The sequence below is a fragment of the Barbus barbus genome (genome assembly GCF_936440315.1).
Source record: "Barbus barbus genome assembly, chromosome: 46".
NCBI lineage: Eukaryota > Metazoa > Chordata > Actinopteri > Cypriniformes > Cyprinidae > Barbus > Barbus barbus.
This window is the reverse complement of record NC_136724.1, coordinates 6,792,194-7,080,551: the sequence shown is the minus strand read 5'-3', so window position 1 is coordinate 7,080,551 and position 288,358 is coordinate 6,792,194. Positions and strand designations below refer to the sequence as shown.

Sequence of the window (288,358 nt, the reverse complement as noted above, 5' to 3'; positions counted from 1 at the left end):
TTTCTCTGATGTTAAAAACACTTTCTCCTACTACAGCTTAATATGCAAAGACAACTGTAAGCCATTTGTAGACACTGTGACTATCGAAACATTGCTCACTTGTTTAAGTGTTTCAATTTAACTGATGGCATTTTTCAGCTGATGGCGTTTAATGACTGACTGGTGTGAAAGGACCTTTAGAGTATCATCAGACAGTTGGAGGACGAGGACCACTCATTAATAGGAGACCAATTAATAGGAGAAAATAAAAAAGTAAAATATGGATATATTTTTTAATAAAAAAAAATCAATACTTTTATTCAGCAAAGATGTGTTAAAATGCTCAAAAGTCACAAAGACATGTTACAAGAGATTTATATTTTAAATAAATACTGTTATTTTGAATGTTATATTCATTCAATAGTCCTAAAAAATTATGTCATGTTTTCCACAAAAATATTGAGTAGCACAACTATTAATAAGTACATTTTCTTCAGCAGAAAATCATAATTTTTATGATGATTTCTATCTTATCAAATCACAGGCTGTGATTTAAAAAATGAAGTATATGTTGTGCTGCATGCATTTCAATGTGATGAGCGGCACTGTGTTCATTTACAGACATTTTCAGAGCAGCTCAGTTCATGGTAAATACTGCTTCCTTAATGCTCTGCAGTATATTTGTTATGTTTATGTATTTATTTAAATGTATAAATAATACATTAAATTGACCACACATAGAATTGTTATCTGTGTGGAAGCACGGTGTTTGAATTCAGTTATATTCCCTTTTCAGACCACAGATGGGATTCATGTGGATTCCTAAGCATTTACAGTATATATAGAGTATATGTGCATTATCATGTGAATGTCTCTAAAAACAACAGCAGCCACAGGGGTTTTCAGTAGCAGCTATGCTAAGTGGTGCTCGGTCAATGTATTTGTCGTCTATGCCTTAAAGTCAACAGTCTCAAATACACATGCACAAATGCATGCATATACACACCACAGGGCCGAGAGCAGGTAAACTACTTCTGATCCAGACAAAGCCCTGGGTAAAATACATTCACTGTGAAAAAAATTAAAAAGATAAGCGCATATCATTTCAGCCCCTGGACTGGCGTTTATTTAGAGTGAGTTAGGTGTGCCGCTGTATGTGAAAGAGACCTCCAATTACAGCCGAGCGCAGGGCCGTACGGGCCTGTGGGCAGGTGATTATCACCGCAGATATTCCACATGATCTGAACGGGTTTACGAGGGATGACAGTGGCCGCTGGTGGCCCTTCATCTGAGCAAAAACACAATGATTGTTTACAGCTCCTGTATCACTCTGCATTTGTTATGGACTGTTTTTCTGGACTTCTGCTGGATGGACATCATGGACTCAGTGGTCTCCTGATATTCTTGGGGGCAAATATTAAATCACTCATCTGATGCCATCAGTAATTAGCTTTGTAGGACTTACTACGTTGCTCTTGTTCCCTCGTTGGTCCTTAATTGCTCAAGGCCTTTTTTCTAAACTTTACTCCCTCCTTTCAAACTCCTCCATTGTTATTTCTCATGCAAAGAGAGAACAGTCTGTATTAGTTTTCTCTTTTAGTTCAAAGATAAAAGGACAAAAGCAGCAGGATGGAGGTAGAGACGGTGGTCCTGCTGTCCATTATACCTGAGGAGTAAAGCTTTCTTCACACAGAGAATCTGTGAAAGAGACTCCACTGCATTGCTAGTTTAACATCTTGATTAGTTATAGGCAGTACCACTTTTTTTAGGTCATATTCACACAGCAGCAGAATACAGCTGTCAGTCATGTGTTTGAGTTTTTACGGTTATGTTCACACACAGTACGGTTATTTACAGGAGTGACAACCGCATTCTATAACCAAATTCACACCTGAAAATATTTAGGACTCACAACCGCATTCTCAGAAAACTTGCCCTGTGTGAACAAAACCAAATTGTTGTCTGTCACGTCAGACAGAGCCACTCTGTGCTGGACAAATTTGTGTCTATCGAGTGTTGCAGGTTTCCATGAGTTGGTTCAGAATTTTAAGAGATGCAGAAATAAGCTGTGTGTCAGCTGAAGGTTTTAGATCCAGTCACAGTTCTCCAGCAGAGCTGCTACTGTCAGATTTTTGTTCTATGTGAGACTCACATGCTCTGCTCTCCCCCCAAATAAAATAAAAGCTGCTGTTGGTTAATGAAGATTTGATGGAACTTGCGCCTTGATTGAGATCTTGCCATATGAAAAAGTGTAATTCAGACAGTATTTGAGACGCTGTAACCTGTTGTGTGAACGGGGCATTTCGAGACTCACACCTGTAAGTAAATGCGGTCAGAGCCGATCCTCCCTATACGCAGAATACGCAAGCTTCGTAGGGCCCCCGAAACACCAGGGGGCCCCCTTGCTCTCTGTTTTAATTTTAGTTTCATTTTTTAATTTGGTCAGTGGTTATGAAAACATGAATTATTTATTTTAATGTGGTGCGCTATCACCCTCTCTACGTAAAAATCAGTCAAATCATGTAACGTGAATGTTGTACATTCTCTTGTACGAAAAAAACAGTTGAAAGTTGAAAGCGTACCGAGCCGCGGATGAGATACTGTTTCTCGAGCGCTTTCCGTGAGTGCGATTCGAGACAGAGTGAAACATGGACAAAGGCATTTCATCCATTCTTTCATCCATTTGTTCCCCCAGCCAGCGATAGTTTTGTAGGGCCTCCAGAAGTCTAGGATCGGCACTGAACGTGGCTGTCAATCCCAAAAACTGACACTGTGTGAATATAGCATTAGTTTCGACACAATATCAGATGCACATCACAATATGGAAGAAAAAATATGCTACTTCCGTTACATATATTGTAACAACAATTACAGAATATAATGAGTCTCAAACAGTAAATCAATACATAAACAATTGGGTCATGGCTATACATGTAATTCACAACACTTACATAACTTTTCTTTTATGGCACATTTTATTTACAGTGAGTTTTATTAATTTGACTATGGAAAATGAGGCTGTGAGGTTATTTGAGGTCTATATATATATAAAATCTAATTTTTATGACATGGTTTTGTCAACTGGAAAAAACTTTTTTAAAGAAATGATACCAAGGTAGACAACAGTACAGCCTATTAAACAAACTGGGTTATTCTACTAAATGAGTACATTTTCCGGTTTGAAAAGATGTAAATTTATTAAAGATATTTCTTAAGATTCTGGCCAAAGAAGGAGCTGAGGCATGGATTTATTTGCAGCTTTATTAGTAGAAACAAGATGATAATCCACAAGGATGGTAAGAAGACACAAATACAAATTTGTCACAATAACCAACTGTTACGTGTACTGAACAGGACACAGAGGTAAGTATTAAACAATGAGTAGTTTATCGAACAGGGGAGCACAGGAGTGAAGACGGGGAACTTCGGGTGAGTAAACCAACACAGAGTTGTCCTAGGAGATGAATACTGGGAGTAACAGGAACATTTGCCTTTCAGGAACTTGCGGAGACGGGAACCAGGAGAACTGGAAGCACACACCTCAGCGTGGGGGTTGGAGCTGCAGATGGAATGCACAACTGGATGAAGAGAATTCAGGTAAGTACCACAGGTAAGTCACTTCGATTGTACAAAGTGATAGAACCAACGGTAGAGTCTACTTCGTGTAAACGAGATCGGACCAAGACTGCTGCTGAGGTGTGTGCTTTCGTGGCGTGGCTGATGAGTGGAACTGATGACGTGCAGGTGTGCTCAATGATTGGCTAGGTGGAACCAGGTGCGTGAGCGCATCGTGACAGACAGATCCGTGACACCAACAGAGAAACCAGACTATAAATGGTTACACTTTACTTTGATAGTTCACTTTAGACATTCCACTAACTATAAGTAACTTTGCAACTACATGTCAGCTAATTCTCATGAATTTGCAACTACATGTCTACTAACTCTCAGAGTAGACTGTTATAGGTTTAGCGTTTGTAGAATAAGTTGACATATACTTGCAAATTTTCTCATAATCAGTATGTTGTATGTTGTGGACGCATCAAAATAAAGTGTTAGACGATATTAATAAGCAGACAGTATACTAATACTCTAATGACAGTTGACATGTAGTTGCAAAGTTACTTACTGTTAGTAGAATGTCTAAAGTGGACTATCGAAATAAAGTGTTACCATATAAATAAACAGGATAATGATCAACTGAACTAGGAACAGGTGACAAACAAAATCAGTACCTACAACACACATGCACTGTACTTACGTAGCAGCTAAGGAAACAGGAATGGAACACAGCAATAACAGAAGTTCATCTATGGTCATGTTCAGAATCTATTGCCATCAGGAAGAATAATCATTGAAATAATATAATCTCGATTATAGCACTGTATTTATGGATGAGGGCTTTTTGGGCCGCATTTCTACCCTCACATCTTCTCCAGATACACAAGCACGATTCTCTCTCTTCAGATAAACGAGTGTATCTGTGACAAACAGAGAATGCTGTCCCTCTGCCCCTCAGCCCTTGGCACTGGACAGCTCACTGGTCATCTGTGCTAGTGGAATAAAGCAGAGAGATGCATTTGAGACACAACATATGTTATTCGCCTTTCCAATAGCCGCGATGCCTCGCAGGGAAAACTCTACCATCGCATTATGACACGTAAAATAAAAGAGCCAAGACTGCGCCTGGAGACGCACTCACACTGGCCAGAAATAATATCTTCCATGCAGACATCTCCTTCTGGTGACAGTTAGACTGGGCACTTCACAAACGATACGATGAGCTTACGTTTCAGACCTAATATGTGATATTGCAGTCCTTGTTTTTTTTTCTAGAAACTCTTTTCTAAAGGACTTCAATTATTCACTGCTTTAATCCACTTGTCATTTTCAATTGAGAATTTAAAGATTAGAAAACTACATATGACTGTAGCAAGAGGAGGCGGATGAGATGTTTTCTGATGGGATGGTAAAAGGCCCGGAGCTAAAGATCTGTGATCTCCACTGTAGACTGCCATTCTATCCTATTTTTAGAGTTCATATTCAAGAGAGAAAAGCACAAATAAATAGACACAGTCCCATAATTTAAATTATAGTGCTGTTATACGACAAGCGCAAACAGCGTGTCAGACTGCATATCATTTGTAAATACACGGATGTGTTTACAAAAAAACATTATAATGCTACTTTAATGATTGTTTACCTCTCTTCTCTGTGTGTAATTTCCTGCGGTTCAATCATTGGTGCGAATTCCACACAACCAAAATAAATTAAATTCTAACATACTATAAAGCGTGCAATATGGGAAGATCATTATAATACATTTTCATATTCCTGATACTATTTTCAGGGAACAATTACATCTTTTGTATAGTTGACTGTGCAAGTAGTCTGCAAAATCTCCATGTTCTCTCAAGAGAAAACTATTATAAATCTAGGTTAGTAGTATTATGTAACATAGAATTAAAAACACATTAATTGCCATCAAATGCAAATTTTTTATAATGACCAAAAAATTTTTGTTGTGCATTTTCACCCTTTTTATGAGATGGTGGAAAGACAAATAAATAATCTCATCCTATTTTCATATTTTTTTGTAAATATTTCAGTGTTGACTACATTTGTCAGGTCATTCAACCAAGACATAAGCAAATTTATGTTTAAATAGAATTCTAAAACTTATATGCACTTTAAGATACGTGAAATATGTCAGTGACTACAAACTGCGAAAGCGAAGCGAAACCTGCAACCATTAATGGTGTATTTTACTTCATTAGAACCTTCTCACCAGATTTTTTTATTTTTATTTTTTTTTTTTACATTTTTTATTACTTTAATAATAATAATAATTATTATTATTATTTTTGGACTATTTTATAATTTGCAAACCTCATTTACACTTTTTGCTGATACAAAAATCTAAATAACATTAAATAAAAATCTAAAGTTCAACACTGTCTTGTATTAATTGAAAGTGATAACTGCATATTATAGTCTTTTTATTTGGTCTGTTAGCTATGCTAACATCAGCTGCAGATTAGGACTTTTAAAGGAAATAAGTCCTTTGTGCGAATACACATTCCCCTAAGATTTCAGATGTGCTTCTGACTGACAGAGAGAGACAGACAAATTGAGAGAAAGACACAAATGAAAACCAGAGGGAGAGAGATGCAGATACAGTCAGACAGACAGAGATATGGGGTGTATGCTTCTCCTGTCAGAGGTACATCCTACACGGAGGGGCATAACAACTCTAATCGCAGTAAATGAGGTGGAGTGGGCGCATAGAGAGGAAGTGGTAGTAGGGTAGTGTCGGTGATGGATGAGACTGAAGGGGTGACACTAACAACGCCAGGATCTCCGGGTGCTTCAAGACCCCCCATGAAGACCCATCATTACTGGATAATGACCCTTCTAGAGAGACAAAGAGAGCGTAAACTACAGAGATGAGAGGATTTCTTGAGAATCCAGGATGTAACTGGTGGTCCTAACTGCACGGTGAATGTGCTTGGATGTTAAAATGTGTTAAAATGCTTGTGTATGAAATAATTTACAGCTCGGGTAATTGGCTCAAATAATGTATCTGGACCATCCATGAGCAACAAGAGCAAAATAGAGGTTAGACTCACCAGACAAGCAAATAGCATTTAAATGAATGGGAATGCAAATGGATAGCTCTCTTCAGATATTATAGACATCCCTGCATTGAATATACTTAACATATGTTATTGTATTAAACCAAATTATACTTCAGTTTTGATGTGAATACTTAGCGTATACCTACACTCAAAAGCATAGCCTTTCAAACAACAGTATATTCCATTTGACATTGTTGCAAACACAGACGCTCAACACATTCACACTTGAAACTTGCATAGCTTTGACTCATGTCTGCATTATTTCTCTCCAATACTTATGAGCAATAAAAATGTCTTTGTACTCTTTTAAACTAAAGTTGTGTTATCTCCTAACCCCCTCTCAAAAAATGCTTGTTGTTCTGTCTCTCACGTGTCTTTTTCGAATAGGAAAGAAAGCAATAGGTGAGTGTTGCCACCTTGTGCAAATAACAGCTGAACATTCAGAGTATGTGTGGTTAGAAAAATTGGGCTGTGTGGGACTAACAGAGTTGTCATTTTTACGGATCCTTTCACTGATTCTTTTCAAACTGTTGCTAGTTGGCCTGAAGAGATTAAGTAAATGTTCGCTATATAGCACCCCTTGTGGTAACGCTGAAAATGCAACATGAACTTGAGTTGTAAACTGCGTTCGGTCACATTTCGGAACAGTAACTTGCACAGCTTGCATAGCTGGAGGAATTCATGTCTGCCTACAGTACTTGCATAGAGTAAAGGTGTGTTCACGCCATATCGTAATTACCGTAATTACGAGATGCCAACTTGTAAAAAGCGTTCACGTCCTCGTAGAACTCGTAATTGCATCTTGTGAACAGGGAGCTTTCTGAGAGCTACGTCTTGCACCACGTGACTGCTGCACCTCATGCGGAACCAGAGAAAAATGGCGGCGCTTTCAAAGAAAGCTATTACTGCTCTAACAATGGGGAAAATAGATGCATATATATATATATATATATATATATATATATATATATATATATATGTGTGTAGAGGATACTATAATGTATAAAAATATATAATGTAAGTGCTCATACTGTTATTATTTTATTGTTGTTCTCAACATTCTTTCACAAGGGTTCATTTTGTTGACTGTCACTATAGAAACAGACAATCCCCAGTCTGAGGATGTGAACAGCACCGAGTTGAACATCACGGAATTACAGTAATTATGACAAGACGTGAATGCAGCATATGTTTCAGGCAGTGCTGGGAAGTAACTAGTTACATGTAACGGAATTACGTAATTTAATAACAAAATGAAAGTCATTGTAATCAGTTACTGAGAAAAATGTGCAATTAAATTACAGTTACTTTTAAAATGTTAACCCTTTGATGCACACGCTATGAAACCCCCTTCTAATGCACAACATGGGTCTAAAATGACCCGTATTCATTTCCTATGTTATTTCATGCTTCGCTGGGCATTTTTTTGTTTGTTTGTTTCATCTTTTGACATTTCAGCATTTAATATTCCCTGATCTATAAATTCCATGATCCATGAACATTCAAAATATCTTTTTACAATGACCACAAATTAATATTTTCTTTTTTTCCTAGGTTTTGTGTTACTACATCAAGTTTATATACATGGGTCAAAAATGACCCATCTTTGCAAGCATAAAAAAACTAAAGAATAAAGGCATTTTGTTAAAATAATTATTTTAGCAGTTATTTAGACCAACACATTTAACACTTTAAATAGTTTATTTGCCATTTTGTCACACATAACTTACGATGGTATGCACCATCTCAAACTGCCATCTCAGTGCTTACATGCCTCACAAATGACAACTACAGGTTTGTGCTCCTTGCAAATAGGCCTGACACTGAACACCAGCTGATGACTTGTCTGTCTTTGGCAGGTGGGCAAATCCTGGACCTCTTCCCCTTCGATTGACCGTTCTGCCTGATGTATATCTGTGGCCAGGTGGTGGCTGTGTTTTGTTTTTATCCCACATCTTCCCATCGCCTCTGTAATATGGTTTTGAAGGTGGGGCCTGCCCTCCAACCACCTCTTCATATGTGGCATGACAAGCTCTTTGACCAGCTCCTTGATGAATAGCCATTATGCATTGGTCACACCAGCCATGTAATCAGGCTGTTGCGTAGTGAAGTTGGTGTAAGCCAGGGGTGGCCAACATTTGTCCTGGAGAGCCACAGTCCTGCAGAGGTTTTCTTCAACCTTGACAAAAACTCACCTGCCTCTAGCTTTCCAGTAACCCTTAGCCCTTGATTAGCTTGTCCGGGTGTGTTTGATTAGGGTTGGAGCTGAAGTCTGCAGGGCTGTGGTTCTCCAGGACCAACATTGGCTGCCCCTAGGTAGGCATTGAGAGTGGTAACATCCAGCACATTGTACCATGGACCACCTCCATGTTCTCCGCTTACATGAGTAGGTGCAAACCATTTTTACTCAATCTATTGGACTGGGTCTGAGTTTCCTCTTCAGAGAATTCATCAGACAAGTCTTCAGTGTCATCACAAAGTCTTCTTCGTCTAGGAGAGCTGGATTTACACACACAACTCCAGATTGACCCTGTGGCACATAGTCTAATTCATCAGCATCAGATACTTCAGACTCTGAATCAGGACTAATAATTGCCTGATCTTCCTCATCATACAGCATCTCTACAAATATGTCAGTCGTTAATCTAGAATGACTGGGATCAGCCATACTAACACTCTAGACACAAATGACACACACAAAAATAAAGAATTATAAAATATGGATGAAATATGGAGATACAAGGTTTCTGCCTAACAGCAATGATATATACGTATTTTGACTATTATTTTGTTGACCTAGCTAACATTAGTTAGCTAAAATAGAATATGTCAACAACAAGCTAGTTAATATTATAGGACATTTCAAGGTCAAATAACCTTCGCCTGACATTCAGATAGTATGTCCAGTTATCTTCCACAATATATCAAATATTTTCTGTGGTAATAAATTATAAAATAAGACTAAATGCATCAATTATACAAAAGCAGCCATGTTGAGTTGTGAAGTGTGGGGCAGGTGAACAGTTTTCTGCAGTAAATATGTTCAAAAAAATTGCAAATAATAAAAGGTTTCTATATGGGTCATTTTTGATGTGTGTAAAATGATGTAGAAATACAAAAGCTGTGTGTTCCCTTCCAGGAACGTCGAGCTGCGTCGGAAGACGCTATGGGAACGCCATCAGCGTAACCGACGTTCTGAATATCGTCTACACCTAGTCCGATAGAAGGGCGAGGCGTCACGGGCGGAGTGTCGTCACGACCAGGAAGTATATAAGCACGTGAGGCAGAGCCCGCGTCAGCTTTTTGTCATTCAGCAAGCGCTCTGTGTGTTGTCAGTCCATATCTGTTTTGTGAGTCTTATTTAGTGTTGTATGTCCTGAAAAGAAATTAGACATCCCTAAAGCCAAGACCAAAACAGGGGGCGATCCTAGATCGCGTTTCAGATTGTGTGCTAGTCCACTGCCTGCGTTATGAAAAAAAAAGCATTATGAGCGGGGACACACATGATCTGTGCGTGGTCTACCTGAGTGCGGAGCGCGAGGCAGCGGCTCTCGAGGGAGCTGACTGCCCGCATTGTGAGCGGCTCTCGCTGCGCACACTCCGCACTCGGAGGGCTCTCTTCGAGAAGAGAGTCTTTGTGAGCTCCCCGCGTGGTGCTGGCCCCGCTTTTGCCTAGGCAGAGCGGCGGCTGCGCTCGTGGGACTCACAGGCTGATTTGGCGAACGAGAGTGAGACGGGAATGTCCCTATCTCCTCCCGTATCCGTCAGATCTGGCGCCCCGTCTCGCGGTTCGGAAGCGGTCTCTTCCCCCCGAGACGAGGGCTCAACGCTTCGTCTGTCTTCCTCCGAGGAGGTTGACGTGACGAGCGTTGATGAGGTTTCGCCGCCTCTGTCGCCCCAATTTATATAGAAGGAAAGCGAGCTCTCCACGCGCTGTCGGCCCCGCTTTTGTGCAAAAGAAAGATAGAGCGATGGCTGCGCTCGCGCGGCTCGCAAATGGATCAAAACAAATCCAGCGCCCGCTCTCTGTGCTCGGAAGCGGTTCTCTTCCCCAGAGAGAGGGCTCGACGCCCCGCTTGTCTTCCTACCGAGGAGGTGGATGAGAAAGACGGTGATGAGCGTTGTAAACTCTAGTGTTGCACAAGCACAAATAAAGCCGAGGCAGAGCGGCGGCTGCGCTCGTTGGGCTCGTAGAAAAAAAGGCTGATCTGGCTGGCGGGCATTTAGAAGAGAAGAGAAAAGAAACTATCTTCTCCCGTATCCACCAGATCTGGCGCCCCGTCTCGCGGTTCGGAAGCGGTACTCTTCCCCCCGAGACGAGGGCTTGACGCTGCGTCCTCCGAGGAAAAGGTGATGTGACGAGCGTTGACGAGGTTTCGCCGCCTCTCTCGCCCCAGTGTGAGGAGCCACAAGAGCCTTCAGTTTCCCCCGATCTCCACCGAGGTGTTGAGATCGCGGGTGAAATCTTTGAAGGCAGATGGTATGCGCGCTCTCGAAATTCAGGTGGCTGCGGGGCGGACGCAGCCTTCTCCGCATACCAGCTCCTCGCGCAACAGGTCCTGATGGGCGAGCCCCAGGACCGCGGAGGGCGACCCCTACTGGGGTGGAGCGGCTTACACCGCGGCACACGGTGACCGTCTCCCCCCGGTGCCCTCAGGGGATTTGTCTGTCAACCCTGCAGTTCCAGGGCACAGCAGGTCCCAGCGAGTGCGTTTTCTCAGAATTCCCCACCGGTAGTGACTGCGGGCCTGAGAAACTCGCCCCAGTTGCCAGAGACCGCGTCTCCCTCCGAAGCTCCGCAGCGAGACAGCGGTCTGGCCATTTCTCTGACACCAGAGGTCAGTTTCGAGAGCCTGATTCCCTTAGTTGGGCAGTGAGCTGCCGAATGCGTCTCTTTGGGCCCTGCCTGGCAGGGTCTGGTTCGTTCAGAGGTCCTGACAGGCGAGCCCCAGGACTGCGGAGGACGACCCCTACTGGGGTGGAGCGGCTTACACCGCGGCACACGGTGACCGTCTCCCCTCGGTGTCCTCCGGGGATCTGTCTGTCAACCCTGCAGCTCCAGGGCACAGCAGGTCCCAGCGAGTGCTTTTCTCAGAATTCCCCGCCGGTAGTGACTGCGGGCCTGAGAACCTCGCCTCAAGCGCCAGAGACCGCGTCTTCCTCCGGACTTCCGCAGCAAGACAGTGGTCTGGCCATATCTCTAACACCAGAGGTCAGTCTCGAGAGACTGATTCCCTTAGTAGATCATCTAGCGGCCAGGCAGCGGCTACCAGATGTGTCTCTTTGGGTCCTCCCAAATATGGGAGCAGACGTCCTGTCGAGACAGGGGCCAAGGCCCGGGGAATGGATGCTTCACCCCGAGGGGTGAAGCAGATTTGGAAGGCTGTGGCCAGGCACAGGTGGACCTCTTCGCCGCTTGAGAGTTAGCGCAATGTCCCCTCTGGTTCTCTCTAGCCCCTCCAGCTCCTCCGGGACTGGACGCTATGGTACAGACGTGGAGACCGAGGCTCCGTCCGTACGCCTTCCCCCCCCGATCGCTCTGCTCCCGGGAGTTCTGGAGAGAGTGCGCCGGGACGAGGTCAGTCTACTGCTGGTAGCACCGTTCTGGCCGGGCCGAGTATGGTTCTCGGACCTGATTTCTCTTCTCGACGGCACCCCGTGGCCGGTGCCGATCAGGAGAGATCTCCTCTCACAGGCCGGGGGCACCATTGTGCACCCCCGCCCCGAGCTATGGAAGCTGTGGGTATGGCCTCTGAGGGGGCACAACTCATAGTTTCCGGTCTGTCAACCGAGGTTGTCGAGACCCTCCTCCAATCCAGAGCTCCCTCCACGAGGAAACTGTACGCCCGGAAGTGGAAGCTTTCACTTCTTGGTGCGGAGACCGCCAGCTCGACCCAGTCTACTGCCCGATTCGCGCAGTCCTGGAGTTCCTGCAGGCCCGCTTCTCCGCAGGGTTAACCCACTCCACTGTTAAAGTCTACGTGGCAGTTATCTCTTTGTACCACGCCCTTAGCGGTGGCCAGTCAGTGGGCAGACACCCCGTAGTTACACGTTTTCCTCCGGTGCGCTGAGGCTGAGGCCTCCGGTACGATCATGCGTCCCGACTCGGGACCTGGCTGTGGTTCTGAGGTTCGGTGCGAGCACCTTGAGCCTATCGAGGAGATAACAGATGGACTCCTCACCATCAAGACCGTCTTCTTGTTGGCCATCACTTCTCTGAGGAGGGTGTGTGGCCTGCAGGCCCTGTCTGCGGCCCCTTCGATGGTGACTATGCGCCCGGTTCGGCTAAAGTCTTTCTCTACCCCTGTGCGGGGTACGTACCGAAGGTTCCGGCGGTCATATCACAGCCAGTCGTACGCCAGGCCTCTGTCCTCCTCCCTTCGGGGAGCCCGGCCAGGAGAGGCACAACTGTATGTGTCCAGTGTGAGCACTGGGCACGTACATCCACAGAGCTGCCCTGTGGTAGGTGGATGTTGGATGCTGTCTATCTTGCCTACGAGGCCTCTGGGCTTGCCCATCCGTTGGGAGTCAGAGAGCACTCAACCAGAGGTATGGCGGCCTTCAGGGCCTTTTTGGACAGATGTACCGATCAGGGCATCTGCGACGCTGCTGGGTAGTCCACGCCCCTGACATCGCCAGGTTACGACCTCGACATCCGAGCCACTACAGGCTCTTCTGTCCTCTTGGCCTGACATCAGGCAGGGACTTGTCAGTCTGGCGGCGTTGGTATAGCGTTCCCATTGCGTCTTCCGACGCAGCTCGACGTTCCTGGAAGGGAACGAACCAGGTTACGTATGTAACCCAGGTTCCCTGAAGGGAACGAGAGCTGCGTCTCGCAGCCATACTTCCGGCATCCCTGCCAGCGCTTGCTTCATGACATGAAGCTGACGCGGGCTCTGCCTCACGTGCTTATATACTTCCTGGTCGTGACGTCACTCCGCCCGTGACGCCTCGCCCTTCTATCGGACTAGGTGTAGACGATATTCAGAACGTCGGTTACGCTGATGGCGTTCCCATAGCGTCTTCCGACGCAGCTCTCGTTCCCTTCAGGGAACCTGGGTTACATACATAACCTGGTTCGTTTTTTTTATAAAGTGAAGAAAGTAAAAATAAACATAATGATTTGTGGAAATCAAAAACAAGATATTTAATGAATACCTGGAAAAATAAATGATTAAATACATTTATTTTTAAAGATTCATCAAAGAAACACTCAATCATGACTGAAATAACATAGGAGATGAATATGCGTCATTTTAGACCCATGTTGTGCATTAGAAGGGTAGTGACACAAAAATGATTTTTGTTCAAAAAGTAAGAAATAAAAAATAAAAATAAGAATATGTGATGATCAAAAACAAATTAATTGAGGAATTCCTGGAATTCTGAATGATGGAATTAATTTCTTGCAAAGATATAGAAAAAATAAACTCAGTCGGGTCACTTTAGACCCATGTAGTGCATCAAAGGGTTAAGAATTCCAAAGGGGGATTTTCACACACATTCCCACATACAGATTTAATTTATTTATTTCATAAATTGTAGTGACTGCTCTAAAATATGAAACACCAGTGTTTCATTGTTTAGAACATGCTTATTAAATAACTCTTTTATTTCCTATATGGGTTTATGTATGTGCTTTATGTTTTAAGATTAACTGTTTTTTTTTTCCCCCAACATTTGTTATGCACTGTTAGATTCCAGTGTTTCTTGTCATAGCTATGCAAAGATTTCAAAAACAGTAGCATAGCTATTAAACTATTTCTTGTTATGATTTCACATCTATGTTTATCCTCAGAGTAATCTAAAAGTAAGTCTGATTTTGTGGTGGCTGTGCTTCAAATGGGACATTGGATGCCCATTTTCCACAAGTTGGTATGATTCTTTAGGGTCTTCTCAGTAGTCATGTATAACAACAACCTTTTTACCTTGTCAAAAACAGCTCTGTTCACAGCGACTCGTTTCGGTGCATATTTCTTTACATGCTAATGAGCACTGTTCACCCCGGCCCTCTCTTCTGTGGAAGAGCAAAGGCGATTCACAAATAATCATAAAAAATGTAAGGTATAAGACTTACTTCTTCTGCAGGTGCAGCTGGATCATGAAAAATGGGTGCTGATCCATCCTTCCCACACGGAAATAACCTATATAAACATATATGTTTTAATATAGGTTTTGATATATGTTTTTAATATATGTGACATACATAAAATTGGCCGTTTTCCTATAATATATGTACATATATGTACATATATGCACATATATGTACACATATACGTGCATACATGTACCTGTATAGGTACATATATGCATATATATATATGTGTGCATATATGCACCTATATGTTTACCTATATATTAGTAAAATTATTCAAATCCATAGCTGCTAGACAACATAAATAAAAGCCCAAAATGTCGAAATTTACATTTTTTATTTACTTAAGAACAATCAAATAGTACAAGAACAAAAATATAGTACAAGAACAAAAATAAGACAAAAAACTGAATATATGAATATGTGGCATATATACGCATATATGCAGCATATATGTTATCATATATGTGCATATATACTACATGTAGGTTTCATATATGCGCATATATCCTCATATAGGTTCTTTCCATGTGGGTTGAGTTTTAACTTTTTAACAAAACCTGCCTTGAATTGTCCCTTGTTCAGAAAGCAGTCAGGAGTAAAAATTAATTGTGCAGACATAAACAAATTAAGGTGTATTCGGTGGTGCATTACCATCAAAGTCAAAAACTAATCAGAGTGAGGAAATATGCTAATACGGGACAGTACATCAACGGTTGTGGGAGGAGCCTGAGCAATATGACATTATATTGCTCAGAAAATCAAAATGGCTTGATAATTGAGATTGTTTAGGTTTTTGGGGGATTAAATAAAAAGGAGTGAATGGATTTTTATCAATATAGGGTGGTTGTGTCCAGACACATTTATATGCAAATTAAGATGTTTTGCATCCAATGTCTCCTATAAAATTAAAATAATTATAATCTTAATTCAAGTGATGACAGATTTCAAAGGTCTGACAGTAATCAGTGTTTAGTACTACTGCAAGGTTAACCCTGCCTGCATGTTTTAAAAGGATTAACAGTTGTAAACATTAGACATTTAGAAAACGAATCAAAAAGTAAGCAAATGTAATCAGTTACATTACTTTAATAAAGTAATTGAAAAGTTACACTACTTATTATATTTTAAGCAGGGTAACTTGTAACCTAGTACATTTCCAAAGTAACCTTCCTAGCACTGATTTCAGGCCTAAGTATCTGGGTTCACTTGCCGACTAGCAGGATACCGTCAGATCTGATTGGCTGTGACAGAAGCTGGACGAGTAATTGCTCTAACCACGTTTCCTGGTCCACTCAGTCTCGGGATGGGTGGGCCAAGGTGCTTCACTGATTCCACCTCCTTCTCGAACTGACATTTCTATTGCACCCTACCCCTCCACCCTCCCTGATTCCTCTGCGTCTTGGACCAGGAGAGGCTCTTCCACGTGCATCTGCACCCTCATTAGCGCAACAAGCATTCTGACGATGTGTGCAGGTCTGACCCCAGCCGCTGCCATGTGCAGTTGGTGGAAAAAAATGATCTGATCAGTGTGACAGACAGACAGATAGAGCAGAGAATGCATTTGCCACCCCCTCTGCCTTTGAAGGAACCAATAAAACAGGGTCAGTGTACAACTGAGTAGAAAGAGAGACAGAGAGAGAGACAGGGACGGAGGTGCTTGTATCAGGGGATGTATAGGTATATTACGGTGTCAGCTCCACTCAGAGGTAGCGCAGTACTCAGACAGTATAATGATATGTGTGTTGTCAGGAGGTTCAGGCTGGGCAGGACTCAGGGAGAGTGTAGTTACAGAGATTGAGACTCTGATCAGATAACTGTGACAGAAATAAAGACTAGCTGAGCCAATACTGGACACTTGAGCCCTGACACCCAGACAGACAAACACGTTTTCTAAGAAAACGGGATGCTTCTTTTTGTGTGATTTCAGATTTATAATTCAAACACCTATAATGATTGTCATCATGCCAGCATGTTTTAATTTAATTTTCTTTAATTACAAAATATATGTACAAGAATATATATACATACTATATATATATATATATATATATATATATTACTGACTGTTATAGGTGTTTATAAATAAATATAATTATATTTAAAAAAAATTATTTCTGAGATGCTTCTTTGCTTTTTAAAAACTACTATGAAAACGTTGTACCACAGCATGAAACTGTTGATATTAAAGAGCCACATACATTCACTTACACCAGTAAAAACAAAAGTACACTTCACTGAAATTAATGGCATGTGCTTTAGTATCACTCATATATTCAATGATTATGGTCTTCCCTGGAGAGCATTATGAGTAACAGTGTTAAGTATTTGAATAAAAATGGCGTCTCATTTCTCTTGATGACTGACAGGTCTGATAGCTGGCTACAACACTATGTCATTAACAACTGTTTCCAGGAAGTAGGAGTCCATGAGATATGCATCATTGTGGTTCCTTACTTTAAGTGGATAATACCAATAGGAAATAAGTAGCTAGGAACTACCTAAATGCATATGGCTGCTATTAAAATGTATGGTCTCTGTGTGCCCTCAGGGTAAAGAAGAGAGGCAGAATAAAGGCTTTGAACAACATCTTTGAATCTTGGGTGTTCTTCTTGCTAATTCTTTCACACAACAGTGAATATCTCAACTGTCTTGCTAACTTTATGCTATGTTGGGGGTTTGTTTGTAGTAGTCAGAGAGTCTCGCTGTGCTCTGTAAGAGGAAGCTTCATGTAATTGAGTTAACTAAGAACACTAACTCACATCTGTAACAGAGGAACAGATGTACATTTCAAGCAGAAAGATGAAAATGCAGAGCTGTGTTGCTTTTTATTCTCCTTTCCTTTAAATATTTTACATTCTAACTGAATCATTTAACTCAGCACTGGATAACCATGAACAATGAGATTTTAACCCTGTTACACAATATACTACAATATTCTACTGTGTCACAGCCAGAACAGTATAGACTGTATAAATTTCAAGATACAGTTCACGCAAAAATGAAAATGGACTTTTCTCTCATATGTGTATCACTACGGTGTGTATAACTTTCTTTCTTCGATGGAAAACAAATGGAGATATTTTGAAGACTGTCTAAGGTCTTTTCCATGCAATGAATGTGGATTATGATTTGTACCAGGCCTGGCTCCACAAGATTCCAGAAAGAAGCAATTTCTCTGTCCACGATGAAAATAAATGTTGAGCAAAATAACCAAGAGTCAGTCATAGCAGTGCATGCATGAGTTCTCCTTCTTTGTGCACGCTCTCACACAGCACAGCTGAAAAACCAAGAAATTTCATAACAATCTCGTGACGCATCTCCAGATGGCATCTATTTTATAATTTTCTTTTTGAAGCTTGGAGCATTTGGCACAAAATGAGTTAACGGGTCATTTTTTGGTATTTTTTCACACAAATATTTAGAAAAGTAGGGAAAAAGTAACAAAGTGACTACTTGTATGGTGTTTCTATGCTTTTTGGACATGGGCAGCCCCTTGTCTCTTCATATCATTTCATTGTAAAAGATCCGTTTGAAACAGGTTCTAAATTTCTCCTTTTGTAATCAAAGAAAAAAAGAATGCCGTACAAGTCTGGAATGGCACTGGGGTCAGTAAAATCAGACAATGTCACTTCATACTGAATTTTCCCTGTACTAACATTCTAAATTTGAATCTGTTTGGAGGTTGACTGATGCCTGAAGTAATTATGCATCTTTATTTTTCTCCACGGCATTTGATTTTACACGGAATTAGATCATTTTAATCAGTTCTTCCACTATCTTCAACTAACATTTGTACTGCATGAAAAACAATATTAACTAAACAATTGTACAGATAAATAACTGCACAGATGATCAGAGGTGAAGTACCTCACATCTCAGCGCTTAAGTGAGACTAGTCCTGACAACCTGCATTAGATGGCTGTTTACTATACTTTACTGTGCCAACCTCAGGTAATATAATGGTGGGTAATGACTCTCATACGTACATACATACATGGGGTAGATGTATGCGGTTTTGTGTAAGCGCGTATGACGTTGACATTGATAGAGCTAAATGAATGGGGCGCCGTTAGTTCTGGGTCATTACACCGCTAAACTGGGGTTTCGTTGGAGAGAGAGCGGAAAACAGCACGGTGGTCGACTGCCGCTTTTGTGGTTAATGGCTGCCATCGTTGTCATCACTGTCAAATGTCCTTAGTGCAGTAAGTGTTGTTAGAAATGCAGCAAAATTGGAATTTTTGTCGTCAAATTTGGATGTCCTCTTTAATAAAAATGAATCTTCTCATGGAGGATTCAGTTATTATGGACATAAATGTGGGGCAAAGATGTTCAGGCAAGTGAGGAATAACAGTCTATTCCCAAGGCCAGAACATGAAGGGGTTCAAAAAACAAAAAGTGGCCAAACGGAGCTAAAATTCCCTCCTCTTTTCCGCCTATCTCTCCCTGACTCAATTACGGCTGCCGTTTCCCTCCTGTCGGTATAACCCCTTCAGCACACCGCTCTTCAAAAGCGACTCTGACTCAATCAGCAACACTCAACATTAACACACGCTAATTATTCATGAGGCTGGAGTCACAGCGGCCAAAGAGAAAACCGCACTGCACCTCCTCATTAATGTATACATTTCTATCCAGCGTTCCTCAATCCATGCCAAGACATCTAACGCAATCACAGCCATGTTAAACCAGGTTTACATCTGGTCAGGGGAAAGCAATTCTACTCTTTTATGTAATCAATGAAATATGTCTGTCGTTTACTGTTGGAAATGTGATTACTGGCCCGTCTGGCTGTGGCTACAGTAACAAGAGCGCTGTTAACATCGTCACAGTAACGCTCCGGGAAAGGTATTGCCTGTCAGTGCCCAGTGAGGACGGAGTTTATTCCTTCTTAATAGGCTTTGGGCTGAGTTCCCACCGGAGAGTTTGGTTGACAATCTGACAAAGTTATCTGGAGATAAATGGGTTATGAAGCGGAGAGAAAGGGCCGGAGAGAGAGTGAGTGAGTGAAAATGTCTCAGATTTGATGGAGGTTTGATGGAGGATGTAGCCAGGGGTCCAGAGGTCTAGGCAAGCACGGATGCACTAGACTGTACCATAAAAGCATAGAGAGTCTCACATGATGGACCGTTTCTAAATTTGTGGCCATGCACTATTAACACTGCTTTCAAACTCAAATACCAAAATATTAGTTAAGTTACAACACCTATGAGCTACCTTGACGCCATTTTAAGGAATTACATACACTCTCCAGACAAAAGGACCGTTCCAAATGGATAAATAGCAATATCACACTGCATTCTCAGAATTTTGGACACATTCTAACTCTTTTTTACCTTTAGAAAGAGTACAGTATGTACTATGGCAATAATATACTTTAAAACAACATGCTTAAGTGTGAAATTAATTAAATGTTTTAGGACACTTCATTGCATGTTATTTGCAATTAAATGAAAGTGTATTGCAGTTTAAATTTATATTAAATAAAATTAGTTGAACATTGGAGTTCATTCTGACCCCACTTAAGTATGACTTAAGTACATACTTATATGTAATATCATAATTATTTTTATTGTCTTTGAAGTATAGATGACTAAATACTATGAATACATAATGTTTTAAAAATGTAATTTAATAGACATGAAAGTTTACTCTACTTAAGAACACTTAAGTGATCTTTTATTCTATCAATATTATAGTATCTGCAAGTATAGAAAATTAAGCTAAAAAATTAAAGCTCAGTGACTAATATGAATCTGTTTTTCTCAGTATCTTTATTAACAAGTAGTGTAATTATGTACACTCATCTCATAAATACATTCCAACAGACAAGTTTAGATAAACGTCTAATATAAATATGTTTACATTTCATTTATCACTGAACGTTATCAGTTACTAAAATTCAATCTAAATAAAATGTACTATTTTAACTCGATGTTTGTCTGTGCTCTGCATTTTTGTGTTTATTAGAGTATCTCGTTGTTAGCGTAGCAACATGCTAACATCAAACTTTGTTGAAAAGTTGCCACTATGTAGACTGTTACAAACATATTCCAGTGCAACCTTAAATTATTGATGTAGATAGTAAACAGCAAGACTGCTCGCTGGGTTTGGAGCTAATATATTTTTATTAGCAGTTGTACAGTGCACAAATTAATGTTAACGCTATCAGTAAAAGTCTGTAATTTTTATACGTGGTTCATCTGATGTGTGTGCCTGTCACCTCGTTTTATGGCAACGGCCTTCATGACTGGAGAGAGAATGAGGCCTTTAAATGTCATGATAGCAACATCTGATCAGCCTAATTAGAGAGAGAGAGACCTCATCATGGACCTAATCACTGAGGGGATGCGACAACTACACACACACTCTCAAAAAGTAAGCTGCTTTCTAGATAGTAAATCCCAACCAAAATGCTGTGCAAATGCTGAACATTGTTTGTACAGTAGGCAGCAACTGACAAAAAATAGCTCTCTTTATGTGAAGTGTGCAGGAGACACAATTGATTCCAATTGATGTTAGCAAGTTTCTATGCTAATGACACAACAATACATTAGAATTAAATAAACATCGGGAACATTGTCCAACACAGGAAGCTACTTTTATTAATGCTCTTCAGTACTGAATGAATGATATTTATAATCAACATTTTTCTCGACTTGTCTGCCAGCTTGAGTGATTTTTTTCACTGAAGCTCTTCATTTGCTATGAAATCACTCTGATCTTGTTCAGGTCAGCGCTGTAAACTGTTGACTTGATCACTTAGTGCTGGGAAGGATAAAAAGACAAAAATTTGCATTTGCAGCACAGTCGTCCAGTTCAGATGTGACAGTGTTGTAAACAGAGAACATGGGTGTGTGTGAATTGATTTCGCCCAGCGAGACAGACTCTGCTAATGGCGTCTTGGCCTGACTGAAACATATACCAAAGTGATTATTCATTACAGGGCCATTTCATGGTGTTCATCACTACAGAAGCTTCTGTCTCTCAAACCAACCGTGCTGGAATAGCCTGAGGAAACACTGTCAAATCTGTGAGAGTGTGGCGGTCCTGCTAGCTCACTGAGACTTCCCCCAGCGTGCTTCACACAGACAAAAAAAAAAATGAAGAATATGTTAAGGAGGGCCGCCTCATATGCGGTCAGACTTGAGAATAATGTTTGAAAAAATTTGTTCATTACAATGGTGTTGTATGGATGATTTTTTTGTATGAATATGAATTTTATATGCAAATCTGTGCATTAACCATGTATATAACTATAAGCAGGCTGTGTGTAGCTTTGCCGCACTGTTTTATGCATACGCTGCAAAACCTGTTTTTTAATCATTTTTAAGTCTGACTGACTTCTCAATAAATCTGCTAATGAATAGAAATAAAATTAGAAATACAACCTCAATATGTCAGTTGTTTCTCCTCAACAAATGGAGAGTTTTAGAAGAGACCTCAAAATTGTCCAGAAGAGATTGCAAAAATGTTTACATTTGCCAAGATATTCAGATTTCAATAGAGTGCTGCAGGGGTGTATTTTTGCAGGTCACAACCCCAGAAACAAGTTAGCATTTTAGAACTTAGGGTTCCATCATCCTCAAGTCCTCACGTTTGATCGGAGCTATGTTATCCATATTAACTAGTCACAACTAGATATTTTATAACTATAGGTTATAGGTTATATTTACTATTGCTCTGCAAATTTTCAAGGTCAAAATTTAGTCATTTCAATAGGAACAATCTGATTTTGCTCCTGTTAAAGTTGGTCACCCAAATTTGCTGCATTGACCAACCAGATACCTGCTTGATTTGAAACAAATTTCTGTTTGATCTGTGGACTGCTATTGACAATTGACCTTTTTTTCCTTCAGAAATTTCATTAAAATGTGACCTCTTCTTTTATGGCAACAAATGTTTCTAATTTTATTTCTCCTTAGGAGAGGTATATGAGACAAAATGGACATTTAAATTAAACATAAATGAGTGCTCCCTTAAGTCACATGAGCTATAAAAGAGCAACCTCTGAGCAATAAAAGTTTTCTCTGGGTGCACATGTGTTGAAATGTGTACACTCCCTTTGTGGACATGCCTGTCTGCACCAACACCTTTATTTCCTCTTTGTTATGTATGTGTGTGTGTGTGTGTGTGTGTGTGTGTGTGTGTGCATGTTTATGTGGTTTATGAGGACACAAATTTGTATAATGACATGAGTATGACAGAGGTATTACAATATGAAGGTGGTTTATGAGGACACTGCCTATGTCCCCGTAATTCAAAAGGCTTAAAAAACATACTAAATGGTGTTTTTTTTTTTATCTAAAAATGCACAAAGTCTCCTGTGAGGGCTAAGTTTAGGTGTAGGGTTGGTGTAGGGCAATAGCACACACAGTTTGTTCAGTATAAAAACCATTACGCCTATGGAGAGTCCCCATAAAACACAAAAACCAACATGTGTGTGTGTGTGTGTGTGTGTGTGTGTGTGTGTGTGTGTGTGTGTGTGTGTGTGTGTGTTTGTTTGTGTGTTTATGATGGTCAGAGCCTCAGCTGTCCCAAAGCTGAAATTGGCAATAAAGTTGAGCTCATATAGATCAACGGAGTGGGCTAACGGTGGACCTGTCACCTGGGCCATCTTCTGTCTCTCTCCCTCTCTCTCTCTCTCTCTCTCTCTCTCTCTCTCTGGCTTGTTCCCTCTGCAACACAAACACACAGTTAAGAAGATACACACTATGTTTATCAGAGTGATATTTATGCATTTTACATTAATAATATTAGGCATGGGTAAGAGTCAGTAGTAGGTCCAGATTTATTTATTTATTGTGGAAATTTGTAAAATATTTTAAATAGTAAAAAAAAAAAAAAACTTTATTCTATTGGTTGCTAAAAGCATAAACAAATTAAGCAAAATATTTAATTACCAAACAAGGGTTGGCGGATGTGTGGAATTTTCTAAAATAAAGGCGTTTCAATTATACACAAATCTGCAAACGTACTGAGGAGTTCTGTGGGAGCAAATTATATACAGTATGTTCATAAGACAAAAACAGTCCCTTTAATTCATAATTGCAGATATTTCTAATTATTAAAAAAAAAAAATCTGAACCAAAATACGTAATTGTAAAAAAAAAAAAAAAAAAAAGCACACACACATTCAGGATCTCAGCTCCTTTTACCAATATATTCCTGAACTAAACCGATGGTAGTCGACATCTCTAAATTTTTAAATTGTCATAAATTCACCAAATTTATTGCACTATTGCATTGCAATTTCTAGACTGCTCTGGGTGTTCATTATTATACTATATGGATTATTCTTGTCAGACGCCATCTTAAATTACATGCCAATAAATCAACATATGTTTTCCTAATAGTAACAAAATGGTTTATGTAAAAAAAAAAAAAAAGGTCATAGTCTGTTTTATACTATGCTCTTTTTGGTCAGGTAAAATCACATAACAAGCATTTTCCCTTTCCGTTCGTGATGTGTTTCTGTCATTTAGTGGGCTGTGAGCCACACGGGAGCTTGTCTTTGCCTTTCACAGAAGTTTTTGCATGTTAAAAGGACTGTGTTCCATCACAGTCGCAGGCATGCAATTGTGGCGGTGTGAAAGAGCCACAGTGCTCCCTGCTGGATGTGCCTAAAAAATCACCTAGTGCATTGGTTTAAGGATGACTGGTCAAAAATCCTGCTTTCTTCAGTGATGTAATTGTGTATGAGTGTTCTGCACAATGTATGTTCAACAGTGTCTGTGTCATACCGATATGTGTGTGCATGTTTAATTACCCAGATGGGCAATGCAAAAAAGTATGACTTTAAAGGATTCCTCCAAGAATTTGTCTCGTTCACAGACAACCTGCATGGCCAGTGGGCAACAGCAAAAAAAAATGAATTGACTTTTCAGAATATATAACAATCAACATCTTCCCTGTAGATGTTTTCCCTCATGGCTGGAGGAAACCGATTTCACAGCGTAATTAAAACTCATAAATGAGTAGCGTGGGGTGTGAGCAGCGGTCTGGGATCCACGGCCCCTAGCGTGACCCTCGGCCTTTGGCTGCTCTGCGTGTTGTGAAACAGAGGAACTGTGCTGTCACTTACATTCAGTTTTCCTGCTTTCTCTGTGTATCCAGGGTCCGCCCTCTGTCGGGTGGACATGTTAATATTGTGTCACAAAAGAGAAGGAAAGGAAGAGTGATGCCAACAAATTTCCATCATCTTTCTGTCACCAGCCATTTTACTCCCTCCTTGCGGTGCATTTGCATGTGCATCTTTGCCAATGGTTCTTTGTGTTCACCCAACAATAGCTTGTTCCTTGCACTTCAAAGCCAACAACATTTTTACTTACCTAATGTATGTTTTTACTTGCAATTTACTTGCAGTAATCCAATACATACTATTTTCTTGTAGCCTGTTCTTTCTCTATGAATGTCCTGTTTCTTAGAAACAGCATACTGCATTGACGTGATGTTGTCGCTCAGGGGTGTGTTTCCTAAAAGCATCGCTATAGCTAACTGGTGGTAAGTTCCACTGAACACTATTGGTAATGATGGAATAGTTGTTTGCAAGGACAAAAGCTAATGACTGCCATCAGCCAATCAGCATTGTCAGGATGCAACTTTCTCTAACCTTTCAGCTCAGATGATTGATTCATAAAAATCTGTAAGTGGAACTGGGCACCAATGTGCTGTGCAGATTTCAAATTGTGTGTACCTGTAGCTCAGGCTCCAGCCGAGCGACTGCCATTGAGTATGGGATGTTAGTTAGCTCTCCTCATACCAAAACCAATCTTATCAAAATTAATCAAATCAAAACCCTGGTGTTATTTCATGCTGACTTTAGGTACTGTACAGTTCAAAAGTCTTAAGGTTTTTTTTGTTTTGTTTTTTGTTTTTTTAAGAAAAGATCAAAGAGGCGTTCTAAATTATCAAGGAATTATTTAAGGAATCATGCAAATTCTTTACCAAAATGCAAAAACAATATACATATTTTATATGTTCATAATTATATTTATTACATAATTTTAAAATTATATATAATTATTAAAACAAAATTTAATTGGCACAAAACAGCCATGTTCTTTTAAGGTCTCCAGTTTACCTCCTCTCCCCTCTCGAGCTGTGCGGTGTGATGTGCCGTGTAAATCTGCGGATTACCGGAGACAGAAAGAGATACGGAGCAATCACAAACATGCGGCCGCCGCAGCTGATATGTGCCTCTTGTGGCGTCAGGCCTGCGTTTCTCCTTCCTGTCACGCAGTCGTTCCGCGTCCCGTCCTGAGACACGATCTGCCCGATGCCTCCTGACAGGCTACCGCTGCCCATCTGACTGCGCCCGATCCCGCTGTACGTTTAAATATACAGCCGCTGCACTTACAGGTTATGAGAGGTAGCAATGCAGACAGTTATGCACGGGACACGCGGCTCAACAAGACAAATCAGGATAACGGGAAGGAAAGAAAAAAAGTGGGAGCGGGGAATAGCCCCACAGGCACCATCGATGACCCCACAATATATTTCTAACTAATGTGACCCCGTGTTGTGTATCGCAATTGGCATTGGAAAACTCCCACAGGCTACGGATTGTTCCCGGGAGTGGGGATCGCTGTCCTCCGAGCCGGCTCATGCATACAGGATGCGGCAGCTCCGGGCATCGCGCAGCAGCGGCGTGCATCATGATAGTGCTACGGGCTAAAACTGTCTGACGCACCGCGACGCCCAAACAAAAGCAGAGGCAGAAAACAAGAGAATTAGTCTTACCTTGTTCCCGAGCACCTAATCGTTTCTGATAGTTTGTGTATGTGTTCATTATGCGTGTTATTTAGGCCAGCTGTTTTTATTTTCATTCATTTATTTGTCTGTTTCCATAAACAATTTTTTCATTGGAAGAAAAAAAAGGGGGAAAAATAATATCATATGTAAAGGGCTGTTTAAATATAGGCCTATCTAGTGTGAAGCTTATATATCCGCAATTTCAGGCAAAGTATAATTATGATTGGACTGTGGATATACCCTCGCATATTCCTGAAACAAGACACAACATCACAGAAGGGCTTTGTGTTTCTGTTTAGGATTTGTGGGTTGGGATTAGATTCTGTTGCATTGTTTTAAACCCTCCTATTGTGCTCAAGAACTGGGTAGGCCTACAAGATTCATGTAAAAACAGAAAACCCTGTTGCAGCTTGTTAGAGACTATAAAATAAAAAATATGTGAGAAGTGTAATAATTCCCATTTATTGTTATTTCTGTTGTGTTAGGAGTCATATTTCACTTTTTTCACATAGGTCACATATTTTTGTCTTCAAAATTAACTGCAACTCACACTTCTTTTCACTGCTGCAGTCTATTGAGATAAGAAAAGAAAAACAACCTATTAATCAAATAAAAACAATTTTCCTTGGATGATTCAGAAGATAGTTTAGTTCACAATTCTAAATGAACTTTCAGCCTTAAACTTCAGAAGGTCTTGTGTTTTGTGTATGACAAGCTACAATAAATGAACTTTCTATCTTTTCTTCTTTTTCCTGACTCTTTATGTTTTTCAAAGTATTGAGTTTTGGCAAATTGCATGGAAACCAATGGAGGTTAATGAGGGGGTCACCAAAAAAAAAAAAAAAAACATAATTTGTGCAGCCTAACTAAAAAACATCTGTTGAAAATGTGCATGCACATTCATGACCCTAAATGAAAAATGCTCGCAAAATTTCAAGATGAAATAAATAGTTTTTATACAACACCTTGACTAAATACAGTATAGTTTTACCAGTATTTTGAGCAGGTTAAAAATTGAGTCAAATTGACCCTAACACAACAGGAGGTAAAGGAGAACTGTCAGAAGCCTTTTCTGCATGCTGCCCTCCTCAAAGAAAAAAATAAGATGTCTCGGCCAAGATCTGTGACAGACAGTGATTTGACTACACGAGAAACATGCAACACTTTCAAAGCTGCACTCGCTTTCCATGATGTCACCCACACCTGGAGCTTATAGAGTTAATGAGGCCGGTTTGATTGATAGCTGACATTTCATTATGGAGGAGTCATACAGTCAAACAGACACGCCGCACGCAGGACGAGCAGGAGGATGCTGGGAAACAGACAGCCAAGTGAAGCAGAGGGAAACTTGCTGCAGGACTCGGGAAACTCTAAACCCTCGCTGTCATTTTGATTTAAATTTTCAGGATTTAGATGAAAAACAATGAGTAAATACATATATGCTACTATAAACTGCACTGCAACTCTTTCATCTTCTGTACAGTTGTGCCTGAGCTGACTGATGGCAAGATCACAGGATTTTTATTTTTTTTTTAATTCTCCATCAAGAAGATACTTATGATTGCATGAAAACAAACATGGGAAAATTGTGTATACAATACATCCATGCAGGATCTAAAAACCAGGCTGGATTCTGTGTCGGTGGGTTCTTCCTGTGAAGTCAGCATCTCTTTGATCTGTATGATTAGTCTTGTTTCAGTGAACACTCATGCAAGTTACAAATCCTAACTGTGGTTGGAGCAATAAAAGAACAAAGACTCACTCAATAATTTGCTGATTGAGTGGGTCTATTGTGAATTAAAATCTATGTATTCTTCTCAGTAGCCTAAATCTCAATAAACCTGAAAATCAAAAATACAGTGGAATGTATCCATGAGCGATCTACAAATGCAACAATGTTTGCTTCTTTAATTTTAACAATGCATAAGTAATAATATTAATATTAATGTGTGTATATATATATATATATAATTCCAAAATGCATGAATTGGCAAATTTAACAAATTGGCAAACAGTAGGCCTATTGCTGAGTAAGATTGTAGTTTATGGCCTGTGGTCTGAGCAAAGAAAAAAGAAGAAAAAAGGATATTTAATGTTATTTACTTTAGGGGAGTAATTCAGGACATTAAAAGTCCTGGAAACAGTATATATATAATAAATCATTAATAAATCATATACTATCATTTTCTTTGTGGCTGACCACACATTAAGAAGGAGAGGCATCTTTTAAACTTAGCCCTTAGTGCTGGAAATTATGATATATATATAATATAAGTCTGTGTTCATTCTAAAGACATGGGCCTAATAAAAAAAAAAAATAAAAAAAAAAAGCTCCTTGCTGAAATTCTTGTCTTAACTGTGATTTCATAATACAGTTAATGGACTGCAGTTGGCTTTTTAAAATAACACATTCACCAAGCTGAGTGGCTGCTACAAATAGACTAAACCAGACTATATGAATAGCAAACTAACGCTTAAAATATACTAGGCTATTTTAATTACTTTTATTTCATAGAAAGTCGGATTGTGGCAATATAATTGCAAGTTTTTCAGGAGAACTTACATTTGTGAATATAAAAAATTAGCAAGTGAAAGAATAAGATTTATTATAAAAAAATATATATATAATAAGGTCTCTTCTGTCCATCGTGACGTAAACGAGGCGCGACTGGAGGCTCTCCACCAATCAGCGAGCGCTTTAAGTGTCAGCTGTTTCCGGTGTGACCAAGATGGCGTTAAGGGAGCTGAGCTCGTTGGAGAGGTTTCTGGGATTAAAAAAGCCAAATAAATACAGCACGCAAGGAGGGAAGAAGGTGAATCGAACTCTGGATGTGATGTACTGGGAGTTACGAGGCTGTAATACATTTTAAAGATGCGTTTGTGTGTGGTAGTATGTCAGATATTAGAGATCGTATGAATCAATGACTGGTGTAACGTTACGTTAAATCATTGGGTTTTTATGTTTATGTATGATCATACAGGATTTTGACACGAGTGTTTCATAAGTTCATGAAGTGTGGCAGGTTTTATATTTAAACAGGCGATCATGTGTGTTAGTCTGACAGATCTGAAGGACCATGTGGAAAACAATCAGATAACATGTTAGAGAGCATTCGGAACATAACATACATTGGTGATTTACAGATGAACATAATAAACAAAACAACACGTGGCCATTATAGTTGTATTGTTGGACCTCGTGTACCTCGCCTCCCATGAAGTAAATATTACTTTAGATCAATTTAACAAAAGTTAGGAGTGCCTTCACACCCACAAGGTGTATTCAAGGCTCATATAAATGTATATTGTCATGTGTTTCCAAAGAGAAAAGTATGCTAGAAATATAACCGTATTAGTGTTTTCTGAACACTAATATTTACATGCGTTCTATTAATAATAAACATATTGTAATGCTTTATATACAGTTGAGTTTTATAAATTAAGACTGATTAATTATATAAACCAAAAATTGTTGTTTGTGTTCATTTCTTGACAGCTAACTTTACCACCTAAAGTTTTTTTTTTTTTTTTTATTAGTTTTAAATCAGTTTTTTTTCTATCTCTCTTTTTTTTTCACCTCCAGCATTGCTTTGACTTAAAGCAGTAATTTAATGAATAGATCTACCTCTGCTTATTGCTTTCAGTTAGATTTTTAACTTTTTTTAATTTTACTTATCCATTTGTAGGTCCCTGTTCTCCAAAACAACAATGGAGCAGCATTGATTGGTCTGGTCACTATAGCATCCCATCTGGTCCGGGAGGCTAAGAGACCGGAGCTGCTCGGAGACAGCGCTGAACAGAGAGCTGTGGTCCAGCAATGGCTCGAACACCGAGTAACACGACTAGATAACTGTTCTAAAGAAGAAGTCAAAGTTATTTTGAAGGTAAGATGTGATGATGATTTGGGGTTAAACAGTTCTTTATAAAAAAAAAAACATTTGTATACATTGTGCTGCACTTTATGTCCAACAATGCTTTAGACAACATAAAGATTAAATGTGAAAGAATTGTGAGATATTCATATTAAAGTCATCTTGAAATCACAATTATTTGCTTGTATGGAATATTGCTGTATTATTAATAATAATTTATCGATGCACATTTTTATTTAAACTTCATGTGCCCTCGTAATCTTTAATCAATATAACTTTCCCTCCCTCGTGCAGGGACATCTTTTCTCTGACGTATGCACTTCCTGATAGACAAAACCAAGTCCCACTTTACTTTTTTGGTTAAAAAAGCAATGTATATTTCACACGGAATGTTTTCACAAACAAATCATGATTTACTAAAAAATACATTTAGGGAAAAAAGGAGGAACAGCTGAAAGGACATGTATGCAAAAAGCACATAATCTGGATGAATATTGCATCTTAACATGGCTAAATACTGTGTGTGTGTGTGTTTAGATGTATATAGATGCATAGATAGATATGGATTGTTGACGTGAAATGGCATTTTCACTGTCCCACAAGATGAATGAATATAATTAATATTGTCCTTATTTAAAATGCAGTAAATCGTTAAACATTTATTTATCCTCCATGGACCTGTTGTTATAAAAGCTGCAGTGTTATTAGAATTTTTTGTACATTTTTGAGCCAAATCTCAGGTGTGACTGTCCCAAGCATGGTTCAGTAAATTACAACTTTTATAAATGAAAAAGAAAAGCATAGAAATGTTAATAAATACCTCCGGCATAATCGTATAAGTGTCTATTTTAGTAAATGACAATATTTTGTTTCTGAAAATGTAGGAAATCCACACAACAGGACATGGTTTCAGAGACAAAATATATCAATTTCATCTCTGAAAACCATGTCCTCTGGTGTGACACCATATCCTGATTTTAAATCGGCCAGTTCCAGAGTAAACTAATTGAAGGACCTCATTCATGGTCGTGTTACTGAAGCCCCCTGTGAAGCCCATGACATGTGCACATGGTACATTTTTGTCTCATAATTGTTCAAATATTCTTCAAATAACTTTTTTGGGAACCACTACAAAAGTGTTACGTTTTGTTGTCCTTTGGTGTGACACCCCTACATTATATTTTTTAATTAAAAACTGCATGTTAAACTACATAATCATGGAAAATTATGCAAATGTGTCTTGCTAACCGCTAATGATAGGTTAGCTTGGAATAGCAAGGTCATTAATTGACAGAAAAAGGCTGAAACGTCCTTTGGTGAGACAGATAATGTCCTCCGGTGTGACGCCTGCACTGTCACACCACAGGACAAGGTCTCTTTAAAAAGCATTTTAAATAATTAAATAAAATTATTTTAATTCATTTTTATTCTTTTTTTGATATGTTTTTACTATATGCAATAATCACATTAATTAAACTATTTTCTGATGTTTTTACAGAAATTGTACTGTTATAAAGTGTCATGAAAATAAGTATAAAATGTAATACTCTGTTTTTGACACAAAAAGAATTGAGGGAGATAAATTAGTGGAAGAGAGAGGACACGGAAATATACAGAGAAAGTTAACAGGGATCCACGCATAAGGGAGGTGATCCTTAGAGAACAATGAAGAAAGCAAATGGAATCAAAATTATGCCTTAAACAAGAGTAGCCATATAGTTTTTGAGAAAAAAATAATTCACATCTTAATGAATATAGTTTGAATATCAGTCATATTTAGTTGTGGCACACATGCAGCTGGGGGGCTAGGAGAGTTTCAGTAACATGCTGATTGACTAAGAGACTGAATTATGTTGATCAATTATATTGCTTTGCTTAAAAATATATATTGTGATATTGTTTGTATCAAAATTAAACTCTTTCTCTTTTGACATGTTCAAAATTACATAGAAATAATTTAATAACTACCATTTCTGTCCTATGGTGTGACACACATAAAAGAACCACATATTTGTTTTTATCACAAAATGTATAAAAAAAAAAAAAAGCTGAGTATTGCAATAGGGGAGATAAAAATATCACTCAACTTAAAAATGGTAGAATTTTCAGCAGTTTTGAACAAATGACAGCAAACTTGGTCTTGTCACAGTTTGTCTTGAAATTGTCCAACAAGTCATGGGGAAAAAATGATGTTAATTATAATTTCATATTCAATAAATAGCACTGTATGAAAATAATACTGCCTATTTGTCAACACTATATATATATATCTATATTAGTACATAGTTAAGACAAAATGTGTTTCATCTTAGGATAATACTGGGTAACACTTTATTTTAGGGTCTGTTAACTAATTGCTTATTAGCATGAATATTAGCCATTTATTAGTACTAATTAAGCACATATTAATGCCCTATTCTGCATGACCTTATTCTACATCCGTAATTCTACCCAATACCTAAACTTAACAACTACCTTACTAACTATTAATAAGCAGCAAATCAGGAGTTTATTGAGGGAAAAGTCGTAGTTAATAGTGAATGTGTTCCCTATTCTAAAGTGTTATCTAATACTGTAGTTATATATTATAAATAATTTATATATAATTACGATAAAATGTATGTTTCATCCACACTTCATTTAACATGCATTCACAGCCAGCTAATGAAAGCTCTGTAAACTGGGTCTGTATAAGAGGCGTTTTATTGTGCTTGAACTGGTTTTGAAGACTGTGTATAGGGCTGCACGATTAATCGGGAATAAATCACGATCTCGATTCATATATAAATGCAATCTCATTTCTAAATGACGGCGATTCACTTCCGTGTATTTCCCTGCATTCAGATCATGCTGCATTCACACGTTATTGGTCACTCACACAATAACAAAACACTATTAATTCACCAATCAATCATAAATCTCGATCACTTTTCTCCTCTCCCTCATAACTTGAACCAGTCTGGCCATTCTCCTCTGGCTTCAACAAAACTGCTGCTGGATATTTTCTCTCTTTGGACCATTCTCTGTGAACCCAAGAGATGGTTGTGTTTGAAAATGCCAGTAGATCGGCAGTTTCTGAAACACTCAGACCAGCCCGTCTGGTACCAACAACTGTGCCACGTTCAAAGTCGCTTAAAAAAAGTTTTTTGTTTTGTTTTTCCCTATTTTGATGGGAAGTTTGAACTTCAGCAGATCGGTTTGACCATGCTGTCATGTGATTGGCTGATTAGATTTTTGCAATTGCAATTGAATTCACAAGCGTGTAGAGCAATCAGTGAGGTGCACTGAACAAAAACTTGCAGTATTTTGAGTGGTATTCCATAGATGTGCCACTGACTGTCTTAAACGCCACTGATTGATCATTGTGTTCTGTGCTCTGTTGGCTATGATGCTCAACACTGTTAAACACACTGTAAATGGAAACCTTTGTCGGTCTTTACAGAACGCTCACGCACATGCACACGGTAGAGTTTGAAAGCAGAGCCTGTTTAGCTGTCATACTCGTGAGACATTAGTGAAGTTCATTAGTAATTTTTAGCTCTGTTGATTCCAGTAAGTGTCCAGAATCCTATATAGATTGCCATTATTATACATTTACCCACATCATTTATAAAGACTCACATCTAAATCAGATTGAAAACATTGACATGACATCCTCTCATTGAATCAATTGAGTTTCGGAAAAGAATGCCACTCCAAACTCAGCATCTAGGTAGTCACAGGGGTTTCTCAATAGCATTGGAGGTTTGGATCTGAATCATCCACACTACAGTCTGTCAGATGGCTTTAATTGACATGCTGAGGGTAACAGGGGTCACACGCTGTCTTGAGATCAGTTCAGAAGGTATTAAAGGTAGAAAACGTCTGTCTGTGGACAGTGAGAGGCAGTCTCATTAACACAGACACTCAGCAGGCCAGACGCCTCTCGGCAGTAGCTGTCAGTGTGTGGCATAGGGCTGTCCGAGCATGGGTCTTGAGCAGAGTGCTGCTGGTTAATAGTGGCAGTTTAAACCATAATGAAGGGTTGACGTAACACCCACGGCACGCACTGTCTGACCAACTCACTGCACTCTGTAAGGCAGGATCACAACATTTAAAGTAGGAGAAACAGGAGTCCTGCAGCTGACAGGAATAGACACCAGAGAAATGACAAGACTCAAGGGAGAGTTTACAACAACCACATACAGTGCCCTCCATAAGTATTGGAACAGTAAAGACACAATTGCTCTTAAAAGCTATTATTTAACTGCAGATCCCTTGCGCACAATCACAGCAGTGGGTCTGTGACCCATAGACATCACCAGACTCTTGGTCTCATCCTTTGAAATACTTTTCCCAGCCTTTTAATGCAGCCATTTCCAATTGTTGCTTGTTTTGGATAGTTTCTACCTTTACTCTCCTCCTAAAATGGTGAAATGAATGTTCAATCAGATTTAAATCTGGAGGTTGACTTGGGCAATCTAAGACTTTCCATTTCTTTGCCCTTATAAATTCCTTGACTGAACTGGCAGGGTGTTTTGGGTCATTGTCCTGATGCTATATGAAGCACTTCCTAATAAATCTGGTGGCATTTTCTTGAATATTGGTAGGCAAGATGGTTTTGTACCCTTCCAAATTCATTCTGCTACTGTCATCATACATTAAGTCATCAGTAAAGTTGAGAGGGCCTGTTCCAGAGGCAGCCATGCATGCCCATGCCATGACACCACCTCCACCATGCTTTACAGATGAGGCTGTATGCTTGGGATCATTTATCTTTGTCTCATGGGTCCATAAACACAGTTCCAAAACTCTTCTGGCTCACCTTTGTGCTTTTTTGCAAACTCTAATCTTGCCTTTCTATTTTTGGTGCTGGTCAGAGGTTTCCATCTTGCTGTGTAGCATCTGTAATTCTGTGTCAAAGTCTCCTGAGGACAGTAGATTGTCAGAGCATCACCCCAGCTTTCTGGAAGTTGTTGCTGATTTTACAGACACGTCTTTTAGGGTTAATTTTCACAGCTTTTATGATTTGTCTGTCATCAACTACTGTTGTTTTCTCAGCCAATCAGGTTGTTGCTGGTAGGGCTGGGCAATATTGACAAGCTACGCAATATCGCATTTATTATCGAAGGTGATATATCAGCGATAATGAAAGCGATATTGCGTAGCTTGTCAGTGAACTACGGCTCCGTGTATTAAATGCCGCTCCATTTGAAAACGGGTGAATCAAGGAACTGGCATACATACATTTTTTTGTTCATGTAAAATATACCGCATGTTCTCGACTTGTTACATTTATCTTTAAATTAAAAAAATTACCCCCTTAATATTGTGGCAGTTTTTTTCTCCGTGGTATCGAAAATGGTATCGAATATCGATATTTTTCAAGGTATCGTATCGAAGTTAGAAATTCCAGTATCGTGACAACACTATTCTGTAGTTTTGTCTCATATTCATCTTTTAATCATATCTGTAAATGTCTTGGCTCCACAGACAACAGAGCAATTTTGTCTTTACTGTTCCAATACTTTTGGAGGGCACTGTATATCTCAAATCTCATCGTGGATGGAAGTGTTTAATAACTAGAAGGTGAATCGACTGTAAGAGAGAGCTTTGTTTCGGAGTAAAATTTAAGGAAGCCAAATTTTCTAAATTTGGCTTCTAAAATATTTTATTTTAAGATACAAATCTGGAGTACCATTTAAAGGAACACTCCACTATTTTTGAAAATAGGCTCATTTTCCAACTCCCCAAGAGTTAAACAGTTGTGTTTTAGCGTAGCTTAGCATAGGTTATCGAATCGGATTAGACCGTTAGCATCTCGCTCAAAAAGGACAAAAGTTTTTCGATATTTTTCCTATTTAAAACTTGACTCTTCTGTAGTTATATTGCGTACCAAGACTGACGGAAAATTAAAAGTTGCGATTTTTCTAGGCCGGTATGTAGGGGTGGGCGATATGGGAAAAATATCATATCACAATTTTTTTTAGAAATATCACGATTCACAATTTTATCACGATTCTTTGTCATGTTAGTTTTACTATTTTGGTTTTACAAGTTGTCTGAGCATTACAGCCAAACTAGAAAGACACAGATGCACGGCAGATATTTAGGCCAAAGTGGGTGAAGATAAAACATCTTTTTCATTATTTTATCTTTCTTATTAAAAAATAAGAACAAAGATACACATTCCAAATACACATAATATACAAATAAAACATACAGTGCTTTATTTCCAGGTACAATAGGTGTATTTAGCAGAGCATTCAATGAAATTGAATGAACAAATATAAAAATAAAACACTACATAGACTGATTCCTAAAGCAACTGTATTAAAGTTTTTCAGTCAAGAGTAGTGAGTGATTTTTCTCTTTGCGTTTTGTTGTTTTGTTAACGTTAAATGAATATTTCCCCCAAAAATAAATATTCTGTCATCTGTCAATTCTGTCATAATGTTTTATTTTTATACCATCATTTACTCAAAAGTTGTTTTGAACCTGAATGAGTTTCTTTCTTCTGCTGAACATAAATGCTATTTTGAAGAAGGTGGAAAATCAAACAGTTGCTGGTCCTCAGTGATTTCCATGAGATTTTTCTTTCTTGCTATTAAAGTCAATGTAGACCAGCAACTGTTTGGTTACCCTCATTCTTCAAAATACCTTATTTTGGGTTCAGCACAAGAAATTAATAGAGGTTTGGGACAACATGTGAGAGAGTAAATAATGACAGAAATTAAATTTTAGGGTGAACTATCCCTTTAATGACAGTGGACAGCACGTTTAGTGTCCTGTCCCTTTAAGAGCTGCACGCATCTAATATACAGACACGCATCTGTTTCTCTCTTAACTATTTACTTTCATTTTAGAGATAACCAACTCAGTCTGTATGTAAACCTTGTGTGTTTTGACAGTATTGGCGCAAAATATAACTTAGTTGAGTAATCAGGCGCTCGCGCTGTTAAGACAGGCGTTTTTGCTTCAGGTGTATGCGCTCAGAAAAAGCGCACGTCAGACCAGCGCGCGAATGAAACATTTCACCAGCAAGGCTTGTGTGCAAATAATGTACTTTTGCGATCGCGAATAAGTGCAGTGTCCTGTCAGAGTAACTCTACTGCTGTATGTCGTGTTGTACAGTATATAGAGACGGAGACCAGAACTGTATTTGACAATGTGTTCTGTAGCACGATACTACGATATTTCTTCAAAATTTAAAACATTTTTATCGTCCACGATCAAAAATCGTCATATCGCACACCCCTACCGGTATGGCTAGGAACTATACTCGTTCCGGTGTAATATTCAAGGAATTTTGCTGCCTTACCATGGGTGCAGCAGGCGCAATGATATTACGCAGCGCCTGAAAATAGTCCCCAGCTATATCATAACTAATTATCTAGCTGTGGACTACTTTCAGGCGCTGCGTAAGAGTATAGTTCCTAGCCATATCGGCCTAGAAAATCGCAACTTTTCATATTCCGTCAGTCTTCGTACACAATGTAACTACAGAAGAGTCAAGTTTTAAGTAGGATGTATAATCATTTTCTTTAAATTTATTTTAAATCATTTTCTTTATCATTTTAAAATTCCTTGTTTTTATTATTTTTATTTCCATGTTTTTATTGATTTTAATGTCTATTTCACTTTCTTTTATGTAAAGCACTTTGAATTACCACTGTGTATGAAATGTGCTATATAAATAAACTTGCCTTGCCTAGGAAAAATATCGAAACTCTTTGGTCATTTTTGAGCGAGATGCTAACGGTCTAATCCGATTCAATGATCTATGCTAAGCTACGCAAAAATGCTACCGCCAGACCAGGAGATTGGCTGAATGGATTTGAAAATGTTAAAACTCAACTGTTTAACTCTTGGAGTTGGAAAATGAGCTTAATTTAAAAAATAGTGGAGTGTTCCTTTAACGTTAATGTCCTTTTTTTTTTTTTTTTTTTTTTTTTTTTTTTTTTTTTTTTTTTTTGGTCTGTTCTGTGCACCTTAGATACTGTAGTTCACACAAAAAAAATTAAAATTGTCATTTACTTATCTTCATGTTGTTCAAAACCCATAAGCTTTTGTTCATTTTTGAAACACAAATAAAAATCCTGAGACCTAAAACCTGAGAGATTTTTGTCTACCAACCAAAGATTTTAACTTCAAATAATCCTTATGAATTGAGTGGTTTAACCCAAGTCTTCTGAAGAGACATGATTTTAGATTTCAACTGTACTTGCTTTTCATTAAAAAATATCTTCATTTATGTTTTGAAGATGAAGGCAAGTTCTATGGCTTTGGAATGACTTGAAGGTTAGTAAATGACATTTTTCATTTTTGGGTGAACCAACCAAATATAGAAAACAAAAATGTTGATCATTCTTGATGGAATGTAGTAGTTGTAATACAATCATATCACTTGCTACAGTGCAGAACTGTACACAATGTTGAGCTTCATTTCAGACAGAATATATAAAGCCCCCTGGCCAACATCTCATAATTCTACATGGTCCAGCGTAACACAGATGTGTCTGTAGGCTGTCCATCCACTCCTCCTTGAACAAAGCAAGAGTGAATTTCATGTAAAACTTTCCAAAGCCTAAATACTATAGCAGGGGTGGTGTGTGTGTGTGTGTGTGTGTGTGTCTGTACAGGTCTCAGGGGACAGGAGCATCTTCAGCACTTGTGCACAATACAGCACATTGTCTTGAGGGCTAATGGAGGCAGTGAACAGTGTTCAGATGAGACACTCTTTACACACACTCAGACAAGCACACACACTTTGTACTATGCCTGCACTCATCAATCAGGTAACCTTAATACTACAATATATTACAATAACTTAATACTACGATATACAATTAATTTGGTCGTGCTTTATTTTAAGGTCTGTTTTAAAATTAATTTCAATTACTACCATTCCAAGTACTACAGCAATACAGCCATATGAATTGGCAACTAATTGGTCTGAAATACTTTTACTTACTTTTATCATTTAGCAGACGCTTTTGTCCAAAGCGACTTACAAATAAGAAAAAGTAACTAAAACTAAAAGTTACAACTCTATAAATACTATATACCTACATATTTAAGAAAATAAAGAAATTAAATAAAATTGACACATGCATATAACATTTCAATAATAAACAAATAAATGGAAAAACTAAAATAAAAAGCGATACTTCTATCCCTTGGAGTCGCACGGTAGAGTTGATGGTCTTTACACTCTTCGGTCTTCACACTAGGAGGGCTTCACACGACGACTGCCGCGACCGCTGCCGCGGTATAATAACCTTTTTTATACCAATCCATCAAATCACCATTTTAATTCAGCTGGACCCACTTTCCTGTTAATCAACTAAAAATGGCCAAGCAACACTGACAAAATACGCGATACAGTACGAGACCAAACGCGATTTCAGCAACTCTCAAAAAGCGTTTCCTAGCAACGGCAAATGCGCTAAACACTGAGACAAGTAAATACACTTACGAGCTGATTTTAAACTTCGGCTGACAGACCGAAATAAAGTGTTACTGTTAATTTTACAGTCACTGAAGTATTTGAATACCTCAAAGCTTTAGGTCTTTCATTCTCAAGAGGCCTTTAATAATACAGATAGTTTCAGCTGTAAAAGTAGATTGGATGAATTAAGGTGACCAAGAAAGCAACAAGCAGTGATTTTTACCACAGAAAGTGGGTGTTCTTAAGCACAATGTAAAATTGACCTTATTGCACTAGGCCTTATTGTTTTTATCAAATGTGGCAACAGCAATGAAAAAATGCAATACCAATATTTAATATATACACTACCATTCAAAAGTTGGAGGACTGTAAAATTTGTTTTAAAGAAATTATTACTTTTATCCAGCAGGGATGGATTAAATTGATCAAAAGTGATCATAAAGACATGTATAATTACAAAAGGCTTGATTGTTTGTGAACGTTTTCAACATTGATAATATAATTTTTCTCAAGCATTAAATCCTCATATTACAGTGATTTCTGAGGGATCATGTGACACACTGAATCCTGGAGTAATGGCTGCTGAAAATTCAGCTTGGCCATTACAGAAATAAATTATATTTTAAAATATATTAAGATTGAAAAAACTGTTGTTTTAAATTGGGTCCCACTTTATATTAGGTGGCCTTAACTACAATGTACTTACATTTAAATTAATAATTTGATACAGTGTACTTATTGTGTACATACATGTTTTTACATTGTACTTATATTTTTAAAAATACCTATATGTTGTTACATCTGTAATTTCTGAAATTACATGTATAATTACACTGTTGACCCATCCCTTACACCTTAACCCACCCTTAAACCTACCTGTCCCACCAAGCCTGTCCCTAACCTTACCCATATCCCACCTCAATAGCAGTAAAAGTGTTTTGCAATCCAATATTACCACAGTAAGTACATTGTACTTATTTTTGATGTAAGTACATAGTAGTTAAGGCCACCTAATATAAAGTGTGACCTTAAATTGTAATCATATTTCATAATATTGATGTTTTTACTGGTATATTTGATCAAGTAAATGTAGACTTGATTAGCATAAGAGACTTATTTCAAAACATTGGAATACCATTTATTATTTGTGTGTCAAATGATCAAGACATTAAGACGTAATGATGCTAGTCTCAAAAATGAAGGGTCACATCTCTGGTTCTGGGTTAATTACAGATCAGACATAAATGGAATAATAACCTGCAGTACAGGGAGTTTATGACTGATTTACTTAATCATCACGGGTTACTTTGTGTATTTTTTGCATACGGTGAGCAAAGCAAACAACAGAAAGATGCCATATAGCAGAACAATAAACACTGGCATGCGGTTTAAATATGCAATTAACAAACGTCTCATTGTGGTGATTTTGATAAACCACATACTGATGCAAATAAACCAGTGGTGATTAGATTTTAAATTGGAGCAAATTCTACTTAAAAAGTCTGCCATGTGTAGTACGTGCTCATTTTATTCTCAGTCTGGAGCCCTTTTAAACTGCCGGCAGCTGTGATCTCTTAAATTGCAGTAAATGGAACAACAGCGTTCTAACAGTAACAGTGCTTTTAAACGTTGGTATTCCAGATAAACTATTTATAAAACTATTTCCTTGTCAATGTACCATATAATGTGCTTTGTTAAAGCAAGCTTTCAGTCTGTTGCTGTTAAATGCATCTGAAGTTTTATTTATTTATTCTTATGCATGGCCTTTAGAAGTGCCATTAACCCTACACATTTATAATTTTCGGCAGCACAGCAGGCCCAGAATAACGTCCTTTTATACTTCCCTTACAGGATCTTAACCAGTACCTGGAGGACAAAGTTTACCTGGCTGGGAACGTCTTCACCCTTGCAGACATCCTCATGTATTACGGCATTCACCACATTCTTGTAAGTCCCTCAGCGGTGCACTTCAATCGTTTGAGAGAAGTGATGCAGAGCGCCCAATTAAAGCAGTAAGATGCTTAAAGCACAGGAGAAACCTGACACGGCAGAAAAGATGAGACATGTAGTGATGTCATTTCCCAGGACAGCAGCCAAGGAAGTTTAAGGAGCCTGAAGGAGCCCACTGAGAAAGGAAGAAAGGGATTAAATGAGAATTAGAGAGAGAGAATAGATCACATCTCTCCATGTCAGTGTTTGTAATTGACTGACTAAATGACTGACAGAGTTGTCATTACCCAGAAGGCATTAGTGTGTCACTCAGTTTCAATCTCCTGAAGATAAGGTCAGATAGACGTAGTTTCTAAAAAAGAAAATATTCACCCCCTGGTAATTTGTGTGCAAGTCCCTCAGTTTTATATATATATATACACACTATATTGCCAAAAGTATTGGGTCACCTCCTTCTAATGAACAGGTTTGACCACTTTAGTAATTTCCATGAGTACAATGTTTAATGTTTAAGCATATAATGATATTCTAGGGAATTGCGTGCTTCAGGACCCTTTTCTATTCTAACCTGACAATGCCTCTCCGTATAAGGCAAGGTTCAAAAAGAAATGATTGATTGAGTCAGTGTGGAACAACTTGACTGGTCTGCATAAAACCAAGTCCTAATCCCAGCTGAACTCCTCTGGTGTGACTTTAAATGCAGAATTTGAGCCAAAAACTTGTCACCAAACACCAATGACTTTTACATATGGGTACAGTCATTTTAGACACTTTCAAAACCTTTTCAACCGAGATTGAAATACAATTTGTTCAAGTTTATTTGTATAGCGCTTTTTACGATACAAATCGTTGCAAAGTAGCTCTACAGGAAATTAAATTTCCACAATATAATTATATATTGCAGGACCTTAATATATTTAACTTCTGGCTAAATTTGGTAATTCTGTATGTTGTCTGAGCTTTGGCATCCTCTGAGGTCCTCTGAGGGGTTGGCATCATCTTTTCTCAGGTGTTCGGTCATCTCAGATCATTGAAGGGTTGGATCCAGACTGAAGCTTCTGTAATTCCTAGTTACTATGGGATGTTAATCCCGTGGCAGAAACAGAGAAACAAATAGAGACATAATTAGCGTCGCTGGTGTTCCATCTAAGCAAAAATTATTTGTTCAATCCAAGCTAAAGAATAATAATAATGTACATTTGATCAGATATAACTGCAGTACAAGATTATAAGAGATGGCTAAAGAGATGTGTCGTTAATCTAGATTTAAATAGAGAAAGTGTATCTGAACACCGAACGTTATCAGGAAGGCTATTCCAGAGTTTGGGAGCCAAATGTGAAAAAGCTCTACCTCCTTTAGTGGACTTTGCCATCCTAGGTACTACCAAAAGTCCAGAGTTTTGTGACCTTAGGGAGCGGGTTGGATTGTAGCGTGGTAGAAGACAAGTTAGGTACGCATGAGCTAAACCATTTAGGGCCTTATAGGCAAGTAATAATATTTTGTAAATGATACGGAACTTAATAGGTAGCCAGTGCAGAGACTGTAAAATTGGGGTAATATGATCATATTTCTTGACCTGGTAAGAACTCTAGCCGCTGCATTTTGGACTATCTGTAGCTTGTTTATTGAAGATGCAGGACAACCACCTAGCAGTGCATTACAATAGTCCAGTCTAGAGGTCATGAATGCATGAACTAGCTTTTCTGCATCAGAAACAGGTAGCATGTTTTGAAGCTTGGCAATGTTTCTAAGATGGAAGAATGCTGTTTTTGTAACATGGGAAATATGATTTTCAAAGGACAAGTTGCTGTCTAATATAACACCCAGATTTTTGACTTTAGAGGATGTGACAGTGCATCCGTCTAGTTGCAAATTGTAATCCAAGAGATTTTGTGTACTGTTTTTGGTCCAGTAAGTAATATCTCTGTCTTATCTGAATTTAATTGGAAGAAATTATTGGTCCTCCAATCTTTTAAATTTTTTACAATCTATTAGCTTAGTTTAGAAGTTTCATCTGGTCTTGTTAAGATATATAGTTGAGTATCATCAGCATAACAATGAAAACTAATCCCGTATTTTCTAATAATATTACCAAGGGGCAACATGTATATTGAAAATAGCAGAGGACCTAGGACAGATCCTTGTGGTACTCCATACTTTACTGGTGATAATTGAGATGACTCTCCATTTAAATGAACAAAGTGGTAGCGATCGGACAGGTAGGATCTAAACCATTATAAAGCCTGCCCTTGAATACCAGTATAGTTTTGTAAATCGATCTAGGAGTATGTCATGGTCTATAGTATCGAACGCAGCACTAAGATCAAGTAATACTAGCAATGAGATGCAACCTTGGTCTGAAGCAAGAAGCAAGTCATTTGTAATTTTAACAAGTGCAGTTTCTGTACTATGGTGAGGCCTGAAACCTGACTGAAATTCTTCATAGAGATAATTTTTTTGCAAGAAGGAGCACAAGTGAGCAGACACAACCTTTTCTAAAATTTTAGACATAAACAGAAGATTTGAAATGGCTCTGTAATTTGCCAATTCATTAGAATCTAGTTGTGGTTTCTTAATAAGAGGCTTAATAACCGCCAGCTTGAATGGTTTTGAGACGTGACCTAAAGATAACGATGAGTTGTTAATATTGAGAAGCGGTTCTTCTGCTACAGGTAACAACTTTCAGTAGTTTAGTGGGTACAGGATCTAATAAACGTTGTTGGTTTAGATGTACTGATAAGTTTATTTAGCTCTTCCTCTCCTATAGTTGTAAAGCACTGCAGTTTTTCTTTGGGTGCGATGAATGAAGCTGAAATGCTAGACGCAGTAGAATATACATTTGATATTGTATTTCTGATGTCATCTATTTTATCAGTAAAGAAATTCATAAAGTCATTACTATTAAACTGTGAGGGAATATTTAGATTGGGTGGTGTCTGTTTATTTGTTAGTCTAGGCACTGTGCTAAATAAGAACCTTGGATTGTTTTGGTTATTATCTATGAGTTTGCGGATATGCTCTACCCTGGCAGCTTCTGGAGCCTGTCTATAGCTGGACATACTGTTTTTCCACGCAATTCTAAAAACTTCTAAGTTAGTTTTTCTCCATTTGCGCTCAAGATTACGAGTTTCTTTCTTGAGAGAATAGGTATAACTGTTGTACCATGGCACAGTATGTTTTTCTCTAACCTTTTTCAATTTGAGGGTGGCAACAGCTTCTAATGTATTAGAGTAGATGGTGCCCATGTTGCTAGTCATTTCGTCTAGTTCATGTGTATTTATGGGTACACGGAGCAGTTGAGATAAATCAGGCAGGTTATTTGTGAACCTGTCTTTGGTGGCTGGAACAATAGTTCTGCCCGGACGATAATGCGGAGCCATATAACTAATATCAGTAATACGCAGCATGCACAATACAATGAAATGATCAGTAACATCATCACTTTGAGGTACGATATCTATATCGGTAAGATCAATTCCATGCGATATAATTAAATCTAGCGTATGATTAAAACGATGAGTGGGCCCGGTGACGTTTTGCTTGACTCCAAAAGAGTTTATTAGGTCAGTAAACGCAAGTCCTAAAGCATCATTTGTATTATCAATGTGAATGTTAAAATCTCTGACAATTAGCACTTTATCAACATTAACCAATAGATCTGAGAGGAAATCTGCAAATTCTTTTAGGAAATCTGTATATGGCCCTGGCGGTCTATACACAGTAGCCAGAGCAAGAGATAGGAGAGATTTATTTTGCATATCTAACAGTGTAACATTTAAGCAGAAGTATTTCGAACGAGTTAAACCTCCTGTATCCTGTATACTCAGAAAGGATACAGGAGTTAAACCTTCTGTATCCTTTCTGAGTAACATTGAGAATATCACTATATATTGTTGCAACACCGCCGCCACGACCAGTCTGACGGGGCTCATGTTTATAACAGTAGCTAGGTGGAGTAGACTCATTTAGACCAAAATATTAATTTGGTTTAAGCCAGGTTTCAGTCAGGCAGAGTACATCAAATGTATTATCTGTGAGCATTTCATTTACAATAACTGCTTTGGGTGCGAGTGAGCTAATGTTTAGGAGCCCAAGCTTTAAAAATAGTTTTTGTTCATTTATTTTGCGTTTTTCTGGTTTAATCACGATCAGATTTTTTCTAGATCCTGCATTAAATTTATATTTTGACCTTTCTATTGGGGAACAGACCGTCTGTATAGATTGGACAACGCAAGTACTTCTATCTTTTAAGTGGGTAGAATAAAAGTCATTGTTGTATGCCGTCCGAATAATTAACACTGTGACGGCCACATGTGAACGTGATATTTTATTAACAGAGCTCGTGTCACCAACATGACATATCAGACACACACTGACTGCGTGCTCGTGCGTCTCTTGTATATATATATATATATATATATATATATATACCCAATGAGGGAGAGCCTGTTCTTAAAGAGCCCAACACATTTCTAATGCAACACATTAGAATACACAAATCACATTGTATTTCTGAACCGATCATTAATCACAATGATCTACAGTCATCATAGTAGTTATTTGAGAATTGGCTTACTAGTCAGATGGAGCGTAGCGTCCTGGAGATGTTATAATAATTATAATTAGTTTTATTTGTCACATACACAATTATACAGGGTATAACCAGCAGAGAAATGTGTGCTCTGCATTTAACCCATACAAGTGTACGCACAGTAGTGAACATACACCCGGAGCAGTGGGCAGCCAACGCTGCAGCGCCCGGGGAGCAGTTGGGGGTTCGGTGCCTTGTTCGGTCAATACTTTTGCCTATATAGTGTATGTACAAGCAAGTCATTGGTGTTTGGTAGGTCTTTAGGTCACATATTAGGTCACACATACACACTTAATTTCTAGCGATTATCGTCAGTTTGATTTCACAGATACTATTTAAACTAAACTGAGCTAGAAAATGACATCTCTGAATTCAATAATGAAATGCTATATATATATATTATAATTATAATTATATATTATATAATATATATATATATATATATATATATATATATATATATATATATATATATATATATATATTATTTATTTATTTATTTTTTTATGTTGTGCAACATCGAACTGCAGTGGAAACTTGACTAAACAGACCCCCCCCCCCCCCCCCCCCCCCCCACACACACACACATTTAAATTGAATACAAATGCCTGGAAATTGTACTACCGTTATTAAACCCACAATGACATTTTTTGTATTCACCATTCTCCATTTGTTTAGTAGATTTAGAGAAACTCCTTTGTTTCTGTATGTTGCACAGTGTTTGGTTTTGACAAACATGGTGTTAAGTATGATGGATAAATAGTTAAGCAAAAGTAGCACTTTCTGGCCAAGTCGTAGAGCCAGTTGTATAAGAGTTTCCAAGATAAAGGGCCTTTCACTGTGAGCACAATTAAGCAATATGAATGTACAACCAAGGATGTTCTTGAATCAAAACAATAGAACCCTGTGGAGCTATTCACACCTTGCACGATTAACTAATCAAGTTTTTTTTCAACCAGTGTCATGTTTTTGTTGGGGTTTTTTCTCATCGCCCTATGATGAAACGAGCTGTCCAAATTAAATTTTACCTTTACACTGTATTTACATGTTATCAGAAACTTTCTACTTCCCACTTGTGAATTTGTAATTATGAGTTTGTCGTGTTCAAGTGCTTTGTTGTTGGAAAAAACTGAAATCATGGTGGATGGCCCATTCATGAGTTCATTCTTGCTGGTTTCTTGGGGAAATCTCATTAAAGCCAAAATATATAGGAGATATTTAGTCAATATGCAACAGGTTTTGAATAAGAATGTGGCGTCCCATTCATTGGTAACCATATAAATATTTATTGACATATAAATATTCAGCTGGCTGACGAATCCTAAATTTCATTCAAATAAATGCTGTTTTTTTGGCTGTGTTCAATAATACGATGTGCATAAAATGGTTATTTATATAGGCAAATATTCATGACTTTAACTTCTCAATGTAGATGTTGTGGGAAAAGTGAAAAAAAGCAAATATGTTTCTCTCCTCCGCCATGTTTAATGCAAATTTTGACATATCAATGGCTCTCACTGTTAATCATTGCTATTTTAAGAGGGAATCCCGCATAAATATGCATATGTCGTTCTTGAAACTTTGCAGTGTGTATGTCTGATTTTTTTTTTTTTTATATATAAACTGAATGGATTAGTGAGCTTGCAGAACTCAGAAGCATGTTTTGAGTGGTGAGTGAATTCTGTTTAACTTAAACACCTCTGATTGGCCATCATCTTCAAGAAACCAATAGATGTGTGTATGATTGGCCAATTTGCTCAATTCTGCACAAACATTGTAAATGGAAACGTACTCGGTTACTAACAAGTATCGGGTACTAGCGATTTATCGTCAATTTGATTTCACAGATACTATTTAAACTAAACTGAGCTAGACAATGACATCACTGAATTCAATAATGAAATGCCTTTAACTGAAAATTTAGTGTTTAATCTTATTATACATTACTGACACTCTATTCTCCAATTTCATACTGTTAAGTGCTTTGACAATCTGTATTGTTAAAAGCGCTATATAAATAAAGGTGACTTTACGTGACTTGACTAACGTAACCTCAGTTCCCTGAGATACGGGAACGAGTACTGCATCGCTAGACGCTTTGGGGAACAAATACAATCCCGCCATGCCATGAAGAGGAATGACTGATACAAACTGGCCTTGAGCAATAAGGCCCAGAGGGATCAATTATGAGCAGGAGGCAAGAGGACTGAACTCCTAGAGGTCAGCCCGGTCTAGATAATCGTTCCAACGGTCATAAGAACAGCTTCAGCACTAGCAATAAGACTAAGAGCGTTCTTGGAGGATCAGGCAATGCCTGAAAATAGACCGCTTAATAGGCGTGTGCCACTTAAGCAGATAGAACCTGGGCCTGTAAGGCCGGAACATCCAAGTTATAGAACCTGGCAAATGTGGATGGCGAGGCCCAGCCGGCCGCTGCACAAATGTCTGCCATGTACACACCACTAGACCACAAACCCAGGAAGAGGCCACGTCTCTAATGGAATGGGCTCTCACACCAATGGGGCTCTGGAGGCCCAGGGAGGAGTAAGCTAGTGCAATAGCGTCAACCAACCATCGAGATATCCTCTGCTTTGTGACCGGAGACCCTTTGGTGCAACCGAGAGTTGTTCCAATTGCCTAAAGGGCGTGGAACGCTCTATGTAAGTTCTCAATGCCCTGACCAGGAAGAGAAGGTTAAACTCCTGGTCCTCCTCAGAAGGGGGAAGCGCAGAGAATGTAATAACCTGGGCCCTAAAAGGAGTGTAGAACGCCTTAGGGACGTAACTATGTCTTTGCTTTAGGATGACCTTAGAGTCATTAAGCCCAAACTCCATGGGCCACGGAGCCGCTATTTGCAGTTGAAATAGCTCTGAGATCCAATGACGGTTCTTCCAGAGTGGGGCCACCAGAAGCACTCTGGGCTTATGCTTCCTGATTCGTCTGATTACCTGAGTGATCAGAGCGATCGGGGGAAAATCATATAGGAGGCAGTTGGGCTATTCGTGGGCCAACGCATCCTCGTCCTTCGAAAAGTAAGTTTGTCAGTGACAGTTGTCTTTGGAGGCGAAGAGGTCGACCTCTGCCCTGCCAAAGGTCTGCCAGATTCTCTGAACCGTCTGTGGGTGGAGCATCCACTCCTCTGAGGGGACGTGTTCCGAGAGAGCATATCTGCTCCTTGGTTCAGTACACCGGGCACATGAGCTGCTCCCAATGAATGCAGGTTGAGATGTGCCCATTCCAAGAGGTGCTTTACAATCTCAAAAAGGCGTTTCGAGGTGGGCTCGCCCTGGCAATTTATGTATGACACCACTGTGAATTAGAGGTTTCAGCCAGTATTGAATGGGTCTCATTCTGAGAAGGCCCAACCGAAGTACTGGTGATGCGGAGGCCATGAGGCCCAACATCCTTTGAAATGCTTTGAGTGGGTAGGAGGCTCCGATACTGAAGGAAGCTGCAAGCTGCCGTATAGCCAGTGCACGATCTGGCGCGAGTCAAAAACTCCCCAGGAACAAAGTTTGTTGGCTGGGGAACAGAGTTCTTGGCAAAATTGAGTCCCAGGCGCTCCAAGTGACTGAGGAGGAGGGGACCTGTGGGCTATTAGCTCGGCCTTCGACTGTGCTAGAACAAACCAATCATCTAGGTAATTCAGGACACGGACTACCATCTATCTCAGAGGGGAGAGGACCGCATCCACCAATGGTCGTGCAGTCACACTGCATGATTTGAAAAAGTCTTCAGTCCTCGGAGAAAAAGGAGTTTTTCCCCAAAGCGTCTAGCGACGCTGTACGAGAGAAGTATCAATAGGGAACCTTTGGTGCTCCACAGAACGCAAACACAAATAGCAACTGGAGTGTTTGCCAAATCTGTTTCATCCATGAAGCTATTATTAAACCTTCAGTTGGGTGTGCTCTTGCTTTGAGAGTGCTTAGTGGGTAGAACTTGGCCTGAGTTACCAGTTTGTCTGTGCCATGTGCCAACATTTAAGTCATTCTTCTCACTGGTCAAAAAAAAGTATAGGACTTTCAGCTGAGTGGCGAGTTGCGCTACTTCGTTTACAGGTATGAAATGCATTTTTGGTCATTGCCACCTTTTGTGCTGGCCTGAATTAGCTGAAGGTGATACATCTTTTGCGTTTGGTGTGAAAGCATCATTCGTTAGTGATTTGCTTCGCTTTTCACAATACCTTATTGTATACATAGTATAGTGTAAAAGGCCCTTAAAAGTCTAGTGTTAAGACACTTTTTTTAATACTATATAAAATGCTGTATATATTATATTTTTCTCGTTTGGCTCTGTTCGAAGGCGGACGCATTTTTCTTCCCTCCCTCCCTCCTGAACTTCCCTGCTTGCTCTCTTGTATTGTCCTGTCCTTCTTAAGAGACTCTCGCTGCACTATTTACAAAACCGAAATTATGGATCTGATCAACTGGTCTCTAAATGCAATTGACACCATCTTCTCGACTAGGAAAGCGGGATCTGGAGAACCGGAATGTCCCGCTGGGACGTTTGCTGCTGGCTACACGATGGACGCATGGGAGAGATGGCGGGTCGTGTGTCTGGCGGCTCTCTCCGTGGAGGACATTGAAGACATCTTCTTATTCGGAACAATGATAACTGGGTTTCTGCTATTTGGATTAGGCGTTGCCCTAAATTATCAGAAAATTAAGGAGACGGGACTGGCTATCCAAAACCTCTCACGGCTGCCCGTCATGATGGATTTGATCACGGAAGCTCTCGGCTTTGGAAAGAAAAATTGATGGACATGGAGATCAGAATGGACAATGAGAATAGCTGTGAAACTGGAAGACAGCTGTTCGCACTAAGACAAAACAATCTTATCTCTTTCCGGCTTCCCACAACAGAACGGCTTGGCAAGGCCGCTCTGGTATCAACTCTCCGGTGAATACTGCAGGGAGACGCTCTTTCTTCCATTCCCTCCTCCCAAAAACACCTTGTTATTGTCGGGCGCTTGTGCTCTGTCCAAGGTCGTTTCCATGGCAATTGCTATGTCGCATCACAACCTGCGAACTGAGTCGACTGGTTTGGAGTGCTGGCGAAACGGATTTCAAGGCATACGAACTCACACGAACTTACACATACACACACTCATACACCTCCCTACCCCCATCCCACGCCTTCGTCGCTTCATCCTGTCAGGTGTTAACGGGTCCGTGGGTTTGCGCTGTAATGGCTGCTGGCCGGATGGCTGTTTCGTCTGAACTAGGATTACTATGCAAGTTATGTTCCTGTGTTGACTGTGCTTTATGCTGAGGTTTTTTGTCTGTTCTCACACTGCACTCTCTTCCAAGGATGTAGTGTGAGGACACTTTTTTTCTCCTCTCTTTCCTCATGTTATGCTTCTTCTCTATTGCATTTCGTTGCCTTGTACCTACATGTGCAATGACAATAAATTGAATCCAATCCAATCCAATATTGTAATAGACCAATATTATCTTAATTTAGATAAATGCTGTAAGAATAAATTATTTAATTAATAAAGCCTAAGGCAGCAAGTACTTTTTGTAGATATTTTACTGGATGCCTCTGTAGTGTTATGCACATTTTCCCTTTAATGTTCACTGTCATCTTTGTCCTTACTTTTTCTTAGGTGGAATTGGCTGTACAGGAGAAAGAGCGATATCTGAATATCACAAGGTGGTTTGATCATATCCAGCACTATCCAGGCGTACGACACCATTTACCTCCTGTGGTGGTTTTGAGGAACAGATTTTACCCAAGTGGTCACCACTGAAAATAACTTATGGCCACAATATGTGGTGTTTTACACCACAAACCTAATGTTAACCCAAACAGAAGATGTAAAGCAGGTCTTGTCTGTTTTTTTTATTTTTATGTTTTAAGTAATTTACTTAAGCATTGTTTATGTCCATTTAGTAGTGTTATTTTTGTTTGTTTAGAATGAGTGCAGTTTGTGGAAGGTTTATTCAAATTATGTGGATTAGAGTACCTCAGAATCAACAATGAGACAGGAATACGAAATAACAGGAATACGAAACAAGTAAATCTATTAATATCTCTTTCACAAAATGTAGTCATTAATTAAGATATGGATATCCCTCATTTCAAGCCACACATATCGCTCCTCATTTTGCATTTTCTTCTGCCGTTCTCCTCTTTCTCGTAGTCTCTGTGCTGGTGTGGGCAGTACTCTGAGCTTTGACAGGATGTCATGTTTTTCCTCTGGGGCAGTGTGCAGACTGCCAGCTGTAGGTGTGTGTGTTCAGCACTGGTGTGTTCTGATTTTCATGTGCTTTTCAGTCCTTCCACAACCAGTGTGTCATTTCCCCCAAAATCCCCTTCTTTGATAGCTGTGAATTTCTTTAGACACTTCAAGTATTCAACCACTTAATCCACTTGTTATATAAACCACTGGCTGCGTCAAAGGTTTTCAGAATTCCAAATATTTTTGAATCAGGCATTGTTGAAGATCTGTGCTTGTGTTTTCACGGCACAAAATTAAAGCATTTTTTTCAAGACAAAAAAGCTTTTCCAGTTCTAAGAGACTTGTTCCTGAGAACATGGCAGACTTATTGATCATAAAAGTCTGACTTAAAACATCTTTCAGGAAACCGAGTGCTTCATGCAACATGTGGCCAATCTGGTGTGGAGCTGCTCTGTCCGTAGCCTTTATGGTCTAAAATCCTCTTCTTATGAAAGGGAGATGTGTTTTTGCACGTTTATCTGCAGTGCATACGCTGACAAAAAGCTGATCCCTCTGTTCTTTTTATCATACTTCCTTTCCTGTAAGCCTTCTTTATGAAATGTCTGCTGTTCTCAAGCTCAAGTTTGTGTTCTTTAATGTCAACAATGTTGTCCTGTGCCAATAAATGAAAAAGGGAAAACAGAACTATCAGTGTCCTTTTTTATGAGTCCTCCTTCTGGATATGTGATGCATCCCATTTTTTGCAGAATTCGAGGAATTTCCATCTGACATTCAGTGTGTTCATAGAGGAACCACAGCGGAACAAAGCAATGTGTGTTTGGGGGATAGCAAACTGAAGAAGCGACAGAAATCTTGCAGTCATCAGAACAGGCCTTGTGACCAGATAATGTCGATGTCCACAGTGGAGTCTCTGTCTGCCTGTTTATTTCTGTCTCTAGATTTAATTGGGCGGCTAATCTAAAAGAGGCTTACTCATCAAATTGAAATTTATCGCCTCTTTCAAATCCACAAAAGATGACCAAACCTCATGTAGCAGATGTTCCTGAATGGAGGTCTTTAAGGAGATTTTAACTAAAGTTTTCCACATTTTTTAAACATCAGTTCAGGTGTCATGGGGTCACTATTGCTTTAGCTTGAAATTGAGGAGAATGAAAGACCCACAGCAGGCGGTATAGGACACTCCAATTATTTTGGGCCTTTGTCGTCTATTTGGAGTTGGAGGTGATACACTCTTCAGGGGTGGACTTCTTTTATTTCAGTTGTGCTGTTGCTCATTCATTGAATTCTGGCAATTCATTTGCCTTGCATTTCTCAAGAAGCCAAAGGTCAAGAGGTTCGGGGCACTGGATCTCACATGGCAGCATGCCACAAGGTCAACAAACCACCTATTGCTTTCCCAAAAAGGCTGCAGGGACTTCAAGAAAAGGCAGCAGAATCTTGGAGAAAAGACTTTAAGGCTGACAACTGTGCAGCACTGGAAAGTTAAGTGCTCCAAAGAAGAACATGAATTCCTGGCTCTACTAGAACAAAACAGGCTTGCATCATTGACACAGCTACAGAACACAATGGATAGATGGATACACATTGACTTTGCCAGGCTGCGCTCGCATTTTGTTTGCATCATGTCCCCTGAAGTGCCTGAAGTTTTCACCAACTGTTCATTATGTCTCGTTAACAAGATAAAGAGCTGCATGCCAAGCTAGATGTGAAGCTGGGAAAACAGAAGACCCTGATTGATTCAATGAAACTATCAGCACTGCGTGGGGCGCATTAGCGCAGGGTAAGTGGTTGTGACAGCTCCCGTGTTATCTGCACCCAACAGGAAGTGACAGTTCTACCATGCACCCATAAAGCAGGCATCTGATTGTCTACTGCAATTACATGACTGAAGCAAAACAGGAAGAGGGAAAAAGTTACGCGGTGGTAACGCATCCACATGCAATTAATAGCTTTACTTCAGAACGGCGAGAAGCAAATTTAGGTGGAAATGCTCCACTTGAGGCAGTGTAATTGTCAAAAACATTTGTGAGTCTGCGAATTAATGTCTTAGAGGCAAAAGCGTTTTACAGATGCAGCTACGCAAATGATCATGGAACGAGGTATTCTGAGCTAAACACTAACTTCAAAGGCCTGTCACTCTTACTTAGTGATTGAAATATGCAATGGTTCAGAAAAGAGAGTCGAGCGTTGCCTTTGTATTACCCTCTTATGTATAAGATGGGTCTTGCAATAAGACGGAAGGATCGCAGGTGTGGGTCTGTGCCCAGAGTCTTCAAGAAGCTCCTTGCTCACTTCATCAATCACAGAAAGCATCTGATTTTAAAGGTGCTAAAGTACATGTGTGTGACCCCAGGCACCGTGATGGCACCTTAACACTGACACGGATGACAGAATTTTCCAGAAATAGACTCTCTGCTGCACGGAACCCTGTCCCAGCTGCACAAAATGCACTCCTGAGAGGGAGATGTGGGCCTTGTGCACCATGTGTGCATTGAGACTTTCATTTAAGGGGTTATGGATTTGGCTTGAGGGGTTTGGGGGGGGGTGGGAGTTAAAGACATGAAAATGTCCTCCTGGATCTCGAGAGATTATGGGCCAAGCATAGAAGGTGCATAGGCACCTATTATAACTGTTCTTTAGTAAGGGAGTCTATGCTACCCCCTAGAGCTGTTTCGTAACATGTTTTGTGAGATCTGGCACTTGTATTGAAGAATGACTACCATGCTAAATTTGGGATGTGTCTTTTTATATCCTTCTAGCACCTCTAAGGTTCTCATCTAGTAGACTGTAGCATACTCATGAGCACAGGGGAGAAGTGGCCCAACCCTAATAATTTTGTCCCATGCACGCCCAATGAAGTTTACTGATGGCCCAGGTAGAACATGAACAAATTTGAAGGTAAGAATGCCAAATGAGGCTATGTTTTTATAAACATGGTTATTATCATTTTGACCAAGCCCTGAGATTTTCTGTGCAGTTTAGGAACAGCGCCACATACTGGTTGAGAAAAAAAATCATATTAATTACTGTGTGGAATACAATGATCCCCAGGTCTGCTTCTGTGCATCAAATCTGCTTATAACATTTGAGTACATTTGTACTTTTGCTATTTTTGGAGTTACACATAGTGTTTCCGTGCTTTGGCCCCATAATTGCTGTTTGTTTTATAGTCTGTATTGTTTTTGTTAATTCAATGTTTCCTCTATCATAGGACTATATCTGTGTTGGAGGAAAGTTGTAAAATTTGATACACTGATTAGGAGGGGACTGAATATTCTCTTGAGCGGTATGGGGATCAGCTTGTCAAAATCTCTATTGCAACCATTAGCTCAGAATTAAGGTCCTTGCACACTGTGTGTGAAATTTTCAAATGTGTTTTTCAGTTTTTTTTTCTTCCCATATTCATCATCCTTTCCTATCAAAATGCTTTCTGTGCATGCAAAAACACAGAAAATCAAACCTGGTCCAATTTTTTTTGTGACAGACTAAAGTTTTGGACGAGAATTTTGGACTCAGTGTGCAAAGACCTTTAGTCTTTTCTTTTAAACTGTGGTTGCAATTGAACTAAATTAAAATGAGAGAACAAATTAAAATGTGCCCACAAACTAATAGGCTGTGGGAATGTATTCTTAATTAGTGGCCATGGTAGCCTATCTGTTTTATGTTCTGCATGTTTTGTGCAGGGCCCTGTATTTTTGGAATCATTTAGATGTGAAAAATATGATCACAAGTTGATCTAATACATTTTAATGTGTATGGTTCGCACAAGTGGCAACTTGTTGCCCCTATTTGCATAATTTCTACTGTTCCAACTAATCAAATCAAACAGTATGACCTGATATCAGGGCTCAATTTACAGTCCAAAAAAAAAAAAACGTTGAAATTGCACCTCTTCTGTTATCTTCACAAACAAGAGGGTATCTTATCTCTTCTATACACCACCTCCTCTGGTTGCCCCCATTGCCCCACAGGTCTTGCCAGGGAACTTTAGTAAGACCTCCTGTGTTAATGTCTTCTGATAGGATATCTCGAGGGTGCTGTGAGAAGTGATACTAAAAGTAATTCCAACTGAAATGGCACGACAAAGAGAATACTTTTTATGAGCTCCTCAGAGCTCCAGAGGCGTCAGGATGATAGACTGGATTCCAGCCTGCAGTTGTTTATCTGGGTTCATGTGTCAGGGGCAGTGCAGTGCCCTCAGCTACCCTCCTAATGGCCACTGGTCAGAAAACACTCAAATAACATCTCATTAGCATATCTTCTGTTTAAATCTGCATATTTGTCACACCGGTTGTGAATTTTTAATTCGTGCTTCATTATAATGCAGGTTTTAATTCATCCTGACTAATTTATTTAAACCTGGAGTGAAATTAAGAGTTTTTCTCAAAGCCACAATTTTACTTTTTCTCATCATAGACACAGAAATCATGTAGATTTGACAAAACAAATAAACACCAGTTGATGTTATTAAAAGTGATGAAACCTAACCATTTACTACTTAATGTAATTCATTTAAATCCAGAGCATACTTAATAAAGCTACATGTATTTCACTTGCCAAAATATTTGACATAATCTGGCTAATTATATCTATTTTGTATATCAAGATATAAATATTTCACAAATATTAAAATGTGATTGTTAAATCATTATTAAATATGAAATGCTTTATTAATATATATATATATATATATCCAACTCATTTTGAATGAAAAATGAATTAAACTCTATATTAGTAACAGTTTGGTATTTTTTTATATGTTGCATGTTTATTATGTGTTCATTTAATTTCAGTATTATTGTGTTTGTCTACATTTTATTGGCTTCCTTAATCTCTAGATATAAATATCGGCCATTAGTATTCAAGAACACAAATTGTTGCTGATACTTCAGATCAGTGATAAAGAGTCATACTGTGTGTCTGTTGAACAGATAATTAGCTGCCCAGAACGTCTTTCCATCTCTGTGTAAGATGTTTTCAGTGGGAATACAGCGGCCACATCAGCGGCTGGCAGTCAGACGGCCCGTCTCTAATGGATTAACCTTGACAGGACATGCTTATGAACCAGAAATGTACCTTTTAGTCCTGCATGACTGTGTCCCTGCTGCACGGCCTTCACTGCTCACTGGCTGCGTGTATGTCTGCGGGCATGAGGCTGTGGCTCTCAACATACATCCGCCAAATACAAGCTCTGACCAATCAAACCCCTACCCTACGATATTCAATAACAAGACTACCTGAAGACCAGACAGAACAGACATTAACACTATAATTATTTGTAGCTCTCTATGATTTTTATACTTCTTTTTTTTTTTATTCAACTGGGGCCATTTTTTAAGTCTCATTCTGCATGCATACTATTTAATTACTATATTTATTACAATAACTGGCTAATTAGTACGTTCTAAGCCAATCCTAAACTTAATCTATGTAGTTACTTTTTCAGCACTTTTTGGAGTAAGTGCACAAACTGTAAAATAAAGTGCATCTGGAGTTCTGAAATTTCATAGAGACTTGGAATATGGCTTTATTACTTATCAGTGCAACTCTCTGCAGCCACATGGTTTTCTGATACTAACCACCATCACAGGGAGCTCCACTGTGGGTCAAGTGTGACTCACGCTTGCCATGACTATAGGACACACATGCATATTTGTGCATTTCGTCATGACAGAATTTAACAAGAATATATGATCGCTTATGGGTTCAGAAAACTTCCAATGCATTTAATTTTTTCATTCCTTAAGGAGAACACCTTTGCAACAAAGTCAAAACACCCTAGATTATGGTAACGTGTTCTGCATGGGCAAGCACACTCATTTCAGAAAATTATGTAAACATTTATTTATATAACAATATACTGATTCAACCTTTTCTGACACCTTCCTTCTCCCTTTTCTCATCACGTCAGCTTAGAGATGTGTTAATTTTTTTTTCTATAAAAATGAACAAAATATTTGTAAAGTGGGAATTTATTAGGTCTTTCATTTTAAAGGTTGATCAGTAGGATTGGCACATAAACCATGATGCATGGTTCAAGTAAGATCCCAATACAACGGCATCCATTTATGATTTTAATAAATATTGTAGCACATTATATTATAATATACTACACACAGAGGTGAACATAGTTCACATAACTGTTTGCACTTACACATAAATAGTTAGCACTTATTGCAAATAGCTTCTGCCAAAAAGTAAATCAGACAAATTAGTACCAGTCTCGTTATTAAAATCTAAATGCTGCTGAAGGTTTTCTCAAAACTTATTTCTGAGACATTTTTAGTGTTTTGGTGATTTTTACTGCATGTATTAAGCCAGTAACCACTAATGTTTCTCAACCAAATTTTACAATATTTGTCTTATTTTTTTTAAATAGGAGCTTTAAGGAGCTTAATTTTTCTTAAATAGATTTATTTATTTTTGAAAAGTATGCTTTGCAGACTGACTTTGTTACATTCTGTTATCATATAACTTCTTGAAAGCTGCAAGGTTTTATCAGGAAAATGACTATTCAAATTAAATATAAGAAAATAGCACTTGATTGCTGTTACTGTATATGCTGTCATAAAATGCAGTGACATTCAAACATTTTAACTGTGACCTAGGTGTCCAAATTCTTCTTACTGTATGTTGCTCATGTCAATGGGGGGGGGGGGGATTCAAGATTCAAGAGTTTTATTTGTCACATACACAATTATACAGAGTATAACCAGCAGTGAAATGTAGGATATGTGAGAGCAATAACAAAAAAAAATACTTAATTGCCATACTATGACATTAGTTACATCTGATTTTAGAAACGCCAACAGTGCCTTGAGAAATGTGCAGCGCTGTAGGGTTCAGGAGAGGAAGTGTTCACTTTCCACTCAGAGGAAGACCTGTGGGCCATCTGGATCCATGACTGAGGATGCTTCGTCCTGTTCAGCCCTTCAGTTATTCAGCTCAAGGGAATCATATCCTACGATGAGCCATCATCCGCTTGTTAGAGACTCACTTGTAGAGCTTCATTTTTCAGGCTATATTTAAGCGCACATGACAAACTGCTGATTCTTGGCCCTTTGAAAAACACACGCTCGAGGCTGGCATGAAATCGACATTTGCACCCGTCTGCAGGGCGTGAGGACACGGGACAAAGCTGGCGTTATTGCGCTGTGGCATAATCTCTTGTTCTCCTCATCACTCTCCTTAACTCCCCTCATCATTGCCACAGTTGTTATTGGGCCTCAACGCTTCCATTCCTGAGCTTAAAGTGTTTGAACTGGAAGAGCTGTGGCCCCTGAGGGCCCGAACTGCTCCATAATCAAAGATATTTGGGATGAGTTTGCTGCGGGTGGAAAGGTTATAGCTGTATTTTATGGCGCTAACTCGACACGCCAGCACAATGAAGCTACTGTCACCCATATCAGCTCTGAGACACAGCCAAGATGTATATAACTGCAATATTCCTGTTTACTGATTGATTTTGCTTTGTGATTTTTATTTCTTCACCTCTCATCTTGTGACTGACCTACCAGGACTCTTTTGCCACAGCCACACACTCACAAATAAACATGTGGCATTCTCTTGGTGCTTGATAACAACACTGTAAAAAATGATCGTGATTTTAACGGTAAAAAACTGTGAAAATGCTACGGTAAAAACCTGTTACATGGTTAACGGAAAGTTCCTGTAAAATTTACAGGGAAAAACCGTAAACTGAAGTTCCCAGAATTCCCTGCGTTCCATTTCAATGCGTTTGAATTTGACGTTTTTTCTTTGAAATAACTATGTTTCTTCTTAGTTTTTTCTTATCAGTTATGTTTATTAGGGTTGAATGTTACATCTAATGTTGTTAAATTAATGTTTATAGCATATTTCAGTTTAAGGAGTCTCACCATGATGGTGTTTAGTGCTTGTGTGAATGACACTGTGCACCTTCTGTAAATTCTATTGTTTAAAGGTTGCTTGTGATGGGCTTTGGCTCATCATGTGACTTTCTCATCATCACCTGCATTTGATGGTTATCAGTGTATTTCAAAGGAACAAAACAGATATCAGTACTTTAATAGGTTGGTATATTAAGATTATATCAGTAAAATAAATTACGGTGTTTAACTGTAAATTTAAGTTAAAACCGTAAAACCTAAAACGTTGCTACCGTATTTTTTTACGGTAGAATTCTGGCAACCACAGCTGCCAGTTTTTTACCGTAAATTTGACAGATTTTTTTTTACAGTGAAGGCCTTGACTTAATGTGGTAAGTTATTGTCTTTAATATAATTTCATGGAGTGTTTCTCTGTAAATAAACAGATGATTTGGGTCTGAAATGTATGAAAGGACAAAGAGAGGTGTCATAACTCACCCAAACTAGAGCTGTTTCTCTCATTTTTTGTGAATGAAGGCAAAGAGTTTGGGTGCCCAGTCTTGACTTTTACTTAATATCCAAAAAAACTTAAGAAATTCATACACAATATATTTACAGTGCCTTCCACACTTATTTGCAAGGCATGTAAATATGAGCAAAATGGACTGTGAAAAAATTGTCAATAAAACAATTGTTAATTGGCCATAAAATAAAAAGTGTTTGCTCATTTATGTTTTTTACGTTACTGACATTGTACTGTAGCTAGGTGCCACTGACACAAACTGAGCAATGGCACTGGTGTGTGTATAATAATGGAAAACTACAATTTAGAATTTTAGGTCTACATGACATAGCTGGTGTGTGACTTCTTTCAGTCACTCATCCAAAATATTCCTAAAAATGCAACTTTAAATTGAAGCTAAATCATTTTTAAATTTATTATATTTATGGTGTAATTTAAAATATATATTTATGCTGGCACCCATAGAAATTCTCCTAAAAAGTGAAAACAAATTCAGTATATTCCCACTATTTCACATGAGTGACACAAGGGGAAACCCATGATCTTCAGTTTCACTCGGCACAAATATGGGCCGAATTTCTATAGCCCTTTATCACTATGGGAAAACCCGAGAACACAACAAAGATGTGTGACAAAATGTTGTTGAGCTGCACAAAACAGGAATTAGCTATACTAAAATCACTAAACAACTGTAAAATGTCCATTTGTACTATCAGGGCAATACTTATATCATCTTGAGATGATGTTCAGAACTAGAGAATTTGTCATCATTGTCCTCACACACACACACATTGAGTTGGATCATTTAATCGGCTGCTTAAGGATCACATCTAAATAACTGCAGACGCTAGTTGGGTCTACATAACCATAATTTGTTTGGAAAAGCCTTTGACATCAAAGAACAAAAACTCAAGTGTACATTTTCCCAAGTTACTGGATCTTTCTATGCTGGGTTCCATGGTTAAACAAGACCAACATAGAGAAACAAGCATTGTTTTTGGTATAAAATCATATAAATACTGATCATATGTAATGTGGTGCGATAATATACAAATTGGTCTCAACCTCAATTTGTATATTATCGCACCAAAAACATTTTAATAGAGAAGCGTTATTATTTGTTTGTTTGTTTGTTGGCTTTTTATATTATAATTAAATTGGGGCTGAACAATTTTTTTACTGCTTTAGTGTTAGAAGCAATAATTACAACTGGTAGTTTGTAAGACTCCTAATGACACAACACAAATCTATCTGACCAGGATCTTTATTTTCTGCTGGGTGTATGTGTGTTTGTGTTTGCATAAATTTTGCAATTCATTCCCTTCCAGATTTCCCTCAAGAGGTTCAAATTTTATTGGCATCATAAAGGGATTTTGCCAGACCATTAATAACATGTCCTGAAGATTTAAAAATGTTGCGGTTTGTTACGTGGGAAAAGAAAGAAACTTTGCTTTGTGTGGAATGAGGGCATGAGGTCAAGAGCTGTAGTTGTGTTCTCACTTTCAAAATTTGTGTTTCTATTTGTGTAGTTTTCTGTAATGCAATGTTTAATTATGCTATCTCACTCTCTCAGGTGATATAATTTGTTATATTGCTATATTCAAGTGCTGAGAAATTCCTATCAGCTCCCAAACATTTTAGAATTAAGAATCAGTCACATTAAGACAATTTTTGCAGGTCAGTTTTCTGTTGGCATTAGTGTATCAATTTATTAAACACAGCTCACACACACTTTCAAACCAAGCAGCATTCTGGTAAATCCATGAGACCAATCCGTGTGAAAATCATTCCCCTTATTCCTAGTGAAATTACTGGATTTTGTCCACAAAAGTACTGTATGTCTGTACGCACACTCTCTCATGCTGGTATGAACGTTTGCCTTTCTTTCTACTGAACATGTGTATGTGGTATTTTTTTACCGTTTCATTATGTTATATATTTTAAATTTATAAGCAGAGGAGGCAACCGCGAATTAAAGCACTTTATAGTGGCCCCTGTTGAGTATGTGGGGACACATCGCTTCCATCTTTCCAGATCTGTGAGTTAATTTGACAGCTCACGGGGTGTTGTGGAGTCTCCTCTGTGAGACAGGTACCCTAGGGCGAGCCAGCTGGATTGTGGATGCTTACAGATTTGGCTGCAGCTTCCTGCTGGGTGTCATCTGTCTGCGCGCTCTGCCGCTGCATGGCTAGATTTTTTTTCCCATCCTCCTGACATCATGTGGCTGAGCAGTTTGTGCCTGGCAGGGTTTGTCTTTCCAGGTCTGCCATCAAACTCAGCCAGCGAGGTCCTAATCCGGCACGGCACCGCTCCCAACGCCTGCACCCCTGGGCACCCCCGGCATCCCGCGTAGGAAACCGTAGGCCGCTAAAACTTCCACAAGCGTCAGAGGAGATCGCTGCACTCCTACACGCGGTTGCGGAGGGGAGGAGAGAGGTGGCAGGGGGAGCCGCTGCCAGCGGACTTGTTTTGCTCACACACGGAGAATGTCCCCACTTCCACCGTCAGCCTGTCACTTCGATTGCGCGCTTCCACAGGTTCAGGCATCTCTCTGCCTGTTGCCGGCAGTTTGACTCGGACACCGACGCAAATCCGCAGGGGGAAGTGACAGCGACGAGTCCGTGCACACTCACGCGCCCATCCGTATTCTCTGGCCCTCAGATCTGCCGTGAACATTAACTGTGAAAGACACAACGATTCCACCCAAAGAGCTTTACAGTTTAGCATTGCCAGACAGGCCTGACAGGGTTGCTGGGGTTTCCAGAAAAGCACATGATGATAAGTGCATATGTTGATTCTCAGACTACAGGAGGGGTCCGGTGGACTCCGTTCAGCCCCCGAGAGAACGCACAGACAAACGCTGACACCGGCCGTGACGGGCTGTTTTCCTCTCTGTGCTGCTGGACTCTCAGGGGGTAAAACGGTACCAGGATTGGTGACCTGCTCTTATGCCCAGGGTTGGATCTGACTGACGGAGAGAGAGGCAAAGCAAGAGAGTCGGGCAGGTTGGTCAGCCCCAGGATGAGAGCTCTCGCCAGGGCTTCGGGTCACAAGAGATCCTCCACCTGTTCCGTGCCACCACCAGCCTGCCGAGTCCCTGCAGCCACCTCCGCGGCGAGAAAAGGAAGATAAAAGACAGTGAGAGCGAGTAAACAGGAGAGGGAGAGAGAGAAAGCCATTCACTATAAAATAATGATACCCATTGGGTAATGTGAGCTCCGTGGCCTGAGATGGCAAGGAGGGGGAAACATGTGTGAGTGAGTGAGTGAGTGTGTGTGTTTGAGTTAACCCTTGTGGGTATGTTTTGTAAAGCTTATCTCAGACCTCCTTCTAAACACTGTGTTCGCTAACCGCTTCAGGAGTCAAGAGCTCATCTACAGTCAACGCACCAAACAAGACCTGCACATTATTCAATTCAATTTTTGTGAAAGCCAATCATATACTTGAAAATATTTGTCATGTTTACACGTTCTATAATATTAAATATTGATTTGATTAAACCTAAGGGTCAGTTGCCTGGATAGACTAAAAACTTAAAGCAAGACAGGCACCACTGTTTTTTCATGCACTGGTCACTTTTAAGATTTTGGGCTATTTTTCTTCCATAACAGGTTTTCTTTCAGACTAATGAAAAGAAAACAACCAAAATACACATTTAAGTGTTAATTTTATTACACTTTATCTGCCTGTGTCTATAGATTGCAATAAATCTATTTAAAGGCCATTTTCTCAAAATGAGCAATTATTTATTTCAGTAGCACTTACATATACCAAACGTTCCAATATTAATATTATCTATATTCTAAAGGGTTTGAATTTAGATGTAAACATATGGAAAATCTGAAAATATATTTGTAAGTCGGAATACACACATACAAATCTGAATATATAAATGTTGATAATTAGTGCTGTCAAAAGATTAATCGCATCCAAAATAAAGTTTTTGTTTACATAATATATGTGTGTACGCTGTATATTTATTATGTATAAATACACACACATCCATGTATATATTTAAGAAAAGTGTTCATAAATATATACGTGAATACATGCAAATATTTTGAAAATATATACTGTATGTGTGTGTATTTATATAGGCTATACATAATAAATATACACAGTACACGCACATCGATTATGTAAACAAAAATGTTTACTTTGGATGCGATTAATCGCAATTAATCGTTTGACAGCACTACTGATAATATATCATTCACCTGATATATATTTAACTTTTTTCTTATACTGAAAACTAAAATCAATGTTAACATAGCCATCTTTTTTTTCCTCTAAGTGGATTCTACATATTTCATGATTTAATGCAAATTGCATACATCATTTTGTCATAACACTACACACTCATTTCTCTAATCCAAGGATCAAGCTTTCAAAACATTAGCACAGACATCGACAGTAAAGCTGTGCTCTCAAATGTTCATGGCATGTTGTCAGATGGCATCATATTGAGTTCCGCTGGGTTTGCAATACACACAGCACAGAAAATGCAATTTACTACATTATTCACACAACTATCGTGATTTTGCTGTGTGTAAAAAGGTCCTCAGTTAAAAACCAGATCTGGGGACCCTGGAGAAGGACTGGAGAAAGATCAAGAGATGAGATGAGACACACTCGAATTGACTGTATTATTTATCACGGTCTCTCACTGGGGAACTGGACACTGGACAGTGAGTAACTACTTAATGTGAACAAATCTACAGTGGGTTAAATGTCAAAGCTAATGGTGAATAAAAGTCAGAATGTCTCATGTGAGAGTGTTACAATCAAAGCTGATGGACAACAAGGTTAAGGCTGTTACTTGGAGAACTATTTGGAGTTAATCAAGAAAGCAAGTGATTTGCTTTGCATTTAAAGTATACATTTTACTTGTCTTTGCATTCCCCATGACCTTTAAATTGCTAGAGTTTGAGCAACAGGAATGATTTGAACTACAGTATGTTTGAAACATACTGTACACACACAACAAGAGATTCTGTAAGACCCCAAACAGTAAGAAATGAATGTCAGTCTCTACAATTGTAAATGTAGAGATCACGTATTCATGAAGCTCAGCATTAATTCCAATAGAGAGGATGATTCTCAGAGACATATTCTCATTACAGCAATAACAGTCCCATCCTCTTCTCACACTCAGCGTACTGAACCAACAGTATACTATTTATAGGCTCATTAAAAAGAGAATATTATATCCCTATGATTTTCTGTTTCTTACTTCTACTCTTTTTTGTTACTAAAGATGTAAAAGTTATTTTTTAATAAAACGCAATATTATAAAAATGACACAAAATAAGTGCATGCATTAACTAAAAAGAAATTGGATTATTAGTATGTCAATGTGTGTTTTAAATAAAAGGCAGAAGGAGTGCTATGAGAGGCTGAATCAGTAATATCATGATGCATTTATTAAATTCAGCTGCATAAGACTTTTCTGTGTTAAAAATTTCAGACGTGCATAAGTGTGCATAAATAGGTAACACTTTACAGTAAGTCTTATTAGTTTTGCATTAGTTAATGCATTAACTATAAACTAACAATGAATTTACAGAATTTATTAACCATTAGCTGAAATAATTAAATGTTGTGTAAGTATTATTCACTGTAAGCTCATTTTGTGGTTAACTAATGTAAAAAAAAGGCTTAGAAACAAATTTCACTCAGAAATCGCTCGTACATTTTGCAAATAATTACAAAGAAATGGCAAGTATCAGTCTGAATTAAACATGAAATTTTGATGAATATGACTGAAATAGTATTTTCTTGTAAAACATGCTCCAATTTATTTTTATTTTCAACTCAGAAGGTGTTTTTTTTTGTGATAATATGATACAGAGTGTTCATTAGTTATTAAAGTTATTTATCGCTCATGGTTTAGCTACCAGGTCACACAACTAAAGTACTCAAAATCATGTCTCCATCTGAGCTTTAGAAGATTTCTCATAGCTAAAGTAATACTTTGTCTCCATCTAGTGCCAGTTTACCTTTGTGATTTATTTTATTTTTTAAAATAAAGGAGAGCTTTAACATAAAATAATATAGAAATATAAATAAACAAATATGTGTCAGATTTTTTTATATAGTAGGTAGATAAAACACTTCCTGTAATGTGAGGATTTTGATACAGGAGCTTGTATAAAAAGTTTTCTTGAAACCTAATTAAAGATCCATAGAATGCAACTCACAATGGACATTTGATGTTCTTATGCACAGATTGAATGATTAACAATAAGTATGTTCAGCACTCATATGCAGGGACAGAAAGAACAGCTGCTTAATTTCACAAAACTAGAGTGTACTTACAGAGTATTGGGCTTGAAGACTGGAATTAATGGCTGGGCTGCCGCTGCAAAATCACTTGTATTTAAGGCAATAGTACAAAGAAACATAATGCAAGAAACACAACCTGGAAAAAGTAATATGTTCTGATGAATTATCACACACCCTGCTTTGTAAAACAGAAAGCAGTCCAGACTGATTGATCACAGGCCAGCGCTGCAGGGAGAAATCAGATACTTCATGTGGGAATTCGATGAAGGTCTGGTTTTATTATATAACCTTTTATTCTGACACTTGCTATTAAAATTAATAAATAAAATGCTGTAATAAAGTGTATGGCTGTGTCAAAATTCCCATAATTTCAGAGTATGTATTGAATTCAATGAACTTCTCAACTCTTGTGCCTTCTGCCAAACCTTAATGTCTGTTGGCAACTATTAACGCATTAGCAAATCTCTACATTCAGTCTATCATGTCAAGTTCTACCTCTTCAATCTAAAAGGTATTTGGTTCTATAACACAAAAAGAGTAAATGAAATAATACAAATAGCAGAATGATAAATATTGTTGTAAATGTTGTATAGATTTCTATGCATTTCTATTTACAACCTGAATTCTGGACATTTTGGGAAGTTTTTTTCAATTTTAATAAAATGAAAACTAAAAGATTTTCATATCACATGAGCCAAGATTTTATTCACAATAAAACATAGAAAACATAACAAATGTTTAAACTGAGAAATTTTACACTTTTATCCACTAAATGAGCTCATTTCAAATTTGATCTTTGCTACAGGTCTCTAAATAATTGGCACGGGGGCAACAAAGGGCTGAAAAAGCAAGAAATTTTGAAAAGATTCAGCTGGGAGAACATCTAGCAACAAATTAAGTTAATTGACATTAGGTCTGTAACATGATTAGCTATAAAAGGGATGTCTTAGAGAGGCAGAGTCTCTCCGAAGTAAAGATGGGCAGAGGCTCTCCAATCTGTGAAAGAGTGCGTAAAAAGATTGTGGAATACTTTAAAAACAACATTCCTCAACGTCAAATTGCAAAGGCTTTGCAAATCTCATCATCTACAGTGCATAACATCATCAACAGATTCAGAGAAACTGGAGAAACCTCTGTGCATAAGGGACAAGGCTGAATACCATTCTTGGATGCCCGTGGTCTTTGGGCCCTCAGACGACACTGCATCACTCATCGGCATGATTCTGTCATTGACAATAATTGGGCCCAGGAATACTTCCAGAAACCACAATACTTCAGTAAACACAATCCACCGTGCCATCTGCAGATGCCAACTAAAGCTCTATCATGCAAAAAGGAAGCCATATGTGAACATGGTCCAGAAGCGCCATCGTGTCCTATGGGCCAAGGCTCATTTATAATGGACTGTTTCAAAGTGGAAAAGTGTTCTATGGTCAGACGAGTCCAAATTTGAGATTCTTGTTGGAAATCATGAACGCCGTGTCCTCCGGAGGGAGGAGGGAGACCTTCCAGCCTGTTATCAGCATTCAGTTCAAAAGCCAGCATCTCTGATGGTATGGGGGTGCATAAATGCATACGGTATGGGCAGCTTGCATGTTTTGGAAGGCTATGAATGCTGAAAGGTACATAAAGGTTTTAGAGCAACATATGCTCCCCTCCAGACGACGTCTATTTCAGCAGGACAATGCAAAACTACATATTGCAGCTATTACATCAGCATGGCTTCGTAGTAGAAGAGTCTGGGTGCTGAACTGGTCTGCCTGCAGTCCAGATCTTTCACCTATAGAGAACATTTGGCACACCATTAAACAAAAAATATGTCAAAGACGACCACAAACACTTTAGCAGCTGGAAACCTATATCAGGCAAGAATGGGACCAAATTCCATCACCAAAACACCAGAAACTCATAACCTCGATGTCCAGATGTCTTCAAACTGTTTTGAAAAGAAGAGGAGATGCTACACCACGGTAAACATGCCCCCGTCCCAACTATTTTGAGACCTGTAGCAGGCATCAAATTTGAAATGAGCGCATTTTGTGCATGAAATTGTAAAATTTCTCAGTTTAAACATTTATGTTATCTATGTTCTACTGTGAATAAAATATTAGCCCATGTGATTTTAAATTATTTTAGTTTTCATTTTATTCAAATTTAAAAAACGCCCCAACATTTCCGGAATTCAGGTTGTAATATCATTTTTGAATAATTAGCATAATAATAAAAGCTAGCATTAAAAACTAGTATAAGTTATTAATAATAGACTGCTATCACCGCAGATGAGTCTCAGTGTCCAGGGGGCCTGATCCAGTGTTGGGGAAATTTACTTTTAAAAGTAATGCATTACAATATTGCGTTACTCCCTAAAAAAGTAACTATTTACGTTACTTAGTAACTTTTTATGGAAAGTAATGTGTTATGTTACTTTTGCGTTACTTTCGCGTTACTTTTTAAATATGAACAGGGCTTGATTGTTTGTTTTTAATATAAAAAGTTCTATTTATAGCAAATGTAAAAGCCCTTTCACACCAAAAAGTGTAATGAATAAACCTCAGGCTGAAGGACTAACGTCTGTACAGTAGAATGCAACACTCTTTAACACTAAAACACAATGAAGCACAATTGTTATCTAAAGTCATTTTTGCTTATTAGGTTGAACTAGATCATCAAAGGTCAGCAGCAAAGACATTGGTTAATAAAATGGGATTAGATACATTTGTGTTATTTAACATATTTAATTATTGCAGGTTTGCGTCATATTCTGAGTTTGCATTTCACTGTTTTAATTAATTTTGATGAATACTGAATCTGTTTTTTTGTCAGTGAGATGAATTAATGCATGTTCACATTTAGTCTAGAACTACAGCAACATCATGTTCACATACAACGCCTCTGTACAGGAGACAGGAGAACTGTCAGTCAATAAATGGGAAAACAAAGTAACTGGCGTTACTTTTTTTTAAAAAGTAACTCAAATATTTTCTTGTAAATTAAATAAGTAATGCGTTACTTTACTAGTAACTTGAAAAAATTAATCTGATTACGTAACTTGCGTTACTTATTGCGTTACTTGTAATGCATTACCCCCAACACTGGCCTGATCTTGATAATATTGGAATGGTAGCAAAATCAGTCTAGTTCAGTTATACAGCTGTACTATTAACATTTGCATTAATTCACTATTTATATATATATATATATATTTTCTTTTATTGTATATTAAAGAAGTAGAGCACCAAAAATTGGTGTTCGTGCTGTTGTTCTGTATTCTACAGAAGAAAGAAAAGTCATGAGCTTGCTGAGCTATTTATTAAATAAAGAAAATATACACCAAAATGCATACCTATATGTGCAAATTAAACTCACTGGTTTTCTCGAAATTTAAATTTCATGTGACCTCAAAAAGACTGCTCGCTGAACGTGAAGGGACTTTTGTTTTATATAACTTTTATTTTGAAGTTGTCTTTGGAACTTTTATTTTGAAGTTATCCTAGGGACTTTTATTTTGGCGTTGTTTTGTGTTATTGTTTGCACGTGACTCTCTGAAGAATGTGACACTTCTAGCTAAAATTCTGCAAAGAAATATTTCCCTTTACTCATTTACATTTCACAATCATTAGACTTTGAGGGAAGGAATAATAAATATCATCGTGTAAGGCTGTCAGATTAACCAGCATCTCGTGATGATGGAGAAGATTGTTAAAGGTGGGTTGTAATGTCAATTTAGTTACGTTTTACACATTTTATACGTATTTCATTGCAGTTAATACAGCTAAAATTATTCGAGCATTAAATGTGTAATACTATTTTAGACTTGACACTATCCTGTGAGGTCTCTGAACAACTGAATTGATCTGAATAACGACAATATTGTTATATAATGCTGCTGACTGCATAACAACAATTAATCCAATAATTTTAGCTATTGACATTTTTTAAATATTAAAGACACATTTTTCATAGTAAAGACTATATGTTAGACAAACTATCACCTAACATAAACCTAGCTTATAATGCAAGTAGTTTAAAATACATTATATAACTTTTTTTATTTAACTTTTTTTTTTTTTTTTTTTTAATTCTATATCTTTTTGTTTGTTTAATTGTGATATTCATTTAATGCCTCAATATTTGTTTCTTCGCAGATGTTGGTGATATTCAGTCCAGGCTGATTGATCACAGGCCGGTCTTGCAGGGAGAAATGAGATACTTCATCAGGGAGTTTGAGGTTATTACATACCTTTATTTTGATAATTGCTTTTTAAATTAACTTAATTAAGAAAACATATATGGTTGCATTTAAATTCTCACACTTAAACTATGTATGCAATTTCAATTAAGAACTTGTCAACTGTTAATGCTGTATGTTCTGGACATACTACTGTACATCCGACATGGTGGCATTGTCCTTATACTTTGTGCTTCCTCAGGAGAAGCGTGCTTTCAGAGAATGCCGTCTGCTTGAAAATCTGAATAAGATGACGTCGGACACAAATGAACATGATCTGCCGCGGTGCACTGAGAGTATGCATGAGAAACTATGTGACGCTCTCACACGACGTAAGTCTCATCATTTACAGTAAAGAGTGTGATGAAGTGTCAGACACAACATGAGGAATAAAGAGACATGCAGACAGGAAAGAAATGTATGTTGAATAAATCTTCTGTAATGTTGTGTAATACGAACAAAAAAAACCAATCTGCACTATTTGGTACATTTACATTTAGTCATTTAGCAGATGCTTTTATCCAAAGCGACTTACAAATGAGGACATTAGAAGCAATCAAAAGGTGTATAGTCAAAAATAAATATATTTTAATGCATTAAAGGAATAGTTTTCTTTTTCACCTAAAATTTAAATTTGCTGAAAATTTACTCTCCCTTAGGCCATCCAAGATTTAGATTAGTTTCTCAAACTAGATTTAGCATTACATCATTTGCTCACCAGTGGATCCTCTGCAGTGAATGGGTGCCGTCAGAATGAGAGTCCAAACAGCTGATAAAAACTAGTGCTGTCAAACGATTACTCGCATCCAAAATAAAAGCTTTTGTTTGTCAAACCCATCTGTCATTGTGGAAGCCAGGCTGCACCATAACAACATTGTTCACCTGCTCCAGCCAAGAACATCAATGCAGACTCATTCAAAGAGCCCAAAATATGGAGTACTGGTCCAGTCTAAAACTCCAGGGAAAAGTTGGCAAAACTCCCCTGTGCGGACCACTCTGTATCACACACACCATCTACAGCAATGCCACCATCAGTGAGGAGATTCTTTGTGTAAAAGCACGTCTGCAGGTTCCTCCAACAAAATACAACTTATCACTGTGGTTTCCCTCCACCCATTCCCCCCTCTGCCTGCTGCATGACCCCCCTCAACACCTGGAGTCAGTAGCCCACATCATGAACAGTTGTTCATCATTTAAAGGATTATATACTGTCAGACATCACAGACTTGTGGACCTCATTGCTGCTCAGATTCCCTGCGTGGCTGATGAGCAGATCTTTAAACATACTACTGTACAGTCTGAATGGTTTAACTCATCTGTAAACACTTTTCTAGGAATTGCTAATACACCAGATATTGTTAACATCTCTCAGAATGGCAAAACAGTTACACTATTTGAGGTGTCATGTGCATTTGACTTGTTTATGGAGGATTCTTATTGCTCTACGATTTTAAAATATCAGTCATTAACATCTATCATCAAGAACCTTGGATACAAATGCCAGCTTATTGTGCTAGTGTTTGGTAGTCTGGGTCATGTACACAGGCTGGCGATCCGTGGACTTAGCATTGGGGGGCTATCTAAAACAAGGCCCAAACAGTTGGCAAAGTACTGTTCAATCTCAGCAATTATAGGAAGCATGTTTATTTGGAAAAGGCGATGTTTCCTGTACCCTTAGAACTGTTAATCCATAACAATGTGCTGATTTGTTTTAATCTGTTGGATCATTCCAAAAATTTGATTCCTAATGATATTTGACTTGTAATGTGGAATCAAATAAAGTATATAAATGTATGTGTGTGTGTGTGTGTGTGTGTGTGTGTGTGTGTGTGTGTGTGTGTGTGTGTGCGTGTGTGTTTTATTTAGTTAATGTTGTAAAAGCAAGATTAGTGTATTGATGGAAATATTGTATTGACATTTGCTTTTCTATTTGTAGTTGAAGCAGCAAATCATATGGCACAGAGGATCCAGCAGAGGGAGCTAGAGGCTGAACAGGTACATGAGGAGAATAGAACTGAATCATTGTATAGAGTTGTATAGAGCAGGAACTAAACTTTGCAGAAAGTTAAATCTTCTGAAACAGGATTGGGCACCCCTGATGTACTGTAGCATACCAACATACTACTTTTACTAATTCTACAGCATGTAGATTTTCTATATGATTGGAATGCTTGCATAACAGATCATACAACAGTACACAATACTGTTCACTGTGCTTGCTTGATCTTCCATTTGTATGCTTTACTCTTTATTTAGTCAGACTGCCAAATATTAAGACACTGTAACTTATTTTTAATTTATTCTGTTTCATATATTTTTGTCACATCACTTCATTATAAGATTGTACTAGCTAGCTACTGTACTTTATAAAGACTTTATAAAGGTTCTCCGCTAGCAGTCGATCGCTATGAGCCCATGAACCAGTCTCTATATAGTTTCTCATATCAGTTTTATAAATTTGTTGACATTTTTAATGACACATTTGTATGATAAAAAGGAGGAGCTGTAGTTAATACTCTCTTACTGGCCTGATTAACCAAGCTCTCCATAAAACAAACAAAACAATCATACAATGTAACAAAATAATATTATACGGACACCTCATATTTTTTAGATTTCACTTACAATAAAACATTTGCAATTGGTTTGTAAAAGCATGTTTAGGCTATGCGTTTATGCTACATTTACACCGTTCTGACCAGCAGGTATTACTAGTGAATGGCAATCCGAGTGCTTTGAAATGATTAAACATTTCGCAAAGCAACTGGTTAAATTTATTTAAAGTTTAAAACAAAAGCTTTGTTTTTCCCATCACTAACTGTAGTCGACTACTAGTTATAGTACATTAGCATTCCAACTGCTAATTATTAATTACTCTTTGAGTAAAGCAGCATAAACAACTCACCATAAAATAATGTCTATTTGAGTCATAAATAGTCTCTATCATAATAGCAATGAATTCTATTTACACTAAGTGAAAATAACAGTATTTTTTTGCAATATGCTAATTACACTAAGTGCAAATAGCTATAGATTCTATTTGCACTATGTTAAAATAGCAGGATTTTCTGCCATTTATACTACTAGTTGCAAATAGTGGCAATTATCTACACTTCTGTATTGTATTACATTATAAAACGGTATGCAATTATAACTTATTGAGTTAATAATTCTATTTCAAATTATTAAATGGATGCCACCTTATTGGTACAATAAAGCCCTCCATATGAGAAAAAAAGTTGAGCAAAAGGCGGGTTCGAACCCGGGTCGATCAAAAAGACCACGGAATGCGCTTTACCATCTCCACCACTGGAGCTGATGATTAATAGCCGTTTTTTATAATGTTGACTATCCCAATCACACGTTGGTAGGCGGAGTTAGTGTAAATAGCCTCTGCCAACAAGTCGGGCTATTTGCACTAAGTGTAAATAGACACTCCGTAAAAGAATACTTAATTTCAACAGTTTACTTCTTGATCTACTAGATTGCGTATTTTAAAGAATCACATCAAATCAAAAGCAAACAAATCCAGTTTAGAAGACTAAACTTTTTTTTTTTTTGTATAGATCACAAATGAAACAAATATACTTACTGAATTAAACAGTGTGATGGGGTCATAATAGCAATGTAGCATTCTACAGTTTAAAACATTTATCTTTGTCTAAAAGCACTAACTATTGTAGTATGCAATAGGTAGTAGTCCATATAGCCACTAAATACAGTTAGTTAGCATTTTAATGGTTAAATTTCAAACATATTATTATAAGAGCTAATCATGAGTAATTTTCATATTGTGTGTTGATGTGTGTGTTCAGAACACACATCTGCAGGTGTGTGCGGAGAGGCGGAAGCAGGACTGGGAGGTATTCCTGAAGGAGCAGTCTCGGCTGAAGGAGGAGGTGGATGAGGAGCATGCTAAAGCTGTGGGCCGACTCAGCGCTCAATACAATGACATGAAAAAAGACCTGGCCAAATACAGCACCTTCTGAACCTTGATGAATGTGTTTTACTTATTACATATCAGTGAAGTCCAGTTATTTTCTTTTTTCTCCATTTTGTTGATGCTGTCGAGGATGGCATTAAAGAAATATTGTATACAAAATGAAAATTCTGTCATCACTGTCATCTCACACACACACACTTGATTTTATGCACACTACAAGTGCACGTTCAACACAATTGAGCATGGACAATATGTCAAAATTTGAATAATCACACAGTTGAATATTCACACAGTTGTTTTTATTTATTTATGTTTACTTTTTTACAGTGACGTAATAACTATGCTAAGCTTGAATGTTCAGGATGGATTTCTTTTGAGATTAAGTATTCATCTGTGGCCTTGTTTATTTTACAGAGGAGCTGAAGGTTTATCAGATATTATATTTACTTATATTTAATGAATTAGTAAGTACAAAGAGTTCAAGCCTGTAACATCTAATTAATAGTTTTTCAATGTGTCTTACATTCATGAGATCTTTCAGTCTGTGTAAAAACATCCATCATGTGCCTCTCACATCCTTTAAGTTCACATCTAATCATAGTCATTTCCACATCAGGTAAAAATTGTAAATGCCCTCTCATATGACAGGTTTTTTTCCTACATGTGTTTGTACTGTCTCTTGCATTAAGCACGTCTGAATGTATTTAAGACAGTCTCTGCACCTGCTTTAGATGGAAAGAGATTGTGGCCAGAAATCTGTCCTCTCTCCTCACATCTACCTGTGTTTCCATACAATAGTAAAATGTCATTCAGGGAATCTGAGCTGCCTTTGACACAGGTGGAGCCTGTGAATTCTTCACACGCTATGTCCTGAGCTTTTACACACTGCTAATGTTGCCACAAAATCTGTTTAGCGTTAGTCAAGGTATTTCTCTGTGTTGATGCATCAGTGGAAGATATTATTTCAGAGAGTCCTTTGAGATGCTTTGTGTGGCTTTTCCAGCTTCTTTCATGTTTACCAAAATAAAATTTAGTTTTTATTTTTTTCTAATTTAATTCATGTCATATCATATGTCATGTTTTTTTTCTTAAGGAATACTGTGTTATTAGTTACATTATTGCATTTAGTGTTACTGAAGCAGAACCAGGCTTGGAATACGTCAGTCTTTGGCTTTGTCATGTTTCATATCCGAGGTTTCTCTCAGACCAGGGCTATAGTGTTCCCATTGGCATTTACACGTTGAGTGTGAGAGATTTTCAGAGGCAGATATTTTGAGGTTGTCTCCTCCGTGGCAAATCCGAGTCAGTCATTGGCAGCTAATGAGGAGTGACACTGCGGAAACATGGACCTACCTCGCCAACAAGGCACCTTTCATCTGTGCCTGTTTGCTTTTGCAGCTCTGCTTGAGAAAAGAAAATAGACAGAAAATCCTGAAAAGGTCAAATGAAAAAACAAACAAAAAAAACAGTGGATGAATAAATCCCAAGAGTGTGATTATGCTATTTAATATTTCTGTCAGCCAATTTAAACATCTATATGGAAATTATGTTATTTTGAAACAACTTTATTCTACACTATGGCTGTATAGCTATATGTGATGAAATGCATGAATTATTTATGCTTCATAAGCTTTACGTTTTATTTTTCACTCCACAAGTGAAAAAAGGGAAAGAAAAAAAAAATCATTTACTGTATATAGACCATGTGTTTTATTGACATTCCTAATAAAATGACCAACCATTGTTGAGTTTTTTTTTTTTTTTTTTTTTTACTCAAAGTTGGCATTGAATTTCATTTTGAGCAAACTATACCTTTAATTTCAGGCACTGATTGCAAAACATTGTAACCTTTTCTAGTTATTAAAGAAAACAACAAACAGTTACACTTGTGATGTTGTTACTATACTGTCTCTTAAGTTTAGAGTTTGGTTTAGGGTTAGTTGCTTATAATTGTGCATAAGTATGTGTAACTACGTCACCTTAAAACAAAGTGTTGCAAGTTTCTCATTATGCTGTTTGAGTTCTACACAGGCTATTGAAGAGCCAAAATAACAGGGGTTAACATATATTGTGCATCAATGTTAGGATTGATGTTCTTCGGAACAAAGGCTCTATCGCCTCTATACGTTGACCCGAGAGGAAACCTCTCTCCTTTTTCAGTAGCTCACACAGGAAGCAGCATTTGAAGCAATCATTTCCTCTCAGCCCCGCTCAAGACAAGGCCCTCTGTCTGAGAAGATGAGCGTGAAGTAGTTCGGAGCGTAACCGCTGGAGTTTATCAGACCATGTCCCACCACACCAGCGGCACAGGAACACAAGCTTGTTTTTCGTCTACTCTCTATCAGTTTCTCAGAGTCCTTCCTGTTTTTGAGGGAGTGTGGTGATCCCGGCCGATGAGCTGAGCACCCTGCCAACATAAATTGTGTGGGGAAAGGCACTGAGAACTTAGCAGCCAGAGGAGACTGTGGAGAGGGTCTTCCTAAATATACAGATTTCCTAAAAGAATTAGCAGATTTCCTTTGAGATCTATTGGTTAATGTTGATAAAGTGCTAATTGTCAGAGATTTTAACATTCACATTGATAATACAAATGATGCGTTAATACAAACTTCCGCATATGGATTCCAACTCGGCCTCAGCGTCTTCGTTACATGGGCCATGGTACAACAGTTATACCCATTCTCTCAAGAAAGAAACGCGTAATCTTGAGCGCAAATGGAGAAAAACTTGGAAGTTTTTAGAATTGCGTGGGAAAACAGTATGTCCAGCTATAGACAGGCTCTAAAAGCTGCCAGGGTAGAGCATATCTAGAGCAAACTCATAGATAATAACCAAAACAATCCAAGGTTCTTATTTAGCACAGTGACTAGATTAACAAATAAACAGACGCCACCTGATCTAAATATTCCCTCATAGTTTATGTGAGGGAATAGTAATGAGTTTATGAATTTCTTTACTGATAAAATAGATAACATCAGAAATACAATATCAAATGTATATTCTACTGCGTCTAGTATTTCAGCTTCATTCATCGCACCCAAAGAAAAACTGCAGTGTTTTACAACTATAGGACAGGAAGAGCTAAATAAACGTATCAGTCCATCTAAACCAACAACATGTTTATTAGATCCTGTACCCACTAAACTACTGAAAGAGTTGTTACCTGTAGCAGAAGAACCGCTTCTCAATATTATTAACTCATCGTTATCTTTATGTCACGTCTCATAACCATTCAAGCTGGCGGTTATTAAGCCTCTTATTAAGAAACCACAACTAGATTCTAATGAACTGGCAAATTACAGACCCATTTCAAATCTTCTGTTTATGTCTACAATTTTACAAAAAGTTGTGTCTTCTCAATTGTGCTCCTTGCAAAAAAATTATCTCTATGAAGAATTTCAGTCAGGTTTCAGGCCTCACCATAGTACAGAAACTGCACTTGTTAAAATTACAAATGACTTGCTTCTTGCTTCAGACCAAGGCTGCATCTCATTGCTAGTATTACTTGATCTTAGTGCTGCGTTCGACACTATAGACCATGACATACTCATAGATCGATTACAAAACTATACTGGTATTCAAGGGCAGGCTTTAAGATGGTTTAGATCCTACCTGTCCGATCGCTACCACTTTGTTCATTTAAATGGGGAGTCATCTCAATTATCACCAGTAAAGTATGGAGTACCACAAGGATCTGTCCTAGGTCCTCTGCTATTTTCAATATACATGTTGCCCCTTGGTAATATTATTAGAAAATACGGGATTAGTTTTCATTGTTATGCTGATGATACTCAACTATTTATCTCAACAAGACCAGATGAAACTTCTAAACTATCTAAGCTAATAGATTGTGTAAAAAATATAAAAGATTGGATGACCAATATTTTCCTCCTTTTAAATTCAGATAAAACAGAGATATTACTTATTGGACCAAAGAACATTACACAAAATCTCTTGGATTACAATTTGGAACTCGACGGATGTACTGTTACATCCTCTAAAGTCAAAAATCTGGGTGTTATATTAGACAGCAACTTGTCCTTTGAAAATTATATTTCCCATGTTACAAAAACAGCATTCTTCCATCTTAGAAATATTGCCATGCTTCGAAACATGCGACCTGTTTCTGATGCAGAAAAGCTAGTTCATGCATTCATGACCTCTAGACTGGACTATTGTAATGCACTGCTAGGCCTATAAGGCCCTAAATGGTTTAGCTCATGCGTACCTAACTTGTCTTCTACCACGCTACAATCCAACCCGCTCCCTAAGGTCGCAGAACTCTGGACTTTTGGTAGTACCTAGGATGGCAAAGTCCACTAAAGGAGGTAGAGCTTTTTCACATTTGGCTCCCAAACTCTGGAATAGCCTTCCTGATAACGTTCGGTGTTCAGATACACTTTCTCTGTTTAAATCTAGATTAAAGACACATCTCTTTAGCCATCGCTTATAATCTTGTACTGCAGTTATATCTGATCAAATGTACATTATTATTATTCTTTAGCTTGGATTGAACAAATCATTTTTGCTTAGATGGAACAGCAGCTATGCTAATTATGTCTCTATTTGTTTCTTTGTTTCTGCCACAGGATTAACATCCCATGGTAACTAGGAATTACAGAAGCTTCAGTCTGGATCCAACCCTTAAATGATCTGAGATGACCGAACACCTGAGAAAAGATGATGCCAACCCCTCAGGACCTCAGAGGATGCCAAAGCTCAGACAACATACAGAATTACCAAATTTTGCCACAAGTTAAATATATTAAGGTTCTGCAATATATAAATATATCGTGGAAACTTAATTTCCTGTAGAGCTGCTTTGCAACGATTTGTATCGTAAAAAGCGCTATACAAATAAACTTGAACTTGAACAGTCGAGGAAATGTCTGATCACAGGAAGATAGACATTCATCCAAACAAAGGGACATCCATGCACAGATACTTAGTGGATGGGTACATGTTGACCGGTCATTCACTTACGCAACCTGTGACCCCTTAACCGCACTGACCTACTGTCATACCCAGTATGGCCCCAGAGGAATGCAATAAATATCCTAGATTAGTGTTGGCAAGAAATTAACATTAGAAGGTTCAGTGCAGCCAGTTCAAAAAGATGATTCATCAGTTCCTTTTAGTCCATGTGCAGATGTCTGCAATTTATGTCTTCTTCTTCTTCTTCTTTTTCAGCAGCATACAATTTCACATTTATTTGATTAAAAGTAAAAACTGTATTTTTTTTATTTAAAATAACTCTTTTATTTGAATATATTTTAAAATGTAATTTATTCCTGTGATTTCAAAGCTGAATTTTTAGCATCATTACTCCAGTCACATGATCCTTCAGAAACCATGCTAATATTCTGATTTGCCAAAAACAACAACAAAAAAAACAACATTTTTATTATTATTATTGATTTTTTCAGAAATTGTTTGCAGAGAATTGTTTATTTGCAATAGAAATCTTTTGTGAGATTTTAAATGTCTTTATCAACACTTTTGATCAATTTAAAGCATTCTTGCTAAATAAAAGTATTAATTTATATAATTTATTTCCCCAAAAATGTATACTGACTCCAAGCTTTTGGATGTTATAGTGTATAATGTTATAAAAGCTTTTTATTTCAGATAAATGCTGATCTTTGGATCTTTCTATTCATCAAAGAATCCTGAAAAAAAAAAAAAAAAAGTGATCAACTGTTAGTTTTACATGCTGACTTTCTTAGAACTCCTTTAAAGGTCCATCCAGCAGGGGCTTTTATGGATCATCATGCCAGGCTAAAATCTCACAGTCTGGCCCAATTAACCTACTTGTGTTCAATTGGCTCTGAACCCTTAAAGGGGCTCTTGGCACTGCTTAGTTTGCACTGTTAACTGCTAAATTAAAAAGTGCACTCATCCTCTGTGAGAAAGCCACCGGGACAGGGGAAATGAAACTGAAAAGGAGGAAAAGCATTTTTAAGTGTTATTGTTCCTTCAGTAGGGAGGGTATTAATTTTAAGAGGCTATTCATTATTAGGTATTTGAGCTTGCCATTCACTCTCCCATTGTGTCTCTCTATAGCAATAGCTATTATGAGCCTCTCCAAATGAAAACAGCAGTGAGAGGAGGGCTACGACCAGTTTAATAACTCAGCATTACTGCACCACAGGGTTCTTGAGTGCTCAGTAAAACAGGTGCTGAAATAAATTCTTGGCAGTGGCAAATGATCACCTTGAGAGCAAGTGAAAGAGATGAGAGACCTTGCAGGGGATGCCCAGGCTGTCAGGGAAATTAAGGCCAACACAAAATCAAAAATTTACTTTTTTTTTCTGGCTAAGATTTTTTTATTCAGATTATAAAAGTACATGGGTTGTCAACTGCGTTTCTTGCTGACTTTAAGAATATGCACCCCAATTCGCAAGTATACACTGCACTAAATTATACTTTACTTGTGATGTGAATGTACTTTTGAAATGTGACTCAAAACCCTTGTCATGTAATTTTCTTCAGTTAAAAAAAAGAAAGATAATGTGACAGACTCGTCTCTTTTTAATCTGGTATATTGTATATCAGGTTTTTAAATATATTTGTAATTACATTCGTAATCATGAAGTTGCAATTAAAATAAAACGCTGCATTAACTTTAAAGGCAGTTGCAAATAAGTTGAGTCAAGTCATTTTTATTTATATAGAGCTGTATTATATAACTGTATTCATAAGGCTAAGGCGCAGCAATCCTCTAAGACTGTTATTTTGTAATAACATGTTGGGCCAAACCAAAATTCTGAAAGTAATTTTGATATATGGGCTCATTTGAGGGGCCTCTCTTGTGAGCGGAATTCAGCCCAGAATCTACCACATTAGCCACTTTAAAGGAAAAAGATTGAGGGTAAAGCCTGTTGCTTTCTGTTATCTTTCAATGTTTGTTCTCTCTGTACAAATATGTGACTGAATGGGTATTTTCACTGTCCAAAATAGAGACCACGCTCACTCTGCCAAGTCAAGAAGCGATAAGAACACAAATAACAACCTCTTTCCTCAGTCAATCACCCTGCTGAACAATGGGCAGCCAGGCTGGAGGGAATGCCTTGTCATTGTCGGCCCACCACTGCATGTTGTCGTCTCAAGGTTGAGGAATGTCTGGATCAGGAGCCAGTGAAATACCTTCAGAATTTCCCCATTTCAGCAGCTCCTGTTTGGATGTTATTTGTGCCAGGGTTCCTCCACCAAATCCTCTTAACATTCCAACATTGGCATGACAAAGTATCATTAAGTGCTGCATATTGTACCATCGATAACAGAATAATTTCACTTGTCATGTCTTGTATCTCAAATTAAGATGAATACAATGTTTTCTAATTGGCCTTCCAGTTAGCCTTTCTAATTGATTCAAAATGCATGTATTCTTTAAACAGCGAAAGAATATCACATCACTCTTGGTCTCACTCAACTAGCTTCTTGTGGACTCTAGACCAGTGATGAGTAACTCCAAGCCTGAAGAGCCACTTTTTTTTGTAGAGTTTAGCTCCATCCTAATCAAACATACCAGAAAAATCCAACCAAACTCTGTTTAATTTTTGTTACAGTAGCACTACTTCTTGTTTCCACCTTTGGAATATTCTCTTCTGCTTGTATTATTATCATAAGTTGCTTCGGTTAAAATAAATAATCACTAAATAAATGTAAATTGTAAAACAATAATGATGGTCGTGTATTTTTAATTTCAGACTAAGAATACTGATTTACCAGTCATTTGAGAACAGTTCTTGGGAACTCCTCTGGGCATGAATCTCTCCTTGGCATCACATCTGTAGATGATTGTATTAACTCAACACATCATGAGCTCATCATGTCCTTAGCGTATTAACACATTACCTTTGACTCCATGGTCCCTAGGGATTGTGTATCTTTATTTAAAGTATTTTACTTTCAAATTTATGTCATGAAACATAACTAAGTTTGTAAAACTTAGTTACAAATACAAATCACTGCCACTACAAATCACTGCTAAATAATATATCTGAATTTTTGACTGGTTATTTAATATTCACTTTTGGTTTGATTGTTTAGGAAAATGATAATGCTCACATATGTTTGTGAAATCATGAGACCATTGGGTGTCTATTTGCTATTTAATGATTCCCTTCAGTAAAACAATTGAAAGCCATTTTTGATGAGCTAGCATCTGGTGAGAAGACATTCAACTCAACAGAACAAAGAACTAATATCTTCATGCATAAACTCCATTGCAGGATTGACAGCAGTGTTTGTTTGGCTAGAAAAAGAATCAGATAACCTGCAACAAATGTGAAGTAAAATCAGTGGACTGGCACCAAAATTTTATATACAATGCGATTTATATTATATTTATGGGAAGTCGTGGCCTAATGGTTAGAGAGTCGGACTCGTAATCCAAAGGTTGCGGGTTCGAGTCTCGGGCCGGCAGGAATTGTAGGTGGGGGGAGTGAATGTCCAGCACTCTCTCCACCCTCAATACCACGACTGAGGTGCCCTTGAGCAAGGCACCGAACCCCCAACTGCTCCCCGGGCGCCGCAGCATAAATGGCTGCCCACTGCTCCGGGTGTGTGTTCACGGTGTGTGTGTTCACTACTGTGTGTGTGCACTTTGGATGGGTTAAATGCAGAGCACGAATTCCGAGTATGGGTCACCATACTTGGCCACGTGTCACTTCACTTCACTTCACTTATACACAACTACAGCTCTGTACCCAGGCCCCTGACTTCCATTCTTAAAAGCAAGCCAAAGACCTTGCAATGGACTAACTTCTGCTCCTATCTTCCATCATCCAGACCCAAGTGAACATTTATTTTAGACATGGATGCTTCTGATGTTAGAATTGGAGCCATACTCTCACAAAGACATGGCAATCCAGCCAAGCTTCATCCCTGCACCTTCTATTCCAGCAAGCTGTCCCCTGCTGAATTGAATGTCGGAGACAAGCAAATGTTGTCCATTAAATCCACCTTGGAAGAGTGGAGACATTGGTTAGAAGGGGCCAAGTACCCATTTATAATACCTACTGATCACAAGAACCTATAATACATCTGGACAGCCACAAGTCTGAATCCTCGCCAATGGTCACTGCTCTTCACAAGATTAAACTTTTCTGTGACATATCAATATAGAAGCAAGAACAGCCAGGCTGACACCTTATCTTGTATCTATGAAAAGGCTCAAGTAAAACTTTCAAATTCTCACATTCTAAACCCCTATATAATTATTGCACCCATTAGGTGGGATAACATGACAGACATCAAGAACTTCCAACAACCTGATTGGGTTTCTACTGACTGTCAGGTAAAAAAAAAAATTCTACCTGAAAACCAGCACACCCAAGTTATTCAGTGGATCCACACATTACCTGGTTCAGGTCACCCCGGCATTAACCGCACCAATACCATGGTTAGACAAAGATTCTAGTGGCCAACCCTGACCACCAATGTCACCAATTATGTCGAAGGATGCCAAGAAGGATGCACAAACCCGTACTCCTCAACATCTCCCTGTGGGACTCCTTGAATCCCTTTCCATCCCCGGAAGACCCTGATCCCACATTGCCATAGATTCCATTACTGATGTACCTCGAATGGCTACAACACCATCATTGTCATAATGGACAGGTTCTCTAAGGTTTGCAGATTGGTTTCTCTTAAAGTGCTGCCCAGTGCTATAGACACTGCTGAGACTATCTTCAACCATGTATTTAGAATATTTGGTCTACCTGATGACATTGTCTCAGACAGGGGACCTCAATTCACCTCCCGAGTATGGAAAGCTTTCTGCCAACATCAACATAAGTTTAACTTTAGGATATCCCCCTGAACCAAACGGACAAGTGGAAAGACTTAATCAGGAAATTGGCAGATTCATTTGCTCTTATTGCCATAGCTCACAGAACCACTGGAACAAGTTCTTACCATGGGTGGGTAAGCACAGAACTTACTCATTAATTCCTCCACCGACTTAACCCCCTTTGAATGTGTTCTAGGATACTGACCTCCACATTTTCCCTGGACTGGGGAACCATCCGATGTTCCTGCAGTACTCCTGGTCAAGACACAGTGAAGAGGTTTGGAATGAGGCCCACGTAAGACACAAGGAAATCCTTACCTTCAGACAGATATGAGGACAACTACATCATTTAATGGATTGGGAGGGATATGGGCCAGAGAAAAATTCCTGCATTACCACTGATGATATCCTTGAGCCTTCCCTCAATCACCCACACAGCCCAGCAAACAGACCAGGGGGACAGCCACACAGAACTCCAGGATTCTGTAATATCCTGACCTGAGAGGGAACCCTCTCCTGAATACTGAACCCTATCCTCTGTTCCTGTCACATGTTGACTCCTTCTTACATAAGCAGTGTACCTCCATTTGCATCTTGCGAAGTATTGTTTGCCTAGGCTGCAATTCTGAGCATTTTAACTTCTACTTGTCTTGCCTCATTTTGGATTATCTTGCTTGTTTTCATTGTTTACGGTCTTGGATTTGTGCCTTGGATTTGATTGACTAATTGGACTGTTTTCGTGGTGTTTGACCCTGGACTGTGTAACCTGAATAATGACTCGCGGATTTGCCCTCATGCTACTTCCTATATCTCTGCACATGGATCCTTCTGTTCTCTCTGAATCTTGTAAGTTAAACATTGCTTACCATTGTCCTGGTGCAGAATTGATTTCCATGCAAATAAATATAAGCAAAGACTAACAAATAACTTAACAAATTTTGGTCAGTTTTATAAATGTTGTCTTGAGAAAGGAATTTTGTACTGTGGCATTTTCCATGTAGACTCATTAGAAGCCTATAAAGCCACATTGGGTAAAATATACATAAAAAGTGGGCTAATATTAATGCTGCTTTGTTGATGTGCATGTTTTAACATGTTTCAGGTCTTCTTTACTATCTGTCATTAAGCTGCTGTTTTTTCAGCACTAATGTTCCATTTCTTGTAATACAAATTATTTGAAATATTTTATTGTAAGATTACTGTATAAATTGATTATTATGCTTATTACTGATATTACTTACTGTTTCACCATTGCCATAGTCTTGCTTTTTATCTTGTAATGCTAAGATTGATAAATGTTCTGTGTGTGTTTGTTAAAGCATGTCCTGTAGCGCAGGCCTCGTCTGACTCAGTCCCCGGACCCAGAGGGCCCAAGAGTTCTGGCAGATGTTTGTGTGTGCAAGGTTTTCCAGTGGTCTCCTCTAGCTTTATTACACACACACATCTATCCTTGCCTGAACTCTCCTTTCAAATGAAACTCTGCTCTAATGTCTTTACCTGGAGCCGACTTTACTTTCAACCTCATGACAACATCAGAGATTCAGATTCATCTTCTCTAGAAATTATGGTATCCTTTATAAAGCCTTTGATGCAGACACAATAAACAAGGGTAAAACAGCTGTACTGGATCTTGTTCAAGACTTGTTCATTGAAACTGAAATCAGTTAATTCATGTTTATGTCTCATTTAACTGGCTGCTAGTTGCTGCCCACAAATAGAGTAAATGTTTGAGGAAAAAGATCCTCTTTTTAGGACAGCTGAATTTCATCAGATGCTATTTAGCTGATGGAGGTGATGTAATGTCTGCCGAGTTGAGTAAAACACCTGTCATCAGAACACATGCAGTCATTGGTGACGCACCATCAGACGCACCATACCAACTTTGTTTGTTTGACATATCTGTGAACTGTGGAATGAGACTTTATTTTGAATACAAGTACCTCATACAAGCCTTCATTTTCAAGTCAGTGATAGACTAGGTGATCAGAAACTGCTCCCATACAGTCATGGTGAGGTAATAAGTAGAAAGCAGGATAGATAAAACAATTCCTAAACACAAGAAGAACTAAAAAGAAGAGTAAAATTTGTGAACGTTTGCCAGACTTTGCATTGATTCTGGCTGTGTGGCGCACAGCTGTTCATATATTCTGAAGATTCTTCATGTTACAAACAGTATAGCATTCCAGAAAACATTTTATTATTATTATTATTAAATCTTCAGTTATAATATAACCCATTTAACGCAAAAAGGGCACTTTTTTCCTTATAATTTGATCTGTTAAACTGATAAAAGAGAGAGCGAGAGATAGATGATTTCTGTTTTCGATCATTTCCAAAATTTTGCAAAATAGTAGGCTACACCTTGTGTATGTAAAAATCAATAAATCAATCCAGTTAATTTATTATTTAGTTTGACCTTCTAACAATTCTGAAGTTTAAGGACCTGCTATGACTGATACTTTGGGGGAAAAACTTATTTTACAACACCTTTTAAAAGTTTCAATCACTTTTTATACTACTTTTGTGGAACATAAAGCATCAGTAAATCTCTTTGCTACTTTTGACACTTTTCATGAAATGCTTCATCATTTATCTCTGGCTGTATTTTACATGTATGGATAATGATCCTCCTGTTGTACCCTGCTGCTTTCTGGGAGTATAACTTGTTCGACTACAGTGAATTGGGGTTGATGTTTCTCTGTATCCTCTGGAAGAGCACACCCTGGGCCTCTCTGGCCTGCACATCAAAGTTTGAGAGTGAGCTGGCCAGGGGTTGAGATTCTCTGCACCTGCTGCTCACTCCTGGCCAAATCAAATACATTATTCCGCCTGCAGAGCAACTTAATGGCTTCTGTGGGGAGCTGGAAAACAAACAGCTACGGTAAGATCGCCCTCTGTCCTGTGACAGGAAGTGCTCCACGCATACACACTCTGGTATGTCATGCAAAACTAAGGTTGATTGATGACCCAAATACAAACTTTTAAATTTGGAATGTTTAATGCACTCTGCGTAGGTATATGCACAACTTTCCAGACGGTGACACTGTCATTTGTAAAATAAGCCACTACAATTGCATATACCAATACACATCTGGTGTTACATGCTGTTGCACCGTTAGGTAGCCTGTGCTCTCCACTGAGCAGGGAGAGTCATTTGGGTTGGACAGGTATCAATAATAAGCAGTGAACAAATCATCACTAAGAAAAACAGAATACATCTGTTTGGAGACTTGGCGTCCTCTCTTTGGCACAGTCACACTTGACTTCAGCAAGGCAGGGCTGTTTTCCATGAGAGTAGCAAGTGACAACATCTGCAATTTCTTTTAAAAGGGAAAATAAAAACAAACCATGATGCAAGTAGGCTCACTTAAGTGCCCCTGTAGTATGTATAAACAGAACCAACGGGACAACCTCAGAGTTTCCCCAGCCATCAAGTTAATGTCAATTAGCACGGTTACCTTTCTGAACAGTGTCATCTCTTCTCTGGTTTAAAGATGACACATCTGAATGTTCAGCCAAGACCTTAAAGTTTGCCTTTTTTGGCCTTCATTTGGTGGTACTGTGAGAGATGTGTGCCACCCACCATCAGCGAAAGAAAGACAATGAGGGAATTGAATTAATCCTAAAAAAAAAAAAAAATTAGACGTCAGTGTACTATAAAGAAAAAAGACCAGAGCCTGTATTTATTAAAACTATGTTCAGCCAAGACACATCAGGAAATGTCATACAATAGCTAGTTACATCAGCATCCTGCATGCTCTCTGTGTGATACACCACAGAGATTGTTCTGTACATCATCTATATATCATATACGTTGTCTGTTCATCACAGCTGTTTATCTGCTTAAGGAACAGCCTTAAGGACACTTACCCCAAACCTCAAAGTTTTTAGTTCCTTGCCACAGTCACCTCTGGTTTACTCACTGAAACGACCCAGGAGACTCCTCAATTCCCCACAATTCCAAAGACATGCAGGACAGGGGAATTGAACACTGTAAAATTCCCGTAGGTGTAAGTGAGAGAATTAATGTATGTGTTTCTGTTAGTTCTGTGATGGGCTGACGATACATCCAAGGTGTTTTCCTCTCTAAAGCCTGAGACTCATTGATAAACTCTAGCATCCCCACGACCCTACATAGGACAAGTGGTTTGGAGAGTAGATGGATGGATGAAAATGTGACCAATCACAGTAATAGTACATTTGCCTTGAACTGACTTGTAAAATTCACTAAGGACACAACAGACCATATTTACATTAATATCCCATGAGAACTGTTTACTCTTGATTAGAACAAAACCAACTAATAGTTAAATCCCTTAAGTACGTTTGTCGTTTGACCACTGCAAATATTTATCACATAGCTCATTAGTGCTCATTAAAACTGATTTATCTAAATGGATCATTCATGTCAGGGTTTCTCAGCCTTGTTCCTGGAGCCTCCACAACACTGCACATTTTAAATGTCTTTTGACTGACACACGTTTTTCAGGTATTGGAGATGTCACTGATGAGCTAACATCCTGAATCAGGTGTGATTTATTAAGAATACATGCAAAATGTGCAGTGTTGGGGGCTCAGAGAGAAAGGTTGACAACCATCGGCCCTAGTAATAACAGTATGACATTCTGTAAAGCTGCTTTGAAATATGCTTTGTTTTGTGAAAGCGATGTACTTAATCCCTGTTCACATTGTCCACAATCTTATCTCTGGGCATTTATTTATTGTATTATTAGCTGCAGTAAGTGAACAAAACTACTACTGAGCAAAATGGGTGAGCTAGATTTTGTAAATATGATCACAAATAGGATGTACTGAAAAAAATAAAAAATCAGTCCTGGGCCAATGGTCATGAACACTGGCTGAGGTGAGAGAAACCTGAAGGTCTTTAGATTCATTGTGAATTCCTACACAATTATGTACCTTTCACTTGGATAAGTTTTTTAGGTCTTCACAAATCTTTATGGCATCATGCACCTGACAATCAGCACTGTGCTGTCAAGTTCATTTTAAGAAAACTTCACAAGACTCATATTTCCACAATCCGTACCCAAATCTGATCACATATAAAGTAAAAAATGTGCCAAACTTTATTAGGACCCTCTCTCTGGTCAGTCATTTAACTTCACAGTAATAAGCAAGTGCTAATTTCCTGCTTAAGTCTCTTGACAGCCTTGATCTCAGAGGTATCTCCCTGATTACAGGGTTACTCCACCCAAAAATGAAATTTTGTCATTAATCACTTACCCCCATGTCGTTCCAAACCCTTAAAAGTTGAATTCGTCTTCGGCTTTATTCAAGAATCCGTCTCCTCTGCGTCAGCGTATAGCACCATTTTGGAGAATATCCACTGGACGCAAATAGCATATGCTTGTTCTATGTCAGGTACACCACATGAATACGTTTTCTACGCTTTGATTTGAACGAAAACAGCATATCCTTGTGGTGCAGCTGACACAGAACAGCATACACTATTTGCGTCCAGCGGATATTCTCCAAAATGGCGCTACTCTGACGCAGAGGGGACGAATTCTTGAATAAAGTCGTTACTTCTATTTTCTTTGTGTACAAAAAGTATTATTGTCACTTCATAACAGTCAGATTGACAAAATTTCCATTTTGGGGTGGAGTAACCCTTTAAGTTCACATCTTTCACAACTGAATCATACACAGCTGCTGCAAAGTCCTGCTGGCGAAGTGGCAGAAAATTGTCAAGTTTAGTAAAGTCAGCATGAATCTGTAAAATGTTAAGCTTCTAAAAGTCACACTCTAGGTACAGGTTGTGTGATATTGATCTCTGCAGTAGTAATGCTAGTGTAGTTAGCCAATGTTCCTGTCAGAAGAAAAGCTTACTGAGGTGTCCAGGGCCAGTTTCCTAAAGAGCCCCAAAGCAGCAGAGTTCCGCTCACCGGAATGTGTTGTCATTGGAGCTGTGTGAAGAGCTTTTCTGTGCTCCAAAACCTAGTGAGCTTCCCTGCTGTCCACTGGCCGCATCAGCAACTACTTCATAAAGGGCCACTGATGTATTCTTCTGCTATTTTTTAATTGTTGTTATACATGAGCAGGGGTGTCTGAACCTGCTCCTGGAGAGCCATCTTCCAGCAGAGTTTAGCTCTAGCCCTAATTAAACACACCTGAACCAGCTGCATCAACATCTTCATGATCACTTCCAGGCAGGTGTGTGGGAGCAGGAAAATGACCCTCCAGGAAACATGCAATGCTGGAACCAAAAGAAAGGTATCTTAGAAGACAGCAGTGCAATCTTTGTTGTCCGTTCACTTAGTTTTTGGAGCAGAGCTTTTGTCTGGTGCAATGTTACCAAGAAAGACTGCTCACCAACAATCAGCAGCATGTGGAAAGCACAAGACAAGCTACCAAACTCCACATATGCCCTCCCTGAACTGTGTGTGTGGTTGTCTAGACACAGGTGTTGAACTTTCAAGAATTCCTGCAGCATGTTTCCCAGACGGGAGAGGAAAACTGATAATTCCAGCAGATTTCCTGCAGAATTATGGCTAAAGATTACATTCTCAGCAGAAGAGATCCCATAAAACCCCAATACAATACTGATAGCCATGGTAACCTCTCAGTGCCGTGACCATCCATTCCAGATGAAAGCCTGTCTGAGATTGTTTCCATAATGACTGCTTGGCATGAGCTGCTGTACTGCATTTTCCCAGGGTGGCTTTTATAGCTGTTTGTCAGCATCCGTTCCTAGCAAACGGTTGCTTCCTTTAACCCTGAACTTAAAACTAGGTACCATGACTTCCTTTTTGTACAAAAATATTTATACCATGTTTATTTATTACAGGTTTAGATATTGTTTTTCCATGAGAGAAACAATGATGAACTACCATCTTTTTCAGATGTTGATAAATGTTTTAAAGGATATCCTGTTGCCTCTGGCTTGCTCAGTTGGGGTCACTTAATTTCTAGCGATTATCGTCAATTTGATTTCACAGATACTATTTAAACTAAACTGAGCTAGACAATGACATCACTGAATTCAATAATGAAATGCCTTTCTGAAAACTGAATGTTTAATCTTATTATTATACATTACTGGCACTCTATCCTCCAATTTGATACTGTTAAGTGCTTTGACACAATCTGTATTGTTAAAAGCACTTTATAAATAAAGGTGACTTGACTTGACTACAAGGCAGTTCAGCTTAATTTAGATGATGAACCATGTGTCCGCATAAGCACATTTTCTACATAAAATAATGCTTGGCACTCTTGATCTACTCTCAGAAGTATTTCCTGACAATTCATATTACTGAATAATAAAAACATTGAAATAATGTACTGTATCTATGGTTACAGTAACTGACTGATGAAATTCTGCTGACATTTGTGGTATTATTTCATTCTTTTAGCATGACGGCCTGCTACATGTGTTTGCTCTCACACTTTTTCTCTGTTGTAACTAACGTCTCCATCTATCATTGCTGTTAATTTTAGCTAATTAAGTAAATAAACAGCTTGTCCTTCATTCTAATTAATAGTGTTTGGTAAGTACTTCTATTACAATTGTTGTCCTCATGCCAAAATGTATTATTTTTTGCTTTATTACCCCCAAGTTTGGATGTTGTATAACTTTAAAGGGCTTTTATGAACTGAATTTATTCAGTTATATACTGTATAAAGGCTTGAGGCTTCCCATTGGAAATCTATAATTGAAGCAAACACTCAAACTACAGCCTATACGTCCACTAAGACAATATAATGGAACTATACTTACTTCAAAAGGTGTATGTGTCTCTGTACTTGATTTAGGATACCATTCTCTAGTACACAATGATCTGTTAATAAGTGAATAATGTCACCTCCAAAAAGAATCAAGCTAAATTAGTTGCTTTTCTGGAGGCAAGACATCCAGAACACCTTACAATTTTACCTGCCAGTTCATGAACAACTACAGCACAACAACCAAATGTTTATAGGCTGTTACATTTGTTAGATCGTTATGGAGATTTTCCCTCAAGACTAACTTGTTCTGTTCCTGCTGTACACATGAGAGTGTAAAGGTAACATATTCTCTGCAGTACCTCTAATTTGCAGAACATCTAAGCTGCTGTTAGGCTCTGCCATTCGCTGAATCCTATTAAGATACTAAAAGTAGATCCATGAACAGGGATAATCTTCATGGATGTACTGTAAACCCATACAGTGTTTTTTGTTGTTTTTTAACAATCAACAGAGAAAATGCAAAACAAAAACAACCAAAAAAACAAATGCAGAATACAGGGGAAAAGTCACATGAGAAGAGGCAGTGTATGCCTAACACTATAGCTATGCTCACAGATTTTTGCTTCACATGAACAGTAATTAACGGAGTGTGGAATACTTGTGGATTATTATACTATTTTTTATCAGTTGTTTGGATTCTCTTTCTGGTGGCACCCTTTATTTGAAGAGGATCCATTGGTGAGAAAGTGATGAAATTATTATTTCTCTATATCTTGGGTGGCCTGATGGGTGAGTACATATTCAGCATATTTAATTTTTGGGGTGAACTATTGTTTTAAGCTGCCGGGAACAGACAGGTTAGTTTCTGTAGCTTGAAATACAAAACTTTCTCTGAGTGAGACAGTTTTACTGACTCTCTCTCTCTTAAGGGAATTTAAATGTTCACTTCTGTGCCTGTGACCATGATTACAGATAAAAAGAAAAAAAAAAAGTAAAGGCTAAAAAGAGCTAAATTGTGTTTTATATGCATTATATGCATTTAAAATTGTGTTGTGTGAATGTGATTGTTGAGAAAACAAGTTTCCAAAAAAAAAAAAAAAAGGCTCTTATCAGCCTCCGTACGCAGGTGTCCCGGATGTGCAGCGTAGAGAAGTGCGCCTGCGCAGTCCACAGAGCTACATATCATACGGCTCGTTTTCACAGCTCTGCTGGTCGATGTTAGGATGTTGTACAGATCAGCTCTCTCTGTTAGCGGCTCACTCTCACACTCATTTAAACTCATAGCTCCGCTGCATTCACAGGCCTGCTCAGTTATGAACATGACTTCGTTTTTAGCGAGTTTTATGTATTTGTCGCTGTTATGTAGTAGCATATGCTGTGATAATGACACAGAAGAGGATGAGCACGACAAACACACATACACGGTGGAGATGTTCAATGACGCCGTCTCTGTTGCTCCACACTTCGTCATGTTCTACGCGCCCTGGTAAAACTGAACACTTATACATGCATATTTTCTTTATATTGAGATATATATATATATATATATAATGGTAAATGCAATGAGATCAGTGCCGTTGTATTGGTTCTGAGTTGAATTGCTGCGATGTTTGACTCCGTTAGCTCCTAGCCACTTTAATCTACAGAGACGCTCATTATAAACTCAATTTTGGATGAAGTTTCTAATGCACGTTCATATAAAGACAACTTTTTGACATTAGAGTGAGGATAGTACATTTTGATAAAAAGTTAAAATTCCTGCAGTCATTAAGTTTTAGTGTACGTGGCAGAGCATCAGTCACCACTTCCTCTTAAAAACAAAACAATGGTAGTACCATGGTCTTTTAAATGTGTGCAGTGCTAATACTTATTATTATTATTATTTAAGATTTATTAATGGTACCATGGTAATACCAGGACATTTAAAAAACAAAGCAAAAAAACACTGTTAATACTATTTAACCCAGTTCTATCTATGCAGTGGCATTATCTTTTTTTCCCTTCTTTGATGCTATTTAATCAAAACAGCCACAGTACTTGTGCTGTCAAAGCAAGAAGATACAAGTGATTCGCTAAACAATATTGCTGAATTAATACACCATCATAATCTTTATTCTGTTGGTTTTTTTTCTGAATACTGTATTTTATTGTATTCAAAAATTTTAGTTTTATGTTGAGAGCGATTCATTTAGGAAGATTTTTACCAATAAACTTAAAGCTAGCGCAGGTTTAAGAAGTCACTTTAGTTAGTAGTGGCTCATTGATCTGTTATCTTCTGAAAGTTTTGTAAGATGTGAGGGAATAATAGTATGATAAGTGTTGAATATGTTTGTGGTGTGCAGGTGTGGTCACTGTCAGAGGCTGCAGGGGACGTGGAACGAGCTGGCAGAGAAATATAACAGTATGGAAGCTCCTCCAGTGTATGTTGTGAAAGTCGACTGCACAAAAGACACAAAGTTTTGCTCCAGTGAGCATGGGATCCGTGGATACCCTACGTAAGCTTTATTTCTCAGAACTAAAAAGGTGTTTCACTTATGCAGAATGATTTCATATGCATGATTTATAATCACCTGACAGTCATGTACCTAAGGTAAAATTACATGTGGTTTGATTAATCATTGACTGACTAACTTGGTGTTTGTTTTACAGTCTGAAGTTGTTTAAACCTGACCAGGAGGCTGTAAAGTATCAGGGCCCAAGAGACCTGCAGGCACTGGAGAGCTGGATGCTGAAAACCCTTCAGGAGGAACCTGAAGTAAGATCATACACAGCTAAAATATTTGTATGAATAGAAACATATTCTTATATTTGATTTTAAAAGCACTTTGTGCAGTACATGGTCAAGGTGTAATTCTAAAATGTCACAATATTACAGTTCTTATTTTGTCTTTCCCCCATCTCACCCCAGGAACCCCAGACTGAACCCGAGCCTCCCAAAATCCCTGAACCCAAACAGGGCCTGTATGAACTCACAGCCACAAACTTCAAATCACACATCTCTAAAGGTAGTAGCCCACAACATCTTTTAACAATATTATACAGTCGTGGTCAGAATTATTGGTACCCTCGGTAAATATGATCAAAGAAGGCTGTGAAAATGAATCTGCATTGCTAATCCTTTTGATCTTTTATTTAAAAAAAATCACAAAAATCTAACCTTTCATTGGATAATAAGAATTTAAAATGGGGGGGAAATATCATTATGAAATGTTTTTCTCTAATACACATTGGCCACAATTAACAGCACCCTTTTATTCAATACTTTTTTGAACCCTCCATTTGCCAGTTTAACAGCTCTAAATTTTCTCCTATAATGCCTGATGAGGTTAGAGAACACCTGACAAGAGATCAGAGACCATTCCTTCATCCAGAATCACTCCAGACCGTTTAGATTCCCAGCTCCATGTTGGTGCTTCTTCTCTTCAGTCCACCTCACTCATTTTCTACAGGGTTCAGGTCAGAGGACTGGAATGGCCAGCAGAAGCTTGGTTTTGTGACCCATTTTTGTGTTGTTTTTGAGGTTTGTGTTTGGATTATTGTACGGTTGGAAGATCCAAGCATGGCCCATTGTAAGATTTCTAACAGAGTCAGTCACTTGTTGATTTTTTATCTGTTGGTATTTGATAGAATCCTTGAGGCCATGTGTCTAAACAAGATGTCCAGGACCTCCAGCAGAAATATAGGCCCACACAATCAAAAATACAGCAGTATATTTCATTGTAGACATGGGGTACTTTTTATCCCTGTGTTCACCAAACCCATCTTGAGTGTTTGCTGCTAAAAAGCTAATTTTTTTAGTTTCATCTGACCATAGAAGCCAGTCCCATTTGAAGTTCCAGTCGTGTCTGATAACTGAATATGCTGGAGTTTGTTTTTGGATGAGCAAGGATCATTTTTCTTGAAACCCTCCCAAACAACATGTGGTGATATAGGTGCTGTTTGATTTTTTTTTTTTTTTTTTTGGGGGGGGGGGGGGGGGTTCTGACCCCAAGACTCAACTATTTTCTGCAATTCTCCAGCTCTAGCTCTTTTCTTAAAGCCACTTCCCCACTTTGTGAAGCTCAATTATCGTTTGTTGCACATCAGAAATATATTCTTTGATTTTTATAATTGTGATGGATGATTAAGGGAATTTGGGCTTTGTTTTGCCTCCTATTTATATTTATGTGAAACAGGAAGCCACGGCTGGGTAATTTCATGTTCATAATCACCCTGGAGTGCTCAAAATTGTGAATATGAATGGGAATATACTTCAGAGATATTTTACTCATAAGAATTTCTAGGGGTACCAATAATTGTGTCCAGCGTGTATTTGAGAAAAAACATTTATTTCATATTGAGATTTTTGCCCATTTTCAATTGTTTTAGTTCAATGAAAGGTTAGACTTCTGTTTTTTTTTTTTTTTTTTTTTTTTTTTTTTTTTTTTTTAAATAAAAGATCAAAAGTATTAATAATGCAGGTTTGTTTTCAGAGCTGCCTTTGATCATATTTACCAAGGGTGCCAATAATTATGACCACAACTGTATTCAAATTTAAATTGCACAATATAATGTGTTGCACTATTGTAATGGTGTCTTGATACCACTTTCTTTCAACTTGGGTAAAACATTATTTAGAATTTGCTTTTTTCCCTTTATATTTTATTGGGTTATAAAGCTCTCTATGTCTAAGTGAAGCATTCATTAAAATTCACTACTTCACTGCTGACCTGCACGCATGAATGCAGTCTGGGAAAAAATGCCTGAAAACATCAATGACAATTATTACAATCTTTCAGTCCATACCGAATGTAGTGGTAGTAGTAAGACTGGGCGATGAAACACTATATTATTGAGTCGTGCTAAAATTTATGTAGATAATTAGCCTTTCCATTACAAGGTAATATTTGAGTCCTTAAAGCGATTTACAGGGGCATTTAAAAAAAAATAAAAAATTCTAACTTTATTGAGTGTATGTCACCTTTTGTCAAATTCAAAAGTGTTTTTCTTTTTTTTTTTTTTTTTTTCAAAATGTATAATAAAAAAAAATAGAATAAGTTACTGGTCAAATAAAATGAGTATTAATAAAATTAATTTGCACCACAGAGGAACACAGAAGTGGCATGTATAATTACAGACATTTAATGAGGCTCAGAGGTGGCATGAGTGCAATTAAATTCATACATTTATGTTGAGATTAATGTTTTAAATAACATTTTGAATGTAGAAATATTAAATGATTTAAATAAATGAAATTAATCAATAGCACATTTTCAAACCTAAATTATCATTAAAAGCCGTCATTCATCTTCATCTCTATCTCACAGAGTTCCATTATAATCAATGAATCTCTTATTTACATTGTGTCTGCACTTTAAAATGAGAGGATTTGTGAGCTTTCATAACTCAACACTGAACAAAACACTTTAAACGTAAAAACCATTGAAGCTCCCTGAATGCAAACACAAGTATATGCTATATTTCTTTCCCCATAAGTGGTAAATTAATATTGTGAAAAATATATATTGTATGATATGTTAAAAAAAAAAAAAAATAATAATATATATATATATATATATATATATATATATATATATATATATATGTAGTAGCAGTAGTATTTAAATTGTTTGTCACATAATTTCATTGAGCACCCATCAGGTTTTTAATTGGGGTCAAGTTATTCCCATAATGTTCTCTCTATGACAATACATTTGGCAGCAGAGTTGAATTATTGTCTTGGCTTTGGTACAGATCCAGCCTGTTCTCATAAACCCTTTTAATGTTACATGTTGCATCCGTTAGCCAAATAAATGATTCCTGTTTGGAGGAGAGGCAGGAAATGATGCTCTGGCTTTGACAGAATGGTTTATGCTAGGGGTCGACCGATATGTGTTTTTCAGGGCCGATACCGATTATTACAGACCAAGTAGACCGATAACCGATATATTGAACCGATATATATGTCTGGTGTGAAAATGAAAATGAATGTCAAAATTAAGAATAACAAGGGCTCTGACAAAAATGGCCTTCCCTAGTGTTGGTTGCACTTCTTACTCTTGTCTTCCCCCATGCATCCATCTACAATAAGGGTAATATATAAAGAGAGAGTTAAAAGTGGGGCCACTGTATGCTTCATGATTAAGCCCATGAATACTAAATACTACAGCTAAACAGCTAGGGGGAAATGTAAGTATTTGGCTTCAATAACTTACATGTTAGAAATGTATGTGTAATAGCATAACCTCTCATAATTCTTCATTAATTATTTTCGGTTGACTAAATCATAACCTACAAGAGGGGACTATTCAATTCATCATCTAATGCACATCGGTTGATTAATTTAAAAAGCGCAATGTATATAATACGTGTAAATAATTTGTCTTCATAGCTCCATTGTAGAAGTTGCGAAGAAGACCGCAACTATTTTAATGAAACTATAACACTAATAGCCTGTTATAGGCTCACTTGGTTCAATAGCCTATTGAAATGTCAATTGTCAATAGCCAATTTCCGTCATCATAATCTTGGACTATGTGACAGTATCTTAATCTTGGCCTATGTGACAGTATCTTAATCTTGGCCTATGTGACAGTATCTTAGTCTTGGCCTATGTGACAGTAATTTTCATTAGTTTTAATTTACAGAACAGTGCAAATGAAGGAATAAAACATTAATTTAATTTATCTTTTAATCAAATGAGAGTTGAACTCTATTTTTTGGCAAACAAATGTGTTTACTATTAAAATTAAAACATGTAAGAAATAGCGTATTGTGTGATTGTTCTTTTAAACAAAGGTTGTAATAATTGTAGTAGCATTAGTAAATAAACCGAACTTTTATTTTGACGGGTTGCCATGAGGACCTCTTAAGTTTCTGTAGCCTATTTATGATATGACGGTCGTTTTACTCAAACAAAACAGTCAAATGCTCATGAAGTAACTCTCAGAGCAGTTCTGGGGATGATGTTCATGTATTTATGTCCTCATTTAGTGACATGGCAGATGCGGAAAACACCGCGAGCGTCGCGCACTTCAGTGTGTGTGTGTGTGTGTGTGTGTGTCAAAACCGCGCGTCTGTGCCATTCACATATACAGAGACACGCCGAACATGCAGAATTCATATTTAAATAGTCTTTTAGCAGCTTAATGTTTACAGATAGTCCATATCATGAGTCGATTTAAGTGTACTGACCTACTTTTGATTAATTCATCCAAACTTTGACTAATTCCGTGACTCCGCGTTATACAGTAAATTCCATATGACTGGATTCCGCGATTCCCCCTGTGTTTCCCCCGTTTCGGAAATCATAAATAGATAATATTGAGGTTTTTACAACTTCAGTGTAGTGGATTGTAATTTATTGCAACTTGAGCAACGTCTGCTGCTGCCTTTGAGAGAGAATTGATGCGTGATGAAGCAGCACCAGTTAGCAAGCGCTTTCGGTGTGAGAGTGCCTTTAGTCTTCCACGTTGATTGGTCGGACTCCTGACTCTCAACCAATCAGATGAGCGGTGGGCGGAGACTGCTCTAGGCCACAGAGTGGTGAGTTCCGACAGGCTGCATCAGAGCCAAATAGCGCGTTTCATAATTAATTTTATCGGCACATCGGTTTTGAAAATGACCGATGCCGATTATCATAAAAATGCTTAATATCGGTGCCAATAATCGGCCAGGTCGATAATCGGTCGACCCCTAGCTTATGCTTCCCACCTTCAGATGTTGGAAGCACATGTTAACGATGTTGCTCAGCAAAAGTTTTTGTTATACATTTTCATTTATTGTACACATCATGCTAAATTAATACATTTCCACATTTCATAGCTGTACTGTGTACACATAATTCATGACATTTCTTGTCAACATCATATGGTTGTGGTGGGTGGCATGAGTGTTGCGTAGACTGGATATGAGATGACACTGTAAATTAATTTCTCTTTGTGCATGAATGTGCAGCCTGCAACACCACATTTTCTGCAGTCTGTGATCATTTTGATCAGTTATGATTAAAAACATTCTGTATTATTGTTATCGTACTTCAGACATGGATTCTTGTTGTATTTTGAGGCTGTAACCTTGCAATTCACCTCTATAGGTTCTCACTTTGTGAAGTTCTATGCACCGTGGTGTGGGCACTGCAAAGCCATGGCTCCAACATGGGAACAGCTCGCAACCAGCTTTGAGCATTCAGACAGTGTCAGGATCGGCAAGGTGAGAGAGGCCGTTGTGGTTTCTCTTGTTTTTTATCTATATTGCAAATTGACTTCTGTTTTTTGATATTTACGTATTTTGCTTGCTAAAGGTGGATTGCACACAGCACTATGAGGTGTGTTCAGATAATCAGGTTCGTGGTTATCCCACGCTGCTCTTCTTCACTGATGGAGAGAAGGTAAGAAATTCTAGAGTGGCATAATTTTTTAATTATGTATTGATATGTATACATGTTCAAAAGTTTGGGGTTGGTAGGATTTTTTATTTTTTTTTGAAAGTCTCATATTCAAGGCTGCATTTATTTGATTAATATATATTAAAATACCGTGAAATACTACAATTCAAATGAATAATTTCAATTTTCTAATGTGTTAAAATATAATTTATTTTTGTGATGGCAAAGCTGAATTTTCAGTACTTCAGTGTCTTCAATGTCACGCAAAATTTCGTATATAGAGTTTAGTATTTTGGCAAAAAAAGTTTTACTTTTTTTTATCATGTTAATGTAAAAAGTATTGTGTAATATAACTTGTTTGTTTGCTGGTTTTTATTGTATTTGTAATACTTGTATTTTTTTATATAGTTTTACCATGAAAATAGCCTAAGATGCTGACATGGCATTAAAAAAAATATACAACTCCTCAATATCACGTGATCCTTCAGAAGTCATTCTAATATGCTTATTTGGTGCTCAAGAAACATTTATTTATTATCATTATCAATACTGGAAGTTGCTTAATCCGCTGCAAAATATTTGTTGTGGGAACTGTGATGAATGCAATGTTCAAAAGAACATGTAGTCATTATTTGCTGTCCCTTTTGACCAGTTTAATGCATCCTTGAATAACTTTTCTTTTGCTTTTCAGATATTCTGTAACTTTTTCTATGCTTCCTACATTGTTACAACCATGAAGAAATTCCTGCACTATTTGTCACTTGTAAAATTGCAATGTTCCCATATAAGCGATTCAAATTGTAACTAGATGTTATGAATTAATAATGTTAATAAAAGTCTGATAGTTGTCATAGTGTTTACACTAAACGGTAACAGTAACTGTGCACATGCTGTGTGTTTTCAGGTTGATCAGTACAGAGGAAAGCGTGATCTGGATTCATTTAAAGAGTTTGTTGATAATCACGTAAAAGCTGCTGAATCTAAAGATGAACCTGTGAAAGAGGAGGAGCACGCTCACGAAATCCCACCTAGCGCTGAACCTGAAAAACAAGAGGTGGGTGTCTGTTTTAGTTTTCATACAATACAGATTTTGTTTGCAATTTCCTGCTTGGCACCATAGAGATTGGATTCGTTTGTGTATGCGGGCAGATGTTTGAACAGCGAGCTGCAGACTTTGGCCCGTAGACACGAATCTGCATCTTGAAACCAAGGTAGTAATTATGGGCAGAGCAGCTATTTCCTCCTGCTGATGCAAATGTGCATGTGTGCGTGCGCGTGGGTTGGTGGGCCGGAGTGGAAGGGGTGGGCGGGGAACTTAAAGAGCTGTTATTTTGTTTTGTTAATTGGCTTTCCTGTCTAAGCTTGTCTTTTATAAAGGGATTTTGGCTGGCTGGAATTGTTGGATGGCTAAAGAGTGTCCCTCAAGAGCTCTGTTTCAGAGTTCTCGTTTTTTTTTTTTAGTTGGAGGATTATTTTAAAAGATTGTAAACCGTTGCTGGTGCCTTTGAGATGAGACCTTGCTCTTCAACAAATGTTCAGAACTGGTGTTGTAATTAAGGAAACCATTCAGTGAGAGGTATTTAAACTTCAGCAGGATATGATCACCTGTGGAAATTATCTAGGGGTTCTACTATGAGTATGTTCTGCCTTGTGACACATTAGTGCTGTTAGTGTAATTAACACATTAGTTAACAAGAAATATGATGTAAAAGTTGAATGTGTACAAAATGTGCAGCCACTAATTTTTTTCTTTTTGTTTCTCTCAGTCTAATGTTCTGGTATTGACTGAGAGTAACTTTGATGAGACTGTTGCCAAAGGACTCGCCTTCATCAAGTTCTATGCTCCATGGTAAGTGTTAGTGCGGTTTAATTTGACATTTTTGCTGGTACTTTATCAATAGTCTAGTGGCAGGTGGGGCTGCCTGATATGACAAATAATTAATATATATAATAAAAAAACCTAAGCATCGATGTTATTTTGGGATTATTTACAGTGCCTATAGAGAGTCTTCATAACCCTTCATTTTTTCACATTTTGTTGTTGCGTTCTTATGTTAAACTGCTTTAAATTACTTTTTCCCCACATAAATCTACACCCCACTCACTGTAATGACAAAGCAAAAACTGTATTTATCTTATAACTTTGCAAACTTATTAAAAAGGAAACACTGACAAAATGACATTGCACAAGTTTTCATACCCTTTGCTTTGACACTTGAAATTTAGATCAGGAGCATTCCAGTTTCACTGGATCATCTTTGAGATGTTTCTATACTCCGACTGGAGTTAACCTGTGGCAAATTCAGTTGATTGGACATGATTTGTAAAGGCACACACACCTGTCTATGCAAAGTTTAACAGCTGAAATGGATGTCAGAGCAAAAACTAAGCCCTGAGGTCAAAGGAATGGCCTGCAGAGCTGAGAGACAGGATAGTGTTGAGACAGATCCGGGGAAGACTACAAAAAAAATAAAATCTGCTGTGTTGAAGGTTCACAGGAGCATTTGGCCTCCATAATCCTTCATGGATTAAGTTTGAAACAATCAGGACTCTTCCTAGATCTAGCCTCCTGGCCAAACTGAACAATTTAATGAGAAGGGTCTTGGTTAGAGAGGTGATCAAGACACTGATGGTCACTCTGGTTGAGCTCCATGATCTTATATGGAGATGGGAGAAACTTACAGAAGGACAAACATCCCTGCGACACTCCACCAATCTGGGCTTGATGGCAAAGTGACCAAACTCAAGTTTCTCCTCAGTAAAGATACATGAAACCCTGAAAGATACATGATTGGAATTTACAAAAATACACCCAAATAACTCTATGAAAAAAAGATTCTGTGGTCTGATGAACCTCAATTCCTTATTCATGTCTGAGGGAAGCCAAGCACCGCTTATCATGATATAGATAACATGGTTTTCATGCTACTGATATGAACAGTGTGAAGTTGTTCGTTTAGTCACTGACTTGATTCACTAATGCATAAATGGCAGTAAACCACTTTGCGACAAAGAACGTCTGTACATGAGCCCTGACACATCACACGGATCAAGATGGTCATGAAATGCAGTTTCAGATTTTTATATCATGTTTCTCAAAGTTGGTTTATACAATTTGCTAAGTTTTTTTTTTCCCACCAAAACCCTAACAGACTAACCTAACAACAGAACACATCTTATTGCATACGACGATGACATTTGGATTCCAAATCCAGGTTTTTCAGAAGGGTATAAAATGATCATTTATATTTTAAACTGAGGAGTTAGTTTTGATTTATTTTATTGTAAAGTAACCTCTTATGTAATTATTACAAACATTTTGATTCTTCATTTAATGACCCTTTTAAGCTATATTGCCAAGCCCTGCGCAGTGACAGACATGTGTTTGTGTGTATATCCCCTCCCCTATCTGTTCCTCTCATCTTAATGTTTCCTTAGTGGCTGAGCAAAAGACCCGCCACTCCCTGATTGGCTGAGCTTGACCTCTGGGGTTCAGCGACTCACGCGATGTGTGTTTGTGCATTTAAGGTGTGGTCACTGCAAAAACCTGGCCCCTACCTGGGAGGATTTATCTGAAAAGGAGTTTCCTGGTCTGACCGATGTGAAGATTGCAAAAGTGGACTGCACCGTGGAGAGAACGCTCTGCAACAGATACTCTGTGAGTGCAGCTCATTTAGTCTGGATCTTAGTCACATTTTATTCCCTGATGGGTGGCAGGGCGAGTAACAAGTCTTGTGGATTGTGGATGTTTGAGGGATGGGGTCAACATAACTTCATATTAGTGGCAGAGAGGCATTTTTTGAAATTAGGACTTTTTTTTTTTTTTTTTTAAGCTTGTTCCAAAAACTTGTGTGCTGCTTTATTTCCAACCACAATTTCTGTCTACTAGGAATGGAAACTGTAACAAATGTTTCTATACAGGTTTCAGTCTCATTCCATCTGATGATTCTAGTTACAAATCCTTCCATTAATGATTTTTTTTCATACTTTTGATAAAGCAAAGTCATTTTTTTTCTTTTTTATTAAGCGCATACACAATAAAAAGTGCCAGTTTTTATTTTTATTAGTTTTTAGCTGCTTTTTGCCTTGGAAGCTGAAGTTGCGTTAAATTCTAAACACACTGAACCGCAGAACTAGACAGATTTGGAGCGCTCTACGTGACTCAATGTGACCAGCTACTTCCATTGACATTTTGAAGCGTGTATCCTATGCACCCTTTTCTGTCCCTGAGATGTGAATGACAGTGAACAACAAAACTGAAGCAGGTCACATGACAAAGCTAACATGGTGGATATAGTACATCCAGATTCTGATTTTCAAATCAAATGTAGTAGCTACTAAGTATGCAGTTTTAGCTTGGCTTCGTGTTTAATTAGTACACACAATATTAATGCAAATAAATATTTGATCATTGTTCTCTATAGGTGCGTGGATACCCAACTCTCCTGATGTTCCGGGCGGGGCAACAGGGGGAGGAGCATAATGGAGGGCGGGACTTAGAGAGCTTACACAATTTTGTTATGAAGCAAGCTAGAGATGAGCTGTAACTCCTCCCTCATTTTCCATTTCACAACATATCCTCTACAAAGCAACACTATCTACATTTACCATACTGTCAAATGGACTGCTTTTTCTTTATTTCTGTCCCTCACCTGCTAAAGTGAGCACAGTCTTCTCCACATGATAAAATATGAATGTACATGATTTCATCTCGGATCAGTTGATGAGATAATTAGCGATTACAACCACAGACTTTTGATTTTGCCCTTTCTCTGGTAAAACAACAGCAGTATGTCACTGTTAAGATCATTACATCAATTAAGGTGCATATTTTTTGGAAATTCAGCTTAGTTTGCTATCAGCTAAGAAAATATGACCTCAGGGAGACCATTTAAAGAAAACAATGACATGTACCTGCTGTGATTTGTGTTCTTTCCTCCATTCAGTGTAAAATACTATATGATACACACTTGCAAACAGCACTTTGACCATGTACATGGTTTTTCTGTTGGCGTTTCAAATGTTTCTGTTGGGGTCTTAGGTTTTGAATTGGTTGTATTGTTCAGAATATTAAAAAAATCTTAAATAAACCAGACTAAGGTAGTTTGTTAGCCAGACTGGGAGACCTGTTTAAACCAGCCAAGACCAAGATGGTGATTAGCTGGTTGGCTGTAATTATCAAACCAGGCCAGTCGTAACCAGCTTGATGGCCAGCAAACCACATTAGGCTGGTTTCTTTGGTTAATTTGTCTTTAAAGCTTCTTAATATTCTTATAGGCATATGAATGGGGTAAATACATTTAGACATGTCCCCAATTGTGCCATTATGTAATACATTTTTGTCATTTCTCAACACTAAAGTGAAAGAATGCAAAATAGATCATTTTTGCTGTATAATGACGGTTTATGGAAATATGGTTTACTAACAGTAGAGGTTGTGAAAGCATTTATGGTACATTATTTTTTTTCTTCGATTATTCTGCAGCTGTGGCTTTTATTAATTTTCCCATGTCATTTTTCCTTTGATTAGATTTCTTTATTAGACTCTGTTTGAGACTCTTTTTTTTCCCCCCCCTTTGTAATTCAGTCTTGATGGCTTTCACATGCAGTCAAGAACTTTTATTATTATTATTATTATTATTGAACTGCTTAAAACACTTTGTGATGGTGAAACTGAGACGCTACCGTAGCCTGGTATCATTGCTTGAAGAATGCTGATAGACTCGTATGTGTTCTCTGATGCTCTCCAGTGGTTTCATTGATTTAAACAAATGTAATTGACATTTTTCCTTTCAAATATTCCCACACCGAGATGTTTATTTTTCTCTTTTACTGGATCTGAAAGAGAAGGAAGGGAAAAGCAATCAGAGAAACCGCATATATTCAGTGAAGTCTTTATGGGAGGCACATGGTCAAGGCCGAACTCACTGAAAAATGCAGTATTTTTGTCCTGTGTGAGAGGGGTACACACACTGCCTGGGGGTTTTTGTACAAAAAAAAGGCATGTTGTGACAAATTTCATAATAAAATGTCTTTTTCCAAAAATAGCAGTTTTTAATTTTTCCTTTACTCTTGCTATATGATCTCTGTGCTATATGATTCATAAAAAGAACAATAAATAAACTGTAAAATGTACAAGTATTTACACACAAGCATCCAAATATGGTTGAGACATGTAAACAGCAGTTTATGGGAGGTATGTGATATAACTAGGAGTAGGAGTTGTAAAAAATTTACTATTTCAAAAATTGTTCTACTTTTACTACCCTAAAATTCAATTTTTGCAGCAGAATTTGAGTACAGATAAGCCTACTGGCAACCAACAGTACAACCCAATACCACAGTGATGTGGCCACTGTTGATGTGAACCAAGCAGTCAAGGTTTGGCTGGCTGGCATGGTCCCGTTGGCTTACTGGGGTCCTGATCCATTGAGATGAATGGAAATGCAAACAGCATTAAAATTTGCTTAAACGTAACTGAATTATTTGGTTTCAGTATTGGTATAAAAATTGAAGCGATTATCGATTCCCAAATTACAAAGGGCAAATATAAAATATATTGCTACAATGATGATAATAGACCTATATTGCCTGTCCAGCGAGAGTTTTGTACCATGCAGCGACTCACAGTGAAAAAAAGATGGACAGCTGCATATTAAAAGTTTGACAATAAATAGACATGAGATGGAAAATCTACAGCCCATGTGAGTACGATGGCACAGAATACAGCTTTGTTGCTGAAAAACCTTAAATTATTTGTAGGTCCTCGTGTATTATGGGAAGTTTTGGATGTAAGCCATCCGAGGTGCAGGTGTTGCAGGGAAATTATAGATCTGTGGTGTCGGACGGCATCAAATAACAGTTCCATCCTTGGAACGGCAGCATAATGGTTCCGTTCAAGTGTGTAACCACTCGCTCTGACTCACCGATGCAAACCACAGGTAGTGCAGAGCAAATATTGAGAAACTTAAAATAATTAGATTTTTGGAGACCTAAAATAGAGTCCTGTGGGTTCAAGTGACTTCATCAAAAATACACAAAGCAGCAGAAAGTTTCCTGTTCTGATGTCTGTGCTTTGGGACATAGTAATTTATACGTTTCCGATCATATCATGAGGAATCAAAGTTTCTTTTGAAATAAAAAAGCTACAGTAACTTTCAGAACTCAAACTGTCTATTTATATTGGGGAGGGAGTTCCTGAAAGTTGCAAAAAACGATTTGTTCTGAACTTCTGGAACTTTCAAACATCAGAAAGATACAAAGTCTAGTCCTAAAGGCACAGCAGCAAAAAAAGTATCCCGTTTAATTCGAAGGATCAGAATGAGGGTGGGGAAAAAAAGTCATGAACTGTTTTGACTGTTTTGTAACACAAGTAGATCTTAGAAAATCAATTATAGTGTTATGATGCAACCCCTTTAAATATTTGATAAGTGAAACAATTTTAAATACAGACTGCATTTTAGCTCATAATTTACATTTAGTTCATGTGTCTTTGTTTTAGACTGAAGGCATCAAGTTCATTTTCTGTTTATAGATTCACATGAACATCCTCTTGGCACTTTGTAGGATCCGAAATGTCACGAGAAATGGCCATATGTGTAAAAATGAGAAGCAGCAAACCTGGATCCACCGTAGAGACATTCTCTCACATTTGTCACATAATGCTTGCTTTTCGCATCAGTCTTATTTCGTTTTGTCAGTCCTCACAAACATTTGTCTCTGCGGTGCAGCGGTCGGGCAGGACGGCACGTGTCCCTTGTGTCAGTGGCAGCCGCACGCACGCACCACCATGTTCTTGTATTTTTTCAGAATGACGTTGGAGTTGTCATCATAGTAGAGCACAGAGATTGCATGCAGTTTGGTGGGAGCGCAGCATGGCTTTGGAACATTCTCTGGATTCATCAGATGGACCTGAAAAGTGGAGCAAGATATTTTTTTTACACTCACTACTGTGAAATAAACGTTAAAAATACTTTTTCAGTTTATTTTATAAAGTAGGACTTACCAGTGTCTGTACTATAGCATGATTAGTAGCATTCATATGGGCGTTTAGGGGAAAAGAGCATTCTCCATCACAGTAGTTTGCTGCATAGCCTTCAGGTGCAATAATCCAGTCCTGACAAACATATATTTAAATCAATCGGGATGCTCACACTACAAATATTTTAAAATAGATTAAACACTCATTCGGGAAAATTATTAATAATTTGTTTTATATCCATATGTCCACTGAAGGCTGATCCAGTATGTTTGGAAGCCAGTTTCCGCCACTGAATAAAAAATAAAAGTAATTGTGACTTTATCTCACAATTCTGACTTTTTTCTCATAATTGCGTGATACAAACTCGCAATTCTGACTTTTTTTTTTCTCAGAATTGTGATATAAACTCACAGTTCTGAGAAATAGTCAGAATTGCATGATATAAACTAAAAAGAAAAGGTCAGAACTTTATAACTCGCAATTGTATGTCTCGCAATTGTATGTCACGCAATTCAGAGAAAAAAGTCAGAATTGCGAGTTTATATCTCGCAATTCTGACTTTATAAATCGCAATTGCAAGTTTATATCTCACAATTTTGTGAAAAAAAGTCAGAATTGTGAGATATAAATAACCTCTTTTTTCTTTTTTATTTTATTCAGTGGCGAAATGAGCTTCCATAAGTATGAGATTTGGAATAGCCATTATGCAAATGTTCTTCATCTTTACCTGCCAGCCCAGTTCTCTGAAGCTGACGTACAGTTCATGCTTTCTGCAGGCGGTCTTCTGATCACTGCTGTTGAAATCTGCTATTCACAGAGAAGAGAGACGAAGAAGTATTAACCTCTGCTAGGTCACAGTATAACATACATTTAGTTCTTATACTTCCATGGTCAATTTGTCTTAAAGGGATCCCTTGTGAAAAAGAAGTGTGCTTAATTGTATTGAAATGTGCACTTGCACTTCAAATGTTAAAAGTATATTTTAAAAATGCACTTGCAGATAATATAATAATAAAATAAGTACACATTTAAAATGTGTACTTTGTAATAATGTTACTGTATTAAAGTTAAATGTTGGACTTTAAAGTACATTTTAAATAATGTTATAATAGTCTTTTGTTGCACTTTAAAGAAGTACACTTGCTTTGATGTGTTGACTAACATACTAAAGCACACGTACAGTACTTGATTATAATTTTAACTGTAACTGTGTTATTTGTTATTATAGTTAAAGTTAAATATTTTAAATGTTTATATATATATATATATATATATATATATATATATATATATATAAATACATGACATGTAAGTATATTTTAATTTACCATAAATGCTTAGTCAGTACATCCAACAATACACTTTGTTCAAAGACAATAGGCAAAATTACAGTAGGCAATGAAATTACAGTTGTACCTACTTAAGTGGGTCAAAAAAGCACTCTTACATTCGGCTAATTACATTTAAACTATAATACATTTTCATTTAAGAAATTAACTTGCAGTTAACTGTCTAAAAACAGTACACTGCAGTATATTCGTTTAAAGAATATTATTTCCATAATAAGTACTCTTTATAAAAGAACCCAAATTGCAGAATGACAGCCTCACTTTTCACCGTCATTGTATACAATGGAAATGAATAGTGACTGAGTTTATATTTTTAGCCTTACTTTGTGCTACATGTAAGAAAGAAAGTCATACAGATACAGAAGGCATTTCTTGCCAATCATTTGAAAAGTATTTTGTGCACTTTTAACCAATAGGGTGCCTTAAAATCCCAAAGTTTGTCTTAATGCAAGTTTGAAGTGAGCCTGCTAACTTTGTCAATGTCACAACACATTTGCTGTGCAACATAATGTGCCCAATACATGTCACTGTCAACAACATTTACAGTTTGTTTCAATTATCTGTGCCGCCCCACCCTTGTGTCCTGTTAGCTGCATGTCAACAGCAGGTAGGTTTGGGTTTTCTGAAGGGGAAGGTCATCTCTGGCACTGACTCTTGCTCTGAATTCAGACTCTGACACATTCTTTCCACTGGTGTGCTCATATGCACTTTTTTGGGTAATTTTTGCTAAGTGTGGTGGAGTGGGTGGAGAGAGAGAAAGCTATGATATCAGTTCAGGCCAGCTGCAATCCCTTCCTGTTTTTTTGAGTTCCCGTCCCAAAGAGCAGCACTTTGCCCATCCATAGATCTTACTGACCAAAACAGTAGCAAGACATGCCATTCAAGACGAGTAGTTAGAGGAGGTGCCACCTCTATAGCATTCAATCAAATGTACCCCCCAATCCCATATACACCACACTTTCTGAGAACGTGCTTGCTCTTACACTGTTTGTTTTCTTTTTAAACAAGCTGCTGAAGCCTCCCTAATGAAACCATACTGCAATTCATTACTGTAATGACATTATGATGTAAGTAAATTTAATTTACTGCTCTCGTAAAACAAAATAAAATATGTTGATTCAACATGACAATGAAAATCTGTCATTTAATACAGCTAAGAAAAGCAACTGATGAACACACCTGTTAGAATAAATGTTTAACGCTTTAATTGTGTATTTAGTAATGTAAAGATGTGACACAACAAATCTTCTTTTTTTTTCTCTTACAGCACACAAAATGTAAGTTGGTACAATGAGATCACATTTACAGGAAACACATTGTAGGACAGTAGATGTAAACCGCTCTAGGGGGGATGTCTAAATTACACTAGCTTATGACAGGGGTACCCCAGGGTTCGATACTTGGCCCCCTTCTCATTATATACAATAAATGCAACTTAGCCAGCCTGGCAATTCCACCAAATATCACAGTCCATCTGGGCTCAATAACACTAACATCATGCAAGTAAGTAAGGTGCCTGGTGGTAGAGTTTAATGAAGAGCTTAACATTACCCACTACGTCGCTATGACTGCCTAGCTAGGCAGATCTGCATTCTTCAATGTCACCAAGATCAGAACTTTCCCTTGTTCAAAACCATTGCCATTTCAAGACTGGACTACTGCAGTGCTTTATTAGGCAACCTTCCAGCTAGCACAACAAATTCAAATTATCCAGAATCCAGACCAATGGTACCATCACAACTGGGGACCTTTCCAAAACATTCACACCCACTTGTTGAAGTGATCTTCGACACTCCACCCAAGCAGCTGAATCCCTTACAATAAGACACAGCATTTCCCTGAGCACTTAATATGCAACCATCTACATTGCAGAACCCTCTGACACTCACAACACTCACTGAATCCTCAAAGAATACTTATCTTTACTTATAAGTTGCTTTGAATAAAATGATCTGGTAAACAAGTAGAGTAAATTAATAAGACCCAAACCCAGCTACTTATAATTAAACTAGGCATTCTACAGATGCAAATGAATTATAAAATTTACACAAAGACTTTTTTTGTGTCAAATGATACTTGATAATGCAGAAAGACGATTATTTAATTTAAGCAGTGGTTCTAGATATTTAGTTGGAACTAAGTTTGCATTGCATATTTCCTGTGTTTTAAGTGCCCCTATTATGGGTTATGAAAGGTTCATATTTTGGTTTTGGGAGTCCCCAACAACAGGCTGACATGCATGCAAGGTCAAACAACAATTTGTTTATAATATGCATTTGTTTTTACCTTATTTGCTCAACAACTCCCAAACGATTCACTCAAAGATGAATTTTTCCAAACCCCTACTTTGCGTGATGCTAATCTGCGGTGATTGGTCCGATTGGTCGATTTCAGCGTTTGTGAGCGCAGTGCTGCTTTGTGTACAGCGTTACTGGGGAAACAGCTATTTTTACCGCTCCAAAAGTGGCACTTAGTGGCAAAGAATGAATTTGTATTTTCATTCAGACCAATGCGAAAATCAAGTTTCCCCGGGCAATATGTTAACGTTTCATGTTGATGTCAATGTGAAACGGCTTGGGATTCGTTTTAAAAACGACTCATTTCAATGATTCAGAGTCGAGTCTTTATTTTGAGAGACAATAACTTTATACATGGTGCACTTTCAGATTTAAAACTTTTCAGGATGTTTTCATTCACTTACAGCTGTGTTACACACTGCATGAAAGGTCATTTTCAAAAATCCATAATAGGGGCACTTTAAATATAATTAGATTATCTTTGAAACAGAGGAGCTTTTTCAATATAATTGCAAAAATCTGTCAAATTAAACATTTACAAAAGGGACAAATGTCATAAAATGGGGAAAACCTATATTCAGCTAAAAACGTTCCTTAAACATTGTCTATGAGTAATGTAGAGTAGAAATTAAGGCTGTAACCGAAACCACATGGTGAGTGTGTAGGCAAATCTCTGAGGTCATTCGAAGTACTCAAAAATCATCCAGTGCTAAGGTGTTTCCCACTTTCTCCTTTATGAAGAAGGTTTGTTCAGTCCACTGTTGATGCAACTGGTTGGCAAAAGCTTCCTGGTCCTCATTTTATTTGACCAGTACATTTTCATGTTTGCACCACAGCCAAGCAAAGTTTGTCCAAACAATGGAAGACAAGGGCCTGAGCAAGACACTTAACCCCTAGTTGCTCCAGAGGCGTGCGACCTCTGACATATATAGCAATTGTAAGTCGCTTTGGATAAAAGCGTCAGCTAAATGAATAAATGTAAAATGTAAATGTAAGGGCAACCCTTTTGAAAGCAGTCATAATTTCTAATGATGCTAATGGTAAATACTATTGTACAAGTAACTATTGTAGTTTACAGTAATTTTCATGGATGAAAGAGTTAAATATATTCCGTATTGACTGCAGATTATTTTAAATAATTTCTCTTCAATCTATAGGTACTGGGTTTGAAGCTTGGAATATAGTGTGAAATCGCTGGCCTTTTTAGACCCCAAAGTAAGACCCCTTCTTGTATTTCTCTCACTCTGTCTGGCAGGACTAGGGTAAATATTTACTGAGATAAATCCGCCAGCAGGAGTGGCCCCCGAGCTCTCCCGAGAGGCCTTTTAGTCAGTCCCCCAGGGGTCTCCTTCCTCTCTGATCCCGAGCAGTGAACCTGTCTTACACAGACCCCCAACTGCGACATTTATAGTCAAGAATGTTCTACACCTAACCACAGACCTGAGAATGAGGCCAAACTACAACCCGAGAATGGCAGATTTTGACACACTAGTTTCACACACACACACACATACACACACACACACACACACATACATATGGGAAGTTGACATCCTGTGGTGTGACATGCTATACTCCATCTATTTTGCTATTTCATACTAAGAATATTGCACTTTTTAAAGTTGTTTGTCCAACTTCTTAAACGGGTTGCTCTCTTGAAACCTTAAGAACATGTCTGGGTTATATTTCTCTCCAAAAATCTAAAGGCAAAAACAAGATATATTTTGCTATAAAAATTTTAGGATCAATATTTACTACCAATAATATTATATCATAGTTTCTATTTTGTCTGGACTGCATTCATCACTTAACATTATGAGAACTATAAACAAACACTGGATGTATAATGCTAATGGGTGTTAGTGTTTTATTTATTGTTTGTTTGTCAATTTTAATGATCTTAAAACAGGCCTCATCTTTATGCAGAATATAATTTATTGACTTGACTTTGTGAGATTCACCCAAATATGATGCATCTGTGTATTCAACATACATTAGAAAAAAGATTCACAGATAAACACACTGCATTCACATACACCGGTTTTGTTTACCGCCGCCTTTTCTTTATCTACTGCCGCTATTTACAGTCAAGGGCTCTTTAGGAGTAAAGCAGATATTTAAGCAGATAGTGTGGAGTTTCATTGAGTGTAAAGGCCAGATTTGTGGTACCCCATAAAGCGCTTTTCTTCCTGCCTGTAAAATTTAATGCCACACTGTTACTGCTGTGAGTGGGTCTTGTGGGCCTCTGGCCTTCGAATGAAGACCGCTGCCTGCTTATCATATGTAGGAATGGCTATTATAAGTCATTTAAAGTGATAGTTCACCCCAAGATTAAAATTCTGTCATTTACTCACCCTTAAGTTGTTCCAAAACTATTTAATTTGACAGTTACAGCCAAAAACTGTCAAAATCACGTGCCAAGATACACATGTGGTTTCTTGACCAAAAGACAAAAACATGGTAACTGCAACAAAACCTCAAAGACCCTCTGTCACAAAAAGCTTCTCCTTGGAGCAATTACACAATGACATTCCTGGTGGTGACTGCATGCTGGAGTAATGGACACGGTGTTCCGCATGGAATAACATCCATCCTGGAAAGAGCTGAGGCAGGGAAGCTGTCTCACCCCACTGCCATGATGACATGAAAGAGAATGTGAGTGCTGTCTGCGTCCATGTGAAGTTTATCTCTCTTCCTGTCTTTCATCACTGTGGTTATTAAACCTCCATCCCCAGAGCTAGCCGATGTCTAATTACACCAACGGTAAACAAAAGGAGGGTTGAGGGAGGGGGAGATGAAAAACCGCAGCTGGACAGTGCCGTGTTATTATAATTCTTTAAGCGATACTGTTAACGTGGTCAGGCATTTTAGCCCAGCACCTAATAACAGCTCGGAGGTAATTACAGGTCTAGCGCTGGGGCGGCACAAACTGAGCTGAGCTAGACGCTTGTTAACTTCCCTCAGGCCAAAGGCCGGCGAGTTCCCCCGCATCTCTAGCTGAGCATTAGCGCTTAATGTGTTGTTTTGTTTTCACAGATCGCCAAAGCCTAAGAAACAGTGTCAAACCTCTAATCACACGTAATGTGCTTTGCCTGAATTGGAAGCTCATAGAGACGGAAAGAATTTTCAAAGGATGAATCTCCCGAAATCTTTCAAGAGCATGTCAGGGTCATATTTCAGCCCAGATTCAAAAGAAAGAAAAAAAATTAAGAACCTAAATGAAGATTAAGAACCTCCTGCCACACAACATACTTGATAAAACTATAGATAAGGGTATGTTTTTAATTACTACATTTCCACCAATCATCATATCAGCGTTATTTTAGTATTTTTCTAATGCTATTTTAGAATTTATTAAGAATTAGCTTTTATTTTAGTAATTTTTTCAGCTTTTTTCATTTTAAATATGTAGCTTTCATTGATTTTATTTCAGTTTTAGTTTAATTAATTAATTTATTTAGCTAGTTAGTTTTAATTTAGTTTAAGTTTTCCATCTAATATATATATTTTCCAGCATTATATCGCATAACAAAATTTATTAATTCAATATTTCAGATGCAATGCCAACAGGGCTGTTAACAGTTATCACATAATCACATGACTTCATCAATGCACAACATGCATTATGATAACTCATGATAACATAACTCATTCTGGGTTCACTTTTTCACAAATATGATACATATTTTAAATATACAATAATTGTTGTCATAATTACAGTTATTATCATAAACTGTCATGAAAATGGTCAAAATGCAAACTAATGTTAAATATCATTATTTAAAATGATTATATAATTAAATACTAAACATTATTATATGAAATATTATTTGTTATTAACTTTTATATTGACTCTAAAATGTACACATTTTCATGAAATTCATTCCAAAAGTTATTTAATCAGTTAGAGAGCTTTTAAACTTGTGCACTTGTGTCTCTCGATACGGGTCAAGATACAGCGCTCACAGGCGGTCTTTTTTAAAGCTTTGATAAGAGTGTTTTCATATTGGAACCATATGCACTATCAACACTGCCACAAGGGGAAGGCTGTCACAACGGCCTCGCAACTTCCTGCTCCAAATCTAAATATTTACACTCCAGACATCCCAAGTCGTGCCAAGGAGAGGGGTTGATGTTTTGGGTTACATAAAGTCCAATCCTTCAGAACAAATTAAGCAGATTTTCCTCATTAGACGGGACACGTAGTGTGCGAGGTTTAGGAGCTTTGAGTTTAGGCACTACTGTATAAGTGGGTGAATCTGACTTACATATGGCACTGATGTAAATTATTCTCAGCAGGATATATTACACACATAGTGTGTGTTTATGTCAATTAGTTGTATTGCAGTTAGGAACATGCACTGGCTTTCACAAACACAACGGTTTGAATTGTAGCAGAGAGAAAACTCTGTTCCAGACAAAAGAAAAAAAATATATATATAGTATGCATTATAAAGCAGATTCAGATTCATCCAATATTGTGATTGTGAATGAAACTTATGAACTCATAAACTTGTGTTGTTAAATATACAGTTTTCACCCCAGGTCTTTCATGTTTCAAGGCCTTCCATTCATAATTAGCTCTGGATTATGTGGGTATTAGCACTAAGCTTTCAGACCACCCCAAACCAGAGCAATAATGAGAAGCAGGAACTGGATTAGGACTGCTGTTCCTAGTTTTTTTTACAATTTAAAAGATTATTTATTCAATTGCCTGAATAAGGGATACTTGGGGCTGATTCAAAGGCTCTAGATTTTTATTCATTTTTTCATTTTAATTCAATGCACAACATCAGGGCAGGGGCCAAAACCATTATTTATACTAGCTGCATGTCAGTATTTTTCTGACACTTAAGTGGAATTTGAAATGAAAATGTATTTTAGCATACATTTTTATTTAATGAAGTTAGCTGAATTTTACAGTCCTTTCTTTTTCACAAGAGGCCAGAACATTATTCTGCTGAACATTACTGTATGTATTGTACTGTATTGTGGTTACTGTAAACCTTAGCACTCAAGGGGCCAACTGAGTTTCCTTCAAATGTCTGTGCCATTTAATCAGTGTGTTAATAACCATCTATAAACTTGACAGTAGCTTAACTGAAAGAGAAAACTAGTAAAACTGTAAAGCATAGTGTTTGCATTCATGTATGATGTATTTTTGTAGACCAAAACCCAGAAATGAGATTTCCGGTTCCGTCATCCTGATCTCAATCATTTTTTGAATGGGTTTTTGGTTAAATGCCAAATACAGTTTTCATGTTTATGACATGCAATACATCATTAATACTCCCTATAGGGATTGTTATTATTATTATTTACTTGGCTTGAAAAAGGCTGTTGCTAACAAGTGGCTAAAACGGACTACAGAGGATGTTGTGGTCATTAAATGGCATCATACCAAACAGCTACTCAACTACTCACCAGTCCACTTTTACAGCCTAATTGTGCTGATAATCTAGCTCTTGCCAACTATTCTAACTCAAACTTTCAATGAAAAATCTAGTTTAAATAGAGACTTAAAGAGGTTTCAGAAGGTGGTGACATTGATGTAATGCAACGGTGGTGTAGTTCAGTAATAGCCTTCATTTAGCCGGTGATTAAATTCATGTTTCAAAATTCTTAAAAGTTTGTAAAGATTCTTATGATATATCTAATGTGTAGGAATCATACACTTTTGTTGGTCACAGATCTTATTTTCTAATAATCCAAAAGCCAATGGAAAAATTATTTGGGAACCAGGGTTTGATGTTAACTTGCGTGTCGACCTACAAAAATACGTCATCACTGCAGCAATCTATTGGTGAGGGCTAGTAAAAGACTTCAAGTCACGGGATGTCAGGCCTACATATGTGCTGCCTCTTAAATGAATTCTCGAAAGGATCTTAAAGAGATATATTGAGTCCAGATTCTCATTATGCAAGAGTGCAATATATGAAGATCTGGACTCAATAAAACTCATCAGACACAAAAACATCCCCAAACTATCCCAGGTCAACATCTTCTGAAGAATTAAAAGAGACTGTATGGCTGATTTCTACCATAAGTGCATATTAAACTTCTCTTCTTTAGAAAAAAAGGGGCTTAGTGCACAATATGGGAAATGTCAGTGGCTAACCTGTATGAGCTGATCCCTTCGATGCCTCCTGTGGACTGTTGGAGCGATTGCGGTTCGGTTGACGTCGTTTACCCACTGACCGGGCAGTTCGGATACGGACTTCGCTCACTTTGAAAAACGCCACCATGAAAGGCTGCCTCTCTAAAGCGCCATCACGACCTACTAACCCCACTTCCTTGGGATTGATGCTCCACCCTTTAAAAAGAAAAATAAATGGGATATTCCTTGTCCATCAAACTGAACAAAACTTCAACAAATGAGCAACAAATTAATCTTTTATTTTTAACAGATTATTCCAAGTTGAATTTTAAGGAAATAGTACCAATTGGAGATTTTAAATGGAACTAGCTACAGCGTTTATCTTCTGAAGTTAAACTCTTTTGTGATACTTTTAATATTCAGCAATTAGTAAATACTCCAACCAAGTTAAACTTAAAAAAGCCAGACAAATCATCACTTCTTTATTTAATTTTTACTAATGCACCTTATAGATATTCAGCAGCATCCATTTATGCACTTGACATTAGTAATCACTGTGCAGTTGCAATAGATAAAAATGCAAAATTACCAAAGATCAAACCACGGATAATTATTAGGCATTGTATGTCTCAGTTTAGTAAACAAGGTTTTGTTCATGATCTTGTATAGCTTGACTGGGAGAAGATTTCATTGATTCCAGATATTGAGTGTGCCTGGAATTATTATTATGAAGTGCTCACCTCTATCATTAACAATCCTTTTAAAAAATATTGTGTAATGGGTCGAGATAACCCTTGGTTCTCTTCTACATTATTAAATTTGATTCATGAATGTAATGTCTCTTGAGCTAGAGCAAGGAATTCCAATTCTTCCGTCTGATTGGCTTTGTTTTAGACAGTTATGTAATAGATACACAGTGATGATAAGGACAGCTAAAGCTGATTACATTTTTGTAATCTAAATAAACCTATGAAATTTTGGAAAAATATTGACTTCAGGTGTAAAAAAGGCTGCAGGACTTCCTTTATACATAACGGATACCAAACAAATCTTTGATAAAGGAGAGATGCTGAAATGTCTTAATAAATATTTTGTTGCTGTTGGATCGTCGTTTCAGGTACCTAAAATTATAGATATGAATAATGACATGGAAAAAAGAGAAAGGCATTTAATAGCTCTTAATTTTAATTTTAAACCGTTTTCTACCTGTCAGATTACAAAAAAAAAAAAAAACTCTTAAATTATTGGATGTAAATAAGTCAGATGGTCCTGACCAATTAAAACCAATTGTCTAAAAATAGCTGCAGATTATATTACTGCCCCTTTGACATGTATTTATAATAATTTTAAATTAATTTCCAAAAATATGGAATATTGTTATCCCATTGTTAAAAGGAGAGATCCTTCTGATATAAATATCTATAGCCTGATTTCTAAACTTTGTATTTTCTTCAAATTCAGAAGGTTTTTGACTTCATATCTTATGGAACATGATATTTTATCACACAATTAGTCAGGTTTTAGGAAACAACACAGTACAACCACAGATTCAACTAGTTTTAAATGATTTCATTGAGGTGCTTGATAAAGGTCATTGCTGTGCATCACTTTTTGTTGACCTATCCAAGTCTTTCGACACAGTTGACTTCATTATACTAAAAATTAAACTGAAACTAATTGTATTGTCAAATGACACAATCTCTAGGTTTAACAGCTATTTAATAGAAAGCCATTCATCTGCATCATTGCAGATTATGAGGGGTGTTCCTCAAGGGTCTGTTTTGGGGCCTCGATTGTTTATTATTTACATAATCTTGATTTACTATAAATAATTTTCATTTTTATGCTGATGACACTGTGATTTATTGTAGCACACCTAAATTACACCAAGCTGTCTCCTCACTGCAGAGTGCTTTTGATGATTAACTATTACTCAAAACTTTACAGGGTACTATAATTGAGGTAGTGACAGAATATAAATATGCTTGATTACTCCTTATTTTTAAATCCCATTTTAATCAATTAAGGACAAGACAAAAGCTAAAGCTGAGGTTCTAATAATAAACCCTGCTTTTCATTTGGGGCAAAAAGAAGATTAGTTTCTGCCACATTTATGCCAGTTCTTGATTATGGAGATATTCTGTATAAAACAGCGTCTATAAAACTTTTATGTTCTTTGGATACTTTGTATTATGGTGTGCTTAGGTTTATATTAAATTGTAATGTCAGTACCCATCATTGTGATTTGTATAACAGAGTTGGTTGGTTGTCATTATCAACACGCAGGTGTAAGCATTGGTACCTGTTTATCTATAAATCCATTTTGGGTCTACTACATTCATATCTCTGAGTTACCAAAGAAATTGTAAATGAATAGGTTGAACTAGCCAAGAGAGTGTATACTGTATAATACTTTGAGAAAACAACCATTCTCTTTCATCTCACTGGCAATTGCTTGGTTGATGCAGGACTCCTTGGAAATATATACACATATGAGTTAAACTCATCGTAAAATAATCTTACCACTGCTGGTCTCCACACGGATCTGTAGACCCAGGTTATGATGTGGACTCATCACCCAGAGATTACTAGTTGCTGTGATGTCAAACTCCAACCAACCTTCTTCAGCAGCCCACAACCTACGAGATTCCAGCAGAAACAGGTCGGCATCCCTGCAAATGAGCAAGTCCGTAGATCATTAACTGTTATAAATACTATTTACAAGAATCAATTACCCCATTTAACCATTACTGTATATATTACTCATTATTATAAATAATACAGTACATTTATTTATTATTATTTATTTTTTTAACACCATGTCAGCAGCAAGGCTATATTTATGGTGAGACCAAAGTGAATAACAGGAAATACAGCATAAATACAGTATATGGAATAAATGCTAACAATATGCATGGAAATGGTAAAAAAAAAAAAAAAAAGAATAATATGCATAAATGGTCGCTTGTATAGAAAATGCAAGTTTATACATGTAAAATCAATGAAATTACAACTGCAATTTGCAAACACATTGGCTTGAAAGCCAGCTTGAATCTTCTAATTAACAGTTTCAATTAATACATTTAAGAATTGAATGAACAAAAATAGTTTCCCATCTTGAGATGTTCAGAGCTATTTTATTTATTTAGTCGTTCCCCATTGCAGCATGTTTCAGCTCATCCTGTTGTCTTCTTCAAATATTCCTAAACATTTTCCAAGATCATTTTAAGACATGTATTCAATTATTTAAAAAGTTTGTCAAATTTAGAGGCGCTTCAAGTCACAGATCTGAGGCAAAAGTTTGATTGCAGTAGCCTTACAGGGAGGCCTGTCCCATTATAGTAATTACACACTATGCATGGTAATAAGCATTGGCCAGGTCACTTCAAAGCTGTCGGTCACACAGGTGTTCTGGGAATGTCCCTGCAGCCCCTCGTTATTGCTCATTAATTAGAGCTGCTCTCTAAGGAACTCCATATGAGGTTCTTCCCTCCGGTGGTTCACACGTCACATTCGACGTGAACTCATCGTACTTATGCTGACTCATACTGTTTAGTACAACCAGTCACACTGCTTCACCTGGGACGGGGTCCGAATGAGACCACAGGGGAGCTGCCAACTCTAAAAGCGCAACTGTAAAGCCTCTTATAGACACATTAAATTAACCGGAATAATAAAGTCAGAAGTGTCAGGGGTTTTTTTTGGTTACATAAATCGCTTCTATTGCCTCTGTCATTGGCTGCTGTTAAAATGGACCTATAGTTTAATAGCTTCACGCTGCCATTGCATGCATACAGGACCGTCTTCACATATGGCTTGGGAGGGTTTTTCACAGAGGCCAGATGTACATGAAAACAACCAGGGATTAGAATATATACAAACAGAAAAGTAATAACTCTACAGTCATGGCAAGCTGGATTTTTCATGGGGTATTGATGGATTGTCATGAAAACAAAACGTGATCTATGCTGTGATTTCAAAATAAATACAACTGACAGTGTTTAAAAATGCATCTCAGATTTCTCCAAAACCTGTTTTTTCCCAATATAATGAAGCATTCAAATCTGCTTTGAATAAAAGTGCCACATATACATGTAAATACAAACTTTCTTATAATATTCCAAGTTTTTTGCAATACATTGTCCGTGGTTTGTATTAGCAGTTTTCCAATGTTAGGTGATTTCCATTAACAGTGTGCTTTTCACAAAAAAGTTCTCAAGGTATTGTAAACTTACTTTTATTTTTTTTGCATACTGTTTCCTACACTTTGTTAAAACAACTGTAGAATATGGCAGTATACTAGCAATCAATTTCAGACATACCCAAACAATGGAAGATAGGGAATGTTTGGAAATAGTCATTATTTCTAGTGGTGTAGAAATTAAACACGAATGTCATATTATAAAGGTCCAGAGAAAAAATTAAAGTCCAACCACTTGGAAAATGTTCTTACATATTATTATTTCTTTACATTTAAGGCCATGTGAAGCTTGGTGACTTGAGGTTCACTATGCTGCTGAGTTAGGTCAAATCGTCTTGCCACATGGGCTAAATTCAGCCAGATATACGTACAGCCCCTCTGCACCACCTCCATAACCAAGTTATTTTTTGCTTCATGGATTAAAGGCTTACACACTTCAGAAGTTTCTCTCAGCCATCTTGTGTATCCGCTTAGCTTAGCTATACCGCATTCCCTCAACCAATGTGTTTTTTAAAGATCACAAACCATAAACACAGTAATTATGCTGTTACAACTTGACAAGTCTGCAAATTAATCTGTTTGTAAGCAAATACATTTTGCAAGCCACACAGCATTTGGGATTTACATGCAGAAAGTGGCATGCAGGGAAATGCCACAAAGCACGCTATAATTTGCACCTTTTTGTGATACAATGACTGGCGATGCATAATCTCAAGATATGACTAAAAATAAAAGACTCCCACTGCAGGTTTGTGGAAAAACAGTATGTCCATTGTTCAACTCAGGATGTACACCAAATGAACACTTCGTGATAAACATTAGAAACTATTTGGGAGAGAAACATGTAGCTCATTGGGCCAGAGATTTTGGCTCTAGCCTTAGTTTTGTTACCAAATGTATTATTTGGTGCCTTTTTCTGTTAAATAATAATAATGAAAAAAAAAATAGTCATATCTTATTGGTGAGTTTTGGACACTTTACCAGTCACACCATCTGCCTTTCTCAAGGAGATATCCCTCCCACCACCCACAAAGTCAATGTTTGACATGTGTTGGTGGGTTCTTTTTTAGACGCCAAACTAGAGCTATTTCAGTTGTTCATCATGGTCATGGCTTTAGTCTATATAAAGTACATGTTAGACAACCTCTGCTGTGTTTAGTGATGGACGCCTGGGCTTGATTTAAAACAGTCAATTACTCAGCTTAAAAATCATGCACCAACTAAAAAATATTTTCACAATTGCAGTATAATTGTACTTAAATTTGATCATATTTACTGGGGGTGTAACGGTACACAAAATTGACGGTTCGGTACAAACCTCAGTTTTGAAGTCACAGTTCAATATGTTTTCGGTACATATTACACCTCTATACTGTTAACTCCTGTGCATTATTTAAAGATGAAATCATTGCACTAGTGGCACTAAACATAATTACAGAAAGAATCACTGTTTCCAAACAATAACATTTGAATAGTAAATCTGAGTTAGTTCATTTCAGTGAAGTGGGAAGACCAAACTTAATAAACTTGACTGGTTTAATTTAGTAACTTAATTCTAGTTGTGCTTAATGCATGTTTTTGAAAGAGATCACTGCATGATTACTTGGGTAATTATTATTATTTATTTATTTATTTATTTTTTACAGATATTTGACTATACTAATCAACTATACTAGCACATAAATGTCCGTATTTAGTAGTAGTATAATATTTTTAAATTTTACTGCTCATTTACCTTTCTGGATGTTCCCCAACCACCTGGAACACGCTAAGTAGGAATGTCTCATTGCGGAAGGCCCTGGTCACACACTCCTTGTAGATCCTGAATTCTGCAGCTGTGATGGCCTCTCCCTCTGGAATCTGGGACATGTTGAATTTGAACTCTTTATGGTGTCTTCTCTGTGGAGACAGCTCTCTGTCATTTTCCACTGTCCAAAGACAAACACAAAAGGACAATTATATGTTTTAGTGTGCTTGACGAACCACTATTGATGTATAATTTGCATTTTTGGATACTCTAGGTCACATTGACTATACAGTGGTTTGTGAGACTTTTGGAAATATTTGGATTCATGCACCGATTACTCATAAAATGTTGTTTGATCTTCATCTAAGTCACACATTAAAGGGGACCTATTATGCAAAAATCACTTTTATAAGCTGTTTGAACACAGTTGTGTGGCCGCAGTGTGTGAAAACAACCAGCCTATAATGGTAAAAATCCACCAACTCATTTTTTTATAAAACCAATAAATCATAAACAGTCTCTCAGAACGAGCTGTTTCAGATTCTCCCTCTGTGCACGTCACCGAGGGGAAAAAGTCCCGGCCATTTGTGACGCTATCTGCCCTATTAGCATAAACACAGCCCTGAGTGAGGAGCTGCGGTCCGCCATTACTGGAGTTATTTATAAATGTCAGCGCCAAAGAGGCTTTACAAGAGTTGTATTTTGGGATGCACTAATGAACATAGGAGTCGCCATAATCTCCCCCCATCTGAGCCAAGAACACTGTGGATAAATTTCATTTTCGAAGGAAATACCCCGGAAAAAATCGGTAACGTCCCCAATATGTTTAGGAATTAATACCAACGCTTCCTGCACGAACGTCAGCTCCAGACAAAGTAAGTATCATGCGTTTGTTTTCCAAGTTGCCTTTCTGAAAGAGCTTCTTGGCACTGAAGCTATCATTGTCTCTTGCGTATTTTCACTGATGCTGCATTCAAGTGCTGCCAGAATGATCGTTAATAGGAATGTGGTAACATTAGTTAAAAGTTGCGTATGAAAGCAATGTGAGTCGATCGCTTGAAGTTGTCGAGCTCATAATCAGAAGTAGGACTTATAAAGTTTGTGATAGCATGACCAACTAAGCTGTTTTTTTTTATCCCGCCGTGCTCCCTGTCTGTGTAATTCATAAACGCAAATTTATTATGCACAGTATAATCAGATGACTGACTTTGAAACCGAGTATGTTTTCTGTAAAGATAACAGGCTTGTATTAATAGTGGAATGTTTATTTGTAAAGGCTAGCAGTGCTAATGCGGAGCTGGAGCTCTTGAAGCTCCGCCCTCTTCTCCCGGAGCTCACTAGCATTTAAAGCAACATACTCAAAACAGCGCATTTTGGCTTATACCCTAAAAGTGTCAATTTTAACAAGCTGTAAAAATGTATCTGTGGGGTATATTGAGCTAAAACTTCAGATATACTCTCTGGGGACACCAGAGACTTATTTTACATCTAGTAAAAAGGGGCATAATAGGCCCCTTTAAAAATGAATACAATCTGACTTAACTAACTACACACAAACTGTTGTGCTTTTTAAAATATTGAAAATTTAAGTGATCATAGACAAGGCAGGCTGAACCTCTGTGTTACAATTTCTACAAAAGCTAATGGGAGTCAATTAAGGAGATGAGATAGGAAGTGTGAGTTGAATAGATCCCTGCCCTTTAAATAAAGGCATACACTGACAAATATGATCTTCTCAAGAAAAGCTAGTGTGAACCATGCTTCAAATCCCAAAAGCTAGTACTGAACCTTAAAAACACATCAGAGTGACGCACAAAGCTGGAAAAGGCTAAAAAAGCATTGCACAAGACATTGCTAAAGATGCCTTGTCTGGAAATGTATAAAAAAGATAAATAAATAAATGATATGGGCAATCCTGAAAGAGGTGAGGACAAAAACAAGGATAGCAGCAAAAGACCTCCAGAAAATTCTACACAATATTAATACTACACAATAATATCAGAAAAAACACTGAATAAGAATAGTGTTCATGAACACTACATAAAGCCAGATGCATAAACACTGCTGTCTAAAAAAATACTGAGACATGTCTCATGTTTGCCTAAGATTACCTGGATGTTCCACAACGGTTCTTGGAAAAAGTTCTGTGGACAGTTGAGGCACAAAAATGCACAATGCTTTGTTTAGAGGAAAAGGGCAGTGCACACACCAACACAAAAACCTCTTCCCAACTTGAAGCACGGTGGAGGGAGCATCATGGTTTAGCACTGCTTTGCTGCCTCAGGGTCTGAGCACTTCATAGTCATTGAAACAACAATGAATTCTTAAGTGTATAAATACATTTTACAGGAGAATGTCAGGACAGCAAATCATTATAGAGGCTAGGTGATGCAATAAAACAATGAGGCAAACACACAAATAAAAGAAAATATGTGAATCCAGACCTCAGGCCAATTGAGAAGCTGTGCCTTAACCTAAAGAGGGCTCTATTATCAAGACAACCAAACAATACTAATAAACAGACAGATTTGTGGGAAGGAATGGTCCAAAATTGGTCAATAGACCAGCTACTTAATGCAATAAAGCAGCTACTGAAAACATTTGGTGGAATATTTGCTGCTAAACGAGAATCTACAAATTAGGGTTAAGTGGCTCACTTAATTTCTCCACCCTGCACTGTGAATGATTGCTTAATGTATTCATTAAGATTCCATGAAAAGTGTGTTATTACTTACATCAGATTGTGTATAGGAGTAAATTAACCAGGCCACATTTTATGACTAATCAATGCAGAAATTCAGATATTTTCAAAGAGTTCACTAACTTATTCTTATCACTATATTTCTCATAGTTCTCATAGTTTCTCTGCTTTCAGAAACTTTAATTCTTTGCATCTATTGCAGTGCATCCATGGCAGACAAACTCAAGTCTTGTTCTGTGTGTGTAAACATTTGGTGCTAAATCCAGAAGGACAAATATTTCAATAATACTGACTTGTACTCCTGAGTCATTGCCTAATTATAGTGACAAGAAGCTACTGCTAAGCCAGTACTCATGTTGATGGTGCAAACTTACTGCTATTTAGATGCAAAAGTACAATGTGAAAAGAGACTTGGAGACTTGGATTTTTGTTTTTGTTTTTTTACAATACTTTGAAATAATAATAATATTTAGTCAGATAGGTCTATAGGTATGACACAATATTAGTGAAAGACCTACATGGTAACATGGTCTCTTTTGACACATACCTAAACATTACAAAGATATGGTAAGCTATGTACACTCAATAAACCTATAATTGACTGACCTAATTCACCCATATGGTCTATACATATGCCTTTACATTACAGCACCACTTCACAGAGCATCCAGATGTGCAGAACATGTGCTGTAGTAATGATTCACTATTTCTGGTAGAATTCTAATTCTTTATTTATTCAAGTTGTTCCCACAGCAAAGGACATCATGGCAATTAATTTCTCCACAGTTTCAAGTGCTAGCAGCCACTCTTACAGAAAAAGGAAACTATGACCAGAGTGTGTTTTCTCATCAGACGACAGCTTTGTCATTCTGCCGTGCTGCTCTTCCCCCACGTCACAGACAACCCTTCCGCCCTTTCCTACGAACGACCCATGGGCTGTATTTCTTGCCATAAGTACTAGTCCAGCCGGATGCCCCACTTGTGGGCCCAGGGTGAAGTGTCCTGCTCTGATTGTATTTCCATGCTTCCCTAGGTGAGGAACACACACTTCCATCTAAGCCCTGCCTACTTGTGAAGAGGAAAAGAAAGTTATGGAGTTAACTAAATCGTGGAACAGAGGAATGAATTAGTGATCAACAAGGGTATTGGGGTAATGTGAAGACTACCCCCTTTTTTTGTTTGGTGAATTACAGTAGCTGTTTAAAGTTCTCCAACATCACAAGGGAGCAACTTTTCTGATCTGTGGTCTTCCAATAGGGAGTTACACTCCTCTGCTGTCCTGACACATGCGTTACGAATTAAAACTGAGCCTCTTGAGAAAACCTCAAAGGGCCTAAGACGGATCCCTGAGGGACACCCTGTCCTTGTGCTACATACTCTGCTCTAATTGACAGACTAACCTTGGAGAACCCACCTGCAAAGTACGAAATAGTGTACTGGCAGCATCGAGTGGGACTTCTAACCAGTAGTGAGGGCTTACTACCAAAAATGAAGAGAAAGAAGAGTAGAGAGAGAGTTTGCTTTAGTGCAGTTCCAGCTTTAGGGTTCACATGGTGATGGTTTAACTGGTGATGTTTTTTTCTCACTCACAATATGCCTGAGTAATTCATACTGAAAGCAATTTCCAGAGGCCCCGTTTGTGATGTTTTTCACATCAGCACATCAGGTTTGAACGTGGCTGTTTCACGTGCTGCTGAGACTTCTTCATTAACAACTTCCACAGGTGGATCCAAAAAGTCTATCTCTCAGTAGCAAAAAACATCCGAGATGACAGATATATTAAAGGTCATCCGCACACACAGTATCGAGGGCCACTGGTCTAGAAATGGCCTTCTTACATTTGTTAAAAAAACAATATGATGAGTGAAATCAGACTACCCATGAGGCTGTGGCAGAACATATACTCTGTCAATGCCATTCTTTTCATAAGATTTCATTGCCTGTATTACCATTATGAAAGCGGAAATTTGCAAAGGCCCCAACTGCTCAGGAGTTGTAATTGTGTCCTCTGCAAATGCTGTTGCCTTTTTGAGAGGATAATGGAAAAAATGAGGCTCACAAGACGATTATACTTATATCAAGGACTTGGCATCAACAGTAAGAAACACAACCAAAACCACAGAGCCCATATGGTCTGATATGACTGATGTGGTTTTTCAGAGGACAGACCCAGAAAGGAACCACAACAATAACTGTGTGGCCACATACTAAATAAAAATGTGAAAGTGCAAAGGGTTGTTTGAGCAAGAGACATTTAAGAGAGACAAAGTGGAAAGTCTTGAGTGGCTTTCATTGTGTTGGCGTTCTTCATCATCTTCACAGATACTTTTCACCCACACATTAAAAGGAAAAAGAGGACAGGGATGTGATGACAGATCCAGGGATAGGGACATACATTTAGAAATGATTTATTCAAAATGCTAAGCAAAATTATATGAATTCTGTATGAATCCTTTAAAGTGGAAAAATATATATTCACTAAAAATATGACATTTTAGGCAAGTTCCACTTTTGATTCATTTGTCCATTACACGTTATTTTTGTCCACACTGCCGCAGTATTCTGTCATAGATCCTACTTTTGCCCAGTGTCTTTCTGATGATAGAGTGATGTACACCATAGCCAAGGTGTAAGAGAACTTTGAATGTTGCTCTGCAGTTCTTTGTTAATTCCTAGATAATATTGTATCTTATATTACACCTCGTGAAGTGATTTTGGTAGGATGGCCATGAACCATCATCCTGTGATGATTAGAAACTATTCCAAACTTCATTCATTTGAATAGTATGGATGTGATCACAGTTCATTGAAGCCCTTGAGTCTTTGAAATGGTTTTGTTACTGCAGCATCTCAGAGAAATTACATAGTGGAGAAAACTGCTGACTGAAGAAACCACATACAGGAGTAAAGCGTACACTAATTACATATTGCATGTTAACGTGACAAAAAATGAATGGCTTTCTGTTGTTTGTGTAAATGAACTATAACAATATGACATTAATTGCAATCTTGAATCGATTAATAATAATAATAATAATAATAATAAGTTATTACTCCACCACCTGTGTGTGATGTCTTTAACAATCCTATATATTATTAAACCAATCTATTTCAAATCACTGAGGTGCTAGTTAATTTCTCCAATGATCCCTCCTACGGTGGTTAAGTAGCATGTTTAAAGGGAAACACACCCTAGAATGAGACAAAGTTAACATAAACACCCCAATATACAGTACATAACTGAATTTATTCGATTTTGTTAAAATATGAATTTTGTTAAAAATGTAGGAATTTCAGTTTATCATTTGCAAAAGTACTAACAGTATAAAATGGATAAAGCTCTGTGCTGTTCTAATTATGTTAAAGGGAAGTGGTGTGTGGCCAAGTATGGTGACCCATACTCGGAATTTGTGCTCTGCATTTAACCCATCCAAGTGTACACACAGTAATGAACATACACTTGGACAGCCAATGGTGCCCGGGGAGCAGTTGGAGGCTCGGTGCCTTGCTCAAGGGTCTCACCTCAGTCGTGGTATCGACGGTGGAGAGAGTGCTGGTTGTCACACCCCCACCTACAATCCCTGCTGGACCTGAGACTCGAACCCACAACCTTCAGGTTACAAGTCTGACTCTCTATCTATTAGGCCACGACTGCCCAATTAGGGCTGATTCTCCATTGTTCATCTGTTTTTGTAACATCTGTTTTTTTTCCTTCTGTGCTATTGTCATTAGCCCACACAGGACAAAATTGAGTGGGCTGTGACCTACAGAGAAGATATAGAAAACCTTCAAAACATGCAGAAATGTACACACACACATTGTGTTTATATATATATATAATTATAATTTTGTCTTTACTGTTCCAATACTTTGGAGGCCACTATATCAGTGCCCTCCAAAAGTATTGGAACAGTAAATTGCTCTGTTGGCTGTGGAGTCAATTCATTTACAAATATGACTAAAAGATTAATATGAGACAAAACTACAGAATGTCACACTTTATTATTGGGTGATTCAACACATAGATGTTTGACCAGCTAAGAAGTTCAGCACTTTTATAGTTGCATCCCCCTATCTGATGTGAGCATAAGTATTGGAACAGTTGCCTCACAGGTCTTTGTAAGTGATCAGCTGTGTCCTGTTGCATTAATTCTTCAGATATTAAAAGCAGGAAGTGTGTCGAATCAGTTATATCCATTACTTCTGCATTCTGAAACTTGCATTAGATGATGACACACACAAACCAGGATGAAGATGAGGGAGCTGACTTTGAGAGAAAAGCAAGTGATTTGGATGCTAAAAGCTATATCAAAAACAAAGGGCATGGAGAAATCAAGAGTTTGGAAACCACCAGCAACCAACAACTACCTGATCGGCTGAGAAAACAACAGTAGTTGATGACAGACAAATCATAAAAGCTGTGAAAATGAACGCTAAAAGACATGTCTGTAAAATCACCAACAACTTCCAGAAAGCTGGGGTGATGCTCTGACAATCTACTGTCCTCAGGAGACTTTGACACAGAATTACAGATGCTACACAGCAAGATGCAAACCTCTGACCAGCACCAAAAATAGAAAGGTAAGATTAGAGTTTGCAAAAAAGCACAAAGGTGAGCCAGAAGAGTTTGGAACTGTGTTTATGGACCAAAGATTAACCTTTATCAAAGTGATGGGAAAGCAAAAATCTGGAGAAAAAAAAAGGGAACTGCAAATGATCCCAAGCATACAGCCTCATCTGTAAAGCATGGTGGAGGTGGTGTCATGGCATGAGCATGCATGGCTGCCTCTGGAACAGGCCCTCTCAACTTTACTGATGACTTAATGTATGATGACAGTAGCAGAATGAATTTGGAAGGGTACAAAACCATCTTGCCTACCAATATTCAAGAAAATGCCACCAGATTCATTGGGAAGTGCTTCATATAGCATCAGGACAATGACCCAAAACACCCTGCCAGTTCAGTCAAGGACTTTATAAGGGCAAAGAAATGGAAAGTCTTAGATTGCCCAAGTCAATCTCCAGATTTAAATCCGATTGAACATGAATTTCACCAGCTGAAGGGGAGAGTAAAGGCAGAAACTCCCCAAAACAAGCAACAATTGGAAATGGCTGCATTAAAGGCTGGGAAAAGTATTTCAAAGGATGAGACCAAGAGTCTGGTGATGTCTATAGGTCACAGACTCACTGCTGTGATTGTGCGCAAGGGATCTGCAAATAATTAATCGCTTTTAATCTTTTACATCTGCCTTACGTTCAACTTATGCTCACATCAATGAGTGGGATGAACCCTAAAAGTGCTGTTCTTTTTATTTGGTAAAACATGTATGTGTTGAAACGGCTAATAATAAAATGTCATATTCAAAATCTCATATTCATCTTTTAATCATATTTGCAAATGTCTTGACTCCACAGCCAACAGAGCAATTTTGTCTTTACTGTTCCAATACTTTTGGAGGGCTCTCTCTCTCTCTCTCTCTCTCTCTCTCTCTCTCTCTCTCTCTCTTTATATATATATATATATATATATATATATATATACTGTATATATGTATATATATATATATATATATATATATATATATATATATATATATATAGTATATATAGCCAGATGAAGTGGCATACAGCTGCATGGGCTGGACAGTCAGGCTTCAGTGTGGTCCGTGGTCAAATGCGAGTCGCACTTTAAATGTTTTCCATCACATCCCCTGAAGTAGTCCGGTGGTCATTTGCATTTGATTCGCTCACCACATCTTGACTTTTTCCTCCCTGCCCACAACCTCTAAGAAAAACAAAAGCTCATTTCCATTTTCCTCACCACATCCACTTCCCCCAAAACCAAAGGGGGCGCTACAATATTGTTCATGTTAATCCTACACATAATTTTAAACAATATTCCAGAGGTTTTGTTCTATGAACAGAAGATGCTAAAGACAACTTTCTGTAGGAGTCTTGACTGTAGTACTGCTTCCTCCAAAGTTAAAGGAAACGTACTTACTTTATCCTCTTTGTCCCATGAGAGACATAAGGCTGCAAAGTTAAAGGAAATGTTCACCCAAAAATGAAAATTTGGTGTTTATTTACTCATCCTATGGCTAAAATATAATGACAATGTTACAACCATCATGGGATGGTGACTGTATATTGAACATCTCCCAACTGTAAAACTGTAATATCAGCCTAAATGACTTAAAATCTATTTGTTAGTATAAACTTTACTGATAGAAATACAGGTGTTAAGCAACATGATCATTTTAATATTGATTTAATTGTTTGTTTGTTTTATTTATTTATAGGGCACAATTAAAACAACAAAGCGTTGACCAATGTGCTGTATAATAGCAACTAATAAAAATGAGACCAACATCACAGGAAGAAAAAGAGTAGTAAATAAGCAAGCAAAACAAACATCTTAGAAAAGAAGGAGAGACACTTTAGGTTTCTTTACCTACAAGAAACCAATGTAGGTAAAAATAAGATATAAAGGCAAGCTATTCCAAAGCTTTGGGGCCACCACTGAAAATGCCCGGTCATCACTCAGTTTTAATCTTGTCCTAGGGACGTCTAAAATCATCTGGTTTGATCTTGACCTTAGATTCCTTTGAAGTTTGTGTACATGTAAAACATCAATTAAATAAGAGGGTGCCAGATTGCATAAGACTTTATATACTAAGATAAGTAGTTTAAAATCGACCCTGTAGTGAACTGGAAGCCAATGTAAAGTAGCTAAAATAGGTGTTATATGCTGGTGTTTACGAACACCCATCAATAATCTAGCAGCAGCATTCTGCACTCGTTGTAAGCGACTTAACAGAGATTGGCTCGCACCTGCATATAGAGAATTACAGTAGTCCAGACTTACAAAAATAAAGGTATGAATAAGCTTTACAAAATTGCTGGTTGACAGAAACGGTTTTACTTTAGCTAGTAATCTCAAATGAAAGAAACAAGACTTAACCACAGAGTTGATCTGTTTATCAAATTTCAGAGAGACATCAAACTGAACCCCAAGATTTTTAACAACCGATTTACAGAAAGGAGCCAAGTTCCCCAAATCAGAGAGGACTTGAGACTCAGGGTTTCCAAACAAAATTACATCTGTCTTACTTTCATTTAAGTTTAAAAAAATTGCTGACATCCATAGTTTAACTTCATGCAGACAAATTAGTAGAGATGTAATTGTCCTCTTGTCCTGTTTCCGTAAAGGTAGATACACCTGAGTATCGTCAGAAAAACAATGAAAAGAAACTCCATGCCATTGAAACATAGAACCCAAGGGCAGCATATACAGAACAAGATTTGACCAAGAATTGAACCTTGGGGAACACCACAATTCAATGGAGCAGATTTAGAATAAGATTGACTGATATTAACTGAAAAGGTCCTATTAGAAATAGATTAGAAATTGGATACCCACAGTCTTTTCTAAATGAGTAATAAGGATATTGTGCTCAATAGTATCGAATGCTGCACTTAGATCGAGTCAACTGGAGTTCAAATGTCATTTAATACTTTGAACTCTGTGCTGTGGTTTGCTTTAAATCCAGATTGAAACTTTTCAAATATACAGTTTTGAACTAGAAAAGCCTTGTAATTGATTTAAAACAGCCTTTTCTAGGACCTTAGATAAAAAAGTTAATTTAGAAATGGGACGGTAGTTTGATAAAACACTCGGATCTAAATTTGATTGCATGTTTAAAACTTGCAGGAACTACTCCTAATGTAAGACTTTTATTTACAGTACTAATGTCAATAGGCTTGGGCCGATAATTTCAACTGACCAATTATCTTTGAAAAAGACTAGATAGTAGATAGAGAGTTAAAAAACAGGCAAATCTACATTCTAATATCGATAACTTTCTGAACAAAGAAGTTAGACAAATCATCACACGCCATAGCAGGAAGAGCTATGTGGGAGAAGGATTATGCTGATATCAACCAATGTAATGGTTTGCACAGGGAATTCTGACAATGACCCGTTCTCCCTGTGATTCAAACATTTTATAAAAGCAATTTTGACAACAATTTTACAAAAATTTTTATTTAACGTTCTCTACAGTGTACACAGAGTATACAATATTGTATATGTAGGCTTGCAATGTATATTATATACATTATATACATATTTCAAGTATCTGCTTTATAAATGTAGCACTTTGGTGCAAAACAAGTCACTACCAACAAGTTTCTGTTAAGTATTAAGGCATAATTTATATCTAAAGCTTTTTAATTATTCTTCCCAATCCAAAATCGTCACCACAAACTTGTGAGAAAAAATGTTGACCATACACAAAGCCTGCAATTATTTCCTGCATCTCTGCAGCACATGAAACATTGAGAACTAGATGATTTGAAAGCTGTCTCCTTCAGTTTAACCAATAAAAATGTGCTGTGAAGCCAGGCATGTGAAGAATCCATCTGTGTTTATGTAATTATCTTCAGAATCCCCGTTCACATTCTCTTCCCCCACAATCTAATTGTTCCAGCTTCTGTAATGAAAAGCTACCGCGACTCGCTTGCCATCTGTACGATTGCACTTGTTTTTGATGCTCTTAAAAACGTAAATGATATTTTATAACAATCAACCAAACCCAACAAAACTCCTTTAACCAAACATCTTATAACCCTGGGGTTATGAAAGCCTGCTCTAGAACGGAGTTCACACTGCATTGTGGTTTCACAGGAATATAGTATCAAAAAGTGCAAGGTGTTTAGCAACAACCAATCACAAACTGACTCACTGCTTGTCTCTGATAAATTAAGTATTTATGGGATATTCTGAGAGAAACTGAAATTAAAAGTCAAAAATTGTAAAGGTAAAACTGTGATGGTGAATGCTCTTTTGTGTTTTCCCTTCATTTGTCTGTCTTTGTCTTTTGTTTTTGCTCTATGTTTTGGGACGACTCAAGTCAACCAATACAGGTTTATGTGGTGGCATTTCCATAGACGGACAAGCAGACAGACTTATAGCCTTTTGAAGAAAATGTACAGCATTTTACCATTTAGAGATCATGTGTGAACAGAAGTTGTTAGAAATGCCAGTAAATCAGTTCTGGCAGTTTGTTGGCATGGGAAGCTGTCACATTTCCAACATGGGCTCACTGGAAAAAACGTGCCCCATTTTTTGCTAAACTCCAAAATACACAATTAAACATACATGCAGTTTCCAACTGAAATGAACAATGAGGCAGTAAAATGTTATCAACTTTAACTCTTTTTCACACAAATTATGATTACTGGAGCAGATTATTCATTTTTGATTACCAATTACCAATTTATTTTTACACAGTTCCTTGCGCAATACTATACAATGAGCTCAAAACACTTTTACGCTAGAGCATGATTTTTAAATGAATACCTATTCACTTTTGCATCACATAACAAACTCCATATGTATGTCTGTATCGTGTATCTTGTCAGTGTGTGCACTTGCTTGGCCATTTGTAGTTGATAAACAGGAAAGTGGGTTCAAGCGCCAGCAGAAGGCAGTGTAATGAAGTGGTCTTTAAGAGAAGCAGTCTATCAGCGGAAGTTTAAAATCAGCTCGTAAGTGTATTTACTTGTCTCAGTGTTTAGCGCATTTGCCGTTGCTAGGAAACGCTTATTTTGTTTACTAGGATGAGAGTTGCTGAAATCGCGTTTGGTCTCGTACTGTATCGTGTATCTTGTCAGTGTGTGCACTTGCTTGGCCATTTGTAGTTGATAAACAGGAAAGTGGGTCCAGCTGAATTGAAATGATCATTTGTTGGTTTGGTATAATAAAGGTTATTATACCGCGGCAGCGGTCGTGGCAGTCGTCGTGTGAAGCCCTCTTAGTGTGAAGACCAAAGAGTGTAAAGACCATCGACTCTACCGTGCGACTCCACCGGGCAGGGAAACCGGCAAGGGATAGTAGTAGCTTTTTATTTAATTTTTTCATTGATATGTTTATTATTGAAATGTTGTTGTTATATGCATGTGTTAATTTTATTTAATTTCTTTATTTTCTTAAATATGTGGGTAGATAGTATTTATAGAGTTGTAACTTTTTAGTTTTAGTTACTTTTTCTTATTTGTAAGTCGCTTTGGACAAAAGCGTCTGCTAAATGACAAAAGTAAGTAAAGTAAGTATGGTTATGAAGTAAACTTGCTCTTTAGCTCACCTGGTACAGCACTGCATTTGTATAAGTCCTGAGCAACAATGCTTAAAAGTGTTTAAAGACCTACAGAAGCAAGCTAAATGGTATAGTTGCTTCAGTAAAGGTTTTTGTTTATTTTTTATTTTTTTTGGGGGGGGGGGGCTGTAACGGTGGTCTTATGTGGTGGTGGTGGGGGGGGGGGGGGGGGGGGGGGTTGTAAAACCGATTATCTCTACCTATTATTTTCAAAGATATAATTTTGAACTAGAAAAGCCTATAATTGGTTTAAAACAGCCTTTTCTAGCACATGGGGTTTTGTATTCAGGAAGCTGGGAGATGGCAGGGGTTTGACACAGCATTCCCTGGGTATTTCCTACCACCATGATCTAAGTCTCTGACCCACGCAAAGCATCAAAGACACAACTACAGGAGTCAGAGCTCTGAGCAGAGGTCAGAAAGAGGTGCAATAGTTTATGGCAGACAATAGATGACACGGTCATAAAGATCCATCGTTTGGTGTGAACAGTAGGAAAGAGATCATGCTCTTTTAACTGTAGTTATACAATGTTACAAACTTACTAGATTTTATGTTAAAGGCAATCATGTTATTACATTCAGAAACCTCATGATGGATTACATTAAGTTGCAGTAAGTGGTACATAAACATACAAAAGGCAAAAGGATCTTAAAGCATTGTAACAATATATTGTATCTCATGTTCAATATACAAAATATATTTCAAATTGGAGCCCATTAACTGATAATGGTTAAGATCATTAAACGTCTCTTTGGAATACTGGATTCTGATTGGTCAGTGGTATAACTGACTGTTGTCCCAAGCAAGTAATAGTCCTGCATAGCTGTCCTAGTTTCATATCTCTCAAATCACTTCACACTCTCTTTATTCTCACATAATAAAATAATTTACACTCAAATCAATATTTCATGTGCATTTATTATTTTTATTATTTGGAAAGTTGCCTTGTAATATTTTCTCTGCTTCACATCAGGGACTGTCTGGTTTATTTTGCATTAAATCACCCTGTCAGTTTTATTTTGTGGTACTGACCTTTATGAAAATGTATTTTTATAGTATGTTGGACCAAATCTTCATTGGACTGATCTGACATTTTAGACGGCACGAAATGAAATCTGTCTGCATTGCTCTGTATTTGCAGGATACTTAAAGAATAGCAGTAATTTGTGATAATTGCGACTGTTAAAAGATCTCTGATGTCTTTCAATCTCTTCATCTCTGTAACCAGTGCCAACTATCTGAAGCATATCATCTCCATGGTGAATGGCCACAGTCAGATAGCCATACCTGCATGTCAGTAGCAGAATTATACTGAACAGAGAGGAATTGTGTGTGTGTGTGTGTGTGTTTTCATCAGTTCAGGCACAAAGTCAGGTTAACTTGCTTTGTGTAGGAGAATGTGGACTTTAGGTTCTGCATATGTGGTAAAGGGAAACAGACATTACAAGAGTCAGCTGTGCTGCCTTTAATCCATTTTCACTTGAGTGCCGACACAAGCCAACGACCTGTCAACAAATATTATAATGTCTTTTTTGTATAAGGAGGAAATTCCATAAAATGGAGGAAATGGTCTGGAAAATAAACATTCCCATTCTTTCCTTCTTTTCGGCATATAGAAACATTAATAAAGGCATAATCCATGAGAACAGCTGACAAAACATTTTGGGATAGACTAATGGTACTTTGTGCTTTGGGAACCTCACAAAAGAGATATGCTAACAGTATTTCTAGAGTGAAATACTGTACAACAAAGTAATACAACAAAGATGCTTGCACTTATTTATATTTCTATCCAAAATATAAACAACCTCTGTCTAATTTTGAGTTTCAGAAAACTAAGCCACTCTTTATTAAGATAATTACATAACAATGGAAAATTGGACGCCAATAGTTGTATTGGCATCCACTTTTGTTTTCTCGTCTTGAGCAGAATAGGCTAAAGTAGACAAATGCAGTGTTATTATTTGCTAAAATATAGTTGTTACAATACCAACATTTTAGAAACCAGCTACATTTCTCAATTCTTGATGCCAAATTTGATTCCACAGTGAAAAGTAATAATAGACTTTCTAGTGTAAGTAAAGAAAATTCAAACAATTATTTGTTTTTAACTGCTTACAGTATGTGAATACTCACTACTCGATCACATTTTTGATGCTTTAGGTGTGCATTGAGTTTTATTGTATGGGGCGATACCAACCTCTGTAGCTCTAATATTGGAGAATAGGCAACAACGGCAACTTGCTAGCTCTGCTATCCTTTCCTTATGCATGTTCCGCTCTGTCTCAGAGCTTGCTCACAGAAATGTTACATTCCAGAGAGTGTGCAAATATTATATTGAGGGTGATACTCACCCTCAACTGCTGAACACAAAAGAACATATTTTGAAGAATGTGGGTAACCAAACAGTTGCTGGTCCCCATTGACTTCCATAGTATTTATTGTCCATACTGCAACAATCCATTCTGACAAGTCCAGTCTTCTCTGACTGGTATATCTATGGTAACTATAGTGTTGGAATTGGAAGTCCATGCAAAGTTTTTGGCCCTTGCATCAGAAAAAAAGCATCTACTTGACATAACAAAATCACTTAGCCAACTGACCCTTCACTGGGAGTTTGACTGACAGGCAATCTGACCGATTATAAAGCCGAATCTGACAATTTGTCAGACAAACAAACCAGACAGGAGAGTAGATTAATGTTGGTGGACTTGAACTTTAAAAAATTGTGTATTGACGTCTTTCTGCAGTTGAAACTAGATACCTTTTGATGTTCATTCATGTTTATTTTGTGCTCTAACTAGTAAAGAGGAAGAAATGATTAGTTCACGTGCTGCTTGAAGTGAAGCACTACAGCGATCTGCCACAAAACAGTATTTATTGTTTGAATTTCTTTAAAAAAAAATGGCATAATTTGAAAGCTGAGACTTTGTTTCAGCCCAAAAGTAACCCACTCTGTTTTGTCTGGCTACCTACACAAACTGCATGTTATGACATTCACTTTAATTTACAAACTGGTACAAACCAGTTTGAACAGTATAGGAAAAAATTCAACAAATAGAAATTTTCCACCAGTGGTATACCGCCCACCCCAAATTGAAAGATTAGGGTTAGGGGTTTGAAACTTTACGGGACCAATTCTGGCCATTGTGGCACAACAGGTGGAGTTTTGGGGGCCATGACTTAGGGGGTCGGAACAGCGAACTACTATACCTCTGGTGTTTGTTTTGAGGCTTTGTGTGCGGTGTCTCCTACAACTGTAGCTACCTGTGTGTCTATGTCTGTGTGAGCATGCCAGGCAGAGAGACCTGTTAGAGCCATCTGTGTGTGCTGCGGCAGGTGTGTGTGAGCTCAGAGCTGGCTAGAGACAGATTTAGAGGAGGAAGTCTGTGTCAGACAGCAGAGATGGATCTCCCCTAAGGGATCTGATAAATAAGGAAAAAATATCTTTGAAAAAGGAAACGCAGCTGTTTCCAAAGGAGAAGTCAAAATATTGGTGGCTTGCATTCCACAGCAGCAAGTACAACAGCCAAAGTCTTTCTCTCTTTGACTGTGTGTATTCTCTGACATCCACTTCCATAGGCTTCTTCCTCCTGGAAACTCCAGGTAGGACATGTTGTAAGGATAAATGCTAACCAATCCCAAACTTGATTAATACCAGTCCAACATCTTGTACTCTATTGCTTAATTTCCCCACCTGTGAATGCCAGCCTCAATCGATGTGTGTGTATATATTTGTATGTTTTCCAAGGTTAGCATATTCAGCTTATGTTTTTTTGCACTTATTATTAAAAGTTATAACAATGTAACCTCTTTGGATGACTGATTCAGCACACCACGAGACACTTCATTGTGCTACTGACCATTAAATGAACACATTCATTGCTGCCTGAAGAAAACAGTGGAGCCATAAATCTAGAGCGCTCACACATTTCCTATTCACTCATGGAGGGCACTGGGTGACATTCCGTCATGGGTGGAGAGAGTGTGCGTACAATATGAGTAAGGTTCGGTTTCTTCCAGAATTGGGTTGATCAGCTTAAAAACACAGGAACTAAATCATTTTCATGACATTAAGTTCTTTTAATAGTTCTTGAACATCTGCATTCTTCCACTCATGCGGATGGAACACCTTGTAATATATGTAACAGACCAGTGGTGTGCAGTGGTGTACTGGAATGAGGAGGCAAAGTCCTCACTGTTTCTTTGTTGTTACTGTTGCCATTAATTTGATTTTGTCGGGAGAAAAGATGACAAGAACATCATTGTCAAATGAAAAGTGTGCCATCCCTGTGATTCTGATTTACATTATACCCACGTATTACCAAAGTTCTTTCTATGAAAACATAACATAACATAACATTTTCTTACAATCTTACTAGAGTTGTATTGACAACATACATTATGGAATATAATTACATCTGGGTAAGAGATGCATTACAGTTACAACTGGCATCAAGCTACAAATGACACTTTATGACATTAATACTATACTTATACTCAAAACTCATTGTAAACAACCATTGACTGTTTGTAATACCTTCCAATTGCAATCTAATGTGGATTCTGGTCATATAATGAGGCGCAAATATGTTATTTTATGCATTTTAGAATAAGCTAATAACTACACATGCTTTGCATTTTACATAAACATCCTTTATTATTGTAAAATTATCCCCAAATAACATTAAAATCACATACAAATCACATGCAGTCATAATCTTGTCAGCTTCAAATCAAACTCAAATCAAGAAAAGTAAGTGTGAGTGCAAGAAGCCAAGCATGAATTCCAGTGCAAAACTTTGTTTTTAACAGCGAAGGAGTGTGAGGCTGGAGCAGAAAGTAGCATTTACTAGTAGCATTTATTATTTGACAACTGATTTATGATAGAATGTTAAATGACATATATAATGTTATAAAAAATGAATTTAGTCATTTAATCATTTAAGCATTTAAAAGGATTTAAGAGAATAAGAAAAAGAAAGAAACATTTCTAAATCTAAAATTTATAATAAACATCCATTTGAACTATTTGCAAATAATATTTTAAAATATGCATACATTCAATCTTACTTGTATACCTAATATGCCAAAAAAAATGGCTCTGTTAATGATTCTTGTCTACAAATTACATCAATATTATAAAGTGAAGTGATGTGACATGTGGCCAAGTATGGTGACCCATACACGAAATTTGTGCTCTGCATTTAACCCATCCAAAGTGCACACACACAGCAGTGAACACACACACACCGTGAACACACACCCGGAGCAGTGGGCAGCCATTTATGCTGCGGTGCCCGGGGACCAGTTGGGGGTTGGGTGCCTTGCTTAAGGGCACCTCAGTCGTGGTATTGAGGGTGTAAGAGAGCGCAATTCCTACAATTCCTACCAGACCTGAGACTCGAACTTGCAACCTTTGGGTTACGAGTCTGACTCTCCAACCATTAGGCCACGACTGCCCACAACTTATTTATGTCATGGACATGTTTATGATAAATTTGAAACATTTTCCTTACTTTTTATTGTTCTTAAACATTTTAAATGCCTTATTTTTTTAACATTGTATGGTAACAAATGCTGCATACCTGTAGATCTGAACCCAGTGGTGATGAATCAGCTTTGACCTCACCTAGGGGTCAAAAGTTAACCCAAGAGGATTAGCAGGGAGGTCACACTATGCTGTCCACACATCTCCAACTTTGTGCATGAGCGTTTCACTTTCCAGCACAGACTTGGTTCAAGCCTTGGCTTTAAGAGTGTTTGACGTCAGGCCATCAGCACGCTAAAGAGAAAAATACCTCACTTGGCTTAAAGAAATAAGCAGGGGGTGGTGGTGTGGTCCCTTTTTTCTTCTGTGGGTAATTACTCAGATGTTGACGTGAGACTTCTAAGTGGCTACATGGATGTGATCCATCCAACAAGTGATTTATCATGTAATCAGATGTTGGGTTTGTGGTATCTTCTCACATCAGTTTAACACACGCCTTCTTATATGACAAATTCACAGCCCAGAGGCCACTGCACGGCAAGTTTTATTGTCCTGAGATCCTTATTTATTCCTTATTCAATATGATCCCTGATAACACGAGATGCTTCAGTCAAAGAGAGCAGCTACCTGCAGAGAACGTCACATTCCAGAGAACTGATCGCAGGAACCGGCTGACGGCTATGGCGTGAGACGCAGAGATAGCATCGGGGCTTCACAGCTAAGACTGAAGCTGAGAGGACGTTCCCTGAAAAAGCTTATCTCCTGACCTCACAATCATCAACTTCAGCGTGTCTGTTTAACTGAGATTAAAACTCACATTCCTTGTCAGATAATCACTGTCCAAAAATGTTTAGTTCAGAGAACGAGGGGATCTGGCCTAAAGCTAAAAGAGAAGAACAACAAAAGCTATTTTGTTCATTAAAATAAAAAAATTATTTTGTTCACATAAAACTGCTTAAAGTCAACCTGAAATCAAAAGGGATCCTATTTTTTAAGGACAAAAAAAATGTTTGTCTTCATAATCTTGCATTAAAACATAACTTATTTTCCCTCTTTACTTTTTCATTTTTGGCTGATGTCATATCCCTCAAAGTGACCACTTTTCAATTCACAATTGACAAAATCAAGTACTGTCCTTCATTATTTTGTTATTTATGAATATTGAAATATTAATTTTTCTCCAAAATACATCACATTACAGAGGTAAATTTGCACAAAAAAACGAACCACCTTCTCTTTGTTTACAGATGTGACATAACCATGTATAGACAAATTACACAAAATTGATAATTATCGATAAAATCTTTTTTATGCATGATTTATGATGATTTTTTTAATGCATTTACTTTTTTTTTTGGCTTAATTTGTGATTTTCAACAAAAAAATGCAGCTTTAAAGTCAACAATGTATGAATCCTGTGAATCAGGATATCCCTATAATAGAATTCTGCCAAATTTTCCCCAAAATGAGTGCAAAAATGTCTCCAGATTTCATCTGTGCCTGGGCATTAGTCTCATTTGCTGCGTGTTTTCAACAGTTCTAATCAGTCTGCTGAGTCACCCTTGAGAAAATCCCTTTCCTTCTTTAAGAAGCTAAAGCATAACTCAAATTCCTTCCTTAATTTCCATGTTAACGCCCACATGCAGACTAGAAATGATACAACCCTCCTGTGTCTGTGATCCACAGGCGGTCTTTCAGAAGAGGTCATTCATGTTGTGCATAATCAGCCAACATCAAATAATTAATTGATTGATTGCGGTCAACTAATTATGTGATAAAATATGGGTTTAGGAACGCATTGTGGTGCAAAACAAACAGCTCAGCCCAGATTTGGAGCTCAGCACACTGAAAGACATTATTAAGAGCGGAAGAACGAAATGAAAGTGCATTGTGAAATACAGCATTCATATAGTTATAAGAAGCTAGGATTGTCTAGACCTTAAGCTCCTGAGAAACCCCCTAAAACTCTGTGTGTGGGTCACTTTTACTATTTTACAGGCCTAAAGCGAAGCCTACCTGTGCTCTCTTGGGTGGCTGTTGACTTTGCTAAGTGGGGAAATGACAGCTGGGTTCTAGTTAAGACGTGGGCTGTGGAAAAGAATGAGTTTGAAATGCGTATATGTTTGTATGAGACAATTACAGGAGGAAATGTGAGTGAGCACAAAAGATCCAGGTGGAAAAATGCAATAATGGACCAAAGGAGAGAAAACAGGAGTGCTTTTTTCCCCATGGATTTTCCCTGGATTACTGGAAGATCCCCCTTATCCAGAAAAAAAGACAAATACACAACATTACCAGTGCAAACAAGAGATGGGAGTTTCCTCAAAATTCTCTGTGCCAAGAAAAGCTTAGGGCATCCTCTACCCTTCTATAAACTGAGCAAGACTGGTCAGGAAGAATTGGGAGAATTAGGAACATCAAGAACGCTGAATGTTCCTGAATCTGTCACAAAGATCACTCAAACTCAATCCGTCAAAGTTCGGCTCAAGCGAACATCTGCATGTAGCATGCTTCCATTTGTATGACGTGACGTTGTCAATTAGGATATAATTTAGTTTTTCTGTAGACATGGGGACCATAAAAAAAATTTACAATAAGAAATAGAAGTACAGTTATTTTGATGTGATTATAATTGATCTAATGTTATTTGGCATTGCATTTAAGGTTAACAATTTTTAAATGTACTAAACTGAAACTTCATCATTATGAATGTGTAATCCCAAATAAGCACATTTAGCAATGCAATTTTGTAATATTTTATAATAGTATAGTAATATAATAGCATTTCCATACAAAGTAATAACTGATTAACCTTATTTCCAAAGCTTCTAAAATTGCAAAAAGCATCATATAAAAGTCTGCATGGCTTATGTGCAAGTATTATACTTTATATATGTACAGTCATGGCCAAAAATATCAGCACCCTTGGTAAATATGATCAAAGAAGGCTGTGAAAATTAATCTGCATTGTTAAGCCTTTAATTAATAATGAATTAATAATAATTTGTTACATTTATATAGCGCTTTTATGGGTACTCAAAGCGCTTTACATATGAGGGGGAATTCCTCAACCACCACCAATGTGCAGCATCCACCTGGATGATGCGATGGCAGCCATAGTGCGCCAGAACACCCACCACACACCAGCTTATTGGTGGAGAGGAGATGATTGAGTGTATCAGGATGATTAGGAGGCCATGATGGTCAAAGGCCAATTGGCAAATTGGCCCCTACTCAGGATACACTCCTACTCTTTTTCGAAGGACATCCTGGGATTTTTAATGACCACAGAGAGTCAGGACCTCGGTTTAACGTCTCATCCGAAGGACGGTGCTTTTTACAGTATAGTGTCACCGTAACTATACTGGGGTGTTAGGACCCACATAGACCACAGGGTGAGCACCCCCTGCTGACCTCACTAACACCTCTTCCAGCAGCAACCTAGTTTTCCCAGGAGGTCTCCCATCCAGGTACTGACCAGGCTCAACCCTGCTTAGCTTCAGTGGGCAACCGGTCTTGGGCTACAGGGTGATATGGCTGCTGGCCATTTGATCTTTTATTTAAAAAAAAATCACAAAAATCTAACCTTTCTTTGGATAATAAGAATTTAAAATGGGGGGAACTATCATTATGAAATAAATGTTTTTTCTCAAATACATGTTGGACACAATTATTGGCACCCCTAGAAATTCTTAGAAATAGGAGGGAAAACAAAGCCCAAATTCCCTTAATCATCCATCACAATGATAAAAACCAAAGAATATATTTCTGATGTGCAGCAAAAGATAATTTAGCTTCACAAATTAGTGAAGCGGCTTTAAGAAAAGAGCTAGAGCAGTGAAAATTCCCATTTCCACCATCAGGGCAAAAATTAAGAATTTCCAATCAACATAAAATTTTGTGAAACTGCCTGGAAGAGGATGTGTGTCTATATCGTCCTAATGCACGGTGAGAAGGAAAGTTTAAGTGGCTAAAGACTCTCCAAGGACCACGGCTGGAGAATTGCAGAAAATAGTCGAGTCTCGGGGTCAGAAAACATTAAAAAAAAAATGTCAAACACCACCTACATCACTACATGTTGTTTGGGAGGGTTTCTAGAAAAATTCTCCTAGCTCATCCAAAAACAAACTTCAGTATTCAGTTATCAGACACGACTGGAACTTCAAATGGGACTGCTTCTATGGTCAGATGAAACAAAACAAAAAAAAGAGCAGTTTTAGCAGCAAACACTCAAGATGGGTTTGGTGAAGACAGGGATAAAAAGTACCCCATGTGAAATATACTGCTGTATTTGTGATGTTGTTTGCCTATATTTCTGCTGGAGGTCCTGGACATCTTGTTTAGACACATGGCATCATGAATTCTATCAAATACCAACAGATAAAAAAATCAATAAGTGGGCCATGTTTGGATCTTCCAACCGTACAATAATCCAAACACAAACCTCAAAAACAACACAAAAATGGGTCACTGAGCACAAAACCAAGCTTCTGCTATGGCCATATCTGTTCCCTGACCTGAACCCTATAGAAAATGAGTGAGGTGGACTGAAGAGAAGAAGCACCAACATGAAGCTGGGAATCTAAAGGGTCTGGAGTAGGGGTCGACCGATATGTGTTTTTCAGGGCCGATGCCGATACCGATTATTACAGACACAGTAGACCGATAACCAATATATTGAACTGATATATATATATATATATATATATGTCTGGTGTAAAAATTAAAATGAATTTCAAAATTAAGAACAACAAGGGCTCTTGCAAAAATGGCCTTCCCTAGTGTTGGTTGCACTTCTTACTCTTGTCTTCCCCCATGCATCCATCTACAATAAGGGTAATATATAAAGAGAGAGTTAAAAGTGGGGCCACTGTATGCTTCATGATTAAGCCTATGAACACTAAATACTACAGCTAAACAGCTTGGGGAAATGTAAGTATTTGGCTTCAGTAATTTACAACGTTAGAAATGTATGTGTAATAGTATAACCTCTCATAATTCTTCATTAATTATTTTCGGTTGACTAAATCATAACCTACAAGAGGGGACTATTCAATTCATCACAGGGCTTGACGCTTACCTTTTCCCCAAGGAGCACATGTGCTCCTAAGTCAAAAAATTTAGGAGCGCATTAAAAAAATTTAGGGCCGCAATGCAAATTTTTCAAATTAGGTGTTTTAGCTTAATAAGGGGATACAAAGAGACATTTACAAGCACAATTATTTAATTTATCAGAATACAGAAAGTACACAAGGTTTTTAAATAATTTTACTTCAGACACTATTTAATAGGCTAATTATGTAATTAGTTATAATCCTATTAAACTGTGTCGGTATAAAATTTTCACAATAATCATTGAAGCTTTTGTCACGGTATATGTTTTTGTTTTTAAATCACAATATATAATTTCTAAGTGAAAAAAGTGTTGTCCTCCTAAAAGGTTAAATAACTTTATTAAAGATAATTTACTAAAAGACTTTTATAAAAAATACATAAAAATATAAAGTAAACAAGTGTTTCAAGATTAGAGTGCAAAAGATTGTTCAAATGAACGAAAGAACAATAGGTAAGTAAGGTCCCATTTGTTTGCATTAGTTAAAGCAGGTTAACATTAACTAAAAATGTGCAATAGCTAATTGTTGCAGTAGTTAATATTCTTTGTTAATGTTGATTAATAAAAAATACAACTATGTTAGTTAATGTTAGCTCCATTGAATTATATTAAGACAACTTTTGATTTTATAACGTATTATTAAAAGTTGAAATTAAGATAGCATTATTAATAAATGCAGTCATTGTTTTTTTCATGTTAACTAATGGAACTTGTGTTACTGAACAATAATAACGAATCAGTCGTTGATATATAGATAGGCCCACTGTTCTCTATTATAGATCAGTGGATGGGCCATGTTTTAGCTTAGAAAAAATGTTTGAAAATAAATAGCTCATTAAGTCTTTAAGTAAGAATTATTTTATGCTATTGTGAAGACTAAAGCGAATATAAATATCTAAATGACTGTGAGTGTGAAACATTATTTACACAGGTTTAGGAAAGTAGCGCAGCTGATTTGTTTACTGGGTTACCGGGGTAACGGCAGCGGCAGCGCCCTCTAGTGGCGAATGTGCGTCATTCAGCGCGTCTTGTGTTCACTTTAACTCGCTCCGCTTTTCTTCTCGTCTGTGCTCATTTAAATTAAACCATTGCCTTTTTAAAGTGTGTAAAGTAATCATATGAGGCTGCATCGCAATTTTTCCATAAATAAACAGAATAAATTAATACGTTTGTTATAGGCTACTGTATAAGTTAGGCTGTTTTGTATTTTGTTTTGTATTCGCACTTGTGCTCCTAAATACATTTTCCAGTTCGCACACATCTATTTTTAGTCGCAAATGCGAGTGAAATGCTCGCACTGTCGAGCCCTGCATCATCTAATGCACATCAATTGATTAATTTAAAAAGCGCAATGTATATAATAAGTGTAAATAATTTAATTGTCTTCATAGCTCCATTGTAGAAGTTGTGAAGAAGACCGCAACTATTTTAATGAAACTATAACACTAATAGCCTGTTATAGGCACACTTGGTTCAATAGCCTATTGAAATGTCCCAATTTCCGTCATCCTAATCTTGGCCTATGTGACAGTATCTTAATAAATAAACCGAACTTTTATTTTGACGGGTTGCCATGAGGACCTCTTAAGTTTCTGTAGCCTATTTATATGACGATCGTTTTACTCAAACGAAACAGTCAAATGCTCATGAAGTAACTCTCAGACCAGTTCTGGGGATGATGTTCATATATTTACGTCCTCATTTAGTGAAATGGCAGATGCGGAAAACACCGCGAGCGTCGCGCACTTCTCTGTGTGTGTGTGTGTGTGTGTGTCAAAACCGCGCGTCTGTGCCATTCACAGACACGCCGAACATGCAGAATTCATATTTAAATAGTCTTTTTGCAGCTTAATGTCTACAGATAGTCCATATTGTGAGTCGATTTAAGTGTACTGACCTACTTTTGATTAATTCATCCAAACTTTGACTAATTTCGTGACTCCGCGTTATACAGTAAATGCTATTTATATGACTGGATTCCGCGATTCCCCCTGTGTTTCCCCAGTCTCGGAAACCATAAATAGATAATATTGAGGTTTTTACAACTTCAGTGTAGTGGATTGTAATTTATTGCAACTTGAGCAAAATCTGCTGCTGCCTTTGAGAGAGAATTGATGCGTGATGAAGCAGCACCAGTTAGCAAGCGCTTTCGGTGTGATACCCCACCCTTTTCCACCTAAGCAGTTCCAGGTGCTAGTTCAGAGTAGGGATGTAACGGTATGAAAATTTCTAATCACGATTATAGTGACCAAAATTATCACGGTTATCAGTATTATCACGGTATTGTTAAAATGTGCTGGAGATGTTCAAAAAGTACCGAAACATAAATCACTTCACCAAGTTTCATACTTAAAAATCAACAAACAGCAAATAAAATGACTTTTTGTTTGCATAATCACTAAAACAATAACATTACCAATGAGGTCTGGATTTTAAATGACAATTTGACTGACAACAGTTTAATAGCATGTTCAAATAAATAATGTAAATGTTCAAATAAAGCTTTGAAAAAGTTTAACAAAGGTAGACCACACATTTCAGCCTTTAAAGAAAAGGGTTAAATTAAAATGATAATTAATAAATGATTATATGTATTTTATCTGCTCCATAAATAATCCTATATAGCATATCTGAATTGTTTAAATGTACATAAGTTTGTTTTTCATCAACCGGTTAAAATTTACAGCAGGTCATGCAAATTTGGTCAATTTTTTGGCCAGACAGAAACTGCACACAGACTGAACGTAAATAAGTGTCTGTAAATCCACTCTCTGACAGCAGGTGGCGCTTTATACGGAAAAGCTGAATTACAGCTGATTCCTGTGAACTCCGCGAACACTTACTTTAGGTATTACATGGAGCAAAGATGAGAACAAAATGCCATCAAATCGTTTCTGAAGACAGTCCGAACCTTCAGAGGTACATTCATATAATTAATTCATTGATATATTAATTTGTATAATTCCCTTAGCACTCTTTTAAAACCTCCCAGCTTTTCCGCCCTGTTTTCACTCAGAACGAAACTACTGTGCTGCTGTGCGCACGTGAGACTGTTACTGAAAACTCTGCTTTATGCCGGACAGTATTTATTTATCGCGAGTTGTTTAAATCACGGTAATCGAATACGGTTTTAATGATAATTAAAATATGAAACGGTAATACTAACCGCGGGGAATTTTATCATGATTTATCGTCAAACCGGTAATCGTTACATCCCTAGTTCAGAGCCAGTGCTATAGCTGGTTCTTAGTTAGTTCGACTGGCGAGCCCTTTAAGAACCGGTTGCTTTTCCACATGCTAGAGAGCCAATACAGAGCCAGCTCTTACGTCACTGAATACGTTTCATGTTTCGGTTCACTAGCGCGGCACAACAGGCTTGTTCGATGTACATCAGCGCCACGCAGATCGATCGAGCGGCACACAACACACTAAAGCACCGCGAGAGCGATCCAAAAGCATAAAGAGCCGTCTGCTTTCCAGTCGCTCCCGCAGCACCCCGATATGCCTCGCACCGACCGGTCCGCGCAGCGCTGATCTATCCCGGACAAGCCTAAACAAACTATCAGCAATGGCGGACGTTGCGGTGCTATTTGATGTTCATGGCTTTGCGAACCTACATCGGCATCCAAACACGCGAATCAAACGTGTTAGCATTTAGCTGCTATTTCAAATATGGCGGTCCAAGTTTCTGTTCGTCTTGTTGGTCACGGTAACCCCGCCCCCAGCTCCTGACGCAAGCGGTTCTTCCTTCTAGCCCAGCAATGTTTTGGTGCTACTTACGAACCGCTTTTCCTGGTTCGGAGCTGGTGCTTTGGATGTCGAAAAACAGAACCGGTTCGAAACTAGGCTCTGGCTCCGAACCAGCACTGGAACTGCTTAGGTGGAAAAGGGGTATGATAGTGCCTTTAGTCTTCCACGCTGATTGGTCGGACTCCTGACTCTTAACAAATCAGATGCGTGGTGGGCGGAAACTGCTCTAGGCCACAGAGTGGTGAGTTCCGACAGGCTGCATCAGAGCCAAATAGCGCGTTTCAAAATTAAATAATTTTATCGGCATATCGGTTTTGAAAATGACCGATACGATTATCATAAAAATGCGTAATATCGGTGCCGATAATCGGTCGACCCCTAGTCTGGAGTGATTCTGGATGAAGGAATGGTCTCTGATCTCTTGTCATGTGTTCTCTAACCTCCTCAGGCATTATAGGAGAAAATGTAGAGCTCTTAAACTTTCAAAAAGTAATGAATAAAAGGGTGCCGTTATTTGTGGCCAATGTGTATTAGAGAAAAACATTTATTTTCATAATTATATATTTTTTTAATTAAAGATCAAAAGGATTAACAATGCAGATTAATTTTCACTGCTTTCTTTTATCATATTTACCAAGGGTGCCGATATTTTTGGCCATTACTGTATATTTATTACTCTTATACAGTATTTCAGCTGTTCTAGAGTCATATGGCAGGTTTGTATCGGAAACAGGCAAATTTAACTCCGATAATCTTCCCAGTTCTCAAATCTCATATTTGAAAATATTCCAATAAATCAAGTTTTAGTGTTTTAACTGAAATTTGAGAGCTACAATAGATGGGAAGCTTTTAACTGAATGACAATGTCATGTTTGGTCTGTTTCTCACACAAACCTATTGTACGGCTTTAGAAAACCTGTAGTATAGTACACGAGTCATATACTTATTATGCTTTCTATCTAATTTTTTAATTCTTTCACAGTATGAAAAAAAGAAATACAAACATTCTGCCTAACATTGAGCTCCACACTGACATTAAGAAGGTGAAAATGACATTAAAATGGCAATGTTTTTGTTAAATATTTAGGTAATAATAATGGTGTACAACATTTCAGTGTTGTTTCTCTTAGGGCGGAAATCCTCACTAATTATGAAGCCACACCGTAAAAAGGAAATTGGTACTACTATTCCTATAGTCATAAGGTGATTCACATAGGACACACTGACTATCCCAATGTTTGTGAGAAGAAGCCTGGCTATTTCTGGATGTGATTCAACACTGGTCAGTTTCTGTATGCCAATATGCTTCCTTTTTCTCCTACATTTGGAGCTTAGTCATAGGTGTTCTAGACAGATGACTGCAGTAAATGACCATGAAGAATCAACACTTGAATCATAGACAAATCACATAAAACACATGCAAAATTATATGTCCTGTCCTCAGATGTCAAAAATAACTTTGACTGAAATGAGTCACTGAAACACTAATGCTAATGTAAAAGCTACTTCAAGCCTGTCTCAGGTAACAAACTGCTGGTCAGTTTATATGAAATTCTGCTTACTTCCAAGCAAAGCCCGATGACATGTGTCCGTCAACTGACTGCAGAAAACCGGAACCAGATCAAGAAAGCCCACATTTATTGTCTTATAAAACAGACTGATAGAGATGTCGCAACTCAAACAAAAGCATCTCTGGCAACTGACCCAACAATTGGCCCATAGCTGCAGTGAGCAGAGCCAGAAGAGTTTGTATTGTTATAATTAACTTAATTGGGCAACTCCTGGCCCCTGTAGAGGGAAGTTCACATAAACAAGTGAATCTTGGACACCAATACTCCCTCCATTAATGAGGTCTGTGTTTACTGAAGCGAACCACACAGAATCCCTGAGCATAAACAGGCCCATGGTTTGACACTGTGCACAGGGTCACTGTAAGCTTGATAGATGCCAGTTAAAAAAAAAAAGTGTTGAAGGTGATATCCAACAAAATATTGCAAAAAAAAAAATAATAATCTAATGAGCAGCACCATCTTTCATCTGGTACTGATGAATATATGAACTAAGTACATTAATTACCATGATAAATGCGCAAAATACCATTTTTTTTCTTAGTGAGCTCAAAGAGACCTGACAGTCCTTGACAATACAATGTGTTTTTCTTAAATGCCACAGTCCTACAAGCTACAGTAAACATTGACACAGAAAAAATCTAAACAAAATCAAACATTATCACACCAAGCAGTATAATAAACATTTTGGAACGATAGCCTGCATATTTAAGCTATTGAAATGAACATGGCGGAATGTATTTTTTTATAGGAATAAGATTAATTCTAAGAAATATTAATGTATTTGCAAGCAAAAGTTTTACAAACGCAAAGGCCACAAAAACTTCATATTTAAAAATGTTGCATTAGATAACACAATATAAAAGCACCACAAATTATAAAAAATGAGCACATTAAAAATATTTGTTCAGCTCTAAAATGATAGTCAAAGCAAATATCCTGCATGCTCAAAAAAAAAAACTTAAAAAAGAGTATTTGTTCACTAAAGTCACACGTGTCTGAATGTCATCACACTAGACAACAAAGAACAGTTTTCTGAGCCAATATGAATGGCTTTTAGAAAACTATTTTTTTTAGTGGATGTATGAAGTCAGTTCTCCTCAAGTTCACACAAGTGTTAGATGTCTTAACAGAGAAAACACAGGTGTAGATCATCACATTAACTATGAACAGAAGTGCCTCAATACTATATTTTCATTTATTAAACAATAGCCTTTACAATATCTAAAATCATTTACAGTACGTTTTTGTGAAATATTTGCTTGAAAACTGTACTTGTGCTATCTTTTTTGATTGAATAATTCATGACATCGAGTTGCTCAACAGAACTCATAAATCAATGATTAAAACATTATTTAAATTCTTCATCGATTAGCTATTATAGTTTTATATTAAAGACCCGTATGAATACTGAGATGGCATCGTGTTTATGAAAATGGATTCAAGAGTGAAAAAAGAAATTGACTTACCTAAATTGACCAAACTCATGACCATGTCTGCATCATGCAGGAACTCTGTGTCATGAAGTGAAGCTAAAGCGGGTCGTGTGGTGGTGAACAGTGATCTGTATTGATCCACGTCGCTCTTCTCTTCAGTGGACATACTGTTGTACAGATCCAGCATGAAGAGGGGTGCTGAATTATATTTGCCGCTGCTCAGATGTGGTCTGGGTCTGTGGTTCAGTCCCAGTATGGACAGGATCTCTTTCTGCATCTCTCTCTTCTCCTGAGTCTGTAACCTCCGATGCATGAAGTTGGGCTGAATCTCAGATCCGTCCAGTACAGAACTGCTACCTGCCAAATAAAAGCTCCACAAGAAGCCCAGCAGAGCAAACCAGACGCTTGTCATCTTTACATCCAGTCTGTGATGATGATGATGAGGGTGTATTCACTTCTAAATATAAGATCACTTGGAAGCCAATGTTTTCCCCTTTTCTCTTCTGCTTCATAGGATCTTACAGCTAGGTTTTTCAGTGTTTCTTAGGTTCAGCAAAGATCCCTTTTCTTATGAAGGACCATTTTGCTTGCATGGTTCATGATTACATAATGGGGTCTTCAGATCTGTGCTGGTTTCTAGGTTCTTTACAGCACAAGTGCATAGATGGTTTTCTGAAGGAATATAAAGTTATTGAATATGTTATTCTATGGCATCAGGCTGTAAAAGCCCCTGAGCTGTAGCTGTAAACTATATAAAACAGTATTATCCTGTGAAAAACAAATGCAGCTGTCGTTCAGGTTGTCCATCAATTCTTCGGCGTGATGCTTCGCTCCAGAGAGAAGACGGCTGGAAACTTCTGTGTGTCCCATCAAATGTGAAGTCACTGTTACCTACGTGTGGTGAATAATTCACAACGATGAATAAAGAAGTTGTCCGTCACTTTTACAAGAAATGATTTCCTTACGAGCTATATATCTTCTCCATTCAGTTGTTTGACCTCAGACTGATCCCTACAGAGTGTGTTTGTAGAGTGGACCGCGCGTCTGTCTCGGAGCTGAAGCAGGTAGACGCGTCTCGAGCCCGCCCCAGTGCGCGCGTCCAGAGGTGGAGCTTTTAGACCGTTTTAACATCCTCAAACTCGTCTTTACGTAGGCTAGACGTCTACGTGTCTTCTTTGTCAATGTAGATGACAATTTCAGGTGTCTACAGTTTGCCTACGAGCGACGCGACGCGGGCGCATTCAACTTTTAATAGCGCAGCGCGTCGATTAATGCCATGTAGGCAGCTTCATTCGTCGTTTCACATTCTTTTATGAAAACAAAAGCGTTCTAGTTTTGTCGCGCAGTCGAAAAAGAGTTAAAATTGTTAGTTTAACGCCTTTTTTTAAAATTGGCTAGATAAGACGCAAACCAAGTACGCCTCACGCAGCAGCACGCGTACTATGTGTAGGCTACTTAACTGTCTGTAGTGTGCATGCACTGAGTAGAACATTCTTAGTTCATTATAGGCTAACAAAAGCGTTCTAGTTAAGTGTAGACGCTTAAACAATGGGGCCAGTAAACTCATTTGACCGATATTCGCTCGTGAAAGTATACCATAAAGGCTTGTAGGTAATTATCCGAGTTATTAAAGTTCCTTCTTTCTATAAATGTCACCACAAAATAATAAATTAACTTGCGCTATGTAATCGAGGCATTTTATGGCCAAAGCATGACCCCTAACGACAGAAAATAACCGCAAGAAGCTGAGAAAAACGAGCAGGACCAAACAATACAAGCTACCATTAATTCATTTGTTTATGGCACCGTGGTAATTGTGTTCTTGTACATGTACCGTGATAATACCTTGTTTTTGGGCATAATATAATATTCCTTGAAGTGCCTTGAGAACTGTAATCAGTAAAAAACATGATTAAAAAAATGTACCATGATAACGCAACGTGTATACATTTTTGTAAGGGTAAATATGGGGTATTTTAGGCTATTTTTTCGGGTTGGCATGTTTGACAGGTCACTAGAACCTGAAAAATCCTGATCACCTATCTTAGGTATTTTTAAAGGAGTTCTCTGATGTTTGACATCAGACAGATAGACAGATGCTTGTGGTCAGAGTCAGGTGCAATGCTTTAAAGATGAGACACTCACTGAACTTACTATAATAAGAGAGATAACGTAGATGTTTATGATGTTATGGAGACTGATTTCAGAAAACACACACAAATTCACACACTATGTTGTGTCTGGTGAGATTCAGATTGATAAGATGGCTGTGAGTTGTTATCTCTCTAAGTGGCTAATCTTATCTAGCGGGGCAGAAAAGCATGCATCAAAGCAACACAAATCAATGCCAGCCGCCCTCTTCCCTTCCCTTTATCAGTCCAATCACTGATAGCCCATCACTCAGAGAGAGAGAGAGAGAGAGAGACTGGTTTCCATGTTACATGGGAACATTCCTTGATATAATGATTTTTATGCTGTTAAAAAAATAAAAAAGGCAACCTGCATTATCTATTCCCATTGCTTTACCCTTACCCCTCACACAAATCTTTCTGCATTTTTGGAGTTTCGCAAAAAAAAAAAAAACACTGGGTTCAATCATTCTGAATGATTTATAAGCTGTTACCCTCATGGGGACCAAAAAAAAAATGTCCCTGGTATTCCCCACTTTATGGGAACCAACTGTCCCCACAAGAACAGTGATACCAGTCATTTTTGACCTTGTGGAGACAGTTGGTCCTCATAATATGGGAAATGCCAGGTTCTCTCTCTCTCACACACACACACACGCACACACTTGTGCAAATTTTTAATTGAAAAAATAATAGCATTTTTCGCAAGTTGGATAGACTTAATTTTCTATCTGGGTAAGTATTGATATGCAGTATTTTAGGCAAAAGTAGTTAATGTGATTTGTACACTATATTCTAAATCTTCTAATATAATAAGATATGATATGAATACTATATAAAAAAATGAAAATGTTGAAATAAATAAATGAATAAAAAATGTGGATTCAATATAATTAGGTTTATGGTAAGGTGCGTACAGGTAAGGTGAATAGAGCCAATCAGAAAACCCTAAAATACTCACTGTTTTAATAAGACATAAACGATATGCTTGTGTTGAGTGTGACAGCGTGAAAACAATTATATAAACTTTGTTGCCACATAATAAATGTAAAACCTAGAATGAGTGTAAAACTGACAAGAACAGTTTTTTTTTTTTTTTTTTGATAATCAACAACGCCACAAATGTTGTTTTAACTTTTAACGTTTCAAATTCACCTGTATTATTCCTTTACATTTTGGATCACTATGAACTGCCCTTTTGTTGAAAAGCAATTTAGATATTTTTTAGGACTCTTCACAGAGAGAATGAAAAAAAAAATACCACAGAGGTTTGGAGGAGCATGAGGGTAAAAAATAACAGAATTTTCATTTTTGAGTCAACTATTCCTTGAAGACAGAAAGAATCTTAAGCAGTGAAAGGAAACAGACAGCGACAAGATAAGTGGGTTAAGCAAGATAAAAGCTAAGCATTCCTCTGTAAATGTATTTCAATTGATAACTGAAAGTGTTAAACACACATGCACACAGCCATAAGACCAAATGTGTGTACAGCATGCCATTTCACCAATTATGACATTCCACTGGACCATCTACAAAAGCAAGATACTAATGTAGTTTGTTTTCATGCATGGTAACTTTAAAATACATGGCTTTAACAGGTTGACTTGAAATTATAAAAAAATGGCACAATCATTTCAGGGGGTCCAATCACAGAAAGGATGAAAGTAAAGAGCATTATTAAGGAATGCAAAAGTGCAGCATTCATGTTTGAACTCATCCATTGTTCAAGGGTCAGTTGCTAGTTGGCTGTCAGTAGCATGATGAATGACCTGAGCGTGAGTCTGTGTGGGGTCAGTTAACATAATAACTTTCCTGTCATCATACTGTCTACATAAAGCCTCACTTTAAAGACACACATGCACTCACACATATATATTCACACATATCCTTTCTTTTTTATATGTACCTTAGAAGGATATGAATACAATGCACATTTTTAAATGTTTACTTGACCCCTCTATTCTTGCAAATATAAAGGTTTTAACAAAGAACAAAGTTTTGAGAGTTGGTAATCACTGTAAGCACTGTAAGGATAAATCCAAAGTTCAGTCGTGAAACTCTAGATGGCGCATACCATAGTTTCTAACTAAGTCTGATATAATCATTTCATTACTCACATGGCGCAGCCAATAGGTTTCTTTTCACATTAGCAGCCAATGAGCTGCTGTTTAACATTTAAATACCTGGCTAGTGCTTGCTGTAACAGTTGCAGCACACTTCAGAAACCCTCCCCAACTTCCCCAGCTCCACCTGTATAGTAGGGATGTGCATCTCCAACTGAGCTCGATGTGGTACACATCTCAATGCATAGCCAACGGTATGATACATTAACCATACATATGAAGCAGCTACCAGTGTGATGCGATACGATTCACCCCTATTATGATGCAGTGTGATCCGATTTTGATTCGATTCAACACAATGCGATTCAATGGGGGAAAAAAATAGATAACGCTATGCAATTCAATATGGTACAGATAGTTTGCTTTGGTTCAGACAGACAGCCATGTTAATCTATATTCTATGCGACTTTCAGGACATGCCTCGTTCTCAGTGGTGACTAAACGTGCTTGAGAAACAGTTTAGAGAGGATAAATCAATCTACATATAAAATATTGGTCACAAATTATTGGTCACTTTCTAAATAATAAATGTATAGTGCATCTACTAATAATTATATATAAATACATATTTTAACCGATGCAAATAGGTTAGAAACAATGCATCTCGAAACAAATGCCAACTTGTATCCAATGCACACTTTTTTTAACTCAGTGCATCGCATCGTGAACTTTTGCACCAATGCGAATTGGTGAATCTTACCATCCCTACTGTATAGATCTATTACAGGGTGATTTCATTTATGTTACAGTATATTAGGCAGCAAGTGAACAGTCAGTCCTTGAATTTAATGAGTTGGAAGCAGGAAAAATGGGCAAGCAAAATGTTCTGAGTGACTTTGGCCAAATAATGATAGCTAGACAACTGGCATTATCAAACTGGCAAGTGTTTTGGGGTGTTCCTGGTATGCTGTGGTTAGTACTACCTATCAAAGTGGTGCAAGGAATGACAACTGGTGAACCAGTGGTTCATGAGTGCCCAAGGCTCACTGATGCACATGCATCACACTTTACTGCGTATGGGGCTGCATAGCCACAGACTGGTAAGAGTGTCCATGATGATCCCTGTCCACTTCTGAAAGTACCTATAATGGGCAAGTAAGCGACAGAACTGGACCATGGAGCAATGGAAGAAAGTTTCCTGGTCTGATGAATCACGTTTCAGACAGATGGATGGCCAGGTGCATGTGTGTTACTGGAAATGGCAAGAAGATGCAGTGTGGGAAAAAGGAACTCTGGCGAAAGCAGTGTAATGCTCTGAGCAATGTTCTGCTGGGAAAACTTGGACCCTGGTATTTATGTGGATGTTACTTTGACACGTACCACCTGACTAAAAATTGTTGCAGACCACATACACCCCTTCATGGCAATGGTGTTCCTTGATAGCAGTGGCCTCTTTCAGCAGGATAATGCACCTGCAACACCTGCAACTGTTCAAGGTGTTGACATGGCTTCCAAATTCCCCAGATCTCAATCCAATTGAGCATCTATGGGATATACTGGATGAACAAATCTGATCCATGGAGGCTCACCTTGCCAGGTGCAAGACTTAAAGGGAAGTCGTGGCCTAATGGTTATAGAGTCGGACTCGTAATCCAAAGGTCGCGGGTTCGAGTCTCGGGCCGGCAGGGATTGTAGGTGGGGGGAGTGAATGTCCAGCGCTCTCTCCACCCTCAATACCACGACTGAGGTGCCCTTGAGCAAGGCACCGAACCCCCAACTGCTCTCCGGGCGCCGCAACATAAATGGTTGCCCACTGCTCCGGGTGTGTGTGTGTGTGCACGTTGGATGGGTTAAATGCAGAGCACGAATTCCGAGTATGGGTCACCATACTTGGCAGTATGTCACTTCACTTCACTAAAGGATATGCTGCTAACATCTTGCTGCCAGATACTACAGGACACGTTCAGAGGTCTTGTTGAGTCCATGCCTTGATGTATCAGAGCTGTTTTGTCAGCACGAGAGGAACCTAGACTATATTGGGCAAGTGGTTTTAATGTTGTGGCTGATCAGTGAAAGTGTACATATCAGCAACGGCATCAGCAAAATAACCACTCATGTACTCTATTTACAAGGACAAACCATGCAAGATAAATCCCCTGAATAATGTTATTCAGTATGATTTTTAATATATTTTGATAATGGGAACTTGATCTGAAGTTCATATGCAAGTTTTAAAATGATCAGGTTTTAAAATTTCAGCTGTCACAGCATACTGGTTTAATAACAATTACAGAATACTGACAACAAATTCTTATTATTGTGTGTATTCCTATATGCAAGAGTTATCTTAACCCAGATCAGGATCAAAAACAGTCCATAGACTCTAACCTGTGATACACTTTAAAATTAACCGTAAAATCTGAATTATTTAGTTACATGCACTGTCTTACATCCGTTCATCTGGCTGTTTACAGTTTACTCTTAGAGAACGTCCCGCCTCTCCCAGCACCTAAGCTGAATTTTGTTGCTCCAGTGACTGCTTCAGCTACAACGACTGGCAGGCCGTGGTCAAACTCATACTGCATGGCCTGGGTGAAGGAGGAGGAGTCAAAGACTGCGTGGTAGGCGGAGTTACGGTCAGCACGGAGACAGAGCTGTGGAAATGCGCTGACCTGTTCGGCGAGTTCAAGAGCCACTTGAAGTGCTAGAACAAACGAACACAGACTGACAGTTAGATGTGAAGATGCCAAAATGGGGCCATAACAGACCTCTGACAGAAGAAGGCAAAATTTCAGCAAAAAACTTTGGGCAGATGTGACACTCCTAAACCATTTAGTTAACCATAATGTGTGACCTCAAGTGACCTCCATATCATCACTCATTTCCTTCTGATATGAACTTTTGTCCTTCTGTGTAGCACATGAAAGCTCTGGCCTCTGTCCAGATCTCCTATGGAAAGTCCACTCGAGTGACTTCACTTTGGAACTGAAGTGCTTACTTTAACAGTATCTCATCGAACCTCGTTGTGACTGTGTGAACTGCTGCCACATTACATTAGTTTAATCTGCTAACATCCTCAAGGGAACTCCACTGTGGATGAATGAAAGATGCAAACGCTCATATAATGGTCAGATAACAGCACATATACAGTACAGTATCGAAAGATGCACTGACATGCTGTAGAAAAGGTAGACAAATTTGAGGGAATCACATTGTTCCAAAACTGTATGACTTCCTTTTGTATATTATTTTGCAAAGATATACTCCAGAATGTTCACGCTGCTCTTTTTCATATAGTGAAAGCATATGTGACCCTGGAGCACAAAACCAGTCTTAAGTTGCTGGGGTATATTTGAAGCAATAGCCAAAAACACATTGTATGGGTTAAAAATGATTGATTTTTCTTTTATGCCAAAAATCATTAGGACGTTAAGTAAAGATCATGTTCCATGAAGATATCAAAACTTAGTAATATGCATTGCTAAGAACTTCATTTGGACAACTTTAAAGGCGATTTTCTCAATATTTAGATGTTTTTGCACCCTCAGATTCCAGATTTTCAAATAGTTGTATCCTGGCCAAATATTGTCCTATCATAACAAACCATGCATAAATGGAAAGCTTATTTATTCAGCTTTCAGATGATGTATAAATCTCAATTTTGAAAACAATTCACCCTTACGACTGGTTTTGTGGTACAGGGTCATATATATTATGACAGAATACCACAAGATCACTCTAAAAACATTAATCCATACAACAATAATCTATATTCCAAGGCTTTTGTAAAAATGATAAAATTATGTATTAAATTATTAAATTCACTTAACTTCTCAAATTTTATTTGTGCTTTCGCATATTCAACATTTCCACATTACGATTAGTCATGTGACAAGCCAGAACACCATCAAGCATATTTTTCTAAATAACTATTAATGATATTACTTCAACATAGGTACAATGTAGTTGGTTTATGATGTTCAATTGCCCTATGATGCTAAAGCAAGTTTGATGGTGTAGTGTATGTGTACCTTGGCCATCAGGCACCACTCTGTTTGCCAGTCCAAATGTTAAAGCCTCTTGTGCCTTTACCGGTCGGCCTGTGAGGATGAGATCTAGAGCTCGTGAGAGACCAATCAGCTGGGGCAATCTCACCGTACCACCATCAATTAATGGCACACCTGTGTGAGACAAGCAGAAAGAGGTTTATAGACATAGAGGAACTGAGCATTAACTGGTAGGAGGTGAATTATGTACACAGATATATGCTACCGTCCTAAAGTTTGAGGTCAGATTTTCTTATTTGAAAGATAATAATACTTTGTTAGTCAAGGATGCATTAAATTGATAAAAATAACAGGAAAGACATTCATGATGCCATGAAAGTTAGAATACCCCTGCCATTTCAATGTACAATTTGTCACTGACTTGTAAATTTGTCACAGTGCTTGATTTTTGAGTTACTGTACTTTATTTTTATGGATTACAGGACAAATGTGAAATCTAGGTATTAGTTAAAATGTATCAATATGTGCAAACACTTATCAGTCAGAATATAATGTAGGAGTGCAACCCCAATAAAAATGTTATTATTAATATTATTTACATAGACCAATGTATTACACACACAAACAATACGTCTAATCACCAGAAATCCCTCTGCACTTAGAGCTCTCTCTATCTCTGCCAATTCAAACTAGCATCATTACAACCACGTTCTATAAATTATATTTTCTCCTGTAGCGAGTTATGGAAATAATGCAGCTCTATACATAGTGGCTTGAGAGGGTGAGAGATAATGAGTGGATACATCTGCTACCAATTATCTGTCCTCTCAGTTCAACAAGCTACACATCTGGCAGCCTGAGCTGAGGTGGGAGGGAGTTCTTTCAGTAAGCACATCCTTCCATATTTCCTCTGCTCTTTTAGCCCATTACTCAAGTCTGTCATTCAGAAAGTCAGTCCTCCATCTCTATTACACATCTGCAAGCATGCAGCTGACACACCAGATGTGATGAGGTGCATCTGTTTCAGAAGATGGACCTATAAAGTCTTAAAAGCAGAGGCAGTGTAGAAACCATAAATGCAAGGAATGAATGTACATTCATGCTAATATTAATTTAATAATCAGAGCCTCAACATCTAACTGACCATCTGAAAGAATCACGTCAAGTGGACCGCTACAGTATGGCAGACGGCTTACGTATAGCGGCCCATAGAAACAGAAGTCGCTAATGAGGCATCTACGTATCTATATATATTATATTATATATATATGGAGGAGTATATATGCTGCTTTTCCTTGTTAAAAAAAACAAAAAAACAATAGAAGCCCAATAGAAACCATCACATAAATTCCAATGGTTTCCATTAAAATACCATTCGCTTTTTCCAGTAACACCATTACAAAATTACTTTTTGTAGTGTGTTTTGGGCATTTTTCCAATAGGATTTAACATCCCACCAATAGAATCCATCACATACCAGTAGACACCATTATAGTTTCCATTAAAACCAATACAATTCCATTATAACCATTAAATGCATTACAATTTCGATTGTGTTTTGGGCAGGGTTCTATTGTTTTTTACAGCAGGTGTACCTCTAAGTGTACTGCCCCAGAGATACATTTTTGCTAAATTTGGTAGTTATGTTTACATGCACTCCTTTTTGTCAATCCAAATGAACCCAATCCAATTGTAGATTCTCCAAGTTCTGCACCCTAAAGCTAAACATTTAAGCTATCATGGCACTGATATTTTTTAATCCGATTGAAAAAGTAGTCTGATTCAAGGGTTTACATTGCTAAAATTTTCCTATTAAACAGATTATATAAGTCTATAACCATTTTCAGTCAGATCAAAATTTAATTCAGACTGAGCTCAATCGATTGCGGGATGGTGACTCAGAGTGATCATTGCTATCACAATCCAAAGACATGAAGGAGAGGTGAATGTAGGTATGAGTGAGAGTGTGAATGTCTGTGTATGTATCCGTCCAGGGTGGTTCCTGGGAAAGGCATCCCCATCACCCATCATAGAACAGCTTTATTCTATGTACACAGATGGATGGATTGAGTTTAGTCAGACTTATGTAGGTGATTCCCAATTGGAATCTGTCTGACTGACTGAGCCATCAATATGACTATAAAGAGATTATTAGGTTGCACGTAAACAGTTAGATAAAGTAGACCATACATCTCTTCAAATCAATCCACTACCTTTATTCCCAGACCTTGACTATTGCACAAAATCCTCTTGCTTTCACATACAGTACAATGGCTTTACAGAAATCACCGAATGACTCCATGTCACTAGACCTGCATTAGCAGCTGGGTGATTTCAGTTCACCTCAGGTGTTTGACTGAATGAATGGATCGGTCTGTGTAAGCCTGAGCCTGTGGTTGAACTTTTATGTCTTCCTGTACGTGTTCATGCTGGTGATACTGGTATCCACTGAACATCAAAGTACCAACAAAGTCAACGACACAAGCTTGCACACATAATGGTGTTGGGGTAATGTAGTGTTACACCACACTACCACACTAGAGCTCAGGAAAAAACCTTTAGACGCACATTTACATAAACGCAAAACAGCTAAATGAGAAGCTGTAAGATATAGTCTACATGTCTGTGAAATCATAACCAACATAACCGTGATACAAAACCTGTCGCATATGAATTATAATTCTAAATCCCTAAGAGTTACACCTGAGATTTTGTTCATTTCAGTTTAAGCTGTTAGTTTAAAATAAATTAATACATTAAGAGAGGCCTTCCATTCTCAAAACAACTCAAATCTGTCAATGTATTTGATGAAATCTGCATCCCTGAGTTCAAGCATTATATGCCAAGGAAGGATCTGAAGGTTGAAAGAGAATGTCTGTAAAATCTGAGAAAGGTCGAGTCATTTCAGTTGTTGGCAGCCACTCCGGTGGCTGAGGTGGACGAATGGAAACTGCATTCAGAACAACTGGCTTTGACCACCTGTGCTGTTGGATTAGATACAACATGTGCAGTTAGGGCCTCTTAAAAATGATAAACTCAGATTTCACAGATCTTCTGATCTCTGATAAATGTGCTGCATTTCATTTGAGCTGGGAACAAACTGTCCAAGTGAAACAAAATTTTTGATGAGAAAACAATGACTGGGTCATGAAAAGTGGGCGTTCCATAGCAGAATGGAATCAGACCTGAATGTGAAGTTCCTGTCCAGACACTGTCGGAACCCACTTTTTGACTTGGATGTTTTGATGTATCCCTATGGTAAAACTTTGTCAAATTGCGCACCTGAAAAGCCCAAATAGCTATAGATGACGTCAGCCAAAAAGGAGAGTAGTTTTAATAAATGCGGCAAATTTAAAGTTTATAAAGACTTTTTTCTTCGGTATAACACACTGATGAACTGTGCACAATAAGACCAGGAAGGTGTATTAAGAAAGTAAATAGGGCCAATGTGCTAAAGACTACGTAACTTTTAACTCAGTCAAACAATATTTCCCTTGGGTTTTACTGTGTAACTGCACTAGCTGAATCACTTCAACGGCTTGTTCACATTCTTTTCAGGGCTGTTTCTTTCAGTTTGGTGGCTCAATGTAGTATCTGAAGACAAAACAGGAAGTATTTGGCCACATCAGAGAGATTTTGGTAGCATATTTTCCTTTTCCAGGGTTACCTCCCCCATCTCTTTCTCATTTCTGTCTCTTCTTCTCTCACCACGAGGGATTCCCCTAGGCTGTTCCCATGTAGGTCTCCCATATACAGCCCTAAAATTCACTTGCCAAAACAAGATTAGGTAAAATAAAACCTACAAGCAGGATGTTAAAATAAACCCTTTCCACTGATGGTGGCCAAGACATCTATTATGTGAGATGAATGGTGTTTAAGGGCCTGCTGTGCACTGTGGGTAAGTACAGGAGAGAGTGAGGAAAATTCAGAGGAAATAAGTGGGTAGTGTCAGAGCGCTTAGCCTTCTTCTGGAAGAAAAAGTCTCCAAATGATAGTTCTCATTTAAACTCAATCATAGCAGAATGACCACAGGAACCAATGTGCGGCAAAAACAACACATAAAATTTGTTGACAAAACATTCTGGTAGGAATGGTTACATGTTAGATGTTCCAATCAGAAGTGTAATGTGACTATAAATATCATATCATGCAAGCTATTGGATTTGATTTCAGAAATAAATACAAGTTTCTGGAAAAACACGTACAGCATCTGCCTGTGCAAATTGCTGCCACAATGTCAGGATGTTAGAGGTTACTAAGCTGTACTGAGTATGTTTGAGCAAGCTGTTATGCGGTTTATAGAGTATTGTGGGTGGTTGCCAGGGATTTGCTACATATCTATGCTACATAACCAAGATGTCCTGAGTGGTGTATAGCATGTTGCTGTGCGGTTGTTAGGGTGTTTTTAAATTGTTTCTAAGCAGTTGCTAAGCGGTTATAAATGTTTATAATGATGATAAGGTGTGTTACTTGCTGACAAGCCAGACTTTGAGCTGTTCATGTTGATTATTTTAAGAGGAATTTTTTACAGGAATTATCAAATAGAAATATGAAAGGTATAACTGACGAGCTCAATCCCCTGCTCTTTTTCACAAATTAATTATAAATGTCATAAATCAGTTGAAAACTATATAGCCACTGTCTGTTTTCAGGGTTTTTTGTTGTTGTTTTTATTTGTGAAAAGGCAAAAATGGAACATGTAGCATTAATTGACCCTTCGCAGGGAGCGTGATTGACAGGCGATCTGACCAATCATTACGCCGAATCCACCATATTTAAGCAGCTCAAGTTCAGTTTTTGTCCTTAAAATGCTCTTTTGTTTAGGAACTATTTTCTTATACATCTCACCCCAAGCCTGTTAAAGTTACAGGGACTTGCTATGTGGTTACTAAGCTTTGAGGTTTTCTTAGAATGTTACTATGCAGTTTCTAGGTTGTTGTAGGTGCCATCTCCCAATATAAGAGTCCACCTCCCAATACTATACATTTTGCTCTCTATATGGCTCAGGTTTCTCCTTGTAAGTAAATATATGGGATTTTCACCCATTTTTTTCGTCCAGGAGAATTATATGTCTAAAAAGAAAAGTAATTGCATACCTCACCTCACCAAAACACATGATTTGAGGTATCATTCATTCCTCATAAGTAGCGCAGGTAAAGTATACATGCCACATTTTTAAGGGTTATAAGTAGTTTGATCAAATTCTTAAATAAGGCAATTGTTTTAGCAAGCATCAAATTTTTTGCATTGCACAAAAAATTAAACTAATCATTACTTTAGAGCACCGGTAAAGACTTGAAGACAGCAGGCGACACGTCTTCCTGGGTGGCTCAAGTACAGTAGAGGCAGACAGTCTGAGGAACGGGTTCACAGGAACATGCGGGCAATGCCCGGATGCTTGGTTTAATGAAAGAGAGGGTCATGATGATGGCTCTATGTTTTAAATGAGCAGCTGGAAAAATCAGTTCCTGGCAGTAAATTATAGCACTGCTGGCATATTTATACACACTGTGGTCATATTTGTAGCATAAAGAAACTAGTACATGCAGAATGAAACTGCATCAAATTTCTCTTCTCTTTCTATGTACTGCAACGCCTGTCCACAATAGTTTAGCATTGCAGGATTTAATTTAAAAATCAAGTTTGGATTGAAATTGACACGTTTTATTTTATTACACATAATACAACCATTTATAGAATCCTGGAAGTGCCACTGTACAATAAGGTAATATCATGGTACATACATATGGTAATCCAGGGGCGTGCAGTCCATATAAACTGTGAATGTTCTGCATACCCAAGCCATTTGAGAGAATGAGCTCAGGGACTGGCTCATAAATATTACCAATGTTATAAATTCCGGTAACATTTTAATTGAAGGTTTCCTCGTTACACGTTACATGTACTTACTATTATAATAACACTTAATTATGCATAATTGCATGCAGGTAACCCTAATCCTAACCCATGCAGTTATTAATTTTACTCAGTACTTAAATATATAATTACACTGTAACAAGGACACTTTAAAATAAAGTGTAACCTAAATTCCATTATCATTTGAGGTGTAACATAAAGCTTACATAATAAAATGTTATATATGTAACTGTCTGTATATTATTTATTTGCCAAATAATAAATTTCTGCAAATATTTGCCAGGTACAGAGGGATTAGGGTGTGTGTATCCACAAACGCTTTGGCACCAACGCTCAACTGTTATGAATTATCATTACTGCTCCAAGTTCTCATTGGTCTATTGGCATGTGGGTCATTTCATGTGCAGGAAAAGCTGTCTGTGAATCGCTCACCCAGCTGGAAAACTTGATCTTGATTACCAAAAATCAAGTTGTATTTGATGCAAAACTAGCGTAACTAAGCGTAACTTTTTTTTAAGTTGTAACTGTATGTTTCTATGTTTTCTCAAGCAAAGCAAATTTTAAAAATTTTTGGCATAGTAAAAGTATGCTGAAGGTACACGTTATTTGGCAACATACTTGAACAAACTAATCTAAGTGAAAATTTCTAAGGATTTTTATTTGTTTCATTTGTTTCTCTCATGCTTGACAAATCTTATGTGTGACGTGTATACAAGTATGTGTGTAAGCATCTCTTGGAAAGGCACTGCCACTTGGATATTTTGGGCAATAGCTCTTATACTTTTAAAGTGGTCATGACTTTGTTTTGTTTTTTTTATAGGTCCATTTATAATGCTATCAAGATTTTTACATAGAAAAACATCATAATTTAGAAGTAATAAGCCATTTTCTGTCCTGTTTTAAACCCTAATTTGATTTTTTTTTTTGTCAAAAATTGTATTTATTTAAATTGTAGTATTTATAGTAATTTTACCATTTTAAGTGTTACCATAGAAATTGGTGTTGTTTCAAAACAACCTAAACAACAAGTAGATCTAGTCTAATATCAGGATCTTCTTGTACGATTTTATTTTGGGATTTTCTTCAAGATCAGAAGAAACATCTCCCAACCACAAACCCCTTCCTCCAACCCAGGTCCAGAGTTGTAGGTATGAACAAACAAAGCAATGCTGTCCAATGCCACTCCTACCTCAACCAATTAACATCAGAGTTCAAAACAACACCTACCAAATCTGCGACAGAAAACGCCCATGATGGAGCTCTCCTCGACCACCCTCAGGTCAGCCAGCAGGGCCAGCTCCAGACCTCCAGCCACAGCGTACCCACTGACTGCTGCAATCAAGGGTTTTGAGAGCCTCATGCGAGACGGACCCTACAACCAACAACACACATCAGTATATTGCCCTTCAACCCTGTGAACCAAGCTGTAGGACTGCAAACATGAGTGTCAGATGTCAATTATGAAGAGCATGTGAGCTTCACAGTTTGCTCTACTATTGGTAGTTGCAGATGGTCTCTGACGCTTATGTGGTGCGTTACTCATTTAACATGTGAAGATGATCAATAGTAACAAAGCTCATTTACAAATTAAAGTCTTTAAAGGAACAGTAGCAAAAAACAATAATTTAAGTCAGAAGGCCTGTTCACAGCAAGACAAATGATTGGTGTAAACACAAGAGACGGAGACAAGGGAGCTGTTTCTGGATTCCTCTCTGTTATTCACTCTCTCCTAGCAAAACAGTCATAAGCACCACCAAATCGTAGTTTTATGTAACAGCAGTGGCTCTGGGCATGTGACCAAATGTGCACATTTTTGGTTAGCCAGCCTTTTTCTTAAAGCAAATGAGGGGGACTGCAATGTTTGTTTCATTATAAACATTTTGGTAGACGTTTTAATTTTAATAAATGGCTGTTATTAATACATTAAGGGTCATAGAAATGGTGGAAAATGGTAATGAAAACTTTTTGGTGCAAAGAAACATTTATTAGTTACAATATTATAGCAGATTTAAAGGTAATGTATTAAATGACTCCTCTAGTATTACTATGCATCTAAGAAGGACCACTCCGTACCATGGGACCAGGACCACGGCAGACATCTTGCTCCAGTTTGAGAGAACCAGAGCTCTGGGCCAACTCCTTCAGATCAAAACCAGCACAGAAATTCCCTCCTGAAACAAACAACTTGATTGAACTGACAAGGCAACTCTTGTGAAAAAAAGTCCACTTTAGCATACTTTCAAAAAGAGTAGTTATTACAGATATAACATTCTTTAAAAGAATATACTTAAGTGCAAACTTAAAGTATTGATTTCAGACAATTAATTACATGTTAGTTCCAATTTAAAAAATAATCATTCCAAACTGCTGAACTTTAGAGGGTTTTGTTTGTTTTTGGCCCACTTAAGTATGACTTAAAATCATAGTTCACCCAAAAATGGAAATTATGCCATCATTTACTGACCCTCAAGTTGTCCCAAACCTTTATGAGTTTCTTTCTTCAGTTGAACATTAAAGATATTTGAAGAATGTGGGTAACCAAACAGTTGCTGCTCCCCATTAACCAGTATGAAAAAAAGCTAAATGGAAGTCAATGGGGAGCAGCATACATTCTTCAAAATATCTGAACTTTCAGAAATCAGCGTATAAGAATCATTTCTGAAGATTTCATTTCTAATGAAAATTATATATTAAAATGTTATGTGTTTTAATTTATAATGATGAAGTTGCAATTTAATAAATTAAAAGTATAGTTAGGTACCACTTTATTTTAAGGTTTCATTGTTAAATATGTTACATATTATGGTAATACATTATGCATAATCACAAGTAATTAATACTAAACCAGCCCTTAAACGTATCGTAAGTAAATGTTTTTAATTATTATTTGTGCAATTATACTGCAACAAAGACATAAAGTGGTATACACTAAATACACTAATGTGCTTGGGTATATTAGTCAAAATCAAAATAACTGTATTTCTTGTATACACTTTTAATTAGATGGAGAACTTTTAATTTGCCATTAATAAAAAGTGTGCTTTTGTGTACTTAAGTGTGTAAAAAAACTAAGTCATTAAAGTGTTCTTTTTTTAAATACACTTAAGTGTTCTTTTATTTTATTATGTCAAAATTGATATTATTCTATACAGGTTTTTTATATACTTTGAAGTACACTACCAATGCTCATTTACCAAAATTAAGCACACTTCTTTTTCACGAGGGAATGCTTGCTAATTTCAAGAGTTATTTTAAACATTCAAATGATAATTTATTTCAGTTTTAACATTACCAGTTAAAACAGTCCTTCAGTGTACTTTAACAAATCACAGCTTGAACTAAACAATAAAACAGCAATTATTCATACTTTAGCATGGACACAATTTTCGAAATGGCTTCCTAATGGACTAGTAAAATCTAGACCAGTAAGTAACATTGCATGTGCTCAATTGAATTTTAATGTCCCTTTAAATGTCTAAGATATGGTAGATGTTAACACAGACCTGAACCTGTGTTCTGGTGAAATAAGGGAGTTCTTGTGTGGCCATCATTACCTCTGGCACTCATTCACCTCTTCAAAGCTCAAGCAATTACTGTCATCACACATTCTTTATGTTGCTGTCTATGTAATGTTATCTACTGTGTTCAGTTCACCTGCAGACAGTCCTCTGGCTGGGCTCCAGGTTTAGAGTGTGAGAGAGAGCGAGAGAGAGAGCAAAACCTCTCATTTGACTCGTGATAAAGGTGATTTAGGGAATTTGAGCAGAGATGGTTGATCCAGGTTGAACAAATTATTTCTATTGAGGCCGGTGTGCAATTTGATGGCCTAGGATAATTGTTTTCAGTGTGGTAATATTGTCAGCACAGGCTTTGACATAACACAGGACTCTTGCAGCCATGTGCTGCCCACTTAGTCAAAGATTTTAACAGGGGGTGGGAGGATGGGGAATCAGGGAAAAGTGCATGTATAAACTATTTATTTGCTCTACCGCTCAATCAGATAACATATTTATTATTTTCACTAACCATCAAAGTACACCAAAGTTCACATCAATAGTAGTGTGTAAGTGAACTTACCGACTCCATAAAGCACTGCCACATTAAGGTTGTTGTCCTGGTCAAAGGCTGATAGCTCTTCTGTCAGTCTCTGAGCAGTCTCTTGATTCACTGCATTACGCGCTTCAGGACGGTTAATCCCAATAACCATCACCGTACCCCTCCTCTCAGAAATCACTGTTCCACCTGCACCTTCCACAATCACAGAAGGAAACGCATGCACATTCAACATAATCTATTGGCAGGTACAATACAATAGATAGACTTTAAAACAATAAAATATGTCAAATGTGACCCTGGACCACAAAACCAGTCTTAAGTTGCTGGGGTATATTTGTAGCAATGGCCAAAAATACATTGCATGGGTCAAAATATGCATTTTTCTTTTATGCAAAAAATCATTAGGATATGAAGTAAAGATCATGTTCCATGAAGATATTTAGTAAATTTCTTACCGTAAATATATCAAAACTTCATTTTTGATTAGTAATATGCATTGCTAAGAACTTAATTTGGACAAATTTAAAGGCGATTTTCTCAATATTTAGATTTTCTTGCACCCTCAGATTCCAGATTTTTTAATAGTTGTATCTCGGCCAAATATTGTCCGATCCTAACATACATCAATGGAAAGCTTATTTATTCAGCTGTCATGTGATGTATAAATCTCAATTTGACAAATTGACACTTAAGACTGGTTTTGTGGTCCAGGGTCACAAATAAGTACAGTATATGCAGCATAGATTCAAGATTCAAGATTTTTTTTATTTGTCACATACACAATTATACAGAGTATAACCAGCAGTGAAAAGTCAGGTCTGCTCCAAGGACAGTGCAATTATATAGCATACAAAACACTGAATGTACATAAATATTAAGAAAAAGAAAAGTAGAAAAAAATAAAAGAATAAAATAAAATAAAAGTTAAAAAATATAAATATAAATGTGCAGGTCAGTATGTTGTTGACTTAAATAGCAGTATAAGAGGAATGTGCAAAAAAGTTGTACAGGGTATTTACATAGCAGCAATACGAGGTAGAAAAAATTATGAATAACTTATTAATGTAGTGATATTTACATGAGTCGTGAGATGTTATGACACAGAGTTAGAGTTTAGGAGCCTGATGGCCTGGGGGAAGAAGCTCCTCCTAAGTCTCTCAGTCTTTGCCATCAGGCTACGGAAGCACTTACCAGATGGAAGCAAAGTGAATAGTCGGTTACCAGGGTGATTTGAGTCCTTGATCATTTTGACAGCTCTATTTTTGCAGCGTTTGAGGTAGATCTCCTGCAGAGAGGGGAGAGCAGACCCTGAGATGCGCTCAGCTAAGCGCACAACTCTCTGTAGTGCTTTGCAGTCCTGATTTGAGCTGTTTCCATACCATACTGAGATGCACTAAGTCAGAACACTTTCTATGGTCCCTGAATAGAAAGTTTTCAGGATTGCTGGTGAGACCCTGAAATTCCTCAGCTGTTGCAGATGGTACAGTCTTTGCCTGGCTTTCTTAACCTGTGTTTGGATGTGTGTAGTCCAAGTCAGGTTCTCGGAGATGTTTACACCGAGGTACTTGAAGTTACTCACCCTCTCCACAGGGGACCCACTGATCATAAGAGGAGTGTAGGGCCGCTGCTGTCTCTTCCTAAAGTCCACGATCAGCTCTTTAGTTTTGCTCACATTCAGAGAGAGACAGTTGTCCTGGCACCATGATGTGAGTCTCTCTACCTCATCCAAGTATGCGGTCTCATCGTTGTTGGAAATGAGGCCCAGAACCACAGTATCATCAGCGAATTTGATAATAGATGTGGAGCTGTGAGAGGACACGCAGTCATGCTTGTAGAGAGAGTAGAGCAGGGGACTCAGGACACAGCCCTGTGGGGCTCCTACATTCAGGGTGATGGAGTTTGAGGTGAACTGGCCAACTTTCACCACTTGAGGTCTGCCGGTGAGGAAGTCTTGAATCCAGTCACGGAGTGAGGAGTTTAGGCCGAGGTCAGTGAGTTTAGATGCCAGCTTGATGGGGACTATAGTGTTGAAAGCTGAGCTATAGTCAATGAATTGCCTTACATAATTCCCATTGTTGCTGTCCAAGTGTGTGAGGGAAGAGTGGAGGACGTGAGAGATGGCATCGTCCGTAGATCTGTTTGGGTGATAGGCAAACTGAAGAGGGTCCAAAGTAACGGGTATGGAGGAGCAAATGTGGCTCTTTACAAGTCTCTCAAAAACCTTCATGACTATAGATGTGAGGGTAACTGGGCGATAGTCATTCAGGCAAGAGGGTTTATTGTTCTTTGGCACAGGGATTATGATGGATTTTTTGAATGAGGTGGGAACCACGGAGGTAGCAAGGGACTCATTAAAGATAGAAGTGAACAAACCAGCAAGCTGATCGGTGCAGGACCTCAGAACACAGCCAGTTATCCCATCAGGTCCGGCTGCTTTCCTGACGTTCACTTTCTTTAGTGCCCTCCGAACCTCATCCTCCGACATGGTGATTACAGGATCATCGCTGCTCTGCCTGCTGCTTCCTGACTCGCTGGACGGCAGAGTCGCGCCGCTGCCGTTGCAATCGAAGCGGCCGTAGAAGATGTTTAACTCGTCGGCCAGCAACGGATCTGCTCTCACCTCTGCAGAGGATTTGTTTCCGAAGGCACAGATGGTCCTTAGTCCCTGCCACATCCGTCGAGAGTCCTTGAGCTGAAAATTAATGTTGTTCTAACCTGTATGCATGTGTCATACAGTGACATAAATTTAAGACACATCATTCCAATCAGATAAAATAATAAATAGAATTTAAGTTATTTCAAATATCTCTAATTTTATCATTTTTAAAACTAACAATATTTTCTTTTGTGAAAAGTGCTTGTGCCAATTTTATTTAAAATAATCCATATTTGCTTTGATATTTATATAATGCAGTGACATTCACACCATTTTTTTTATTATTTTTGTATGCACACTTGCTTTGAGTTTTAAGAAATGTACTCGCTAAATATTTTATAGCCTACTTCTGTTACTAATATACTTATAACCAGTGTTGGGAGTAACGCGTTACAAAAGTAATGCATTACATTAACGTATTACTTTTTGCTGTAACGCAGTAGTGTAAGGTATTACTAATCAATTTTCAGTAATATTTTACTCGGTACATGTTCAGTAACGCTTGCGTTACAACACACTTTTAGCCCCCGGGCTCCGACTTTTTTATGTCCCTAGGCCCGGGCTTCGGGCAATATTCACGTCATAGTTCAGACGGGGGCCGGGCCTCGGTCTTCTCCTTATCTTTATATTTTAGACATCCATCAATTATTGATGAAAAAAATTGCCCCGCTGGTGGAAATAACATGAGTCCGTGCTGGAGGTGTAGAGCGAGCTCAAACAGCTTGTGCGGTATGGACCCATAGGCATTTGCCAGGTCCAACCACAAGACTATAATATATATATATATATATATATATATATATATATTTATTTATTTCGGTTTTGAAAAAAAATTGTAATTGATTGCGCTGGCGAATCCATGTCCTGCGCTTTAACTTCCACTCTCCGCACAAACTACTGGATGCAGCGTGAGCGCACATTTATCTAGGTTTAACCTTTAAACATTGTTATATGCTTGAACTGTTTTAGTATATCTATAGATTTTATTTTAGGCAAGTTATGATGATTTGAGAAGGCTAAATTGATCAAACAGGCTATAATCAGCCTGCCGGTCTGCCGCTGGCTGCTTGGTCGTTACTTTAAGAAAGAAAAACTTATTTAATGAACAAAAAATGCTCCAAATGTTTTTTTTCTAAATGAACTTAATAAAAAGCCGAAACGAAATATAAACACTTTGCCATTAGGGCAGGGCTCTAGTACATTTAGTCATTTTAGAATGTTCAGTTCTACTTCTGTAGATATTTTGGTGAAAGTAACTCAAAAGTAATACAGGAGTCATGTAACGCATTACAATTCTGATACAGTAATATTGTAAGGTAAGGAATTACTTTTAAATAACAGTAACAAGTAATCTGTAATGTATTACAGTTTGGAAGTAACTTGCACAACACTGCTTATAACAGAGCAAGTAATGATTCTGGTCTGCAAATCTAAATAACCTTTAGTTTGGAACCACATACACACACTGTAATCGCTGACATTATGTGTAAAACTGGATTTCTGTCGAAAATAAACTACGATAAAAGGCTATTCACCCATTGCAATGTTTCTGAAGTCCAACTCACACGGACACTTCACAGAGTCACAGCTGATTGGCCAGTTAGTGAATATCAGAGCCCCTCCTACAGAGGGAGACTACAAACTTACTGCTCCTGGAACCCGGACAAGTCAAGTCAATTTATTAATTTACAAAATATAGATTGTTTCAAAGCATCTTTAAGAATAGAAAAGAAAAGAATAATCTTCTTTTCTTTCAAGTTTATACTGACCTCTGCTGACGACCTCGGTTAACACTTTATCAGGGTCAGCGCTTTTTCTTTCTTCTTTTGAAATGGTGTAAAATCTTTGTGCTTTCATTGAGTTTAAAGTCATGTGGTGAACTGACCTCCTAAAGCCATTATTAACTGATAGTCTCCCTAAAGTTAAAGCCATGATTTAGAGGAAATCATTCATGTGCCTTTAGTCTGCTGTTTTGTTTTGACTATAGTGGCAGATTGTGTCAAACTTCACTGTTTCATGTGACAAATAATGGCATAACAAATAAATAATATAAAAAAATAAATAAATAAATAAATTACAAACTTGTTTATAGAAACACGCACGCCCTCTATTTCAGTGTCAACCCTTACCAAGAAATAACACCAAAAGTTTCCAAACAGACCTCGCATTGGATCCAAATAGAGTTCCACTTCTTTCCTAAATAACCAAAAATATATAGGCTACAAATTAGCGAAACATTCTGTTTACAAATATATCTGCCAAATATTTTAACCAAATCTGAAATGTACCATTAGAAAAAAAAGGTTTTATTACACAAAATATATTTTCTATGAGTTTAAAAGTGAAATATGAAACCAAAAAAATATACTGTCTACTGTGTATGCAAATATAAAAATTAAACTAATAGTTTGTCAAAGTAAATCCTGTGTAATCCAGTGGGACTTTTATTATGAAATGAAAAACTACGCTTGACCTGGATGTTTAACCTCTATGAACTCAGGCACGTTTCGAAGTATTTGCTTGTGTTTTGCAGTTAAAATGTAGGTGTTTAAGTACATCGACATAATGCAAAAGAGCTGGGTTATTTCACGCAGTTATACTGGATTTGTCATGGACTAATTTATCTGACGATTCTGCTGGTTTTCATCCCGAGCATCAGACGCTCAAGCGAATACATCTGTTTATAAACAAACAAACCGAGAGGAAGCCTTTTACAGCTTATTCTTGTCCTTCAGCTGCTCATAATGTCTTTAGCTGGAGCGCTGTGGTTTGCTGTCCAGGATGATTTATTGACAAACGGACTGTGTAGCGACTCTTCGGCGCCCAGCATCAGCAACACAACACAAGACAAACAATCCAGTGAACCCATCTCTGCCTCCGAGACACACGGTGTCCTGCACGAATCAGACGATCGCTTTATTTCTCAGACTTTACATCTCAATCGACAGTGTTTGCGGTTCATCATCGATTTCATCCAGGCCCGCTTAAAGAAAGCCGTGTTTGGCCGCAGCCTGACCTCCGCAGAAGCAGATATTCTGGCCTCACTTGCCTGCTACGCACAAGGGTCTCTGTCCAGTAAACTCACAGACCGGCTGGGAATAGACCAGACAGCAGCGGGCGAGGCGGTGAAGACCATTACTAAACTCTTAGCAGACATGTGTCCTGATTTCATCACATTCCCGAACAGTTACAACGACCGCATGGGTACCGCACAAGCCTTTAAGAACCTGAGCGGCATCCCGCATGTGGTGGGAGTGCTGGGGTACCTGCACGTGAAGGTGAGCCCTCCGCTTGGGGAGGAGCACATGTATATGAACACTCTGGGCTATCATTCAGTCATGATGCAGGTCATATTCGATGTGGACGGGAATCTGTTGAGTCTGGAGCAGTGCTGTCCCGGAGGAACTCCTGAACACACTGTTTGGGAGAACTCCGACATTGGCAGACAGTTCAGCATATTTCAACACGGGCACACGTGGGTTGTCGGTGAGTTCATTAGTACATTTAAATGTCTTGTTTGTTTACTTGAGAGGGGGAGGGGGGATAATTCAGCATAACAAGTTCATATACCCATAAAAAAAAAACAGACATATATCATATAATACAATAATACAAAAGTGCCCCTTTTAGACTTGCATTTACTAACTGTAAAAAAATTTAAAATAAATCTAAAATAAAAAAAACCTTGCTGCTGTACTGCATTTAGCTAACTGAGACGTGTTATAGCATTTGCATATCATTGCTCTTTTATTGAATTTGATTGCTTCCATTGTCCTCATTTGTAAGTCGCTTTGGATAAAAGCATCTGCTAAATGACTAAATGTAATTTAAATAAATAAAACATTAAAATCTTATCAGGCACATTTAGAGCCAGAATCATTAGATGTCATTCAAAGACTCTTTAAGGATCACAGCAAAGCCCCAATGGAAATATATATATGTATGTATAAAATATTATTTGCCACTGTCCTTCAAACTACTAGGTTTTACCCACTTGTCAGCTAAAAGATGTAAATCATTTAAAATATAATATCTGAATGACAGAAAATTATTTCACCCATATGCCATACACTGTAAAAAATTTCAAGCGGTTTCAACTAATTATTATTTAGTAGCTAGTTCCACAGAAATTTTACATTCAGTCAATTTCTGACTTCAAAGTGTTATCTGAATTGTTATTTTTTTTAGTTGGCTCAAGCTTTAGTGAACTAGTTTTATATTCCATTCAACTAAAATGTTTTAATTGGTCAAACATTTAGAAGAGTACAGAAAGTTATGTCAATTAAAATTGAACCGTTTACTCCATGTTTTATATGTTACCTCAACTAAGATTTATTATTTGGGCATCATAAGAAATTGATGAGAACTACATAAACATATATTTGTAGTTTAACAATTATTAAAAATGTTTAACTGGTGTTTATCGATCACTAAAAAAAACACACTTTACAACACATAATAGACTTTATTTAATAACAATCTCCATTTATAAAAAAAAAAATTATACAAACTAAACATGCAGGAATGAAGAAAATAGTCACCTTTATCTTGGATGGCCTGAGGGTCAGTAAATGAAAAGCAAATTTACATTTTTGGGTGAACTATCCCTTTAAAGCTCCAGTTGACAAACATTACATCTGTAATACAACGGCAAAATTCAGTTTAAACTTTGTTTAATGAACTAAGAAAAAAGTAAACAAGATGTTAGCAAACAAACATTTTTACATTACATCTTTAAAATTAAGCAAAAGTTTAAAAAAAAATTATAGTTAATTATATTATATAGTTATAAAAAAGTATATAGTTATAGTACATACATGTAAGTGTTACAGCATATCAAATCAAATCACTTTTATTTACATAGCAATTTATACAATACGGATTGTGTCAAAGCAGCTTTACAGACTCAAACATGAAAATAGTTGGTAAATAATGCAAGAGGATATTAACAAGTCACTTTTCCAGTTAAAGTGAGTTCATTGGTGATTCGGTGTTGACATCATCCAGTTCAGCTCTCTTCCAATAATGTCTGTGCAATCAGCCAAGCATCCCCAAATAAGCAAACCAAAGGTGCCAGCGGCAAAGACCCAAAACTCCATCGGTGACAGAAACTGAAGGAAACCTTGGGAGCAACCAGGCACAGTCAGGGGACTGTTCTCCTCTGGCCAGACGAAACCAGCATGCTGTGGTTTAATTCTAGGCTGCAACACAGGTCAGATTGAGCAGAGGACTTGTCTGGTTCTCGTGGTCTTGTCCTGATGGCCAGTGAGGTCTTTAGAGGGGATCAGTCTCTGGAGCTTATCTAGCTGACATGGTCTCCGCTGACATTCAGGGCTGTCGAGGTTGTCTCTACTAGGTGCTGATCCAACATCATCATACAACGCTTATTCAACGTTTTTATATATGTTGTATGTTTGTGTATAAATATATACGTTTTAAATAAAATGTTGCACCTTTTAAATAAACGTTTTGATAACGTTAAGTACAAATATTTATTCAGTGTAACGTTACTTGACATACACTGTTTTGTATCCGCTTTTCTTCGGATATACAACTCATAAAACTTTCTAAATGTCCACTCAAAAATCTAATATGTTGCATGATTTTCTCAAATTTTACCCTAAAATATAACATTTATTTAGTGCAGCTTACCTGATGTGTGAACTTGACAAGATGGTGGCGCTGTTTCTCCCGCGAAGTCGCTCCGGCGCGTGCACATGTGGAATGATCCCAGTGTTGGCTGGATTTGTTTTGATTAGTTTAGTCAACATTTAGCATTATGATTTGAAACTAACCATTCATTTAATGTTTTTAATATAAATTTGTGCAGACTTAATATAATATGTCTACTCAACTAAGCCCAAGTAATAAAATTAGTTCAGCTTAAATATTTTTGCCCTTCCAACATTTTGTTAATTGGATTTTTTACAGTGTATGTTGACATTTTAATTGAAACATTAACCCTCTGGTTGTGTTCGGATTCCGGTCACACTCGTGGTGTTCTGAATTGTTTAATTCTTTGGCTATTTGATCTATATAAGTGTTAAACAGAGTGGCTCAATGAGTAGCCTTGTCTAATTGTTGAGATCCCTGTTTTTACAGCACATGTATTGTTTTTATACACGGTGCTGATTAACTCAAAAGTTTTCCCTCCAATCCTATTTTCCAGTAGTTTTAGAAAGAGTCCACGCCAGATTGAATCAAAAGCTTTTTCAAAGTCAATAAAGCAAGCAAAGATTTTAGTTTTGTTTTGGTGTACGTGCTTATCAATGATAGTGCCTACTTTATTTTGTGTATATGTTAATTATAAATTTGTCCAATAGTAATTTGATCATTTGACTTTCTATTTCACTTTGATAGTGTTTTTTTGTCCATTTGTCTCTATTCTCTCTCTTTCTCATATTTATTTAGTAAACATTTATTAAAATGGATAATTTCTTTCAAATAAATACTGTTGGTTTGTATTTTATTTTATATTAAAAAGAATCATAATAACAAAAGCATTAGGACAACTGTTTATAAATTCTAATAATAAGAAATGTTTCTTGATCAGCGTATTAGATTTTATTAACTTTTTTTAAAGAGAGTGACACTGAAGACTGGAGTAATGGCTTCTGAAAATTCAGCTTTGTCATCAGAGGAATAAATTACATTTTAAATTCAAATAGAAAAGTTTTATTTTATTTTATATTTTTTTTTTATAAATATATACAATTCTATGGAAGCCCGTTTCCGCCACTGAATAAAATATTTAAAAAGTAATTATCTCACAATTGACTTTTTTTCTCAGAATTGCATGATATAAAATCGAAATTGCGAGTTAAGTCGATTCTGAGATATAAACTGAGAAATAGTCAGAATTTTCATATTTTCCTCCATATTTTCCTTATGTATAAAAAGTTTCTTTCTTCTGCAGTTATTAAATATATATAAATGCATATGAATACAGTTGTTCTTAGAAAACAGGTATTTTAAGTTGTAATATTTCGCAATGTTATTATTGATCAAATAAATGCAGCCTTGGTGAGAATAAAAGATGCATTGTAATGTGCTTTATTATCAGTTACTTAATTAATCCTTTTAAATAAAATATATTGGCCATAACGTTCATCTATTTGATATTTATTAATTCTATATCTTCCTGTAATACTTTTTGTGGGTCAGTTATGGAATTCAACTATCAAACACTTCTGAATAATAATAAACCTAACTTACCTGCAATACTCCGCTGTAAAACTAATCAAATAATGATTTAAAATGAACTACTCTCTAGAAATGTACTGTTATAATTGCCCCTTCCCCCTCTTATCTCTTTGTCTTGGTTTCCCACAGGTAGCAGAAGTCTGCATGGTTGTGGACACGTGTTGACACCTGTCGAGGCTTTTCGCATCAAAAGCAACGCAGCCCTGCGTTTTAACAAAGCACACGCTCAGCTACACGGCCGTACACAGCAGGTCTTTGGCAGTTTGAAAAGCCGTTTCCAGTGCCTGCGTGACATCGGCTCCGTTCAGTCACCTGAATCAGTGGAATGTACCATCAAAGCCTGCTGTGTCCTGCACAACATCTGCAAGAAGTTCTCCGTGCCGCTACCCTTGGATTTTAGTGTAGAGCCACTCCATCCACCATCAGAGGTGGTGAACATCATGGCAGAGCAGCCGTTTGACTACATGGAAGACACTAAAGATGAAATGATAGAAATGTTTTTTAATATCGCAGAGGATGAAGGCAAATAAGATAGGACCAGATGTAAAAGAACAGTTGTGATAGCAAAAACCCAGAAACATTACAGTTTAAATCATGTACTAAATATTGTTAATGAAATGAACACAGACAAATGCATGTCAATGCCAGTTGATTCTTCACATAGTTTTATTCAATTAGTCAATAATTGATCAAAATAAGTTAATGCTACTACACTAATATCTGTCAACATGTGATGTGAATAAAAACTAAATGTTTATGGAAGACTTTAAATAATAAAAGTATGTTGCAAGAAATGTTATTGCAGTGGTACCATGTCTCAGTGATGCTATCTGCTGTTAATACCACGGTACATTCACATACAGCACAATAGGGAATTTTTATATATATACACCAAAAAAGTTGCCATAGTTGTGTCTGAAATTCAATTCATGTCCACAAAAGATGTAATAATACCCGGTAATTTAAAAAAATAAATACATTTTTTCATGGCTGGAAACATATCGTGTTGTGCCTGGTTAGGACGTGATGTAAATGTATTCAAAAGTTACAGTTCAGTTAAATTTTAAACTGTGATTGGTAGTTTAAGAAATACACAATATTTGAAGAATGTTTACACAGCTCTTTCCATATGACAGTAGTTTGCAGAAACCATATCTTTGAAGCAAAACCTTTCCGTTTATCGGCAGCTCTGAAAAAATCATTCTCTATTTTACATACAGATATGACATTATTGAAATCAGGGTACCCAGTCCTGCTGTAACTAATTACACAAGTATCAGCTTAAGATAAACCATTCCTTTAAAGCATGTTATACGACGGGTAGCTGAGAATGCATGATACTGGCAAAGTAAAAAATGATGGAAGAATACTTTGGTATTAATTTCAAATAAATGGAATTCAACTGACATTAAATAGACCATCTCTTATTTTAATTTTAACAAAAAAATCTCATTTAAAAGCAATGTGCAAAATAAGCAGCACTAAGTACAGCTCAAAGGAAAGTTTCCTTTCAGAGACCACAGGTTATCAAGCAAAAAACAAGCCTATACACATCTAAAATAAAGAGTGGCAGTTACGATTAAATGGTCAACTTTATAGCTTAGTCTCAAAATACAATGGCCAGTATCTTTCAGCTTTGTTAGCAGAAGAGTGGTTTTATTTAAAATAATAATAATCCCCAGGCTTTCAGTTTTTATTTATTGAAGGGTATGTATTTGAAATGGGCCATTGGACCATATGTTATGACTTATAATTCTGTTCATGTTTGCCTTTGTTTGTCATATTCGTTTAATGCTATTGCGTTGACATAGATGATGTCTGTGTTTTCATAGAGAGCCTCTGACTTAGGCCCAGCTTTGGGTTGTAGACTATTCATGATGCACTGGTGCAGGAACACATACTGAGACTGTAAGAGACAGAGAGATAAGCATAAAGCAAATGAAAGTAAAGAGTGTCTGCCAGGAATATGCATTTCCTTATTTATTACAAGTTATAAAATTATTACCTGTAATTACCTAACAATATCTGATATGTAATAATCATAAAAATAAATACAGATGCCATCCTGTTAGACCAAAGAGTGTCCTTTGAACTCAAACTAGGCATTCCTTAAGAACTTGTTGATAATAGCAACTGCTGTTGTAAATATTTACTACAAGTTATTGCACTACTGTGTGACATCACTGTGTATATGGAACAATGAATTAGGGGGGTAAACAGTCAAATGATATTTCTTATATTTCTTTGTTTCATTGCTACTAGTTATATAAATTGGAGTGTTTTCATTTCATGTTGCTTATTGTGTTAATTTGGTGTTTACTGGAATTTTACTCATCGGCATGACTGCAGGAAAGGCCGCTTTTGATAAACTTCCAAAAAGCGCACTGGTTATTAGTACAAAGTAGTTTGATATTTTAGCATTATTCCATAATATATGTGGTTACATACTGTAAAATATACAGTCTCCCAAATGCCACCCAAATGAGATGAACTTTTTACAGTAAAATTCTGGTGACCACAGCAGCCTTTTTATAGTGATTGGATCCTCCAGGAAAAAGTTAGCCATAAACCAAATAGGCTATATTCATCATTAAATAATTATTTATAATCACCACAATAATAACACCTAGAATCCAATTCTATGCTAAATTGCGCTAAAAAGAAATGCCTTTTACAGTTATGTATCGAAAGAATGTTACCTCAGTTTGCACCATTAGTGGCCGGCAAAGTCTCATTTGCTGGACAAACGCTACAATTCCCACTGCCTTCTCTTTGTGGACCTGCTGTAGCAGGACGTCCAGCGCTATCAGGGTACCTGTCCGGCCCACTCCGGCACTAGTGTACAGAAATGGTGACAGATATACAGAAGGATTAAAACTTTAGTTTATTTTTTTTGTCAATGTATTTATTAATGCTCACTCTTTATACTGCTCTCAGCAGTCTACTGACTCATTATTCACATCAAGTTAATATTTGAATTGGGTTTCAAAGTGAGCAATGGTCACCTGCAGTGTACAATCGTCGGCCCTGCAGAGAAAGATCTCTCTATGTGCTGACGGACGAGTCCTCTGAATTGGATCAGCTCCTCTGTGCCAGCAGGAACACCGTGATCCGGCCATGCTGTGAAGTGGAAGTGCCTCACTGTTCGTGTATCGGAGGTGTCTTTCTGTTATAGACAAAAAATAGACAGAAATAGATAGTGTCTTATACTAATCTGACCAGTGATGTGCTAATATATTCATATTCAAGTTAAATGGCTCATATCAGAAGAAAGCAGAATACATACTAATATTTCTGAAAACCAGATAAACTAATGAAAAGAGTATAATGTGGTAAAGTCTGTTAAAACTTGTGCTATTTCTCACTGTGTGTAGCACCTACATCTCTGCAGATCCTGCTGAAGGATCCCAAGAAACTAGTGCATTATCTCATTTTTCTCTCATGAGCGTTTTATATTGAAAAATATCTCTAAATATATAATTTTTATGTCTATAATCTGTCAAAATGTAATATTTGCTATGTAAAGAGGCAATTAAAAACTATCCACTTTTTAACTCTCATCATCACTTGTTTAGAAATCATGCATCACCTTTTCTGGTTCCAAACGCTTTATCATATCATAAAACAAAAAACAGTGCAAAAATACTCTCACAGTGTGCTTTAGTACTACCGAAAAATCACGATCTTGATAAATATGACCCTAAATCACTGCCAGGCCGTGATTCATCTTTTCTGAATTGTTAAAATATTGGTGTATGGAACACCATGAAATTTTAATATTTTAGCTTAAAAGTGTGCTATAAATAAATAGTTCTCACAAACAGCTGTCAGGACCAGAGAGAATGAAAAATATGAAAAATAAAGTCACAAAAAACATGCAACTGTTTTTGCATCACCCAAAAAAAACCCAAAAACAAAACACTAATATTTATAATAATTTCAGACAACATTAAGCAGTCTGGCATGTTGCTTGAATATTATGCTTCATTTTATTGTCATAAAACAGAAAGACAGAAATATTTCAACTCACATTTTTGACATTAAATTCTCGCAGAGTCCAACTTGGAAATTTATCCTCCGATTTTACTGTGACAAGCAAGTTATCATAGAGACACGGCGTGTAGTCCAGTGGCCAGTATTGCTCACACTTGACCTGAAGAAGTTAAATCAGAGAAAAAAAAAAAATTCAAATAACTGCACCAAGTGCACAGGACAAATCTGATGTAGTAAGCTACAAATTATGCAACCAAACCACTCTACGTGAAATACTGTGTTATTACCCAAAATTGGATTGAAATGCCAAACGAATATTTAAGCTTTTATAACTGAATTAAACATCATGCAACAATAATGTAGCATAATACTGTTTCATACATCAATACATAATGTATAGTTCCATATAGAGTTTAAAAATTTAAGTCAGTAAACACTTGAAACTACGGTAAGCAGTCAGTCTTCTATTCTGAACTTTGCCTTACCTGTCCACTTTCAGTGCAGTTGGTTACCATGACAATGGCCTGTGACCTTTTCTCCCAAACCATTCTCCAGAAGTCATTGACAGTGGATGGCAGTGGACCTTGAGCAGCGATATACTGTCTGCTTGCATTGCCGTAGCCCTGATATGCACATAAACAAATGTCAATCCAGCAGGCAAATTTTCTCTGGAGAGACAAGCGAGGTAGTGCTTTGTGTAATACATTACAGCTGATTTTAACTACTATTTAATGTACTTACAAGCATGTAGTTAGCATTGATATAATCAGAATCACCCTCATCATTTGTGGTGAGATGCACTCTAGAGGAGTCATCTTAAAGACAGAGAGAGGAGGATAAAATGACATTTTCCAAGACAGACACCGTGCAGTAATTGTGTGTGTGGTCCTGGTATTCCTTACATTATGGGGAACAAATGTCCGCACAAGGATAGTAATACCAGGCATTTTTTGACCTTGTGGGGACATTTTTAGTCCCAATGAGGAAACAAGCTTATAAATAATACAAAATGAAACGTTTTGAAAATCTAAAAATACAGAACATTTTTTGGGGTAGAGTTAGGGTAAGGGGATAGTTGGGGTTGTATAAAAACCATTACATCTATGGAAGGTCCAACATAAACCTGTGTGTGTGTGTGTGTGTGTGTGTGTACACTTACAGGCTAAAACGTTGGAAAATCGGTTTTTGTCCTTGTTTTCAGGCAGAAGAGCTGCTACACTAGACTGTTCTATACCAACTGAACTCAAGTCCTGTTAAAACATATTCAGTAAAAACATACTCAACAAACACTCAAAAAAACATATTGAGAATGAACTTGATTCTAACATATAAGCAGGTTGGCATTTTCAATATTTAAATTCTTAGCCCAAACTAAGCCTGGTTCTGTTTTAATGCCACTTAAAATTCAGACAGAGATCAAAATAATAAAAATGTAATTTAATATTTGATAAACCCTACCTCATATTCCTCACTGAAACCTCTATTCTCATCATAACTCATGTTTTGATAATGTTCAGGAAATTTATCCAAGGGAATCGGCCTGAAAAACATTTAACAGTTGTTTACTATATACAGTGGCCCTTAAAAAAATGTCTGAATAATATAGCATGAGATAACAAAATATTAATAAAGCAAGTGCATTTGTGCATAAAAACTACATGACACTTTCACATTTTAATATCCAATCAGTTTCACCTAAAGTTCACCTAAAACTGAAAATCCTGTCATTGTTTACTTATTTACTTCCAAAAATCATACCTATTACGCTTTGCAGAACCATAGCGGCGCCATGCAAATACAGCTACACAAATAATGATGACCAAGAGGAAAAACACAAGAACTCCTGCTATAACACCTGCAGAAAACAAAAAGAAACAAACGCTGCACATTTCAATGCAATGTTCAACTAATATAAATAAGTACAAGGATAAGCTGTATGCAATGTAAGCTGTATGGGGGTTAAAAGGCAGAAATGTTCAAATAGAGGCACATCATTGGAATGACAAAATGCAGAGGGCCAAGGAACAATTTCCCGTATTTTCTGCTACGTATATCCATCCTTGCTCTCCTTGGTATATCCATGAGAGCTCACGAGAGAAGCAGAATTCATACGGGTTTGGAACAACATGAAGTTGAGTAAAAATGACAGAACTTTAATTTTTAAGATTTAACGTAGTCTTAGGACACTATATTTAATTACACATATGTAGGCATTATTTTACCTGCTGGATCTGTTTGGCAGTCGACTGATACTGTTTGACTCCTTTTTGCTCCAGAAAATGATGATGCTGTCACTTTGTACCACTGGGCAGCTTGCAGGCCATTTATCTCCTGTCTTAATGGTTTTTCTGAACTATGTGATTTGTTGAAACTTCGTCTATCAACATCCACCTGCACCACATCCACAACTCCATATGGATGATCCCAAATTACAGCCAGACCATACCCTCCAGAATGATATTCGCAGCGGAGATTAGATACACTATATGGAACTAGTTCAAAATAGAAAAAGGACAAAAACTGTAATTGAATATGATCAGCAGCACAATCCAAACAGTGCATGTAAACTCACCTAATGTCAGGTGGTGTGAGCATTGTAGCAGCTGCTTTGAATCCAAATCAATAAACAGTGAAACATTGTAGCTTCCTCCAGGATACAGGTCTTGCAGATTCACCCTGTTGCCAATTACAGTGCCATTTTTAACACCTCCAGCGCTGTTTTGAGCTGTCACATGTGTGCAACCATTCACTTCAGCCTCTATTGAGGAGTTGGTAACTTTCCAGTCAAAGAGCACACAGTCAAGGGCTGCAGAAAACATAAGAGCATATGTCAGTTTTAAACTGAGTTGGAGTCTTACTCTTGGGGTCTTAATCATGACATAAGTGATACAGGACTTTATGTAACTTTACACAGTGTCCTTGTTACATGTTACATTTATTTACCATAGTAATAACAGTAAATCATGCATAATTAGATACAAGTAACCCTAATCCTTACTCTAACCTTAAAGTAAATACATATTGTTAATTAATATCACTTAATGCACTTAATTTTAGTCAATATTAGTTAATGCAATAAGCAATATACTTGTTACCACATAAGTACTTTTCCATGACTAGCAAGCTGTCAAAACTCAAATAAAACTCATATATTTGCGTTATCAGTAGCTGAATCAAAGTAATGTTATCAAAACTTACTAGTGACGTTCTTAAAGCTGTATCCTGTACTTTTGACATTGTTCACCACAGTGAAGAGAATAAAACGGTGTTCAGTCCCTGGTATGAGAGATGAGTATTTATGTGTAATCACATTACCCTCGACAGATCCACTGAAATGTTTCTCACTCCCCTCTCCCTGAGTTTTCAAGGTGTAGTTGTAGATGTTATTATTGTTTAACTTATTCCATGTGATAATCAACTCTCTCTGGAACCGAGTGACTGTAACTCCAGTTATGTCGGATAGAGCTGTGAAGAGAACTGAACTGTTAGTAATTAATAGAAATACTGCAGCACATTCTGCTCAAATTCATCACTGCGATGTGGTAAAATAATACGGTCCACACTTTGTGGTGCTGTGTGTGCTAAGTTGAAATCTGTTTTTATGGCTTTGAACCTAGAAAATAATGTTTAAGCACTCAGATTCTTACGTTTTTGCCTATGTGATCAATTAGTATAATCCAAAGAATAAGACAATATGAATTGAAAAATAAGAGCCACTTACTCGTGGTGTTGTAAAAGTGGAATCCAGTACTTCTCAGATCAGCAAACTCTGTGTACAGAGTGAAGCTGTAATTTGTTGCAGGAATTAAATCTGATATATGACATGTTACCTCATTTCCTTCTGCAATGCAATTATTGCAATTCACTTGTGGTTCATCTCTGCTTTCAAGAGTATAGTTGTACGTGTTGTTATCTATATTTGATACAGCATCCCATTGAAAGATAACGTCTGTGTCATTGCTCTTCACATTCACATTTAGAACATTAGATGGCACTGAAACAAATACAGATATAGTGAGATATGTGTTATACAATGAGCTTGTCATTTACATACTGTAGTTATTAGATAATCAGAGGGAGGTGCAATAATGGACCTGTTAACTCAACAGCACCAACTGACAGTTTGTAACAGATTTGATGGAAACAGCAGATGTGACACGCTCAATATAAATCAACAGCATGTGTCACTGTAGGCTGACTGAAATGATGTACTCACTGGTTACATTGGTGAAGCTGTGTCCACTGCTCTTTACATCTTCAAACACAGTGTAGAGTGTAAAGGAGTATTCTGTCCCAGCATTCAGATACGTGACATTATATTCCACTGTATTAGTTTGTGATATAGGTATTGGAGAGATTACTTCATTTCTGTATTTCAGCTCATAACTGTAATCATCGCTGCTGTTGACTTTATTCCATTGTAATATTATCTCAGTCTCTTTCCGTGTGATGACCGAAACACTGTCAACATTAGATGGAACTAAAGAAAAAGGGAGACAGAAATTTTATTTCCACAGCTTCTGATCTACCTGTGCATCAATTAATCGGAAACTTAGTTCCTTCATCGACTGACCAGTTAATGTACAGTTGTCCCAGAAAGTAGCTGAAATCTACAAATATCTGAATGTCTTTGCATTAGAAACATTTTAAAGAAAGACTGTACATACTGAATAGCACAGTCAACAATAGAACTTTGGCTTTGTGAATTGTTAATGGATCATGTTGATGGATAATGTGAAGAACTAGATATTTAAATTAACTTTTCTGTTTGCTACTTGTTTCCAAATACTGGAGCGCTGTACACTGTAAAGTATAAGTAAAATGAGTCAAATTTATATAAATCGCCATATAATTTACTGTGAAATTCTATATTATAGAAGGCAATACAAGTTAAAAAAAATATATAAGTAAAAAATAGTCACCTTATAATTAATTTTGGAAAATCTAATTGTAATGAATTTTTATTCATCATGTGGCTTTCCATCATAGCTACTACCTGCATTATTATAGCGTTATTGTGGTCGTCACTATATTCTAAACGTAAACATATTTTAATACCTGGTATTTTAACATTAACAACAACCCAAAAATGTTCTCATACATTTGTATGTGCATGAGTGCTTAAATACTTGTACTGTTTTTAATTTACATTTGAGACGCAAGTTTAGTTAGTTCTGCTTGCAGTTTGCAATTAGGCAACTTCAGCGACATTGTGTAGAACATAGTCCATTTTGAGAAAGATTGTTAATTAATTTCACTGAGCTAACACTTAACTCACATTCAATTTTAATATAAATGTTAGGAATGAAATTTACACATTTATGGTCTATTTATAGTAACTCTAACGTGAGATGAATTTGAAATTCATATTGCCACAATTATTAAGTTGCTCTACAGGTTTCTTTAAAGGAAAAAAAATCAAACCTCAATGAATCGCTTACCAGTTACATTAGAGAAGTTCAATCCTGGGCTCATACCCTCCAAAACAGTGTAGAGTGTGAAAGAGTATGAAGTCCCAGAAGACAGAGCATTGACTGTATGATTTACTAAAGGATCATTTTCTAATGCATGAATCATCTTGCTGTTGCTGCCATTTGTTGCCAATATATAAGTGTAAGTGTCGTTGTTTTGAACTTTCTCCCATTGAAATGTTAATTCAGTCTCTTTTCGATCAATTACTGAAACATAATTAGCATCAGGGATTTGTCCCTAAGGGAAGAAATGACATTCATTTAAATAATCAAATGTTCTATAAAGCAGCTGGACTCCAAAACAATCATATCCTTACAGCCTAAAAAGAAGAAGAAAAATAAACAGGTATCTGAATATAAATATAGACACATGTGAATTCACAAATAATTCATCACAAAATCACTCTTCAGCTAGGTTTGTTAACAATATCGCCATTCAGGTTAATCAGAAACCTTGCAGTACTGTTTGATGACCAGCAGTGAGTAGTGAACAGAGAGCAGTTGGAGGTTCGGTGCCTTGCTCAATGGCACCTCAGTTGTGGGTATTAAAGGTGGAAGAGAACACTGTACATTCACATACATTTCCTGCCGGTACTGAGACTCGAACCCACAATCTTTGGGTTACAAGTCTAACTCTCTAACCATTAGACTGCAACTGGCCCTTATAAAGGCACTGCAAAGATCACTCAGTCATGCAGATTTGCTCTATAACATCAGAATCGTATCCTAGCATGCTGCACAAGTCTTTAGGCTGTCCTTCGTCATGTGCACGCAAACTTTTGAGAGTCTCCAATAAACCCATATTACACCTCGTTTTGAGCCTCTTCACCTGCTGCCAAGTTAGAGTAAAGGCTGTGTATTACAAAGATGGTTCACTTATTATATAAATGAACAATACATAATATCACTATGGGTTGCTGCATATTTGGAAATGTTACATCCTAGTAAGGCTGCATATCTTGGCTTCCATGGCTTCATCTCAATTTGAATGATCCTCAAAAACCAGTCTTCGATTAGCGTCTATAATTCAACATTATTTAAAGGATTCGTCAAATGTGTCCTACCTTCTACCTACCTATCTTTTGCATTAACTACAATAAATGAAAAAGAATTTGCAGAAAATGAATCGGCACTAAGTTAGTCCAATTTCATTATGTAGCACAAGACAAAAAAATATATTTCGGAGATTAACGCATTAGGTTTTCTTTTGTTTTGTTGTAAATTAATCACATAACGCTAAACTGTTTTCCTGCAAACCACAACTTCTTGGGGCCTGTTGCTTTATAAATGTCTGTTTTACTTCGATTACATAGTATAATAGCATGATTAACATGATAACTTAAGTCTTTACATCACACATTTGTAGTTTTTGAGATGTTATTTCCCCACTCACGTAGATAGGAGTTGGTCTTATATATCTGAAAAATGGCTGTTTAGTAAACTGCTTTTCCATAAAAGGGCCTTTAAAGAATTCATAAATCCAGAAATCTGTGGTCAGTGATTGAACAGTGAAAAGTACTATGGTGCATTTCTATACAATGATGACTTTGTAACTTTGTTTTGTTGCTACATGTCAACCAGTCATTAAAATATTAGTAGACTGTCTGCTTAATATCTGTTAAAACCTTTTTTTAATGGTCTTCCAACAGATATTCTACTAACTATAATTAACTTTGCAAGTACACGTCAGTTTATTCTATTAACCCTAACCCTAAACAGTCTACAGTCTAATGAGAGTTAGTTGACATGTCGTTGCAAATTAATGAGAATTATTTGACATGTAGGTACTCATAGCTGAATGTCTAAAGTGGACTATTGAAATAAAGTGTAACCAAATTCCCTTCCCAAATCCTGAAGACACAACTTTTCAGTGAGAACTTGAATTAAAACTGTTAATGCATATGCTCTTAACATTAACTCTTTACCGTAGTTCATTTAGGTAATTCACTATATTTATTCCAAACACAGTGTTCAGATTGAAACTGACCTAGATGGATGAAATATAATTGAAATCATTAACATGTAATGTTAAACACAAAAGCCACTTTGTGAATGATGTACAATTTTGAATTGTATGATGCTGAATTACACAAATGCACAAAGTGGCATGACAAATAAACTACAATAAAATATATTTGCATAATATATTACCAGTGACTTATCAATGATGCTAAGCATCCCTCTTTCAATTTGACATATAAAAAGCAAATGTCAAACACCTATCTGGACATCCTCTGAAACTATCTATGATTAGTCTAGAGAATCTATGATTCTCTTGGGCAAATTACCGTAAATTAAAGAAAACTGCACATGGATTGATAGGAAAGCTGTTGGCACAACAAACAAGGAAATAGTGTATAATGAAAATCTGCAGCTTGTATAAAACACAAAATGCAAAAGTACCGGTCCAAAGTTTAGTTGCCTCTTCTCATTCAATATATTACAATAAAAAAGTGGAGATGTAGATGTTTCAGAACTACCAACAATTGAAAATATACTATGCAACATGAGATTGTTTTTTTTTTTTTAGTTCTTTGTGTTTAAAGTATGTCATATTTGTTACGTGTCTGTTTCTGTCCAGTTTGGTTTTGCCGTTTTTTGGTAGTTCCTGTTCTGGTTTAGTCATTAGTTAATTATCTACCATCCCCATCACCTGTGTTTGATTAATTATCTCGTTTGTGCCTTTGTTCTAGTCCGCTTATAAGTCTTGAGTTTCCCTTCAGTGTTTGTCCGTTCTTAAGTTAGTTTATTGTCAAGAGTGTGTTGATGCCATTAAATAAAAAAAATACTCCTTTGTTTATTCCTTCTTCGTGCACCTGTTTCCTACAACCACCCGACCATAACAATATTTAAATAAATAATTAGAATGTCATATCCATTACAGTAAGATCTTATTATAACTCACAATAACTCATCTACTTATCTACAGGACTTTTGACCGGTATTGTATTTCAGAAGTGAATCATTAGATCCATAAATATAAAATATGAATTCCCAGAACTGGCATCTCCACACCATTTAAAAGAAGATCAGATTAGTGGCTATTTTTAAATTTATATATAGATATATATATTTAACATACGTGTATATATATATATATATAGCGTCAGCGTTAGTTCTGGCAGGTCACGTTAGTCAAGCTTGCATCAGCTGACTCTCAGCTGGTCCACGTCTACATATAGGGATGCGACACCTATCACGGCATTCATATATAAGGTCCTTCAGTATTATCACCAGCTTCGCGTTGCTCAATAGCTAATTAACCACATCCCCGACTCCTCTCCTTGTCAGTCAGGATTCAGCCTTCTGTGGTGGGTGGTGATGGTGCAGTGGATAAGACACATGCCTTTGGTGTGAGAGACCCGGGTTTGAATCCACTGTGAGACACCAATGTGTCCCTGAGCAAGACACTTAACCCCCTAGTTGCTCCAGAGGCATGCGACCTCTGACATATATAGCAATTGTAAGTCGCTTTGGATAAAAGCGTCAGCTAAATTAATAAATGTAAATGTATTCTTGAATCAGACTAATTTCTAAAATGTTACATTAAAATATTGAACTAAAATTATATCTGGTTAGGGTTAGTAGATTAACTTGCAAAGTTACTTTTAGTTAGTAAAATGTCTGTTGGAAGACCATTAAAACAAAGTGTTAGCAGACAGTCTAATACTCTAATTTATTACTCACTGCTTCGTTGTAATTAATTGTTAGATATATATTTACATAGTTTCCCTTTGAATTAAGCACAAGTTTTTATCAAAGGAGCTATTCTTTGACTTCGCTGTGCTTTATGCCACTGGTATCGGTCGCAGGTTTTTTTGTCCTAAAAACGAAACCTCTTTGTATGTACAGTTATGGCTTTACAATCTGAACCCCAATCTCAGTTAACCACAAATAACAGTTGTATATAGAGTAAGAGTGACTTACCCATGCAGAAAGCACACACAGCAATACTAAAGTCAAAACTCGTTCCATGATCAACCCGGTATGTGGTCAGTGTAAACAGCACTTTTATCACACTGGAATTTTCTATTTAACCTCTGCATTCAAAAACTATATTTAATCGAAGTAACTAATCCAGCCTGTTGGCATTAATGCGCTCATACATGACACTTTTAGTATTATGTATTTAGTCTCTTTAAACTCTTGGTTTCTGACGCTTCTCTCTGTTTCTGTTCCCTCTGTGGTGACTGATTCTGACCTGTTTTATTACCACTTCTCATTTTTCTCATGACGGTAAAACAATGCACATCAACCTTTGTCAACCTTTAAACCAAAGTTCTTCCTTATTTTGAAATTCTTCCCTTTTATTCTTTCCGAACTGGTTATAACTCACTTCTTCTCTCTTTTTAATTGCCCCTCATTCCCCTATGCTTTATTTAGGTTGGTATTTCTCTTTCACCCAATTAACTTTAACATTTTTAAAATTTGAATTATTTTTGTTTTCGGATATGCTTTCAAGTAACTCCAAAGGAATAAAATATATGAATAGAACTGAAATGTGGTCATTAGTTTTGTTTTTAGTTTTCTGTTGAATGGTGTTCTGCCTGTGGCTTGGCAAGTTAACAAAAGAATAGATTCCTTTCAAAAGATCAAATGGTGACAAATACCCCATTATTCTTGTATTTATTGCAGTAACAATAGACTAAAGTTATGGCTTAAGTTCCATAGTAGGGTGTGTCTTGAATATAATATCTGATACTGTGCATATCGTAATATAGTCTTTATACAGAGAGTGCATACAGAGAGTATTTCTATCTCACCTACTGTATATACAGCTGAGTGATGTTTTTTTACCAGACTGATGATGGATGTATTAACAAACAATGTCCCTTTATTATAAACATGTTGTAGGTCTAGTGATATGTGGAGGAAATGAACTGTGTAGGGTTTAGTTTACTTTTAATTTTCAGCCAACACAGGAGGAGCTCAGTCAGCACTAATGGAATTGTTTTCCCACCATCTCTTTGTTGTGTTTTAGAATTGCTTTTAGATCCTTTAATTCTTTTCTTTTTGTTTTGTGTTCATTTATTTATTTATTTATGTATTTATTTATTGCCATTTGCCAAACAGTATATGTGGAAGTGTGATAACACCTGAAAATCTTTACGTTGTAAACAAACAAACAAACAAAATGTCTTGACAGGCAGTGTATAAGAAAAATAAAAAAGGTCACTTGTTTGTGTCAGGGTTCTGTCACTTCGGTCTAGTTTATTCATGGTTTTGTGACGGAGCCCTGACACTCCCTTCTTGTCTTGTTTTTTGGTGAGCGCGTGGCTTCGAGTGTGCTCGAGCTGCGCGCTCTCTTGTCTGCGTGCTCTGTTTCATGTTGGGGCGTGGTGTTCGGATCCCGGCACTCCTGTCTTGTTCAGACTCTGTTCTGGTTTCGTGTCGGGGTTCGGACACTCACGCTCCAGGTTTGTTCTTGCTGGGGAGCGTGCGATTTCGAGTTTGCTCGGGTCGTGCGCTCCTCTGTCCTCTGTCTCTGTGTGTGTGCGTTTTGTTCGGCACGCGGTTCGGTTTCGGCTGCGTGCTTTTTCTTGTTTTGTTTTGATCTGTGCTTTCATGTTTGTCATGTTTTGTGAACATGCAGCTTATGAGTCTCCTCGTTAGCTGCGTGTTCGTGTCCTGTCTTGCACATGGCTAGTGATTTGTTTTGCTGGCCATGTGCTTGTGTTTTTGTTTTGTGTGAGCACATGGCTTGTCTTGTTTGGTTCTATGTGCCATGTGCTCATGTCAATTGTCTTGACCCCACCCACCTTGTTTCCTAATTATTGGTTAAATTTCCCCACCTGTGTTTACCTCATTACCCTCCTCATTTGCTCCCTTTATAATCTCCTTGTGTTTGCAGTCCTGCGCCAGTTCGTCGTCGTAATTTCCCGTGTGCTGATCCTGCCTTGCCTTGTCGTGCCCTGTCCTGCCTTGCCAAGCCTGCCAGCTGTCCTGTTTTTCCCCTACGGGGTAGTTTTGGTTTGGTTTGTTTATTTTTATTATTAATAAAGCCCATTCTCTGCAGTACTGAGTCCTCGCCTCATCCCTTCTCCCCACAACCGTGACAGTACGAACTGGCCACAGAGGACTCAGCAGAACAATGGGCATCTTCCTGTTCCCATCTCCCTGCCCCTCCGCTCATCAGATGGCTGCTCAACGCAGCAGGCTCCTTTCTCTTCGGCAAGGGGGAGCCAGTGTGAAGGATTTTGCATACCAGTTCCTGTTTGTAGCGGAGGGACTCAACATCAGTGATGCAGAGCTCAAGGACATTTTTAACACCAACCTTAATGAGCCCGTCCATGCCTGGGAGATGGGAATGCTGGGGATACTGTCCTTCTGGCAGTTTGTGGGGTATGTCTACCACCGTGGAGAGGAAGGTGGCCTTCCTCCTCTTGGCCCTCCTCCCATTCCCCTCACAAACTACCTAGTCCCCAGTCCTCCAACGACCCACCAACGGAGGAGGAAGAACAGGTCCGCCTCTATTACGAAAGAGGTTGAACCTGCCGCAGCACCCCCAGAGGTGGCTGAAAGGACTGTAGTGCCTCCAGTGGTGGCCGAAGAGGCCACAGCTTCCCCAGTGGTGGCCGATGCTACAGCACCCCAAGAGGTGGCCGAGGAAGCTGCTGCGCCCCCAGCGGCGGCTGACGAAGCTACAGTGCCCCCAGTGTCAACTGATGATGCAGCAGTGCCCCACTCTCAGAGACGGAGGAGGAGGAGGAGGAACAGGAGGAAGGATTCTTCCACCCTTCAGGGCCTGGAGGCCGTTCCAGAGCCCTCTGCTGGCCAGGAGGCCGTCTCTGAGCCACCCGAGCTGCTTGCCCTGCCGGAGCCACCCGAGCTGCTTGCCCTGCCGGCTCCACCCAAGCTGCTTGCCCTGCCGGCTCCACCCAAGCTGCTTGCCCTGCCGGCCCCGCCCAAGCTGCTTGCCCTGCCGGCCCCGCCCGAGCTGCTTGCCCTGCCGGCCCCACCCGAGCGGCTTGCCCTGATGCCGGCCCCGCCCGAGCTCCTTGCCCTGCCGGCGCCGCCCAAGCTCCTTGCCCTGCAGTCTCTGCCCAGACTCAAGCCCCTTGCCCTGCCGGCGCCGCCCAAGCTCCTTACCCTGCCGGTGCCGCCCAAGCTCCTTGCCCTGCAGTCTCTGCCCAGACTCAAGCTCCTTGCCCTGCCGGCTCCGCCCAAGCTCCTTGCCCTGCCGGCGCCGCCCAAGCTCCTTGCCCTGCAGTCTCTGCCCAGACTCAAGCCCCTTGCCCTGCCGGTGCCGCCCAAGCTCTTTACCCTGCAATCTCTGCCCAGACTCAAGCTCCTTGCCCTGCCGGCTCCGCTCAACCTCCTTGGCCTGCCAGCGCCGCCCAAGCTCCTTTCTCTGATGGCCTTGTCGGCTGCCAAGTTGCTGGTCCTGCTCTGGCCTCCTGCCGAGGTTCCAGAGGCGCAAGAGCCCGCCTGGTCCGTGCCTCCAGCTCCACCCTGGTCCCCAGCCAGGACTCCTGGACTGCTGGAGCCCGTCTGGTCCGTCCCTCCAGCTCCTCCCTGGCCCTCAGCCAGGACTGCTGGACTGCTGGAGCCCGCCTGGTCCGTCCCTCCAGCTCCACCCTGGCCCTCAGCCAGGACTCCTGGACTGCTGGAGCCCGCCTGGTCCGTCCCTCCTGCTCCACCCTGGCCCGCAGCCAGGACTCCTGAAAGGCTGGAGCCCCACTGGTCCGTCCCTCCAGCTCCACCCTGGCCCTCAGCCAGGACTCCAGAACTGTTGGAGCCTCCCTGGCTCAACCCTCCCGTCCCACCCTGGACCATCCTAAAGACTTCCTGGGCTTAGTTTCTGGCACTGGCTTGGCTTCCCCCCCTCCCACCCTTCCTTGTCTCTGTGTGTTGACCCCTGTCTGTCTTGTGTTCTCAGGTTTGTACTAGTCTTGTCTTTTGTCATGTTTCTGTCTTGTTTTTGATGTCCTCCTTAGGGACGCCAGGTGGCGTCCCTTTGGGGAGGGGTAGTGTCAGGGTTCTGTCACTTCGGTCTAGTTTATTCATGGTTTTGTGACGGAGCCCTGACACTCCCTTCTTGTCTTGTTTTTTGGTGAGCGCGTGGCTTCGAGTGTGCTCGAGCTGCGCGCTCTCTTGTCTGCGTGCTCTGTTTCATGTTGGGGCGTGGTGTTCGGATCCCGGCACTCCTGTCTTGTTCAGACTCTGTTCTGGTTTCGTGTCGGGGTTCGGACACTCACGCTCCAGGTTTGTTCTTGCTGGGGAGCGTGCGATTTCGAGTTTGCTCGGGTCGTGCGCTCCTCTGTCTCTGTGTGTGTGCGTTTTGTTCGGCACGCGGTTCGGTTTCGGCCGCGTGCTTTTTCTTGTTTTGTTTTGATCTGTGCTTTCATGTTTGTCATGTTTTGTGAACATGCAGCTTATGAGTCTCCTCGTTAGCTGCGTGTTCGTGTCCTGTCTTGCACATGGCTAGTGATTTTGTTTTGCTGGCCATGTGCTTGTGTTTTTGTTTTGTGTGAGCACATGGCTTGTCTTGTTTGGTTCTATGTGCCATGTGCTCATGTCAATTGTCTTGACCCCACCCACCTTGTTTCCTAATTATTGGTTAATTTTCCCCACCTGTGTTTACCTCATTACCCTCCTCATTTGCTCCCTTTATAATCTCCTTGTGTTTGCAGTCCTGCGCCAGTTCGTCGTCGTAATTTCCCGTGTGCTGATCCTGCCTTGCCTTGTCGTGCCCTGTCCTGTCCTGTCCTGCCTTGCCAAGCCTGCCAGCTGTCCTGTTTTTCCCCTACGGGGTAGTTTTGGTTTGGTTTGTTTATTTTTATTATTAATAAAGCCCATTCTCTGCAGTACTGAGTCCTCGCCTCATCCCTTCTCCCCACAACCCTGACAGTTTGTTTACTCAATATTTGTAGATAGGATGTACATGTATGTTTACTATTTATTAAAGTGGTTTAATTACACACTGAAAAAAAAAAAAAAAAAGCCTTGAGCCAACTTAAAAGTTTAAGGCAACCAGCTTCAGCAAATTTTTTAATTTCTCAACTTATTTTTTAGGAAATTTCTCAACTTTTTGTTGTATAAACTTAAAACAGCATGTTGCTTTTTGTATAATTGCAAGTGTGACGTATATGGACCGAGAGTTATCCTTGCTCTGCTCTGTCAGAGCCTTGAGAATCTACTTTGAGCGTTCCGTCCTCTTTAGGAAGTCGGAACAACTCTTTCTTAGCTTCGGTAACCGCGCCAGAGGTTATTAAGCAGAGGCTCTCCAGATGGATTGTGGATGCCGTTATGCTAGCGTACTCATCCTTGGGCCTACAATGCCCCATCTGAGTACAAGCCCATTCCACAAGAGGCATTGCCTCTTCATGGGCATGGTGGATCTATTACAGAGATCGTCTTGAAACTGGCTGAGTGACACACTGGGGTAGTGGACTGTCAATCTGAATTGAAATTGTTCCGTGGAAACAGGGAGTTTCCTTTTTAGAGCTACCTAAAATCAAAGATAAAACTGGTCATACATGAGATTTTGGAGGGCTTTTATTATGTAATGCAACATCAGATCGTCTTGAAACTGGTTGAGTGACACCCTGGGGCAGTGGACTGTCAATCTGAATTGAAATTGTTCTGTGGAAACAGGGAGATTCCTTTTTAGACCTATCCAAAATCACAGGCAGAAAAGGTAGAATATGAGATTTTGGAGGGCTGTTATTTTGTAATAGAAAATCAGACAGTCCTGACATTGGGCAAATTACATTCTGGAGTGGTGTAGCCTACTATTAATCAAAAGTGAAACTTTTTTGTGGAAACGGAGTTTTCTTTTTATAACTATGTGAATTTAGTTAAAGAAAACTAGCTTAGTAAATTAATGCCAGAGATCGCTTTTCCTTTGATCTGAGTTTTTACACGCTATTACTGCAACGCCTAGCACTATGTAAGTATTTTTTTTTTTTTTGTTGACATTGAAATACCTGAAATAGTGTTTCATCTTGGCCTAATCCCAAATTATATATGAATCCAGTCCTATATGCAGGACTATACCTAAATTAAACAGTTAAAAAATATCCATGTATTCTTTTTTATTCAGCCGTTAATAAAGAAATGGGTTCTGCATATATTTCATGAATATGGCTCTGTAGTGGACACCTCAAATGTGAGGCAGTGAACAGTTGCTGATGTCTGTTGCTGGCTGACAAAAAAAAAAAAGACCTCTCTGGACCTAACCCATCCTTTGAAGGTGTGTAAATAAGTGAACTATTGCAGATACACATCAGAAACCCTTCTAAAGCATTCAATTATTTATAGTTTATTAACAGGTTTTTTCCCCCTTTTGTTATCTTCTGAGAAATCCAGCCTTGTCCTACCTGTTACATGATGATCCTGCTGTGCTGGACTGTATATGATAAATGAGGTAAGTCTGAGTTAGTGCATGTGTGTATACATATACTGTATACACACACACATATTACACTGCGTGTGTTATTGTAATAGATATTGTGCATTTAATTAGTCCACAACCATTAATCAGTGCACTAATATGCCAAATTGCTTGTGGTGTTCCTCATTTTTAAATGAATACATGCTAAGTGAATAAATGTAAATATTTTATTTAATTTGATGTAAATCCCTATTTTTTTCAATGAACAGCCTACACAGAATCTCACAACAACTGTGGTAATAACATGAGACCCATTTGGTGAGAGCAGCACTGCAGGAGATACTTGCTGACGAACCTGCCGACATGAGTTCACCTTACTATGAGTGTCTATATGTTCTATTCAACATTATACAGAAAAGCAATTAAAAGTACACTAGAGTGCACTATTTTTCTACTGTGTCTGTTGGGCATTCAAGAGGAGATCATGGACCCTTTTCACAAGACTGTGATGATGCATTTCAGCGGGCATCTGCATCGTACATCCTTGATTTATTTATTTTTATATATATATATATATATATATATATATATATTTAGATTTTTAAACAATTATGTACATTTATAACACTATACTTTGTATTATATCACATTTGTATCAAATTACAAAAACTAGTTAACGCTAATGCAAGGGTGTTTCTAATGCAGTCTATGGGAGGGATGGTAAATTTGACATTGTTCTCTCTTCTGACTACTGTTATCAGTCTCTGTCAATTTTTTCCCTTTGATTGAAAGTCGTGAAAATGCTATCGCAGAGTTTTTTTGTTATTTGAGCAAAACATGTATTTGTAGTACTCTCCCATTCCCTGCTCTTGAAGTTTAGCCAACTTCCGCTGCTTAGAAACCTGGAAATGTGAAGGTTTATTAAGCTACATACAGCTATCTTGAGGCTTATCAATTTCTTAAAATGATAATCATTCCTGTGTGAATGTTCCCAATCAGTGACCTCCATTTAGAACAGGAAAGAAAATGTTGCACTGTACATACAATTTTAATTAAATTTGTAATTTAACTTATTAATTTAAATTGTACTATTTTTGAGGTACATGAAATGTGTTTTAAAGTTCTAAGATATTTGAGTCGCATTTATTTCTTTACAGTTTTGTCAAGGTGTAAATATTTTATGTTTTGTTTATAACACTATTGTTTTTCCATGAATGGGATTGTAATGTGCAGTATTGACTATTTAAGGTGATTATTTGAAACTATGGATATTGTTGTTGTTTATCAAGAAACAACGTTTGATATGCATTTGTTTGAGTTTTTCAGTTGATTAAAATGATAAAAAATGTCAATAGCCAGAACAAACTAGTGGGAGGGGTGTGGGGGGGGGGTGCAAAATTAAAGAACTGAAATAAGGAAATGGTGCCTCAAAGCACCCAAGGTGGTTCCTGACCATTCTTAATAAAAGGGTTCCTCCAGGAACCGTTAAAGTTCACCCCTTTTAAAACGGTGCCTAGAGGCTCTACAGAGGGTTCCGCCGGCATGGACCAAAAGATGCCTCCAGGAACCTTTAGTTTTTACAGTGTATGTTTGTCAAAAGCAGTTAATCAGGTTTTTCCTCTCAAAACAAAACTGTTGTGCCCCTCTTCCTCTGAATTGCTGTCATTATGATCAACACAACACTTGTTTTGTCAACTGGCACTTTCCACAAAAGTACAAATCGGTGTCCTGCTTCATTTTAAAGCAATAAAGTTGTACACTAATTATTATTGCTGAACAACTGTTTTACTAGTTTTGATGGGAAAAACAAACATTTCGTACACTTTTAGGCTACATGTCATAAGTGTCTCAGTTTTCTGGAAAACCGTTATTGCTCATTTTGATTCTGTATTACAAGCAAAGCTATTGTATATATAAACACATTAAATTAACAGTAGGTTACTTAAAATTCATTGCCATTATTAGCCAAGCACACCTTTTACGCCGATCCATGACTGGATGTGTTTGACTCCTCGACTGTAGATGTCGCTGTGTGTAAAAGCAATAAGACGATTTACTGCCGATCACGAGAAAATAAACGGGATTTATAAATCAACCCATTAAAGTTTTATGCCGTCTCGCGCTGTAATCTGGCGCGTGCCGCTGCCTATGATTTATATGTCTTGTCAAAGACAATCTGCAAATATATAATGCGACTGCAGAAAGCCATATAAACAATGTCATCCATGTATCTTTGTTTGTATGTGACGTCGCGTTTGATAACATTTTTGATTTTTTAGACAAGTTTTATTTAAAAAGTGGTTGTCTTGGGCTTCAGCATCTGGAGGAACGGCGTCAAACAAATCAGTACAAATATAAACCTGCAGCATTATTTTGGATGGTTGTGTTGTCCCTCATTATATTGTTGTCCCTCAACTAATCTTGTTAAGATTTCTATTTTATTTTGCATTATAGTTCATCTGTTTTGTGTGTTTTCAGAAATGTCTCTAGTAATAATAATAATGGAATATTTGAGTGTTTAGAATTGAATATTCTATATGGACTGATGCACTGATGCTGAAATAAAATTGTTCATATATAAATAATTGACCCCTGCATATCCATTCAGTGAAGTGACGTACTGCCGAGTATGGTGACCCATACTCGGAATTCATGCTCTGCATTTAGCCCATCCAATGTGCACACACACACCGTGAACACACACCCGGAGCAGTGGGCAGCCATTTATGGGGAGCAGTTGGGGGTCCGGTGCCTTGCTCAAGGGCATCTCAGTCATGGTATTGAGGGTGGAGAGAGCACTGGAGATTCACTCCCCCCACCTACAATCCATGCCGGCCCGAGACTCGAACCCGCAATCTTTGGATTACGAGTCCGACTCTCTAACCATTAGGCCACGACTTTCCCCACAGACAGTAACACTAATACAGTCTCTCTGTGTCTCATTATAGGGAATGTATTTTGACAGAGACGATGTGGCTCTGCCCAACTTCTCCAAGTTTTTCCTAGAGCATTCGCGGAGGGAGAGGGATCAGGCGGAGCACCTGCTGGAGTATCAAAACACAAGAGGAGGAAGGATCCTTCTCCAGACCATTATGGTGAGTGGATTTTAGAAGAATAGCTCACCTAAAAATGGGAATTGTCATCATTTACATTCCCTATTGGGGCAGTCGTGGCCTAATGGATAGAGAGTTGGACTTGTAACCTGAAGGTTGTGGGTTCGAGTCTCAGGTCCAGCAGGGATTGTAGGTGGGGGAGTGAATAACCAACACTCTCTCCACCCTCAATACCACGACTGAGGTGAGGCCCTTGAGCAAGGCACTGAACCCCAACTGCTCCCCGGGCGCCGCAGCATTGGCTGCCCACTGCTCCAGTTGTATGTTCACTACTGTGTGTACGCTTGGATGGGTTAAATGCAGAGCACAAATTCCGAGTATGGGTCTCCATACCTGGCCACATACCACTTCCCTTTCCCTTTAATCACCCTGATGCCGTTCTTTACCCGTGTGACTTTTGCGCAGCACAAAAGGAAATGTTTATTAGGGAATTCAGGTTTGTGCCGAAGACAAAGTGCCATAACATATCAGAAAAACAATTTGTATGACAATAAATTGAGATATTTCTTATACAAAAGTAGGAGTGACTTGATACCACTTTTTCAGAACCGATCCCGATCCAATACCAAAAATTCTTAAAACTATCTGCCGATATCGATCCGATACCTGGGCAGGTTTTTTTTTTTTTTTTTATCAGTGTAGAATTTTTATACCTCAATGTGTGTTGACCTGATCATGACTTTTTTGTGTTACACACAATCTACTAGACATAGACAACTTTATTGTAAAGAAAAACAGCAAATGAATGCATATAATTATAATCTATGACAAAAATATAAACTAGGTTAGTGGATAATTCAGTAGCAAAAGTTACTCTAGAAAAATCATGAGTGCACAATTTTATCAAATGTAAAATTAGTGGGAAGAAAACATTATTTAGTGGGGAACAAACAAAAGTGAATAAGTGTAGGACAGGGGTCCCGTCCGCAGAACGATGCGCTTGAATGCTCCGCATAGAAAGGTTCAAAGCACAAAGTGAAGAGAGATTAATGCGTAGTGTATTAAATCTGTGCGATAGTTTATTGAGCCTTTTCTTTTAACAGTTTTAAATTTCAGTTACGAACATAGTGCTCTCTAGTCCAGTGTGGTGACCTAACAAACACCAACATGATTTTGAAAACAGCACGAAGATAAGTACTTTTATGCTAAACCATTTATCTTTATTTACAGATCAAGTATAATATTAGGAAAATGTAATAATCTTGCAGAGGGTTTTATCTTGTCTTGACTCTAGTAACACGTGACACGCAGTTTGAATACTGAATGGAGGATGACAGACAGCCGCAGCGGAGAGAAGAGTTTACATCAACTTGACTTAAATATTCATCTGTACCTCACATTAAACTATGTAACTGCTTCAGAACACTTGAGATTTAGTGCACAAAAATTTTGTGGTATTTTTTAATAATATGTTTGTGGCTTTTGTGAGGCTTAACAATAACACAATAGTATATGCACAATATCGGATTTCGATCGGTCTCGGCTGACTGATCCGACAGAAAATGCCAGTATCGGAGCGGTACCGATACTGAATATCGGAGCGGCGCACCCCTATACAAAAGTAAAAGTAACATTTACAATGTTAACTTTGTATTTTTGAAAAGTACACTACAGTTAAAATGATAAAGTAGTTTATATGTACTTTAGTTTATTAACACATCAAAATTGTTACACTTTAAAGGTTTAAAATGCACCTTAAAGAAATACTATTCATTTGACAATATTAAAAGTGTGAAGAAACATAAGTGTACTGTAACTGTAAGTTTGAATTTGTGATCTTATTTATTTTTGTCCGAAAGTACTATAAAAAGTACTTTAAAGTTTTAAGTGCATTACTGTATGTGAAAATAGTTTTTTTAATTAGATTGCATTAAACCTGCTCTTTAAAGTGCTGACAGTGAGGAAAAACTGCTTTTCTTGCTTATTTGACACTGCACACGTCCTTACACATGGACACGGCTGAACACACCAGTTGTTTTAACTGACGCTAAAGGCAGTTATGAATTAGGCAGCTATAATTTGTCAGCCACAGAGATAAGGACTTTGAAACTTTGCTGACTCATTATGTGTGTTGTTTGGATATGAACAACATATCCAGTGGTGTTCTTGTGCTTGAATGTTTTCTGTGTGATTTATGTTCTCAAAACCACGGAGCAACAAGTTATTTCTATGATTAATAGTTACAAAGACCTAATTGAAAAAGTGAAATTGTAAAATACTAGTTTTATATAAAATTCATTTGTATAGTACCGTTTAACCAGGTACAATAACCAAGAGAGATCTAAAATACATTTGTTTTGTTATAGTACAGTAGATATAGAATGAGACACAAAGCAAAGTGGAAAACACAACTTATTTAAGAACTTTACCTTGTAAAGCCTGAAATTTTGTTTATGGTTTAGACAAAAAAAAAAAAAAAGTGTTTTTTTTTGTCAAGTATCAATTTTGATACACCAGACTTTTATGGTCAATATAGTATGGAGCTGTATGAAATATAAATAAATAAATAAAAACAACTCATTTTCATTCAGAGGCCAAAACTCAGCAAATATATTTGGTGCAGTTGCTGATTTGTATACGGTATATGGCCAAAATACATAAATATCAGTTGTCACTCTGTATCTCCAAATAATATGTCTCAAGATTATATTTGTAAATGCTTTGTTTTATGATCAAAGATCTGAGATCTGTAGTTTTTATTGCGGGGGCCAAAAAAACCAAACAAAAAAAAACATTGATGATTGAATTATACAAATAAACGTTCCTCAAAAGCTTGATTTATTAGGATTTTTTTTTGTACATGATTTTTCTAAAAAAAAAAAAAAAAAAAAAAAAAGATAAATCAAGTTAACCTGTCTTCTTCAGTCCAGTAAATGCTCATCTTGAGTTATTCAAGTTAATAAAGTTATTCTTACATTCAGTAAAGATTTGACAGCAAAAAGACATGTATCAACCTCAAAGGCGATGGTTTTACAATTATTCTAAAAGGCCTTTTACATGCTAAAAAATATAAAATATCAGAAAGCCTGTAGAGGATTATGCAACAGGTTTTTCAAAGTTTTGATCATTTGATAATTTAGAGGCCTAAAAGTTTATAATAATAAAATGTGACTCTACATGCATTTTTGTGAAATGCCAAAACTACGATTTGTTGCAGATTCCAGATGAAATGTCCACCAAAAAAAGTACAACAATCTTATTATGCCCATGCTCTTGTTTTCATAAGAACAGAAGCACTTTATTTACCAACTCTTAAACAGATGGGGCAATCAAAACCTCAAGAGGATGCAGAAGAGGCTGGTGGAAGATAATGAATGCAACATGGCCTTGACCGGTGTCACTGGTATGAGGTTCTTCTTTAAAGGAGGAAGTTTCTTGATGTCACCAAGGGGATATGGGAAATGACATTATATTGGTTGGTTGTTGAGCACATGCTGGGCCTGATCCAATCATGATGTTCAGAGCATGTCTAAATGTTTGAAACATGCATGCGCTAGTGAATAACAAAAACAATAAGAGTTGTTAATTATTCAAGATGATTCACAAGTGAAACAGCTGGAACACAACCCAAAGGATTTCAATTAAACTATATCAATACAACAAGCATATATCCAATTCTCACTTTTTTTTTTTTATGAAAATCTTGTTCCAACATCTGCTCCAAACTTCAAAATTAATCACCATTCCACTGCTTACAGTACAGCAGAATGGGAAAAATAATAATACTAATAATAATTCAATATTTGTGCCAGTCACTTGTTCTCTAGTGACTTTTATCCTGCACTAACAAAACATTACGTTTTGATTTGTGGCTGTACAATCATTTCCTTCTGCATTTTTTGTTGTTGTACTGACTGTGGTTAAGAGACTTAAAATATATTTGTTTTTTATTGTTTCATATTAAAACATTTTGCAACTGAAACCACTTCCATGTTTTGTATAAATCTAACACGACAATGTCAAAGGTTTTGATGAGTTAAGAATGAGGTTATAATGTCGCAAGAGTGAAATTTGATGTTGTAGAGTTGGAAAAAAAAGTAATGTTCCTTAAAAGACTGGCCTGGTTTGAGCATAACTTCGGCTGTAGATTTTTAGTAAAAATCACTGTCTTCATCAACTTCAAAATCAAGCACATGCAACTCATTGTTTTTTTGTATCCCTCTATCTTCTTCCTCCTCCTCCTCATTCTCTGTGCTGTTTCTGGGTTCTACTCTCTCCCGTTTCACAATCTGATGATATTCCTGATACATTCCAGTCAGAGCCTGTGCAGCCTCTACAGATACTTTGAGTTTTCCCACCACATCCTGCTCTTCATCCGCACTGACAACTGAAAGACAGAAAAAAAACACAAAGTCATGCATTTATTTCAAGTATATTTTAATCTCTTTTCATAATGACTGAATCTTACCATCGATTTGTTCTTCAATAAAATCATTTCCAGTCAGCAGAAGTTCTCGTAAATCCAAGAAGGCATAGCCGACATCTTCACATTCTTCTTGCTCGTTCATGGGCTCACTGACTACTGTGAACTTTAACCTACAGTAGATGATTGGAGGAGAAAAAAAACAGAGAGGTTAGAAGATCTTTATAATTTTTTCCTTTTATTGCCATGTGAAATGGTCATTATTGTTATTATCTCTAATTTTCTCTCTGTTTACCTGCCCTGGTTGGGATCTGTACCTTCCAGCATGGTGTAGAGGTAATGTCTCAGAGGAGCTGCTTCCATGCTATCCACATGGATAACTAATGATGATCATAATGTGTAAGAGAACATGAATAGTTAATTATGTGTTATTTTTTTTGTTATTTCATTAAAACCAAGTTAATATGTTAAATGCCACAAAGCCTTTGTGTGCTTAATTATAAAATATGTGCACTTGTAGTGCACTTTAAATCTTACAAGTAATCCTACAACTTTACTTGCAGGTATTATAATATTAACCAAATAAAAGGCCACTTAAGTGTACTTAAAGTGAGTACACTTTCTTAACACACTTAAGTACATTTTTAAAAGGTGCCCTTTGTATGTTGAATTATACGTTTTACTTTAAAGTACATTTTACAGTGGAATTTTATGATCTTTTGTCAATAAGTGTACTTTGAATATTTGAGTAACATACAACTAACATACCAAAGCTAAATGTAAAGTACTTTATTATGTACTTTACTACATACTTTACTAAGTACTTTATTAAATGTAAATTACTTTATTATGTACTTCACTACATACTTTACTAAGTACTTTATTAAATGTAAAGTACTTTATTATGTACTTTACTACATACTTTACTAAGTACTTTATTAAATGTAAAGTACTTTATTATGTACTTTACTACATACTTTACTAAGTACTTTATTAAATGTTAATTACTTTATTATGTACTTCACTACATACTTTACTAAGTACTTTATTAAATGTAAATTACTTTATTATGTACTTTACTACATACTTTACTAAGTACTTTATTAAATATAAATTACTTTATTATGTACTTTACTACCTACTTTACTAAGTACTTTATTAAATGTAAATTACTTTATTATGTACTTTACTACATACTTTACTAAGTACTTTATTAAATATAAATTACTTTATTATGTACTTTACTACCTACTTTACTAAGTACTTTATTAAATATAAATTACTTTATTATGTACTTTACTACCTACTTTACTAAGTACTTTATTAAATATAAATTACTTTATTATGTACTTCACTACATACTTTACTAAGTACTTTATTAAATGTTAATTACTTTATTAGCTGATTTGTGTTATCCAATATTGCATTTAAAGTATATAAATTAAATTGAAACTAAATTGGAAATCATATTTGATTTTTAATCTACAGCTAATGTAATGTGCCAATGTGGGTGGGTCTACAGAGAGTGAGGTTAATGGACATTTAAGACACATAAGGATAATTTAAATTGTGTGACCTTACCTCGTGTAAAGTTGTAGTGTATTTCGTCCCCGTTTGTTGGTTTACTCAGGGACATGGGTGTTTCTGTTGTCTCCATGGGAATACCTAGAAGGCGGTACTCTACATATACCTGATGCACTGATTGGTCAAGAGCAACACTGGAAGAAGGGTTAAAAGAAAGTGACAGGATTTCCACCCTGAGTCTGTCTCCCTGTGAGAAACAAAGACAAATGTTTGATTTCATAATGTAGGACTGACTCTTTGCATCTAAGACCAGAAACATACTCTATTCAAGTACATGAACGCTAGCTGGTTTTCACGGAATGTTCCAAAATGTTTTAAAAAGCAATTAATAGTGCAATGCAAGTATGTGTTGCCACAATGGGCATTATAGCCAATATTCATTATTATAAAATGTAAGTCATTTTGTTTACTGTTAACATCTGGCATAATGACACAGACAAAGTTTAACTCTATCTACTCTTCTGAGGAGTGATATTTGTAAAAAAAATAATAATAATTAGCAGGACCACATGCCTGCACATTTATTTGAAGAGCGTCTTTCACCATACACAACGTTTCGAAACATGTCAATGTTATGTCTATAATGCCTTAGTTCTTTACCAAAGTCCAATATGATGACAATAAATGTGGTTTAAATCTAACTATATTGTATTTATAGCATTGTCTAGCACATATATGTCACGGTGACTCGGGCACTAGCCTGAGCATTCAAGGCAGTTAAGTCATTAAATATTGGTTAATTTTTGTTGTAAGTGAGAGCAAGCGATTCTCAAAAAGTAATAATGAAAATATGGTTGGATGTCACCAAGGAAAAAGGTCTGAAAAGCCTGATCATCACATACCTAATCAATGGATCAGTTTTGTTCTAAGTTAGAGTGTGCAATTCTCAAAAAGCATCAGGATAGGATCTGATGTGAGTTTTTTCCAGAGTTAATTACCAGTCATTTAAGTGAAAGTGTTGAGAAATACACGGTATGGCTTTCTTTTCAGTTAGTATTTTTTTTTTTTTATTTCAGGCAGAATTACTGTAACATGAAGCCATTCCATACTGTAGATGAAAATGACTTGAGGTAATGATTTTTGATGAAAATGGTAAATTTTAGTCATATCACCTGCCTCTAAGTAGTTTAAACAGGCAGCTGCTGGAAAAACAACCCATAATGCTTTAATCCCCTATATTGAGAAAGCCAGAGGCAAGCTTTTCTTTAATTGTTGACATTCAATTTTATGTAAGTTGTCTGTTAGTCAACTGTATGATCATCACCTTTTTATGTGGTTTTGGTGGGTGAGGAATTATGATGACATCACTTCCATTTGAATCTCTTGATTCATCAGACTGAAGGGCATCTATGTCGCTTTGAGCTATTTTGGATATAAGAGGTAAAAAGAAGCTTTAACTCACCGTTTTGTAATTTGTGTAATGAATAAGTGACTTCTGAGGAAAAAACTCACTTCTGTCTTCAGTTTCATCTTCCTGATCTTCATATTCCTGTTCCTCCATTTTAATTTGCTTCAAAAGAAAACACACTGAAAACCCTTTTAAACTGACTGATTCAAATACTCAGTCGACAATAAGTATTCTTTTTGCATTTCCTTCCTAGTTCCTTACCTGTGTCGAGTCACTTTGATAGCTCTTTTGACTACGAGGGGTGCTTGGCACCGAGGCCGATGGTCTGAAGTCCATAACTCGATTGGATCCATGCGACTTAATAGACTTGGCAGGACTCAGGCAAGGGGACATTGTGGGTTTCAGAGTGTCCTGAACGTGCAACACTGCAGTGCGGTGTTGCTTCTGTCTACCTGACCTTGAATGTTGAGCCAAATTAGATGGAGGTTTCTGATGATAAGACATGGGTTCAGTGACCTGAATGCATGGCGATGGAAGGGGTGTGATTGAACCTCTTTGAGGGCTTCTAATGGTTGTGGATGGGTGAGTGTCAGCGGTCTTGGCTCCATGGTCTGGTGGAGGCCCAAGCTGAGACTGAAAATAAATTGAAAGATTGCATTTATGTTTTTTTTCTGGAATATTAGACTTTTAGGAGTATGCTCCATCTCTCACTTTTTTCTTAATTCTGTAAAACTGAGCACTTATTTGTGAAAATATCTGCTATCTGAAAATGACTACCCAATTCTTCCACAATTAAATGCAGTGAATAAAATGGTAGATGCAATTATGCACATTTAAAATATATGATCAAAATAGCTGAAACGGTTGAGCCATTAAGCTATTGAAACAATTGATGAAATATAATAAAATGTCAGTTAACATAATTGATAATGACTCTTTTAACAATTAGATTTACATTTAATATTATATTTGTATTTAATATTTATTGATATAATTCATTTAAAAATATAACATGAAATGTGAAAGTGTAAATGAAATAGCGTGGGAAGTTATTGTCATTCACAGACACTCACCCTGGGCTTTGCAACGGGTCTCTGTGAAACCTCAGCACTGGGCGCCATTCTCTCTTTCTCTACTCCTTCTCTTTGACTTGAGGGTGCCTCAGGTGACTGGAAAGGGTACTTCCACCTGAGAGTGGCCCTCACCATTCCTCTTGGACTGCCAGCAGGGTCTCTAAGCACATAATCACCTGACAGCAGGGAACAAATTAAACATTACTCACCACAGTTAACCTTTGTCTTTGTGAATATTAATTATGGCTCTAAATTTTAGCTCATGGATTTTGATTCCTAGAGAGAGAAAAAAAATAACAAAAGTTAGAAACGATTTTTTTAAGAAGTCTCAAATGCTCATTTATACTAAGCTTAATTTAATCAACAATACAGTAAAAACAGAAATGTTGTGAAATATTAATATAGTTTAAAAAGAATGTGATTTATTCCTGTCTTGGCAAAGCTGGTAATTTCTGCAGCCATTCCTCCAGTCTTCAATGTCATGCAATCCTTTAGAAATCAAATGATGCTTATTTATTATTATTAATGATGAGCCTATATCTTAATTATCATTGTTGTAAATATTTCACAGTGTTACTGTTTTTACTGTATTTTTATCAAATAAATGCAGTCTTGGTGAGCATAAGAGACTTCTTTCAAAAACATTAAAACCATCTTAATTATTCCTAACTTTTGACTGATAGTGAATGCACAGAATTAAATTTTTATTTAATTAAGGTTCTGTTTAATTGCATCCTGATTGTAATGATTACCTCTGATTGGTCTGCCTGCCGCAAGGGCTCGTAGTGGGATTGGTGTTTTTGCCAAATATGTGGGAGGAGTCTGAGGTTCGCTGTCATCAAACACAGACACCCACAGGCTGCCCACATTCAGGTATTCTAATAAATCTGTGGTTACAGCTAATGGATAGCTCGCTGAGTCTTTAAAAACAGGATCCACACAGCATTGAATTATGGGTGTAGAATGAGCTGGTAGGTCATAAAGGCGATATGTTAAGTATGCATCAGGGAGAAGTCCTGGCCAGCGGGTACTGAGGCCCACACAGCGCTCCAGTACCACCTCAAGCTCATTGGGTATCCCTACGCCATAATCATATATTTCCTGGAACACACACACAAAACACATGCTTATTAGTTTGAAGAAATAAATTCAGTAATACTTTAGTTTAGGGGCCAGTTCTCACCAGTTACTTATTAGCATGCCTATTATATTGGCTGTTTATTAGAACTAATGAAAGCTGATATTAATGCCTTATACTGCATATTCTACATCCCTAAATCCTACCCCATAACTAAACTTAACAACTACCTTATTAAGAATTAGGAGTTATTAAAGCAAAACAGTTAATAGTTCATTTTCTCAAACCATGACTTTCCTTCTTCTTGGAATAAAACTGGCAATGTGTATAACCTCTAAGCTGCTAGTTTTCATAAAGCAAAAGCATAAAAAGTCCAACACTTCCAAAAATGACTAGTCACTGTATACTTTTACTGTATGGTAAAGAGCAGCTTTTGCACTTAATTGTACTGAATCTACACAATATTTAAAGTATATTTTAAAAAGCTGTATTTTTGGATATCATATTAATGAAATAGAAGTCTACTTAAGCATACTTAAAAAGAATACACTTTCATGACTTTCTTAACACTCATAAGCATACTTTCAAAAAGTGCACTTTGTAATAATGTTAAATTAAAAGTTTTACTTTAATGTGTTCACTTAACATACAAAAGTGCATGTACATTTAAAATAACAATTACAAAGCTTAAATAGAAATTACATTGAAGTATATTTTAGTTTTGCATAAATGCTTAATCGTATTTTAAAGACAATAGAGGAAATGTAATTATATTTTAAAGACAATAGAGGAAATGTAATTATATTTTAAAGACAATAGAGGAAATGTAATTATATTTTAAAGACAATAGAGGAAAGTATGAAATTACAATGAAGACGTTCTACTTAAATGGGTCAAAAAAGACTCAGCTAACTGCATTTGATATCAATTTAAAGTATAAAACATTCCCATGTTGTTAAGTGCCTGAAAACTTCCTTAATAAGTACTTTAAAGTACTATTGAAGTATGTAGTGTACTATAAAAAAAAGTAGTATACTATAAGTGTAATTTTTCACAATGGCAGGTTTGAAACCAAATAAGTGTGAGTAAACAACAGAATTTTCATCTTAGGGTGAGCTATGCTCTCAGGGCTTTCCTAACAAGCCCTGTCCCGTCATGTGTGTACCATGTGGTATGTGGTGGCATTTACCTCTGCTTCCCCATGAGCCCATTCTGAACCTCTGGTGTGTCTTACAGCTGTTCTACTTGTGGCTCTTTCCATTTGAGGTTCTGTGAGTTCCACCTGAGGGTGTAAACACACCCAAAATTCAAGGATTCCTATAATCTCCCCTTCAGCTCCTGCAGAATAAAGGACAAAATTATCTTAAAAATTCAGTGGGAAATATTATTGTAATAAAGAGCTAAAAAAGTGAAAGAATGCCAAATTGAACACACCTATATACGCATATAAAGCTATTTTACTGCAAAGCTCATGTGACCTTATTTTACATTACCTGTGATGTTGGTTCTGTTTTTCATTCGTTCATCCCTGCGCTGTAGAGCTCCCATCAGAGAAATCCTCGCTCTCCCACGGGTCATAAATTGTACCCCTCCAAGCACCTGATGCAGTTCAACAGTGATGGACCCACCCTGAACCCTGAGCTTCTCCAGGTCGAACTCAGAGAGGGCGTAATGCGACGTGAAGCCAAAATTTGGCTGTCCACCTGATATTAATGAAGTTGAGAGGGTTTCAAAGTTGAGGAACCCATAGGTGCAAAATGTTGCAACCCCTTGGTGATCTGCTGTGACTTGTCCCATGAGTCTCAATCCTAGAGGTGTAAAGGTGGCTCCTGTTAGATGTATCTCCAGAAGAGATTGTCCTGTACGCAGCTGTGTGATTATGGCGCCCTCTGCAGCAGGCTTGACTGTCTCTTGTTCCAGCCCTGTCCAGGTGTACTGCAGGGGTATGGTTTGCTTATAGCTTCTAGGGCTGTAAGCTATCTCTTTCAGTTGAGCTAAAATAATGGATGAAAATATGATGTTATCATGAAAATAGAGCAATAAGGGAGAACGGGGCTGGTTGCCAATCTCTCTTGTGTTCAATATTTCTCAGCATAGGTTTATTTTTTAAAAGGCAGTGTCTATACAGCCATACATACATTATTTTAAATTAAAATTAATGTGTATTAATGTGTAAAGAAAATGGTAATAAAATATGACGAGTTAATCTGTGTCAGAACAAATTCATCATGATAATGTCAGACACTTTGATAGAAAGGTATGTAATGAATTAGGTTGAAAAGCTGTCAGCTGTTACATTTAAGTACATTTAGATAATACCAATTTAGGTCAACCAATTACCAAGCAAAGCTTGATTTTGTTCAGTCTGTGGTGTAAAAAGGTTGCATTAGCAATTAAAGAAAAAACACTTAAGCAATACATAGTCAGGTCAAAGTGTCTGAATAATTTTGGTCCAAAATTTCTATCAATTTTACTGGTAGCCCACTATATGAAGAATTTGGGGGTAATACGTCACAGTTTACTTTATTTTGCTATCCTCACTTACATAATGAACTATAGTGTACTGCACCCACTAGTAAAAAGATATCAAATATGATATCTGGTGTCTGAATAATTTTTGGTTTGACTGTATATATATTGTTACTTTATAACAAGCATTGGTACCAATTGGACTTTTAACTAGAGACTTGTGACAGCTAGCCCCAATCTCTTGTATATTGTACATGCAGCAACGCCAGTTCTTCTAACCTTGTAAATTGCTGATTTGAAGGCTTCTGCTTTTCAACAGTTCGTCTTTTTCACCTGCCCTCCTTCTATTCTCCTCCCTCTCTCTTTCAAATTTGTCCATTACTGTCTTCATCTCGTTCTATAAAAGAAAATACTGTAGGTGTGGTTGATGTTTTGGTTTATGTTGAGTGAGAACAGCAATATTCAGAGAAATATATGCAACAGTTGTAATATGCAAAAGTCCATTCTTACTGCAAACGTGTGTGTACCTGAAGGTCAGCATTTAGTCGATGTCGCAGTAATAATAAATCCCTTGTTTTCTGGAGTTCCAAAACAGTTTCTCCATATGAGGCCTGCACAGCAGTCAAATCCCTTGATGTCTCCTCTATCTTTCCGTCTGTTTTCAAGAAGCTCATCACCCCTTGAGTCTCCTGCTGCATTCTAAAGGCCTAAGGGAAGAGCACACAATTAAAGAAAGAAACAGAAAGAGGGAATGAAAAAAGCAAAACAAAATGTTATGTAGCTGCTTAAATGTTTTGAAATATATAAAGATGCAACTTTTAAAACTAAACATATTACCTTAATCTGCAGCAGAGTCTCACTCAGATCTTCCACACTCATATCAAACTCCTGATAGAAAACGAAAAACAGACTATATGGAGTATATTGAGAATATATGGACATTATATGGAGATATACTGATATACAAATTCTAATGAATTGACTGTCTGGCCCGAGATCCTGTTTGTGAAGTAAATTTTAGCCCAACACAGCAAATTTTACTTTTGTAACAGAGTCCAGTTTTTCTTGCAAAGATGTGACTTCCTGCCTGTGCTGCAGGACTTCTCGCTCCAAGCAGTCATATTTTTCTCTGAGGAACATATCTGAAACACATTCAATTCATTAAAAAGATGTGCATTAGCACATTAAAGAACTAGAACATGTATTCATTTAATATGTATAAACATGATATATTTAGCATATTGACAATCCAATTTGACATGTTGACTACACAACGTCCAGGAGTCTATACACAATATCACGTACTGTTAAGTGCTTTGACACAATCTGTATTGTTAAAAGCGCTATATAAATAAAGCTGACTTGACTTGACGTATTAAAGCTGATACAATGAACACTTCCGGAATAAACTGAGATGTGGTACAGAAGTGATGCTGCTAGTCAAAAGTCTGGCAATGCAAGAGTCTTACCTCTATCTCGCTCCTTCTCCTTCTGAAACTGGTCATTCTCTTTTCTCATTTGTTCCTTCTCCTGCTCCAGCATTTTCTTTTCTTTCCTTTCTTCCTCCAGTCTTTGTTCAAGCCTCTGTACACCTTCTCCCCAACTCTCTTCTTTAAATTGTTCTTTTTTCTCATGTTGCCTGTCTTCATGGTTCTGAACAGACATAGTGCTATGGAGGAAACCAGTGAATTTAAACATACAAAAAATGTAGGCCTTTTTTTCTGGTTATTTATAGGATGGTTTTTGGACAAAAACACACAAACCTACAACCAGGTCCATAGTTCGAATACAAGGAGCCTGTGACAAAATAGTATGGATAGGTCCAACTGAGCTTACAGAAGATAAATATATAAAAGCCCAGATCAAAACAATAATCTCGAAAAAATGTAAGCGTGGATCAGACTTGTTCTAATGACGGTCATTCATTTGACACTTCCATGATTACATGATATTTTCTCCATTAAACAAAAGAGACTGATAAAAGCTTGTGTGTTTGGGCAGTTTTCAATAACACTAGATCCAATTTACATGTATGCTTTATTATCAGAAAATTTGAGCAGATTATTTGGTTTATTTCCTCTGTAAATCTGTCTGTTGGTTAGATTTCCCAATGTCCCATAATTTCACTATTATCTTTTATTCTACAGTTATAGTTAGTTTTTGAGCATAGCAACCTGATACAAAAGTTTGTGCTTTCTGATTTTTGCACAATCATAAACTACGATAAACTACATTTTAAGCAATTTATTCCAAAATCATCTGGTACATCAACTAGTGATTCGACTGGTGCCATAATTTTGTTTGGACATAGAAAAGTCCATTAAAATGTCCCTGGTTGTCCCCCCATCAATGCCCCTTGCCTATCACCTATGAAACACTCACCTCTCCAGAAGTGAATCATAGCTATTCTTCAGGAGGTTCCTCTCCCCTTCCAGATCTGAAACCCTCCCCTGAAGCTGAAAAACAGATGTTAGTAAAAGTCACAAACATGAAAACTTAAAACAAAAGAGCAAAAGTGCAACTTGAACAGTACCTCCCCCAGAGCTTGCAGTGAAAGTGTGGCAGAATTGAGCTGGCCCTCAAGTGTCAGCACTCTCTGCTTCTCCTGTTTCAACAGCTCACTCAGCTCCTCCACCTTCCCCAGCAGTGCTCCTTGGCTCTCTTTTAAAGACCTTTGGCCCTACAGTATATTTGCCCATATAAGACAAAGAAAGACATTCAACAGAACCCTATTTATTCAATTTTATTCTCAGACCTTGTACATGTTTGTATGATACTTTTTGTGATGAAGAAAGAGTCAAAAATGCAAAATTTAGGAAATGTTTACTTTAAGTTTAAGCTTACCTCCTCCAGCTGGTTCTCATAAGCCTTAAGAAAGAGCACAAAGAGAGGGAGGAATGAGGATGGTTTGTTTTAATGCAGGAATATAATTTGGAAGACATTACACCAATGATTTTAAGTGGAAGACCCATGATCACTATGACGATATGACAGCAGCTACAGTGCCCACCATTTTGAGGACCAAAAATGCGATGTGCACATGTGTATTATTATGAAAAATGTCAGTGCACATGTGTGCACCACACTGTAAAAAAAAAAAAAAAAAAAAAAAAAAAAAAAAAAAAAGTTGAGACAATTTAAAATTTTAAGGCAACCAGCTTTTTGCTGATTTTTGAGTTCTCTCAACTTAGTTTTGTAGGAGATTCTCAACCTTTTGTTGTATAAACAAAACAACAAGCTGAGAAAACTCAAAAATCTGCTGAAGTTTGTTGCCTTAAAATTTTAATAAACCAGGTGCAGGATTACAATGGTACACACGTTACAAATGGTGACTTTGTACAGTGCAATGTTCTCATTACCATTCTGGAGCATTATTTGTTCAATGAAGCCCAAAGCAGAGACAAGCATTTGGACCAATCCGACACACAATTTTTCATTAGATTTAACAAATCAATGATTCATTAGATTAACAAATAATCACAGACCCCTCACCCAATAAACATATTGGGTGCCAGGATATCTGTGAAGGACCTAAGACCCCTGGTTACCATGGCAAACAGGACACCTCAGCCAGATCAGATAAACTTTACGACCTAAAAGTATGTAGAGAGAATCTTCCCCCTATTCAATTCTCTCTAAAACAAACACATATTGCTATAGGAAACGACTTCTTTCATTAATTCATAGACAGATTTTTCTTTGACCTTCCTATCCCATATATTCAGGTCATTGTGTATATTATTACTGTTCTTTTATATTGTCTTTTGTGTTGTATACTGTTTTATGCATGCTTATGATAGAACTACTCGTTCACATAACCTGACTAAGTCCCAGAGCTGGCGCAACCGCACCTGGCAGGCCTTGACTCAGCGCCAGTCTGCGGTTCTTTTAGATCCTAAGAAGATGAGCTAGAACTATTCTGGACCCCTAAGTTTGGTGCCAGGCCTTTCGGCCTTGACTTTCCATTCAACCAAAGGTCCTCGGATCTCAGCAGATGTCTCTCTTAGTTCTCTCATCACCTTCATCTGGGAGAAAACTCTCCCAATCACCACCGAGCCAGAATAACATCAGAATAACTCCAACACCACCAAACCTTCAAACCATCAAAACTTCCATCCGAGACTGCATCCGGACAATCGTTCAGGGACCAAGGCAATGCCAGTATCGTATATTTAACTAAACGAAACAGAGGTTAAGTATAAGCTATAAACAGCGCTGATGGTTTTACTCAGGTGGTTAACTGACTCTTTTCATAGCTTCATTCTCTGGTTTTGCTGATGGTTTCATCCATCAACTTGCCCTTTCCCCATGTATGAATGATTGCATATTTGTTTGTTTGTTAGACTAGTTTGATGGCAATTTAATTCTGCTACAGTTACTACTGGCGGCTGATATAAATAATTGTAATTAATCATAATTAATTGCAATTATTTATATACATTTACCTTTTGAGCTAATTTGCTACAAGCAATAGTAAAGCAGATGCACTATCATTTAAACAGATATTATTTTTCACTTAGTTTTGGTCTTATGGCTCACCTCCTGAAGAGCAGCAAACTTTTCCTGAAGGACCAGAAGGGAGGTGCTCTTTTCAGAAAGCTGCTTCTGCAATCTTATCACATCTACATTATCTTTTATAATGAGTCTGTAAAGAAGAATAAAAATTGTTACATGCATGCTCTGTTGTTGACTAATTCTGAATAGTAACTGAGCATGAACACTAAATGTGATTGAACAGGCTATTGTTAATTTATTACTGATTAATAAACTATTTATTATTACAAACTTTATCCTACCTGTGTCCATCAGCTTGTTGTTTGCGCAGGTCTTTCACAATACCTTCAATTTCTTTCTCTTTGTCTCCGAGCGTTTCTCTAAGAGACTGGGCTGACAGCTCCAGCTCTGCCACCCTCCCTTGCTGATTTTCTATGATGGTAGATCTGCTGAGAGTGAAAAAACAAGAAGGAAAATTAGAAACATGAGTGTAAAAGCCAGATATGGACAATGCACAAGCAAGGTAATACACTGCAACAAATTTGTAATTTGATTATTAATAGCATGGCAGCAGTGTCCTATCATATGCATACAGATCATCAGGAATATATACTTAAGTCTATTTTAGGCTAAATAAACTAGCAGAGTCTTTTTGAGTGAAAGCAGATCTACATAGCAGAAGTCTATGAATTCTGCCATAAGATTAAGAATGCAAATGTCTTTAATGTTTTTTTTTTTCTTTCCTACTTTCTTTTTTTTCTTTGTGTGCTTTAGCTGAGTTGTATATGAAGCAAGGCACTATACTGTGTTTTGCAGAATTGCATAGTATGTAAACACAAAAACATCCAACAAACCTGAGTAATGCAAGTCTGCATATACATAGGAGAAAGAGGCAGAAAGATTGAGGACAATATTTTTTTGTGTATTGACCATCACTATTACCCAGGATTGACTGTTTAGTCTTTTTTTATGTTTGCAGTTTGCAGTTTGTAACTCACATAGAATCCCATAAAAATGTAGATGACATAAATAGTATCATCCCATTCATATCATATCATAAACTTTCATGACCTATTTATATATTATATATGTTGTATGTTGTAAAAACACACAAGCACATACCCACAGGTCAACTTACAATCTGTCTATCTCTCCTCTGGTGTCATCCAGTGAACTGATGCCATAGCGGGCAGGAGCGGTTTGGGCAGCTCTTCTGACCCCTCCGCCCCCATCCACACCTCGCCCTGAGACAGAGAAAGAGAGAGACTGAATCAAATCTGGAATACAACACCAAATAAATACCCCTTGCATAAAGTACTGTGGTGATTTATTAAGTACTGATTTAGTACCTCACCTGTTCGTGGTCTGTTATGTGTCCTGATACCCAGGTCTAAGATGTGTTGCTTGGCTAAACTGAGTTTGCTCTGCAGCGCTCCCTTCTGACTCTCTAGAGTCGCTACACGAGCCTCTAGCTCTTGAATAGTGTCCTCCAGCTCTCCATCCCTCCCTGCAGATGGAGGGCCTTGCTTTAATCGCAGCAGTTTTGTTGATAACCTGAACAGCCAAGACAAAAAAAAACAATTTTACATTAAAGCAATGACCCTTTCAAGTCTGTGTTTCCTTTTGGCATAAAAGGCAATAATAAAAGTTCCATAAAGCAAAGTTTTCCTCTTATGGTATTCTGTTAGTTAGTGTGTCTTTGTGTACCTGCGCAGTTTTTGCTCTTGTGTGCGGCTGTGTTGTTTGAGAAGTGTGTTCTCCTCCTGTAGACGGAGACATTGGTCCTCCAGCTGCTCGCGGGGTATTCTGAACAATCGATCTGTATAAAGACAAAGAAACTTACAAAACAACCCAGAGGACTATATTTCCAGTGTTTGCTCAAAGGTTGCTCTTCCGTAGCCCAGGACACTTCAGAAAGAAGTTCACAGTTGTGGTATGTTTAACTGAGTGTCTACTTTGTCTCAGATGTTTGTTCTAAAAAGGAAAATAGGCACAAATGAGACAGAGCTATAAAATGTGGATAGCATGGTTGGCCAACATTCATAATTTTGTCCAACAAGTAACAACTAATAATTATGATTTCAAAACATAAGCCAGAAAACAAATATTAAATATGAATAAATGTTGACATCAATATTTTATCAAATAAATGTTGATTTGATAAATATAATGAAATGTATTTCAATATTCTATTTGTTAATACATTTTCATAGGCAGCATTTCAAACATTAATGATTAATATAATTTGGAAATGTTATTTAATTCTAATTGGCCACAAATGTAGAGGACAGCAGCCCAGATCATTTTAATGTTTTGGCTTATTTTAGAACTCTTTTGAGCACAGACATTGTTGAAACAGATACATGTGATTTCTTATCAATAATAATAAATAGTATAATTAAATAGTACTAAATTAAAGCAATGTGTATTTTTAATAATAAAAAAAAGTTAATCAAAGCTTGTTTTCAGGACTATCTTACCCTTTATTTTGAGCACCTGTGGTGGTCTTCTCCAGTTTCTGGTGTCTTGATCTGTGTCTAAAATAAAGCAGTTCCACTCATTTAAAGAAACCATGACTAAAAATACAACGTAAACACACAGCTCTATACACACCTGTGAGAAGAGTTATCAGCCCTGCTCTCAAGCCCACGTCCCTCACCGGGAAGTCCCCTGCTGTCTCATCCACTGCCAATGACATCATGAGAACTACCAGACCCAACCAATCACTGCCTTTTTGAGGAAAGGGATTCAGGCAATGGGGCACCTTTCATTATATTTTTGAGACTTCTCTTATCCTGTGTCACACAACAATTTGGAAATATGTTAAATGAAAAACACTAGTTAAATGAAATTCTATCTACCTAAACATTACCTTTACATTAATATTACATTTAATATTCAGTTATTACAGTACAGGGATTTTCAGTTTAACAGACAACCCACTGACTTCCAATATAAAAACATTTTGTGAAAGATGAATTCATATTTAAAGTAATGTTATTCAGCACGATTTGCTGAATAACATTAAAGTGATATGGTCAACAAAGGGTTAAATTTTGAGTAGCGATCTTGTATTTGAACTACAAAACCTTTTTTTCTTTCTTTCTTTAAAATTAATAATTTTATTCAGGAAGGATACATTTAATTGATCAAAAGTGACAATACATATTTATAATCTAACAAAAGATTTCTATCTCAAATGCTGTTCTTTCTAACTCTCTGTTCATCAAAGAATCCACAAAAATAGTAAGCAGCACAACTGTTTTCAGCTCTGCTAATAAAAAGAAATGTTTCTTGAGCACCATATCATCATGTTAGAATATTGTGAATAATTCAAAATATTAATATTTGACATGCTTATGGCGATAAATTAAAGCATTCAAACTACAATAAATCATAGTCATCCATAACTTTTCGGTTTAAAACTATTTTAAACAACTTTCCATCTTTCAACATTTTTATTAATGCATCTTTCATTACCTCTATTAATTTTAGAGACAGCATCGAATTCTTCTCCAAGTACTTAATTTGTCGAACCGCACTTCTATTAACTAGTGAAAGCAAGCATGTGCATAGACACAAGCTTCAGATTGACAGATTTTATTTTAATCTGGACAAATAAAAACAGGGATTCTGATGCAGATGGAAAGGAAGACATGGATGGCGCTGACATAAATAATAAATTAGCTGCGTAAAGTTTTCTCAGTGACATACCTGTATGTGTGTCTGTGAGTCTCCTGCACTCTGCAGAGAGCTTTAGTGAGTGTTAATCCTCCTCTCGGCACCAGTCTCTGTCATTCATCTTCCCCCAAATGATCTGTCCTCTCCTGTTGTCCACCTGTACTTCTGTCTTCCTCTCAGTCAACTCATCATCAGCAGCATGAAACTTCTCTCTCGTTTTAGTTCTGATTGTTAGTTTCTCTCTTTCTTGGAAAGACGCTGTTTCATCAATCCTGCTTTAATCTGCTTAATCTCTCTCTGCAGCTCCTCCTCTCAGTTACTTGTGTTCTTGCCAGTCTCACTGCATTTATCAATTACAAATAGCCTACACTGTGTATGAATGCAAATATTTCATATGTTTCCCAGGAGCAAACAACTTCAAACACTGATCATTAACTGTTTAATGATCATTAACTTTGTCTACTGACAAATGTTACAAGACGGTTATCATTATTAAGATGAGCAGCATATGGTTTGAGAATTGTCCTCTAATGTGATTGGCTGTAGTTATAGTAACGGTCTAATAATCTGATTGGCTGTTGTGTTTGTAGTAAAGACAAGAACAGGAGGTCAATGGAGAAAATCAGATTACAACGTGAGGATGAAAGGAAGATTTAGTGTGTGTGTGTGTGTCTGTGTGTCTGTGTGTCTGTGTGTGTGTGTGTGTGATATTCCCTGCGTTATGGGGACCAAACAAGGATAGCGATACCAGTAAATTTTGACCTTGCGGGCACTTGACCTTTTTTTTTTTTTTTGGTGATAATCTAAAAATGTAGAAAGTTTTGTGTGAGGGGTAGGGTTAGGGTAAGGGGATAGAAAATACAGTTTGTACAGTATAAAAACCATTGCACCTATGGAGAGTCCCTGTAAACCGTGTGTGTAAAAAAAATACAAACTTTAAAAGATGCAAACTCCAAAAGTGCAAATTTATGTAATTCAGTTCTAATTACAAGTGACTGGAAAACTTTATTTATCTAGGAATCACAAATGTCACATTAAATCAAATCTGGAATAAACAATAGTTTGTGTTGTCATTGCATCATTTAAATAATTGGATATACAGTTTATTCAGCAAAAATCAATCTACATCAATTGTTTTAAATCTGACAATATTTGCTCTGTTACATTTCTATTTTTGTTGGTCGTCATTCTTCATATTGTTACAATATCGTACATCTGATCCCCATTGTCAGTACTGACAGGTTGTATAACCAGCGGGGCATTGTTATTTCCTGTGTCATTCATGTCTGGGTTGAAGTAAGCCAGTAGGCTCTCGGTAAAGCACTGTCCAGTGAATGAGTAGATATGTGTGCATGCACTCGTATCATAAAAGGATACCTGACCTTTTTCATAATCCACATATATACCAATTCTCTGTGGAAGAGTTTTTAGTGACAGAAGCACTGATTCACGGTCACAGGCCCTGTACTCGCTGCCCCCTCTCAGACAAACTGCCCAGTATCCATCCTGTGGGCTCAGCGTCACCAAACCCTTCCTGTTGACAGATTTCCGGGCCACTCCCAAGTCCCATGCTGTTTTACACGAGACTCCAACTTCCCAGTAGGTCCTTCCCCTTGAGATGCGCTCTCTCGACAGGACACATGGTGCTGTGTCAAAACGTTCAGCATTGTTTGGAACGTTGCGTTCTTCGTTGCCGTCGGTCACGCACTTCCTGTCTGCAGACACCACCAGCCAGGGGTTTGCTGTGTCAGGGTCAAGGGTCATATCCACTGCAAGAATCACATGAGGCAAAGCCATAGTAAGTTTTCTGAAAAATTGCGGTGTATGTAATTTATAGTGTATCCACATATTTTACAGTAATGAAGAAATGTACCAGAACTGTAAGTGTATAAGATATATTTATACGATTTTTAAAGATTAAAGTAAAGCTTTAAGATGGTTCAAAGTTTCAAATAAAGACTTAAATTTGTTAAAGATTTAAGGGGAAAAAAATAAATGACATTAAATGCATTAAACAAACAAACAAAAAAAAGCTTAAAAGATTATGTTTCAAAATGGTTCAAAAACTGAAGTAAAGATTGAAGATGGTTTAAGAATTCAAATAACTATTCAAGATTGTTTAAAGATTCAAGGGGGAAAAAGATGAAATAATCTTAAAAGACTCAAGATTTTAGTAAGGATGGTTCCAAGATTTAAAAAAAAAAAGAGAGAGATTTTAATAGATTGTTTAGTCAAAGTCCATAGAAAAGTCATAGATCCATATCTTAATTATATTTTAATACCTGCATACTCGGATATTGCCTCAAGTTCTGTGGAAAAAGCAAAAAAATGCCATCACAGTAATAGCTATGTAACTTTCCTTTGCAATTAGAATATTAACATTTAGTTATTGTTTTAGCTGTCAAATGACAAAAAATAGTAACCTCTCTTTGTGACGGTGCATAGTTGTGTTTTCAGTAGTTCTTCTGCAGCATTCAGGGTTTCTCTGAGCACCTCCGGACCCTGACGGTTGTGCACACTGACCTGAGTCCAACTTTTACACTGAGGCATCTCACTTGGGCTACGGAAAGCCTGGGATGGTCAAATGCAAATACTATAAATAAAGTCATCATCCTGTGTCACAACTTTCAAAAAAGTTTTATTTTTTTCACTGAACACACTGAAGAATGTCTTAAATTCATACTGAATTGATTATTTTAAATGATCAACATGCACATCCAGCTGCTAAAGCACAGAAGAGTAACCTGTATAAGGTGGAAGTGGTCTTCAGAACATGACAGCTTTTCCAGTTCAGAGTTTCTAGCGTTCAGTTTAGTGATTTCCATCTCCAGCTCTTTAATGAGGCTCCCTACACGTTTCTCTTCAGTTTTCTGCGTGTGTTTCATCTTCCTGAGCAGCTCAGACTGGGTCCTCTCAATAAACTGCTGCAGTGTAGTGAAGACCTCAACACTGTATGCCATCTCTCTTTCTGTGTTCTCCTAAAAGAGAAACAGCAAATATCACGAAAAGCCTTGAGTGAAATGCATTCCTACTTTGGTAAGCTAATAAGATGAGATTCTTAAACACTTCAGGTGGCAGTTTTGTTATCTGTTTTAACATAATATTTAATTTGTTATATGTTAAATATTTAAATATGACTGATGTCACCTTTGTATGTTGTCTGCAAATAACAATGTTTAGAACATAATTACAATTACATTTTAGAAACTGGTAACTGGATAATTTGTAATTCACTTTTGATCAAAACTAAATAAAATAAAAAAAATGTAAATGTAAAAATTTAGCAGGCTCTTACTTTATTTAGTTTTATAGCGTGTCTGAGTTCCTCAACTTTACTCCATCTCTCCATAATCATCCGCTTCAGGTCAGACTGTGTCTTTAATAACTGAGTCTATGAGAATGACAGAGAAAATATGGATGTGCTCACAATTCTGTCTCATGAAAATATATAATCTTTCATGAGAGCAACTGTAAAACAAAACACATTGATAAAAAAGTAATGTTGTTTATGAAGCATATTTGTTTTCAGATTCAGATCAAATGCAAATCAACTGAAATGTAAAATTCTTGCATTTGAAATTTGACAATTTTGGATGTTATAGATTTTCATATAAAAAACACAAATAAATTAAATAAAACTTATATCTATCTATCTGAAAGAGAGATCCAGCAAGTTGTAAATGGAAATGACCCCAAAAGTAATTAGCACTGATGGCACATTCCCACTAAGCTTAAATATATATCTATAATATATTATATTATACCATTGCTTTTGCTTTGACTAAAATGACAATCATTCACTGGACAAGTAGCAAACCTTTCTCTCTGCCCATTCTCTCTCCACTGGTATTGTGTGGTGTGTGCTGTGTTCTGTATTCATGCACAGCACACAAACAGCAGACTGGTCATATCTGCAGTAAAGCTCCAAGGGTCTTTCGTGTATCCTGCATATTCGCTTGTCCATCCGCTGTGGCTGCACCAGCGTGTGCTTGGTGAACCTGGAGGTGTGAGAAGTCACATGAACCTCACAGTATGACGCCACACACACCAGGCATGATTTTACAGCACGGCACGCTTTATCTAATGGGCACATGTCACATAAAACGTTGTCTGATGCAACTGGACGATACTCTGACGACCTCTGACCCTTCTGCTTACGGATTTGCTCGACCATCTCACGGGCAAAAGAATTTTCGCGGAGCTCTGGTGTTTCCTGGAAAACTGTGGAGCATTTAGGGCAATGGGAGGAGCCAGATGCTGCCCACTGTGCAAGGATACATGACTGACAAAACGTATGGCCACATGGGAGGGACACAGGATGGGTGAAAACATCTAGACATACTGAGCACTGGAACAACTCCTTAGACAGAAGCGGGGTGGAGGATGACATCACTAGGGTGGATAAACAGGGACGAAAAACACAGTGACATCATAAATAATTGGATGTATTTAGAAACCTGGACAAATAACAAGAGGAATCTAAACACAAATGGGGTGGAAGTTTTTACATGTGGCTGCTGCCATTAACTATAAACACTGACTAAATGACTAAATAATTAAAGTTAGCAATCACTAAAGTTACAGTTAATAGTGACAATATTTATTTCCACATTAGAAATTCTTTAAATTAAATACACACACCAACGTTCTTAATCTTAACCATTCCAGAAGAAAATGTGGACTCTGAACCGCTGTACATCTCAAAAGACTACATGATTGTCCACATTTCCACATGAACAATGCCTTTATGGTGTTCAGAAAGTTGAACACCCATCTAGTAGTCATGATGAGGTAATAAGAATGAACAGCATATAATTTATAGTGGGGACAGATGGGATATATCCCATGGGACAAGTTTTTATTATATCTGTGTGTTATAATGTGTGGTAATCCAGTGCTGGAATTTGGTATTATATATGTCACAACTGTGGCAGTATGCTATTCAGCTAAATAACAAAACGCACACACACACAAAGGTTTCCGATACGTATCCACTTGATGTATGCATTTTGGTTTATTAAACCAAATAGTTATATAAGGGCAGATTGTTACCTGGAAACCCATGTAAAATATTAATTTGTATAATTCTATTTAGTGTTAATATTAATGAAATAAAAGACCCTTTAAGTGAAACACTTTCATGTTTCTCAAAAAACTTAAGAACACTTTTAAGTGCACTTTATAATAATGTCAAATTAAAAAGTTTTACTTTACAGTACATGTCGTTTCATTATTTTCAATGATCTTGTTTTAAAGATCATTTTGTGTTGTTGACTAACATATTAAAGCACATATAAAGTATCTGATTAGAATTTTAACTGCAGTGTCTTATTCTTACATTTAAAGTTACTAAAAAATACTAAATTGCAATTCCTCTTTAAATTACAAATACTGTATATTTCAATATATAACGTGTTTCCGTAAGTATATTTTAGTTGATCGTATGTAAAAGCTTTTCTATATTTCCAAGACAATAGAATAAAAATTTTAATTGTTTTTTAATAACATGCAATTAAGTGACCGAAATCATTACATTTAGTTTGTGAATACGTATGTTCTTTTAATGTATATTATGTATGTAATAAGGACTCTTTTGCAATGGATAATATTTGCACAAAGCATTGTATGAATACACTAAACCAACCACATCAAAAAAGCCTTTAAGACTGGCTCATTATGTGGGTGTGTGTTCATCTTTTGTTCATTTATGCATTTGTTAGAAATCAAGAAAAAAAATATCTGTGAACGTCTTGTGAATTCTGCTTTCATTAGTGTTTCATTTTCACAGTTTCATCTTGTTGCCTTATCGCTAAACATTCACCAAGCGGTCAAAGTCCAGTACAGGCAGGTGAGAACTATACTTCATTAGTGTAGCGCCCAAGAAATACACTTTTACGCTTGTTCATTTCATTGATTATCTATAGGTAAATCAGGAGTAAATTAAGAGTTCTCAAGTAGCCATGACCTGTAATACACATTTGTAACACAACTCTTACCTGCAAGAAAAGGTCTTTCAGTCAGGAAGCAGAAAAGCAATGTTTTCACCAGCAGCTGAATGACAATTGTAAGTGATTGTGAGGTTTAACCCCACCTCTTTTGGCAGGGATGGGATCCTGCTCCATGGAACTGTTGAGTTAACCCTTTCAGTAACAATAAATGTAAAGGCTGTTGTAAAGGTAGTAAAGGTGTGCACAAGCCCTACACCATGCTAACATGCTAACTTCTAGCATATTCCTTTATAAACCTCTTATACCTATAAACCTTTTCTGAGAAATCTTGTTCATTTTGAATTTGTGTTTATTTTGTAAACGGAAAGAATGAAAATTCACCTTTCAACAGCAAAGAGCAGAAAATAAACTAGGAAACATTCTGTAGAATCTGTACCATTCAATGTATTGTCAAGAATTGAATCATGACATGTATTGTAATGTACACTGTATCATACTACCCAAATTCCGGGAAATGTTGCAACGTTTTTTGTTTTTATTTGAATAAAATGAAAACTAAAAGAATTTCAAATCACATGAGCCAATATTTTATTCACAATAGAACATAGATAACATAACAAAAGTTTAAACTGAGAAATTTGACAATTTTATGCACAAAATGAGCTCATTTCAAGTTTGATGCCTGCTATAGGTCTCAAAATAGTTGGGACGGGGGCATGTTTACCATGGTGTAGCATCTCCTCTTCTTTTCAAAAGACATCTGGACATCGAGGTTATGAGTTTCTGGAGTTTTGGTGATGGAATTTGGTCCCATTCTTGCCTGATATAGGTTTCCAGCTGCTGAAGAGTTTGTGGTTGTCTTTGACATATTTTATGGTGTGTCAAATGTTCTCTATAGGTGAAAGATCTGGACTGTAGGCAGGCCAATTCAGCACCCGGACTCTTCTACTACGAAGCCGTGCTGATGTAATAGCTGCAGTATGTGGTTTTGCATTGTCCTGCTGAAATAGACGTAATCTGGAGGGGAGCATATGTTGTTTCAAAATCTTTATATACCTTTCAGCATTCATAGTGCCTTCCAAAACATGCAAGCTGCCCATACCGTATGCAATTATGCACCCCCATACCATCAGAGATGCTGGCTTTTGAACTGAACGCTGATAACAGGCTGGAAGGTCTCCCTCCTCTTTAGCCCGGAGGACATGGTGTCCGTGATTTCCAACAAGAATGTCAAATTTGGACTCGTCTGACAATAGAACACTTTTCCACTTTGAAACAGTCCATTTTAAATGAGCATTGGCCCACAGGACACGACGGCGCTTCTGGACCATATTCACATATGGCTTCGTTTTTGCATGATAGAGCTTTAGCTGGCATCTGCAGATGGCACGGTGGATTGTGTTTACCGACAGTGGTTTCTGGAAGTATTCCTGGGCCCATTTAGTAATGTGAAGTGAAGTGACATTCAGCCAAGTATGGTGACCCATACTCGGAATTCGTGCTCTGCATTTAACCCATCCAACGTGCACACACACAGCAGTGAACACACACACACACACACCGTGAACATACACCCGGAGCAGTGGGCAGCCATTTTATGCTGCAGCGCCGGGGAGCAGTTGGGGGTTCGATGCCTTGCTCTATTGAGGATGGAGAGAGCTGGACATTCACTCCCCCCACCTACAATCCCTGCCGGCCGGGGACTCGAACCCGCAACCTTTGGATTACAAGTCCGACTCTCTAACCATTAGGCCACGACTTGACTTCCCATGTCAATGACAGAATCATGCCGATGAGTGATGCAGTGTTGTCTGAGGGCCCCGAAGCTTTTTCAGCCCTTTGTTGCCCCCGTGCCAACTTTTATGAGCCCTGTAGCTGGCATCAAATTTGAAATGAGCTATTTAGTGGATAAAAGTGTAAAATTTCTCAGTTTAAACATTTGTTATGTTCTCTATGTTCTATTGTGAATAAAATATTGGCTCATGTGATTTGAAAGTTTTTAGTTTTCATTTTATTCAAATAAAAAAAAAAAAACGTCCCAACATTTCCGGAATTCAGGTTGTATTGTTAAGAAGTAAATAAGAATTATACATCTTTTGCATTATTAAAAATGTATATGTTTTATACAATTGCTCTGTAAATTGCTCTGTGAACATCACAAGTGTAAAGTGTGCAAGAGGAGAATGTGAGAGTTAAGTGCACTTCTTTTTCACAAGTATCTGCTAAATTAATATTTATGTAAATTACAATTAATGTAAATTTGGTTTCTAGCCTGTAATTGCCAATACTAACCAACCAAACGCCTTGGGTATCAGTCAATTGCACATCATAGAAAAGATTAGATGAGCTGGTTTGATCCAATCCACCCAACCCCAAAATAGGCCTATTATGCTCAGTATACATACTATAAACTGCAGAAGCAACAAGTATAGTAGTATCTAGTGAACATACCAAAAGCCTCTGCACTATACAAGGCTACCATACACGGCTGTAGATTTGTACCAAAACGGATAGATTTTAACTGACTTAACATGCTTAGTAAAAGTACTTCCTGATTTATTGATTGAAAAAAATGCAAGTGTAATCTGTGATCAAACAGATTATCAGGGCAGAAAGGCTATTTTCATCCACGTGTCCCAGATGGGAACAATGATGTCGAGCATGATGTTTTATGTGGATTAGAGTCACGTAAATAAGAGCTCTCAAAGGAAATGAACACAAGATTAACACATATTCATCACTGGAGAGGAAAAAAAGTAGTTTTTAGTACAGTAACATACCTGTAATAAAGGCAAGGCGTGGTTTATGTGAATTTATGGAGAAACCTTCTATAACTGCATAACAGATGTGATGGAGAGGGAGAGAGAGATTAGTGGTGCTTTAATGATTTGAAAGCACTTGAGCTTAAAGCTGATGGGGAGGGGGTTAACCCACCACCAGTATATACTTATCACAGTATACACACATCAGCATGTCTGGCTGAGGGCTGCTGGGAAAACAAACCGGGCATCGTCTTAATATTAATTTAGGAAGGTATATCCCACCCATAATATCTGGAGGTATGTTGCAATCTTTTTAATGTTTTTCTATACAGAGACATGCTTTCATTTTAAATCACATTTAGCAGACCTAACAGGACACACATCAGCGATATGCACATTATCAGGGCAAACTGTTTCAGTTTTGTGAAATATGTCGTTTCAATGCGTTTGTAACCTGTTGCTGAAAACGAGCTCGAATGACGCGCGCATCCTTGCGAATGCAGTCTGTTTAGAGCGCGCGCGACGCGTTCACATCTACCACAGCATTCACAAATGTAATAAACTTTTATTTGGTAGCGATATGTATTTCATGTAGAGTTATAGAATCTCACGAAATGGATTGCATTTGATATGTCAATATTACAGTGGAGCTAAAAGAAAAAGGTAGGCTATATTTTTTTGAACATCAGCTGAGAAACATAACGAGTGAAAATATGCCAAAATAATCTTGGATAAAAAGACCAAGCTATAGTGATATTTTATTTGAAGGGGTGCAGTGATTTGTCACCCAAGTACTTTTATTATAGACGTAGGCTATATGTTATATAAATTACAAGCTGGTAAAATACAATGTTAGTTTATAAATGAATCTTCATTGGAGCAGTTGTCACAATTTGCAGATACTTCATTAAAAATTCCTTCACGATTTTGGAAAATGTTTGCACTTCCTACTTTGCCCTGCTACCCCAAACAATATATATATATATATTTTTTGTTTTGTTAGAATTTTAACCAAAGTTGGTCCTTTTATAGAGGGGCTTTAGCCCAGAACATGTGGTTTTATTACCCCATAAAATAATCTTAAGCAAAGCTTAAAATCACAATCATTCTGGGTTTTTCATTAGTTCCATGAATCTACATAAATCTGAAAACAAAATTAGACATTGCATAAAAATTCATGCACTCATGCAACTCATGCACAGGTATTAAGGATTGTATGAGGTGTTGCTTCTTTTCATAGTGTTTTGAGAAGACCTGAAGGAAGCGTTATTGAATGAGCGAGTCAATCAATGCAAGGAAGAAAGCTATAATTTCTCAAAGAGTTGCCTTGTTTATCTGAGTTATCTGAGCTTTGGTTTTGTTTTTTCCCCCCATAATCTCGTTAAGCATGAGAGAGAGAAAGAGAGAGAGACATAGACCAGTAGAGATGGGGGTGGATGGGTGGTATGGCAGAGGAGGGTAAATACATTATGGATTAGAATCAGCCATGTTTGTCTTCTGGCTATATGGAACATACATGCATTTACACATTTGAACTATAAATATACACAAATTATGATTTCAGGATGTATTAGATGTGAACCGAATTCTCATCCTTTTAATGTGTGAATTAGCCTTTATAGAGACTTACATGTATACATTACAGAATTAGACATAACTTTATAAGATCGATGATTTGAGCTGCTTTTAGCATTGACTCCTAGTGCTGTCATGTTTCCAAGGAAACAGTTTCTCTTTGCCAATTAAAAAAAGTACCACAATCATATTATGTGCCAAGAATAAATATTGTTTTTCAGATAAATATAGAGAAAAGATGTTGTTTTTAGTTGTTACTTCTACAGTTATTCACCTTTCTTGAGAAGGAAAAAAAGACTCTTCAAACCAAGCATCAAGAATGACTTTGAAGAGTTTCTTTTCTTTACCTTCATGATATAGACATTTCTTACTCAGACATTTCTCATTTCTTGACAGGTTTTCTGAGATTTTCTGAACAGTATACTCCATACCTCGTCTTTTTGTGTTATTTTGTTATTTTCAGGCTGTGCATTGGATTCTTGACACACTGCTGGTATGAGGTTTGTGAACATGGGTGTTCGTGTTCGGCGGACTGCTGAACCAGCAGAACCAGAACCAGAACCTGAACCACAATCAAAACCAGAACATAAGCACCATCCTGCTCACCCAACTCATCACGACTATGAAAACATGAAGAACAAGTTCATGAATGAGCTGCAACACCTTCCATGTAAGTATCTACATTTGGCCATACATTAACATAAAAGAGTAAAGGTCATTGCACACCGAGTCAAAAATTTTCGGCCGAAATGTTGGCACGTTAAAAAATAAATACGACCTCACGTTGTTGTCAATCACATTTACACACTGCCTCCGAAACCTTTGTCCGTCATAAAAAAATTCAGATCAGGTTTGATTTTCTGCATTTTTCGCATCCGTAGGAAGCATTTTGATAGGAAAGGATGATGAATACAAAAAACCCCGAAAAAAAGCATATGAAGAGTTTGGACCGAAAAAAAAATCTAAAAATTGTTAATTAGTGTGGGGGGGGGAAGCACAAAAATAGCTAAATGAACAGAGTAGATGTAGATAAAACAATTTATTACATTTATAAATAATTCTGTTAAGTTCAACTAATTACTGTACACTTTATTTCATTAAAATACAGAATACACTGATTTTGTTGTGATTGTGTAAACTTACAGGACACATTATCATCATTTGCATTTGATGAGAAGTCAGATTACATAATTGGAGCACTTTGATTCATAGTTTTTGTTCAGCTTTACAGACGTTGGTGATTTCAAATTAAAAGTGCATTGGATTGATGTGACACAACACTAAGCGACTATTGTCCTGTGTGATTTATGTCCTGTACCTGTTTCCATGGAGACTAACCAGCCTTTTGTTCTCTATAGTGCCAATGTGGGCTGTAGGAGCCATCGTGCTGGTGGTTCTCACCCTTGTGGCTTGTTTTACATATTGCATGTTCAAGAAATGCTTTAGCAAGAAGAAGAAATCCAAGAAAGCTCGAGAGAGGAAGAGAGCAGGACGGAGAAAAAAGGAAGGGACTGAAGGAGAGGGTGACGGAGAACAGAAGGTGCAAAAAGAAATACACAAATACAACTTCAATTTTTTTATTTATTTTTTTCGCATCATGGTTTGCTATAAAAAAGGAAACACTTTACAATAAGGTTCCATTAACTTTAGTTAGTGCATTAACTAAAAAAAGTCAAACATTTGGGTTGCACTTTATTTTAAGGTGTCCTTGTTACAGTGTAATTATACAGTTAAAGGCAGGGTAAGCGATTTTTCAAAAAGTTTTAGAAAACTGAGTCGGGGGCCGAGTACCAAAACAAACTTGTAGCCAATCAGCAGTAAGGGGCGTGTCTACTCATGATATGGAGGAGAGAGCATTCAGTGAACAGCCGAGCCGAGCAACAGAAAGATAGAGATGTTGGATAAAAAACAAAAGAGGAAAACGTCTGCGGAACGATAAGGCAAGAAGTAGGATATTGGAGAGAACTCAAGGAGTGGAAGGCCTGCGAACGGACGCCGAGGTTCTTTGTTACTTCTTGATAGGTGACACCATGTCTACACCGGACTCGCCGCGATGCAACAGCTAAAGCTTACCTACGCTGGACACGTTTCAGGCATGAATGTAGTTGTTTAAAACTAAAATCTGCGGTTTATTTATAAAAACAGCGCCTATTTGAAAATGTGCTTCGCAGATTTTGGAGACGTGAGCTCCACGCAATCACCAGACGCTCAGTGCTCATGTATCTCCTCTCAGAGAGGAGCATAACCTCGGCTAGTCCTTCTGACATTTGCCGCTGGCTCTGATGTCTCTGTGGTGGTTAAACATAAGATATAATTCGTTTTGGGTAAATCTAACAGGTAATCTTTGGTCTTTATTCTGTTGTTCTATTAATATGTTAAAATGAAAATGAAAACAGGCAATGTTTGATATAATATTTTGTTTCATTGTAATGTATGTACGTTCCCTGAACTACATTTCTGCGGCTATTAATAGGCTATGTATAAATGAAAACAAAATGAGGCAGTGTGTGTTTGATATATTTAGTCTGTAAATACAGTCAAGTCAAGTCACCTTTATTTATATAGCTTTTAAAAATACAGATTGTGTCAAAGCACTTAACAGTATCAAATTGGAGGATAGAGTGTCAGTAATGTATAAAAATAAGATTAAACACTCAATTTTCAGTTAAAGGCATTTCATTATTGAATTCAGTGATGTCATTGTCTAGCTCAGTTTAGTTTAAATAGTATCTGTGAAATCAAATTGACGATAATCGCTAGAAATTAAGTGTCCCCAACTGAACAAGCCAGAGGCAACAGCGGCAAGGAACCACACCTCCCTCTGTGACAGAATGGAGAAAAAAAACCTTGGGAGAAACCAGGCTCAGTCGGGGGACCAGTTCTCCTCTGGCCAAGATATTATTGTTTATTTATTGTTTAATTATTGATTGAATTAAAATTTTAAATGTATAAATTTATTATTTCTTTTTTTATATTGTTGCAATTTCTAACAATAATAGTATTATGTAGTTAGGTATTTTATTATATTTTTAGTTATTTTGTTTTATTTTAATTTTTATTGTATTTTAGTCGAGGTCTTCACTGGGGATATGTAGGGTGTATGGGGACTCATGCAGGTGTCCCGGCCTCCGGCGACAATCAGGGCCGCAGACATCATCTCCCGGCGCCGATCCTCCATCTGATCCGGACACGGACTGAGAAACAGAATAAGAAAGAAACAGACAAATATTAGCGTAGATGCCATTCTTCTTACGATGTAACGAGTACATCATGTGTTATGAGAAGTGTTCCCGGTTCCGGTTGATCTAATTAATGCAGCCTAACAATCCTTTAACGGATTTGAATAATAGAAGTGTATTAGTGTGTTATGTGTAAGCCAGGTTAAAGAAATGTGTCTTTAATCTAGATTTAAACTGACAGAGTGTGTCTTTCTCCCAAACAGTGTTAGGTAGATTGTTCCAGAGTTTGGGTGCTAAATAGGAAAAGGATCTGCCGCCCGCAGTTGATTTTGATTATCAAACGGCCAGAGTTTTCAGAATGCAGCGAACGTGGAGGACTATAATGTGATAAGAGCTCGCTCAAGTACTGAGGAGCTAAGCCATTCAGGGCTTTATAAGTAATTAACAAGATTTTAGAATCTATACGATGTTTAATAGGGAGCCAGTGCAGTGTTGATAGAACCGGGCTAATATGGTCGTACTTCCTGGTTCTAGTAAGGACTCTAGCTGCTGCATCCAACTGTAGTTTGTTGATCAAGCCTTGAGGTCATAAATGCATGAATTAGTATTTCTGCATTTGACGTTGAGAGCATAGGTCGCAATTTAGATATGTTTTGAGATGGAAAAACACAGTTTTACAGATACTAGAAACATGGCGTTGAAATGAAAGATCGCTATCAAACAGCACACCTAGGTTCCTAACTGATGAAGAAAATTGACAGAGCAGCCGTCAAGTGTTAGATAGTGTTCTAGGTTATTACATGTGGGGTTTTTTTGAGGAAGATTGCAGCAGCCAAGGCGAGCTGACTGACGTTATCAAGTACACTGCTCTTTTTGCAGAATTACCTGACTTGCGTCGTTCCGTCCACGGGAGTTCACACTCCCGAGTCTAACTCGTGAAGTCCAAACTACCGAGGATGCAAGTCCGAAATTTGCATACTTGGTATTGAGAAACACGTGCAGACCTAACGTTAAGTCACCAGACTATTTGCCTAATCTTCTCTGTACTTTAGACAGCGATGGAAGCACAGACAGCAACAGGTCTAGGGGAAAAAAAGTTCCTGGGACATATTGTTCCAAGTAATTTCGGTGGAAAAGTGGCTTATGTTTCACAGAACTAATCGTTGCCTGGGTTGCTTAGGCTATGTGAGGCGAATCTATCAAAATAGGGGCAAGACCCTTTTGTGGTATAGGGGCGTGTTTGTTTTGGTGATTTCAAATATCAACATTGGCTTCCAGACATCACTTACCCTGCCTTTAAGTACAGAGTAACATTAATTATTAATAATTAATCAGGAATATTGAGTTAGAGTTACTTGAATGTAATAATGGATAATTAAATGTTATTATAATAGTAAGTATATGTAGCATGCATAACAAGGACACCTTAAAATAAAATGTAACCGACATCTGTAACTGTAATTATTATTTATTAATGTTATTAACTAAGATTAATATTTTTTATTTTATTTTTTTATTGTGGGTTCATGTTAACTAATGTAGTAACTAATGTTGAGCACTGAGGAAAGCATGGGCTGAAACGTCTGCACTGAATTTTTGCAGTGTGTGACCAAATTCAGCTACCTATTGGACTAAAAACTTTGTTCTTTTCGTTCTACGCACCTGAGAACTTTTTGTTTGTTCTGAGCACACACAATTCCTGCTTGATGTAACTGATGTTGAACAATGGAACCTTATTGTAAAGTGTTACAATACATAAAATAAAAACCTTTGTAGCTAAAATAAGGTTGAAACACAGCACAACGTCCTGTGTTTCAACCCTAAATTAATTTACATATTCCATGGACATACTGTATAAAATATGACTAATTATCTTTGCAGGAAGAGGGAGAAAAAAAGGAGGGAGAAATGCAAAAAGAGGAGCAAGAAAACCTTGGAAAACTGGAATTCTCTTTGGATTATAACTTCACTGATGCTCAGGTGCTTAATGTATTGAAATACTTGTTTAAAAAGTACAAGAGGTGTAATGATGTCATTGTAACAAGAAAATGGAGGGAACATGTCTAATTTTCTGTCAACAGCTGATAGTTGGAGTACTTCAGGCTCAAGATCTTCCTGCTATGGATATTGGCGGTACATCTGACCCATATGTGAAAGTTTACCTGCTTCCAGACAAGAAGAAGAAGTTTGAAACCAAAGTCCAGCGCAAAAACCTGTGCCCTGTGTTTAATGAGACCTTCATCTTCAAGGTTTTTCTTGTTCGATGTTTTTGTTTGTTTATGTACAAAGCCATGTTCTGACTTACATGATGAGTCATGTATGTGTTGCCATTAACATGTGGTCGTCCAGTATAATTTCTAACATTTTTATTGCCTGTAGTTTTGTCTTTTGAGTGTTCTGGCATCTGTTTAGTTCCACCTGTAGTTTGTTTGTCCATTTCTCTCTCTCTCTCAGGTTTTGTGTCAGGGTTTAGTCTCCTTGTGTGGCATCCTAAGTTCCCAGAAATCCCTGCTTCCCTACAATGGTTTTGTCATTCATTTTTTGATTGACACCTATCAAGGTATCACTGAGGTTATATACATTTTTGAAGGAATAGTTCACTTAAAAATGAACTAATATTTTCATTCTTATTATAATAATTCTAAATTATTTATCATCAGGCTGTTTCAAACCATGCAACTGTTCTTTACAAGAAAGAAAGAAACTGTAATTAAAAAAGGAAAAAATTCTCAGTAACACTTCATTTTAAGGTGTCCATAATACAGAGTAATTAATTAGTTAAGTACTTAGTAGTAGCCGTTGTATTTACATGAAACGAAGTTATGGAACATCCAGTACTTACAGTTTGTAATTATGTAGATGTAATAGGCAGATACTGTTACACATATGTAACAGACCGAGTCTGTTACACAGCTACTTATGTAACCAAAAGATTGTTACATATGTGTTGCAGACTTTATACAACGTAATTATAAATGTAAGAATACAGACCTAAGCTATTAAAATAAAGTGTATCAAGATTGTACTTGTGTACTTCATGTGTATCTATACTGTACACCTTATGCAACTGCACCTTAGTTAGATTTAACCCACCAATACACAGCTTAAATACATGTAATATCTTTCTAATAACATTAAAATTACGGAATATTACACAGGCATAAGCTACTTAAAATAAAGTGTATTAAGATTGTACTTAAGTGTACTAGTAGCTGTGTAACAGACTCGGTCTGTTACATATGTGTAACAGTAGCTGCCTATTACATCTACATAATTACAAACTGTAATTACAGGCTGTTCCGTAACTTAGTTACATGGTAAGTACATTTTGTTTCATGTAAGTACAACGGGTACTACTAAGTACTTAATTAGGTAATTGCTCTGTATTATGACACCTTAAAATAAAGTGTTACCAAATTATCATATACTGTAATGATCATGTCTGTCACACGCTCAGCATAGACTGCCTTTTTATGGAAAAGAGCATCATAAACATTATGCAATTTTGAAACAACATAAAGGTGACTAAATAATGGCAAAATACCAGTACATTGTTGAATGAGTTATTCCTTTAATGACCTGTAACTGGAAGCATTTGTTCTCTTTTGGCCTTGTCTGCATTTTAGAAAAGACATCTCAATGTTTTAACACTGGAAAGCTGCTTTACACAAAATGCCAATACACTAATTTTTGCTTATTTGTTTCTCTCACATTTTCTTTGTTCCTGCCTCTTATCATGCATTATAGATTCCCTATGCTGAATTGGGTGGTAAAACTCTGGTGCTTCAGGTGTTTGATTTTGATCGGTTTGGTAAACATGATGTGATTGGCCAGATAACGATTCCTATGAACTGTGTGGATCTCGGACAACCGCTGCATGAATGGAGGGATCTCGAAAGCGGAGATAAAGAGGAGGTACATTTTATTTTCTGTTAATATTTGTATTAGCATGACTGGCTTAATTTCTCTGGTATGCCATCATTAATTCCTGACATTTTAAAATTTAATATTTTATATTTGGTCCTGTGATCAGTCTTTCTTTCTCTTCAACAGGAGAAACTTGGAGACATTTGTATTTCTCTGCGTTATGTGCCCACTGCTGGTAAACTCACCGTCAACATAATGGAGGCCAAAAATCTAAAAAAAATGGATGTTGGTGGTTTATCAGGTACAACTCAAAAGTGAATGTAAATATTTCAATTACATTTAATAATTTTGATGCCTTTTTTCTAAAATGTGGAAAATACTAATAATTGAGAATGTGCAGGTGTGTTCCAACTGACTGAATAATAAATTAAATGCATTTACAGTTTGGGTCACACTTTATATTTGGTGGCCTTAACTACGGTGTACTTACATCAAAAATAAGTACAATGTACATATTGTGTTCATATTGTATTGTAAAACACTATTGCTGCTATTGAGGTGGGATATGGGTAATGTAAGGGACAGGTTTGGTGGTATGGGTAGGTTTAAGGGTGGGTTAAGGTATAAGGGATGGGTCAACAGTGTAAATATAAATGTAATTACAGAAATTAATTGCAGATGTAATTACATATAGGAATTTTAAAAAAATATATAAGTACAATGTAAAACCATGTACACAATAAGTGCATTGTACCATATGATTAATTTAAATGTAAGTGCACAATAGTTAAGGCCATCTAATATAAAGTGGGACCACAGTTTGCTATATGCTCTCTTCTAATTTTCTTTCCACTTGCGATTTTTCATTTCAACCACTTCCTGTGTCAGATCCGTTTGTGAAGATTGTGTTACAGCATAACGGAAAGCGTCTGAAGAAGAAGAAAACTACAGTTAAAAAGAACACACTGAACCCATACTTTAACGAGAGCTTCAGCTTTGAGGTCCCATTTGAACAAATTCAGGTGATGTGCGATCATTCTTACTTCTGATAGCCTGTATTGTGTCTATTATTGCACATGTACATGTCTAAAGTCCAAACCCACTCTATCCTAATGCAGAAAGTCCAGCTCCTCATTACTGTGTATGACTACGACAAGCTGGGAAGCAACGACCCTATTGGCAAAACCTTTATTGGTTATGGCGCCACAGGTGTCGGCTTACGCCATTGGTCGGATATGCTGGCCAATCCCAGACGTCCAGTGGCCCAGTGGCACACGCTTCAACCGGAGGAAGAGGTGGAAGCAGCTTTGAAAGCGCCACATCGCTAAACATCGTCATGGTAACAAGTGGGTAATATACCCAGAGTATGCATCACATCCAGGGCAACAGTGAATCATCCACCTACTGAGCAACTTAGTGAATGGCATTGATAGGCACTGCATGCACCAGCTTTACTAGCATGACTGGTGATCTTTACAGTTTATGTTTCGTGGAAGCTTAGCATTGCTGAGTTATAGTTTCACTCATATTGTTTTCTCTCCCGAGGTTATTTTGTGATATGTGAAGATCGTCTTGATTTGTTATGAGTCGTATTACTAAATGCATGTTTTTATGTTTGGAATAGATGTGTTTTCTTTATGGTAGCTGTCACTCTGCATGGTTTTGTAAGTTATTTTTGTGTTAAAGATGTGATGATGAATTGTTGCTAATTTTGGTGAGAGTTAAACCAGTACAGTATGTCAGCGTTTTTTGGCAAATATAAAATGAGATAATTCAAATCTTCTCTTCTGCATTTAATTAATAGCTATGCAAAATGACAACAGTTAAAATGGTTAGATTGCTATTGTCAAAAAAGTATACATTTATTTTGTTCCACTTTTGTACTCCTAGTGCTAAAATCACATTGTGTTTGAAAACGCAAATCAAATTAAACAGATGTATAATTTGTTTCTTGTGTGTGCTCTATTTAACCACATTTTAATGCCAAGGACCCTCGTGAGGCACCGCCTTTCTAAAAAACAAAGCCATAAGCAGCTATATGTTTTTTCATGTAAACAATATGATATTATGAATATAAGTTGTTGCATAATTTGCTTGCTTTTCTATTGCATATTATAAGCGTGTCTGTAAATATGCAGTAAATACAGCAATACAGTGTAAAAATAATACATACATTTTGAACAGATAAACAGCACTCATGTAGTGTGAAGCATCATTGCTTTTATTAACACATTAGTGGTTAAGACTGTGACATTACAAGAGAATAATCATATGCATCATCAGCTACACAAGCAAAAATAAAACAAACAAAAAAGAAACTATGATTAAAGCAGAGTAAAAGTTTTGCAAGATTACGCAATTGCTGAAATGATACTATCTGAGCATTGAGGAGAATGAAATTAACATATCTGAGAAATGTTTGTGCTATAAGTGATAGCAGTGTTTCATTATCATATGTGTTTCATTTAAGATTTGAGGTGCTGATGACATTCGCTGTAGCTTTTTGCTGCTCATACCTGTTTCGCTTTAACTTTGTAACTTTTGTGCTCTTAGGTCAATAAATGAGGCTAACTCATTGGCCCATTACAACATAACCACACATGTCCACCAGGGGACGTGCAAATGTTACACAAACAGTCATTTTAAGCTGGTAAAGAGCACTGATGCCTATGTTGAGCAAGCCTGCAGTGCCATTCTGAAGATCATTTTATAGACATGCTTATTTTTATCGTCTGTTTTGATAGTTTCCAGTAAAAATCATGCAAAAGGACAAAAACGTAGTCACATAATCATTTCCGATGTTTAAATGTGGTTTCTTATTTCTAATACTATTTACTATTTATGTAATTTATCACATTGAGACCAAAAATAATCGGTGTAACAGTTTGACTTTGACAGAAATGTAACATTATTCATGAAACTAAGATATATAAAAGATATATAAAACTGAGCACTCAGAAGCAATACTTCAGGTTTTCTTATCTTGGTTTGAACAGTCTGTAGCTCTACATGTGAGACTAGATTAAGAAGGAAAATAACTGGTCTCACTTTATACACTGTTAACTGTAACCCAACCCTTACTCAACCTATCCACAGCCCAAACTCATGAGCAGTAAATGTGGTTACACAGTAGATCAAGACAATGTCTTGTAGGTACTGAATGTATTGAAGGCCACCTAATATAAAGTGTGGCCAAATAATCTTCTAGAACAAAAGAACTGCCTGTCCAACAAGTCTGTTGTTCATTTGATCAAGCCATCTGTCTGTTATCCGTTTCATAGAGTTGCAACTTTATGTTCATCCTGTCCATCTAGCACAATAATGTTCCCAGATACCATGTTGCATCTTATTGATTGGCACGCTTAGTCTTACCGAACAAGATTCACTCAAGGAACTAAGTTACTTGAACGAGTACAGTAAATCTCTCACTCGCACATACGTTAGGTGAATAGAGTCACCCTATATTTGAAACATTCTGCTGATAGAAAAGATGCAAATACACACATGCAAAAAGACACATTCACATTCTCCTGCAGAATCCAATATCTGGACTGGCAGTACAGCACACATGCTCAGGGCGCCTACACACTAGAGGTTATGCTATGTCAGAGAATTCTGCGAACACTTTAATGTAGAGAAAAATATACAGGATTTGGTGAAACTGATGTTCTGATAAGTAACCAAAACCTCTTTAGGCATCAGTTCATTGATTAGTATCTCAGAGAGTTGAGCTTTCAGAAATCAAATTTGCTGTATTGGCATTTGCTATCAAACTGAGCCTTCCATACTGTCCTACCAATCAAATGTTCTGTTACAAGCTTCTCTAATGTGTAAGCACCCAAACACACACACGAACACTAATCGCTATCTCTGTCATGGTCTTCCACTAACACCAGCTCTTCTCCCCTCTCCAGTAGCACTCTCATCTCAGGGCTATCTTCTGTCTCGTCGTCTTCCTCCACCATCTCGCCACCTTCCATCTCTAGCTCCTCATCATCTATTCCCTCCATCACTGCATTCTCCACCTCCTCTGCATCCCCACCGACTTCCACCATCTCGGTTCCCTGGATTTCCACTTCTCCTTCACGGATCTTTTTCACATGGAAGGTGAACGGCGGAACCTTGTAGACAGACGTTTTGGAGCGAGCATAGATGGCGTGGTCAGGAGTGAAAGACTTTACCATCTTCTTCTGCGAGGACTTGAGCTTCTCTTTGCGCTCAGGGTTCACAGACATCCGATTGCCGAGTTTGCCCATCTTTTTCTCTATGTTGTGACGTGTTTTCTCCAGGTTCTCCCTGGTCTTCTGTTTGGTCTTCTCAAGATTTTCCTTGGTCTTCAGCCTGGTTTTTTCCAAGTTCTCTTTGGTCTTCATGCGAGTTTTCTCCAAGTTCTCTTTGGTCTTCTGTTTGGTCTTCTCATAATTTTCCTTGGTCTTTTGCTTGGTTTTCTCCATTTTGTTCTTGGAGAAAGCAGTTTTGATGTTCTGGACGCGTTGCAGGCTGCTTCGTTTGATGCGCTCTGCTCGAGACTCCTCAATGGTCTCCTCGAGCTCCACCTCCTCTTCATCAGAGGACAGGTCCAGATTGACTTTCTCTTTGTCTTCTCCTCCTTCCTCTGCTGCTGCTTTGTGTTCACCTTCAGCATCTCCTTCCACAGCCTCTGGAAACTTCATGGACTTGGCCACACTGACTTTTGAAGGTATTTTCACTTCATCCTGCAGAGAGACACCAAAATAATCATGTAATTCACAGCGATGAAGGCAAGCTGATACACATTCCTCAAAACATTTGTAAATTGGCTTGCTTTCTTTATCTAGATAAAAAAAGGAGAAAATCTGTGGTGGGTCCCTTTTACTCAGGCTATAACTTAACAAAAAGCCCAACTACCGTCTACTGTACCAGCATGCTACTATTATGCAAGAACCACACATACTTTCTGCTGAAAATGTCATCTATTTTGTCCATGGTTGTATCTCTCTTTAATGAAATGAGAAATTAATAAGCCTCCTCTGCCAAAAGCGTGTAACAGATCTCCTCTAGCAGAACTAAGCACTGCCAAAACAATCAATGTCCTGTCTTTATTTATCCCATTTAATGGCCCTATTGTTCAGTCTCCGTGCTAACATTAATGGTGACCTTACACACATTCACAAAAACACACCCATCCACATGCTGAAATCACAAAAAGACCATTATTAGAGCATTTGATTCCACTGGGGTTGCTGATATGATTTTATTATGCACTTATAGGGTTTGTATCATTTAAAAGGTCATTCTAAGAGTTACCTTCTGTATCATTAATACCAACTTCAGCAGGGAATTCCTGAGGCAAATCTTTACTATTTGTAATGTCAAACAAGCATGTGCATATGAAAGCGTTATCTTAAATGAATTCTAACAAAGGTTAACAAGTGGAGAACATGCACGACTCACAGCCAGAGCTGTTCCTCTTATGTTCCTCATCAGAGTTTTTGTTTTCTTTCTTTTGTTGTTCTTCCATTCTTTCTTCGCCCTTCCCTTCCCTTCCGACCTGTCTCCCACCCACCCTCCTGCCCGACCCTAATTCCCAGCATTCCATCCTGCGAAGCCCCTCGTTCCCAAGCACACTCTTTTTCTACAGCACAATGCTCTGACTTGTTTGTAAAGGAGACATATTTTCCATCAGTGTGATACATTGAGTCATCCCGTTTTGCTCTGTTAATGTATCTGCCAACATTCCCAGGCCAAACCAACAAATATATGAATGTCTTTTCCCCTGCATCAAGCTGGGACAAATGATCCACACAGGGAAAACAACAAACAAGCAAACAAAGTGTGGGTAAGCTTGTGCTGCTGCTGGAGGTGTTTATATTTGCATGAATCTTATACCTCCAAACTCACATAAAAACAGACATATCATACTGAGACACAGTGTCTTCATTCATTCTATACTACACATGGGGACAGACGTATTTTGAATTAATATATTATGTCATAATATTTGGGTTGTTTCATGAGGATGATGAATGCCTGACTTATCAGTTTAGTTTACTTTGTGTCAAATAGAGAGAGAAGTAGAGTAAACCAAATTTTAAGACCAACAAGAGGTTTGTCAATGTCAAAGTTGGAATATTTGCACCCAAATGTACTTTTGTGGCTGCTCCCTCTACAGGTTAGTGAAATTTCACAGTCAAAAAAAGCCCAGTATGAACATGAACGAAATCTGCCTCTGAAATCTTTCACAAAACTCGTGATTGCACAGATTTCTACAGAAATGGCAGGACTTCACCCACAAAATTTTGCCGGGCACAAGAACTAAGTTTGTCAAGCTTTGTCAGCTTTTCACATGTATCAAATAAAACAGGGAGAGAGGTCATGTTTTAGGTTTGATTCGAATCCAGGTCCCAGCAAAAACAATAGCTTCTTATGATACGAAGAACAATGCACTACCCTAATAAATTTTTGTGTAATGAACTTGAAGCTAATGTTAACATGCTAACATAAACAGTACAGAGAAAACTGTGGCATCAAGTCACACAAAAGAAAGGACTAGTACAAAATAAAGTACTTCGCTGTAGTAACGTGTCATTTCAAAAGGTTCAAATATGACGTCAGACACGATGAAGTTCAGAATATTAGAAGGGCATCTAATCTAAGGCACTAAAGACCCAAAGGTCAGAAGGTCTCTCATTTTGAGTAAACAACATTCTCTAAAAGCAGCTGTAATGGAGGAACAGCAATATGGAAAACATGTTAGAGGAAGTCAGGCAGTTACCTAGGTGAGCCCACATCCCAAAGTGCCTCTCTCAAGTTAATGTTGCATTGTTCTGCCGAGTAGAGAGGAAGGGAAACACGCACTCCACCATTAGAAACTATTGGAAACTGTGAGTAAACGTGTGTATGAGGGGAACGATAAGAGCTGGGGAGTTACATTTCACATTCCCCCCAAAAAATCTCTTTGAACTTGTTCCCTTTTGAAAGGTTAGATCCTCTCAAACCATGAGACAGAAATCCCTTTATATATTTATTATGCACTGAACAGTCCATATTTAGTATATCTGTGTAAAATGCATGACGCATTTGCTGCTTGCACTATGGATAGGAGGAAGGCTGCCTTCTTCTTCTACTATATAGGGGAGAAATAAAAATCAATTAACTTTATAACTAACAATAAATGGTTTACTAACATTTGCGCTCATCAGATTACTGTTTTTTGCATCATTATTTAACACCCCAAAAAAAGCATGTGGATTGCGCTGATCATTATGGAAATATGTTCTTTAATGTGCGTATTGTTAATAAATTTTCCCCTCCCATTGGTGCTTTTATGGAATGTACATGTCCTTAACACATATCATTTAAGCAAGAGAAGAGAAGAGAAGAGAAGAGAAGAGAAGAGAAGAGAAGAGAAGAGAAGAGAAGAGAAGAGAAGAGAAGAGAAGAGAAGAGAAGAGAAGAGAGTTACCAAGTAATCCCACCATCTAATTCCAGCTGCTTCACTCATTGCACACACGCACACAACACAATTGTCTTGGAAATAAGCAACGTACAGTATATCAGTGCAGCAACCCCTTCTTTCTTCTCAAACACAAGGTGTTCTGCACGTACACACACATACCCACATAAGTATGTATGAGTCGCTTACAGAGAGCTGAGACCATATCACAGACAGCTTGACTTTTCCATGAGCCAACCACACAAGCATGGAGGGCCGAGGGCTACAGAAATTGACATAATATATGAGCACATGAACAGAAGAGTTGTTTGTGTGTCTTGTGAGACAGTTAATGGGTGTGTGTGTGTGTTTGTCACAGCGTGTATAAACACAATCTGATACAACAAGAGCTCTTTTGACTGTGTTTGTCACATGGTGTGAGGTTTGGTTAACTGTCTGTCTGTCTGTCTCTCTTGTGTGTTTGCAGGTAGGTTTGTCATATGCTGATATCAGATGGCTTCAACCCCAGCTGGTCAGCAGAAACGTCCTTTCTTTTATGCTTTCATTCATCCGTCCTTCTCTTTTGCAGACAGTATCTGTCATTTTTTAGATGAAAACTGTCTTCATTATGTCTTCAAATGTTTCATTATGGTTCCCCAAAAATGAAAATTTGGTCATTACTTATTTAACTTCATGTCCTTCCAAACCATCATATGCTGCAAAACAGATTTTTTTAAGAACTTGGTTCTCAAGTTCACTGAGTTTAGCCTTAAAATTAGATTAGTGAATCCATTATTCTTTTAAGGTGGTTTGGAATGAATAATTTATTCATAAATTAAGACTTGATTCTCGAGTTCAGCTGACTGACTCATTGATTGTATAAATTTCAGTCTATTTCTCACACAGTTGCCATCATATGGATTCAGAAGATTTAGAATATAGCACAGAAGCCGTATGGACTGCATACACTCTTAAAACAACGATGCCATAGAAGAACTATTTTGGATTTCCAAAAGAGCCTTTCAGTGACTAGAAAAAAATAAATAATAAAAAGGACATTTTAATTATGTAAAGAAGGGCCTTTAGTGCAATGGACAGGTTCCATAGACTTTAAAGATTCTTCATTGAACCATAGATGCCAATAAAGAACCTTTACTTTTAAGAGTGTATGTGCTTATTTTTTTTTAATGATGAATAGTCATTGCATGGCAAAGAACATATTGGTTGTGTTTATTGACTGAATTCTCATTTTTTGGGTGAACTGATCCTCATTAGAACAAAAAAGTATGCTGAAAATGTTTTCTACATGTCAGCAGACTGATAAATGAAAACACTGTGTGTGGATGGCGAAATATTTCCACTGCCTCACAGAAGCGTCTCTCTTCAGTCACATGTGAAGAGCTCTTTCACATCTGCCTGCCTCCAGCCTGCCGTGTCTCCATGGCGATGAGGGATTCCCTACCAAAACACCCTCCGCCCCACCTTTCCATTCAAAGCCAGCCACCACACCTACAAACTCAGAGCAGAGGGAAAATGAGTGGGAGTGGGGTTTTCCCAAGAATATAGCACTGGATGTGTGGAAGGGAATCCTCCGGACATGTTGCATAACTTCATCAAGGCAGGAAATGGAAACGTGGAACACAAGCATAGTACGTGTGGAATGTGTATGTGGAGCACAAAGGGCTTTGGTAAGATTCTGTTTCACACAAACCAAGAAACTTAAGCACACACTAAAAGAGGCATATCTTTAGCAGAAAGACAAAATAAACATTAACAGTTTCCTTTGTGTCGTATTCATATCAGAGCTCACAAATATCATACAGGTTATTTAATTCTGCTCCTGGTGGTCCATCTCCTTGCAGCGTTTATCTCCATTCTTCTCCAACAAATATGGCAGGAAGTTTCTAGTAATCCTAAAGACCTGATTAATAGGTTCAGAGGTTTAATTAGGGTTGGAGCTAGGATTTTAACCATCCTTCTGTCCTAACGGTCCCTTTTCACATACTGTGATTACATCTTTCCACAGTTATTAACATTGTAAATCCAGCAAAATTGTTATACTTTTTTGGTAACACTTCAGTATAGGGACCAGTTCTCACTATTAACTAGTTGCTTATTAGAATGCCTATTATTAACATATTGGCTGTTTATAAAGCACATATTCTGCATGACCAAATTCTACATCCCTAATTCTATACCTAAATTGAACAACTACCTTACTAACTATAAATAAGTAGCAAATTAGGAGTTTGTTGACGCAAAATACATAGTTAATGGTTTGTTAATAGAGAGAATTAGACCTAAAGTGTGACCACTTTTTTTAATAATAAAAAAAATAATGCCATCAGAGTCTGAACTATCCATTCCTTTATAATGATAATCCTTTCTTATTATATTAATGGAGGAATAGAAAGAGAAAGAAAATATTTGTGTGCACGGACTCTAGGGAAAGAAGTCTTTTCTTTTCAGCTGTTCTTTTGCGGAGTTATTTTTTTATACTTTAATGTTTCAAAGGGAGGGAGGGAGAGAGAGAGAGAGAGAGAGAGAGAGAGAGAGATTTGACTATATAAAGTGATGGTATGCTAGCTTTCCCTGCAGGGAATATTGTTTGAAGAATCAGAGGCTGTTGTTGAGATAGAGAGAGCTGGAGTTTCAACACCAAATTAAATTCTTTGATGTCATAAACACTGAGTGTTTCCATGGCAACATGCACAACAGTATCCTCATGGTGACCGTCGAGACAACTGTGGCAATTGTGTGCTTAGCAACTGTTGCTTGAAGATTCCCATCCATGTGGAGTTCAGTGTAAACTTTAGAATCACTCATGCTATAAAATGGCAGATCTTGGCCGGATTCCATTAGAACACGCTGCTCTGAGAAAGTGAACGTTGGCATAGAGCATCTGGAACTCACAAAGCAATTCTTTATTTCTATATTCATCAACAACAGACTGTTCAAAAATGTTTCCTAAAGGTTTCTGGCATAACACGTGGAGCAACTCGCGTGTTCGTTGCCATGTTAAGTTTTATAAGCAAACTTATTCCAGTCTGTGGCAAACTGAAACCCTTTTCTAAGTCTGACGTGTTCCCATATGCAGTACAGTAAAGAATATTTAGCTTGTTATTCAGAACATGTAGTTACTATCGGCCTGTTCTGCCCACTGATTTAGAGCTCTGCCCGGCACCACAATCATGGTTGCCATGGTGCTGCTGAGTTACTCTTTCCAATAACAATGGAGGAGAGAGGTTTGTGTTTACACAGAGATTTATGACTGCGTGGAACATCAGCACATCCTCTCTGTACAGCTGTAGTAATGTACTAAACGCTCCCTGCAGCAAAAGAAATACTGATTCATACTTTTTCTTATTTTTATTTTTTTTACTTTTGCACCAAATGCTGACACAATCCCAGAATCCCTGAATACAATAAATACAAATGCTTTGAAATTTCAAACACTGGAGGTTTATCTTTGTAAAATACTATTGGCAAACAATAATACATATCCAATCATCAATATTTCTTTTGTCAAAAATAGGAAATGCCAAATGGTTTACAGCTGATTTACAATGCAAAGTGTGATGCATATAACTTTATCAACCATTGCAACAATCTGTCTAGTTTGGGAGTGACACCTGTATTCTGCAAACACACAGAATTCATTTTAGGGGATTCTCTCATGCATTTTTTATTTATTTTTTTTAACTCACAAAATGTGGCATTGTATATCTTCTTAAGTCCACTAATGGCCAAGAATGAATCTTTGCTGTCTTTCTCCTATTGTTTTTGTTACTGTAAATACAAACGGGATAGTTTCTTGTATAATAAAGAAGAATGCTTCCTCTGTGTAGGCCCACTGTAACCATAATTCATCTTAGAAAAGAACCACTGGTGGGAGTAACTACTAAAGTTAATGGTTCCAAAAAGGTCATAAATGAACCATTTGGGTTCCCTGAACCTTTCAAGGAACAGTTAAAAGAACAATTTGTTCTTAGTATGAAGAGATAACCTGAAGAACCTTTTTTACTTTGAAGAAACTTTTGTACGATGGAAACAAAATCTTCATGGAACCATGCGTAAACGTACCTAGACCTAAATGTAGCAACGTTAATAAAGTTACTAAATTTATTTTTCAGTACAGTAACAGCATTTTCAATAGGTATTGGTAATATCATATTTAAACTATAATACATTTTCATTTGCAATTCATATGCAATCAGGTGTCAGAAATCATTACAGTTTGCACAAAGTATTTTTTTCAGTAATAAGTACTCTTTTTAAAATATGCTTTTAAAGTATGTGTACTTCTCAAAGGTTATATATGTATGTGTGTGTACACACATGTAAAAATTGTATCTTGTAAAACTAAGGGTAGCTAAAGTGTAGCCGAACTGCTTCAAAACTAGCTTGTAGCTCATACAGTTTCAGAAACACTTACCCAACACTGAACAATTGTGAAGAGGAAATATGGAGGGTAGACGATCAAGTGCAAACAAGATAAAGCCTCTGCCAAACTGAGAAACATGGGCCATAAGCCAGAGTCATGCTGCTATGCCTCATGCCCGCCTGAAGATTAACTGCACAGAAACAAGTCAAAAAGACACACAGCACTGGGCCGTGCCAGTAGTGGATATATTCTGCTGTTGCCTTCGGCTGAACATGAGGCTTTCTGAGCATCTGATCCAGATCAATTATAACCTAGCCTCGTCCATGAGCCCTCTCCCCCTCATAATCAAACAACTATGCAGCAGATCCTATTTATAGCAACCACTAGTGCCTTCCCTTCCCTTCTCACATATGCGTGTGTGTGTGTGTGTGTGCTTTAGGAGCCCAGATGGCTTTCTATTCTCATAACTTCACCCTGCACACATCTGTCTGATTCACACAATTTTCCTCTAATTCTCTTCTTTTCCTGGTCTCATGTGCTGCTTCTCTCTCTTTGGTCAGCGGAGGAAGCCCCTGCCTCGTTCATATTGCTTCCAAAGTGACATAAGACAAATGGGCTTTTCTACATGACGTAGACAACAGAAGTATTTCTGTGACTTTGCCATATATGGTCTACCAGTGTTAGGGCCAGATAAAATACATTAGTTATCAACTTACTCCACTATGTGATTGGTGTTAATTATATAAATTACATGATACAGTTAAGCATCCCAGTCTCTGAAAGGTGGACACGATTCAAGTTTTCCTTCTAATTTATAGCCTTTTTCATTGTATTTCTCACTGATCTCTGCTTGCTTGAAATATCCAGTCTCTATGATACCAAAATGTTTTAAACCATTGCTATGCATCCAGGTTGAGAATTTCTGAACTTAATCAAAATAAAAAAGATCTGAGCTCAGGTTAAAGTTTTTAGAGCTCATGAATAGCTTTTGACTATCGGCAAGACAAATGGTCCATATTTAAGCCTATTCTTAACAAGAACCACTCACTTATACAGGAAGAGACTGAAACTAACCAACCAGTTCAGTGGATGTACATGACTGAAATTGGATCCAACCCTTAAAGCAAAGCGGAAAGGTGTGCTAAAAGATCTCTTTTATGCACTGCCTGCCTTAAACAGTACTCTTGAATATGTTTTAATGATGCAAAGATTTAATGGCGCAATAAGCCATTTCTATAAGCATTTAAAGCATCAGGCAGAAAGGCAGAATGACCTGAAGCTTGAATATAATAAAATAGAGAATCAGAAAATCAGATTATCTGTTTTGTTTTGTTTGTTGTTGATCAATTTATGGAGTTTAAGGTTAATCTACAATAATATTATTCTTGCTTGTATTCTTTTTCTTTTTTTTTTAAATGATTAATATGTTTTATTATATATTGTAAATTAGGATATTTGTTTCATTTTCATGTTTAATATGAAATTAATTAGCTTGCATACCTTTGCCTTCTTTAAAGGCAAAACAAACTGCTCACAAAACAGCTATCAGTAACAGTCGCCTCAAATGCATTCAAGAGTTTGAGGAGAAGCTCAGGCCAATGAGCCATCAGGATTTTGGAGGCAAGGAGTATCAGGGTGTGAAAGGTACTGGCAGGTTTATAAATGCATGATATACTGGGAGGGTGGAACGGAGTGGTTGCAAAATGGAATGAGAAGCAAAAGAGCTGGATGGAGACAGGGGAGTAAGGATGCCTGAAGTATGAATCAGCACGGTAAATATGAGCTCCACTTTGTTAACACACCACACCCTACCACACAACCCTCCTCTCTCACTCCCTTTCCTGCTTTCACTGAATAGAAGAGGAATAATAACTGGAATGCACCTCTATATCCATGCCTAGAGGGCCCAAGAAGCAACAATAAATGCTATTAACATTTCTACAATGGGATAAACTAAAAATTTCAATATCATGTTTCATTCAGAAATCTGTCCTGTTAAGTAAAATGGGTTTGGAAGCCCTGTTACGTAAGGTGTAAATACTTAAAAGTTGCCAAATCTTAAATATCATGACAAATTAATGCATGATATTTTTTATCGTTAACACATCGCACACAGCTGCAATGTTTTAACGGGTGCCAACTGATCTGAAATACATTTTGTCCCACTCAAATGAATATCCAACAGATAATGAAAAGAGAGAATGAAGGTGATAAAAATATGTCAAAAGCATGTTAGCATGAGATAGAGAGAAGCAGAGAGAGAGAGTTGTAGCAGCAGCAGATGGCAGGATGAATGTTGATGATGATATAGAGGGGTCAGAAAGGCAAAGAGTCAGCAGTACTAACTGGTAACACCCCCGGGCAGCTAGTTTCTAAAAGGCCTCCAATTATGATTCCTATCAGCTAGAAAGGGAAAACACTAAAATCTTGATTGTGTTTAAAAAATTCAAACCAGCAATAAAGCGTGACAATAGTATCACAAACTGAGCTTTAGTGCAAATTTGCAATATTGACCATCTCCACCATTACGGTCTCTGATGAAGTCTAACTACATTGCATTATGACTTCCAGTAGCTCACCTAGTAACTTCCACACTGCTTGACAAGCCCCTCAACAATAGTCCCTGCTGTATGAAAACTGTTATTCTTTTCATTCGGAACAGAAGAGCTCAGTGGGGTGAGGAGAGAGGCGTCTTCTTTGGGCAGGGACACAAACTCATGACCCTAGAGTGTCTGTCAGACACGCGTTTTACAAATTATGAAACATGGAACATTGGCCTACTGTGCTGAAGGAGACAAATGATTTGAATGCTCTTTGTCCTATTAAACATTTCAAAACACCCACGAAGCATGCAAATCAGAAGTGTATGTAATTATCTAATTGGTTGGATTTGAATGCCATTGGTGAAAAGACTTGGCTCTGATGAGTTCAGTACTCATGTATTAGGCCTGAAACAAATGCTATGCAAGTGTGTGAATGTAAAAACTTCTACAGTAACTACTAAAGCTTGATTTCACATGACCAGAGCTCAATTCACACAAGCATTCACAGCATTACTACAAAGGGTGCTATAGATGTTTTCCAATTTTCCAAAGCAACTTCAAAGAATTGGTGGTGATTACTGTGTTGACGCCTCACGTCGCCTGCATCCTGGCAAACAAAAAAAAGTTGTGCTTAAACACACCACAAAGACTACAGCCAATGGCCAACTAGCATTTACATTCTGCACCTGCACGAAACGAGATAACTCTCCATACCAGCAGGTGGCAGTAGTCTTTTCATCTCGTGCATTGATTTGCAAAGCACAACACCAAATCAGAACAATCTAGGCGTTTCTCAATGTCAAGGAAGGATCCTCGGAAGCCAGAATTTCGAGGATGCTACGTCATCGACATCCGTCGAAGGACTGTTCCAATGTCGAGGATCCTCGGAATTTCAACCAAGGACTGAGTCCTTCGTTCGAAAAATATCCCATACACAGGAAAGGATGCATAAGTGTAGCCTTCGCGCTCTTCGCGCGCTAAAATCACCCACAATCCTATGCGCGCAGCTTTGCTATCTTTCTCAAAAATTAAAAATGTTGCACGTTAGCGGAGTCGGAGCGCCAACGGGGCAATATGCGTTCAAATGTAAGTATATTTACAAATTACAAATTACTTAAAAAACATTTTTGTATTAAAAAGTATTACTACCGTATTGATATTATAAATTCTAGAAATTACGTTATTGATAGCTAACTGAACCGGACTAACTTAGTTAAATTGTCCAGAGTAAAAGCGGACCGTTTCACTGACGTAATGACGCAATAACGTGCACTTGCTAGCCTGTTCCATTTACGTGTTCTCCGAATGCTTAAGAGGAGCCTCGCCTAGCCTCTGAAGGAAGTGACTTGGAAGGACCAGTCCTGCCAAGGACGTATCCTTGACATTGAGAAACACCTTCTGTATCACCAATGGGCTTCGCTGCCAATTCAACATGCTCAATCAGCCAAAAAGCCACCAATAGGGGTCATACTGGTGCCAATTGTGCGGAACACACTGCAAAAAATAGGCCAACAGACAATCACAACAGCCCGACATTGCCTGATATCAACTACTCTTTAAATAAACTATACTCTTATAACGGAAGAACTAGTCACTTGAAGTTTTACCAGTTTGTGTTATACATTTTTTGAAAGATATATATATATAGCTTTATGTCTGTGCAATAATCTATACTCATTAATTTTGGATGGACAGAATGCGAATCACAAAAGCTACATGTATTCGCTGATATATTTTTCTGTTTTTTAATCAACACTACTCGACAAGTAAAAAACAAAACCACCAGTGATTAGTTGTTTGCATGTCAGTCAGACAGTTTCTAACTGGGCAGTTCTTGGCCAAAAAAAATAAATAAATAAAATATGTAATAGGCTACAACTGGTGACGTAGAAAGTCTGGCAACTCAAGACAAGTTATTGTCAAGAATGCACGTTGTATAATGGGATGCTTGCAATGCATTGACCAAGTATTCACATCTGTATTTGCATACTCAACTATGTTTCTGACCTTATCATTTAGAACCACCTAATTTAAAGAAAAAGCTGAGATAATAAGTAGATTTGAATGAAAAGAGTGGAATTTGAGCTTCCCAAACTTGCAAAATAATAACAGGGTGGAATTGTGATGGAGCCTCCCTCGCTGATGAGCGAAGGAAGGATGTTCGGAAGAGTAATTAATGAATTGTGTGTGCGTGGGGTGGGCAGCTCCAGCCTCTTCTGACTCACTGTGTGGAAACTCTGAATGTTCTTGCGCCACTGTGCAAAGCTGCAAGCTATTACACATTGCATTATACAGCCAAAAAAAAAAAAAAAAAACTCTAACTACAGACAGCCTGTCTGAGTAACTCTCTCTGACTATTTTTGCATGAAGCTACCCTTTTTCTTGCGTGTCCCACTACCCTCTACTCTGTCCTTACCCTCTGTTCATGTTCTTACATTCCCTCCATTCCCAAACCACTCCCACCCTTTTAAAATAGTCTCTGTATTTTGCTTGTGGTATTTTCCATCTATGAGAAAAAGAAAGAAACCTTCTCTACATTAATCCAGCATGACTGCCATGTAGGACAGAGAATGCATGTAAAAGCATGTCAGTGTTCGTTTATTCTGTGACCATCAAACAGAATCCTGCTTTTTAAGGCAGCAGGTAGCCCAGCTGAGGCGACTTCAGTATTTTGATTTATGCATTGCATTGTGTTGAAGGAAATGTCTGTAAACTTATGTGTGATATTTTGAACTCAAATTTCTTTTTGTTAAATTTTGCACTTGAAAATTGTGCTTTGATGCTTTGTTATGTAATTCAGTGACATTCAATTTTAAGTAAGGAATCACCTTTAAGAGCCACTATACATGCTTATATTTATTAATTGTAAAATGTAAAATAATGCAAAAAAGATCTGCACACTGTTATTCTGCCTTTAGAAAAGTTAAAAATGTCAATGTTTCGGTCAAAGACCTTCATCAGGCGTACATTATCTTTTTCTAAATAAAGGCAGAATAACAGTCTGCAGATCTTTTTTGTATGATTTGATGTATTTTTTTATCTTGCATCTGGCCAAGACGCTTTGGATGAGCATACTTTGACTTTTTTTTAATGGCGATCATTTTTACCAAGGCCACACCCTACCAACTATGACTGTGACGTGATGCACCCTGCAGATTGTATATTGCACTCATTGTGCAAATCACCTTCACAAAACACATTCTTTTACAAAATACCTTTGTAATTTATGAAAGGAAAGAGAAAACAAACAAGATCTCTTTGCAATACCGCAAACGTTTCTTCTGGAGCCAATTACAATAAATGGAGAGCATATGGAAATTGTTGCTTTGTTTTCATCTAATCTTGGGTTTGAGAAGATATCTCAAACTTTGCTCCGATTTACCAAGAAACTGAAATCTGCAGTCAGAAGTGAAGTCATTGTGTTCTTATCAAGTTCCTCCAAGATCTGAGCTATTCTCTCTATATAGTACATTCATTTTATGGATCTATACTTTTACTGCATGTCAAAAGTTGTCTCAGTTGTATCCATCTTTCAAGAATTTCAAGAGAAACAGCTGAGACAAAGTTAATATTTCAATTAAATGTAACCTAGCTATGAGACCTGATCAACCTCTAAGCAATCCTAACACTCCTCACCTGGTAGATCATGACTTTGAAGTTTCTTCTCTTCAGAAGTTCGTTCTCGTTGCTCTCCAGGCGTTTGATCTGCCCGGCCTGTTTTTCCAGGTTCCCTCGCACCGTCTTCACATTCACACTGACTTTCTGCACCTTCTCCAGCATCTTATTGACCGTGTTGGCTGTGGTGGTGTGGCTCTTGGACAGTTTGGTGAGTTCCCCCTGGATGCCTGTCACTGATCTCTCCATCTCCCGCTGACGGGCTTCCAGCCCGGACTGAGTCTGCTGGATCTGGTCCACGGCCCCGATGATTTTGTCCAGCAGCGCCAGGACCATGACTCCATTCATCTCACCTTTGTCTCCCTCACCTGCCTCTTCTTTCTCATTTGCAGCTTTTGCTTTGTTCTCGACGATGGCTTCATCTTCATCATCAGAGACTGGGAGGTTGATTTCATCTTCTGAGATCTCAGTAAGAGATTTGTGCGGGTCAGACACCTCCAGGTGCAGATGGCTGCCTTCAAACACTTCCATGTTTAAAAGCTTGAAAAATGTGATAAAATAGTGAAAGGATACAAGCAGTGAAAAGTTCTGTGTCCTTACTCGCCTTTCTTTCTGCTCTCAGGATTCCCCTTTAGAGTTCACCTAACTGTTCCCTCCTCTGTCACACTCACCACATCTGCTCTCCTCTCTCTCTCTCTTTCTCTCTCTCTGAGTGTGTTTGGGATCTGGCCAGAGCAGCGGAGGCTGGCAAGCAGGCTGTGGACGGTCTGTACTGCATGAGCGCTGGGTCGTGAATGCCCCACTTTCCTGTGAAACCCTCCAGACAAATCAGCTGCGTGCCAGCTGCCTTCCTCTTACCCACTGACACTCCCCCTGCACACTGTGTATGTGTGTGTTGGAGACCAGTGCTCCACCCAGTGGCCTGCATTGAGACCCCATTGTAAAAAAAACACAAATGAGATCTCTGTGGAGATTAACTTTTTCCACTGTCAAAGCAGTTTACATTTAAAGATGAAGACTCTGGTCATATCAGTGGTCTAGAAAATATTCTGCATAAGGTTCTACATTCCACCTCATTGTGGCTGCTATGAGCAACTAACCAGACAAATACTGCACTCCTGAAATCACATGGGATGGATTGCATAAAATGCAGTTTGACCCACCTAAGCAGGACTTAAGTCCTCCTTATATGTAACTTCATAATTACTTCTATTGTCTTTGAAATATGCTTAAAGTGCTCTGCTAAATGTACTGACAAGCATGTATGTTAGTGCTGTCAAATCGCATTTGCATCCAAAATAATATTAAAAGTAAAAAAAATAATAATAATAATTGTTTGCATAATGTGTGTGTGTGTGTTTTGTGTATTTCTATTATGGCAATATAGATACACTTTATAAATACATCTTTAAATAATTGTATATATTACAGTAAATATATATATATATATATATATATATATATATATATATATATATATATTAGTGCTGTCAAACAATTAATTGCGATTAATCGCATCCAAAATAAAAGTTATTGTTTACATAATATATGTATGAGTACTGTGTATATTTATTATGTATATATAAATACACACACAACCAGTATATATTTTGAAAATATTTACATTTATAATCTTATATTTTCTATAAATATATAAACATAACATATTTTTCTTAAATATATACATGCATGTGTTTGTATTTATATACATAATAAATATACACAGTACACACACATATTATCTAAACAAAAACTTTTATTTTGGATGCGATTAATCGTTTGATAGCACTAAATATATATATGTGTGTGTGTGTAAATACATGTAAATATTTTCAATATATATATTGTATGTGTCACGGTGCACACACGAGGACGATACAAGAACACAGAGACGAGGAGTAAACTCACATGAACAGTCTTTAATGTAGACATCAGGGCAAGGCAGGGCAAGGCTGACAGACAGGCGAAGTCAAACTGAATAGACAGGACTATAAATACACAGGTTAATTACACAAACACAACTGAAACAGAATTAACTAATGATCACATTAGACAAGGACAGGAAACAAACCAAATATGGAAACATGAGGCTGGAACACATGACACACACGGCAGAGGACTGACAGTATGTGTGTGTATTTATATATACAAACCTTTATTTTTGATGCGATTAATCGCGATTAATCATTTGACAGCTCTAATTTAAACATCATTTTGTTTGTCATATATTTGTGTATTTGCCATTAAGATGTTGCAGTTTTGTAGAGTCAGTATTATATTTAGGATAAATACAAAGTACTTTACGTGTATATGTTTTAGTTTTCCATAAATGCTTGTCAGTATATTTTGCAGTAAACTTTAACCATATTTCATAAGGAAACAGAAGTAATTATTAAATGACATATAAAGATGTATTAAAGTCAAAGTGAGTCAAAAAAGGAGTTCAACTAAATGTATTTAATACAAATTTAAACTAGTATACATTTTCATTTAATTGTAATTAAAATATACAAGTAAGTGTCCAAAAACATTACATTCACATCACACAGTATATTATTTCTGTAATAAGTACTATACTGAAAATATGCTAAAGTATAGTTCTTATTATGGGGTGAAACTCAATCATTTCTTCAAATAAAGGTCAAATCACATTAATTGTATAGGTCTAAATTCCTACTGTATATCAACAGTTGCCTCATTTGTCTATTTTTATATCTCCAGATGAATTGTAAGAGAAAGGTGATACTTCTATGACACAATTCCATTAAATCTTTTGAACAAACTCTGAGTAGTATTTTTTTTCCTCTGGGACAGTGCTGTATATGTGTGAAGATAACATGAGGTTCTGGAGAGTGTAACAGTATTAGACAGGCACAGACACAGCGAGAGCTGGAATGTGATCCAGACCTACAGGGCTTTTAAGTTCCCTAAAGGCTCATTTTCCCATACAGCACACCATTAAAGCCACCCAAAGGGAAGAGTTCACAAAAATAACTTGAGGTCTTATGCGCGTGCACCCTGCATGTTTCCACATGTGCAAGTCTGTGTGTTATTCCATATAATCTTTCTCTCTGATGAAATGGTGTTATTTACTGTTTTAGTAATTGTATTCACTAGAGATTGACTGATGATACCATTATTATGTTATTCTAATGGAATGGAAAAGCGGCTTTGCTGGAATGACTCCAGAAATGATCCTAGCAAAACATACATTTAAAAAGTCAGAGAGAATATTCATCGTCTTCAGAGCATTGATTTTCCAGGTGCTAATTAGTTCTGTAAATTCTAGAAATAAACTAAAATAAAGCTATAATATAAGTTATAGATAAATAAACTTCTTTGGAAATATTAGTTAACATTAGGTGTAAGTTCTGGAGTTCATGATACCCATAATAGGGTTACTAACAACACAAAGCAAAGACTGGCAGCTTGTTTCAGATGGGGTGGGTGGTGTATGTTTCTCACCTCTGTTTCTTCAGTAGTTCCCGACTCTAAATATATACAGGTTCATTACAGAGTCTGTGCTACATTCTTCTAAGGTCTGCACTCTCACCTCTCACTGTTACACTGGCACACAAACTTATCATTCAGTCTATATCAGATAACTCTGAGCATTCTGAGCAAAGCTCTATATTCTATTTTTCTACAAACACTCTGGATAAATAACAAAATATTCTGTGACTGTACAGAAGCTTCCTCATATATCTATCGATCGATCGATCTATCTATCTATCTATCTATCTATCTATCTATCTATCTATCTATCTATCTATCTATCTATCTATCTATCTATCTATCTATCTATCTATCTATCTATCTATCTACTATCTATCTATCTATCTATCTATCTATCTATCTATCTATCTATCTATCTATCTATCTATCTATCTATCTATCTATCTACTATCTATCTATCTATCTATCGATCTATCTATCTATCTATCTATCTATCTATCTATCTATCTATCTATCTATCTATCTATCTACTATCTATCTATCTATCTATCGATCTATCTATCTATCTATCTATCTATCTATCTATCTATCTATCTATCTATCTATCTATCTATCTGTCTGTCTGTCTGTCTGTCTGTCTGTCTGTCTGTCTGTCTGTCTGTGTCTGTCTGTCTGTCTGTCTGTCTGTCTGTCTGTCTGTCTGTCTATCTATCTATCTATCTACTATCTATCTATCTATCTATCTATCTATCTATCTATCTATCTATCTATCTACTATCTATCTATCTATCTATCTATCTATCTATCTATCTATCTATCTATCTGCTATCTATCTATCTATCTATCTATCTATCTATCTATCTATCTATCTATCTATCTATCTATCTATCTACTATCTGTCTGTCTGTCTGTCTGTCTGTCTGTCTGTCTATCTATCTATCTATCTATCTACTATCTATCTATCTATCTATCTATCTACTATCTATCTATCTATCTATCTATCTATCTATCTATCTATCTACTATCTATCTATCTATCTATCTGCTATCTATCTATATATCTATCTATCTATCTATCTATCTATCTATCTATCTATCTATCTATCTATCTATCTGCTATCTATCTATCTATCTATATATCTATCTATCTATCTATCTATCTATCTATCTATCTATCTATCTATCTATCTATCTATCTATCTATCTGTCTGTCTGTCTGTCTGTCTGTCTGTCTGTCTGTCTATCTATCTATCTATCTATCTATCTATCTACTATCTATCTATCTATCTATCTATCTATCTATCTATCTATCTATCTATCTATCTGCTATCTATCTATCTATCTATCTGCTATCTATCTATCTATCTATCTATCTATCTATCTATCTATCTATCTATCTATCTATCTATCTATCTATCTATCTACTATCTATCTATCTATCTATCTATCTACTATCTATCTATCTATCTATCTATCTATCTATCTATCTATCTATCTATCTATCTATCTATCTATCTGCTATCTATCTATCTATCTATCTGCTATCTATCTATCTATCTATCTATCTATCTATCTATCTATCTATCTATCTATCTATCTATCTATCTATCTACTATCTATCTATCTATCTATCTATCTGCTATCTATCTATCTATCTATCTATCTATCTATCTATCTATCTATCTATCTATCTATCTGCTATCTATCTATCTATCTATCTATCTATCTATCTATCTATCTATCTATCTATCTATCTATCTATCTGCTATCTATCTATCTATCTATCTATCTATCTATCTATCTATCTATCTATCTATCTATCTATCTACTATCTATCTAAGCATAATAGTATCATACGATCATGTTTTATGCGTATTATAAACGTTTATACATTTTTTAATAGAATGTAAAATGTCACCCATCCAAAAGTAAAAAGAAGTATAATCTTTCTTTTTTTCTCTCTCTTTAAGATGTGAAATCATGTTCCTAAATATTCCTAAATACTTTAGTAATGGTAATTCACATTTTCCCCTTCAGTGCAATTTACTACAGAATTAACTCTTGTTTCCAAAAGAAGTAGGATTGGTTTTAATGGACACGTTAACAAGAACAATCAACAACAACAACAACAAAATAAACAAACAAACAAACAAACAAACAAACAACAAAGACAATAATAATAATAATAATAATAATAATAATAGTCTATAAAAAGTCTAAACTATACATTAACCTTATTTATAGCCAAAAAATATCAAAAACATACAATACATAACGCATGTAAAAATGTCCTGTAGCATCACGTGACCAGCAGCAGGCGCGGGCGTGACGTCACGCAGCAGGTCTGCTCATCCTGGCAGAGGTGAAGCATCTCTTACTGAAGATTTCAAGGACGGTAAGAACATTTATCTTTTACATATCCGCTTTTTTCCTTTATCCACACGTTTAACTCTTACACTATATATGTATATCTGACGTTATAAATGAGTGGATGAATCATTTTATTGAATGAGGTGGTGATGCTTGAATATGGATGTAACGTTTGGCTATTCGGTCAGCCATTAGATATTATACATAAATGTATGTTTGCTCTTATTGTGACTTCAATATTATGTTATCTAAACTGATCTAACGTTAATTATATTTATTATTAGGATGATGCCAGAATGATTCGCTGTAGTCTTAATTAAACAAAAATGCACGTCTTCGGGTTATCATTAGATGTTTCACGAGCGCCGGAATTTGTTAGTATATTAAATAATGTGATAATACTCTGATAAAAAAAAATTTGTTGAGACGGGGTAGATAGAGAGGAGCGCGTAATGGCGCCCTTCAGAGCTGAAGGACAGAGATGTGAGAGATGTTGAGCCATCAGCCAATCAGCTCTCAGTGATGCGAGGGTTGTTGAGCTTCTTGGCCAATCAGCTCTTAGAGATGCAGGGATGTTGAGTTCATCAGCCAGTCAGAAGGGATGCTGAGCTTTCAGCCAATCGGCTCTTTGGGATGCGAGTGATGCTGAGCCCAGCTCAGAGACTCTCACATGAAGCCGGTTTCTATTAAATAAATTAGACAAATAATATATATATAACAATTTATATAACAACTGCTGATGTTTATAATAATACATTTGAAGTATTACCCATAAATGTGTTAAATATGTTATAAAGGTTATAATGGGATTGATGTAAATAATGTATCTATCTATCTGTCTGGCCTCCAGACTGACCAGTAGCATCCAGTGGGATTGATTTCTGAGCCTGTGGCCTGCAGCATCATGGGGGAGTTGTTCCGCAGTGAGGAGATGACTCTGGCCCAGCTCTTCCTCCAGTCTGAAGCGGCCTACTGCTGTGTCAGTGAACTGGGAGAGCTGGGAATGGTGCAGTTCAGAGATGTGAGTGGATACAGCTTGCTTTCTCTCTCTCTTCCTGCTCTCTTCTCTATCATATGCTGATAATGAGTTCAAACCTCTTTCTCTCAGCTCAACCCTGATGTGAACGTGTTCCAGAGGAAGTTTGTGAATGAAGTGAGACGTTGTGAGGAGATGGACAGGAAGCTCAGTGAGTGGATCGATACATACACAAACACATACACCAAGACCAGTGACAGTCCTGACTCCTCAGAATGACTGACAGCTGCAGCTGGTTCTCTGATTGGATAAAAATGGTGGAAAAAAATCATGTGATATCTGTTAACTAGAAAGAACACATTATTATGTGTACTATTCAAAAACATCACTTATGGAACATTTAGGATAAATACCAAAATAATTCATTTAAAACAAGTGAGAAAAAAATGTATATGTAATGTCATAAATAACTAAGGCTGCACATTTTTAATTTATGATTTTACATATAGATTACATCGGGGCTAAAGGCACACATCAAGGAAAACTGTTCATTTAATTATGTTGAACAAACCTGAAAATTAAGAGAAGTTTGTCTCAAAATATATTTGAAAATTTTAACAATCATTTGCCACATAAATCAACAATATTTGGAAAAACACTAAAGGCCAGATTTTAATGCTGAAAATTTCAAGAATAAATTACATTTTAAAATATATTTAAATAGAAAAGAGTTATTTAAAAAAAATACAATATTAATAAAAATACAATAATTTTTGTGTTTAAAATAAAATGTTGGCATCCAAGATGGCGCCCATATTTTTTAGGGCAGAATTCGCCATTGAATAAGAAACAAAAACTCACCCTTCTCTGTGAGAAATAATCATAAAATTATTGAATATCATTAGTGCTGGTGTCATTTTCTGCAGGGTTCGTAGAGAAGGAAATTAAGAAAGCTAACATTCCAGCAATGGACACTGGTGAGAATCCCGAAGTCCCATTTCCACGAGACATGATTGACCTTGAGGTAATTTTACCCTCTCATGCTGCTTTATACTATGACCTTAATGGAATCATTCTGTCTGAATAAAAATGCTGTCATTCACTCACCCTCATATGATTCCAAACCCATATGCTGTTATTTTTTGTAACACAAACTGTGCAATTTTAAAGAATGCAGCTCTGGGCCCTATGACAGTTCATAGTGATCATGTCTGCCAAGTTCTAAAAAAAAGGGCCAAAACAGTCTGTTTCCATCAGTTTGAGTTTGACTTTTCAGCAATATTTAAACAATTGAACATACAATGACCTTTTAAGCTCTTACTAAACCCTTTCTTCCATCTCATATGTTCACTCAGTGGCAAGGTGTCAGAATTTTCTATTCCTGGTTATGGAGACTTTTGGGAATATTTTGATATTTGTATTGTTAGTTTATAATATCGTTAATTTCTTTTTATAATATTGATCACCAGGCAACCTTTGAGAAGCTGGAGAATGAGCTGAAGGAGATCAACACTAATCAAGAGGCCCTGAAGAAGAACTTTCTAGAGCTGACAGAACTCAAGCATATCCTCAGACGTACCCAGCAGTTCTTTGATGAGGTCTGGCTCACAATATGATCACAAACCTCTTAGAGAGAGAGAACAAAAAAGACAAAAACCACATTTCAGGTGTTATTTAACCCTTTGATGCATGATGTCCACTACAGTGGAAAAATCTTTTAAAAGCCACTTTATCCATTCACAATGAGATGTTACGTACAAACTTCCTTTTACCCTTACCCATAATTATGCCGGGCTCTCTGTAGATGGAGGATCCAAATCTTTTGGAAGAATCATCATCTCTGCTGGACCCCAGTGAGGCTGGTCGAGGTGCCCCACTGCGACTGGGGTGAGTTCTAAAATGCTGATATATATATATATATATATATATATATATATATATATGAATTGAGATCTCTATCAAAGCGCCACAGGAGCTGCCCCTTCCAGTGCCCTGTGTTAGGCCTCCTGACCCTTCCTATAAGGCAGACGATAGGAGCGGGCTCTACACAGAGAAGGTCAACTACTGTTGTTTCTTGAGCAACCCAAACAGTAAGACTTGGATAACACTGGGAAGCGTGCCCTTCCGCTTGGAAAAGGCACACTGCGGAGTCACCTCCTCCCAGAGGGGGTTAAGTGACATTTAGACATGTGAAGTAACCCCGTAGGGCCCTATTACACATGGAAGTCTCTGAGATGGCATAGGCTGCACCATTAGAGATGGCAGAACGTGGTCTGCCAGGAGAAACACGGCTCTATTAAGCATACCGTGGAATACACATATGGGATCCCGGCAGGGTCTCTCATGTGGGCATTAGCCTCACACCAGATTTCAAGAAGACACATCCAGAGATGGCGCTCCTGGACCACTGGTGTGGACATCGCACGACCCAGAGACTGTGCGGTCACCTTCGTCGCTCAAGGCGCGAGGTCCGTCGCAGCACGCAGCTCATGTAGAACCGCCAGGTCGTGACCACCCTCGTGCAGGTCTTTCAGGGCTTTGGCCTGGTGGACCTGCAGTAACGCCATGGCGTGGAGGGCAGAAGCCGCTTCCCCACAGGCTCTATAAGCACTGCCAATTAGACAAGGACAAATACCTACAGGCCCGTGAGGGGAGACACGGGTCTCCCCGCAGGGTGGTAGCGGCTGTTGGACACAGTTGCATGGCCACAGACCACTCCACCAAGGGGATGCCCGCGTACCCCAAAGCGGCCCCACCACCGAGGGTGGTGAGGGGGGAGGAGCCACAAGATTTGTTTCAGGCAGTGAAAGGTGCCTTCCACAATCTTGTAAGCTCCTCATGCACTTCCGGAAAGAATGGCACGAGAGGGGGGCGCTGAGAACCAGCGCGACTCCCATCGAGAAACCACTCATCCAGCCTCTAAGGATCGGGACACGGTGGAGGATTCCACACGAGCCCGAAATTCTCGGCGGCCCGGGAAAGCATAGCCGTCATCTCTGGGTCTGGCTCAGACAACGCTACCACACCCAAAGGGGGCAACGCAGCCGAGTCGTCATCCATTTGTTAAGATAGGACGATATTTGGCTGAGATACAACTATTTGAAAATCTGGAATCTGAGGGTGGAAAAAAATCCAAATACTGATAAAATTCCCTTTAAAGTTGTCCAAATGAAGTTCTTAGCAATGCATATTACTAATCAAAAATTTAGTTTTAATATATTTATGGTAGGAAATTTACAAAATATCTTCATTTTACAAATTTACAAAATGTCATATTACCTGTGCCCTTCAGCAGAAATACAGAAATTGAAATTTAAGTTATCAAACACTAAATTTTAAATTAAATATAGATGAATCCTTAAATCGGTTAAGTTATTTTTTCCTCTTTTTTTCTTTGTCATTTGATTAACAGACATCACAGCTGCTGGTTAGTGGGTTATTTTGGCTGTTATTTCTTTAAAGGGATAATTCACCCAAAAATGTAATTCTGTCATCATTTACTCGCCCTCAAGTAGTTCCAAACCCGTATGAATGTCTTTGCTCTGCTGAACACAAAGGGAGATATTCTGAAGAATGTGGGAAACAGAGCAGTTCTGGGGCACCATTGAGTTCCATAGTATTTTTTTTCAGTCAATGGTGCCCCAAAACAGCCTGGTTACAAACTTTTTTCAAAATATCTTCTTTTGTGTTCGGCAGAACAAAGAAATTCATACAGGTTTGGAACTACTTGAGGATGAGTAAATGATGACAGAATTTCATTTTCATTTCATTTTTGGGTGAAATGTCCCTTTAAGAGCTGCCGTTGCTGAACATGATGCGGATCTGACACCCCTCATATTTTCTCTCAACACTTTTTACCTTTTTCTGACCCATTTAGGTCTTAAAGTCTATTAATGAGCTGACGAGTTAAATCGGGTTTGTTAGATGAGGGAGACAGTGCTGGGCTGCTCCAGGACAGTTTTGAAAACCATTTCAGAGACATGTCCTTAAATGTGACTCATATAAAATATATTACATGCATGCACAGTTTTAAGGCAGCTTTAATCACCTTTTTGGTAACTTCATGATTTAACCGACCACGTCATTGCATGCACGTCGTTTATTTCACGCTTTGATATGAAAGGATACAGGATGCAGTACAGTACAGTTTCCGCTCCAGTTTGACTTGGAGCACGCGTCTGAAACATCTCCCGTTTGATTTGATCGTAAAAACATTATGCGACTGAATAAATGCACTTCTTGTCAAGAGAAAAAATGACAGAAACAGCAGTTGTGAGTGGAATGGCCAACCCTAGCCCCGCCCCTGCGTCAATTGCGTTAAATATTTTTAACGTGTTAAACTGAAAACAATTAATTGCATGCGTTAACGCGCTAATTTTAACACCACTGATATATATATATATATATATATATATATCCTTGATTCTATTCTATTCTATGTTTGTTTACCCTGAAGGTTTGTGGCTGGGGTTATAAACCGGGAGAGAATCCCCACGTTTGAAAGGATGCTGTGGAGAGTCTGCCGTGGAAATGTCTTTTTACGTCAGACAGAGATTGAGGACCCTCTTGAGGACCCCGCAACCGTTAGTGTCTATTATTATTCTAAATTATTTTCTCATCAAGTCAGTTAAGATGTTTGCATTTTATATACCAGTGTGAGCGTGATAAAATTTTGATCAAGTTATGGGTCTTTGTTCAATACAGGGAGACCAGGTGCACAAATCTGTGTTTATCATCTTCTTCCAAGGAGACCAGCTGAAGAACAGAGTGAAGAAGATCTGTGAAGGGTGCAGCATGGTCTTTTCTGATCTTTTATTATTCACATAATTTCATCCAATGCTAATCACAGACTTGAAACTTCATCTCCAGGTTCCGTGCATCTCTGTACCCGTGCCCTGAGACCCCTCAGGAGAGGAAGGAAATGGCAGCAGGTGTCAACACCCGCATTGATGACCTCCAGATGGTATGCACTAATGCTGTCTCAAAAAAGTCAATTTTTTCTCCATCTGTGCTTATGTTTTTCTCAACTTAATATTGTTGATTGCATTTAATTCTGTTTGAACTTGACCTCATAAAACCAGTTATATCTGCATGCAAAAATAGCATAAAATGCCCTAAGGTATTTCAGATGTTGACCATATAGTGTTTGATGTGTTTTTGATCATATAGGTACTGAATCAAACAGAAGACCACAGGCAGAGGGTTTTGCAGGCTGCTGCGAAAACCATACGTGTGTGGTTCATCAAAGTGAGGAAGATGAAGGCCATTTATCACACTCTGAACCTCTGTAACATTGATGTTACACAGAAATGTTTGATCGCTGAGGTCTGGTGCCCCGTTTCTGACCTTGATTCTATTCAATTTGCTTTGCGGAGAGGAACAGTGAGTAATATCAATTGATATTCATTATAAATGATTTCAGCCACTGAGATGTCATTTTAGCCATTCAATACACCAGTGAAAGCAATGAAACAATTTACACTTCACTTGTCATGATATTAAAAATCCATGCTTAAAATTATTGAAATTAGTTTTGTAGACTATTTAAATTTTGCCTCTATATAAATATTTGTTATTATTTTTTACTATGCTTAAATTGTAATTACATGTAACAATAAATGGATTGGAGCAGATAGTGAAGGAAAAGTATCCAACATACATGTGAACTTCTTCAATACTGTTTTAAAACCATGCCATGAAGTTATTTTATAGATTACGTGACTTTACTATTGTGTTGATACATGAATTTACTATATTTGTGGAAATATTGCTAAAATGAGTAGATGCGATTGGCTGTATACTTTAAAGGTTACACTTTATTTTGATGGCCCCCTTTAGACATTCTGTTGACTATAAGTAACTTTGCAATTGCATGTCAACTACTTAGAGTATTAGTAGACTGTTCAGGTTAATAGAATAAGTTGACAAGTACTTGCTAAGTTACTTATAGCCAGTAGAATGTCTGTTGGAAGACCATCAAAGCAGATATTAAAAAGACAGTCTACTAATAATCCAGTGACTGAGAAATTACACAATGTTAGCAGCATGTCTAAAGGGGACCGTCAAAATAAAGTATTACCACACTGTAATAATAAAAGGTAATAATACTATAATGGTAATAATGTCAGTTTAATCAAGGTTTTTTTTTAATGTAGGAACGGAGTGGCTCCACAGTTCCCTCCATCTTAAACCGAATGCAGACCAAACAGACTCCACCTACTTACAACAAGACCAACAAGTTCACCTCGGGTTTCCAGAACATCGTGGATGCTTACGGCATCGGAACATACCGAGAGATCAATCCAGGTACCAAAACATCTTTATAAGATTTTGAACGCATCCATACTTTTACTATTTGGTTTAACAATACACAGTCCACTTTTTCTCAGGTAATAAATGATAACTTTGTTTTTTTTTAACACATGTATGATTGGATTTTTCTGTTTTGTTTCTTGCAGCGCCATACACTATCATTACATTCCCGTTCCTGTTTGCCGTCATGTTTGGGGACATGGGTCATGGAGTGCTGATGACGTGTGCGGCACTTTATCTGGTCATCAGAGAGAGCCGCTTGCTTGCTCAGAAGAGTGACAATGAGGTCTCAGCTGATCGAAAATGATAACATTTAAGAAATATCACATTTGGAGGTGTTAGTGTACTTCTAAACGTTAACAATGAACCTTTAGAAGATATAAAATTCACATTTGTACATTCATATTTATAATAAATTATATTATATTTGTAACATTTAAGGCATTTAAATATATCCAAAACCAGCTTCCTATTACAATAAAAAAAAAATCTGTTCATCAAACCAATACATGAAGTCTGTACCATACAATTACATAATATAATAACAAGATATCTTAGTGTAATCATGAAGTCAAATTCAGAGGTGCAAAATTTGTATGAATTTTTATGAGGTTATTTGATGATTGTTTCTAAATGTAAATGTCTAACCTTAGTTTTTATTTTCTCTCCCTTCTTGTGTGTGTGTAGATGTTCAGCATGATTTTTGCAGGACGCTACATCATTCTTTTGATGGGGATATTCTCAGTCTACACCGGATTGATCTACAATGACTGCTTCTCCAAGTCCCTCAACATGTTCGGCTCAGGCTGGAGTGTCCGGCCCATGTTTTTCCCTAAGGGTAACTGGACGTAAGTTCACAAAATTAAATCAGTAAAACAGTTTGAATATAATCAAACAACATCAGCAATCATACAATCTTTCTTTGATTGTCAAATGAATTTATAAAGGAAATAACAAAAAGCAAATTTGATCGATATTCTAATATTTCTATCGTATGTATTTGTAGTTTTGAGACTCTGGATGGTAACCCAGTTCTTCAGTTAGATCCTGCGGTTCCTGGCGTGTTTGGTGGCCCCTATCCCCTGGGCATTGACCCCGTATGTATCACAAAACTCATTCATACATTATACACAAAGACATGCAGAGACAGCTTAAACAAATAAATGAATTCACACCTCAGACACATTTTTACATCATGCATTTTTACTGCGGTGCCCGCATTGGATGTTGACAAAATTCAGCATAAGTGTACACAAATAAGGTGCTTGAAAACGAATGTGATGTTCATAATCTTTTGTTGTGCTTTAAATAAGCACACTTAACAGTATTGTACAGTAATGAACATGACACATTTAAAGTACTTAATGATAATTTAACGGCATTGTGATAGCCAATATTACATTTAAACTTATTTTAAATGTACCAAATTGCAACATCATAATTACAAACATATAATATAAATGTATTTTATATTATAAATTAATATATTTATAGAAATAGAAATTACATATTATATATACAGTAGTGTGTACTTATTGTATACATATATAGTTTAATTTAAAATAAGCTATTGTCAGTACAGTTTAACCATATTTCAAAGGAAAATAGAAATTACACATATAGTTGTATTTAATATACATTTTTTCCCTTTTTTTCATTTTATTGCAACAACATGCAATTAAGTGTCCAAAAGCATTACATTCAGTTTTCACTTAAGTATATATATTACATTATTTCTGTAATTAGTCATCTTTTTTTTGTTTGTTTATGAATATGCTAAAATGTATTTCTTTTCACTAAAGGAATGAAAGAAACGAGAGGATTAGAGGCCTTTTACATAGAATCTGGTTTTTGAGTGTAGACAGAATTGGACAAAATATGTCTTCAGACATTTTTGTAAAAGTTGAGAGAAAAAAACTAATTTTTCATGCTGTATTGCATTAAGTGCAAAGACCAATAATTACCAAAAAGCACAAATGAGACCACCTCTTCCTACTTTTACACTGTTATTTATGTGTAGCATTATAAATGACCAAAATACAGTTCTTCAGTTATTATAACAAATCTGTTCTACTAATACTTCTCTTTTAGATTTGGAATATTGCCACAAATAAGCTGACATTCCTGAACTCGTTCAAGATGAAGATGTCTGTAATCCTGGGTGTCATTCACATGCTGTTTGGAGTCACGCTGTCCCTCTTCAATCACCTGTAAGAGTGTGCTCAAATGTGTGCGTGTGACGGAGCTAGTGTACAAATTAATGACAGGGAATCGTCCTTTCGTGTATTGTTCTAACTATAGATTTTTCCATGTGTCTCACAGGTACTTCAAGAAAACTCTGAACATTTTCCTGGGTTTCATTCCTGAGATTGTGTTCCTGACCAGTCTGTTTGGTTATCTGATCCTGCTCATCTTCTACAAGTGGACGGCTTACGATGCAGTGACATCTAAAGATGCTCCCAGTCTTCTGATCGCCTTTATCAATATGTGTCTTTTCAACTACAATGATCCTACCAACAAACCCTTGTATAGAGGACAGGTAACATTTACACACAAAAAAATAGTTGTAGATGGATGGAGGTCTGATTAGAATCAGATAGAATTTTGGTCGGATTTCTTTCTATGTGTGCATAGACGGGAATTCAGTGTCTGTTGGTGGTGATAGCTCTGGCATGTGTGCCGTGTATGCTGGTGGTGAAGACTATGGTCCTGCGCCGTCAGCACCTGTGGAAGAAGCACCTGGTATGTTTATTTACTCTGATCAAAATCAGCCAAACTTCATCTTTCTCTTTCATTTTATGTCATTAATTCAAAGAGCATGATACTGAAGTGAAATGTTGAAAGTATTTGTTTTGTTGTTTCATTGTCCATGATAAATGCAAACTGCATAAATATTAGTAGATATGACAAACAAACATTCCTCTGATATTGGGGTTTGGAGTTACAGACTGTGAACATTGTGTTTCCTCAGATGTTTTAACAGCATGCCATGGGACAAAGCCAAGTATAACACCTTCATTGAATTTCTTCATAGATGTATATCTTGTGTGTGTATATGTCTGTTTGATAGAGTAGAATTGTGCATGATTTTTCATCTGTTTAGGTAGGCTCACATGAGGTTGTGAAGGAGGCCCAATGGGGCACCTACCATGCTGCAAGGATTTACAGAAGGTTTAAGATTGTTTAGTTAGATAAAAGAAAATAGGTAATAGATTACTTGTGTTCAATTCACATGACAATTTTAATCAATAGAAAGTACTGATGTTCTCAAAATTATGAAATACTTGATGGTTGATGATGATGATATTATTTGTTTCAGAAAAATGCTAATAATTTTAAGATTAGTGTGGAACTACACTCTGGAGAACAAATAATTTACAGTGGGCTTTTTTACCATGATGCACAGGGGCATCTCTACAGTTTTTTTGTGATACTGCTAATAAGGCTGAAGTTCATTATAATGTTGAACTAGTATCATTTTTGTTGAAATCAGGAAAAATCTGTAAAATTCAATGGATTTTAAATTTTGTAAATCCACGTTGAAAGTGGCAAACATGCCCCAGAGACTATTACTGCATTTTGTTTGTTTTATCCTTTAAAGGAATAATTCACCCAAAAACGATTTGCAAAAATTTGCTAAAAATGTACTCATCCTCAGGCCAGCCAAGCTCTAGATGAGTCTATTTCTTCATATTAACATTTTTAGAGAAATTGAGCGTTACATCACTTGCTCACCTACGGATCCTCTTCAGTGAATGGGTGCCGTCAGAATCAGAGTTCGCACAGCTGAAAAAATATATATTTTTAGGTGAGCTTTTTCTTTAACTTTTCAGATACAGTAAAAGTGTACTTAAGTGCATTAAACATGAAAATGCATTCTCTCTAAGTACACTTAAGTGGCCTTTCATTTCATACATTTTATATTTCATTTCAAACAGTTTCTATTTTTTAAGATCTGTGCACATTCCGCAGTCAAATGCAGTTCTTTTATTCTTTACAATTTATGTCAATCAGATTTAAGCTTTTTTTAAATAAAAGAAAGCACACTTATTAAAATACCATTGAAAATCTGTCCCAGAGGACACAAATTTTCCCTTAATTAACAAAAAGAGTTCATTTCTGATACAGGCCCAGCAGATGTAGCTCCATTGTGTTTGGTAGGTGCCCCAAACAGCTGTACCAAACACAGCATACACTCAGGCGGCCCATGGCGTGCTGATAGCCACACAGACCTTGTTTGTATTTAGTCCCAGATGAGGGAGGCAAGACCTGCAGAGAATCTAGAAACTTTAGAGCAGACAGGCTCACCCACCGGACTCACCCAACAGGGCACGCAGAAGTTCGGTGGCGTCCGGGTCGGAAATGGGCCTACAGAGGACGAGGCAGAGATCATTGACCACGACCAACTCTCGCAGCACTCAGAGGAAGGAGATGAGGTGGGTGGAGTCTGTGACGTCAGCCATTGGTACATAACACATGGAATTATTTGAATTGGGAATATCACTCTAGTAATGTTTTTTTCTGATATTTATTGGTGCATATTTCTCATATACATAAAAATACAATCTAATCACAACAGCTTAAAAACATTTTGATGGCACACAGAGTGATCTTTTCTTGTGAAATGTTGTAGTTTGTTATAAAGAAACCATAGTTTATATACTACCAATGTTTTAAGGGTATCTGCTTAGACAGAAGAGAGACTGATTTTAAAGGATTGTCATCCTACAGTAATTTGAGAAATGTAAACAGAGGAGTAACTTCTCACCGAGACTCTGTGAGCAGACTGACTCACCCGCTCCAAACATACCCACCACTGGACTGTGCAAAATATTTTCATCCTCTTTCTTATCTTTTGACATTGCCCTGAACCTTCTGTTCCATCAGATGCTGAGCAGATAGAAGCAACATATACTGAAAATGCACTTGAATGAATTAAAGGCTGTTTTCTTGGTAGCATAATGTTTTAGAGTGAGCCTGTCATGAATATTTCCAAATAATATTTTACTCCAGAAGCAATAAAAATACATGCAGTTATATTTTGCATAAAGAAAATGAAGCATGTTTTTAAGACCATATTCTAAATGAAGTATTTTACCCTAAGTTCTAATATCTTATATAAATATATTACTTAAATATACTTAAATACTTATGGTATAATGCTTAATAAAGATTAAACTAAATAGCAAAAGTTGGTGTGACGTTTTCTTGAGATTTAACCTATTAGTTGTGTTTGTGAGCACAAACAAGCAACACATTTTTGTAATTTTATTTATTATTAAATGTTAGTGTTATCACTATTATTGATGTGTGGTCTGTTTAAGACACAATGGAAACAGAATGTTAGCTGTATGATGATTCAGTCATTTTGGAATGCACTGAAGTTTTGAAACAGTGATTATTTATGGCCATCCGAATTGAATCTTTCTGTAATTTATTATTACGAGTAACATGATGAGTTATGACTGAGGTGAAGGTCTGTGGTATTACTCACACATGGCATTAATTGTTCGCGGTGAAAGAGGATTGCATAGATCCTCATCTACTGAGATGGAAAATTTCGTATGAGTGCAAACATAAGGACAGGATCCAGCATGCATATATCAGAATATTGAATAACAGTAGTCTATCAGTGCTTGGTGCACGTGTGCCAAGAGTTAAAGAGAATACTACACACATTACACACCTGCTAAAGAATGAGTTTCCTAACAGATTGCTTTCTTTGTCTGATCTGTAACCTTTGACCTGCTTTACTTAGTATTCTCATTGGTATGCATTAACATTTCATGCAATCAATTTCACATGAATTAAAAACATTAATACTATTTTCTCTGATGTGTTTATCTAAAACACTATTCTCTACTTTGCAAGCACTCAGAGGAAGAACCGGTAAGAGAATTTCCTGTATTGTTCTGTTACTTCTGCATTTACTTCTGCATCTTTTTTCATAAATCATTATATAAATTCTTCATGGAAAGAATTTATAATAAATATTTTATTGAAATGAACAGCTTATAAATAGATTATGTATGTAAATATAAGATATACTCAAAATAAGTAATTTAATAATTTTCTCAAAATATTCAGTGCAATCAAACAGTGGAAAGATTGTGATGAAAAGGTCATTCGTGACACACTGCAGATTCTTATTTCTATACATGATTGTTAAAATGATGTAATATCCTTGATATTGTGTTACTGAGGTAATGCGCACAAGTGTAATCTATGTCACTCAATAACCTTGGCCTTCTGGTTCCTATGATATCCTGGTAACACACCTCTGCTGTAGAACAATGAGTGTGTTACGTCAGGTTTTCCATGATGGCTTTTGAGCCATTCGGCACTCTTAACAAAAGAGTTGAGTGGAAAAGGGAAACCAGCCTCTGCCAAGCCAAACTTTACAAGACTTTACAAGTGGAAAGAATCAGTCCTATCTTTTCCCTCTTGATAAACACCTGATATCAGTGCTCCTTCAATTTTTTTTTATACTGAGTAAAACTTATTTCTATTGAACTTAACCTTTGACCACCTAAGCACCCTGGATATGTTGCTGTCCATTCATTTAGGCCATGTTCAGATTGATTTTTTATTTTATTTTTTTATTTTGTCTTTTTTTCCATAACACAAACCACATGGAATCTGATCTTTTTCATTCTAATTTGGGCCACTTCCATATGTGGGAATACATGCAACTTTCATCACAACTGAAGTCAATCTAAGGATTTTACATAACAGTGCCTTGGTCACTTGGTTAATATGGAAGACCGCTGCAAAGGTAGTCAGTGAGGGACAGCGAGGTGTTAAAGGTCATAAATATTATGGTAGTAGCTCTATACAAACAAAACTTTTTCAAAAAGTATATGTGAAAAACATCCTCATCCTCATCTTCATCCTCACTGCCTGTGCACAAATTTGCTGGCTTCAGTTTGTTTCTGTATGACAGTGTACATGTCAGTTCAGGACCATGACCAGTTCACATTTACTTCAGTTATTGGCCACATTTAAAAAAAATTAAATTGAGCACTAATGCTTGCTGTGTAGCCTGTTAGTTTTCAGTTATCTCTAGTTTTTGTTGTTGTTGTTTTATTTTGTTTCATACCGTTTTGGGTTTGTGCATCCCAGGAAACCATTTCATATATATATATTTAATTCATATAGCATGCATAAGCCTGTACATAGTATGTATCTGAAAGCCAGTATATATGTCCATTCTTTTTCCAAACCACTTGTCCTATACAGGGACTGGATCGCCAGTCAGTTGCAGCACTTTGCATTTATTATAAAATAAACGTTCAGTAAAGACTCTTAATAGGACAGTGTTTTGCACATGCACTGCTCATGACTTGAAAGAAACGGGATCTGTGATCTTTAGATGGAACATGAAAAAACGTGTCTCTCTTTAATCTCTCTGGACTGTTAAAAGACAGGAAAAAGATCACTGACATCACAATCACCGGTCTATTGTTCTCAACACTAATGACTCCATGCATCTTACACAATATGAAAATATTATGATGGAAAGTGAAGATGAATTACAGAGCCAGTGCTCCTTAATAGAAGAGTGCTGTTTTCTGCTGTTCATTTATCATTTCTTAATCAGATAACCCTTTATTAGCCACATTCACATAAAACGTGGCTTCAGTTTAAGAATCTTCCAGTAGAAGATGGACTGGATCCTACATTCAAAGATCCTTATTTACCCTTTCCTGTATTTTTTTTTTTTTTCTGTAGTTTAACTTTGGAGATGTGGCTGTTCATCAGGCCATTCACACTATAGAGTACTGTCTGGGCTGCATCTCCAACACTGCCTCATACCTGCGGCTCTGGGCCCTTAGTTTGGCTCATGCTCGTAAGTTCATACACACACAAATAAATATTCACAACACCTCCACAGACTTGTTATTGATCTCACTCTTTCTCTGTCTATCAGAGTTGTCTGAGGTTCTTTGGGGAATGGTGATGCATCTTGGACTGTCCTCGAGGAGCGGTGGTGGATTCTTTGGCCTGTCGATCATTTTCTCTGCCTTTGCCATGCTAACAGTGTGCATCTTACTCATTATGGAGGGACTGTCTGCATTCCTGCATGCTCTGCGCTTGCATTGGTGAGATAAACACACACATCAACACACACGGCTGTAATTTACCAGTGTAACCACATACAAGTGAATTTCATTCATCTTTAACATTTTTACAGACATTTTGAAGATTTCACTCAAAAATACCATTTGAGCTATACACCTAGTTCAGCCATGAAACTCTAGATGGGTCGTCTGATAGGTCTTTTTTATGCAATATGTTAGCAATCACATCATTTACCACACAGCATAAGCTGATTGGCCAATAAGATTGTTTGCTCAGCATTTAAATAGTCTGGTTCAGTGTTCACTGGTTCTGCAGAATGCTATCAGAGTTTGTCTGAAACCCACCAGCTCCACCTTTTCTACATTTTCTAGAGTATTTATGTATGTCTGTTCATGCAGCAGCAACATCATATCTTACATGCTCACAGCAGCGTGTCTGTGTATCTGTTGGCAGTAGCAAGTCATATTTGCTCTGCAGCAGCATTTGTAGCAATCTACTCTGCTAAGATGAATTACATTAAAATCGTCATATCCAATAACACGCAAAAACTATGTTGAAATGATATTAGCGAAAAGCTATGAATGAAGCCGAGTTGTCTCTTCTAAAACGGTTTTGTTTTACAATCACTCTATCCTTGACACTCTTTTCTGTTAAGATCTTAATGTGTAGATTATGTCATCCTTCTGAAATGTACTACAGAGGGAAAGAATGTGAAGAGGAAAGGTAAACATATCACCGCCTCTCAAAAATAACTGATAATGATTTTACAAGGCAGAAGTGTGTCTGTGTGTGTGTGTGTGTGTGTGTGTGTGTGTGTGTGTGTGTATATATATATATATATATTATACGTATATATACACCAGTTGTTGTATGCTATAGTCATGGCAAGAACACAAAACATTCAGCGAGAGGCGCTAATTATGGCGTTTTGATGTCATTCTTGGCTCGACACGTTCAAAATGCGTTCCATGGTCTATGCACACACAGACATGTCAGAGGTAAATGAGGTTCTGCACTGTTGGTGGTTTTACTTGTTCCGTGTGCGGAAAGATGGAAGAGTCTTTTCTCTCTTGACTTCAATATTTATCATAGCAGTGAGACATTCCTTCACTCTTAAATGTTTCCTTCTCTTGTGTATCCATCCAACAGGATGTACATGCCTTCTTGTTTTTTAGCACAATGTAAAATCACGTTTCAGTTCCATTTTATGTTTAAAGGTTTCTGGATTAAAGGCATATATGGAATATCTTACTTTTTTTCCACAAGGAACTGCCTCCCTAACACTCACTAAAAGCTGTCTGTTTGATTTCAAAAATCTGTGTCTGGACATTACCTTTCTCAAAATATTTTCTCTCAACGGCAAATCTAAACATTCTTATCTATGACCCTATGATAGTGAAGGAATGTGTGCGATTATGCCTTTTTTCACTCCTGGCAGCAAAACCTGGAGAAAATGAAAAATGTGCCCACTATAGACAAAGTTGGAGAAATAGCTTGAATAACAGTTTACCCACAGAGCTTACAGGTATGAAAGTTTCAGAAATAAAGGCACAAATTTGTTGAAGATGACACACATTGCATAGCATATAATATGCTCAACCTCAGTATTCCCCATCAACTATTCTCATATAGAGTATTTTTAAGCAGGTATGATCTTTGCACAGAACATTCTGAGAAATGAGTGCTTGTGTGTTTATTTTACAGTCTGTGTAAAATGTATAAATTTAAGTTTATACAAAGCAAATGTAACAGTTCTCTTAATCAGTCAAGTGAGAGCTGTTGCCAGTATAATGTAGGTGTGTTGTAAGAGGGCATGAGTGTCATTCGGCCCACTAATAGCTGCCACAGTATAACAGACTCTCCACCGGCTGACACATTCCTCACCCCGATTCTCATCCTTTCATTTCCACACACTTTTGCATTTGAGGAAATAACCACAAGTAAACAAAGATGCAAGTACATTGTTGTCAAAAGGAATCCACAGGTGTTTTTAATATTATATCCCGCTCAGCACTGCTCTAACATTGCGTTCTTTTGTCCTGTCTTTCCTGTCATTTAGGGTGGAGTTTCAGAACAAATTCTACACAGGACAGGGCTTCAAGTTTGTCCCGTTTTCCTTCGAGAGTATCCTGGAGGGTCGATTTGACGAATGAGCTGCTTCAACTTTATCAAATATCATCAATTCCCACTCCTGCATGGATCCTGTCTCACCCTGTCCTCTTCAGGAGCAGTTCTGTCTGGTGAAGTGTTTGTAAGATGTGACCCCTAACCTCTAAATGCACATTTTCCTGGGTGTTTTTGAGATGCGCTGTGTTCTGTAAGCCTTTCAGCCAGATTTATAACCTCAAACATATAAACAGTCCTTCGAAACAGCGTGGTAACTATAATGGATGTTACAGTGATTGGAAATCTCGATAAATTAATTATTTGAAATAATTTTACAAACTGCACTCAAAAAAGGGCTTTTCACCCTGTGTTATCATCATTCTAAACCCTGATTTTAACCCCAGGTAAAGGTACGTTTTACACTAATTTAAAAGCAGGGTTAGAGCCAGATTGCACCGCCAAACTTGTGCAGTGTGAAACAGTGCGATGTTAGAATGTTGTGGCTAGATGCTTAGCAGCAGATACCCAATCCTGTGCCTCATATTAACATACTTTGGACAGTTATGGAAACATTTCACATCGTAAAAACTGTGGTTTCAGCGTTTGAGGGGAAATGTTAACTAATAACACAAAACATGTGAATTGATAGTGTGCAATGTATACAAATAAGAACATTAACCGAGGGTTGAGGAATTTACAGTGTGAAACATCAGCATATGAATAGCCAGGATTCATCTGTAACCTTGGGTAAATTATAATCAGTGTGAAAAGCCCTAAAGAGCAATATCCAGCTAAAGCAGGGGTGTCCAATGACAACTGAGAACTGTAGAGCAGAGCATTAAAAATAAGTATGTTCACTATAGAATCTTCCATGACTTTTACAGTAAATGTTTAGATTTCTCTGATATTTCCATCAGTAAGTCTAGCCTTTATGGTTAAATGACATGATAAACATGAGCTTTTCGTAATTATGATGTTACTCTGCACCTGTTGTGTCTCTCCACAAACCATTCTATTGTATTTGTGTTGTTTTGAAGGGACAGATAAAGTACATGGTTGCAGGGATATCACCTTGTTAAACTTAATTGAGAACTATTCAACTTGATCCCACGTGTGGTTATAAAGCAGCTAGTCAAAAAGTAACAGAATAAAGGTTAACATCCTGTTACTGAGTAAACAACAAAGGATATCACAAGTCTCTTAAGGCAGCTAGTAAAAAGCTAGTCAGTGTCTGGTGGACTGTCTTCAGCCATTTCTTGCTCAAAAGTGAAACATATCAACATGGAAATAACGTTAAAGATTTACTTTATTATTTAATTATTTGTTGCTGTGGTTGATTGTTTTGCTGTGGTGTTGTGGCAAGTCTTTGACGCACATAAGAGAGTGTTTGTGCATGGACGAACATTTCAGTGTGAATTATACAATCAGAAGAGTCAAAGCTGTCTGTTGTTGTAAAACCCAGTTCCTCCTAAATCAGACAATTAAAGATCTTGGGACAATAATCTCATGTCATTGTTTCTATTAGATCTAAGACTGTTCTCATCAAATACACATTTGATTGTTGGCCTTGAAGGGTCATTTGGTGTTGTGTGACTTGCATATTTGTTATAAAATCAGATTTAGTTTAAATTAATTTTACATTAAAAATAACATGGAAAGATCTTGTTTCTTGACCCTGTGGCCATGGAAGGGATAGAAATGCCTCTTAAGACAATGAAGAACTTAATGAATCCACCAGGCTTTACAGCTCTGGTGGCTCCAGACTTCCTCCATGTTTGTGTCCAACTTCCTGTTCATGCAGAGGGAGGAAAAGAGGCAAGCATGGATGGAAAAACGGAATCGGTGCTCTGTGAACTATTTACTATTCAATTACTCTCTATTGTGAGACTCGCTATACTGCATTTAGCTACTGTGCTGTTTTATTAAATTTTACATATAGCAGAGAGGGCCATTGTTGCTACTTAAACAAGACATATATGTTATACTAAACAAGCAGGTCCATATCTGCATGCCAGCTCCACAAAAATGTGGAAACTTTTTGTGGAGTGGGCATGCAGATATGGACCACCAATAGATGCATCATATATATATATATATATATATATATATATATATATATATATATATAGTGCTTTATAATTAATAAAATAAAGGGAAATTAAAAAAAAGGATTATTCTACTATCTAAGCACAAATATTGGATTTCCATGTTTTATTGGGACATACTCCATAGTCGTAATGGCTTTTGTACTGTACAATCTGGCTTTTCTATCCCCGTACCCTAAACCTACCCCTCACAAAATTTTCTGCAATTTTAGATTTTCAAAAAATTCAATCTGTATGATTTATAAGATTGTTTCTTCATAGGGGCCAAAAATGTCCCCACAAGGACAAGGATTTTTGGATATTGCCATGTTAAGGACATTTTGGACCCATAATATAGAGTATAGCTGAACCACACAGACACAGACACACAAGTGACCCTTTTTTTCTATCATTATTTTCACCCACTAACAGATAACCGTAAAGGCCTTCAAGATTTGGTGAAAGGTACAGGACAGGTATATGCAATTTGCCAATCATAGTGTGCTCCCTGCTGGATAGTCAGGGTAGAGCTTTAGGTGGGTGTTCACTTTATTTAAAGATAAAACCCTGTTGGCTGCTCAAAAACCAAAGAACACGATAAAAAGTATTCTTGCCTTTTAGTTGGTTTAACTTTTTTCTAAATGTTCACCAATAATTTCACCAATACGTTGACCAATGACAAATCGTTTAGGTCAGCATGATACTATATCAAAGACTCTTATAAAGATTAAATTGTCTTGTTAGCTTGAATGCCAAAAGGTGAATGTACAACAATAAGATGGTCTGGGAGGTGGCTAGGGCTGGCAGCAAATAAGCCAAAATTCTGAAGTCTCGTATAAGAATCTTTATTTTTAGCGTGGGCATGCTTCAAAGAATTTGAACAAGGAGAATAACAATCCAACCTAAGAAAATATAAAGGAAAAAAAAAAAAAAAAAAAAAAAAAAAAAAAAAAATTTAATGCATAACAAAAGGAAAAAATAAATTGGCCACAATCCCAACAGATACCAAATAGCCTCAATTAGCCAGGCCAACAAACATTTTGGGCCTCTTTCTCTCACAATCAGTCCCTCCTAGATGAGGCTCCTCACCCCATATTCAAACAGTCCAATAGCAATGAGTTCTCAGTTAGAAACTGGAGACTATTATTATATCATAAGGACATTTTCTATGAATGTGAACAGCGGCTGGCTTGCGTGGGCTGCGAATGGCGGCGGGCTTGAGTTCCCCGCGAACAGCGGGCTTGACTGAGCCGCGAACGGTGGCGGTCTTGGGTGAGCGGCGACTTCCATTTCTGCGGGTTGGAGCCAAACAGACAAACAAAAACTTTCAAAAAACAGGGAAAACAAAACGGGGGAAAAGGCGCCGCTCACTTTTGTTGTGGGTCTGCCGTTCTGTCAGGTTATGCTGGGGACGAAGGAGCGAGGAGACGAGGAGTTCTTCAGAATACAAAATCTTCTAATAACACTTTCCACAAGGAATCCAACAAAGGAACACAGAAGACAAATAACAGCAGACCAAGGACCGGGGAAGAACACAGGGCTTATAAAGACAAGGAAATCAAGTAGCAAACGAGATGAATAATACCAGACAGGTGATATGAATAAACAAAGATTAACTAATGACAGGAAAAAA

The 288,358-nt window shown here is 37.4% G+C and overlaps 12 protein-coding genes across 20 annotated transcripts; 6 read left to right on the top strand and 6 right to left on the bottom strand.

The window, feature by feature from the left end:
- The first annotated feature begins 29,183 nt into the window (after positions 1-29,183).
- Positions 29,184-53,169, top strand: LOC306864762 (eukaryotic translation elongation factor 1 epsilon-1-like). Its single transcript, XM_079408977.1, has 4 exons — positions 29,184-29,279; positions 30,153-30,350; positions 41,620-41,715; positions 51,919-53,169. The coding sequence occupies exons 1-4, from the start codon at positions 29,196-29,198 to the stop codon at positions 52,060-52,062; spliced, it is 522 nt and encodes a 173-aa protein (XP_079265103.1). The 5' UTR covers positions 29,184-29,195; the 3' UTR covers positions 52,063-53,169.
- Positions 53,170-70,675: 17,506 nt separating this feature from the next.
- LOC306864723 (biogenesis of lysosome-related organelles complex 1 subunit 5-like) lies at positions 70,676-77,063 on the top strand. The gene is made up of 5 exons (XM_079408915.1): positions 70,676-70,854; positions 71,295-71,377; positions 71,580-71,709; positions 73,314-73,372; positions 75,193-77,063. Exons 1-5 carry the CDS (start codon positions 70,833-70,835, stop codon positions 75,364-75,366), a joined length of 468 nt encoding a protein of 155 aa, XP_079265041.1. The 5' UTR covers positions 70,676-70,832; the 3' UTR covers positions 75,367-77,063.
- A 17,009-nt stretch (positions 77,064-94,072) lies between these two features.
- Positions 94,073-107,274, top strand: LOC306865066 (thioredoxin domain-containing protein 5-like). Its single transcript, XM_079409426.1, has 10 exons — positions 94,073-94,291; positions 95,148-95,300; positions 95,455-95,560; positions 95,714-95,810; positions 100,880-100,995; positions 101,087-101,173; positions 102,075-102,224; positions 102,937-103,019; positions 104,699-104,828; positions 105,595-107,274. The coding sequence occupies exons 1-10, from the start codon at positions 94,119-94,121 to the stop codon at positions 105,715-105,717; spliced, it is 1,218 nt and encodes a 405-aa protein (XP_079265552.1). The 5' UTR covers positions 94,073-94,118; the 3' UTR covers positions 105,718-107,274.
- On the bottom strand, positions 106,964-156,526 carry LOC306865065 (bone morphogenetic protein 6-like). 3 transcript variants are annotated; one of them, XM_079409423.1, is made up of 7 exons: positions 155,093-156,526; positions 124,831-125,023; positions 121,418-121,566; positions 118,916-119,110; positions 109,879-109,958; positions 109,176-109,286; positions 106,964-109,081 (listed from the first exon to the last, which is right to left on the bottom strand). In XM_079409423.1, exons 1-7 carry the CDS (start codon positions 155,469-155,471, stop codon positions 108,932-108,934), a joined length of 1,257 nt encoding a protein of 418 aa, XP_079265549.1. In that variant the 5' UTR covers positions 155,472-156,526; the 3' UTR covers positions 106,964-108,931. The 3 variants fall into 3 exon arrangements, with proteins under 3 accessions (XP_079265549.1, XP_079265550.1, XP_079265551.1); XM_079409424.1 differs by having other exon boundaries at positions 107,209-109,081; positions 109,879-109,955; XM_079409425.1 differs by lacking the exon at positions 118,916-119,110 and having other exon boundaries at positions 107,209-109,081.
- Positions 156,527-161,289: 4,763 nt separating this feature from the next.
- LOC306864926 (enoyl-CoA hydratase EchA19-like) lies at positions 161,290-177,858 on the bottom strand. Of its 4 annotated transcripts, none has more exons than XM_079409225.1 (6): positions 177,617-177,848; positions 173,213-173,377; positions 171,209-171,306; positions 170,363-170,507; positions 163,283-163,432; positions 161,290-161,955 (listed from the first exon to the last, which is right to left on the bottom strand). In XM_079409225.1, the coding sequence occupies exons 1-6, from the start codon at positions 177,777-177,779 to the stop codon at positions 161,720-161,722; spliced, it is 957 nt and encodes a 318-aa protein (XP_079265351.1). In that variant the 5' UTR covers positions 177,780-177,848; the 3' UTR covers positions 161,290-161,719. The 4 variants fall into 4 exon arrangements, with proteins under 4 accessions (XP_079265351.1, XP_079265350.1, XP_079265352.1 ...); XM_079409224.1 differs by having other exon boundaries at positions 161,401-161,955; positions 173,213-173,383; positions 177,617-177,858; XM_079409226.1 differs by lacking the exon at positions 177,617-177,848 and adding an exon at positions 177,383-177,434 and having other exon boundaries at positions 161,423-161,955; positions 173,213-173,383.
- Positions 177,859-178,296: 438 nt separating this feature from the next.
- On the top strand, positions 178,297-184,487 carry LOC306864606 (putative nuclease HARBI1). Its single transcript, XM_079408720.1, has 2 exons — positions 178,297-179,333; positions 183,180-184,487. The coding sequence occupies exons 1-2, from the start codon at positions 178,592-178,594 to the stop codon at positions 183,578-183,580; spliced, it is 1,143 nt and encodes a 380-aa protein (XP_079264846.1). The 5' UTR covers positions 178,297-178,591; the 3' UTR covers positions 183,581-184,487.
- LOC306864605 (receptor-type tyrosine-protein phosphatase H-like) lies at positions 183,690-196,706 on the bottom strand. Its single transcript, XM_079408719.1, has 16 exons — positions 196,442-196,706; positions 192,485-192,752; positions 191,260-191,523; positions 190,765-191,037; positions 190,242-190,508; positions 189,616-189,849; positions 189,266-189,535; positions 188,802-188,898; positions 188,502-188,583; positions 188,203-188,293; positions 187,785-187,858; positions 187,529-187,666; positions 187,081-187,203; positions 186,056-186,216; positions 185,750-185,885; positions 183,690-184,956 (listed from the first exon to the last, which is right to left on the bottom strand). Exons 1-16 carry the CDS (start codon positions 196,487-196,489, stop codon positions 184,810-184,812), a joined length of 2,673 nt encoding a protein of 890 aa, XP_079264845.1. The 5' UTR covers positions 196,490-196,706; the 3' UTR covers positions 183,690-184,809.
- A 12,020-nt stretch (positions 196,707-208,726) lies between these two features.
- On the bottom strand, positions 208,727-226,354 carry LOC306865073 (protein fantom-like). Its single transcript, XM_079409438.1, has 27 exons — positions 226,087-226,354; positions 224,986-225,167; positions 224,853-224,909; positions 224,080-224,191; positions 223,727-223,926; positions 223,511-223,616; positions 222,675-222,821; positions 222,418-222,523; positions 220,723-220,746; positions 220,412-220,558; positions 220,261-220,334; positions 219,348-219,547; positions 218,920-219,020; positions 218,716-218,766; positions 218,406-218,585; positions 218,158-218,275; positions 216,903-217,403; positions 216,599-216,747; positions 215,084-215,432; positions 214,332-214,507; positions 213,520-213,891; positions 213,363-213,420; positions 213,175-213,272; positions 211,908-212,097; positions 210,622-210,706; positions 210,372-210,499; positions 208,727-210,290 (listed from the first exon to the last, which is right to left on the bottom strand). The coding sequence occupies exons 2-27, from the start codon at positions 225,071-225,073 to the stop codon at positions 210,055-210,057; spliced, it is 4,053 nt and encodes a 1,350-aa protein (XP_079265564.1). The 5' UTR covers positions 225,074-225,167; positions 226,087-226,354; the 3' UTR covers positions 208,727-210,054.
- Positions 226,355-227,244: 890 nt separating this feature from the next.
- Positions 227,245-230,443, bottom strand: LOC306865011 (E3 ubiquitin-protein ligase TRIM21-like; the record flags this gene model as incomplete). Its single annotated transcript, XM_079409339.1, has 6 exons — positions 227,245-227,822; positions 228,336-228,362; positions 228,477-228,624; positions 228,798-229,031; positions 229,349-229,444; positions 229,871-230,443. The coding sequence occupies 6 exons, from the start codon at positions 230,441-230,443 to the stop codon at positions 227,245-227,247; spliced, it is 1,656 nt and encodes a 551-aa protein (XP_079265465.1).
- Positions 230,444-236,833: 6,390 nt separating this feature from the next.
- On the top strand, positions 236,834-245,331 carry LOC306865283 (synaptotagmin-2-like; the record flags this gene model as incomplete). Its single annotated transcript, XM_079409813.1, has 8 exons — positions 236,834-237,008; positions 237,697-237,878; positions 241,399-241,497; positions 241,599-241,766; positions 243,265-243,432; positions 243,571-243,685; positions 244,273-244,406; positions 244,503-245,331. 8 exons carry the CDS (start codon positions 236,834-236,836, stop codon positions 244,710-244,712), a joined length of 1,251 nt encoding a protein of 416 aa, XP_079265939.1. The 3' UTR covers positions 244,713-245,331.
- LOC306865282 (caveolae-associated protein 1-like) lies at positions 243,537-262,141 on the bottom strand. The gene is made up of 2 exons (XM_079409812.1): positions 261,362-262,141; positions 243,537-248,099 (listed from the first exon to the last, which is right to left on the bottom strand). The coding sequence occupies exons 1-2, from the start codon at positions 261,869-261,871 to the stop codon at positions 247,242-247,244; spliced, it is 1,368 nt and encodes a 455-aa protein (XP_079265938.1). The 5' UTR covers positions 261,872-262,141; the 3' UTR covers positions 243,537-247,241.
- Positions 262,142-267,128: 4,987 nt separating this feature from the next.
- Positions 267,129-286,138, top strand: LOC306864667 (V-type proton ATPase 116 kDa subunit a 1). 4 transcript variants are annotated; one of them, XM_079408819.1, is made up of 21 exons: positions 267,129-267,190; positions 268,016-268,186; positions 268,274-268,352; positions 269,068-269,165; positions 269,611-269,739; positions 269,946-270,028; positions 272,598-272,724; positions 272,846-272,928; positions 273,011-273,104; positions 273,311-273,523; positions 274,297-274,447; positions 274,600-274,739; positions 275,141-275,301; positions 275,460-275,550; positions 276,545-276,663; positions 276,776-276,992; positions 277,088-277,195; positions 278,782-278,889; positions 282,185-282,302; positions 282,384-282,555; positions 284,595-286,138. In XM_079408819.1, the coding sequence occupies exons 2-21, from the start codon at positions 268,070-268,072 to the stop codon at positions 284,686-284,688; spliced, it is 2,502 nt and encodes an 833-aa protein (XP_079264945.1). In that variant the 5' UTR covers positions 267,129-267,190; positions 268,016-268,069; the 3' UTR covers positions 284,689-286,138. The 4 variants fall into 4 exon arrangements, 2 of the variants coding, with proteins under 2 accessions (XP_079264945.1, XP_079264944.1); XR_013783802.1 differs by having other exon boundaries at positions 267,131-267,190; positions 278,782-278,902; XR_013783803.1 differs by having other exon boundaries at positions 267,131-267,190; positions 278,701-278,902.
- Positions 286,139-288,358: the final 2,220 nt, after the last annotated feature.

Excerpts from the sequence above, each read along its gene's own strand:
- LOC306865066 (XM_079409426.1), top strand. The coding sequence starts at position 94,119 with ATGAACATGACTTCGTTTTTAGCGAGTTTTATGTATTTGTCGCTGTTA. Across the intron at positions 94,292-95,147 it reads GTCATGTTCTACGCGCCCTG|GTGTGGTCACTGTCAGAGGC; the intron begins GTAAAACTGAAC and ends TGTGGTGTGCAG. Across the intron at positions 95,811-100,879 it reads CAAATCACACATCTCTAAAG|GTTCTCACTTTGTGAAGTTC; the intron begins GTAGTAGCCCAC and ends TCACCTCTATAG.
- LOC306864762 (XM_079408977.1), top strand. The coding sequence starts at position 29,196 with ATGGCGTTAAGGGAGCTGAGCTCGTTGGAGAGGTTTCTGGGATTAAAA. Across the intron at positions 30,351-41,619 it reads AAGTCAAAGTTATTTTGAAG|GATCTTAACCAGTACCTGGA; the intron begins GTAAGATGTGAT and ends CTTCCCTTACAG. Across the intron at positions 41,716-51,918 it reads ACGGCATTCACCACATTCTT|GTGGAATTGGCTGTACAGGA; the intron begins GTAAGTCCCTCA and ends ACTTTTTCTTAG.
- LOC306865282 (XM_079409812.1), bottom strand. The coding sequence starts at position 261,871 with ATGGAAGTGTTTGAAGGCAGCCATCTGCACCTGGAGGTGTCTGACCCG. Across the intron at positions 248,100-261,361 it reads TCAAAGTCATGATCTACCAG|GATGAAGTGAAAATACCTTC; the intron begins GTGAGGAGTGTT and ends GTCTCTCTGCAG.
- LOC306864926 (XM_079409224.1), bottom strand. The coding sequence starts at position 177,779 with ATGGCTTTAACTTTAGGGAGACTATCAGTTAATAATGGCTTTAGGAGG. Across the intron at positions 170,508-171,208 it reads GCCGTGGTCCTGGTCCCATG|GGTCCGTCTCGCATGAGGCT; the intron begins GTACGGAGTGGT and ends TGTTGGTTGTAG. Across the intron at positions 161,956-163,282 it reads AGTGGTGCCTGATGGCCAAG|CACTTCAAGTGGCTCTTGAA; the intron begins GTACACATACAC and ends CGTTTGTTCTAG.
- LOC306864723 (XM_079408915.1), top strand. The coding sequence starts at position 70,833 with ATGATGGAGAAGATTGTTAAAG. Across the intron at positions 71,378-71,579 it reads ACTTCATCAGGGAGTTTGAG|GAGAAGCGTGCTTTCAGAGA; the intron begins GTTATTACATAC and ends GTGCTTCCTCAG. Across the intron at positions 73,373-75,192 it reads GGGAGCTAGAGGCTGAACAG|AACACACATCTGCAGGTGTG; the intron begins GTACATGAGGAG and ends GTGTGTGTTCAG.
- LOC306864667 (XM_079408818.1), top strand. The coding sequence starts at position 268,070 with ATGGGGGAGTTGTTCCGCAGTGAGGAGATGACTCTGGCCCAGCTCTTC. Across the intron at positions 270,029-272,597 it reads GGTGCCCCACTGCGACTGGG|GTTTGTGGCTGGGGTTATAA; the intron begins GTGAGTTCTAAA and ends TTTACCCTGAAG. Across the intron at positions 276,664-276,775 it reads CTGTCCCTCTTCAATCACCT|GTACTTCAAGAAAACTCTGA; the intron begins GTAAGAGTGTGC and ends TGTGTCTCACAG.
- LOC306864605 (XM_079408719.1), bottom strand. The coding sequence starts at position 196,489 with ATGGAACGAGTTTTGACTTTAGTATTGCTGTGTGTGCTTTCTGCATGG. Across the intron at positions 191,524-192,484 it reads GAACTTCTCTAATGTAACTG|TTCCATCTAATGTTGACAGT; the intron begins GTAAGCGATTCA and ends CTTTTTCTTTAG. Across the intron at positions 191,038-191,259 it reads CAGCTTCACCAATGTAACCA|TGCCATCTAATGTTCTAAAT; the intron begins GTGAGTACATCA and ends TATTTGTTTCAG.
- LOC306864606 (XM_079408720.1), top strand. The coding sequence starts at position 178,592 with ATGTCTTTAGCTGGAGCGCTGTGGTTTGCTGTCCAGGATGATTTATTG. Across the intron at positions 179,334-183,179 it reads CGGGCACACGTGGGTTGTCG|GTAGCAGAAGTCTGCATGGT; the intron begins GTGAGTTCATTA and ends GGTTTCCCACAG.
- LOC306865065 (XM_079409423.1), bottom strand. The coding sequence starts at position 155,471 with ATGACAAGCGTCTGGTTTGCTCTGCTGGGCTTCTTGTGGAGCTTTTAT. Across the intron at positions 109,959-118,915 it reads GAAGGGATCAGCTCATACAG|CAGATTTCAACAGCAGTGAT; the intron begins GTTAGCCACTGA and ends CTCTGTGAATAG. Across the intron at positions 109,287-109,878 it reads TCAGAGAACTGGGCTGGCAG|GACTGGATTATTGCACCTGA; the intron begins GTAAAGATGAAG and ends TATGTTTGTCAG.
- LOC306865073 (XM_079409438.1), bottom strand. The coding sequence starts at position 225,073 with ATGATGTCATTGGCAGTGGATGAGACAGCAGGGGACTTCCCGGTGAGG. Across the intron at positions 218,767-218,919 it reads AACTGGACTCTGTTACAAAA|GAGTTTGATATGAGTGTGGA; the intron begins GTAAAATTTGCT and ends GTTTTCTATCAG. Across the intron at positions 212,098-213,174 it reads CACCAAAACCACATAAAAAG|GGAGACAGACTCAGGGTGGA; the intron begins GTGATGATCATA and ends TGTTTCTCACAG.